The sequence below is a fragment of the Uloborus diversus genome, chromosome 4 (assembly GCF_026930045.1).
Source record: "Uloborus diversus isolate 005 chromosome 4, Udiv.v.3.1, whole genome shotgun sequence".
Lineage (NCBI taxonomy): Eukaryota > Metazoa > Arthropoda > Arachnida > Araneae > Uloboridae > Uloborus > Uloborus diversus.
Genome location: NC_072734.1, coordinates 66,475,506 through 66,738,351, shown reverse-complemented (window position 1 = coordinate 66,738,351; position 262,846 = coordinate 66,475,506). Strand labels below are relative to the sequence as shown.

Here is a 262,846-nt window from a genome sequence, read left to right as displayed (position 1 = left end):
ATAAAATCGCTTAGGATCAAAGAGCCCCGAACTAAAACTTTTGAATAGGGATGGGGGGGATTTTTAATTTGCCGAATGAAGTTTTGAATTTAACCTAATGATAAAATATGGTCATGGACAGTGCATAGTGAAACCATATTATACATGTATAGCATCAAATGAGAGAGAACATTCAGTATGCTTAAAAAAAATACAGTAAATTCTCGATTATCGGCGGTCGAATTATCCGCGGTTCAGGATTATCCGCGGGTACACTTTTTCTTTCTTTTAAACTTATGATTGTGCTGTTCTTCGCTTTTAGATTTTACATATATTTTGTATATTCAATGTTAATAGACGCAATGTAGCAAAGTTTTCAGTTGTAATTTAAATGAATGTGTGAGTCATTAATATTTTTTATCTATTGCATACACTAAGTATCTTTTTTTACCTATTATTCGGATTATCCACGGTTTTCGCTTATCTGCAGTTACAGTGCCACCCTATTCCGCGCGTAATCGGGAGTTTACTGTAGTTTAAAAAATTAAAAAGAAAAAAAGGAACTTCAATGGTGCAATATTGTCTCCAAACTTGCCGCATTGTCGGCAAAATTTGCCGAACAAGGTAAATTTTTTAGGGGTGGGGACATTACAGTGACCTTCCGTGACTTCCATAAGGGAGCCCTCGCTCAACATTTTTGAAAGAACATTACACATTTAGGAAAAACAAACAATTTGGAAGTTCAACAAATTTGCACGTATTTTCAAGGAAGGACAAAAAATTAAAATACAAAAAAAAAAAAGTCTGATTTTGAGATCTCGAGTTCAAATTATGTTTTACGCAATCATGAATTGCGATAGGACCCTACTCGTAGGGTTTCTTGTTTCTACTAATGGCTTTTATCGCAACCATAATTTAAATTCAAGATGTCAAAACTCAAATGAAAGCCAGGGGCTGTATTCTGGACGTTATGCGCTGGATGCTAGATGTTGTGTGCTGGATACTGTTTTCGCTTAAAAAGGTGTAAAGTCGAGAATTCGATTCCGAGGCAAATGGACGCCTGCATTATAATAAGCATAGAAAAAAGGTCGTTTATAAAAAATTCGATTCCGAGGCACACGGACGGTAAATAAAATAAAATAAAAGCGCGGAAGCAGACATGATTCAATGTTCAAATGAAAACAATTCGTGATTGCCTCCCCCCCCCCAAAAAAAACTTATATTAATATTTATAAAGTTACTATCAAAATACGCTGACAAGAGATGCGACACTGATGAAAAAATTAGATCACAAGTCATCCAGGTTTTGAAACATCGAAGTTCTGAATTTCAAAAAACTCTTTACAGAAAAAAAAACGCTCTAACGAATGGAGAAGGCTTCGAAACTTGTGAATTTGGAAATCTTCAACCATTGGTGTCAAATTTTTGGCACCAATGCCCGCTGGAGGATGATATTCCCTTTCGGGGGCTCTCCGAACTTAAATTTTTGGGAGGGAGAAATCCTCAATTTGCCGAATGAAACTCTAAATTTTGCGGAATGATTCAATACGGATATGTAAACACATATACAGTGAGTGGAAAGGGACATTCGGGAATTGAAAATAATATTCCAATGGTGTCTCCAAATTTGACGAGTCGTCACATAAAATTTTCCGAATAAAGGAACTTTTTGGGAGGTCGCAGCACTGTAAAAAACATTCAGAAACATTCCTGAAAAATAATGGGCAGCTGATGTGTCCAATTTCTGCCAGTAACATACCTTGCAAAAACCAGGAACGTTCTCTGCTAAATGTCACTTTCTGAAATTATCTGAAAATTACTTTCTGAAGAATTTGGAAATCGTCCCGGTAAAAGCCAGTCATGTCTCTGGAACCTTGAAGAAAAGTTAGGTAGGTTTAATGTGATTGATTAGAACTTTCCTGATTTACCAAGAAAGTTCTAGAAGCATCCATGCAGCCATTGCCAAATTTAAGACAGAATCGCAAGTACAGTAAGCTCTTAACTATCCGCGGACGGATTATCCGCAAGTCAATGAACAATCAGCATCTTGTATTTTCGCAATAAAAGCAAATACCAATGACTGTTTTCTGTCGACTGCCTGTAAATTTAAACTCAGTTGTTTTTGTTCTATTTATTTTTGTGCTTTCTTCCTCGTACACACACTTGTTCTTTATTAACGTTTAGCCCTGTCGTGGAAAAATACAAAACATTTTTAATGTACTGTATATATTTTCACTGTTTGAAGAAAGCTCTGTCGGTCACAGCGTTAGTTAAACGTATACATTTAACCGAAAACCTCAGTCCGATGCTTTAAAACAGGTTGTTTTGACAGAAAAAAAAAAAAAAAACAATTTTTAGACCGTGGGTCTATTTTTCGTCATTAGCCTGCACGATAAGCTTTAAAATGAGATGTAAATCAAAGAAATCGATGAAGAATCGAGGATGATCTCGCGTAGAAACAAAAAACAGGCTACTACGATGGAAAACGTGCCTGATTCATACATTTTAACACAAAATAAAAGACCTATACAAATTGTCGCACAAAATCTTTTGAATTTTCACCTGAATAGTACAAAAACTAAGAAAGAGGCATTCAAAAATAAATGCCAGCTAGTTAGAGCAGTTGGTTACATTTATCAAACAAAGCAATAAGAAAAAGAAAAAAAAAAAACTGGTGAAAAACTAATTGATAAGCAGAATAAAAAAAACATCATATTTTTTTTTCATTTCAACTGGATTGTAAAGAAGTATTGCACAAACTATGTTAGAATCAGGAAATATAGTCTAAGATTATATAAATTGTTATGGCGAGCAGTAAGCATCGCTGACCAGGTCGGAGTCGAACTGATTAAGGGTTAAAGGAGTCGGAGTCAGGAGTGGGGAACTTTAAAATCCCAAAAGTCAGAGTCGGAGCGGTTATCTTCTCTCACAGTCCGCAACTCTGCCAATGCTGTGGAATCAGAATCGGAGTCGGAATAGTTTCGGAGTAAAAGAACCTGAACAAGGATTGGTAATTTACCCATTGACTCCTTACTATATGGTGCCTTTCAATCTCTTTCTCGAAGTTTTTCACCTACCTCCTTGATATTTAGTGAACTTTTTGTATTATACTTTAATTGAGGGGATTCATATTCAGATGACAGAAAAAAATCTCATTATGATTTCTGCTCATCGGCAGACGAAAAATGTCCGTTAAGTTAAATTTGTTGTGTCATTTCAAAATTTGAAGCTTGATCCGTACCAGGGTCGGACTGGGTCCCTCAAGAAGGCGCCAACCTTGACTCTCAAAGAGCACAGAAAAAAAAGGCGTAAAAAGTAAATAAATAAAAACATAAAAATAAAATAAAGTAAAACCCCGATAGTAAAAAAAAGAGTAAATTATTAAAAAAAAGATAATAAAAAATTATTAAATAAAAACAAAAAACCCGACTGCGTAAAAACCAAAAAAACTAAAAAGAAAAATCTATAAATCCAGTAGTTTAGAATGTTATTAAGTACTACTGAATAACTACATCGTTGAAATAGTTTTATAACCGTACACAGATAAGGCAAATCATAAATTCAAAAGCAGAATAGAAGGATCAACAGTCGGGGCCCATTCCTTTTTGATTCAAATAACCCCGTAAAATTTGAATGGTCCCCCCGACTGTTGATATCCTTCTATTCTGCTTTTGAATTTATGATTTGCCTTATCTGTGTACGATTATAAAACTATTTCAACGATGTAGTTATTCAGTAGTACTTAATAACATTCTAAACTACTGGATTTATACATTTTTCTTTTTAGTTTTTTTGTTTCGCAATCAGGTTTTTTGTTTTTATTTAATATTTTTTTTATTTGACACTTTTTAGTAAATTGTCATTGATTTAGTTATTATGATTATTATACGGTACATTTAGCAATCTTGTCATTTCATTGAGAGAGTTTGTATCGTGAAGTCTATTAAGTAACTAGCGGTGGTCTCAACTACTGATAATTAGTCCCTCTAGGGACCTAACTCCGCTTAAAGCTACATGTGGTTGGCCTTCGGCAAAAATGCGCGAACTTAAGTCAACCACAACACAGCTATATAAACAGCCTGTATAACTCATGATGACCCGAAACCGGAAACGTCGTCAGTCAAGTCTTTCTCGCAAAACTAAAAAAGCCTCTCAAGAAAGTACACGTCACGAAACTCAGTCCCTTGAATCAAGGCAAAAACAAATGCAACATGTTAGAAATGAAAATCGAATAGTTGACTCTCTTTCTTTTGGTGCTTATGGACCTTATTCACGGTTTGGCAACGGTCCCATCAGCTGTTCGTCTGCGGGTATTTTGACCAATCACGCAGTGTCAGTAGTGCTAAAAAAACTCGTTTTATTTAAGGATTACTCGACTTCATGCGCATAATGAACATGTTTAGAGCTTAAAAAGACTTACGAATGCATGGAAAATGCCGAGAAACGGAGAAAATAAAAAGAGAGTTCGAGTTTTCACCATGTTTGTGATAAGGAACCAAAGAGGCTTAAACCCATGAAAATACGATAGTAAAGAAAGTATTTCGTATCAAATGAATCGTTCATCATTCTTTTACAGCGTTTCTTAGTTAAAAACGTAAAAAATCTCCCATTTTTAAATAGAAAGAAGAGTTTATAAGCCACACAAAAGCAAGTGTTATTATACGCTGTTGTGCCGGATTTTCGTCTGCTACAGTTCCCACAATGCATTGCAGTGAGGGTTTTTACCCGCAGTGACGTCAGGTGAATACTGTCCATTGCACGGGTTTATTTTGATGGGGACTATAATCTGAGTGTCTTGCCTTATTAACGCATAATACATTTTCTTATTACAGTACAGAATACATATAAAGAACACATGAAAGAATTTACATCAGAAAGATGGGAAAATGCATCCGGAGCGAGGGTGTCTTGACCCACTACCTCAAGTGGGAGAAGCAATCGCTTAGACCACTCGGCCAATGAGACCCCAATAGTACGATTTCGATTCCGAGTCACAACTAGTGATGGGCATAATCGAGTTCTCATAATCGAATCACTCGATTATTCAAGATCATTCGAAAACTCGATTACCACCAGTTCTCGATTATCGTATCTCGAGTTCTCGATTATCACTTCTCGAGTTCTCGAGCGATGAACTTCTCGAGTACTCGATTATCACTTTTCGAGTTCTCGAGCGATGAACTTCTCGAGTTCTCGATTATCACTTTCTGAGAACTCGAGCGATCAACTTCTCGAGTTCTCGATTGTCACTTTCCGAGTTCTCGAGCGATTAACTGCTCGAGTTCTCGCTTTGAACTTCTCGAGATGTTGAGTTCTCGAGATGTTGAGTTCTCGAGATGTGGAGTTCTCGAGATGTTGAGTTCTCGAGATGTTGAGTTCTCGAGATGTTGAGTTCTCGAGATGTTGAGTTCTCGAGATGTTGAGTTCTCGAGATGTTGAGTTCTCGAGATGTCAATCACTCGAGCAGTGTTATTCTTCGATCGATTTGATAATCGAATGAACCTCTCAATATAGTTGACTTCTGACAAGGGTGCCCACCTATGGAGGGGGGGGGGTCATGGCGCAGGCTGTGCTATTGACATTTTTAGGGGGGTGTTTTAAGGGGTATTTTTCTCATTTGTTGGGGGGGAGGTCTCTGCGATATTGAGGGTGGGGGGGGGGGGGCTTGACCTCAGGGCGGGTGAGCACCCTTTCTTCTGAAGTGTTTTAGTTGCAGGGGCGGATCCGTCATTTAGGCGGTCAAAGGGTTGGCTTTGAAAAGTTAATGATTTTACTTATGAATGAGCATGGTTTTTTTCTGTCTTCCGAAAAAATTTGCATTGAAACCTTTTAACCCTTCCCCCAGAAAGACGGGCTGCGCTGAGGAACCCACAGGGGAGGTGGGTCATTGCGCAGACTGAGCCATTGAAATTCCTAATGGACGTTAGACTTTTTTAGGGAGTGTCCTTCTTGAGGGGGAGAGAGGATCCCTAATTTTAAAAAGTGTGCCAGCACACTTGAGGAATAGATCCCCTTGCGATCTAAATGGTATTACAATCAAATAATTGCCTTTCGAATATTTCATTCGAATAGTGTTATAATCGAATGTATACTGTTGAATGCTTGATTATCAAATGATTCTTTGGGGATGCTTGGTAGTCTAATGATATGTTTTAAGCGAAAGGTGTTAATGAAAAAACACATGGACGGGTCTGTGGGAGACATGTGTTGTGTCTCCCGGTGGTGGAAGTAAAGGTTGGAGGCGCTTATATAAGGTTCTAACTTGAGAGGCATTAAAATTATAGTTCAGGTAAAAAAAGGGAATACTTAAGTTGAAAACCTGAGGGGACGTCTTCCCCCTTACTTTCACCTTCGACTATACGATTGGGTAATGATACAAGTGTAATAGGCAATAACAAACGTTTTGGAGCCCATATATACAGATCACTGCAGACACGTGTTTCGGGGTTTCAAGGAACCCTTTTTTCAACGCAAAATAGTGAGATTGTGGATGTAAGGACATTACTGGATGTCTTTACGGACCATTCATTAATTACGTAAGGGTCCCGTGGGGGTGGGGGTGGAAAAATGTCTGCATACTTTGGGGGGGAGAGGGGTTCAAACGCATTCTTAAGCAGTATTTTCCAAGCCGATGTTTCATTTGCGTCTGGAAAATAAAAACGTATTAGGATGACTTTTTTATTTGTTTTACGAAAAATTAATTATGTAAAACATAATAAAAGAATTGCACTATGTATGGCATGTTTTATTTTAAACTACTATCGCATCATATGCAAAAAAATCTCGAAAACACATTCAGTCTTGATTCCAACTTTTTAGTAAATATTTCTTCACGCAAAAAGGTTTAATTTAATAATAGTGAATTAAATTTTGATTCCAGTGATATTAGATTAGATATTTCATTATTTCTAAAAACGAAATGGAATCTTACGTAAGAATAGGGGGAGGGGTTTGAAAAACCTTACGTACCCTTACATGGGGGAAGGGGTCAAAAATGGCCAAAATCATCCATATGTAACAAAGGAATGGCCCCTTATATGTAAAAGCTTACTATTTTGTTGAAAAAAGGGTACCTTAAAACTCCAAAACACGTTTCTACAGTACTCTGTATATTTGGGATACAAAACGTTTGTTATTTCATGTTACTTCTCGGCACAAAGGTACTTAGTTATTTCTTAATAAAACAAGTGGTTAACTTCTCGTGTAATTCATTCCTATGGGTGCAAATAAGAGGGGAGGGGGGTGGGGGGGGGGGGAGTTTTGACGTAAACTGCGGGATTGTAATTTTTAGGGGATTTTGTCTCTTTTGGGGGTATTGCTCTTGGGGGAAGAGCTTCATAGGTGGTGCTATTTGCTCTTGAAATGGATAGATTTGGAATAATTTTTAAAATCGAATGATTGCTTTTCTCTTGCTTTATTCGAATGGGGTAATGGTTGAACGTTTGGCTTCAAATTTTCGATAATTGAGAGATTCCTTAATAATCGAACGATATTTTTAGAACGAAAATTGTTAATTATCATATGAGCAGATTTATGGAGGGGCATGTGTTGCGTGAGTGGCGGATACAATGGAGGGTCATGGGGGTCATGACCTCCCCCCCCCCCTGAACTTTCGAGAATAGTATCCGTACACATTGTGTTCAAATAATTTATGCATAAAATGCAAACGATGACAGTATCTTATCTTTTCAATACATCAATTTTTTTTCAAAGAAAATATTTGAACAACTACTTTGTTTTATTGCTTATGAACTTAATTTGCAACGTTTATCCCCAATTATGTGCCTTATTCCTGACCAATTTGGGGCTTTTTATTGACCCCCAAAAATGTTTCAGAATTTTTTCGTACTTAAAACGGGAATTTCGTTCATGGGGGAGGGCTTTCTTCAGCATGACCCCCACCCCCCTTCAAATGGTTTTCTGTATCCGCCCCTGGTGTGATCCGGTGGTGAAATCTTGAAGCAAAGGATAGAGAAACGCTTTCCATACTGTTTTGAACTTGACAGTTATTCAGATTAAATACGTACGTATGTACAATTTTTATTAAAAAGTGAGGGATAATGATAATATGGGCAAGTCGTTGGGCGACACTAGCAGGTTTAAACTTGAGAGTTGTTAAACTTAAAAATAGATTAAACCGGTATCAAGGGCTTCCATATGGGGGGGGGCAAGTGGGGGCTCAAGCCCCCTCCCCCTTCTTTGAAATTAGGACATCCTTGCTTTTAGTACTTTTTTTTTTTTTTTTTTTTTTTGCAAAAATGTAAAATCATTTCTTCTCCAGCAATTAATCAATAAGTTATTAAAAATGTCAAATTTTAATAACTCTAATCTGTACTGAATTCGGTTTCTATGGGGAAAATATCCTATTAAACCATGGGGAAAATATCTGAGCCCCCCCCCCCTTAAAATTTTGCATATGGGCGCCCTTGACCGGTATGGTACAAACCGTGTAATTGAAAATTTAATGTAGTCTTAGCCCTTTTTCGGATTATCGTTTCTTGGGGGAGGGGGGATTGTCATAAAAAGCTCGCACAGGGGACGGACGGACACCCCTGTCATTCTATAAGGTTTTAGAATCAAATAATTGCTTCTCAAATGTGTCACCCCTGTCATTCTATAAAATTATTGAATCAAATATTTGCTTCTGCTTTTTTTCTAATGGGGTTACTCAGAGAGCACACTTCGTTGAGTAAACGTTTTAAAGCGATTGTTAACGCTGTGACAGTCATGTTAAAACGTTTATGAAATGTTTAAACGCAAGGTTTTTATAATTCAGTGGTGCCCCCCCCCCCTCCATGACGATGACACTCATCCCTCAAATGCGACGTTGAACCCCCTAAAATAAATTAAAGCCCGCTTAAGTTACCCTCTCCTCTTCAAAACTTCAATGGCGCGGTCTGCGCCATTTACCCCCTTCCCCCGCGCTCTCTCTTGTATAATATATTGTTTGTTGTGGAATGCTCGGTTATCGAGCATCTCGGATGATTTGAAAACCGAATACGTAATTTGTTTTTCAGAGAAACTTGACAATCAATCTTAAACTATTTGAGGACCAGCGCACGGAAAATAAAACGTAGCTACGGAACCTTAAGTTCCGAAATGGACCGTTGCGAGCCTAAGCATTTTCAGCAGTTTTGCCTCAACTTTACAAAAAAAAAAAAAAAAAAAAAAAAAAAAAAAAAAAAAAAAAACATAAAATCAGCACATTAATTGACTGAAAATTTTTAAGTTGAGTAAATAATATACTAATCAACATTTACGAAACTATAAGGAATATGACATAAACAGAAGCGAGTAAAATAAGCAAAATACTTAAATTTAACTACCCACGCGAAAATAAATGCTACGCACACAAGAAGTCACAAATATCTTGCGTATGGAATTTCAAAAAAAAAAAAACAATCTGTATAAAATGTAATTTTTATTTAAAAATTGGGCCGAAGAGTGGAAGCTAAAATTAATCCCACACGACAAACTTCAATATTTCTTTTTAATGCACTCAGAAACATTTGAACTTCACTCCCAACACTTTTACTGTTATTGCATATTCCTAAAGTTGACGAATGAAAAAGAAGATAAAAAGGAGCGGATCAAGAAAGAAAAAAAATAATCATGAACTTCAATGCACTTCAAGCCACACTTGTACACTTTTCAATGCGCCGGGAATCCCAATCCTCTGGAAAACGCAATCAGAAATATTTTACCCTCCCTCCTCATTAGTCCAGTCAATAGATACATTTTACCTTGCAAAAAATGGGGTCAAAGATTTTATTTTTTTAATTTGCACATATTGGTGCCGACATGGAAAAACCAAGTTATCCAACACGAAAGACCCCGGGAGAACTTTTGGGCAGGGCTGTGGAGTCGGAGTCGGAGTCGGAGTCGAAGAGTCGGAGTCGGACTGGTTTTGGAATAAAGGAGTCGGAGTCGGAGTCGTTGGAAAACATGCCGACTCCGACTCCGACTCCGGGCTTCTTTTTTTCTTTCCTTTTCACTGACTCTCCTTGCATTTTTTAAAAATTGATTACCAATTGGTTCGATTACATGTATAAAAAGATACTAATGAGAAAATAACTGCCATTATGGCAATCAGCTAGCTTGAATGGTTACCGAACTTTCTGTAGCCGTCCCCTAGTTTGCTTGCTTTTTAACTTAACTAATAGCAACTGTCAGCAAGCGGTTTTGTTGAATAACATTTTCAAGTAATCACTTTCAAATAAAAATAGAAATATAGTGTTCTGTTCTATCTCAGTTTAAAATAGTAAAAGAAACGTAACAAATTAGTAAGTCGACGCCTGTAGCTAAGGTTGAAACGTTTAAGTGTGATCGGCAAATTCAAAGAAGTTCTGGCTCGAAAGCACGAATCCAAAAGATTCGATGAAATAATATAATGTTTTTTTCTTTATTAAGACTATTTCTGTAAGCTTGGTTCTCACTAAAAATTATGTAACAAAATAAGTGTAAAAAATTTCTTGATTACAACACTCAAGAATTGCAGTTAATCTTAAAATCTTCATATTTAGGTTAATTCTAAAGCAGACAATAAAATTTAAATTAAAAATTTAGCGAAGAAGAAATATAGGTATAGTAAAAGCTATTCGTACAAATTTGTATACCGCCGCGTTTTGTGTAAAATTAGCTCCTGACGCATATGTGCCCTATTTTCGTTGAAATTTTATTGATGAAATATAATTTAAAATATTTTGGTGAAAATTTTCAGAATTTAAGTATTTATATTTTTTATAAACTCTGAAATTAACTTTGGGTGTCATCTACTAGATGGATGTCACCAGGGGCAAACCACTCCCTCTCAAGAACTTGGATTTAGAAAAAAGTTTTTTCTCTCTCAAGTTACAGCTTTCAAAAATTGAAAGCACACGATTTGATCAATATATATTTGTTAAACATTAAAGGGGGGCAAATTACAGATAATCATTTTCAAAATTTTTAAAAGGGATTTTTAAGTCATCTCACTTTTTAACTCGTAACTATTGGAAAGTTTGATTTTTAAATTGAATTTCTAACGTAGTATGACGTCTTGGGTTTACAATAAAAAACAAAATGCTAAATTTTCATAAAAAGGAATTAATATTTCAATCTCTGTTAAGAGGTTTTCCCCCTTCCCTTGAATGGAGAGAGGGAGTTTAAAAAATTATACAATTAAATTGTATAATTTTTTAAACTCCCTCTAAATTAATACAATTAAAAAAATTAAAAAAAAACCCTAAAAATTAATACAATTAAAAAAATTAAAAAAAATCCGGAGTCGGAGTCGGAGTTGGAGTCGGAGTCGGGCGTTTCAAAATCCAGGAGTCGGAGTCGGGGTCGGAGTCGGCCATTTTCCTTCCGACTCCGCAGCCCTGCTTTTGGGGGCCGAAAAAACCACAAAAATTTATGACTTTTTTTGTTTTTTCCAAAATATCTCCGAAATGGTTCAACTTAGAAAAAAGTTTTAAAAGTAAAGTTTAAAGAACATAAAATTTCCTACAACTTTTGTATTTACAACTTTTTTGTAGCACAAATAATAAGCTTGCTATAGCTCTTTGAAAATAGGCAGTTTTCCTCCACTTCGAAAAAAAAAAAGTTTTCACACTGAAAGCAAGGCGTCATAATTATTAGAACTTGAATAGAAACTTTAGTTTCAGAGAGTTTATCGACAGTTAGAGTAGTTTGAGTTTCTTGCTCCCCCCCCTCCCCCCCCGCTGGACACAGTAGCAATTCTGGCTGACAGATTAGTTCCCACTAGACTCCAAAAACAAACGATGCATTATGAAACTGAAATACATATATACGCATTCATTTAAAGCACATACGACGATGCAATAATAATAATAATTAAAAAAAACCCTTCCCCACTGCTCACGAACTAACTTTTCTGATCTGATAGAGGTAGTCTTCATCAGACTCCAATAATAGATGATATATTGTTGTTTGTAACTGAATTACACAATATATACATTCATTTGAGGGATATAATTCGTACATTCTAGTCTAATTATTGCAAACAAAGATGCGATTTTTAAATATTAATGTGAAGGAATGAATATTAGGCAGCTAATAAGTAAACAATCAACACAGTCATGTATCCTATGCTCTGATACAATAATAATAATAAACCCTCCCCCACCGCTCACGAACTAATATTTCTAGTCTGACAGAGGTAGTCTTCAGTCAGACTCCAATAACATATGATTTATATTGCAGTTTGTAATTGAATTACATAATCTTCTCATTCATTTAAAGCACATAATTCGTACCATCTATTCTATTACAAGCGAAAATGCAATATTCGAATATAAAAAAAATGAATAAATATTAAGGTGATAATAAGCAAACAATAGACATAAAAATGAATAAATAAAGGTACAATGGTAATACGTAATGAACACTTTGAAAAAATTCTGCAGAAACTGACTTTTTGAGGCATGAAAAACCCAAAAGAATTACCTTACAAAATGAAAATTCAACTGTAGAAGTTTAATACATATATCTAAATTACAGAGATTCATTCGACCTTAAAGCAAATATAGAAATGACAACAAAATAGACTGTTTATCTTCTTCGAAGCCGTTTTGAAGGTCCAGGTTCTCCCGGTTCAGAATCTGTAGGGGGTAGAAAGAAACTGTGTTCCTTTAATTGTTCATCTCCTTGTTGCGGTAATTCCAAAAGCTCCTGGAACAAATAATCTTCTTCAGCAGTCTCATCCAAAGATGAAATTTCTGCAACATTTTCAGAATTTGTGCCACTGCAGTGTTTGCACGTGCTGGAGCATTTTAAACCTGCCTTGTGACAAGAACAGGCTCCAGTACAATTTTTCTTGCAGGTACAAGGTACAATCTTGAAAAGATTCTGAGTAACTGAATCTCTTTTCGTGTCAACATGCAATAGACCTTGCGTCCTGCGTTCCCAACCCCATTTCTCTGGATCAATTATGTTGCCCAACCAACTTTGAATTTGGTGGTAGAACCAATATGAATGATAACGTCCAGCATCCCCCCTCTCCGCACGTTGGAGGTAGCCCTGCAAGATTTATCTTAGCCCTGTATACTAGTTTTATAAAAAGATTAAATTGCAAAGTATCCAAAGATAGGTTCAAATACTTTACGTCACCTGTGTATAATATTTGCAAAATGTTTTCTCCAGCTGCAACTAAGGAAGGCATCATGATGACAGATTGGGTCCATAAATACTTCAATAGCTTCCTTAATTTCAGGAGTTTTTTTTTTTTTTTTTGACTATTTTGTACAACTTAATTTTGCCTTGGCCAAAGATTGCCGAAGTCGTATCACATCCACTAAGAATATTGCTGGGGTCATACTTAAAAGATTTAGTAGGGGAAAAAACAAATCACAAGCATTCCCTCTTCCAGGTTTTAAAAAGAACAAGTTGCTGAAAGGCTGTCCTAAAGCTGTCATCAGTCCTCTCGCCCACTATAACAACCTTTTCAATTTCCTTCGCCTTTGAACGAGCAATAAGTAAGTCGGCATCATCTTGAGTCTGCCTGACTTCAATGCCACACTCTTCGAAATATGTCTCAAGAAGTAGAATAAGACAATTCTTTTTGTTATAATTTGCCAGAAATCTTTCTTGAGGAATTTAGTTAACATGTTAGGTTCAACCATTACTTCAAAGGAAGTGATTGATTGCTCATTGATATAGCATTTGTGACAGGCAGTGTGAATTGTCACTTCTTTTAAGAACTTCAAAAAACGCTGATGTTCTTTATTTTGCCGTTTTGCGCTGCATCTTTGAAGATTTTATGTTCCCTTCTCCTTCACAATCTTTATTTCGCATTCATGCAAACTGATTTCGCAAATAATAATGATAATAATAATAAAAAAAAACACCTTGGTCAGGCGTAATCATTTCTAGGAAAAAAAAATTGTAATTCAGAACACACAAATTGATAAAACATACTCTCGCTCAAACTCTGAAGTGACCAACATGAGTAGCTATTGAGTCGATTCATCTCATTTGGAGAAAAAAAAAGAGGGAGGGGATGGAATGGGGGTGTTTTGTTTAAGTTAAAGGGAACGGAGGGATTTACCCTCAGCTGTGAAAGACAAATGATTTTCAAGGTCAGACTGCCGGCGTTTCTCCTTTTTTCCTCCGTTATCCGATGCGCTTTCACGCACTTCGCTGAAGGGGTTCAGAAAAAGTGTGACTTTCAAGAAGCTGTAAATCGCTTGCTTTTCATGCTACAAAAGTGTTGTAATGACAAAAGTTGAAGGAAATTTAATCCTCTTTAACATATGCATTGGAAGTTTTTTTGTAATTTTAACCATTTTTGAGATATTTTGAAAATATTACAAAGAGTCACAAATTTTTGGGGGGTTTCGGCCCCCAAAAGTTCTCCCGAGGTCTTTCGTGTTGGATAACTTGGTTTTTTCATATTGGCACTAGTATACACAAATTTAAAAAATAAAATCTTTGACCCCATTTTTTGTAAGGCAAGCCCGTTTTTTTCTACCTATTGACTGGACTACATGTATTAATTAGATAAATATACTCAACTACTCTCAACAAGAACATCAAAAAAAAAAAAAAAAAGCAAAGCCATAAACTAGGAAAGAAAGTACTTTTGCGCAGAGGACTATTCCCCTACTTGTTTACATTATTAACTTCGTGTTTGAGAGTCCGAAACCAATTCGAAATAATCACGTGATAACTGAAAATCATTAGTTTAAATGCGTAACCGTTCGAATAAATCACTCAGTCGCCCAAATGCCGAGCTCCTAGTTTCTGACAAGCTAACAGGGAATCTAGTCGAACCTGCATCCCCCAAGGATTGCGACCCCAAAATGAAGACTAAAATCTATCGAATCGACCCCCAAAACAAGCTTGCATTTCGAACTTTACCGGAGGGTAAGGGGACAAAAGGTGTATCTGCTAATTTTATCGGAAAACAACAAAAAACTAGACCCACTTAAGTGTAAAAACTAGAATTTTCCATGGAATTTGGGGGAAGTGGTATTGATTCCCCTTCTAAAAGGGGGTGTCAATACTCCCCCCCCCCAACTTAACCTAAAACTTCTAAAAGCCAGGAGGGTTCACCCCTTATTATACCCCTAAATGGTAGGCTAAATGTCACATTTCTATCTCGAGCGCACCCCTGCCAAAACAACTCGGGAATTCAACTGAAGTCAAAGGAGTCCACCTCCCCCCTTTCGCAGGGCGATGGCGCACCCTCTCAAATGTTACGGAGCATCCGTCTAGAAAGAGCTCTCCCCCCCTCCCGAAATGAGATTTAAAAAAAAAACTCTAAAAAACCGCTTCCAAAAATTTCGGTTTCGCAGGTTGCGCCATGGACCCCCTCCCCCTTTCGAAAATGAGATTAAAAAAACCCTCTCAAAAAACCGGCTCTAAAAATTTTAGTTGCACAGGCTGCGCCATGCCCCACCCCTTTTAGTGGGCACCCCCGTAGCAGTCAACTCAATTTTGGAAAAGCTCAGAAAATGAACTACTCGAGTACTCGATTCAAACGTCTCGAGATCTCGATTTGAAACATCTCGAGATCTCGATTTCAAACATCTCGAGATCTCGATTTCAAACATCTCGAGATCTTGATTTCAAACATCTCGAGATCTCGATTCAAAAGATCTCGAGAAGTCAATCGCTCGAGTACTCGATTCAAAAGATTTCGAGAAGTCAATCGCTCGAGTACTCGATTTCAAAGATCTCGAGAAGTCAATCGCTCTAGTACTCGATTCAGAAGATCTCGAGAAGTCAATCGCTCGAGTACTCGATTCGGAAGATCTCGAGAAGTCAATCGCTCGAGTTCTCGATTTCAAAAGATCTCGATTATCAATCACTCGATTATCAGAAGTACTCGATTCCCGAGATCTCGATTATCAAAAGATCCCGATTATGCCCATCACTAGTCACAACTGACTACAACTGTATTTTTATGTCGAGGACTGCATAATAAGTGCCTTGCCTCCATTATTTTTTTATACCAATAGATAGCAGCACCATCACCGGATCGAACAGTTAATGAGAATTTAGAACTAGTCCAGGAGCTACTAGCTACCTGGTGCTAGCACCCCCAGAGGTATCGTTTCACTTGGAGGACATGGAGACCACGAGCATATTTAACGTCGCCCAGTCCCCTTTAATGACTACGGTGGATCTTCGACTATCGAGGTTCGAACTCAGGACCCTCCGACCCCAAATCAGACACTCTACCTATCGGGCTACCACGGCCCTCCCCAATTAGTAGATTTAGTAAACAAAAAAAATCAGGCAGCGAAAACTACCTGTGTCGCACGCTACCTGCGTGCGACACAGTGTGCAACACCCAACGTGCGCCGATCCCAAACTGACAAAATATGGCAACTGGTTGTTGATATGGTGAATTTTAATTACTGTCATGTATTTAGTGACACTCCCAAGGTTAAGACAAATCGATTGAAGTAAGAATTACCGAAATTGGCCAAGGCGTTTAGCCGGCAGAACGCCACATAAGAACAAACATACATACATACATAGACTTATAAACACATTAACCTCCTTTGCGTCGCGCTCGGGTAAAAATTCAGGCAGCGAAAACTACCTGCATTTGTAGAACGCAGGTAACGCGCGACACAGTGTGCGACACCCAACGCGCGCCGATCCCAAACCGACAAAATGGCAACTGGTTTTTAAAATGGTACTTTTGATTACTGACATGTGTTTAGTGACACTCCCAAGGTTGAGACAAATCAATTGACGTAAGAATTACCAAAATTGACCAAGGCGTTTAGCCTGTAGAACGCCACATAGAAACGGACATACATACATAGACTGATAAACACATTACCCTCCTTTGCGTCGCGCACGCGCATTCGGCTAACAAGTAAATAAAGGCGCAAAAAAAAGTAAATAAATAAATAAAGAAAAGAAAGAAAAAATCACACAAATTCAAAAGCGAAAAAAAAAAAAAAAACAGAATTTTAAAAAAAAAGGGCTCGAGAGCGGGAGAATTAAAAAAAAAAAAAAAACAAGCCGCACACAATTGAGGGTACAAAAGAAAACCTAATGAACTCAGGTTTAAAGGTGCAAAAGAGAAAAAGACCGCACAGGTGCGCATGGTACCAAATAAAAAAAAATTGTAGTTTTGAAGGAGCTTAAAAAAAAAAAAAAGCATACAGGTTTAAGGGTGAAAAAAAAAAAAAAAAAAAAAAAAAAAAAAAAAAAAAAGGCGCACGGGTTCGAGGGTGTAGTAAAACAAAATAAAAGTGACAATGTTCGAGGATGCAGAAAAAAAAGTACACAGGTTAACGGGCACAAAAAAAAAAAAAAAAAAAAAAAAAAAAAAAAAAAAAAGAGGGTGTTTGGGATCAAGGGCGCAAAAAACCGTAGGGTGCATAGATTTGAGGGTGCTAAAAAATGAAAGTGCACTGGTTCGAGAGTGCAAAACAATCGAGCGAGCTTGAGTTTGAGAGCCCCCCCCCCCTCCCCCAAGAAAAAAAGAAAAGAAAAACGAAGGGGCACAGGTTTCAGGGCTAAAAAGAAAAATGAAGGCTCTCAGGTTCATGGGCTGCGCACAAGTTTAAAGGAAAAAAAAAAAAAAAAACTTGAAAGTGCAAAAAAAAAAAAAAAGGCACCCGAACGCGCGGAGGACGTTCGAGGCTGCATCGGCCTGCATCGGAGGGCGCATCGGCCTGCGGGCGAATGGTCCAGCGGGCCAGTCGGCCCCTGATCCTGACAAATCACAAATCAGGTTTCTCCTCGTGAAGGCAAAACTACACAAGTAGAAGAATAAAATAAGAAGAAAAAGTTTTTAAATGAAAACACACCAAGGTCACTGGATTTTTTTGAGTACCAGTTATAGTTTAAGATCTAATCCCAGATACTAGCTCGTGGGAATCTCCTTTTTAACAGAAATAATTGTTAATAACAATAACTACAAAGGAAAAACAATCGGAAAACACTATAACATATGTTTAATACATGTTTAACAGTCCACTATCAAAAAGCAAATGTGCTTAAAATATTTTACTCTAAAAAAAAAAAATAGTTCAAGCAAAATTTGATAAATTAGAGCTAAAACCAAATATGATTTTTGAACATTTATTTTTACTTTACATGTCTGGCTTAAATATTTGACAATTGCTTTTCCATAAAACCCAATAAAATCATTCAACCATCCTAATTTTTTAAAATGGGCAACTGGGAATGTCAACAATAGCCTAGCTGTTTATCCTGCCTTTACACAACAGCAGCAGTGAAACACGCTTTACAGAATTCATGGGAGGGAAAAAATGTTCAATTAGCGACATTTAGCAATACAGTCTACTCTCGCTCCAACGCGATCCGACTTACGCGAAATGGCTATAACGCGATTTTTTCTCCGGTAAAGTATTTTATTCCTAAGGCGAATTCTTCACCCGCAACACGAAAATGTTCCGAAGGGAATCGCGGTTTTTTCCCCCCGTGAATGGAGCTTCAACCCTTTGGCATCACTGAGAGCGGAAGTTCCCACACCGTACTAGTTTAAACATCGCTTATACAAATAACTACTCCTCATTTTCCATTATTTTTTTTCATTCTATATGGGAAAGTTAATGAAATATAATGACACCTAAGAGCGCTGTTTCATTTAAAGTTTGTGAAGATATAAGGAAAAAGAGAAATTTTCTGACTATTAAAGAAATGCTCAAGATTATGTGCTTGAACAACTGAAAAATGCGTGAAAGATAGCATGACAATTAGGTATGAGTGAATTTTCCATATCTACAATTAAAAAGCAAGAAAAGTAAATCCGTAAAAGTTCCCGAGTATTTTCTTAGCAAAGTGCAAAACTTGTGAAAATGGAAGCTGATCTTGCAATGTGAATTTAAGAAATCCGGAAGAAGGGTGTTACCATAAATGGGAACGTTATAAAAGAACTAGTGAAGCAACTGTATTATGTATTTCAAATTATATAAGAATAATGGTTTGATGACGCAGCATAAATCATCACCATCTGTAATTTTTTAAGTTACAAATATCATTACTGGATCTACTGCACAGTATATGTTCTTTGGTACAACTATTATAGTGCATTTGTTTTTCTTACTAAATAATGTACTTACTGTAGTGGTTTATTTTACGTCTTTCTTTCCCAATTGATCATTAATTTTGTGCATGATAGCATTTTTTTATGAAAAATAAAACTTTTTTTTTAAATACAATAAATGAAAATTCAATTTCTTATTTAAGAAACAGTAATGTATAGTTAAGAAATGGTTTTTAACAGTTTGAGGTGGTGTTTACAAGTGTCCTTAATCGTATGGGTATGTTTGTAAAAGTTTTTATACATACCATTTTCCACAACGCGAAATTTCAACTTACGCGAAGGGTCTTGGAACGCATCCCTCGCGTAAGTCGGGATTCGACTGTAAATTTCGCGAACAAACCTTAACATAGTTAAGCGAAAGGTGAACTCACTAGAATAATTACAAAACGAGGTATGCAAATTTTTCTAGCTTCATCTTGGTTATTTGGCGACAGTTGCGTCTTTGTCTATATTCAGGCAAAAATAGTCGTAAAATGATGTAATGTAAATATTTGTCAACATGTTGTCAAATTAAGTACCGTGCCGAGCATTCGCGCTTGATACCCCAGTAAATAAAAGATAAATATTGGAGTAAATGAGAGGCAAGCTGAAACTTTACCAGTTTTTAGTACCTAAGGTGGGGAGTATTTTCCCAAAAGTTCCCCCCTCCCCCTTGAGCTCCCCCCCAGCCCCCCCCCATAAGTATCCCGGTTCGATACAACCGATATATGGGCAGTTCTCTAGAAAGGTGAAATTTCTTATCCCAAGCTTAAAGCAAAAGAGTGTTTCCCATTTCCTTCATTTTTATTATTAATTTTTCACTTTTAAACAAGAAGTTCCGTCTAGAACTAAACGAGTCTACTTTCTCATATACCCATATCTACTTTCTAGTATCTGATCAATATTCTCAAAAATTGCTAAAATCGCAAATTGTTTCAAACATATTTTTTTAATATTTCAGGCTGATTTCTAGAAATAAAATATGCCTTACTCATCTAAAAAATTAGATGCGCAAAAATAAATAAATAAATAAATAAATTCATATATATCTATATTAGGGTGCGTCTTATTTTTGAAGATGTTATTTTTTCATGAGGCAACCTCTCATTTTGTTCCATTGGATGAAAAGAAAATTCACATATCATAAAAATAAAAATTGAATGAAATTTAGAGGTTGCCCATTGCTGCAAAATTTGAAATCTATTTTTTTTCCTTTTGCATCGATTATTATATTTATTTATGTTATCTTTTTGTCATTAATTTTAATTAGTAATGAATTAGATTGTTACTGACTTTGAAATTATTTCATATTTTATTAAATCATGTTAATTAACTGTAACTACTATCAACTCTCAACCTCTTAACTGTTGGTTAGCAACTCAAAGAAACACAAGTTGTCAGTTAAGAACTCAAAAAGAAAATTAAAAGAGTTCTATTTCAATAATCGAAAACAAAATTATTGGAATCCATCATTAGATTATTTGCTTGACCTTGCTCTTGCTGATGATACTTTACGCAAGATTTCACTTCCAGGCAAGACATTATTTCTAACTGAAAGAAAACTAGGAGGACAAGGTGAAATTGGTAACAAATAAATCTCTATTTAAAAAGGCATAATAGAACTTGCGTGAAAAGAAGAAATTTCGGAAGAAAGAAGATTATGAAAAATCTGAATCAACTGTAGCGGAAGTATTTTTTTTTTTTTTTTTTTTTTTAACCTCTGTTGTAACTGAATGTACTTTGACTGATTCTAAAGAACAAGAATTTGCAATAAAATATATCTAGATTTGACCTTTTGTTGTTGAATAGCATTTTCACTTACAAGAAGAAACTGTTGCTTCAAGTAATTTTATTTGACATCTACGATCTACGTGTCATTTCTGAAGAGACAAACTGTCTCTTTCAACCAAACCAAAACCAAATTGGTCTCTTTCTTAAAGAAACCTAAAAGAACAACTCCTCCAATGAAGCACTAAACAACAGATGTTGTAAAACTAAAACCAAAGGAAAAAAAATAGGGAATTTCATTACTAACGTTCAGATTTTTCCCCATAAAGGTCTTTTCATCAAGTTTTTTTGAAGAGATATTTTCAAATAGTTTGGATGTTAAGTAGCAATAAGAGAAAGGCTTGTATATTTCACATTACTAGAAACAAAGGGGGAAAAATTGCAATATTGGTGAATGTAAAAGACTGAAATTGTAAACCGATGATATGAATGGCGTAGTGGATCTTTTGCATGATTTTTGTTTGACATTATTACACGGCATAGCAACCATGAAATGCTTATTATTTTTTTGTATGTATAGGAAATAAGTATTTGGGTTATGTTTCTACCTTAACCAACTCAATTTCATGTTGATGTCAAATATTGCAATAGAAAATTGGTGGAATATATTTTTACTCTATTTTTTCACAATGAACGTAATTTTAACTGCTGGTAGCAACCTCTAAATTTTGTTCAAATTCTATGAAACTTTTAAGTGGGTGTTTTTTCATCAAAAGGAAGCAATTAAAGGGGTGCCCCATAAGAAGTTCAAAATTTTTTCAAAAAGTGCATTATAAGACGCACCCTAATCTATATACAGTGGCTCCCACAAGTGTTCGTACACTTTGAAATTTTTTAGTAAAACCAAAATAACGCGAAACTGAATACGAATATGAAGTCCAATTTTTTTTCACATCATTGCTATGTCATTCTAAATAAAACCCTGCATTCTTTTAAAAATATTGACGGATATTCTTTTTGAAATGGGTCAAAAAACGAAGACACAGAGAAATCATATGCCACAAAAGTCTTCGTACACTAAAAATATTTTCGAATAAATTCATGATTAAAATTATCATACGTCGTTTTTTTTATTATTTTTGCATTGTGTTGACCCTTAAAAGTCATTTGGCTTTATTTTTTTATTTATTTATTCCTTAATACTGTGCTTATTACTTTAAAATGGCTGGTTTTCGTAAAAAAACCATAAACACCATTCGAAATTTGAATTTTTTCCTCACAGTAGCTGTAAATTGGTTTGAAATGTCTCTAAATTAGTTAATTTATTACATTCTACATTAAAGTGCTTGATAAAATGCTTTAACCCTTCAAGCGGCCGTGACGTAAAATTCCTTCACCCAGCGATGTATTGAAGAGCGGCCGTGTCGAAAAATTTGGCCTTGAATATCCCGAAAAATTTGCCCTTCGAGAACGGCTGCGGCGTAAAATTCTATGGAAGAATATTCATGGCGAAATTTTTCGACACGGCCGCTCTTCGATACATCGCTGGGTGAAGGAATTTTACGTCACGGCCGCTTAAAGGGTTAAAGAAAAGAATCGGACCGAAAACAAGGTAAGAAAAGGTCAACCGGCAAAATTGACAAAGCGTGATCGGAGATTTACAGTTTAAAAAAAATTACGAAAAAGACACATTTGAGTGCTGTAAAAGTTTCTGCAGAGTTAAATGAAAGTTTTTACATTTAATTTTCACCTAAAATAGGTTCGCCAAGTTCTCTGATTAACTGGATTAAATGGGATCTCTTCCCACAGACATTTTCTTGGCCGTGCGAAAAACAGAAAGCTTACGCTTTTCGTCACAAAATCAATGATAAATAAGCTCAAAATGTTTTGAAATTACGTCTTACTTACAGATAAAAATGAATTCAACATTTTTGGTTAAATTTTTGTATAATTGTAAATAGAAGAAAAAAATTAAGAACTTAATCTTAAGAACTTAGTTGAATTCGCTAATCAGGACGGTGAAGGCGTTCTTGTGTGAGGGTGCATATCAGCACCAGGACTTGGTAGTTTGGAATTTTTTGCTGAAATAATGAATTATACTGTTCATTTAAATATTTTTAAAACCAATTTTAAACTATTATGCAAAAATTCTATTATCGGAAACAACTTTGTTTTTTTATCAAGGCAACGATAAGAAGCACGCGGTTTTCAACGTTTGCGTCTAGTGCCTCAAAAATGGTCCTACATTTAGAAAATACCTCTTCAATCTCCAGATTTGAACTCAATGTAACATATTTAGAGATATCTGGAGGCTAGATTACGAAAAGACGGCTTTGAAACGAAAATAGAGCTAGTAACAATAAGAATCGAAGTGTGGTTGAACACTTACTCAGAAATTACGCAAAACAAGAAAAAAAAAAGAAATCTATTCCCAGACGTCTTAAAGGTGTTATTCATACTGCATGACATTCTACTAAATAATAACTTAATAAGAAGTTTGATTGTTCAATAATATATAGACATTTTTTAAAGTGTACGAAGACTTTTGTGAGATAAAATTTCCGGCACTTTTCGGTTTTTGATTTTTAAAAAAGTAAGTTTTCATATTTTTTATAAAAAATTTATGTCGTTTTGTTAAAAATTGATCATAGATTTTATTATTAAATACCTATTCCGAAATATTAATTCTAACCAATGGATCGGGCCCTATTTCATTGAAAGTCGTAGGTGTGCGAACACTTTTGGGAGCCACTGTATCTATATATTTAACCGCTTTCAAAAAGAAAAAATAAATTAATTAATGAGGTCATTAAAATAAATATATCATATTCAAAAAAATCGTTTGTTTATCCCCTGTTGCCAAAAAATAATTTTTTAAATGAATTATTGTGCTTTCAAAAATAAATAAAAGCAATGAAATTTCAACTTAAAGAAATAATTTTCCTTGTCAAATAAATAAATAAATTTATAGTATATGACTTGTTCTTCAAACTTATGCCCTAATGCTGTGATTCTTTTTTACATATGTATAATAAATGATTTTTTTCCTGTTTTTGAAAGCAGATTTATAGATAATAATTAATTTGAATTCTGAAATTTTGAATTCAAATTATGCTTTTCGCAATCCCGAGTTGCAACAGGACCCTACTCATTGGTTACTACCCAACTCATTTGTTTCTGGACACGGCTCCTGTCCCTCCAAGCCTGTTTTTCCTCTTGAACGGAGACGTGTGTATTAGTTGTGTATGTGTAGGCTTTTGTGTTTGCGTAGACCTGTGTGTATGCACGTTGGCGTGTTTGTATGTGTGTGAGTGCGTATGTGTATGAGCGTGCATGTGTGTAGGACATGAACGCCACCGATCCGGAGCGGTTACCAGGGGACGGAGTTGCGCCTGCAGGTGATGGTGGCGGTTGAAAAAGGCACGGAACATCAAAGACGGTAAAGTGAGAACAATAAGCAATCGTGATTGCTCAAAAAAAAAAAAAAAAAATAATGATAATAATTTGAATTCTTAAATTTTGAATTCAAATTATGTTTTCCGCAATCACGAGTTGCGACGGGACCCTACTCATTGGTTACTACTCTACTCACTTGTTTCTAGACTCGTCTCGTGTCCCTCCAAGTCTACCCTCCTGTTAACACTAGAAAGACGGAGGGGCCTGTGTGGCCCCTCGCGTAGTTTGTTGTTTAATAACTCGTATAATATCTAACGGAACTTAATGGAATTTTCTGACTTTTCATTATATGACACTATTTGAATGCTTGTTTAATCATTTAATCATTCGCCTCATAGTACTGTTAATATTGATCCTTATACCTAGAAAGACGGGAGGGGCCACAGTGGCCCCTAAGCATTTTGACAATTAAAAAAATTATTTTTTTTCCTTTCCTAATTGTTGTAGCATAAAAAAATGCCATTCACTCTAGTTTAACCTGTAACTTCCTCTTTATGCAGCCGGTTGGATATCCAAATGCTATAAACAGTACCGACTGCTTACCATCCTAACGGTGGCCATTGCTCTTAGAAAGGAAAAATAATTCAACCTTTTGCCTAGTATAGAGAGAAAAACTACAAAAAATTAGGTACAAAGTTTTTATTCAGTCATGAAAGAAGGTGTATCAGGCATGTGAACTCCCTCAGGAAGAATTTTTAAAAGAATTCACTCCAAAAACGAGTAGGGGCCACACTGGCCCCTTCAGTCTTTCTAGGTATACAGAAAATGTCAGTCGTTCTAGAGTTAAACGGAGACGTGTGTATTAGTTGTGTATGTGTAGGCTTTTGTGTGTGTGTAGCCCTGTGTGTATGCACGTTGGCGTGTGTGTATGTGTGTGAGTGCGTATGTGTATGAGCGTGCGTGAGTCTAGGACATGGACGCCACCGACCAGGAGCGGCTACTGGAGGACGGAGCCGCGCCTGCAGGTGGCGGTGGTGGTTGAAAAAGGCACGGAACATCAAAGACGGTCAAATAAGAACAATAAGCAATCGTGATTGCTCAAAAAAAAAAAAAAAAAATCGTCTGCGCATATTTTAATGTAGAAACATAAAGAACTTCCAGTTTATCCACCGAAAACTCAATACATAAATTAAAACTTTAGAGTGGAAATAAAAACAAGTCATACCAACAATAATTATTTCACAGTTAAAACCATGGCTGCAGAGTCGGGGTCAATCTCATTTTGGGATAAAAGAGTCAGACTCGGGAGCCGAAGGTATTTAATTCAAAGACTTGGAGTTGCAATCGGTCATTTCCCTTAGAGTCTGCAACTCTGCCAATGTTTGCGGAGTTGGAGCCAGATTTATTTTGGGATAAAGGAGTCAGGGTCCAAGAATCGGAGTCAGTCTTTTTTTCTACGTTTATAAATTTTTGCCAAAGCAACGAAGTCGAAGTCGAGGAGTCGGAGTCCGACTAATTTCGGCTAAAGGAGTCGGAGCCAAGTGTCCCAAAATTCTCGGAGTCAGAGTCGGAAGTTTGTCGTCAAGGGCTATTTCCAACAAAATTTGTTTTAAGTAAATACGCCTTCAAGTTTAATTACGAAATTCTCATAACGTGGAACTGTAACATTGTCGAGCAAATGAACATAGCAAATTGGCCAGAAATTCGTCATCCATTATTTGTAAATATACAGGCAAACCGAATGACCTTTTAATTTTCAACTACGGGCAAAGCCGTGCGGGTACCACTAGTACGAAATAAAAATCCAGATAGATGGATTTAAAAAGCTTAAATATGGAAACACAGAATAAAGTAAGTTTAAATAATTAAAATGGGAAAGAAAATGGCTAACAACTTGAATGGACATGAGATTTTTTGAACTTGATTTAAAAAGGCTTGTACCTTTTTTCCCCTTTGGAAATAGAAGTTTATTTTGTCGACCATTGGTCGAAATGGATCTGGAGTAAAAAATGTCGCTTTTTCCAATGGTGTCAAAAAGAAAACTGCGGGATGATTCCTTCACTTTTTATTGATGTATTTAATGAAGAGATTAGTGCCTAAATTCAGCTAAGCCTAAAAGAAATTCGAGCTAAAAACGCAAATAACTCCCGCCGCAATTATGTTGGAGCATTGAAACAAATCACTTGGAACGCGGACAAATTTACCCTCTCCAATGATATGTAACATTAAAAAGTGCAAGTAATTTTTCACCCCCATATTCGGGAATTTATGTGAAAATTAGGCCTAAATTGAAATAAAAAAAAGAACTACTCGTCGAATTTTTTTCGAACTGGTCTGCGAACTCTTCCGGGGCTGAAAGAAATATACTGTGAAAAATTCAGCGAAATCAGTCGGGTAGTTCTCGAGTTTTGCGCATTCAAACTAGTAGACGCTTTAAGGAGACTTCATTTTACACTTTTGTAGAGATGATCGAGTTACTCTCCTGACGTCATCAACAATGAAACTCGCTCCACGCCATGATAATTTGATGATATTTTTCGGTAATGTTTGACATGAAGGGAACTGCTTTATTTTGACGAGGCTGAACCCGATCCGGTTACTTAACTGCATGAAAACTGAATAATCATAACTTACTTCCCCGCTTGAAAATATTTATGTGCGAATAAACTCAAATATCAGTTAGGCGTAATAGGCTGTGGGACGAAGGCATAAAAGATGCTTAAAAACATGGTTTCGTTTGCCAACTTCGGGAACTACAAAAAGTGATATTTTTCTGAATCCTTAGTGTCTACAGATGAAAAAAACCCAATGTTCACAAAAAAATAGTGTCTCATAATTTTTTTACAGACCATTAGAAATACAAGACAAAATGAGTGAAAATGAAAAAAAGGCGAGAAAATTTTAAATACATCAAAAATATCATGCAACTACAATAAAAATACTATGCTTGTACAACATTTAAAATATTTTTTTTCAAGAACTAAACATTTCCTTCATTAGGGGTGTCAACCTAGGGACCTAGGAGAGGGGGTCATGGCGTAGACTGCGCCATCGAAATTTTTAGGAGGCGGGGTGTTTTAAGGGGTATTTTTCTCCTTGGGGGGGGGGCTCTTGCTCTTCGGGGGTCTTTGTGAAACTTAAGGGGAGGGGTTATGCCCTTGCTTTTAGGGTGGGCACCCCTGCCCTCGTCCTTAGTAAAAATTTAATTTTTTACAATTTCTTTTAGAACATACAGCATAAGAGCAACAAACCAATAGTCCAGCAAGTTGACCAAAAAAGGCATATATTTTATAATTTAAATCTACTTTTTATACATTCTAGATTTATCAAAAACTAATTCTAAATGGATTATTACATCTAGAAAATTTCGTTCTTTATTCTGGAGTATCATCGTCAGAATCACTTATTTCATCCATCCAGTCTTCATGCACAGAACTGATTTCTTCTTGGGAGTTAACACAGCTGTTGTCACAAGAGCAAAACTCTGTGCATGAAAATTTTTTCATTTTGCATATACATCTCTTCGAGGAGCACTTTGTTTTCTGGCATGCGCAGGAGATTTGTTTTTGTATAATATCTGGTGCAATTGGAATAGTGTTCCATTGTACTTCGATGTTGCCAGCATTTACACTCCAACCATGTTCTGTTGGACTAGGAGCATTAATTAAATTTTGCAAGCATCGGCGATGAATATTTGCTTGATAGTTACTTCTCTTGATATGTAACAGAAGAGAATCAAAATTTGGAGGTAATGATACATCTAGTCTAAATTTTAACTTAAATATCAGGTAACGAACTTCATCCATGTGCTTCAAATGAGGATATCCGTACAGTGCACAAACAAATGCTTGAAGATCTTTAACCAACGACTCATTCACTTCCCATGAAGAACCCAGTTCATGAAACATTTTTAGGCTATTCAGTTTAGACTGCATTAAGGAAAAAGGTTTGCTTTTGCCTTTGCCTTTGAAAGCACTACATGTGTCGCCGCCAGTAAATACATGTAACCCGATCAATGCTGTGCAAAGATCGTTACCTAACATCTTAGCAATGACGGAGATGTTCTTTAATTTTAAACTGCATGAAGTGCCCATTAGTAAATAGGTATCAGTTGCAAAATACTGATTCATTGCTAAGGAAAGAATGAAAACATCTGTGTCTGAACTCTTTATCAAAACAGTAGCAGCAGAGCTTTTCGATGCATAAAAAGCGTGCAAAAGAAGTCTGGTGTCAGCCTCTTCATGGTCAGACCTTAATTCTGTAACTTCTCTCACATCTAGTTTGCTCTCTTTAGGAGTTAGACGGTGACATTCCTGTCCATGTGAAAGAAAAATGGACACGCCTTTAAGGACAGTAGAATCGTAGGATGTCCATTGGTTGAAAAGGAAATTCACTAGGGCTTCTTTGTTATGACCATGTGCAAGGAACTTCTTAAACTGTTTCGATGTTTTTTGATTAGGGTTTCTGATGTTAATAAAAATTTCGCTACCAAAATTTCTTCTTTCTCTTTCACTTGCTTTAATACTAATCGGAGGGTATGTATCTGTTACAAAATGTGCAGCTGTACAATTATATTTTATGCTTATATTGACGACATATTCGATAAGAGTGACTGCTAATTCTCCCATTGTATTTGGTATATCTTTCATTTGCTGCAGCACTGCCATCCCATCCAATATTATTACTCCATTTCTTGGAATTTGACTTAGGTCGGCATTACTGTCAGCCAGATCCAGTACCGTTTGGACCAAGGATGCCTTGTTTGTTTTAACAAGGCATCCGTCAATATTTGCAATTGCAGGTGGGTGTGGAGTTAAGTTATAATTCATGATACTTCTCATGTCGAGCTCTGAGGATTGTCCCATTACAATTATGCGAGCTAAAAAATCTGTGGAACTTTTAAGAAACTTTTTCTCAGACTGCTCTTTTAATGTATGGTTTTTTTCGAATCTGAAAATGTCAACAGCTTTTGCAGCTTGATTGGAGAGTATATGACTGAATCACGTTCTTCAAAAAGACGTTCTTTGCAGTATTTTTCATAAGCTTCTTTTCCTATAAGCTTTGCTTTAGTGAGATCAGATTGCACAGAGTTAGATGCATATGCTCCACTTGAAGTATTCACTAATGCTTCTTCGCTCTACGTAAAGGGATTTATCATCGAAGTTATAGTATTCATAGCACTATTTACCATCGCCTCATGTTTTTGAATTTGTGCGGGTTGCAAATCTTTTTTCATGAACTCCTTTATTGTTCTCCCAGCGAGTTGCTCACAAGATGAAGAGACATGAGCCCTCAAATGGTGCGATAGCATCCAACGATGCACAGCAGCTGGATTTCTGGTAAATCCTGTCAACCCACCTTTTGTTTTTGAGTCTCGGTTAGCTGTTTGCTCTATTACTTGATCCATGGCTATGCCACAAAATCCATAGCTTGTTTGTCTTTGAGCCACAAATTTACCAGCACTTAGCTCATTGTGTGCACATGGATGTGTCTCAGGCAAATTCAGCATCTCATGTAAATAAACAGGTAAATAACGAGCATAGTTGATATGATCATAACTGAAAAACCAGGGTATTTATTCTTCAACAGTAACAAGATGTAAATCCCAGTCGGCATTTCTTGTTGCTCGTAAAAATCTCAACAGACAGCCAACCATCTCCAAGTATGATATCCAAAATGCAAATGTCATGTTGTTTTCACAGTTTTCAACAACAAACTCATTAAACTTCTTCATAGTCAGAAGGAAATCTTCAGGAAACTGGTTTTCTTTTAAAATTTTCAGTTTAAAACTTTGATAGAGATGAAAAGATATCTTCAAACAATCAAGTTGCTCTTTGACTGATAATGAATTTAGAAATTCAGACCATAGAAGTCTACTTAATGCTTCAAAGATTATTTTGTGGCAGCGTATGCTACGATTATAGTGCTTACCACTTAGAACACCATTTATTGATCCTTCAGCAATGATTCCAGACTCAATCATAATATTGCAAAGTCCTGATTCTTGAAGCGTTTGCCTATCATAGAGAGAAAGGACAGTGAAGTATGAAATTCACCAAGACGTATTACTAAATGTTTGAACTTTTTCTCCTTCCAACGTATTTGTTGTGCCTTAGAATAAATTGCCTGATCAAATACTAGAACAATTTCTTGTAATTCCAGTTTTTGGCACAAATACGCGCATTTTTCCAGAATTGCATTAACTGTAGAAAATTCTGTTGGGTTTGCTTCTAACACAGGGAGATATCATATTGTTGATTGAGAAGGTATATTTTCTTTATTCAATGTGCAATTGTAACCAGTCCAAGCCGGTAAAATTTCTTTATCTGCTAGTTGAGTATCATACTCAAGTACAGCTGAATGTGAAATGCAGTGGCCCAACCCATTTAAAATGTTGATTACATTACACGTGCAATACACATTACACGTGCTGATCCAGTTATATGCCTCATTGCCATTTCCAGTGATATGTGCTTCGGAGTCTGTTTTCTTCCTGCTGATGTAACATATATCAAATCTTGAGAAATAGAAAAAAGTTTACGTTTAACCTTTTCTGATACACTAATAAATTCGACAGTTTCCAAATCTTCGCTTTCACCAACACACCATGCTAAGAAATTAAATAACACTGGATGAATCATGCGTTCATCAGAAGCTTCATTTAAATCATCGGCAGTAGGAGGCCATGTGCATTGAAGAGCCGGTGAGTTCTTTATTATATTATGTAGAATTAATGCTGCTTTATACAGAATATTAATTTCTGCATTGTTACCATTTGTTAAATCATTTGATGGTTCAATTATATCTTCATCGGTATCTGTTGAGTCATTGGAGAATGAACTTTTTTCAATTAGTACAGGTTGCTCATATTTATTGCACAAAACTAATTCAGGAAGATTTCGTTGCTTTGGCTTCACAAACACTAGTTGAGGAAAGTCCCTGTGTAACCATCTTTTCAGCTGCCTGTTACTTATATTTTGCTCTTCTGTATTTAAACTTTCTGCAGTGCTTAAATATATCTGTGATAGTTTGTTCATAGAAAGAATTTCAGAATTTCTTACGATTCTTTTCTCTACTATGTCACAGAAAGCAGAATATGCTGCTGGCTGGTCAATTTTAGAAGCGGTCTGAACGCTCACATTAGTGTAAGATCTATAGCAACTCTTATGATATTTTGCTCCTTTTGCAATTAGATCAGTATCTGGAATTTGAATAAGAAGTGGTTGATCATTTTTCTTCAAAGCAGTTTCCAGTAAAGACTTACTTGCAATGAATGTCTGGCACACACTTAGTTTTTCCTTGCATTTTTTCCCAGAACATTTCTCAGGGAAATATTGTTCTTTACTGCAGATCAGGCACAGATCGGGGAAAATGTCTCTTCAGTCAGCAGTCTCTAGCCGTTTTGGACGATCCGGTATTTTTGGTGGTTGAACTTCACCTTCACAGGTTTTCTTTTCGAATCTTTTTATTCTAGTTTTATCTGTGTAAATCGCATGTAACATTTTCGGTGGTAAGAGTAGCGATTTTCATAACATTTTTCATAGCATGCATCTCCACGAAATCCTTCCAACTCCTTCAACTGCTCTGCTGCATCTTTCTCTTTGCATTCACTTAGACCTATCCATTTCTGCATGCACTCTCTTATTTTCTCAAAACTTTTTTTTGCAATAAGAATCATACCTTCATTTGTGTCTTCTGTGACATGAATACAGCAAAATAAAGGTAATTCATCATCCATGATTGTAATCCAATGAAACAAAAAGCTCAAATCCAACCAAAAATGGTGTAAACTAAAACCATTGAATTGTATTTGGTGTTAATGTCAAATAAAATTGTATGCGAACTTGTAAAACAGTCATAAAAATGAATTTGAAATATCGTCTGTTGCTAAAAAGCAATATTGTTAGAAAAGAAAGGTATAAAACAAATTGATAAGAAAATTAAATATGCTTTTTAATTTTTAATTTTATCGTCTGCTAATGTTTAATTTTATATTTTCTAAACATGTCTTGGCATCGATTAGAGTTGTTCTTTATATTCTAAAGATTTTGTACGTCGGTTTCTGCTATTCGGCGATCTACAAATATGTTTTTTGTGCATTAACGTTTTTGTACTTTGCAATGTTTTTCTACGCTTGCGCTAGAGTAATAACCGAAACCCTGAGATGAAGAGCACGCAGACTTGCGGATGGATACAATTTTCGGTTTCCTTTTTGTATTTAATCACAAAACAAATATAGTAAATAATTTAAAACGTATTAATATATTTTGCAACAAAAAAAAAAAAAAAAACAAGTAAAAAAGTAAATATACGGTTGAAAAACTGTTTAATTAATTTTTTGATTATAAATATTGCGTCTAATAGCGCCATCTGGAGACAAATTTATTTGTGTAAGTGCTAACAGTCCACGGAACATAGTTCCTATTTCAATTACATATTAAAACTTAATGAGACAGTTCCAGCTTGTGAACATTGCATTTTTCTATTGTGTTCATCATTTATAATAGATTTCAAGCAAGTTCACGTAGTCCCTAAGATTGGTAAACGAACCTGAACGATATTTGCTCTTGGCCCATAGACTATAATTACTACAATCGAATTTTAATGAATTCGTCATTCCCTCACCAGTGAGGGAATGACGATCAAGTGAAGGCATAGTGATATTTAAAAAAATATCTTTATTTTTCAGCACCAATATTTTTGTCATATAAAGCCCTTACATATATTTATCTCTATAAAAGGTTTTTATCTGATTCCGTGTCAAACTTCCTCGAACTTCAAGTCAAATTACTACGCAGTTATGTGTTAAGTTTTGGGCGGTGTTTTGTTTCATCTTCATATATATAATAGCGAATAATCGAGTAACGTTCCTGACGTCAACCACAATGAAACTATCGAGACGGTATTATTTCATTGTTGCATCATTTAAAATTTAATAATTTTATTTATTATTAAATAATATTTTTTGGTAGCGCTTGAGAAGCAAAGAAGTCATTCTTTAACAAGGCAAAACTAAATCCAATAAGCAGCTGCCGTGCTGGTCAGACATTGAGGAAAAATAACTTGGAGGTCCGTTTTAAGTTCAAGCCATTATGGCAAGGATGAATTTAACTTTTCCCAATCAATGTTAAACATTTCTCTCTCATATGTATCTATTTGAACAAGTCAAATTTTACGGTAAGTATAGCAATATAAAGAAGCAATTTGCACCCATCATACCATGACGTATTATAACCATACCATGACGTAGTATTTACAATACATTTATATTTTTTTCTGATAAGTTTTATTTGTTCATCAGTGCCGAAAATTTTCAGTTCAAAGGTGCCATATAGTATGAAATACTGGAACAATTTACTAACAATTTGCTTAAGAATTTGATCAAAATAAAACTTTTATGCTAAATCTAAAATCTTTCATTCGATTCCGAAAATTACTTCAGAAAAAAAAGAGAAACAGACGTTTTTCAACAAAAACCTCACAACTTTATTTTCCCTTGGTTTCGATTCAAAAGAAGGAAAAAAATGTAATCTATAATCAGATAAACTGTAGGTACATGTAAAATGGTAAAACGTTGCTTACTCTGTTACAGTGAAGCAATCCTAATGGGCTGCATCCTAATGGGCCTATTTGAAACATACCTAACCGAAACAAAATATATACAATACTCAATGGTACTCCCAGTTACAAGATCTCTTTCTCTCCCGTATATACAAAGCAAGATGATAAAATAAATTTTGAATACTATTTTTTTCTGACGCTTATTAGTTTTAATGCTTTCTTGTTAGTTCTGGAGTAAAAAATAATTATATACTGCTAATGTGCACCGAAGACTACGCATTAGTTCGCTTTTTTGTACACACAATGCTTTTTTCATGCATTCTATGATTTCAAAAAATTAGTTTAAAATATTTGTTTTTAAATTTACTTTTTTGTGTTTTAAAAATCAAAACACTGAAAACAAAATTTTATTCAATGGGCGAAGCATGCTCCCTTTCCCCTACAATTGTTCAATCAGCCCGTCCTTGCCCCTTATGTAATTCAGCTGTGCCCAATGCCCTTCCCCAAGAGCAAGGGCACAGGGCATGCACTCCTAAATGCCACAAAGATCATCAAGAGTTAGCTCCCCCCCCCCTAAAAAAAAGAGAAAAATTCTCCTCAAAACGACAATCCTAAGAACTTCTTTCGCGCAATCTGCGCTATGCCCCCCCTCCCTTCCCCATGACCCCTACGTAATTTCCTTCTGTGTGCTGTATATTTCACATACAGTACCTAAATCATATGAGTTCATCTGATAAAAAAAGAAATCATACTTAAGGGAGGCGAAATGCATAGCTTGAAGCCCTCATCAAATCCTGAGCTGAAAACTAATCCGCGGTGTGGCAGCCAGGGGCGTGCTTAGAGTTTTAACGGCCCTGTGCGAAATTTGGTTTAACAGTCGATAGATAATCATTTTTGTTATTCATTTATTATATCCTAAAACGTAACAATTTCATTATCACACACCACAACCTACACCAAACCCAGCGCATAAAAATCGACAATTGCTTTGACATCTTCATATATATATACAGTGGCTCCCAAAAGTGTTCGTACACTTTGAAATTTTTTAGTAAAACCAAAATAACTCGAAACTGAATTCGAATATGAAGTCCAATATTTTTTCACATCATCTCTATGTCATTCCAAATGCAACCCATTGGTTTTTTAAAAATATTGACGGATCTTCTTTTTGAAATGGGTCAGAAAACGAAGAGATAGAGAAATAACACGCCACAAAAGTCATCGTACACTCAAATATTTTCGAATAAATTCATAGTTAAAATTATCATATGCCGCTTTATTAATATTTTTGCATTGTGTTGGCCCTCATAAGTCATTTGGATTTAATTTTTGCTTATTTATTCCTTAATATTGTGCTTATTACTGTAAAATGGCTGGTATTCGTAAAAAACCGCAAACACCATTCAAAATTTGAATTTTTTTCCCACAGTAGCGGTAAATTGGTTTGAAATGTCTCTAAATTAGTTAATTTTTTTGTTTGTATAGTAAAGTGCTTGATAAAGTGCTTTAAAGAAAGGAATCGGACCAAAAACAAGATAAGAAAAGGTCAACCGGCAAAGCTGACAAAACGTGATCGGAGATTTAAAGTTAAAAAAAATTATGAAAAATACACATTTGAGAGCTATAAAAGTTTCTGCAGAGTTAAATGAAACATTTTACATTTAATTTTCACCTAAAATTGTTCTCCGAGTTCTCTGATTAGCTGGATTAAATGGGACCTCTTCCCGCAGAAATTTTCTTGGTCGTGCGAAAAACAGAAAGCTTACGCTTTTCGTCGCAAAATCAATGATAAATAAGCTAGAAACGTTGTAGATTCACGTCTTACTTACAGATAAAAATTAATTCAACATTTCTGGTTAAATTGTTGCATAACTTTAAGTAGAAGAAAAAATTGGGAACTTAATCTTAAGAACTTAGTTGGATCAGTTAATCAGGACGGTGGAGGTGTTCTAGTGTGAGGGTGCATATCAGCATCAGGACTTGGTAGTTTGTAATTTTTTGATGAAATAATGAATCATGCTGTTCCTTTAAATATTTTAAAAACCAATTTTGAACTCTTAGCCAAAAATTTGGTTATTGGAAACAACTTTGTTTTTTTTATCAAGGTAACGATAAGAAGCACAGGGTTTCAAAGTTTGCGTCTAGTGCCTCGAAAATTGTCCTAAAGTTTAGAAAATACCCCCTCAATCTCCAGATTTTAACTTAATGTAACGTATTTAGAGAGATCTGGAGGCTAGATTACGAAAATAGAGCTTTAAAACGAAAATCGAGCTAGAAACAGTACGACTCGAAGTGTGGTTGAACACTTACTCAGAAATTACGCAAAAAAAAAAAGAATGAAATCTATTCCCAGAGGTTTAAAAGATGTTATGAATACTATACGATATTCTACTTATTAATAACTTAATCAAAAATTAGATTATTCAATAATGTATAGACATGTAAAGTGTACGAAGACTTTTGTGAGATAAAATTTCCGGCACTTTTTGGTTTTTGATTTTTAAAAAATTAAGTTTTAATATTTTTTAAAAACTTTTCATGTAGTTTTGTTAACAATTGATCATAGATTTTATAATTAAATACCTATTCCGAAATATTAATTCTAACCAATGGATAGAGGCCTATTTCGTTGAAAGTCGTAGGTGTACGAAGACTTTTGGGAGCCACTGTATATATATATATATATATATATATATATATATATATATATATATATATATATATATATATATATATATATATATATATATATATATATATATATATATATATATATATATATATATATATATATATATATATATATATATATATATAATTGCCAATGATCAAGTAACGCGAGTGTTTCAACAATGAAGCTCGCGCCACGGCATGATCATTTGATAATATGTTTTGGTAATGTTTAACATGCAGGGAAAGGCTTTATTATGACAAGGCAGAACTGGATCCGGTAACTTAACTGTTTTACTGGTAAGACTGTCGTTTCAGGGGAATGAAGAAGCGAAAAAATGGTCAACAATGAACACTACCTACTGGAGTTTAGGGTTAATCCTCTGGAGTTATGGTTACAATTTCAAATATCACAAAATATCACCAAACAGGCGATGGCTTAATTCAAATGTAAAGCAATTTTCATCCATCATCAAAGGCGGATTTAGGACTGAATTCCTGGGGGGGGGGGGGGGGTAGGATTTTTTTTTTTTTTTTTTTTTGAGCAATATTAGTTGTAATAAAGGCTGGTTTAATTTCCATGGCCCTAAGCTTTTTCAGGTTTTGGGTCTCTTTCTTAGCCGCACAACTTTTACCAACCAACAACCTACCCAGTTTTAGGGGTTCCGGGGGGTTTCTTCCCTCTAGGAGTTTTTGCAAAATAGATATAATGTTCTGCATTTTGAAGGCTTCTAACAGGTAATTACAAATACCAAAATCGCAGAAAAAATAGCAAAATACTGTTTTTTGAATTACGATAATAAACAATAAAAATTGTCTTCGGATTGACAAGTCAGTAACAGCAGTCCTCTGAGAGAAAAAGCGAGGACGCTGCCCATTTGGACAATTCATTATTAATACACTTGATAAGAAATAAAATTGAAGCATCCTTTGGTTAGGAATTTCAAAGACTCATTTAAGCCGTAAAATTATTTAAGGCACTTCATTTGCCCTTTCCAGTCTGTGAAATTTTGTACTAGATTGTACAGTTTTAGAGTATTGTTCAAACTTCGTAAGAAACAACTTCTTTAAGTTTTAAGGACAAAAAAAAAAAAAATGTGTATATATATATATATATATATATATATATATATATATATATATATATATATATATATATATATATATATATATATATATATATATATATATATTGTAACGGATTCGGTGCGACTTCCACTTTCTTGAAATGAAAACACAGTTCTTGATAAAAACACAGGAAATTTATTTACACTATGTACAGGAAAGATCGTCAACAACTGCTAAATTATTCATCAGCAATTAAGCAATTATCACACAACACCGTAAACTCAACGTTTACACACGTATTTACTTCCAAATACGAAAACAACACAGCGAAATGCCTCGCTATAGACAGAGCTAATACACACTCTCAGTTCGGAATCTGAATCGAAACTAACTGTTTATCACGTGGGACGCCTTTATAAACATCGAAAGAAATCTCTCAAATATTCCACAACATTCTTTCGGCTTCCCGAAATGCGTAGACCGTTATCAATGAAAAGAAAAGAAAATAGGGATCGTATACTTTAGCCGAATGAAAAGGGGTTGTATATTCATTACGGGAAACTATTTACAGGTTACGTTACTACAATAATTACTATTTACAGGATTTGTAACATTGCCCCCTTCCTAAGGACTGCACGTCCCGGGCAGTACAATCCCCAGAAAGGGTGCCAAACTTCTATCACAAGTTTACAAATATACACATTAATTAATAACTAACAGATACAGAAAACACAATAATAACAAGAAATATTACTAAACATTAAAAGCAAAAATTATCTACAACTTTTATGTTATCAACCATGGTTGTTTACGTAATACTCATGAATTATGGTCATAGTATGGGGCTAACCGATCATAATGTACAACCCTAGGTTTTGCATTAGGTGATTTTTGGATCCTCACTACGATGTCATTTAGTCGTTTAAGGACTTTGTAGGGTCCATCCCAATGCGACTGCAATTTGGGTGACAGACCTTTCCGTCGGATGGGATTCCATAACCAAACCTTGTCGCCTTCGTTGAATTCATGTCCAGTAGACCTTGTGTCGTATCGGGTCTTCATCTTCTCTGCCGCGAAGTTGATTCGCTCTCGTGCGAAGTTATGAACGTCTTCCAACCGGGCCTGGAGATCCTGGATGTACTCCTCAGGCGATGAAGGCGCATCCGGAGGACGACCGAAGACGAGATCACAAGGTAGCCGAAGCTCTCGTCCGAAGAGCATCTGAGATGGGGCAAATCCGGTAGTCTCGTGGACAGCACTGCGGTAGGCCAGCAGGAACAAAGGTAGCTTCTTGTCCCAATCCTGTTGATTTCTGGACACCATAAGTGAGAGATTATTCAGGATTGTGCGGTTAAATCTCTCCACCATGCCGTCCGATTGTGGGTGTAGTGGTGTTGTCCTAGTTTTCTCAATTCCGAGAATTTGACATAGGCCCTTAAACACAGCAGAGATGAAATTCCTCCCTTGATCGGAATGAATCTGCAAAGGTATTCCATATCTCGAGATCCAGTGTTGGACTAGAGTCTCTGCTACGGTGGTAGCTTCTTGATCTGGAATGGGATGCTTCCGGCCATTTGGTGAAGTAGTCGATGGAAACAAGAATGTATTTGTTCCCATCAGCAGTTCTTGGTAGAGGACCCAGGATGTCGATTCCAATTCGTTCGAAAGGAGCTCCAACGTTGTACAGATGTAGCTTCCCTTTGCTTCTCTTCTTCGGTCCTTTACGAGCAGCACAGGCGTCACAAGAATGGCACCACTTCTCCACGTCATCCTTCGCCTTGCTCCAGAAGAAGCGCTCCCGAACTTTATTGAGGGTTTTCAAGACACCAAAATGTCCTCCAGTCGCACTACTATGTATTTCTTTCAGAACATCTGAAATCCTTGATCGGGGAAGTAGTAACTGCCACCTAGATGTCTTGCCGTCGTCAGATTCCCATTTCCGGTGTAGCACGCCGTTCCGTAAATGGAGTGAGTTCCATAAAGCCCAGTATCTTTTTGTTGCAGGACTGAAGATGGAAACGTCCTGCCAGCTAGGGCGTCGACTGTCACTTTCCATGAACTCTAAAATTGGTTTTATGTCGGGGTCTTCAAGTTGATCTTTTCGAACTTGGTCATCACTCCATGGATCAGGTTCTGATGATGTTGGAGCCACTGTCACCTGATAGGCGGTAGGGCTAGTCGTTCCATACTGTTTCTCGATTCGGGAACAATAGTGGCAGTTCTCAGGACAGGGTCTCCTTGATAAAGCGTCAGCATTACCGTGAGATAACCCTTTTCGATGCTTGATCTCCATGTCATATTCCTGGAGCCGCTGTATCCATCTGGCTATCTGGCCTTCCGGATTTTTGAAGTTCAAAAGCCAAGTTAATGAGGCATGATCTGTCCGAAGCAGAAATTTTCGGCCGTAGAGGTAATGATGGAAGTGTTCTACAGCTTTCACTATGGCCAGTAACTCCTTTCTGGTGACGCAGTAATTTCGCTACGACTTTGATAAGCATTTGCTCCAGTAAGCGATGACATGTTCATTTCCGTCAATTTCTTGGGATAAAACAGCTCCGATGCCCTCGTTGCTCGCATCAGTGTCCAGGATGAAGGATTTTTCAGGCTGAGGATAGGCGTTGATGTTAAAGCCTCCTTCAGTCGTAGAAATGCATCTTCGCATTCTTTGGACCATTCGAACTTTTGCTTGCTCTCCGTCAGCTTATGCAAAGGTCGTGCAATGTTGGAAAAACCCTTTACAAACTTCCTGTAGTACGTGCAAAGCCCCAGGAAACTTCGCAGCTGATGGATGTTTTCGGGATGACTCCAACTCTTGACAGCAGATACCTTTTCTGGATCGGTTTGTACACCTTCAGAAGAGATGATGTGACCAAGGTAGTTCCCTTTCCGGCGGAACAAATTACATTTGGACGGGCTTAACTTCAGATTGGCTTCCTTAAGCTTTTGCAGCACCTTCCTAAGATTTGCCAGATGTTCTTCGAAACTGCGTCCCACGATGATGATATCGTCTAAGTAGACCAGACAGGATTCGTAGGAAAGTCCTCTTAACACTGTCTCCATAAGACGCTCGAACGTAGCTGGTGCATTGCAGCGGTCGAAGGGCATCACTTTAAACTGCCATAAGCCTTGTCCAGTTGTAAACGCTGTCTTTTCTCGGTCATCAGGATGTATCTCAATCTGCCAGTAGCCGCTCTTCAAGTCCAGGGTCGAAAACCACTTGTGTCCGGAAAGAGTGTCCAAGGTGTCGTCTATCCGTGGAAGAGGGTAACTGTCTTTCTTGGTGATTTCATTCAGCCGTCGGTAATCTACACAAAATCTGGTGGAGCCATCTTTCTTTCGGACCAAGACGATGGGAGAGGCCCATTGACTGGATGAAGGTTTGATTACATCATTCTCCTTCATCTCTTTCAGGAGGGTCTCAACCTCTTCCTTCTTGGCGAACGGTAGTCGTCTTGGATGCTGTTTAATAGGGGGGTGTTCTCCAGTGTAGTTCCTATGCTGCGTTAAATTCGTACGGCCAACATCCTCCGATGTAGATGAAAACAGATGCTTGAAGTCATCCACCAATTGTTCCGCAGCAGTTCTTTGGTCTTTCGTTAATGGTGCACTCCCAATTAACTTCGATGTCAAGGACTCAGAAGACATAGTCTCGGGGGAATTGATTCTTCTAATGACGCAGTTTACTGGAGTACAAGTTGCTAACACTTCACTTTTCCGGATATTCCTTGGCCTTTCAATCACGTTGGCGACTTTTACAGGAATTACATCCTTAGAAAGGTCCACAAGCGTAGATGCTACCAGCACTCCTTTTAGGTTATTGCTTAGGTTAGGGTATTCAATGAGTCCAAATCGAAAACTATTGCTTTCTTCAATGGAGCGAGGTATTAATGATTCTGACCTTGAGGGAATCGATAAATCTGTTTGGGCTATTATTTGATGAGCGGATTTTACATCACTTTCTGCAGGGAAAACGGCTATGTCTTCTCTCATCGAGTGCAGCTCATTAGTCTTGAAGTCGAGAGTGAAGTCATATTTCTTCAAAAAGTCCAATCCGAGAATGAAGGGGTCCGTGATATTAGCGACGAATGCCGTATGATGGTAGGTGGCATTCCCAAACACTATTTCCAAGTCCACTTTACCGTCAATCTCGATTTTGTCACCTGTCACAGTCTGGAGACTTACGCGTGGCGATGTCCACAGCAGTTTCAATCCAAATTCACGAGCCACATCTGTCCTAACGATTGTCACATTGGCTCCAGTGTCGACAATCAGTTTGCAAGGATTCCCATTTACATGGGCGTAAATGAAAAGTCCATCACTGCCACTACTAGAAGAGGAAATTTGCAGAGCTCTGGTGGTGGTGATTTCCTTCCCTCGCGTAGCTTGGCGAGCCGGACAACTCCTTCGCAGGTGTCCTTCACTACCGCATTTCCAGCACTTCTGCTCTTGTTTCTTTTGGGCTGTTATGCTGCTCAGATGTCTTGCCAAGTCACCGAGTTGTCTCTCGAGTTCAGCGAGGTGGGACGACCTGGAATCAGACTCATCAGATTCCAGAGTTCGGATGGGATGGCGATCCACACGGGTTGCTTGCTGGGCGGCCTCCAACTTCATCGCATACACAACAGCAGAATTCAGGTCTTTGACATCCGCCATCCGTAGAGCTTTCTGGATTTCCGGATCTCGAACCCCGTCGATGTAATAGTTGAGTGCCAGGTTGTCTCGAACATCCGCAGGACAGTCGCAAAAAGCAAGATGAGAGAGTCTCTCGACGTCCGCCGCTAGCTCTTGCAGGGTTTCCCCGGTTTTCTGGAAACGGGACTTCAACTGGAGTCGGCTGAAATCTTTCTGGCACTTCTCACCGAAGCGAAGCTCCAACGCAGATGTGAGGGCGGCGAAATCCAGGCGCTGGCTGTCCGGAAGGGTCTGAAGAATGTCCGCTGCGTCACCTCTCAGGGATGCTGCAAGATGACAGGCCTTGGTAGCAGAGTCCCATCCGTTCGCTTCCGCCACTATCATGAATTGAGTTTTTTAAACCTGCCACGAAGTTTTCCCATCAAATGTGGCAAGTTTAATGGACGGTCGAGCAGCCGATGTGGGAGCGCCAAACAGTACAGAACTGCTTTCCGCGGTCGCCAATCTCCGTTCCATGTCTTTAATTATTTCTTCCTTAAATGAAGTAAATTTCTTGTCTTCTTCTTCCAACTTATTTTCCACATTGGCGATACGCTCTTCCACAGTATCAAATTTTTCTTCCAGAGCATCAACTTTATCTCCCATGGCGGTTAGTTGATTCTCCATCATGGTTTTCATCGACGTTAGGTCACTTTTTATTTCATCTTGACTATTTTAGCAGTTAAATCACTATTTAACTGTTCTTGGTTAGTCGCCAATTCATTTTTCAATTGTTCTTGATTAGCCGCCAGACTTTCGGTCAAGTCACTTTTCACAGCATTAATTGCTTCCAGAAGTTGTTTTAATTGCTCATCCATTGCGCGAGTAATCACCATAAAAACAAAGTCTATAAATTCAAACAGTCTTTATGAAAAAAAATGTCCAAAGTCACACTTACTCCAAGAAAGTCCAGAAGAAGCCCCACGTTGGGCGCCAAATTGTAACGGATTCGGTGCGACTTCCACTTTCTTGAAATGAAAACACAGTTCTTGATAAAAACACAGGAAATTTATTTACACTATGTACAGGAAAGATCGTCAATAACTGCTAAATTATTCATCAGCAATTAAGCAATTATCACACAACACCGTAAACTCAACGTTTACACACGTATTTACTTCCAAATACGAAAACAACACAGCGAAATGCCTCGCTATAAACAGAGCTAATACACACTCTCAGTTCGGAATCTGAATCGAAACTAACTGTTTATCACGTGGGACGCCTTTTTAAACATCGAAAGAAATCTCTCAAATATTCCACAACATTCTTTCGGCTTCCCGAAATGCGTAGACCGTTATCAATGAAAAGAAAAGAAAATAGGGGTCGTATATTTTAGCCGAATGAAAAGGGGTTGTATATTCATTACGGGAAACTATTTACAGGTTACGTTACTACAATAATTACTATTTACAGCATTTGTAACAATATATATATATATACATACATATATATATATATATATATATATATATATATATATATATATATATATATATATATATATATATATATATATATATATATATATATATATATATATATATATATATATATATATATATATATTTATATATATATATATTTCTTATTGCAACAACTTTTTTTTCAATTACGAGCAGTGCAGAAAACAAAAAAGAATATCTGTAGTGTTTTTCTTTCTTTTTTTTCCCCCGGGCTGAACAAATTAACAATGTGCAGTAGAAGTAAGATAAAAGCAAGCAATACAAAAGAATTTCCAAAATACTGCACTGCATTTGGGATTAAATAAACAGCAAGATATGAAAAATGTGAATCATAATAATTTATCTCAAGTAATATTACAAAAACCCGAGAACCACGATTTTTACATTTTTGATGCAGGATATGAGGCAAGGAACTAAATTTAACATATTTCGGCATTTATCCCTCTACCCCCTTCCATTTGTTATAAATGCTTAAATTTATGTTTTGTATCCATACTTTTACAAATTTTTTAAAATTTTCAAGCACTTTAAAATGAAATTTATTATTTCAAGCTCTTTCCTTTTTCTTTTCTTTTCTTTTTGTTGAGGAACAAATCATGAAATTTTCGAGAGTTAGGGGCCTTCAACAAAGCGGGTACCCTAAGCTATAGTTTGTTTAGTTTATAGGTAAATCCATTTTTTTTTTAAATCTTTGTTTTAGTTTCTAATTTGTTGAAATAATCGTTGATTTGTTTAAGTATTGTAGCTGAATACATAGCTCGTTCAGTGGATATTTTCATTTATATACATGCCTTAATAGCTTTCAGTTCAAAGTAGTCGTTTTTCAACACATTTCTGCATCCCAGGTACTACTTGTAATACAATGTACAGTGCCCCCTCCCCCCACCCCCCAGAAAAGAACGGTCGCTATTTTCTTCATTTACTTTTTCTGTACTATTAAAAAAAGAAAAAAAAATGATTTTTTTATTTTAAGGTTTTGGAAGGTGTTTGTTACTATGTATAAAGTTCTCCCAAGATTGGCGGGGAGTTGCCCCCTCGCCTCCCCCATAAATCCGCCCATTCACATTATACCTTGACGGGCGATTTTCTAGTTTTATTATAAAATTGGTATTATGTGAATTAAAAAAAAAGAAATAAAGAAAAATAAGATGTAAAACCCTAACAAAATTTACCGAAAACAAGCATTTATTTTGAAAAAAAAAAAACCCTGACTTTTCTGTGTCGTTTTGTTAATGTGCAGTCTGCTGTCTTTCTTGAATCAAGCGTGAGAGGAAATAATATCAAGAGAGTGATGCAGAGCGCTTCCTTTTAAATGGGGTATAGAATATCTCTAATTTTCGAGCGTCCGTGGGTTTCTTTTTGTAGGTAAAAATTTTTGTATGCACATATAAAGTTCCGTATTTTAGAGCATATAAGGGGTAATTGGAAATACAAAAATCTCGGGGAAAAAATAGGCAAACATAAGTACTCCTTTGCAAATTACGATTATACATAGTAAAAATTGTTTTCGGGTCGACAAATCAATGACAGCAAAGAAAAAAAGCTACTAGCAGTTATAGAAGCAAAATGGCGCACGAAGAAACATTACGTGCATACATTAAAATACAATTATATTTTAGATTGTTCATAAGCTAGTTAAAACAATGACACGACGATGAAAAATATCAAACGTTGTAAATTGATCAACAAAAATCCATAACATTAAAGGAATGTATTGCATGATAAGTTACAATTTTTTCACTAAAAATTAAAAGTTGGAAATTCCTGTTGAAAGTAAAAATGTGAAGGTGAAGAAATAAATATAAAAGGACAAATTGTATATCTTTTCAGTATACAATCGCGTACACTAAGTGGAACTATTTCATACAGAAATATTTTATTCTCTTGTAATATTTTAGCGGCCTCTAAATTTCAAAATATTTTAGCAGCCCTCTGTGCGGCCGCACAGTTTGCCACCCACTAAAAAGCACGGCCTTGGTGGCAGCGGTCCATTTAATTCCTTTTCCATGAGTTCCCCGGGTGAGTCAGGCACCGGATGGAGGGGGGGGGGAGGGCATGGCGTAGATTAAATTTTTCAAAGCCCCGAGGTGGGAATGTTTGACTCCCTTTATGACGTTTTTGAGATAGACACTTTTTAATCTTATGGGGTAGAATCTCGTTGCGGGGTATGTCAATTGCCTTTCAGAGGGGTACACCCTCCCCTTTCGGGGGGATAAGCAATATGCTGCGTTTTCTGCTGTTAATTTGATCCAGTACTCAATGATATATCTATGTAAGAACCACAGAGGCCATCGTGAGTGAAGTGACGATGCCATATGTGGCGGGGTCGTTTAGTAAGTTTCGAGGTGTTGTTTTGGGGGTATTTTTTCTCTTTTTTAGGAGCGCTATAATTTTCGTAGTTTTCTCAAGGTGTTTAGAGGGAATGCTTCATTTTTTTTTGTAGAATGGGCATTCCTAAAAGAAATAAAGAGATCACTGAAAAACAGCCAAAGTGTCATTTTCGAATATGAAACAAAAAGGAAAAAAAGACAACTTCAAAGAAAAATAAATTATTTAAATTACTTTTGATAAAAGAGTGTTTAACTACAAATATTATATTAGTTTACTAATAATAATTTATGTTTTAAAATGAATGAATAAAACAAATTACAAAGATTTTGTTAAAAAGAGGACCTATAGTCGTTTTTCCGGTGGACCTTTCAAGTGCTTTTCATTTAATAATCACTGGACTATGGTCTCTTTATACGTTATGATGAATCCGTAGGTTTTATTCAAACTTACGATTGTGTGAAGAGTATTGAGATTAATAATGAGTGAAAATTTTGACCGATTTTCTTATGATGAGCTACGAGGTTATCTGGAAAGTAGGATTAAAAAAATTAGCCTTTCCAACAAAATGAATGATTTGTTCTTCTTATAAGATACTATTTCTATGTGAAACACTTTTAAAAGACCTTTTTTGGGGAACAGGAAGAAGAACTTTTTGTTTGACGCAAAAAAATAAACGTTTTACGACTCATACGGCTAGAGTCCCTATAGGGACTCTAGTGACTGCACATGAAAAGACTTCTGAGTAAAAACCAATGGCACTCCATTTTAGTTTTCAGTTTTGTAGAAAAAGAAAACTTCAACTTCCACTTTGTTCGCGAAAGTTTCGGTTTGCGATCTTCTCTTAAGATGTGTGTCATATTTTGGTTTAACTTTATCACAACAAATTTAAAGCAGTAAACGTCTATCATCAATCCAAAAATTGGAAATGAATTCCGAAGAAATGTGTAAGAAAATTTCTGGTTGGTGTGAAAAGTTATTTTTTTTCACGATATGGGTTGTTTGGGTAGCCTTTTTGTGTTAAACAACCCATCAAATGTTGATAGTGCTGCAAACGCTCCTCATGAATATTAACAATTCAACTCTTAGGATCACTGATATTACAATAAAGGAATCTATGTATTTTTGGGGAGAAGGAGGAGTTAAAATAGCTTTATTGCTTTATTATGTCATAGAAACAGTACTGTCATTTAGGGCCACCCTAGGCCTCCCCCTTTTAAAAAATCGTGCCTACATAGAAAGTATATTTGTATAGTATATAGAATTGTACATTTCCTTCTCAGTGTAGATAATTGTATTCCCTTTTGTAGCAATACTTATCTTTTCCTTTCCTTTCAGGTCTATGTTAGCCTGTGTTTCCTGGTAAAAAGTACTAGCTAGTGATTCCACAATGAATGCTCCAATAGCATTAACATATACTGCCAAATTCTTAGTAAATCCAAATAAAGGTGCAGATTCTGTCCAACAATACTGTTCAAGCATCCAACACTTTTTTAAAAATTTAAAACACAACAAAGTAAAATTTTCTGTAAATTTTGACAAAATCAAACCATGTGCTCATGAACTTAAATTGCAAAATGAATTGTACAATTTATTAATACATATTCAATGCATTAATAGGGCAAACGATAGTGATATTGAAAATTTTGCGTTTGCGATCAATAGACTTTGGTGCAAAGAAGCAGCAATAAATCCACATTTACAGTGGCTTATAGCTGATCAAACATGTGTACGGTCATCAGATTTTGACAGCTATTACAACACTGCCAAAGTATCTGAGTTGGCTTTTGGAACAACACCGTATACAAAGGTATTTATTCAGACCTATCGTTTCAGAGCAATACATATATACTCTTCAATTTTATGCTCATTCTCCCATTTAGAGAGACATTTTGCAATATATTTCTCTGGCACTCACAAACCAGAATGCCAATATAAAGGTGAAACAGGCAACAAAATGCTAATTCAATACGACTCACTACTCAGGATAATTGCCAACATTAATCCTGATGAAGAAGATGCCGAACTTTACTTCCATATGGAGCATCCTCCATTGTTGTATGTCAGTTACTCAAATCAGGAGGATGAAAATGCAGAATTGCCAACTGGTTCTGTCCAACTAAGCAAAGCGAAAGCGTTGGAACTAGGCTCAATGAAATTTCAACGAGCATTTGAATTTGGTTGTGAGTGTACCAAAACTTTTTGTAAAAGTACAAGAATTGGGAAGTCTCCCGTCTTAAAATTGAAAATTGCTGATAAATTTCAAACAAGATGGATTATTCACCAGTTAATCATTAAGTGCTCTAATAGAACTGAATTTTGTTTCACTTCAATGAAAACCACTCTTTATCAAGCCAGGAAAACTGCTGATTTTTCAGGAATTCCTTGGATGTTAGAGAAGGTTAAATTGTCTGAAAGCGAACGATTTATTTGCGAATATAGCTGGAAAACAATTAGTAGCAAGTCAGATCTTGTTCAACATCAATTATTTTTTGAAGAAAAGAACATGCCCGGTTATCAAGTGACAGTTGCAAAGAGAGTGACTTGGTTTGCTACGAAAGACTGTTATGCTTTTGAAAAAACTTTGTATTCTATTTCAGAGCTTATTGATAATGGGGTTATATTTTCATTTCTTAATGTTTTACAACTGTACTTTGATTACTTTCGCAACTTTAAAGAGCCAATGGAACTACCACCTGGTATGTGTTATGTCCGACGTGTTTTATTAATGCCATCTAGGACCATTTACCTTCAGCCATATGAACATTTTGATAACCGTATAATAAGAAAATTTGGCCATGAATTTATGCTGCGTGTGTCTATTCAAGATGACAATTTTTCAAAATTAACATTTGCTGTTCAGTATATCTCAAATCGGGACAAAGTTATGGAAGATATAGTTTACAATGTTTTAATCAGAGGTTTAGTAATTGGATCAAGACACTATGAAGTGTTGGCTTCCTCCACTAGTCAACTTCGTGAGCATGGCCTATGGATGTACGCAAAAGATTCAGAAGGTCGAACTGCCGCCTATGTTCGCATTTGGATGGGGAATTTTAGTGCTATAAAAAATGTGGCAAAATATATGGCAAGGATGGGACAGTGTCTCTCATCCACCGAAGAGGGTACACAAATAACACTGAATGCTGGAAATGAAATAGCTTTACCTGACATAAAGACTAAGGATAGGAGGTATATTTTTTCAGATGGCATTGGTTCTGTATCTTCTGACTTAGCTGAAGAGGTAAGACAAATATTTTCATTAGCTTAGTTTCTCTTTCACATGTCTTAGCTGGTTGCTCAAAATCGGATTTTTTTCTAGAGTTGGGGGGGGGGGGGGGGGCTGGAAGAACTAGGGGAGATATGTGCCTTGGGTGATAACTTTTGAGGGGTAGCAAAATTTCCCTATTTCTGTGTTCTTTTATATTGAAAGTTGGTATATAAGAACATTAAAAATGATGAGTAGAGCGGCAAATTCTACTCATCATACAATTTTAGGGTCCAGCTCATACAATTTTTTAGGTCCAGCACTGGTGTTTTTGTTACATATTGTATTTTTAAATCAGATTTTTTTTTTGTTGTTATTTTTACTTTAAAAGCTGAAATTTGTTTTTAATTGCTCATGTCATATGATGACAAAAGTCTGTTCTGATCTCTAGGCCTCTATATGTTTTGTTAGTAGAAAATTGTTTTTGCCATCCAGAGGCTTATATCTAAATATTTAAGAATAGGTATTATGCTTTTATAAGTGGAGAGACACACAATTTTTTTAGAAGGAGAAAAAATAGTAACATTATTTTACTCTATCAACATTTTGTGTATTATTAAAATCTCATATTCAATACCCAGAACTGATATAGAATTCGGAGGAATTTAGGTGAAGAATTGTCATGGGCCCAACTGGAGGTAATCCATCAAAGATAGAAGTTCCCTGCTGCAGGGTTGTTTGGTTTAAACTACGTTGGTTAAACCACATGGTTAAAAAAAAAAAAAAAAGTGTTTTTTTTTTTTCAAAAAATGTTTTTTTTTTTTCAAAAATTTCATCTTTTCCCCCAAATGCTTTCATAAATTTTATATTATTGCAAAGAGTAAAATCTAATTGATGCAAAGTAACTAGCAAAGCTTTATAGATAAATTACAGATTTAATAAATGTGTAGGAACTTATATTTGTTAAGATAATGCACGTTTGCTAAATAGAGTTTCTTTTTCTTTGCTTTTTTTATTTTTTAAATCAATGTAGCTTTTCTATTAGGTACATAAAATAGGGCTCATAGTCCTCCTATATCTCCTATATTTCCTATATTTTCACAATTTGTCAGATATTCTCCTATATTTCCTATATTTTTTTACTAACTCCTAGGGTAAGGTGGGGGCAATTTTGATTCGGGGCAAATATGACCAGGGTTTATTACTCCTGTGATATTATTATTTACTGTATGAAATCACCTCAATCTTATACCTTAAAATGTCTTATTTAACACTCAAAACTATTTGAGATGCATTTACCTTATACTTTTTAATGGATGGAGTTTTCCTATTACATTACTTTTGAACATTAGAATGAGTTCGGGCTCATTTTTAAGAGCCCGGGCCCGCCCGAGTCCGAAAATTTGTAACCGAGCCCGGCTGAGACGGAATGATATTGTCTCGGACCAAAATCCGAGCCCGAAGGAAACTTTCTTGTATCTAAAACTAAGCCGTCTACAGTCTGACATGATCTCTCTGTTAATGAAAAATGTTACGTCAAATGTTCTTCATTAACAGAATTTTCTAAATTTTCTTAAAATGCTCCACTTCAAATGCAATACTGTATAACATATTGCAATAGTAACATTACAAAAAAACATTATAAATAAGCGTTAATTTTTTTAATTAATTTTTTTGGGGGGGAGGGGGGGGGGGTAAATTTGACATTGATTGAACTGATTTAAATGTTCCTTTCATTTTCTCACAGTGGGAAAATGTTTATTTGTTTTGAATTTGTATAGAGATTGGCGATTGAATATGTGTGCTTGAGCCCGAGCCCGCCCGAGCCCGAAATCTATTTTCGGTTTTAGAGCCCGAGCCCGCTTCGGGCCCGGGCTGAGAACGTCTCATCTCTATTGAACATGGATTTCAGGTTTGTTGATGATCTACAAAGGTTTTCACTAAATTTTTAATTTTTGTTCTAAAAATATAATTTTTGTACTGCGCTATTTTAAATGAAGTTTTACATTATAATTTTATAATAATATAAATTTTATAACACTTATAACAGCTATTTTAAGTGAAATCACTTATGCTCCTTTAAAAATGGGGTGGGGGCAATAGTGATAACAAGTGTGAGGCAAAAATGATTCCAATATGGCTACCAGTTGGTGTTCTTTTGAAGCATGTTTTTAAATATCACTTAGATCTTTTCATTTTCTTAGAAAAATAGTTGTGTTCCTAAATGCATTAAAGCTGGAGAAATATTGTCTGCAATGGAAAACAATGATTTTCTTAAAATCTACTTGTCCTACTTCTATATAATCCTTGTCGCTGATATATTAGGTGAATAAATTAGATGATTTGTAACTTTTTAAAAAATCTTTAAACAAAATATACAAATACAAATACAAATGTGACGACCAGCAACAGGCTCTGGGCCCAGCTAGGCTGGTCCTAGTCAATTAATTAGTCCCCAATGAAGATCAATGGCCCTCTTAAAGCTATCCACTCCCTTGCTCATTACCGCCTCTTCCGGTAAGCTATTCCAAGTGCCCACGACCCTGCTAAAGTAGTAGTTTTTCCTGATTTCCAAGTTAGTCTGAGATTTAAATAGCTTAAAACAATAGCCCCTTGTCCTGCTTTCCCCACAAAAATTTAATCCATTTACATCTTTCATTTTGATAAATTTAAATAACTGAATCATGTCCCCTCTGACTCTCCTTTGCTCCAGGCTATACATGTTAAGCCTATTAAGTCTGGTATCATAATCTAAATCTGAGAGTCCCCTTACTCTCAGACCCTAACCCTAATTTAGTTACCCTTCTTTGAACCCTTTCCAATACAAAAATATCTTTCTTCAGATAAGGCGACCAAAAGTGAACAGCATACTCCAAATGAGGTCTTACTAAACTCCTATATAAAGGCAGAAGAACTTTCTTAGATTTGTTTGAAATAGATCTATTGATAAACCCAAGCATTTTGTTGGCTTTGTTACTAGCAATACTGCACTGTTGACTAAACTTGAAGTCCTGATTAATAAAGATACCCAGATCCATAATATTTTCTGCCTGATTTATGACTGAACCCTGTAAACAATATCTCATATGTTTATTTCCATGACCTAAGTGTAGCACTTGACATTTCCCTACATTAACTGCCATACCCCATTTATCTGCCCACTTAGTAATATGATCTAAATCCTCTTGCAGCTGTTTTACTTGTTCTTCATTTTCGACAATCCCCATAACTTTTACATTGTCAGCAAAACAATTCATGCTTCCAGAAATATTTTCATTGATGTCATTCATAAATATAATAAACAAAAGAGGCCCTAACACTGATCCCTGAGGAACCCCACTTAAAACATCACTCCAATTAGAATGATTTCCTCTCACAACTACTCTTTGCTTCCTACCAATAAGCCAATTTCTAACCCAAAGTAAAGTTTTTCCTCCTATTGTGTATGAACCTGATACTCAAGGAAATTTGCGTTAAGCGTAGTATCAGGTTTATTGATGTGTGGAATTATTGTAAACGCGATTGGATTGCTAGGGATGGCCTGCATCTGAGCTCTACTGGGGTCAAAATGGTTAGTGGTTTGGTTTTAGAGGCTTCAGAATCAAAAAACTAATTTGGAATGCGGGGCATGGTTTAAGGAGCAGAATTCGAAAGGGTATTAACTATTTGGATTTTAGTAGAAACGGAAAATAGGGTGGCTAATAAGAGAAAAGATTTTAACAGTTGGGATTCAAATAATCGTGCAGCATTAAATAAAAGTAAGATGGGCTTACTTAAGGTTTTTTTTTATACAAATGCTCGTAGTATTTGGAACAAGATGGAAGAATTGAAAAGCATAATTATAGATGAGAGGTTGGATATTATTGGAGTTACTGAGACATGGGATACCAAAAGTGATGATGATTTATTATCTATTGCTGGGTATAATTTGTTTAGACAAGATAGAGTAGGTAAAAGAGGTGGTGGGGTTTTATTTTATGTCAGAGACACTTTAACTTGCAATGAATTGGTAATTAATATATATAAATACAAATACAAATACAAATGCGACGACCAGCAACAGGCTCTGGGCCCAGCTAGACTGGTCCTAGTCAATTTACAATCCCCAGTGAAGATCAATGGCCCTCTTAAAAATATCTACTCCCTTGCTCATTACCACCTCTTCCGGGGTAAACTGTTCCAAGTTTCCACTACCCTGCTATAATAATAATTTTTCCTAATATCCATGTTAGCCTGAGATTTAAATAGCTTAAAACAATGACCCCTTGTCCTGTTTTCAGTGCTTAACTTCAGCCCCGAAAACATCTTTCATTTTAATAAATTTAAACAACTGAATCATGTCCCCTCGGTCTCTTCTTTGCTTAAGACTGTACATTTTTAACCTTCTAAGCCTGGAATCATAGTCTAAGTGAGAAAGTCCATTTATTAGCCTTGTAGCTCGCCTTTGTACCCTTTCCAATACATTAATGTCTTTCTTAAGATAAGGAGACCAAAACTGAACAGCATACTCCAAAATGAGGTCTTACCAAACTTCTATATAAGGGCAGAAGAACTTCTTTAGATTTGTTTGAAATAGATCTATTGATAAACCCAAGCATCTTATTGGCCTTGTTACTAGCAATGCTGTACTGTTGGCTCAACTTTAAATCCTGACTTATTAAGACCCCCAGATCAGTAACTTTGTCTGCCTGACTAATGACTGAACCTTGCAAATAATAACTTATACACTAGGGTGCGTCTTATTTTTAAAGATGTTATTTTTTCATGAGGCACCCTCTCATTTTGTTTCTTTGGATGAAAAAAAAATTCACATATCAAGAAAATAAAAATTGAATAAAATTTAGAGGTTGCTACCATTGCAGCAAAATGTGATTTTTTTTTCTTTTTTTTTTTGCATCGATTATTGTAATATTTATTTATGTTATTTTTTGTCATTAATTTTAATTAGTAATAAAATAGATTGTTATTGACTTTGAAATTATTTCATATTTTATTAAATTATGTTAATTAACTGTAGCTACAATCAACTCTCAACCTCTTAACTAACTGTTGGTTAGCAACTCAAAGAAACACAAGTTGTCAGTTAAAAACTCAAAAAAAAAAAAAAAAAAAAAAAAAAATAATAATAATAATAAAGGAGTTCTATTTCAATAATCAAAAACAAAATTATTGGAATATATCATTACGTTATTTGCTTGACCTTGCTATTGCTGATGATACTTTACGCAATTTTAATCACACACACAATTTTCACAATTAACGTAATTTTAATCGCTGGTAGCAACCTCTAAATTTTGTTCAAATTCTATGAAACTTTTAAGTGGGTGTTTTTTCATCAAAAGGAAGCAATTAAAGGGGGTGCCCCAGAAGAAATTCAAAAATTTTTCAAAAAGTGCATTATAAGACGCACCCTATTGTACACTTATTTCCATGCCCTAAATGTAGCACTTGACATTTCCCAACATTAACAGCCATACCCCATTTATCAGCCCACTCCGTAATATGATCCAGATCCTCTTGCAGCTGTTTTGCTTGTTCTTCATTATCTACAGTCCCCATAACTTATTAATTAATGATAAACCTAATGAGATTGATATGATTTGGCTGGAGTTGATGAGCAATAAGGGAAATAAACTACGTTTAGAGAACATTTAGAGGTTACCCAACTTAAACCAGGGTCAAGATGAACAGATGTTTAGTATTATTAGTGACATTTCAAGCAAGGGGTCAGTCATTATAATGGGAGATTTTAATTTTCCAGGAATTGATTGGAATAATTTTTACCATAGTAATAGCAGAGAAGAGGAATTTTTGAAAGTAATTGGTGACTGTTTTTTAGATCAAATTGTAACTCAGGGTACTCGACAGGACGTGATTTTGGATCTAGTTTTCTGTGATATGGAAGGTTCTGTTCAGGGGTTATGTGTAGGGGAACACATTGGAGACAGTGACCACAACAGTATTAGGTTTGGGATTAAATTTGATGCGCACAAAGTAGAGAATTTTAGGTTTGTGCCCAATTTCAGAAATACTGATTTTGTGGCACTTAGGCAGAGATTGAAAGCAGTTTTTTCTTCTGGATTGGACAATAGCGATGTGAATCTTCAGTGGGCAGAGTTTAAGGAAAAGCTAGCGAAAACGTTTGGGGATCATGTTCCTTTTAGGAGAAAGGGTGTCAACACTAAAATTTGGCCATTGTGGTTCTCCAGGGAAACTAAAGACGCTCTAAATTACAAGCAAGCTGCTTTTCATAGGTTTAGGGAAACTGGTCACAGTGTAGATAGGCTCCAATATTGTAAGGCAAGGCGTAAATTTAAGTATTTGGTGCGGATTCAGAAAAGGGAGTTGGAGCAAAGACTGGCAGATAACATAAACAGGAATCCCAAGAGGTTTTTTGCATACTCTAATTCGGGGAAAGTTCGAAATAGTCATATTGGGCCACTGGTTGATGAGCACGGAATTTTAATTCAGGACGATAGTGATATTGCTAATGTTCTTAATAACTTTTTTTGAGTATTTTTAACGATAACTGTATCTTAACAGTTGACACCAACAAGACACAAGCTATAGTACAGCTTGAGGACTTTGTATTTTCCAGGGATGACGTTTTACTTCATTTGAAAAAAATTAAAGAGACTAAGACTCCGGGACCTGATAATATTTATCCAAAAATTTTAGTTGAATGTGCGGAGGAATTAGCAGATGTAATCGTAAATATTTTTAATGCTTCTTATAACTCGGGGACAGTGCCAGAGGACTGGAAGCTGGCTAACATTACACCGCTCTTCAAGAAAGGGTCTAAAGGGAGTGCGGGAAATTATAAAACTGTGAGTCTAACTTCCGTGGTTTGCAAAATTTTTGAGACATTGATAAAAATTAAGATAGTAAATTTTCTATAGACTAATAATCTATTGACTAGTTTTCAGTACTGTTTCAGGAAAGGCAAATCTTGTGCAACTAATTTATTGCATTTCAATGACAAAGTTACCATGGCTTTGGACAATAGGAAGCCTGTAGATGTTGTTTACATTGATTTTCAAAAAGCTTTCAATAAGATACCGCATGTTGCTCTACTTAGCAAATTAGCTGATATAGGAATAGGAGGGAAAACTTTCATTTGGGTAAAAAAACTGGCTGACCGGAATGAAACAAAGGGTAGTTGTAAGGGGAAATTACTCTAATTGGAGTGAGGTTTTAAGCGGGGTTCCTCAAGGATCAGTGTTAGGGCCTGTTTTGTTCATTGTTTTTATGAACGAAATTCACAATAATATTTCTGGGAACATGAATTGTTTTGCTGATGATGTCAAAGTTATGGGGACTGTAGATAATGAAGAACAAGCAAAACAGCTGCAAGAGGATCTAGATCATATTACGGAGTGGGGTGATAAATGGGGTGTGGCTGTTAATGTTGGGAAATGTCAACTGCTACATTTAGGGCATGGAAATAAGTGTACAAGTTTTTATTTGCAAGGTTCAGGCAGACAGAGTTTCTGATCTGGGGGTCTTAATAAGTCAGGATTTAAAGTTTAGCCAACTGTGCAGCATTGCTAGTAACAAGGCCAATAAGATGCTTGGGTTTATCAATAGATCTATTTCAAACAAATCTAAAGAGGTTCTTCTGCCCTTATATAGAAGTTTGGAAGACCTCATTTGGAGTATGCTGTTCAGTTTTGGTCTCCTTATCTTAAGAAAGACATCAATGTATTGGAAAGGGTTCAAAGGCGAGCTACAAGGCTAATAAATGGACTTTCTCACTTAGACTATGATTCCAGGCTTAGAAGGTTAAAAATGTACAGTCTTGAGCAAAGAAGAGACCGAGGGGACATGATTCAGTTGTTTAAATTTATTAAAATGAAAGATGTTACGGGGCTGAAGTTTAGCACTGAAAACAGGACAAGGGGTCATTGTTTTAAGCTATTTAAATCTCAGGCTAACATGGATATTAGGAAAAATTATTATTATAGCAGGGTAGTGGAACCTTGGAACAGTTTACCGGATAAGGTGGTAATGAGCAAGGGAGTAGATAGTTTTAAGAGGGCCATTGATCTTCACTGGGGATTGTAAATTGACTAGGACCAGTCTAGCTGGGCCCAGAGCCTGTTGCTGGTCGTCACTTTTATATTTGTATATTCCTATGTCAGCTAATGCATTGATCTTTTATTGTTTAAAGTTCTGTAATGTACATCAGATTTGTGATTCATTTGTAGATACTGCAAAATACTTTTCATGTTTAAAAATGCATGATTTTAATTTTACTTTTATTTTCTTATTTATTGTAGATAAAAAGTATTATGAGGAAATTCATTTATAAGAATTTATTCTTGGTTATTTGTAATTAGTAATGTCTGAACTACCACCATAAACTATTTCTTTGATGATGTATACCAAGGCCCATTTACGTATTGTATTTTTTATAGCAGTTAAAGATTTTCAAACAATGTTCTCCTATAGAAATCTCTACGTATGATTGAATGAAAATTCAAGATTTTACTCTTAACTATTTAATTAATTACAAAGTAATTAGGTACAAATATGTAAACATTCCTTAATAATTAATTGAAGAAATTGTTATGATTTTCCTAAAATAAAAATATTTCTCTTGCAAATTGTATTTAAACCAAAGAGACCCGGTTTAAACCAAAAAAAAAAAAGGTTTTTTTGGGTTTTAGAAAAAAAAAAAAACTTTTTTCACCAACACTTCCCTGTTGGAAACTATTTGAAATTATAGTTCCAAAAACTATTGTAGGCTATGTTTTGCTACGTTAGAAGAGAAGGGGTGGGTAAGCGGCTCTCCAATAGAAAGTTTTCTAAATTGAAGTACAGTCAACGCTCATTATAAGGATCACCCATTATAAAGACCATTCCATTATAACAACCAGTGGTAAAAGCCCCAACTTTGTCCGTATGAACTTACGGGCCCTATGAACCATTACTTTCAGTATAACGACCGTTCAGTTTCATCTAATCCAATACAGCGACCGAATTCAGTGCACATTATTTCCAGTGTTTCTCCAATAAAACATATTTGTAACTTGAAATGACCTGGATTATTGTTACAGACAGCTGCATGTAGTCTTCAGTTCAGTGTTCAATCCAACTTTGAGAGGGGTAGGGGGGAATTATCACACTCAGCTTGGCACAGAAAAAATAGAAGGGGAAAAAAGTGAAATTTCCAGATTCCTAAGAAAAACCGGATTGACAATTGTATTGCTAGTTTGGTGTTTGAAGCATGTCATTTTTAAGGGTTCGTTTCTTCATTAAACGAAGGTGAAAATTATAAAGCGGGTATCTTTACAGCTTTGCACCTCTCTAAAGTATCATGGAATGAAGCCTCAGAAAAGACCATCAAGAATTCCATCATCATACTGAATTTAAAAAGCAAAAGGAAATTGAATCTACTGCTGAAGTAATTGGTCGGGCAATCCAATATGAAAATTTCGATGAAGAAGATGAAATGTTGTAAAACATTTCTAGGAAAATGAAATTGGATGAAGCATTAAACTTTGACGATTATGCGAAAATCGATTATGATTTAGAATGTGTCGAACATCTGTTAGAAGATGAACTATCTTTCGATATTGTGCCCGAAAACAATTTGATGTATCATGATCAGATGAAGAAGAAATTCAGACTTAAGTTCCTAGTAATGAAAAATGTTTCGAATGCTGGAGGGACTTTTAAATGTTTCTTTGAAATGCCAGAAAAAAACTATTTATCATCTATAACTGAAATGGAAAATTATGTTTTGCAAAAATCACGTGTGCTGAAAAAGCAAACAACTGTTTCTGATCTTATTATCAGAAAATAAATTATTTTAAAGTATTTTCCTATATTTTGTACTTTGAAATCTGTTCAATATTTTGTCATAATAGTTTGCACCCATAATTTTTTTTAAAAATGCTATAATAAAAAATAATTTGGGCAATTTTTTTTGGCATCTTTTAAAACATGCTTTTTTTTTTTTTTTTGGAGCAACCGAACATGCTTGATGCGTGTGTATATATTTTTTAATTCCACCTCTTATAACAACCACTCATTATAAAGACCTTTTTCTCTGGAACGAAGATGGTTGTTATATCAAGCGTTGACTGTATGTTAAAAATGCAGTTTAATGTTACCTTTGGTATCAGGCCGGATTTTTTCCCAAATTGAAAGCCTAAAAGAAACCGTAATTTTTGGCTTTTTTAATCTCGTCAAGGAAGTCATGACAACATTTTGGATCCAATCCATTCTTGAAACTGCAGCCCTCTCAGAAATTGAAGCCCACACATGGGCCAGCTTGCCCCTGTTTTGATTTGGGCACTGATAACGAAAACCTTTTGGTTCCAAACTTGATACAATGCAAAATGTCAAGCCAATATCTATTAGCAATTTATTTTTAATGTTTCATTAAACTTGTGTTCAAATATTTTCTATTTTATGTGTTTGTTCTCTTGTCATAGATTCGTTCAGCATACATTAAAAGTGCTGCTCTAAATGATGATGAGGTCGTGTTTTTCAACCCAACTGCTTTCCAAATTCGATACAAGGGATGTAAAGGCATGGTTGCAATTGATCCTACCCTTCCTGTGAGAACTATTGGAATTAGGCCAAGCATGGAAAAGTTTGAATGTGTTACTTCAAGCCAATTAGAAATTGTGAAGATAAGTGCACCAAGTAAAGGATTTTATTTTGATTTATTTTTTCTTGCTTGATGTAAGAGTTTCATTTAAAATATGTTATGTATTATAGACATACTAAATTTATGTGTCGTGTAATACGATGTTATATATGCCCATGAAAGATTCAAATTGGAGAATGCCAACTTTCACCAATGATTCGCCAGAAATAGTCTATGTTTCCGTGATGTCTTTGCTATGCAAATGTTGTTATCACATCAACGTTAACTTTATTTCAAACTTTCACAGAAACATATATGGCGCAAGTGCAGATTCAGAAATTTTTGTAGGGGGGGGGGGGTCAACATTATACCTGCTGCGAAAAAAGTGTGTGTTTTAAGCAAGGATGCTTATCTCCCCAAGGGTGATGGCTCACCCCCTCATATGTTACAGAGCACCCTCTGTCTCAAAAAAGACAATCTTGAGCAAAGAAGAGACCGAGGGGACATGATTCAGTTGTTTAAATTTATTAAAATGAAAGATGTTATGAGGCTGAAGTTTAGAACTGAAAACAGGACAAGGGGTCATTGTTTTAAGCTATTTAAATCTCAGGCTAACATGGGTATTAGGAAAAATTATTATTATAACAGGGTAGTGGAACCTTGGAGCAGCTTACCGGAAGAGGTGCTAATGAGCATGGGAGTAGATAGTTTTAAGAGGGCCATTGATCTTCACTGGGGATTGTAAATTGACTAGGACCAGTCTAGCTGGGCCCAGAACCTGTTGCTGGTCGTCACTTTTGTATTTGTATAAGATCAAAACTTTTTCAACCCCTCTCCCCCCTCCTCCTGCGACATGGATCTTACTATATTCTTTCAAATTTTCAGTCGTATTTATTTAGGCAGAAAGGCTAGTCATGTTACCATAAGTTTTAAATATATGAGATTACAGCTATAAAATAGAAAAAGCACCCACACCCACATGCGTTTCGAGATGGAACACTGCTCTGAAAAAACATTGTGCTAATTAGATGTGATTGTTCTTTTGAAAATGCACAAAAAATTAAAAATAGCAATAACTCAGTAAACGAACCCAGTCAATCCTTTGAATTATGACACACTGAGAAGAAATAACTTACATAAACAAGCAAAAAAAGTTAACATTGATTCCCAGTGGCAGCTCACAAGGGAAAGGCCAAAGGGGGAACAGGCCCACTCACTTTTTTCAGACAATAACTTATAACTTTTTATTTTCCTTTTTTTTTGGTGCGTGCGTGCTTGAAATTAAAAAAAATGGATTGTATGTGTTGGAGGGGAAAGGGGGGAGGGGTGTCACGAAACATATTTTTTTGATTTACACTGTTGCATTTTTTCCCCTGAAATGTGTATCCTAAGACTTTTCCTTCTCGACTTCCTTTTCCTTCTTCAAGAAGGACCGGCGCGAAGCTGGCCGATCAACACAAGACATTTGTCCCAGGGCCTGTCAGTTTTCCTTTTTACTCCAGAGTATTATTCGGAAGTATTTACCCAACAGAACTTCTTCAGTAAATTGGAGACTATATTGTTTTCTATTGCAGTATTGTTTTATGTTCTTCAGAACTTTCTCTTCCATGGAAAAAAAAGTGTCTGTTTTTCCCATTCCTTTTTTCTTCAGTTATAATGGCTATAGCAAAAAGTCGTGTTCGTTACGATTTGACGCTCTGAATTTGAACAATAAGCTTGAACCCTTCAACTCGGATTAAAAACTACCGTTTCCATTTGCACACAAAGACTATTGCTAGGTAACTTGAATTTTCTAAATAACTATTCAATTTTAAAATTCGAAACGAAAATGAAAAGTGCCTTTAAACTTGATAAGGGTCAAATTTACCTCTAATTTTGAAGGCCGTCTTATCTTTTTTCAACAAGAACATTTGGCGGGTTTTACTCTTCTTTCCGAGCTTTTCAATGTCTTTTTATGCATTTCTGCAACATCTGCTTTTAGAAAAAGAGTCTTTTGCTCTTCAAAAACTTCTAAAAACATATCTGAGAAACACAACAGGGCAGAAGAGATTTTAATTTAAAAAAAAATGTTTGGGTAAATGTAATTTCTTTTAAAAAGAAATCCTTGAATTAAAATTTTCTATTGTTACAGCTAGTTGCTCCCCTCCCCCTTGCCCCCGTCCTATTTCTCTCTCTTTTTTTTTCAAGTTCGTCTGAAAATAAAAGTCTCTCCTCCAAATCCCCTCTTCCCGGGAAAAACATTGCGAAACATCTCAACTTTTATTTCCAGAGTTTCAATTTTGCCACATTTCCAAGGAAAGTCTCTGAATACCTTACAACATCGCTTAAAATTGCACTCCAGTTAACCGACTCACGTATTTACACGTAATATCACGTTTCATTAAAAAGCCCGCAAGACGGACTTGCACGTAGAAAACTGCCAGAGAAAAAGCTACCTCCAAAAGGCCCAGGCCGTGAAATTCCTTCTTCGTTTCCCCTCTGATCTCCAGGGGAGAGAGGCGTTGCTTTATCTTTCCCTTCTACACGCTCTGTCAACTCCGAAAGGACACTTGTAAAACCATTCATTTGAACCTTACTATTCTAGTTGTAATGGAAATCGCGGTGGAGACATCCTAACTAACATTTTATTTTAGATTATTTTATTAATTTGTTAGGAGATTTGACGAAGTCATATTTGAATATGTAATACGAAATCATTAGAATATATTTATATATATGTATATATATATATACCATACAGTCAACTATGACTATCGGACGTAATAAATCAGAAGCTATATAAAAGAAGTAACTAATGTTAATGGGAAAAAGTTCTTGAAATAAATTTAATAGCAATTATCATCATGTAAAAATTCGCACCAATTAAATTATGATTTAAGATTTTCTAAATTAGGTAATACGAGGTACATCCATAACAAATAAAGGTAATTGATGCTGTAATGTAGATATGGTGGTTATGGCCAATTTAAGATTATATTTGCAGCGTATACCGTTGTAATATTAATGGTATTGTTATTGAAATTATTATGGTTACCACATTTCTTATCAATCTGAGTCATCAAACTATAACCAAATAAAGAACTATCTTAACGAAATGCTTTAAAAAATATATCCTGTTGTGAAACATGTTTTTTTTTTTTTTTTTGAATCAATGTTAAACATTCCTTTTTCATAAATATATTTATTTGAACACGTTACATTTTACGAGAAAATATTTAATAGAAGTAAAGAAGCAGTCTGTACCTTTCATATAATGGGGAAGTGATGCTCTAATAATATGACAGTTGAATTTCCATATTAAAAAAGTACATGTGAAATTTTTTTTTAATGCATGTAACTAAAACTTGAATATTTTTTTGTTTTGTTTTGGCAACACTTCACTTTTTTTTTTTTGAAAAATGCCATGATAATGTCTAACAAACTCATACACCCATCCACAATATATTTCTCCCAGTTTTATGACCTTGGAATTTCCTACCTTCATTACAAAAGTTTATTTTTCAAATTTTACATTTGACTTATTTAATATTTTCGTCTTGTGTATCTCTGACAACCTTAGAGAAAACAAATCTGTTGTGGGTGCTTTTTCATCATTTTATGTAGTTTCAATTTTTGTCTTTTACTTTTACAGGAAAATAGGCTGCATATGCTAAGTCTATGTTGGTTTTGTTTCAGGTAGGAATGACTGCTGTTTATGCTTAAGAAAAAAAATGTGTGGAGTGGAAGGGGGGGGGGGCGCAAATTTCAAAATTATACCTCTGCTCCCCTGTAGGGGGAGCTTCCCCAACCGTCGGATATTACCTAGAGCCACCCCTATTTTTGTATATCTTTTTCCGAACCATATATCTTACTAATATTATATATGCGAAAGTTTGTCTGTATGGATGTATGGATGTATGGATGTTTGTTACTCTTTCACGCAAAAACTACTGAACGGATTTTGATGAAACTTTACAATAATATAGCTTATGCATCAGAATAACACATAGGGTAGTTTTCGTCCCGTTATGGGAGGCAAAACCCCCTTAGGGGGGCAATAAAACACAATTTTTGTATAAATTCTCTAATATTGTGATGAAAAAATACTTGCACATATTTACATTATATGTCCATCGAAAGCTCTGATTTTTCTGCTGAAGATGGCACCTGTTCGAAATTTCTAAGTAGAATAAAAAACGAGTTATGAGCTTTTTAGATCCATGTTCGAAGGCTTTCCTCAACTCAATACAGTATTTAGTGTATCATCTCAACTCCCTGTCGATAGCGACATTTGTTGTATTGTTGACTTTCTTTGCTTTTCATGATTGTTCAAGGCTTTTCTCAAGTCAAATCTTGAAGTAAGGAATTTGCACAAGATTGGCAAATAATACATGATTTGGCTGATGATTTTCCATTTAAACGGAACTTTAATGTAATTAATGGTTTTTATTATTATTTATGCTGATTGAACACTTACTCATTATCCAAACAACCAGCAGATCGCCAAAATTTTTGCAGAAAGATTTCCGTAGCTGATGCATTTGGCAGTTTTTTCAACGTTGCTGTTTTTGAAGCCGAAGACTACGTCATAATGTTTCTCAGCTTTCACCATGTAAACAAAATATCGCCAATCAAAGAATTTTCAAAAGACTTTTTTTACTGTGTTAAATAATCCAGCAACTAAATTAGCACAAAAACTTCCATTAATTTTCCTTTTTGCACAATTTCAAACAATCACCAAATTTTATTACTTATTTTGGTAACATTTCGGATGAAACTGTTTAGCGCCATTTTATGGTGACCAAAAATATCTCAGCATCTGGCGACGATATCTCTGTAACAAAAATTAATATCATATCCTTTTACAAAGTAAGGAAAGAATGGGGGAGCATCATCGACGGTACCCCGAAACGACTTTTGCAAATTCGGTAAAATCGCACCAAGAGCCACAATGATTGAAATTTCCCGAAATAACTAAAGCAAGTATAAGGGGATTACGAGCGCAGCTACTTTTTTTTAATCACTTCGTACTTCATTAGCCATACAGAGAAGGTTTTAGACTCCATGTTAAAAAAAAAGTATCAACAGATTAATCTTTTTAAACATGAGAAGATTAATTTCATGTTTTTTAAATTTGTATATGCTTAAATATAATGCTTTCGTTTCTAAATCAATACTACTTTGTTCTTTATACTTATTGCTATTTTAGTTTTATGGGTAAGGAAGAAACTCGATTTTTAATCACGTCAAAAAGATGTGTTTTAAATTCTTTCACTTAAAACAGAAAACAAAAGCAAGTAACGATTTTTTCTAATAATTATTACTGACCCAGGCAACGCCGGGTATTTTTGCTAGTAAAGTTATAAAACTATTATGAATAAAACTATATAAAATTTCAGCGACCGAGTAATGAAATCAAATAGTGCCGCAATGCAGCATAGGAACCTCTTTCTACCTAGTCAGAGGAAAGATGTCTTGAAAAATATCCTTACAGGGCTAGATTAAGGCATAGGCACATGGGGCACGAACTGAGGACCACAAAGTTGGGAAAGCATCAAACCTATACCTAAAGTTGAAAAATAATAAGTATAATTTGATATCGCACTAAAACAAGATTCATATCAAATCCAAAATATTTTAATATTCCACTATATTGCATAAGATGTGAAGGGGGGGGGGCTCTAAATACAGCTCGTGTTCAGTGCTTTCGAAAGTCATAGTTGGGCCCTGCCTGGCACACAACTGTTTCTTTAGAAACGAAGATTACATCCATTGTCATTCTTATCTTATCCGTACCTATTATAATTCAATACTTAATCCACCCGGGTCAATCAATCATCGTGAGAGAAAGAGCGAAATACCTGAATGGCAAAAGTTGTGTTGCACTATTTAGGACTAATGTTGGTTTTTGCATTGTATTTTATTGTTGATGAGTGGACTCGCAAACTTGAGTAACAAATGTTATTCCAGTCTAAAGCGTCAAGTGTTTTGAAGGGTTCTTCTCATATTTTCCTTGAGGGGGTGTCGAGAGTGACAAAACAAGCCTTCGTTGAGATGCTTTTACATCCCTATTTGATTTATCAGAAAGGATTAAGAGAAACAAGTTGAGAAAGTAATTGAAGTGGTAACAGAAAAAGTTTTGTGCAATTGATTGGTTTCCCTGTGGAAGGGAGTACTATGCTTAGTTTAGGATTTTCAATGTTTCCTTTCTATTGTACCTTACATGCTTAGCATTTTAATCCTTGAGAGTTAAGAAGATTCTAGATCAGTTAAGGGTGAAAACCACAACAATTCGTAAATTTCATAGTCATGCGTGAAATGTGGGCACTTCAAATAAAGCTTTATTTTTTCTTCCTAAATAGGTTCTCTCCTAAATAAACTCTCAGCATAATCTATGACAAAGTCCATCTGTACTATTAATTTCTGTAAACGTCTGTCTACTTGTCTGTAACCCTATGTCCTCTGGACAGGAATGTTTGGTAGCGTTGGGCACAGATTACCAAAGAGAAACCATTCAGCATTGTCTCATCCTTTTATACACCTTAAAAGGACATTCTATCCTGATAATATCTGGGAATGTCCTGACACTACTAAAATCATAAATTTTTACGCACTGCAGGCGGTATGAAGCTCCTGCAGTAGTGTGGTTCAAAAAAACTTTTTCAGCTAGAGTTCAGGAAACCACCTACTTTTTTAGACTTACTAATAGTATTTTGCTGTAAATGTTTTTGCTTCTTACTTGAATTTTAAGACGGTGCTCAATGACCCCTTCATTCACATTAGTCGTAGCATAAAAAATGCCACAAATTTAGAAACATTTAATTTTCGCAGCTGTTTTTATGTAAATAATTATTTTATTGCAATGTATATGCATATTATTAGTGTATATGATAATGTGCAGCATCATTTTTTCAGTTCAATGTATTTTGTTAACCCCCCTCCTGATACTTATGAAGTTTGGGGGATGGGGTTGAGCACCCTCTTTCAGTTTACATAGGAAGCTAAAATTCTTCCATTATATTACTATCCACAAGTATAAAAATATTGAGGGGTGTCCTCTTGTCCAAGAGAAATTTTTTTTCTTTACATGTATTTTTGAACCACCCTACCCTGCAGGTGAGGGTTGGCTGGTAAAGTGAGCAGGGGGAGGAGCCCCTAGTATATAAAAAACAGGACAATTCCATGTCTGTCGGAATGACGTTTTTGATGAAAAATAAGTCTTGTTGATTACCGTGAAATATTATTCATTAAAGCTGACATTTTCTTTCCTTTGAATTTTATAGTTAACAATGAAAATATGAAAAATGAAATAGAAAACATTATTTTTTTACTGGCACAGTTACTTACGCTTTAAACTGATGCAGTATAGGTTACAAAACCTTCAATGTAATTAGCATATTCATACATAAAGAGTTTTTTAAAAATATGATGCCTTTCCTGAATTGCTTAATCGTGCTCATATGTGTCTCAGGACTGTTCATTTGTGCCTTCCCTCCCCTCATTGAGGCACATGTGAACAATTGAAAACTTTTTTTTTTTTTGAAACCATATATAGTGGAAAATTATTTTTTTAAAAAAATCTCAAAACATTCCATGACCCAAAGAAACAACTAATCATAGGAGCATTTTTGCGCTGAGAAATTGATAATATTTTTTTGAAATATAAACAAATGAAATTTTTAAAAAAAGAGGATCACAAACCGACTATTTTGTTAAGGAACAAATATTTTGTTAGTTAAATTTGGTTTGCTTTTTAGTTACATTAAAGTTTCGCTCACAATGAGTGCATAAAAGTGAAATTATCGACTAAGACGAAACAAAAAGTTCTGATCTCTTCACTGAAAGCATTTGTAATTGAATACAAGTAAATATTACAATAATTAAGTATATCAGGTCTGTATGTAAGGGGTGGATTTTTAGGGCTCAAACCCCCGCTGAAAATGTTCAAACTATTCCGAAACATGATTTTTATTGCTTTTTTTTCTAAAATAATTGTTATTAATATATATTTTATTCATTTATTTATTTTCGCACTTCACTTGAAAAAAAAACCAAAAAAAAAAACACAATTGTTATTGAAAGAGTGAAAACTCACGACTTTATCTTCAGTATTTATCATTTATATTGTAATTATTGCGAACATTCTTTTTTACGAAACGATACAGCGAAGCAAATTTTCCTTCAAATTTTAAATACCTGACTCACGCTCACAAAAACTTTAAAATTCTTTAAATTTGAAAGTGCATTTCTATTATTTAACGTATCTTATTCCTCAAAAAATATGACTTCAAGAAGCATCACTTTGAATGCGCGTATATAAGTACACGCATCTAATCTATTCTTTTGAGTTTTTATAAAGACATCGAATAGTTTATAAGAAAAGAAGTACAGTGAATGAATCGGATTTCTTTCCTTCATTTACGAGATATGTCATTTTTTATATTAGCATGTTAATGTCCTTTGCGTTAATTTAATATCGTCAGCGCTATCTGCAGTTTCTCTCTCTCTTTTTGTAATTACGAAAACAAAACAAATTAGACGGAATAGTGGAAATATTTTTATGGAGTGTGAAAAGGTTGACCATGTTTTTCTCGCTCGTTGTTGGCAAAAAATATATTACTTTATATTTTAAAGTTAATAATTGTTCTTGCTTAATTTTGTTTTAATGATTCAAAATTTTTTACAGAAAAAAAATGCGAAAATTGACCTATATATTTGATTATCCGGAGAAATTATTCAATTAAGTGGGGATCCCTAACATTGCATCTATGGGGAAATATTTGATCCAGAGAAGCTTTATTCGTATAGGTGGTGAAAATTAATATTTTCTGAACGGAAAAACATACTGTAATTTACAAAAATTTGGTTCAACAAAAAAATTATTATTACTATTATTGTTAATACTTTTCAAAATTGACTATCTTTTCTGATCTTATTTTAGATCAGAAATGGGGTTCATTTATTTTGGAGAAAATTTAAGAATTCCAAAAGACCTTTTCTTCATTGCAAGAAAATACAGCTATAGATACCTCCACAACTACACGTGGCTCCAATGAAGCGTAGAAGGGAAAGGAATGTGGGCGGAACTGAAACTTCACTTGTCATGCTACAAAAGAGATTATCTCCTTTATACTCAACCTTGTTTCCTCTTGTTTGGGGGAAGGGATTCCACAGGTAAAAGTACGTGGCCACCAGAATGGCATTGTGAACTGGGAAGCCCTGTGCTAAAAAATGCATTTTTTGGAAATTTCTGTTCTCGTGGGCGGGTTAAATCAATTGAAATTTGTTCTATCATTTGACTGTCAAGTTTCATGCCACAATGTTAGTCTTGTATGTTTGTCACTGTGATTTGATTGTAAGGTGAACAGAACAGTAGACTTGAAACGGCCAACGGTAGACTTCACAACTGAAAATTTCAGTTAGCCAATTAAGTTTTTAGCCATTGTTCTCATTATTGACAACCATTTTATCCTGGGATTATTCTTTTCTATGAAAACAATAAGGCTGTAGTAATATATAAATGGCATAGTTTGTTGAAAAGTGTTGCATAGAGACCAGTTACTACATCTTATGAATTGCTATAAAACAGGGAAAGGAAATTTAATGTTGTCTCAACCATCTATTTTTAACAATATTTATGTAGTGTAAACAGGGTTGGCAGGTTTCTGCCGAGGCGGTAAAAACCGCTGGTAGTAACCGGTTAAAACCGGCATGGCAAAAACCTCTTTCTGCCACATTTATGGCAGAAACTCAAAAAATGACATAAATGCAATTTCTGACATACAATAGAAAATGTATAAGAAAAATAATTAAATATTAACCCAAATACAATTTATTTACAATACTATCACTATTCAAAATCAAATTTTACATTGTTTTTACACTGCAGCAGCCTGTAACAAAATACAAGTTTTGACGCTGTTTCTAAACCTAAACAATTTCTCAATTTGTTGTGCACAAAGCAGAAATTTAAGAAGATTCTTTCAATCCCAGCAGAACTAGCTGGCATTATCATCAAAAAACAAGCAAGCATCACAAAACTTTCATCTATATCATATTTTTTCAAATTGAACCACCATGGGGTAGCTGGAGTAGTTGTTACAACTTGATTGGAAAAATAGGTTTCGGGAAAAGAGGCCAATTTGTTTTGTAAAGCTATGGTATAAGGTACATAATCAGGGTTAATATTTGCGAGTAAAGTTTGGGCACTTTCTTCTTGATTACATGATAAATTTACTCCCAAATACTTTGGATGGAGCATATAGGCGAGTAAATGGTTATCAGTAACTGCTTGAATAAATCTGTGCGTCACTTCCTTCTCAAAAGCACACATAAGAGCGTCTTTTGTTAAATGAATCCAAACATCGCAAGCCTCTGCAATTGAGCAGTTCTCTTTTCGAACTGAATCCAGAGCAATAGCAACAGGTTTTATCTGCAGCAGCAAGTGTTTAACTTCTTTGTGAATCATCTGATTATTTATAATCTGAACAATACCTTTGTCATGAATATCATCTTCATGTTCTTCTAGTATTTGTAAATAATATGGGCGATTCTTCATAAACGACTAAAAGCAGTCCACCTGGCTATTCCACCGTGTATTACAAGGTATATGTGGTTTCACAGCTTTTGGGTACTCCTTTAGTCAAGCTCCTTGCCTGTGATGGTTTCTGAAATATTTCTGCACTGAAACCACATGTTTAATGAGAGAATCTGGTGTGATCCAATCCAAGAAGATTTAAGTAATGAGCTGAACACCCATAAGTTGTAACAGATGGCATTTCTTCTTCAATAATTTTCCTCATTAACTCCATCTTGTGTTCATTATCAGTTACTAAAGATAATACTTTGCAGTCATATTTTGTTTCAAGCTCTATTATTGCATTGTTTGCTAAATCAGCACAGTAAGTTGCAGCAGCAGGAGCTTTTTGAGAATAGCTTTATTCAGTTATATTAAGTGTAAAATGACAAGTTCCTGAATTTTAGAGTTTAATGAAATAAAAAAAATCTGTATTTGTTTAAATTTTTGATATATTAAACTTTATATTGAATGCAAACAAAATAATTATAAACAAACTGAAAAATTTGTTACTTACAACATTACAAGGCCAAAATTTCTAACACATAGCAATTTCAACTATGATACATTTTACTTTGCTTTGGAAATGTCAGTCTTGTTATTTAACATATTTTTACACTAATTATTAAATAACTATTATATTAAGTTTTTGAAATGATGAAATGGAGTTATATATTTTATTTTACTTAATTGCCTGTCATTAAGTAATTACTAGAGCTATTAAAAACATTGTCTAGTTTTTGCCAGTTTCTACCAGTTTCTGTCGGTTTTTACCGGTTATAACCAGTTTCTGCCACTGGCAGGGCAAAAACCAGTTTCTGCCGGCAAAAAGCCAACCCTGAGTGTAAAAGTTGTAAGTGTACATGCAAATTGTAAAATGTTAGGCCACTAAAATATGGATTTTTTTTTAAACAACTTTTCACATTTTTTGAAAAAAAAAAAAAAAAAAAACTTTTAAGCATTCTTTTTTTTGATGATTAGCCCTATCATGTAATTCTTTTTTTTGCAGGAAAATTATTTCTTAATAAACATTTGATTACAATACTGGAGCAAATGGGTGTGCCCAAAAAATCATTTTTGGATTTACAAATAAACATGATGATGGACCTCTTAGACTCTCTTGTTGACGAAGGACGTGCAGCTTCCATTTTAATTGACAACATGCCAGTACATTTTCCATTTTCATCTCTTTCTAAAGCTGGTATATTTCTCACTCGGGAGCCGTTCTTCAGATCACTTTTACTTGCATTTTTCAAATCTTTTGCTGGTATGTATATGAAATTTGACGTATATAATGAAAATATTTTTTTTTATGTTGTAAATTTATTGTTCAACTGTGTCTTGCAAGATGTATGGAAATGTTTCAAATAATTTTGGAGAAAATAAATATTTTAATTTGTATAGCAAATTAAAAGTTAAGTTTGGGAGTATAATAAAAGTCATTTGGAGTACAAATCATCCTTATAGTCTAGGAAATAAGACTTCTCTCCCTAACTTCTTATCTTTAACCCGTTCGGGATAGTAGCCCGCAGAAGATAGCACTCCCTCAGAATGGCAGCTGTTACACAGGAACTGTGCGTACAGATTGGGGCAATTTCTCCCGCTAAGCATAATACGCAATTTTAGAAAGTATGTATTACATAATAATGGATAAAATGTACACTTTACGTAGAAATGAAAACATATTTTAATATACGATAAAAGTATCGTAATTTCAATCACAACAACCACAAAAAAAAAAAAAAAAAAAAGATGAAAATAACTGATATTTAACAATAAAAATACAAAATATATTGTTTTTTAATATAACTAAAAGTACCAAAATTAAACAGCATGTTTTGTACAAAACATGAAAAATATGTGTGCTTAATATCATGAAATACTGAAGAGGATTGCAACAATGTTTTAAAGACACATGAAAAATTTCAAAATCAAGGAGCAATACACATTTTGCATTTTGCACTCATAGGTAGTGTTATGTCTTTTAGTGTGCTTTTAGCAAATGAAACATGTCCCTCTAAGTTCTTTGCCTCCTTTTTCAGCATATAATTTTAAAAAGTAACTACTGTATGAAGAACTCCAAATAAAAATAATTTATAGTTGTTTCAGTGTCCTCCGAATGATCCATGGATGGATCGGTCATAAATTAAGATATTTCCTCCCCAGAAAGATAATGTGTTCACCATGGCTACACAAATGAATCTAAAAGTAAAACCTCTTGCTAGAATATCTCCCATGAAATCCCTTTTTTAAATGGAATGGAAACTACAAACAACTGCTTCAAGATGAGTATGAGTTTCCCTTTTCACTTGCTAGCACATGTTTATATTTTCTTTCACAAAATCCAATAAATCACTTAAGGGGCTCCATTCTGACGTCAGAGAGAGAAATACTAATTTTCGAGGCCAATCATTTGAGGGGAACATGGATAAGTAACGCCATCAGTTAGTAAATATTTCGTTCTGAAACTAACCCTCCAAAACTAACTAGTAGCATTCGCCGTCTCATAGAATATCAGCGTTAGGATGGAAGGAGCAGCTGCAGCTGACTCAGATTTGCGTCGTTTGTCCTGAGCGGGTTAACTAAAGGCCTTAGAGAAGTATGAGTTATTGCATTGAAGCCATAAGGTAACTATGCAATACAGTAAAACCTGTCTACAACGATACTGTTGGGACCTAAAAAAAAATGTTGTAATAGACAGGTTATCGTTATAGACAGTTTGATTATTCATGCTGACATTTTGCTGGGGCCAAAAAAAAAATGTTATGGACAGGTTATCGTTATAGACAGTATCGTTATACACAGGTTTCACTGTATTGCACAATGCAATGAGAAAAGGTTTACTCTTCCATGCCTCAGCATGAGAATAGATAAAAAGAATTTCACAAAATATTCATAATTTTAGGTTTCTTGATCCTATACACCGGAAGACTTAAGGCCCCAAAAGTGTTCCCAAACTTTTTCGAATTGCTTTGAATTTGCCCTTTGATGAATTAGAATGTTCTCATGGCATGGTAGTTTTATCTCTATTATATATGTTTATATTGATACCATGGGCACTTTGCTGCACTCATCCCATCTTCCTGCGTCACCCAGTTTCAGAGCCCCTGGTCTAGGGGCAAGACTGATGCCCTAGCTAATGAATGACAAACTATTATAAATTGGCTCACCAAATTGTGATGTTCCTTCAGTTTGTATTGCAATGAGCATTGATATACCACAAGAAACAAATAAAGAGCCCATGTGAAACACTCGATTACAGTTACAATTAGAGGTTTAAAACTAAATTCTACAGATCTGATATGATATTTCAGCATCTTATGGCTTTTGTTTTCTAAGTTATGCAAGATACTTCCACACATTAACATTCATACAGATATCCTGATAGCAGAATTTTTTTCAGCAGTTTGTAACCCAGATTAAAAATGAAAAAAAAAAAAAAAAAAAAAAAAAATATATATATATATATATATATATATATATATATATATATATATATATATATATTAATTTGAATTTTTGGCATCTTGAATTTAAATTATGTTTTTTGCAATCACGAGCGTGTGTGTTTGAATGCACGTGTGTGTTTGTGCAGGCGTATGTGTGTGTGTTCGTGTTGGCGCATGTGTGTGTGTGTGTGTATATGCATGTGTGTGCGTGTTGTGTATGCAGTGCTGTGTGTGTGTGCGCGTGTGTGTATGTAGGCATAAGTGTTTGTGTCTATGTCCAGGCATGAGTATGTGTATGTGTGTGTAGGCGTGTGTTTGTATGCGTGTGTGTGTAGGATATGGACGCAACCTGGAGACGGTTTTCGCAAGAGGAGCAGCATCGTGAGGCTGGTCGACGTGACGGTGATGCTGGCAGAGGGAGGTGGTGGGAAAATAAAATGATAGGGATTCAAAACAGTCAAGTGAGAACAATAAGCAATCGTGATTGCTCAAAAAAAGTCTGCAAGATAAACCAATATTAGATTAATGGTAAAATCTAAATTTTCTATGAGAAGAAGTGCTTAAAAATAAGATGCTATGTATGCAACCTGTGAAATTATGTCTCAGAAAATGTGGTACAAATCATTTTGTTTGAATTTAGTTTAATACTATTAGTTTGAATGTTTTACCTTAAAATTTATGTGGGCCTTAAATTATCTCTTGGCCACTAGTGGTAAATTCTTTTAATCTATTCAAAATTCAATGAAAAATTACTAAAATTAAAAAAGTCTCTAGATCTTTCAAGGAAAACTAGTTTGGTGGTAACCACCCAATTGGGAGATTTACATTTCCCCACCTTAAAACCTCTTTCAAATTTTTTATTTTTCTATATTTATTCAATTCTTTATCTGACTTTTTTTTTTACAATATATTTAAAAAAAAAAAAAACTTTTAGGGGGAAAATTTGATACGTAGTGTATGAATTGGGAAAGTGTTTGTTTTCTAAAAGTAATAAAATGATGTTATTCATGATGGATTTTAGTATTTTTCTCTTATTGTAATTATTTCAAATATAAAATACTTGCTTGAAAAATGACTGAGAAATTTGGGGTTTTAATTACATACATATTACATAACTTCTGCTGCCTACGTACTACTTGTATTTTGACATATGAGGCAGTGAGAAGCAAAGAGATGTAAGACTTTTCAAAGCTTTGAGCAAAACATGTTTAAAGTTTAGATCCTTAATAGGCTTTCTTGAAACTTTTTTCTAAATAATGCTGTATTGCACCACCTACTAGGGCTACTAGTAAGTACTATCTCTTGCCCCAAATTAGAGGGTAGGTTCCCCCTATTATTTGTACTGCTTATCTCTAAAATTTAAATTTTATCACTTGCATCCCTTTGCTTCTCATTGCTTCATTTATTTGTAAACACAAGAAAAGGCTGAATTATGTTTTTTCCTGGTTTAAATTGTATTTAATTTTATTTAAACTTAGTTATGTGATTATCAGTAATACTTGGTGGTGGTATAAAGTTTTGTGAAGAAGGTTGTATTTTGTATTAAATTTCTTAATCTATACTTTTTGTTTAAACAAATTTGATCTTTTTCAATATAGCTAAACTTCAGACACACATGAGAATAGCCATTCCTGAAAGTCATGGAAGAAATATGCTTGGGATCTTAGATGAAACTAAAACATTGAAGTATGGTGAAGTATTCGTTCAGTACAGCAAAAGTATCGCTTTCCCAAATCGTGATATGCAAATTTTGAGAGGTATGTAATGGTTTTTATTTTCTAGATCCATATGCTCCACTTCTCATCTCTGCGGCATTCTGAAAACCAGTAAAATAATACTTTTTGAACTATTTTTTTTTACTTTTCTGCAGTGTAAAATATGTTCAGTGCTATTGAAATTGATTAGTTTACATCTTAGAGTGTTATTCATATAATAAATCTTTTGGCTTAATGATGTTTGTAATGGTTATTATTTAACTTTTAACTTTTTACGAAATATAAAACTTTATGCTGGTTACCCCCACTCGAAATGTAAGGGTAACGAAACACTACAATACTGATTATTTTATGCAAAAGTCAACAGCAGTTTTCTGTAGGGGTGATTTTGTCTCCACAAAATTCAGATTTCCTTATGTTTTTTGTAATTTATAATTTTTTAGTTTTAAGCAAACCACAATGTTTTAGAAGTATGACCTCACTATTTCTATCTTTCTGATCAAAAGAATTTATAATCAATGGAGAAATACTGCAACTTTGCTACTTTCTTCTTGTCAATGGTTTTCAGTAGAAATGTAGTTTTTTGTTAGGCTTTAAGAAAATGAGTTACATGCAGTGCATAATTGAAAGTAGGGAACAAGGAACGTGCTCCAAACACTTAATAAAAACATGACTCCTTAGAAAGTCTCTGAAGTTCACAAACTGTCAGTAAAAGAGTGATGGAACAGTGCAGCAATAGCCAATGATCAAAGCAAACAGCTGCAAATCTTTCAGAAATCATGAGTAATTACTCATAGTTTTGCCAAGTTCACGAGAAAGTGTTATTCTTCTCCCTGGGTGAAATTAATGAATTCCTTGAGATGCTTAAACTATAATTTACCTCCCCCCCCCTGTCCTTCAATTTTGGGGAATTTGACATGCTACACTACATAACCAAACATATTGAGACAATTTCAAAAATTCATTTTTACGAATTTCTGGAGAAATATGAGGCCAAGTGTTCTGTAACTTTTGTCATATAAAAAGTATGGTCAAGCTAATATTTTCCAATTAAAATTAAATCCCCCATTGATTTAGGGGCCCAATAACAAATTGAGGAAACCAAAAGAGACTTTTTATCATGCTTCATCTTAAACAGCTGGGAGTATGTTATACATTTTCAGAATAACTTATTATGTACTTTTTTTTTGTTTTTGTTTTGGCTAAAGTATCACTTATATTCCAAAAATATAAGCATTTTTTTTTTTTTTTCAAAAATATGAATTCTATTGGAAGGTTTTTGGCTCATAACACAGAGTTTTCTCTTACCTCTTACCAAACTTCCAGAAAATTTGACAGCATACAAAGGAGCTATAATATTAGACGACAAATTGTAATGAATTGTATGTAAAGTTTTATCATTTGGCTACAATTATTCAGTGTGATTCCTGATAAAAACAGATTATTTGTCAACATACCCTCATGGTATAGAACTTGAATTTTTTTATAAATTGCTACATTCTTCTTAGGTTTTAAATGAAGTATTGTTGACCTCGCTTAATCGAATATCATCGGTTCCAAAAAATATTATTCAATTAAGTGTAGAATTTTTTTTTCTTTCTAAATTGACAACCCCCCTTTGTCTTAAAATGTAATAATAATAAATCTATTGCTATATATTTTTTTCTGTGTTTCATAATTTTCTTCTCAAAATTACAAGCTGAAGGTCTACATAAGGTAACTAGATGTACTTGGTAAAAAAAGGGGGGGGGGGACAAATCTTTGGGTTTTTTATATTGAAAATTGAGAATGAAAATAAACCTGAACTATTTTCCTCACTTAAGTTCATTATTGTTGTATTTTTTCTTAATATTAAAATGTTAATGCTCTCTGGACTTTGAAATAGATTAAATAAAAGCATGCCCGTCATTTAGGGTAGTCAGGAGGGGCACTTGCCCCTCTGTTTCTGATAAATAAGTGTATTTACATATATATGGGCACAGTTTTTTGTTATTTTTTAACATACATTGAGCATTACCCTTTAATCCCTCCCCTTCTGAAAAAATATTAAATGACAGGTTTGCATGAAAGTAATTGTTATTTAATGATTTTATTTAATATTGATTGTAGTTTCAGTCATATATTTTCACTTTTTGTTAAAAAATAAACTTTTGTAAAATTGATCTAAGGAACAAGGCATTATAAATTTAGTCTTTATATATATATATATATATATATATATATATATATATATATATATATATATATATATATATATATATATATATATATATATATTTGGATCATGCTGTCTTTGATCAACTGTTCATAGTTCCTTGTAATAATCAATTTCAGGTTCAGTTATAGTCACCAAGAATCCATGTCTGCATCCAGGTGATGTTCGGAAACTAACTGCTGTTGATGTTCCTGCCTTGCACCATTTGAGAGATTGTATTGTTTTTCCAGCTCAAGGGAAGAGACCGCACCCTGATGAAATGGCTGGTAAAAAATGAAATTAATTTTTCATCTTCTTTTTCTCAATACTATTGTAAAATTGTAATGGTATACTCTCAAAAAAAAATGTATAACAACATATTTTGTGAGTCATATTTATATGTGTCTTGTTTTCTGATATTTTTTCTATTGCTAAACTAATGAACTATGTCCAGGGGCAGATACAAGGAGCGGGTCATGATGGTCATGATATCCCCAAACCATCAGCAGTTTTATCCATCCACATGGAATCAAATAGTTCATGAATAAAATGAAAATGACTAAAGTAATCTTTTCAATTCATTAATTGTTTTTAAAAGTAAATATTTAAAATACTACTTCCTTTCATTGCTTATGCAATTAGTTAGCTATGTGTACGCCCTATTCGATGCCTTAGTCCATTCCAATGTCATGCTTTTATTGACACCCAAGCATTTTCAAAAAATTTTCGTATCCAAAACCTTATATATTTCAGCATGACCTCCCCCTAAAATGGTAGTCTGTACTTGCTCCTGTCTATGCTTGTGATTATAAGTTTTCAAGCTGAGGAGCGAGTAGAATGGTTGCCAAGGTTTGGGGCCATTCAATATTTACGTAAGGATGGTTTTGGCATTTTGTGACATCCCCTACCCTCATGTAAGGGTACATAGGATTTTTCAGAATCCCTTCTCCCTATTCTTACCTAAGATTTCATTTCCTTTTTCAAAATAATAAAATGTTTGAGAAGGATTAGTTACACTAAAACTCTGAGTTAAGTTTGATGTAAATCAAAGATTTTTACTTTTCAAATATATTATATGATGCGATATTAATTAAAAATACAGCATGCCAATATATGTTTTTTTTTTTGTCTTATTGAGAAAATACATTTAATTTCTTTTTCCCATCAACACTTTGCAAATGATTAAAAGTTGAATTACCTCCCACAAAAAGTGTGGTTTGCTCCCCCTCCCCCCTTCAAAAAAAAAAAAAATCAACTTATTGTTTTGATAAATAAGCATCCTTAAAGCAAAAATATGCAAAATATTTGGTAGTTTGTGTTTTACAAATGCTGAATTTTACAATGTTTTTTTTTTCTGCACAAAAGCAAGCCATTTTTTCTGTGTGCTATTTATTCATGTTTTACAGCATCATAGACAACTTGAAAGTGTCATATTCTGCAATAAATATTACTTCTATTTTCTGGTTAATATTATAATATGCTTTTCAACAGGTTCAGATCTTGATGGTGATGAATTTGTTGTTCTGTGGTATGAGTCTTTGATATTCAAAAGAAAAAACTACGAACCTATGCAGTATCCTGTGTACACAGATAACAACTTATACAAAGAAAATATTGAGGTGAGTATTATGTCTAAAATCCATATTTAATTAAATATTTGCTCAAACGGAGTTCACTTAGGTTTCAGATACATGTGTAATATACTTTTTCAAAAAACATAGGTTCCATACTTTTATTGTATATTTTAAAAAATAAAGCATTAAAACTAAAGAACTCTTAATCTGCTTGGGTGGAAACTTCTAGTAAACCAATTAAAAAAAACAATCAAAACTGATTATGTATGCATTAAGTAGTTTTAAATGCAGTTGAAGCAAACATGTGCTACAAGTGTAGTATAAAAAAGTTCTCAATGAATGTTTCTGAAGCATTAATGTACAGGATGTCTGCGCATATGGAAAGTAGGGAGAGTCATGGATTTTGACTATGATCGAAAATGGTCATGGATTGAAATTTTGATCGAAAATAGTCATTATTTTCAGCAGAAATTGCTCAAAAGTCATAAAAACTGACAAAAAAGTCGTGGATTTTGGGTCAAAGGACATGCATATTTAATATTTACCAAATGCTATATTAGGTGCAATATTTACGCATCTTGGGGCCGTCTTTTACGCTTTAACCCGTCAGTCCAGATTCTTCACACATTTCGAAATTCGACTGCATCCGCTTTTATAACATGTGTTCATTTTTCTTCGTGATGTTATTTTACCATTTGGACATTTATAATTTTGTGTTTAGCATTATTATAAACCTCTTTATTTATCTAATTGTGTAGTTGGGGACTTGTATATTTCTAATTTTGCTGCCCTCATTCAACACAAAAGTTTTAAGTCATTTGCATCAAGTTGATTGAAGAGACTCATAAAGATTATCATTAATTTTCAGCAGTGTCTTAAGTTAATGAAAAATTTAGAAAAAAAAATTGATCTAAAGGATTAATTAACAACGTTTAGGACATCGATAAAATACAGAAGTCACCGAATTTTTAATCGGGAATTTTGAACTTTTTCAATAGTTTTGGCCTATCCTAAAACTTTGGCAGTAGTATATCTGGCAATGTCTGGTAAGATAATTATTAAAAACTTAAATTTAATATTTTATTTTTTTTTCTGATTATTTGTTTATTTTATTTATTATAAACATAGTTTTAGTATTTACTAAATTATTGTAAATCATATGTTTTTTTTAGGAAACTACGAGTTAAAAAAAATAAGTTGCAGATTCATTATTTGTTTATAAAATAAAATATTTATTTAAAAAAATGCAAAAGGTAGAATCCATGTCACTACAACATGCAGGGTTTGTACCAGTCATGGAAATCCTGGAAAGTCATGGAAAAAAAATAAGCAAATTTCAGACCTGGAAAAGTCATGGAAAATTAAAATTTTCATTCTAAGTCATGGAAATTTATTTAAAGTCATGGAAAAATGACCTGGACTAAGAGAAAGTAACAGCAGCTAAAATCAGAAATCTTGAGTGATTTAACAGTTTTGCACATATAATTATATATATATAACATTTTTTACTTATTTTGTCTTTACCATTATTTTAAACACTTCTTACATTTTATATTCTAGAGTAGAGAAGTTGCACCTTCTTAATTTTGCCACGCTCACTCAAAAAACGCAACTCAATTGCGTCCGAGTTTGTTTCCATCACTTGTAAAAACTTAATTACTAAATTTATCAGTTTATCTCAATTTGTTGAAAGTTTTAGAAAATGAAGATCTTTAGTCAGGTGATATAATACAAAAATAGGGGAATTCTAATACTGTAAAACAGTAGTGCCCAACATAGAGCCTGCAAGACTAATCCATGTGACCCACTACTACATTCAATGTCAGGGATCCAACACTATGTTCTGGAATTTCTGAAGTTATTAATTTATATGCATTTGAAAATGTGCAAATAAGTAAACAAGTACATTTGAATCACACAATTTATTCGCTACTGAATGTTTTTTAAAAAATAACTGTCTGGTTTAGAAACATAAGTTTACTGAAGAATGTAGGTTTGCTTAAAAAAAAAGAACCAAAATACTGTCAAATTATGTGGATGGTTAAATGCACTGTTGATACTAAGATGCAACTCTTGAAGCAAATTTATTGAAACTTAATAATGACTGATTTAACCTTTTTCCCATTCATTATCATTCAACCCTTTTACAAAAATTTTTTTAGACATTTAATCATCGTTGTATTGCTTTCACTGTGTTTTTACTTTACTTAAATTTATATGATAAAGACATAATAATAGTTCAGGTTTTTAGGTGTACACTGATATTTTTTTCCATAATGAGTAAGTACTTCAATGAGGTAGTGGCATTCAAATAGAAGTTTAGCTAATGCTCATTGCTAAAAATAGGCAAATTTGATGTTAAGTAGTGTACTATTCTTTCCATGTAAAAAGGCCATGAAAATTTGTATGCAATCATGAAAAAGTCTTGGAAAAGTCATGGAATTTTTTCACCCAAATCGAGTATGAACCCTGAGCAAGGGCTGTAAACATGATGGTCTCAGATTTTTTTGAATTTAACATATGTTAAAATTCATAAAAAATTAAAAAATACGTTTATTTTTTGTTTTGCCAAAAAAAAAACTGGGCCGAGATGCAGGTTGCCAAAGATAGCGGTCCTGTCATGATTTCTTACTTGGGATTTTCATCAAAATCTTTAAAGTTCATTATCTCAGGAACGGTAGAATATGTTTTGTTGCAGTTTGTTTTATTCAAAAGGATATATTTTCTTTATTTTTGAAATATTCAACATTTTGAAATACGTCCTTTAGTTTTCTTTGCACAGTCTTTTGAAAAAAAAAAAAGTTTAAAATAATTTTTTTGATTTTTTTTTTGAAATATGCCAATTTTAAAAAACATATTGCTACAAAATACATATTGTTTTTATTCAAAAATGTCAATCAGTTACCCGTGAAATTGTCCATTAACTATTCAAATATTTTTCAGCTTTCTGACATGCTGAAATTTTTCTGTCAGTACATACAGAATGACACAATTGGAACTTTTGCTCATGCACATCTTGTGTGGGCTGATAGACTAGAAAACGGAATTTTTTCAAAGAAATGCATGAGTATTGCTCAACGATATCCTTATGTATTAGATTTTGCAAAACACGGGACCCAAGAAGTCTTACAAAAAAGTGATAGACCTGATCAATATCCAGATTTTATGCAGAAGGGTCTCCATGGCCACACTTATCACTCGAAAAAGGTGTTAGGCTCTTTGTACCGTGTATCAAGAGTTTTAGAAGCCTGTTCCAGCAAAGTTAATTTAGTTGCCAGGTCATCAAGTTTTGATCCTGATTTAGAATATACTGGATGGCAAAGATTTCAGACATCAGCAGAAGAAAATAAACTTAATTATTCAAAATTGGTTTCAGAAGTTTTGGACAGGTATGGTTTGGTTAGTGAGGCAGAAGCATTCTCTGGTTTTATTGAGCTAAATGCTTGGAAGAAATGGAAGCATGAAACCTCTAATGCAGTTCAAGTCATAAAGAGATATATAATTAGCATCATGTCTAATTTTCGATTGAAATTTCTTAATGAAGTAGAAGAAGAATCTACAAAGAAACATCTTAATGATCATGACAAAAGAATTGTGAGGTATCAACTTGCCTCAGCGTGGTATATGGTAGTCTATGGCCAAAATGTTGAAAGAATTTTAAGTTTTCCTTGGATTGTAAGTGATATTTTAGTTGAAATCAAGCAGCAGTGTGAAAACAAGAGTTCAACAGTTGAGCTTGGTACTTCTCAGAACTTTTATGATGACATAGATGCGGATTTAAAATTGTTTTCATCGAATCCAATTGAAGATGGTTTCAAACTTTTGTCAATTAAATCAACATGTTTTTGTGTGACTACATTTATCAAAGTTATTAATACTTGGATGCAAAACTCTGGTTTTTTTCAGATAAAAGAAAATAATACTTGTGAGATCTGTACAAACAGGATAATAGATCATTTTCTTATAAATACCAAAAGATATTGTTGCAGTGCATTTTCAACAGCTCCTTGTACATGCAATGTGAATTGCTCTCCTTCACAGCTTGTTATAGCATTTTTGAAATTTTTTGTTCAGAAAAAAGAATCTTCTTTAGGCAGCTGCTCAAGTGATTGCAAAGGGTTTTTGTATAAAAATCTCCAAGAACTGTCATTACAGACTCTTTCATACCTGGTAGTGAGTCGTAATATCTTTTACCTTGGCTTGAAAATCGAAACAAGCAATTACACAAAAAGTGCGATAAGCATGAAAGCAAGTGAGAGCATTTTTGAAGATGAAGGCACTCCAATCAAAATACCCGTGAATGATGTTTTGAAGAAACTGATTGAAGAATACATGGACGAAATCAAAACATACTTAACTGAGGAATCTGGGATAAAAGGTATTATTATGAAACCAGAGCAACAGAATGGAAAATTTGTCCTGATTGTAAATTCCTTGGGAAAAAATTGGCAGAGATGGAATTTGCAAAACATTCTTTTAGATCCTGAGTTCACATCTAAATTGAAAATTGTATTAAATGCTAAATGAGTTTTGTGAGGGTTTCATGATAAGCACAAAGCACTCTATGCTCATGTTTCGTAGGTAACTCTTAGAACTAGTTGCTGTTCATCTTAAATTTTATGAATTTGCATTGCAGAGATTTGTTGATGTGTACAGGTGATTTATTTTATATTTAGTATTTTATGGCTGTCAAATATAATGACTTGTTATTTAGTTTATTGAAAATTTAATTATTGGATATTAAAATTCTTGTCTCGGGAGAAAAAAAAAAGTTGAGTTCATGTATGTTAAATACTCAAGATAAAACTCTGTTCAACTTGCATTGGGAAGCGATTTGTGTTTTCCAGTATGTGCTATTGTGTATTTAATTCATTCCTAAAAATGTGTCAGCCAAATTGAAGTTTGACCCCAAACATATGATTGAACAAATGTGTTATTTATTTGTCTGAAAAATCATTTGCAGTCTAAGACCCCCTATGATGTGGGATTCACAACTTTTTTTTAAATCTCACTCAGTAAAAATTATTTTGTTAGTTGGAGCAACTAACTGCTACAATTGCTGTTTACCAATTAGCTGGCATACATTAAAAAGAAAGCGAAATTTCTTGTCTCAGATATATCAATTTTTCATATTTATTTTTAGAAAGCAACCTGTAAAACTAGAATGACTAGCTATAATTTTCATCTGCCATTTTATTATAATGCATGATCAAAAGACTCTAGGAATTTAGCTGCAAAGAATTAAAAAGAAAGTACACACTTAAATGTCTGTGGAACTTAGAGTTTATCTTCTGCTTCTAGTCGCACCAAACAAATTTTTTGTGAAACCCATTTTGTGCCTAAACCACTCCAAAATGCTTTAGTTGGAGAGGTCGTCATTTTCGGACTTTTTTTGTTGAGGTATTTACACATTTCTTAAAAAAATCTGTTTTATCATTTAGTTCCTAATTGATTTTGAAAAGAATCTTGCCTATGTAACAGACATTCAAAGAGGTTTTAATGTTAATGTTTCTTCAAAAAAGGTAATAAATACTGCTAAAATAATAAGATGCGCTTTTGTTCTGACAAACAAAGTATTCTTTTTTGATGTTATGTTCAGAATAAATTTTGTATTGCATGATATGCAAAGATTTTGCTCAAATAAATATTTGTCTAAAATGTTCAAGCAATCAACTAAACTGCAGAAAAAAAATCTACTCTCCCATTACCAATTCAAAAACACTTAAAATTTTGGTCAGGTGCGAAATCTCACCTTTTTTCCTCCAATATGAACCCTAAAGCAGGCTGGGTACGAAACTATAAAATCAGGTTGCTGTGACAGAATTTTAGTGCTTCTAAATTACAGAATTTTTTAAACATATGAATTATGTTTCAACCCGTTTAAATTTTTGACAAATGATTAATTTTCCAGAAATTAAAAAAAATATGTGTCAATTGTTTAGTGGTATTACTGAATTATTGTCACCTTTAAAAATGTAATTCTGATATTTGCTTAAATATTTTCGTGCACCATTCCTCTATTTACCCCTTTTAATGACAGGCATGTTCATGCATTTGGTTTTATATGGTTTTGAAGTTAGTTGCTGTTTTAGTAGTTGTATTGATTGGAGAACAAAATAATTATAATACAAATGTTCATTTGGTATATTTTATCAAAAGCTGTCCCCCCCCCCCCACTTCCACCAAGACAAAGCAGCATTTTGAAGCATCAAACAAGGCTTAAACTCTGTCCTGTGTACCTTCATTCTCTAGTGAAGAACAGTAGTAAATGCAGGTGTTTTGTGCTCACCATTGTCTCTTTACTAAATAAGAAAATAAAATAATTTAAAACTTTTTAGAAAAAGACAGCAGTTTTTTAAAACTACTATAATAAAATAAGTCCAACAGTTCTTTAAAATTCTTACTGAAATTAGATCTAATCTCTTTTGAAATCCTCATTAGTGAGAGTTAAATTGTTTGTTAATAACACCAACTGTTCCTAAAAACTAGTATTAATATAAGCCCCAACAGTTCTTTAAAATTCTTATTCGAATAAGCATATAAATATACATAATCTCTCTTGAAATCCTCATTTGTGAAAGTTAAAATTGTTTGTAAGTAACATCAACAGTCCATAAAACTCTTCATTAGAATAAGAACAAAGACATTCTGAATTTGCTGCAGGGGGTACCGAAAAATTCTAATTTGAAACAAGCATAAGAATCCCTTAAAATCCTTTTGTAAATTTTCGATTCTGCTGTTGTTCTCCCTCCTGAGGATTGTTGACATGTATCCTTGGACATGTTCATTTCAATATCTATTGTAAGCAAGGAAGAGAGCGTTGCTGTAATCAAGTGTTGGGGCAAAGTAAGTGTTTTTTCATGAAACATTGTTTGTTTATAAAAGGTAGAAATGTGTGTGTAATTTACTGAAAACTCGTACTAAACTCCCCTCCAATGAGCCAAATGTAGAAGTATTGATTTGCCAATTACGTTTACTGCCCACCCCATTTCTTGAAAATTGGTGTTATTCACTCTTCTGTCAAATTCAATCGAGTCTCGAAAATCCAAGGTAATTGGGGCTAATACCAGCTCGGATTATTGAAAACTCAGATTATTTGGAAAATTCTTAGCAATTACAATTTTAACCACATATTTGGATGACAAAAAGACGCATGTATCTTTTACTTCCCTGTACGAAGTATATGAAGTATTGTAGCAATGAAAAATTTTCTCCTAAATTTCCATTTTAATAACCCATGAATCTATTTTCAAAAATGTTTTGAGATGTCTACGTATTTAATATGTAAGAATGTGTGAGCAACTAAAAAATCCGATTTGTCTACCCCCGAGTTCATTTCCATTAGTTTCGTCAAGAACTATTTTGTCTCGAGTCAAGTGAAAATTTCACGCCCACATGACTTAGTCTTGTCGACCCAGCCGTAGCAATCACTATTAATTACTTTACAAGGAGTTAATAAAGTTTTAAATTTTTGTAAAAGCCTTTGATTTGTTGATAACAGAAATCATGTTTAAACTATTAAAAATGTTTGTCATTTGATAGGCAGGATCTGATGTGTTATACAGATCAGATACTTTTCTTTTACTCTAGTAATGTATAGAGAATCTCATAGTAAAAAAAAAAAAAAAAACTTTTACTTCTATCTCTTTCAAGACATCTAGAAAGTGAATCGTTACGTAGTTCTAAAATGTAATTTTGTCTCATGAAAAAAAGTTAAAAAAGAAAGAAAAATCATTCTTACAAGCGGGGAAAAAGATTGGAACTTTTTGTTATTTTTGAATTAAGCGGAAATTCGGACTTTTCAGACTGATTTTCGAGACTCCACTATACCAACAATGTGGAGGCAGATTATGATCAAGGTTTGCAATTTTTTTTTCTATTTCCTTTCATTTACTTTGCATTTGAACATTCTCTGAATAACCATCTTCCCTCCTCACCAATGTCATTTAAAATTCTTATCTTATAAGACTCTTAATTGCCTCACCTGAAAATTAATGGTAATTTCAGTAGATTGAAGGAATTGACACTTATATGAAACTTTAGTGCACCTTAATGTTATCTATTAAACTACTGTATAAACCATTTAGGGAATAAATACAGAATTAACTTTTAATGTGCTGGAAATCATTTTTCAATTAATATTAATATTTGCTTCCTGGCTAATACTCTTCTACTCAAGTTTTCAACGCTGCAAAATTATAATTTATTTTGAAGACTAAAAATTTTCATAAACTTTATAGAAGATTTCTAAAGTCTTTTTCCAAAAAAGTGAGAGCAAAAGCAAGTGTAAAAAGTTGCTGTTTTATTGCCAGCATTTGGCTCATTTATGGATTCCTTCCTATATGTGCAATTCTGGTGGTCTGTTATTTCTATGTTCCACTGCATTCAAGAAATAAGTCTTGTCATCAATGAGAGGTAAGGATTTTATTGAAATCACAAAATTAGGTTAACTCTGAGTCATCACAGGACAGAATATGTATTCATTTTAACATTGTTTTACAAGTATTACACAAAAGTTCAACTGTTATGATATGTTACAGTTATTTGATATGACATTTATACACATAAATAAGGAGCACCATATACAGAAATTCAAGATTTACAAAAATCAGCAACATATTAAATAGATTATAAACCAGTGAAACCGTTAGCAAAGTGTAATGTCGATTTCACACTGGGGGTTGATTGATTTAAATTGCATCAATTTTAATGAGATAATTAAAAAAAAAATCAATTTAAATCTATTTTGAAAAAGTCTCGAAATTTTCAGAAGAAAAATCAGTAATAAGTGGAATCATCCCCAAAAGGCTTTTAGATGTTGTTACACCTTCTCTACTTGTTGTTCAGTTAGTGAAACAGGAACCAAAAAAATAGCATTATTTTTGTCTTTTATTTAAATGGCCATTTGTAATAGTTTTTGTGAAATAATTAATGGTGTGTTCAATTTTTTCATTGCCATATCTTGAAAAAAAAAGTGCTTTTCATATAGCTGCTTTGCCTATTAAAAAATTTTAGGTCTTTTGCCAGATCTAAATGTAAACTGGGTTTAATGTCAGTTTTACCAAGTAATGTATATATGCTGGAACACAGTGCAGAAGTGTGAAGAGAGTGCAGTAATAAAAGTGATAATATTTGCAATAAATGTTTAGTCTAAACTTCACAACACACTTAGAAATTAAAATGCAGAAAAACTTTTTTTTTTATTTATCAATCATTTAATTCTGACATTAAATGAAAAAAAAAGTTAACAGAAAATAAATAAAAATGAAAATACTGATACTGCCATGGGAAAGTAAAGTACAGTATCTGCAGAAAATGAGGTTTTGAGATACAGTATTAAAACCTCGATTTAACGATTGTCAAGGGACTGGAAAAAGTTATCGTTAAATTGAGGAACATTGACATTTAATGCAGTCAAGTCTAGACCAGTAAAATGTATCAATAAATTGAGGATATCGTTAAATCGAACTTATACTGTATTTGAAGAAATGCCTTTTGGAGCTTTTCTTTTATTCCATCATTAAGCATGACTTTCACCCTTAGCACTGTGTTCTGTTGATTGTGCTATGATGTTATATAGAGTAGATAAATCCTTTCTGTTCATGCAATGCAACACCCTGCAAAAAATTTTTTTTTTGCTTTCACCGTTGGTGTGATACTGGCATTAAAATACTTATGCAGTCTTCATTTTATTTCTTTTTAAAATGATTTGAAAGAAATGTATTGATAATTTGACATTTGTGTTTTTTCCCCCAAAACGTAATTTGTGTACAAGGTTATGTTAATGAGTTCGAAGATTATCTTCACTCTTGACTGTACACATTGATCCAACCTTGTTTGACCCAAATTTGCAATGCACGTGTTTCAATGTGTGCCGTGGACCTTTTACTTCAATGTATCTATGCAAGAAAAATAATTATTCTCCTTGGATAACTTCATTTCTTGCGCTGAAAAAAATCCTTGTCACTCTAAAACATAAATTTGTGCCTTTTATGTATTATCTTTATTTATGTTTATACAATTGTATTTATAAGGTTTTTTGTTTGTGGGGCTATTTCAATGTATTTATTTAATTTTTAAAAATATTTACTTCCTTTTTTGTATGCACAATTACTGCCCCATTAAATATTTTGTTAAAGAGCAGCTTTATACAGCCCGTTAAATATTTTGTTAAAGAGCAACTTTATACAGCCCGATAAATATATTTTTTAAATCCCTTTCCTTATGTTGAAGAAAGATTTATCATAACTCACTAAATATACTAGTTGAACATAATTCAAGTTACGCTGTTTAGACCTAAGTAGTGCTCTTTTGAATAGTCAAATGTTTAGGAAGATAAATCTGCAATGAAAAAAAAAGCCATTCAAAATCTTACCACCAGTTAAGAAGGGAGCATAAGATGTGCAGAAACACAAATTAGAAACAAAAACTATTTTATTGCTGTATTTGTTCAATGGGTATTCCATTTGCCTCAATCACACCTTAAAAGTGATATAGAACAGCATTTCTCAACCTTTTTTGACCCGCAGACCGGTAATTGAGAAAGAGACCAATAATTTGAAAAAAATTCTCGGTTTGGTGATGCTGCTGCTTCTTTTTTTTTTTTTAGATAAGAAAAAGAAACCTTGCATTTGCAGAACGTTAAGAAGATGTAAATTTATTTTACAGAATGGTGAGGTTTTTCTCCCTACTTTCTTTTTTTTCTAAAGTAAACGGCTTAAAAAATATGTAAAAAAAACTTGAATCTTTTTTTTTTGTAAGGAAATGTTTTTAATGTGGACAAGCAAAAACTTTCGAGGAGCAGTTAAATTTTTGCGTGCATTTGTGCGGGTTTGCTAGACCATCGGTCGAGAATCTCTAGTACAGTCCGACCGTGAACAAATGATTCTTGTCAATCATTTGTGAAAAAGAGTCCATTCCTTAAAACAGGTAGAAAAAGGAAGAAAGGATGTGTGCCATATTTTCCAGTTTGGTGAATATTTTGGCAATAAAAAAAATTGTACTAGTACATTTTTGTTATGTGATTATTTAGACCAGAAATTTTTAAGTTGCAGCAATAATTCCATTGAGTTGGCTAACAAATAAAAATGACAAGCTTTGTATTCTTTATTGCAACCTTACTCTTGCCAATTTTCAATTCAAGTTAATTATAGGAGGCATTGTTGTCTCTGACCAATGGCTGCTGAAAGAAGTAAAACCAAGATCCATCCACTTTCTTGGAATGTGACCTGTCCAATGAGACATCTGCCCCGACCGTGCAAAATTGACCTCTTTGGCTGATATCTTAAAATTACAAGGGGATGTTTAAAGTTCTGAACCTATGTCACATTGCGAATTCCGTTCGTTAATTTTCCTCTGCGTATCTCCCCGTCATGAAAATGGACACTTCTGATATAAGGCAGAGTCAAGGGCCAACCTTCGACAGTGGACTAAATAGAGCATTCAACTTCAGCACAAAGGGTTTACTACTTGCATCAACTTTTTGATGAGAGTTAAGTGAAATATTATAGTAATCTTTCATGTAGTGTTGAATGCATCATAATATGCTTTGAAAATGGTTGAGGCAAGTGGAAAACATTATGGTAATACTGTGTAAAGTTTTTTTTTTTTAGGTTGTGGTTTCTATTTTCCTTTCCTTGTGTTCTCCCTTTGTACCTGGTGGTAAAATGTAATCCATTATTTTTATAGGAGATTTCATTTTCCCATAGTTCCATAATAGCATGTACAGGTACACCAAGTTTCGATGATGGGTCGATTAGAATGAGCTTCGTGCAAATTTAAACTGGGCAACTTGTAATTGTAATTACCTAGTACATACAGTTTTCATTCTAAAATTGTGCAGTTTTACCACATTGGTTTTTAATCTTGTTTTGTCATTTATAAATGTTGATGGCTTTTAATTAGTAGAAAGTTAAAGAAGTAGGGTTCAAAAGTATACCATAAGTGCTTGTTTAATTGGTACAAAACATTATGTGTACAGCTGGCTGTTTTCTGCATGGGTTAAAGTTTAAAATGTACATTTTTTTTTCTGTTATTGAGTTGATTTTTATTATAAGTATAACAATTGCAATTTTTTAAATTGAATTTTCAAAAAAAAAAAGTAAAATTTTGGGATTTATAATTTTTTTCGTATGCGAAGCTAGGTCTTGAGATAATGAACTTGGGGCCATTTTCATGCTTCCTGAAAGTTATATATGTTCAGTAAAAACTTCCTAAGCTTCAAGTCATGTAGAATTTTTTTTTTTGGACATGGCTACATCTTTTTGAAGTCATATCATTCCAAGGTTATGTTTGTATGTAGCTATTGATGGGACTACATTAACTGATAATTACTGCACTTTTATTTTGGTGCAAGAACTAGCTGTTTTTCACTGTTATACTGCAGCAAAGAATGAATATGCAGCGTGAAAAAAATGTGGGGTTTCATTACAGTTAAATCAAACAGTTTAGTCAACATAAATAAAACAAACGTTTCGAGAAAATATGGTTTTATATATATATATATTTTTGTGAAATGATGGTGTACTCAAAATGTTTTCCGGGCACTCTTTATTGCAATACATAAGGGGAAAACAGCAATACCCCACCTAAGTAATTGTGGGAGTAATTGTAATCATAGTGCCATCAATAAATGTGTAACCTGTTGTTATATTTGCATTAAATCTACAGCAGTGACATGATGCATGTTCAAAGTTTTGACAAATAAGAAGCGATATATGACATTGGGGATTAGACATTTCTAGAAGGCATTTGTTTGAATTTCAATGATAATGCCCTATTTTCCTGTTTATTTAGATGTTCTTAAAGCAATTAGTTTGTGAAGAATACTTATTTATTTTATTCACCTTCTTTTTTCTGTACAGCTTGTTCTATAACTTTCACTTTGCAATGCCTTATACAGGTTTTATTATTTTTTTACATCCATGACATTTCTTTTGATGTCCTTATTTTATTAAAAGTAGGAAAAGAATCTCTTAACTCACATTTTTGACACCATTCAAAATGTACTTCTCCGTCCCAAATTAGTCGTTACATTTGAAAACTTATGTACTGATTGATATAATTTTCTTTGAATATCTTTTAGATTTTATAGTGTCATGCTATAAACTTTTAATCCTGAAATCAATACCAAATTGTTGTTGTTGTTCTTGTGGAGCTAGGTTGGCAATTTGGTATGCACTCTGACCACTAAAGACGATTGGCAGTACCAAATTAGTTTCAAGAAATCCAGAGTTTGGCAATCTTAATCCGCGCACAAGGGCTCCCTCCCCCACATGGATGGATACTTTTGATCGCCCCAAAATGTCCTTATTCCAAAAAGTTTGTTTGAGGATTTGGCAAATTTGGAGACATAATATGAATAATACACTTTCTGAATGCCCATCTGTACTGTTTCATTAGATGCATGTATTTTATGTTTCGTCAAAGTTTGGAGTTTAAAAAATCCTGCAAATTGTGAATATTTCTTTGAGAAGAGATAAAATGGAAGGAGTGAAGACTTTCATTCGTGAAACAAAGATCCCAAGTCACGTGATGGATTGAAAGCAACGCATTGGAAGAAATCGGGGTTTCTTTCCCAAGTTTCACGCAAAACACATCAACCATTTGTAGTTGTTAAGTAACCTGATTTTGGGTTTTTGCCTCAGCTTTTGCTGAGTAAATGATTGAACTTGCTCCCATCCATTTACTAATTCTGCTGTAAGGAATTTCCCACCTACCAAACATTCTAAGTTAATGGCGTATCTGGCAACACCCTATTTCATAAAAACCCTGCAAGTTACATGCCAAAAAGATAAGTCTCCTTTGTAATGAATTATTGTTGCATTAGCTAAAAAATAATTTCATGCAATTACTGCTAGAAGAGTCCTTACAAAATAGAATACGGCTTGACAGTGAACACATAACTTTGGTACTTATTTTAGGAGAAAATGTCTGGTAAACAAATATTGTTGATTGGTTGCTTGCTGAAAAATGTTTAAATAAAATCCTGGAATCATGAATTTCAATACGTAGTACAATGGTATTCAAACATAGTAACTAATTTGGGACAACAATTTTGATCCAAATGTGGCGAATAAGTTTGGGCAGACAGAGTAAAGTAATTGAGATTGATCTGTCAAAGTTACCATTCAAGTTGGATATTAGTTTATAGATGGCGCGGCTGAAACTATTTAAACAATTTAATTTCAGTGACACCATCTGTGAACAAAAGAATGAGAGGTTTATCTCCTGCATTATTAAGACCAAATAGTATGTCAAATCAATGGTTTCTAAATGAAAATGTGGGGAAAAATCACATCTCTGCTTCAGATGCATTGAAGAGCTTAAAAAAGATTTATAGGAAAGCTCAGATATCATTTTCAGCTGGACGACGATGTGCTCTTACGATTTTTGGCCTCTACTCGTCCTCGGTTAGTAACTTCTGCCGTTTTCAGCGTTATTCCGAAAATATCTTCGTGATATCTGTTTTCCTCCTGTGTAATAAAAGTAGAACATTTTATGAATTAGTATAGTAAAAATATTTATTTTCAATGTTGCAAATTGTTAAGAGTTGTAGATATTTAAGACCGAAAAACCATTTTAATGTTTTTATTGTGAAACTTTTTACATTTGAGACACTTATTTTTAAATGTGATAAATTTCTTGTGTTTTTAATTATAAAATTGGATTTTAAAATAAAATATTGAAATTATTGAGCTTTTTTCCTTCTTAATTTCAAAGCTATTAGAATTTGATATTGTTTGAAAGACATTTTTGATGTAAAAAAAATCATTTAAAAATGAAACTACTAACTAGACTAATAAAAATGAATCCTCAATTGCATAAACATTCCATGTGACTTTTTAAGGGAAATGTCGAAATAAAATGAACCTCACTTAGAACCTAGTTTGTGTTTTAGGGGGGGCGGAAAGTAATGGATTTTTTTTCAAACAAATGTAAATTTTTACCAAGTTTTTTTTTTTTAAATTAGCTATGTATCAACATCCTTTTGCCATCAGCAATCAAGTGTTCAAATTTACAATCGTAGGTCTAAAAAATTAACTGGTTTTGGAGTAAAATATCTGAAAATAGATGTGAATCAAATTTTCAAGTTTTTGTCTGTCAGAAAATACTACTGCTGTTGGAAGGAAGGGAAATCAGAGGTTGCAATGTTGGAGTAGTGCATTCCAGGGATTGTCAACATGATTATGCAAGACCGCACAGCTGAAAGAGAACCATGGAGAAAAAAGAATTTCGTTTTGATACCTCGCCTACCATACTTACCTGACCATTGCATCTCTTGATTTTCCTTTATTTCAATCGCTATGTATCAAAAAACATGAAAATTTGACTGATATCTAAGATACCATTTCCAGATTTTGCTGCAAAGCCAACTGAGTTTTATCCGTCCCAGATTGAACATATTTGATATGGCAAACTGTAGTTAGCAAAGTTACATCATGTAGAACCAGTGGCCCAGCCAAGGGGGAGTGGAGGGGGGGGGGGGTATAACCCTCTCTTGAAGCTCAAAAATATAGGAACACACATGCAAGATGCATGGACCTAAAATTGCTCTTTTCAGCCTTTAATTTCGAAACTTTCATATGACCCACCCCCTGAAAACTTTCTCACTGCACCACTGTGCAGAACAACATGACCATACACTTGACTTGCTATCCAGATAATGCAGTTTACAAAGACAGTTTATCCTAAACCTATTCTAAGAATGGCAAAGATCAGACTTACTTTTATTACATTAAAAATGTTATTACCTTTGCTCCTTTGCATTTCTTTCACCTTATCCATTATTAAGTTAATTACACATGTATTTAAATCTGTGATACAGTATAAAATTAAGAGTTAAATGATAATCATTTGAATAATTTTGTAATACAAGTAGCATGTGGATCCTCCACAGATTTGATTAAAATTATAAATATTTGAATATTAGCATATACTAAAAATTAGCTGTTAAATTCAGTGTAATTAAAAAAAAAGTCTCACGACCAAACGGCAAGACCTTAAGGGTCACCGATTCGGACAAAATTCTGTATATAGGTTCATTCCCACTAGATACGGTTCCAGGTAGAGCGGTTTGACTGCATAGGCCCTAGTTTGGTTGAAACGATGGTCCAAAGTTGCTGTTTGGCCCCAGAAATGCAATGGCATTTCCATTGAAATTTCAGACTTCGACACTGTGTTCGATGTCCCTACACATATGTCATCTTTTGTTAGTACAACGAGTGGAAGGGAGAACTCTTATTTATTTATGAGCTTTATTTAAGTTACTTGAAAAGTCAAAACGATCTTGTATTTTTGTTTTTGTATGTGCCATGTGCAATAAATTAGAGCTTTTTCTCCTCTCCCAGTTTTTTCATATTATTGTTGAATATCTTTGATAGGAGACGATAAATATCCAGTTAAAGTAAATGTTTTCCTTAGAAAAGGATAAATACTTCTTACTAGCAGAGAACTATTATAAAACGAAAATAATTAGTTTCATTTGCAAGGGATAAATATCCTATAACTATTATTTTGGCATTCAAGTTATTGAAATTAAAAGTAGTGTCCAATTTAAATTTGAGAACCACTTATTAAAAATTGGTATTCACCGTAATTAATTCAAAGATAAGTGCACGGAAATGCCGCATACTGAAGTACAATAGCAGAAAAAGGGGTAAAAATGGGAATTCTAGAGGAAACTATATTGCATTTTTTTGGGTCCGAATTATCAACTTTGGACCTCTGTTGCAGCCGAACTAGGGCCTATGCAGTCAAACCGCTTTACCTGGGCTCATACCTGGTGGGAATTGACATATATCTAGAATTTTGTCTAAATCTGTGACCCTCAAGGTCGTGCCGTTTGGTAGTCAGCTTACTGATACTTAAAAACTGTTTAATTGAATACCTGTAAGCGTTTTATCACATTGTCGACATCAGTTGAAGTTTTATTTCCTTTCTCTTGTATAATAGCACGCAATGTCTGGTTTACGTCTTCTGCCATACTGACATCTCCACAAACATAGAAATGTCCTCTTTCGTGAACCACTTCTTTATATACTGTGTCTGCTATTTCTCGAAGAATGTGCTGAACATATTTCTGCATAAAATAAATAAATAAATAAAAAACTAATTACTAAAAGTGAATTAAACAATGTTATAAATGCCTGAGTTTTCAAAAAAAAAAAAAAGAGTTCATAGATAAAAAGACATTGGACAAACTAATTATTTTTTGATGTCGATTATTTCAAAGGAGTTTTGTATTTAAATATTGTTTATTTGAGTTTGACCGTTGTAATATATCCATGATAGCACCTTACAGCAGATATACTAATGGTTTGTACACTTCTGTAAAACTTTGAAAACTGCTTGACATAAAAAGTTTCAAGTGCTTGAAAACTTTGAAAAACGTTAAAATATGTCTTTAGTCCGTGAATTTCGCAATTTATTTTCAAAAACGTACTAATCACAGCAATTTTTTTTTTTTTTTGAATTTTGAAATTATTTTTGAAAAAATTTATATTACATAAAATATATTAAGTGTATTGCGCTTTTTAGGTCAGTCCAGTCAGTTTGATCATTACTTCCCACAATTTAGTATTAATTCGAATGCATAAAATATTCAAAAAGACCTCAATCTACAATCCCCCCTCCCTCTAAAGAAAAAAAAAATCTTCACTCAGCCTAGTCAGCCAGACTCTTTTTGACAGAATCATTGTTATTTTTTCTTTCTGAGATCGATTGGGATAACTGGAGTTCGCGGGTAATTGGGCTTATTGCACTGTACTTCCAAACAATCATGTTCACACTCAGTGTAAAAGCAGGACAATTTAAAAACTATAACATAACTTAAAATATTTATTTCAAATACGAAAACAACTTATATGTGTAGATACCCCACCAACATGATTTGCAAGGCATTAATACATCTTCCTCACACCCACCACCCCTGTCAAAGGTTTTATTTAAGGGGGAAGTGGAGGGGCCCCGAAACCTTTCCAAAGTAAGTTAAAAACCACTCATTTTGAATAAGTATTTTAATATATTCAAACTTAAATTTGGAAGTTTCCTTTTTACTTTCTTCTATATCTAATATATAGAAGAAAGTATTGGATTCGTGCAAATTTTCGAATTTTGACGGATTCGAACGTTTTGATGTGTGCTGAGTCCATTTCGACCATTTTTGGAAAATGTCTGTCGTGTGTGTGTCCAGTTTTTTGTGGCTGCTCTACAGCAAAAACTACCGCATGAAATCGAACGAAATTCGGTACACATATGTGCCGCTATGTGAACTTGTGCCCATTGGTTTTTGGCGCGAATTCCTCTAAGGGGGGTGGAGCAATGGGACGTTTTTTGAGTTACGCGTGCTTGCTATTCCTCAGGAAGTAACTGGCGGAATCAAACAAAATTTGGTCCATATGTTGCCATTGACAAGAACAGGTGCTGATTCAATTTTGGTGTCAATAACTCAAACGGGGGTTGAGCTTCAGACATTGGGATGGTCGTCAAGTTTTTGCATGTGTAATTTTGTTTTTGTTGGGAATATTGCTTCCTCATCAAGCATGGGGAGGGATCAGAAAAAAAAAAGAAAAATATAGAAGAAAGTTTCGTGATGGCCACAACATACTAGTTTTTTTTGACTAGGGGACCCCCGTTAAAAAGCGTGTTCGCACTAATGTCCAATGCAACGTTTATAATGTCAAAAATTTTTTTTTAAAAATGCGCAGAATATATCTTTTATAATACATTAAATGCACTTAAATATACAATTTAAAAAGTAATTTTTTGTCTTCGTGCGCCTCACAAAACATTTTACTTTGATAACAATCATGTATCGTTTGGGAAAAAGAACGAACAGTTGTAACGCAATCACTCGCAATGGTATACGCCCAAAATGTCGCGGCCAAAATGTCGCGGGCCAAAATGTCGCGGCCAAAATGTCGCCGTCCCAAAATGTCGCCGTCCCAAAATGTCGCCGATCCAAAATATCGCCGGTCCAAAATGTCGCCGGTCCAAAATGTCGCCGGTCCAAAATGTCGCTTGTCCAAAATGTCGCCGGTCCAAAATGTCGCCGTCCCAAAATGTCGCCGGTCCAAAATGTCGCCGTCCCAAAATGTCGCCAGTCCAAAATGTCGCCGGTCCAAAATGTCGCCGGTCCAAAATGTCGCCGTCCCAAAATGTCGCCGTCCCAAAATGTCGCCGGCCCAAAATGTCGCCAGTCCAAAATGTCGCCAGTCCACAATGTCGCCGCCCCAAAATGTCGCCAGTCCAAAATATCGCGGGTTCAAAATGTCGCCAGTCCAAAATGTCGCCGGTCCAAAATGTCGCCGGCCCAAAATTCGCTAGTTCAATTGGTACGAAAAATTTAAATGTACGTCGATGCTTTTCAGCATAAAAGTTGCGAAAGAATATTAATTGCCTTTCAAAGTAAGTTCCTTCAAAAATTCCAAACGTTTTCTCCTGTCTTAATTCGTAAGCATCAGATTAATTCCAGAAAATTAATAGTTTTCAGAAACACATACGTTTTTCTGTACACTATTAAGAACGTAAACATGCGAAAGGCTGCTGCAACGGATTTCTCTTTCTCGTTTAATCTGGTTAATAATAATACTCAAGATGTAAAACAAAGGATCAAGATGTAACGCAAGGATTCAGACAAAAAAATTGGTATGGAAGTAAAACTAAACTGTTCTAAAGGCGAATGAAAGAATAGTGAGGCGCTATGTGAATATGGCAAGAGAATAGGCGGTTTGTATTTTTTGGCGTAATGAAGTAAAAACAAATAACTCCTTCACTCTAGCATATTATTACCTTAGCGACAAGTCAGTAATTTAGGGGATCAGGCGGAATGGCCCCAGACTTTGAATTTTTTTTATATATATACAAGTGGAAGTGCTTTTTATAGCAATCCTATGAAATTTGCATTGGTTATATGCCCGTTATCCTCCCTCTCCCCTTTCACTAGAAAAATTCGAAATCACGGGCCAGGGTGGAAATCAAGTAGAAAGGTATCTTAATGAAATTTAATTTTCTCATAGATTTTTTAACATCACCCTAAGAACTGTAAAAAAAAAAAAAAAAAAAACTGTACGTTTTCAGTGAGATATACGTTGGTTAAAGTAAGATCAAAACTGTTCTGAGACTTTTTCTGGAAATGAAACTGAAGAAGTTTAACAAGACTGCTCGAGACCTTCCTCTGAGAGGACATTTGTATGTCCTTTGCGACCAAAATTTGGGACAGCAAAACAAATGTTTAACAGAGATGACAGATTATTGCCGTGGAAACTCTGTCTTATGAGTAAAATTCTGAAATTACGTCGAAATCTTCACCGTCAAATCTTTTGAAATCAATGAAACCCGTAATTGCTAAAACAGGTGTCTTTCACTCAGATTTTTGAAAAACGACTCTACGCGATGACAAATATTTTCAATTCTCAACATTCATGAAATTTATATATTCGATAGAACATCAAGGGGGACAATTTCAGAACAGCTATTTTATTAGAGGTTTTCAAGAGGATACTTTCATGCTTGCGAAGTAGCGCTTGTCAGCTGAATCACATTTTCCAATTTTAAATAGAAAAGAAAAAATTTCACAATGTAGGGTGAAATAACTGATATCAATGAGATTATTCAGATCAATTTTGACCTAGACTTATTTTTAAAATGAGTTTCAAAAAGTAATAGTTCTAGCTCAATATAGCTTGGTAATTCAGAAAGAAAAGAATACTGATAATAATAATAATAAACAAATAAGTTTTTCCCTCTCAGAAAAAAATACTGTTTTAATTATTGAATTTTTACTACGCAAATTGTATAAGAATGCAAACTCAGTTTTTATTTAACACCCACGCTAGTTAAAGTGCTACAAAAATGAGAGGAATACACGGCTAATTTAGATTTTATTGATATCTTGCTCAACCTCTCATATTTAAACTCAGTATATTTTTCATTGTTTATTTAATTACACTGACTCACGTAAACGATTACGAAACTCAACTTAGAACGAAAATAAGGCTTGTTTTCGTTTCATTTCACTTGTATACTACATTTTTGTATGAATCCTCGCATTACTTCTTGAGATATAGCAGTCACATAAAACGATTAAAAATATTCGGTGATCCATCCTTTTGGGATGACTGAAGCCAAAAATAAATGAGCAACTCGCCCTTTAAGATATACCTGTAGACCAAATTTTGTCTTAACCCTTGTACAGTAGACCCTCGTTTTACGCGGGTGTTATGTTCCACGGAAATGCTGCGTAAATTGAGACCTAATATCAAAAATAGGGAATGGGTTCAAAATAGGGATTAGGTTCCGTAGATAAAAAAAATACTTCATTCTAGTGATGACTAATTGTATGAAAAGTTTAATGTGTACTTATATCCATTTTTATGCATAATATGCATAAAGAAAACAAACTAATTTCGTGTTCTGTTTATGAAGAAGAGCTGGCTATGATAGTCTTTTGGTAGTCATTAAGAATTTTTCCTCTAATTCTTTGCTGAGCATTAACGCATCCATGACCACTTGCGTCATTTCCTTGATAAAATCTTCCTTTACTAACAAATCAGAAAAAAGATTATTTCTATTGTCTACGAATGGTTCAAAAATTTCAATGTGAGCGTTTTTGGTTGTGTGTCACCGGAGTCGGTATCCTCGTTGGTTTTGACCTCCTTTGTCACTCCTAAAAGCTCTTCTTCCAGTGAGTTCTGAACTGTGTGAGTTTAATCACTTTACTTCTATAATGGAAAAAGCTCTGGAACCAATCGCATAAAATGTCTCCAAGGACCCAAGTTCGATTATTAGCACGCCAAAATGCAGTTAGTTACGAGTAATCTGCAATCTATAGGAGCTTGGGTTTTAAAAGAGAGGAAAATGTTACCTGTTTGCATTGCCGCATCAGCGTAAAACCGAAACTCATCTGCGTAAATAAAATAAAGGTGTCAAATCTTCAACCGCGTATAATCGAAACCGCGTAAAATAAACCTGCTGAAAACGAGGGTCTACTGTATCACTTTTTGAGATATATCAGTCACAGATAAAAAAAAAGAAAGGAAAAAAAAACATTCGATTGCTCCACCCTCTGGTGTTATTGGCCCCAAAATCTGTCCCCCTGCTGCTTCCTAACATTTTATTTGATTCCGTTCATCATTTTTTGAGCAATGACAGTCACGCATATCGATGAAAACGTTCAGTTACTCCACTATCTTGAACGAATTGACGCAAAAAAACCACGCAGCTCTAAATCAGATATGGGTACTTGCGGGTATCGTTCGAATTCTTACCACAGGTTTTGACGTAGAATGGCCCCAAAAAATCGGTCACATACAAACGCACACTATTCTTGAAGAAAAGTTTTAAAAAATTTATCGAACGTCAGAACTGAACGCCGTCAGAACGTTTTACAGTTGGTAGATAGCGAGTCACAAGAAATAAGATAACGTAACGCTTGTATTCTATTTGTTTGCTGAAAAACAGCCGAGAGTTGCGAATCAAAACGGAATAATCTTTTTAGAATTCATCAAGAAACTCAGTTAGTTCAGTCCCATTTTTAACGAAGACATTCATTAAAGGCAGTAATCATTTATTCTGCAAATTTGGTGTTAAACAGCATTTTTGTACATTTGCATTTTTCTTACCAACTGAATGAGCGAATTTTGGTTCTACGACATTTTGGACAGGCGACATTTTGGCCCAGCGACATTTTGCACCGGCGACATTTCGGTCCGGCGACATTTTGGGCCGGCGACATTTCGGCCCGGCGACATTTCGGCCCGGCGACATTTTGGGTCGGCGACATTTTGGGCCGGCGACATTTTGGACAGGCGACATTTTGGCCCGGCGACATTTTGGACCGGCGACATTTCGGCCCGGCGACATTTTGGATCGGCGACATTTTGGACCAGCGACATTTCGACCCGACGACATTTTGGACAGGCGACATTTTGGCCCGGCGACATTTTGGACAGGCGACATTTTGGCCGCGACATTTTGTCCCGCGACATTTCGGTGGCGACATTTTAACCCCAAACCCTCGCAATGAGTTTCGCCAACACCGGATAATATTTCACTTGTAGCCTGTTGGAAGTTGGAACCTCCCCCCCCCCCCCCCCAGGACAACAGTGTTTTATTTCATTTGGATACCTACCCCGATGACATAAATTTGACATTGATTCGAACCCCGATGACATGCCTTAAAACGTCACGAAATGAGAACAAGTTTGAAAATAGAAGTTAGATTGTTTTCATAATTTTTCTCCCTGAAATTGTGGCCCATTAGCTCAGTTGGTTAGAGCGTCGTGCTAATAACGCGAAGGTCGTGGGTTCGATCCCCCCATGGGCCAATTGTCATTTTTAGTTTTCCCGTGCCTACTGTCTATTTGTTGACACTTCTTTGTGTTCCACAATGTTGTTTTACTTAAGGGCGAAATTAATATATATTTTTTTAATTTATCGAAAGTTCAGAAAAGAAAGCTGCAAACTTTTTTTTTTTGTTTATAGTTACTGCTCGTTTTCAGAGAAGATCATTACCGAATGAATGCAAAGTTCTCATGACTTAGAACTCTTATTGGCTACTTTTTTTTTAAATACGTTCTGTATTTATTTTTATGTAATTATTTTCGCTCTTTGTTAGCTTTTAATTTTCTACCGTAACTTTCTTTAAACGGCGCATGATAATTTTCTCAAGAAATATTTTTTCATTTTCATTAAGAACAGAAAAATGCATGTCTACATATAAATTTATTTAGTTTTAAAATAAAATTTGGATTGAACAAAATGACGAATGGGTTTGATTACAGGCAGTTTCCCCTCTTCTGCGTTTTGAATTCTCTATGCATCGAAACAAATGTACAAAAATGATTCACAATTTGGTATTCAGTAATTTACATTTAATCACGATTTATTTGACAGGCTGAGGCTGGATATGAGTTGGATAACGGATTTTCTAGTCTTGCAGGTTGAGGACTTTATTTCAGTAATTTCTCAATAGATGGCAGCACTACCATTGATGTTGATAAATACCTGTCGGCCTGGCTTAATGCCGTCGATTCGAAGAAATATTATTCGATTAAGCAGGGAAATTTAATTTACCTTTACTGGTTGACAACTTTTGTCTTGTAACGTAATAATAAATCAATATCTAAGTAATATAAGAAAAAATGTTTTTGATTAAAGAGCGTTTTAAGTAAGTTAAGTAATCTACGAAATAGTAGAATAATTAAGTATATATAATACAAGTACATATGAAAATTATAAATATGTAACTTACAACTTGAGGTATTAAATCTTTGTTTGTAAAACTTTTTTCAGTTCATATTTTTTAGAGAAAGTTCATAATGTAGATTCCTTGCTGAAGGTATTTTGAGAACACTTTTCTAACTTCAATTACCCTGCTTGTTTTACGTAACTAATATTTATCAATTTCTTATCGTCTGTAATTTTTATATTTCGTTATGTTTTTCAGTGGCGGCTCGTGGCTTAATTTTGCGGGTGGGCCCGCTATTATCATGGGCGCCCTGATGGAGGTCATTGTGGCCTCCCAAAAGTTTCTTTATTTGGCGAATTTGGATTTCATATAGCTTTTCAGGCCTAATGTATCTTCTAATTATGTTTTAGTATGTAGTCCGGTCAATTTAGACAATGGAAATAACAAAAATTCCGGGAAAGCTAAATTTTTGTAGAGACCTTGCGTTTAGCATTACAAATAAAGTACCAAAAGTCCCCATCGATCCCATGTGCGCTAAAAAAGTTATTCGGGGTCAAAGGTCAAAATTTTGGGTTTTTTGGATTTTTCTCAAAAACGGTAAGTTTTATCGAAAAGTACCGCAGACCAAAGTTGTAGATCTTAAAATTCTCTATAAAAATGGTCCTTATGATTTTTTTCTCCAAGACCAAACCTTCCCAGATATTGCGTACTCTCAAAAGACAGCCAGTCATTTACAGAATCCCATCTACTCGCGTGGCCTTGAATCATCTGGCTATTCTAGTCCGTGTGGCATCGTTCACGTACCCAGAGGTGCCCGAGAAAAGGCGCACCCCCCTCATTTTCGCGGAAATCCCCCTCAAAAGCATGCCTCCCCCCCAAATGAAAAAAAACCCTCAAAACAATCCCCCTAAAAATTTCGATGGCGCAGTCTGGGCCATGACTCCTTCTGGGGGGGGGGAGGGCACTCCTGACGTACCTGCTTCTTTTAGAGTTAAACGTGCAGTTCGAGTGAATAAACGTATTCATCACAAGCGTCTACTGTTGTTTGTGCTGATTAATATTTAAGAAAAATGTCACAATTTCGCTTTATTTGCAATAAACTTTTGACTGAAGGTGAAACTGTTGTGCTGGGCAGTTGTGGAATGCCAACTTTAATCGATACAAGTCTCGAGAGAAGTTATAAGAATGCTGATTATTTAAGAAGTCAAAGAGTCCGTTACAATTCGCGTGGATTGCAGAAAATCATACACCCGGAAAAATTCAATCTCTGTAGCAACGTGAGGATAATGAGGCTAGTACTTTAAAAGTAAGTCCTCCTCGTACTGTAGCGCGATTAAGTAAATTTGAATCCAGCTTTTGTTTTTAAAAACGCTGCTTATTTTGTGGCTGTAAAGCGGCTGAGGAGGCTGAGAAGAAGAAAACGCAGAATAATGAAAGAAAAATTCATAAAGCAGCGACTAAATCATACTCAAAATTAAAACGTGCAAGAGCAGCTTTTGGACACACCCTCAGAACGATCTTTAGCTAATTTTATAAAGGGATTCTTTGAATGTAAGTGTGGAAACTTTATAAATTTTTCTGCGATAGTTCTGCGTTTTGCTCTTCTCAGCCTCTTCATCCGCTTCCTCGCCACAAAATAAGCAGTGTTTTTTACAACAAAAGCTTGATTCAGATTCACTCCCGCTCTTGTTCGAGGTGGACTTACTTTTGAAGTACTGGCCATGCTCATTAGGATGGATTGAAAAAAATCAAAATCTGATAAACGCTAAGTATTAGCTCGGAAAAGTTGCCTTTTGTAGAGATATTTGGTCCAACAAAAGGATTTCGACCGCAAAAAATATCTTGAGGTGTCGCTCGCGCCTCGAAGTTGACCATAAATGCATAAAAACTGGAAAAAGTTATAATAATTTCATCAAATATCAAAATTCGAAAAATTTGATGTTATCGCTCTTAAGATCATGCTTTTTGTGTAGATTACACATTGCATAAGATCATTTTAATAATAAACTGTATTTTAAAGTTCCACACATGCTTTGAGTCTTGAATTTGACCAATATAGTCTGAATTGAATAACATCGTGTTGCTCCGTACTTAGAGAAAAAAATATTAGAAGTTATCATTTGTAAAAGTTTGCTTTCATATTAATTAATTCTTACATAGATACGAAAAAAAAAGTAATAAAAGCATTTCTTATCTAGTTCTCCACTTAGCAGATAACTTTGGCTCAAAATGTCAAATTTACCTATGATAGAGAACAAAGGTTAAGTATAAAAAAATTTTAAATAATGTGGCTTGCAACAGCCCACATCAGTCACCCTTTGAAACAAAAGACGTTGCTAAAGAAATTTTAATGGGTTTTGAGCCCTCAAACTAACCACATTGATTACAATAAAACATAAGTTTGGCATGCGAGTTGAACTATTTTACTTCTCAAAATTTTCAGTCTTGATTGAAATTGTGGCTTGATGGTATTGTGGCTTAATATTTCTAGATTCTAATATGACTCGAATAAATCCATCCCTTTTTGTTAGGCAGCAAACTGTACCTGACATTTATTTTTCTTATTTTACCTATCGTCTCACTGCATTAGTATGACATGTGAGGTTTTAAGTACCTGACACTTCTTTTTCTTATTTTACCTATCGTCCTCGCTGCTTTAGTATGACATGAAGTTTTGAAAACCCTACTACTCAGTAGGTACGCCACCAAGCAATTTCTTTCAAAGTTTTATCGGAAGTCCCCTTTTTGAAAGAGGGAGCTGCCGAGTTTTACCAGTTCTGCTTATCGATGAGCTCATAGCAGTCTCTCTGCTTCAAAATTGAAATCTGGAATTATACATGTTCATTGTCCATCTTCGAACTGATCGTCGTAATCCGTCTTGAAACAAGTTCTCTGATGATGGTCATCCGCAATGCCTAGTGTTATATTTTTTAGATTCTCAAAGTAACCAGTTTGCAGAACAAGAGCTGATGATCCAAACATAGTTACGATGGCAAGTTTAAAAAATTCGATTGTATAGCAAAAATTTACAATTTCAGATTTCAACTTGAGTTCTTTGATAAGCAGAAGTGGGGAAAACTCGGATCATCTTCTTAAAAAAGGAATATCAGATAAAACATTTAAAAGAAATGGTGTTTTGAGGGCGTAACTACTGAATTATATGATTTCCAATACCTCACGTTATACTAAAGCAGTGAGACGATGCGTAAAATTAGACAAAGAAGCGTCAAACACAGTTTGTTGTCTAACCAAGAGAGATGGATTTTTTTGGAGTCAGATTAGAATCTAGAAAATCTTACTCACAATGTGTCACTAAGGCCAAACATTGTCAGAAGTCAAGATAATAATGCGACTCGCCCAGCCAAACTATGTTTTATTGAATGAAATGTGGTTACAGTTTGAGAGCTCAAAAAACATTTAAAAGTGGGTTGTTTTGAGGGATATTTTTCTCAGTTTTTGGAGGGGGACTCTTGCTTCTTATGAGAGGGGGGGGGGGGACTCCGCGATATTGAGGGGTGCGCCCATGCCCTTAGTAGGTTCGGCCCCTTTGGGTACGTGAACGATGCCACACCGGACTAGAATAGCCAGATGTTATTCAAGGCCATGCAAGTAGAGGGGATTCTGTAAATGATTGGCTGTCTTTTGAGAGTATGCAATATCTGGAAAGGTTTGGTCTTGGAGAAAAAAATCATAAGGACCATTTTTATGGAGAATTTTGAGATCTACAACTTTGGTCTGCGGTACTTTTCGATAAAACTTGCCGTTTTTGAGAAAAATCCAAAAAACCTAATATTTCGACCTTTGACCCCCGAATAACTTTTTTAGCGCACATGGGATCGATGGGGACTTTTGGCACCTTATTTGTAATAGTAAGCCCAAGGTCCCTACAAAAAATTAGCTTTCGCGGAATTTTTGTTATTTGATCACTATTTTTATGTCTAAATTGACCGGGCTAATGTGTGCATGCTTTATTTATATCATTCGGTAAAGTTCGGAGTTTCATTTTGTGAATTGAGAATTAAACCACTATCCTCTCATCCCAAAAAGGTCGGGTTGCCTCTGACGATTGTATAAAGTTTTCACAAGAAAAAGGAAAACAGATAAAATGAAGAGAACTAAGGTGGGCGTGCCAAATAATAAGGCAATGAAGACCAATAACAACCCCCCCCCCCTCCTTTTTCTCATACAGAATAGCAAAAATTAGATTGTGACTGGGATCATGCAGCAGCATTAACTTTCTTTTAAAACATGTTTCGTTACTATATGAGGTAGTGAGAAGCAAAAGGATGTAAGTGGACATTTTCAAGTTTTGAGTAAAACGCGTTTAAAGATAACTTCCCTACGGTAGGCTTTCGTATTTTTTTTTTTTCTGAATCATGCTGTAGAGCAGCACCTACCAGGGCTAATAGTGCTATCTCTTGCCATAAGGCAGAGGAGAGGTTCACCTACCATTTGTACTGGTTATCTCCAAATTTTTAATTTTGCCACTTACATCCCTTTGCTCCTCACTGCCTCATATATATCAAATTACGAAACTGGTAACTAATTTTTCAAGAAACAGTTTACTTAATTACAAATATATTCTTTTTATAAGAAATTTAAATTAGTTTTAATTTTCATTGTGTAATAATTTAGGTTTGCTAAGCGTTAGAATACGCTAGCGTAGAAAAAGGCATGATAATAAGGCCAACACGATTAAGACTTATTACTTTAACCAAATATCGTAGCTAATAAGAAAATTGAAAAAATCTCACCCAATGAATATTATTTTAGGTGCAGCTTTTAATTCAAAAATTTAAAGTCTTATTGTATTAGCCCGACACTGAAAACCGACTGAACCTAAATTCAAACTGAAACTTAAAAATGGCAAACGCCTTTTCGAAAATAAAATGTCCATTCAGAAATTTCGAGAATGCGCTCTAAGTTCCATAAAGAAAAATAAACAAATTAAAATGGACATCCCATGCAATGAAATGAGTGAGAACCAAAAATATTGTAAACCCCAGTACCCCATAGTAACAGCCGTTTAAGATTAAAGAAAAGGAAAAATTGGATTAAATCTAAAGAGAGAGAGAAAGAGATGAGAGAACTTTTCCTCTCCTCGTGGGGTGGGCTCCGAAAATTCTGCCCATCGCCTCCACTGAAACTTGGTATAAGCGACGCGAGACGAGACACATTTCTCCCATTGCTTCTACTATTGCTATTGGATGAAGATATTTTCCGTTGGGGCAGGAAAGGAGCCGGCCCATGGCCCATACGCATCGTTCGGTTCGGGGTGTTGTCGCTTGCCGCTTTCGTTACTGTGGATTTAATGCTCGCAGTTGGTTAAGTTGTGGGCCGCCGTTAAAATGGCCTAAAGAATCATTCTCAAAGCACTGTCGCTATTTGATAGAAAAGGAACACTTTTTTCTTATATAAGAGATTAGTAGAGTGCTAGAAATTTTAAAATCAGTTTTATGCCCTGATTTTATTTAAAACTGAAACACAAAAGGCATTTTTAAATAATCTCATTATGCACTATTTTTTCGGGTAGGCCCGGCCCACCCGGCCATAGTAACGAGCCGCCACTGATGTTTTTACTTCCTTTTACAAAAAGGAAGTATTGTATTCGCGAAAAAATTTTCACTCAAAATTCGGCCTTAATTTCCATTTTGCTCACCTCCCGCATTAATGTTGAGTTTTTTTTTTTTTTTCAACCTGACCAAACGCGGATAAGTGCTTAAGAAGATATAAATACCCGAAATATAAATTTTGACGTTCCCCGAGTTAATTACAACGACTTTTCTCGTGACGTCAGTATGTACGTATGTATGGCGCATAACTCTAGAACGGTATGTCCTAGAAAGTTGAAATTTGGTACCTAGACTACTAGTGAGGTCTAGTTGTGCACCTTCCCTTTTGGTTGCATTCGGGTGTTTCTAAAGGGGTCTTTTGGCGCCTTTTTTGGGAGAAATCATTGTTAATTTCGATGTATACTCAAGTGGTGTTATAATTTGGCGGACACTTGGCGATATATCGCCAGTCTTTTGGTCGCCAACTTGGCGACAAATTTGGCAGATTTTTTTTCTTTCAAATCTCGTTTCAATTTGGCCATTGGTGGTGATATTTAGAGAGTAAACTATTGAATCACATTAAAATTGCCAATAATGGGAAAATGACATTAAAATTAGCGTAAAAAGAAGTTATATGATGCACACATCAGCTCGTTTTTAATTTAATTATCGACTGTCTGTTGGTAATGGCAACCATAAAAGAAACTAGATAGAAAAGTGGAAATGCTTTGATGGAATATGAATGTTGTTTTTTCCCACCCGTTGTTTTCCGAAAAATACTATGTTAAATTTTTACATCAATAATTGCTCTTATTTAAAAAAAATTTAGCGTATTCAAAATTTTTCTCAGCAAAAATATATGCGAAAGTGAATCATTATTATTCGGTTAACCGGGGAAATTATTCGATTAAGCGGGTATCTCTAACGTTACACCTTTGGGGAAATATTTTCGGTTCTGGGAGATATTATTCCTAAAAGCGGGGTATTCGTTTATCCATTACCCGATTAAGCGGGGCTGACAGTATTGGGACGGCGCCATCGCCAAGGAGTCCTTTTAGCCTCCCTGCGCGGCGCGAATCGATATGAATAAAAATAAAGCCAAAACACAGGGGAGGATCTAGAAGGAGTTTCAGTGACGAGTAAAGTAAAATCGTTTTCATAATTGGGGATATTTTACATGCCAATTAATAGTTTTATGACATTCTATAACATTACCTTTTTTATGTATTTTATTAAAAATTATTTCAATTAATTAATTGTATGCTGTTCATCTTTAAAGTGTAAAATTTTTCAAATAAATTAAATTACTTTTTTTTTTTATAGATTTTGTGTCGGTAAATTTTTTGTTTCAATAGAAAAGGCACAACAATGCTGCATTAAAATTTTATACAATAACTTTGTAAGAAGTACAAATATGTAAAACATTTTCAGACACACGTTTTGGAGTTTGCAAAAGGATTCCTTTTACGATGCAAAAAAGATGTGAACTAATGAAAAGCATGCGTTTAATCAGTAAATTTTCCTTTTTTATGTGTGCTTGTACCCATTTAAATTTTCCTGCCAAATGTGAGCGTAACCTTTTCCTGTAATTATTTTTAACTTTGAATCGAATTTCTTTTTTTTAGTTTGTAAGGTGAATCACTACTTAAGCTGCAGCAGTCAGACCCTAATTTAAACGAACCTCTGTTTAACGAGTTTCGCGATTTAGCGATTTTTTTCTTTTCCCCACGACTAAAATTAAGTCAAAAACCCCTATTTACCGAATAGTAAACCTCGAATTAACGAATTATTTTAAAAACCGAATATTCCGAGTCGAGCATCAAGGAAATTGCCAAACATCTATTATTCGGTACTTAGAAATTTCAACTTAACTAGTGAGCGGGAAATATAAGTCGCGGAATGCTGAAAAAAAAAAAAAGTGTACGCTTTCTAATTATGGATATTTTTGCGCAGTTGCTTTTTAGGGGTACATTAGATAAGGTAAGTGCAGTTTTTTGTTAATTTTTTTCACATCCCGATAATTACGAATAACCCCGATTTAAAGTATAAAAGTTTCGGAACCAACGAATTCGTTAAATCGGGGTCCGACTGTACACTGTAAAAAAAAATCCGGAAACGTTTCTGAGTATATCGTGCAGCTGTGGTTCATGAAAGTTTCAAAAACGTTTCTGAGTATTTCGGAATCCTCTTTCTGTAATGTCCAGAAACGTGTCTGAGTATTTCGGAATCCTCTTTCTGTAATTTTCAGAAACGTTTCTGAGTATTTCGGAATCCTCTTTCCGTAATTTCCAGAAATGTTTCTGAGTATTCTGTGCAGCTGTGGTTCATGAAAGTTTCGAAAACGTTTCCGAGTATTTCGGAATTATCCAAACAATTTTCAAAAACGTTTCCGAGAATTTCGGAATCCTTTTTCCGTGATTTTTTTCTAAAATATAATTATTTATTATAGTATTGCATACCATATCAGTTTCAATTCTTTCATATCTAAGAGCAATAATACAAGCAATTTTAGAATCATTCGTGGATTTTTTTTTTTTTTTTTTTTGGAATTTTTAATGACAAATAGCATGGTTAACAGCATAACATATGCCACAGTTATGAATTTTTGAAAAATTATTGAAATAATCTAGCAGTTTCATTCCTAATCACAAAATCGTCGGGGAATTGGAGTGGGGGTACCTTCTGAAAAGTGGGGATTGTTTGTTAAACAATCTTAAAATATTTTCAAGACAAAACTATCAACATATTGTATTTTTAATGCAGAACTTAAAAACATATCTTGTATCAAACTTGATAGCTTTTATCTTCGGATAAAATTTGACAGGACTTACCTACCCTTCGCGTTCCTAAATTCGTTCATCTGAAGTCAATTTCTCTGACGAACAAAGTGTACCGAAAAGTACCAACAGAGAAATTGATGAATTTAAATATGACACCAAGTCCCCCTGCTGGAACCATTCGGGTTGATTCTTCTGTTCTTGCCCTTTTCCAGCTCATCACAAATATAAATACTTATTCAAAATAGGTTACTGATTTTATTTTTACAGTGTGCGCAAAATGCATTATATATTTTATTTATTAAAACATTGAACTCTATTACATGATTATTCCATTTTATATATACGAGAATACCCCCCCCCCCACCATAAGAGTGATGGTGCACCCATAAAATGCTATGAAGCGCCCACCCCCCCTTGAAAAAGCAACATCATATACATTATAAAATCAAAGTATCATATACATTATAAATCAAAGTATCATATAAATTATAAGTCAAATACTTTAATATGGTGTAAAAATACAAAATTATTTTATTAAGTCTTTTTTTTTTGCTTTTGGTAAAATTGAGGCTCGTAAAACGAAAAAAAATGAAGACACTTTTAAATACATATATGTATCTATTTGTTAAATAAATTAATACACATTTAACTAATTTAAAGCGTTTCGCTAATGCAAATATTTAAAGAGATATCGTCATTTAGATAATACTGAAGCACTATGTTCCTAATTACAAGAGATAGTTTTTTTTTTTTTTACTTCATACAATCTAGCTACACTGTTTACAAGAGAATGAAAACATGCAACCTTAAAAACGAACTATCAAACCTGACAATTTGCATATTATAACATTTAATTCATAATGCTTGATACATAAATGTTCAGCCAAATATTAACTGAGATTGACACATAAAAACAAAGTACACAATAACACTTATTTAAATTTGTTTATAATCTTCAATTCATAAATTTTACAGAATAAAACTATACACACTTGCACTTTAAATATGTGTTCTATGTAATGTAAAATATTTTCAAATTGCAATAGTTCACAACGAAAAAATGATACTGAAGAAAATAGTTTTTTTTTTTTTTTTAACGAGATTTATATGAACTAAATCTCTTTAAAGTAATAGAGTTGCAAAGCGACTTACCTATTCGTCGGTGGTGGTCTTTTGCAGGCTTTGGTCACCAAAAAGTTGATTTTTATGACAGAATAAAATTCTGCCAACAAAAATTACCCATTTGGTATAGAAAGAAGAAAAGTATCCAAGAAAAAAGTAAATTACCTACACAAGTTATGCGACGCAATGAATTTAGATGGCGTCCTCTCGGCAGTTATTTGGTTTTTAATTTCAGTTTGTATTCCTTCCGCGAGCATGCGTCGAGAATTTGCACTTCGTACTTAAAAATAAGTGACATAGCTTCAAATTCAATCTCATGACGATACATATGCAAGAAAATATAAGACTTTAAAATTATCTTCAGTGAATTCATGCGAGGAACAAAACTTCTACTAATCCCCTTGATGAGTGTTACTTCGCATACATGAGTCAGCACTTGTTTTCATTGCGTGCTTTCGAAAGTTTCAGTTTAGATTTGCTGCTGGACTATAAAATTGCCGTGTGAGCTGCGCATGCGTCGACTCTTACTTTCTTGCTAAACGGGAAACGTTTTTGATTATAGCAGAAAACTGCGGAGGGCGTACGAATCTGTGTATTACGGAAAACTTTTTTGTATATTCAGAGAGTTTCCGAGAATTTTTACAGTGTAGTTTCTACAAAACCTACAAACTGTTCCTTGGTTTTATTCAAAATCATATCCCAACTTCAAATGGGAAGATTCATTTTCTCAATAGTGAAAGCATTGGTGGCTTCATCAGCTAAGAAAATAAAAGAGCTGACTTTCCCTCACATACTTTTTTCTTATCCTGAACCATCATCTCTTATGTATTGCTAGTGACTGAGGAACTGATGAAAATTTTTTCTCATCACAGGGGGAGGGGGGGGGGGTGAGTCAGCTGACCCTTTTACCCTTCCCTGAATCCGCGCTTGATTAACAAGTTTAAATAGTGGCGACTCTAGCTCTTCGGGGCCCTGGGACAGGCGATTTGTTTTTGTAGGTACCTCACTTTATTGAAGAGAAATTGGCATATTGAAATAAAACATTTATATTAATTACCAAATTAAAATTAATACCACCTGACATCCTGATAGGTTTATTAAGAAATCTATGCTTTTTTTTTTAATGACTAAGAAGATTGTGGATGTGTGAACACATATATACGCGTAGTGAATTTTAAAATTCCTCAATATTTAAATCTTGGATAAATTTTTAGTTTTTCCATGAATGCGGTTGTTTATGAAATTTTAAAAGTATTTTTTCTGCATTAACATGCTTAAAAATGAAGGATTTGACCATTTTTTAAATAATTTGATAAAGTTTAATATTTTTTAACAATTATTTTAATCAGTGCGCAGATTCAATTTCATTTATTACGCTTCTGAACATGACATCACAAGTGATGAAATGCCATTCACTGATGCCATTAGCGCAGAGCGCAATGTTTAATTCTCTTGTTTACTCATAGTGTAATGGTAACGATATGATTGATATCATGCGTAGAGCGCAATATTTAATTCGCTTCTAAATTATCATAACTTGGAAACACGGTAGACAGCAAGCGTCAACATTCATGCACCAGTGGAGTGCGCGAAAGTTCATCACTTGTGACGTCGAAAAGATCATGCCTCATTTGAAAAATCAGACATTAAAAAAAAAAAAAAAAATTAAAAATTAAGCGTCTGAAAAATTAAAGTTTTTCTCCGCTCTATGTAATTATTTTTTGCTCATTCTATCAACTTCAGTGATTAAAAGTAGTTTTTTTGACTGATGGGAAAACCCCCATTCTTTGACTATTTTCTTCACTTTTAGCCAGTACGGATCCAGAAGTTTCTCAATGAGGGGGCAACAGACTTTTTAAACTAACTCTTACTACGAATCTGGTTTACATATGCCTGGGGAGGGGTTAGCATCATTTTATCTAAATTAAAAAACAACTAACATATAGAAGTTTATCCAAGGAGGTCTTGGAATCAAATCCTTCCCATCCTCTTCGAAATGTTCTAACGTTTCAACTCAACCCCCCCTCCTCGAAATATTATTCCGGAATTATTAGAACTTCGATTTCGTAACAATTCCAGGTTAATGTTTCAAAACCCCATCTTCCTAACATCATCGAAGATCGCTTAAAACTACTTTTTTGAACTTCCGTTTCGAAAAACTACCGGAGGAAAGTCGCTGAACCCATTCTTTCCCCTAACTCTAACAGAGATCGAAATGTCTACAATCACATCTTTAAGTCTTAAATTTTGCAAAATGCCTGGGGGAAGGCCTCCAGACTCCTCCTTTTAACATCACCGAAGATCACCTGAAATTGCCTTTTGGAAACTTAAATTCTGAAACGTCTCCGGGAGGGAGATTCGAGCTCCACCTCCTTTCCTTGACGTCATCAAAGATGAAATACACGTACGTTTTGGAAAACTAGATTGGAAAAATTGCCAATGTAATGTTCCCTCAAGGGAAAGGCGATCGCCCCCCCATCGCCCCTCTCTTGTATCCGTCTTTGCCGAGTGATTTTTTTCTGCTTCCGTATTCGTAAGAACACTTCCTGGAGTGATATTTTTTCATTTTCAAATGCAAAATGGTGGAAGCTTCGGTAACAATTTTGAAGGATGTGTCCAAGGACGGATACAAGAAAGTGGCGATGGGGGCGATCGTCCCTCCTTTGATAAACCCTGCACCGGCAATGTTTCCAAATTGAAGTTCTAAAACGCATGTGTAGGCTATTTTTGACGACGTTAAGGAAAGGAGTGGAATTCGAATCTTCCTTCCGAAAACTTTTCGGAGTTGAAGTTTCAAACTGGCAATTTTAAGCAATCTTTAGTGATGTTAGAGGAAGGGGTTGTATCCGGGCATTTTTTCAAAATCTAAGCCTTAAAAAACGCGATTGTAAACATCCCAGGTAGTGTTATTAGAGTAAGGAATAGGTTCAGTGACGTTCCTCCAGTGAGTTTTCAAAACTGAAATTCCCAAAATGCAATTTTAGACGACTTTGATGATAGGGGGAAGGGGTTTCAAAATATTTCCCGGAATTACTACGAAATTGAAGTTCTAGCATGCAATTCTAGAACACCTCTTTCAACGAAAAAGAGAAGGAATAGTTTGGGGGACCTCCCAGAATAAAGTTTTTTTATTGTGACAGATTAAAAAAAAAAAAAAAATGAAAAGAAAACAAAATTATTAACTGAGAGGTTTTTTTTCTCATTACTTGGTACTAATCCTGGGTGAAGTTTGAATATGCTTTTCAGAAACCGCGAGCCATACGCTGGCCATTAGTGTTCTTTTCCACAACATAAAAATGGTATGTTCAGTGCTCTTTTATTGCTTTAATTTCAGAATAAGACTTACAATATTTTCCGTAGTGCACTATTGCTATGAAATCAAATAACATGATAGGAGTAAAATCTTTGTGACACCAATATAAAGGTTCAATTTTTTAGCTGATTATTAACCTAACAAGATACTGAGTGAGGACTACTCACAGTTAAAGGAGACTTGTTAGATCGTAAAACATAAGTTGGAAAAATACTTGGGAACATAAACATAACATAAGTTGCATCCCAATAAATATGTTTTTAGACCTTCAATGTCGAAAATTTCTGAGCAATGGGGTTTCAAAACATTTATTCCTCCAGCGAAGCCTCAACATATAGCTTAAAATTTGGGTTTTAAAACTTTAATGTCAAAAAATTGTTAGAGAAAGTCTTCAAACTCCGCTCTTTCATTTAGCGTGATCGTTAGAGTTCTGAAAAGATTGCCACAAATTGAGCCTAAAGTTTTCAATTTTAAAACACTTCCAAAGGATATTCCTAAAGTGGGAGATTTCTCTCTAACCTAATATCTCAGAGGGTAGCCTCATGTTGCTTTTCAAAAATTTTAACATCGATAAATTTCCAGGAAGTGGCCTAGAAATCCCCCCCCCCCTTTCCTTAAGATCTCAACTTATAGATTGAGCTTTAGCTTTTAGAAAATTCCACGAGACACCTCCTCTCTGCTTCCCGTAAAATAGACTAAAATTGACGTCTGTTTCAAAAAACATTTTAGAGGCTGTCCTCTTCTCTTTCCACTATAGTGCCTTCCACTGTCGTTATCAAAATATCCTAAAATTGCGTTTTTACACTTCAATATCGAAAAATTTCCGGAGGTTCATCGGATCCCCTAATGTCGCTAAAGTGAGCAACTTCAGTTTTAAAACAATTTAGTCAAGTGATCTTATTCCTTTTCCCTTATGTTTACCAAAAATTGCCTAAATTTGTTATTTTGGCTTCAGTTATTAAAATCCTCCCAGGAGAGGACTTTGAACCTCTCTTTCTCCCTTCTCTAACTTCTTCTCCAGACTAAAACTGAGTTTTTAAGATTTCAATTTATAGAATCTTCCAGGGAAGAACACCGGACCTCTCACCTCTATCCCATTGCAGACATTGCCAAAGACATTACGAAATTTCATGTTAAAATCATGTAATCTTTTTTTTTTTTTTTAATGCACTCTCATTCTGTTTTTGTTACCCAAATTAAATGCAGTTATTCTGTTAAGGGCTCCGCCAAAGTTCTGCAATCGGGTCTCGCATTCGCTAAGGCCGGCTCTCGATACCCACGAGTGCGTCCTTGAGTGGATACGATCATTTTAAATTGTATTTTTGTTTTTTAGGCCTTATTAGCAGACAGGCCTTATTACGCGACCCCATCTTACATACTTTTCGTTAGGAATGATCAATCTCGGAATCTTTTGCTCATAAGCCCGTCTCATTTGCAGTTTATCTTTGAACAAAGTTCGAGTGCAACGAAATAAAATATTAATCTTTTCCGCTAGTTGTGTTCACGTAATTTGATAATTTTATCCTACTATTACAGCAGTCGATGTTTTTTTTCATTACAGAAGTTACAAGAGCTCCTGGTCCAAACTCCTTTGTGAAAATGATTCTCTCCCATCTTCAAACATTTTGTACCATCTTTTAACTGTGCTATAGTTAAGAACAGACTGCTCATACACTTCCTGTAACAACCTATATAGCGGAGGGTGACCCAAAACGGGTAGGTTTTAAAAGAACGCTCGAAAATTGTAGTTTTTGGATTATTATCGCAACAATTACGGTTTTATTTCCTAGCAGGGTTCTTGAATTTCAAAATAAAAAGTGATTTTTGTATTATTTCAAACACAATATTTATTTATTATCAAACTTTATAAACATTTGAAAAACCCGCTTTGACTTACCAGGGAGCCCAAAGCGGGTAGTCTTAACTAATTGTGGATTGGTACATTTACCAATCAAATATGAAGTTATAAATGATTAAAATAGTTGACTAGCTACCTGCCATTTTATAAAAAAATGTCAAACTGTTGTACTTATTCAATTTAAAGTCAGCACATTTGTTTGTAACACATGAAGAAATAACTGATTTAATTAACAGACTAATCAGTTGCCATCCTAAAAAATAACTTTTAAAGTTGTACTTAACCTATAGAAATAAAAAATCTAAGTCAGCACACGAGTCAAAAAATTATAAATAAATATATGATTAAATCATATACCCTCTTTTCCCGACCCGTACGATTTTTATTTCAATAATTATAATCGTGAATTTAAAAAAAAAAAAAAAAAATCGAGATGACTATCGTAGTTTGTTGGTGGAATAACGTCAGAATAATGTAATATTATGGACAATCAAATAAAAAATTAAACTGGTCTTCGACTAATCACAAGTTACAAAACTGTATTTTTTTTAGAAATGTGTCGCTTTTTTTAAAAAAAAATTCAAGCCAGGTTGCGCCATGCCGCTTCACTGCTGCTTCGCTGGGGACTGATTAAAACTCGGGGATGTTCATGTAAACACGATATGCATCGTGTATGTATCGCCACTTATGGGGCATTCGAAGGCCTATCCGCTTTGGGCCCCCCCCCCCCCCCACTTCAGATGGTGATTTTTGTGGGCGAAAATAAAATTTCATTGGAGCGTTCTATTCGCTCACCGTGTATATCACTTACATTTTTCCGCATGCGAAAACGAATCAAAATGCGTTTCGATGGCTGCCAAGTTCACATTACTGATGTCAAAGTCTTTAAACTTACACTATCTATTTTCAACTTGCTCCATTACACGTACGTAATTAGTTTTCTTTGATTTGACTTTTAATTTATCTGTAAAAAAAATTATGATCAGTCTTTATTATATATATTGAACAATATTTTAAGAAGTGAAACAGCTTGGCAGTGTAAAACATTTCTTGTTCCACTTCATATTTCTAAATGCTTTGAGAAGTATCACACGTTACAAAATTATTAAGTTGTTATTTTACAGCATTACTTTAATCAATTATGAACCGTTTTGAATGGTATAAAGCAATGCAAATTTCAAAATAAAACGCCCTGTTTCTGAACTTGTACATGAATATTCACAAATTAAATGGTGCCCAACGCATGTTTTATTTGCACATCAAGGGGCTAAAAATGAAGAGAGAAAACACTTTTACCTTCGGTTTCCCAGGCATTCGTGAGTAGGCAGTGTGAACCTGAGCCAGGATGCCTAAATCCTTCATGTGCTGCGTTTCTTCTCTGTAGAGCTCAACCTGTGGATGGCGGCATCCCACAAAAAGAGTCATGTTGCCGTATTTTTTATTTTCTTCAAGGACATGGAAAGACAAGAGAAAATGGTGAGCACTTTCAAACTTAAATATAATATTTTTCTTGGCGTTTAAAACCTAAGGTTGCTTCGACGGTCTCAACCGGTCGACCTGTGACTAACCGGCACCCTAACCGCAGCGTTCTATGAGATCTACCGGTTAACTCGTTGCTACCATGTCGTTCTGTGAGCCTCACCGGTGGATTTACCGGTACCAATTATTGGTATTTTTCACCTGCGTGTAATTCGTCTGCGCCATGTTTGCGCAAGTAACCGGTGATCAACCGAAAGCGTTCGATGAAGCATTGGTTGGTGAACAACCGGTTAGTAATCACTGATGTCATTAGCTGTCATATAATCAACCGACCGGTCACAGTCGTCGAACGTAAGCAATAGTTGTAATAAGTAACTAGTCAGATTGAGTAAAAATTACAGATATTGCCAACCTAACACTGGAATTCGCATCTCACAGTTAATGGGAGAGTTCCCACTTTTCGCAAAAGTGTGGTCAAATTATGATACCACATCTGTCGTAGGGTGAACTGCTACTTTTATCGTGTTTCAGTTATCATGTTAAGAAGTTATTGAGTCGAAGTAAATGCTGTTTTATTAATTTATCAATAATATTCCCTAGTGGTTTACAAGTTTGTACAAATGGAAACTAACAAAACCGGTTAGAATTTTTTTCTATGCCACTGAATTCTTTTAAGTATGCAGGGTGCCCAAAAAGTCTTTGACACATTTTAAAAATTCGTAAAAAAGGGGGGAAAAAAAGGAAAAATTATAGCTATAAGTAATTGCTGTATCGTCACAGGAAGAATTTGTTTTTCTTACTGTGACGATACAGCCGTCGATGTAAATTGCTTCAAATCACACTTTTTTCTCTTTTTTCTTTTATTCCTTTTTTTTTTAAAGATGTCATAAAAAAGTTTTTGAACCTGTGAAGTATTCAGGTGCAAACCTCTTATTGATATGACAACTTTTTATTTTTCTATGAATGTTTAAAATGTGTCAAGGACTTTTCGGATACCCTGTATATTACAGAGCACACAAAAAATTAATTTCAGAAAGAGCCTCATGTATATACTTTATAAAAATAGTAACACTTTTACACTTTATAATACTTACACTTTATAAAAATAATAATTAAATGACAGAAATTAACCAAGATGTACATTATTATTATTTATTTTTTCATTTTTTATTTAGAGAGATTGTTTTATTTTTCTTGAAAATAAAGTCTATGTAATACAAGATGAAAGGGAAATACGAATATAAATATATGATTTAAACGAAATAAATATTTCATATCCGAGGGAACTATACGTTTTCATCGTAAAATGAAATTTTAATAATGAATTTTATTAAGATCAGATAAATTAGATTGGATTTGAAATATTAAAGCGGTAATGTCTACTCTGCTTCATAATCAGAAATGCATATCTAGCAATATTGGGATGCCTTTTCGACGAGGAAAATCAACGGGGAGATGCCCTTCTTAAGAAGATTACAAAATGTCTTCGTAAGAATTGAAATTCAAGTCACGAACGTAAACAAATAAAAGGTTACGAACTACCAACAACACGGAAGTTATTTTAAATCTATATTTTAAAATGACTGTAGCGGTGATATATTTTGAGTACAGGGTGATTCCACCGTCAGGTGTGGAACAAATTGGGTTGCTTTTTCCGTTTCATTTATCTATCGATCTACCTTTCTCTATCTATATCTATGTCTATCTATACCTATATCTATATATATCTTTATTTACTTATCTTTCTCCTTCTCTATCTACTTAACTATCTCCAAATCTATCGATATTTATCTATATATCTGTATATCTCTAGCTATATATCTCCATCTATCTTTCTCTTTATCTCTCTTTTTCTCTCGATATATCTATATCTATCTATCTATCTCTCTATGTATCTATCTATATCTATCCATCTATCTATCTATATCTATTCATCTATCTATCTTTCTCTCTCTCTATCTCCTCTATCTATCTATTCATCTATCTTTGACTATCTTTCTTTTTCTCTCTCTATCTCTGTATCTATCTATCTATCTATCTATATCTATCTGTCTACCTACCTATCTATTAGGGCTCGACCGATGGCATTTTTTGGCCGATGGGCCGATGCCGATTGTTGGCCGATTGTTCAAAGATGGCCGATGGCCGATGGCCGATTGTTTTCCTCCAAATGGCCGATTGCCGATGGCCGATGGCCGATGCCGTTGGCCGATGGCAAAAAAAAATCTAACAGAAATAAATTGATAAGATTGTCAGGGATTTAAAGGATCATTGATTCATTTCACTTTACTTCCTTTCTACGAATAAAGAATTGTAATCACAAAAAAAAAGAAAAAATCAGATTTCGACCTAAATTTTTATTTTACAATCACCCAATTTAAACTTCACAAGTTTTTTCGGCACATCTGTACAGGCATATGTACCTAAGAACATATAGATGACCGAAATATCTATTTTGAACGCCTCCTTAGTTAATTATCGCCAAGTCTCTTGTGATGGCTTCATGCGCGTAAACTTGCGTCACTCAAAAACGTTATGAAATAGTAAGTTGAAAACTCATACGTACGTAGTATCATCTAAAAGTTCGAGGACAAGTTGTTTAAAACCTTACCCTGAATAGTTCACATTACCGAAGTACATCTATCTACAAAATACTCACCTTGAACGACTATGCACTTCTGCCAACGTTGATGTGACAAAGAAATAACATAACGTTTCGTCGGACTTAGCTCCGTGTGACTTTTACCTGTTCCCAGCAAAAAAAAAAAAAACCATTTGCATGGACGCCGCTGTCTTCCGTCAGGAGAAGATAAAGCTGCATCACAGAAGGTAGCGAAAAATAGCTTCCAGGAGTGTTTCCAAGAGTTATATGAAAACTGGCAGAAGTATATAGTCTCTCAAGGTGCCCTTTTGAAGGTGGATGTGCTTAGGTAATGTGAACTATTTTGGGTAAGGTTTTATACAACTTGTCCCCCGAACTTTTGGATCGTACTATGTACAATCTGTATAGGGTGTAGTTATGCTTCTCCTTTTTTTACTGCTGTATGATGGAAGAGAAAGAACAACAGCAAACAATAAAAATAAAAAAATAAATAAATAAATAAAATAAGAATAAAGGAAGAAAAACACAGAGACTGTTATTATTAAGAGACAGGCGGTGTTAATAACCAATTGTTTCTTTTTTTTTTAATTGAACAAATAACTAAGATTTCAGTAATATTGTAATAATGTATGGATTTAGGTACACTAAACATCGTTAAAAAACATTAAATTATGCTGTTTATTCATTCAAAAAAAAAATAAGAATAAAACTATGAAACCGTCAACAAATTGCGCAATTAAAGTGGAAAGATTGCACGTAGACATTTTTTAGTCATCAAATTAAACAGAAAAGGGAACAGATAAATTACAATATTAAATATAATAGGAATATTTTTATACTTATTTAAAATTTATGAAAGGAAAAGTTTGCATTTTTCATAAAAGCTATAACCGTGACATAAATTTTGCGAAAAAAAAAAAGAAATAGCCACGAAAAGAGCGAGGTTCTTAAAACGCAGCCACAATAAACAAACTCAATATTTACATAAAGTTAATAACTGAATACATATACTACTTGATCTGATGTTTTCACACGTAATATTGAACAATTTGATTGTTTAATCTTTTATGAAGCACTACAAACAAATTCAAATTAAATTTTGAAATTTAACAATAATTTTCTGAAATTTAAAAAATTGCATAATAGAAAATTCTAAGAAACTTTTCTATAACAACATATTATTAAAAATATGATGAAAACGAAAATAACTTACTCATTTATTATATATATATATATATATATATATATATATATATATATATATATATATATATATATATATATATATATATATATATATATATATATATATATACTGAATACATATATATATATAGTTACTCACAACAGAAAAAAAAATCGATCGCTATTAATGATGCAAAAAAGGTGGCGCATTACGAAATATAGGTGAAAGAAGTATAAGAAATACGCAAGATGATATTTCTTGACCAAAATAAATAATCGCTAAATATTTAAGAAGTGCTTGAAACGACGAGGGTGGGTTAGGGGGGTCACCCTCTGATTTTGGAGTGACTCACAACTTTAAACTTCGGCCTCATTTTTTTAGTACAGAACCGCTACCACCAACGCCTCGGAAGAGTTTCTGAATCCACTTCAGCACTTTCGAAGAAAAAATTCAAAAGTCCCTTTGGTTTCCGAATTGTTTCCATTCAAAACGTCTTTAATCAATTTCTGACAACAATAGATAAAGCATGAAAAAAATATCTCTAATTTTATGAATGGTGTTAATTTTGAACACTTCAGAAGTACAAGTAGAGTTTAATTTCAGAAACTGTTTGATTTGGAGGAGGGGCACGCAAGTGTTCTCGGAAATACAAAAAATAATCGTAAAAAATAGAGTTCAAAATAATCATAAACATTGAGCCAGGACCCTTTTAAAACTTGCACCCGAGTTTGTTTTGACGTGCAGTGGCGGATTCAAAATATAGCTAATGTTGCAATTGCGCGAGAGGCCCCATAACCATACCGGAACCGTAGGAGTTACAAAAATGCTTATGATAAATGTTTTACAACTTTGAGAAATAGGGCCCCAAAATGTATTTCGACTGGCCTCAAACTTGTAGCTCCGCCGAAGCAATAATGAAAAGACTGCATTACTGTGATTCATATTACAAATACAGTCGAGTCCCGACTTACGCGAGGGATGCGTTCCAAGACTCCTCGCGTAGGACGAAATTTCGCGTTGTGAAAAAATATATGTATACAATTTTTTAAGAAGCATATCAAATTCTTTTAGACATTTATAAACACTCCTAAAACTGCTTTGTAGTATTCCTCAACTGTACGGTACAGTTTCTTACGTAAAGAACTGAACTTATATTGTATTTAAAAAATAAAAAACTGTTATTCAACTTGAAATACGTAATATGCACAAAATGAATGATAAATGGGAGGGAAAGACATAAAATAAAACATAGTACGCACAGTATTTAGTAATAATAAAATGTTGTACTATAATAGTACTCTAACAGTAGATACAGTAACAATATGAGTTAAAAAATAAAGATAATGATGATTTATGCTTCATTATCAGATCGTTGTTCAGATCTAATACATTTTTAAATACGGTTGCTTTGCCTTTTCTTTTATAACGTTTCAATTTGTAGCAACACAGGCCCTCTTCCTCATTTCTCTAATCCACAGTACAAGATCAGCTTCCATTTTCATAACATTTACTTTGCTAAACTGGTCTGCAAGCTTCGATATTGAAACTAAGTTCTGAACTTTTACGGATATCTTTTTGTTTTGAATTTTAATTGTATACGTATGGAAGATTCACTCATACTTATTGTCGCGTTACCGTCGACGTTTTGTAGTTGTTTAAGCATATCGAGAATCTTAACTTTTTTTTTATCAGAAACTTTCTTTTTCTTCCCATCTTCACGAACTTTAGATGAAGATACCATTATATTTCATCAACTTTAATATGTAAAATGAAAAAAATAAATAAATAAATAAATGAAAGATACTGAATGGTTATTGGATACACTAACGCGACACGTAGACTCGTCTGATATGGGAACTTTCGCTGTCAGTGATGCTTAAAGGAATGTAATAACATTCACAAAATCAAGATTTAGTTGCTAATATAAAGCTGATACTTCCTTCCAAAAAATTCGTGTTGTCGACAAAAAATTCGCGTTAACCCTAAAATTTGTTACTCATGAAAAAATTCGCGTTGTGGACATTTCGCGTAAGTCGAATCGCGTTGTAGCGGGAGTCGACTGTATCGAAAAATTAAAAATTACCGTCGTTTCAACTGAAATCTAACAAAAAAATTTTGAAAAAAAAAAATAGAACCGACTTCAAAATTGCTCTAAAAAGTGAAAAATAATTTTATTCTTTAAACACCATCGATAATGCTTTTAAACATAATTTTTGAAGTTGGCGCAAAAACAAAACGTAAAATCCAGTGTAACCATGCTTCGTTCATATTTTTTTTTTTCAGAAAAGCATACGAACGAAACATTTATATCGTTATTCAAATATGCTGTCATCAATGCATAATGTATGTGATAGTGAAGAAACTGGGCCTGGTTAAATTTATAGTTGTATTTGAGTTATGGCTGTGAATGATTTTATCTATCGTTTTTGCGCCAACTTCAAAAATTAAGTTTAAAAGCATTATCGATGGTGTTTAAAGAAAAAAATTATTTTTCACTTTTTAGAGCAATTTTGAAGTTGGTTCTATTTTTTTTTTTTTTTCAAAATTTTTTTATTTCATTCTTTTTAGTGTAAATGTAGGTATTTCAGAAATAGTAAGAAGTTACCATCACGAAACTTCGCATTTTTTTCTTAAAAATGCTCCATACTAAAAAAAAAAAAAACTATTGACACGCGTTAAACTTTAAGCGATTGACACTAAAAACTTATCTTTGTTCCTCTCTGGAAATCATGTGTAGTTAATTTAATTATAACCATTTAAGTATTGCGTTTTTCCTAACTAATTTACATTTCACAGCATCATCAAAGTTGCTCATGATGCAATCCTGTATTTTCTTATTTAGCCCCGATCATCTGTTATCGGCATAGATGATAACGATAAAAATACTACAGAGTAGTTGAGGCAAACCTAATGGTAGCATTGTGAAGGATAAGCAGATCCTAATCACTGCATCACCTCGCTTCCAGGTTAGGTTTACCCCTACTATGGAGCAAAAGCACTGAAGAAAGGAAGATTTTGATATTTCACATAGGGTTACTATAAATCAGCAGGGTTACTAAAATAAAATAATTTGTGCCAAAAATGAGACGACAGCGCCAGATTCCCCATTATCGAAATATTCCTTGAAGAAATTTGATGCTTGCTTCAGAGAAGCCTTCATTCAAAATTATCATTACAATTACTATTAATGTTACTGCTGTATGGCACCAAACTTTCATAACAATGGGTTTCATATTTTAATCTAATAGGGAAATTATATGAAATTTATTGTTTTTTGCCCATAACTTTTTTTCTAAAAGACAAATATGGTCAAACAAAGTAATGGGACCTAAGTTGAGCCATACCCTATCCATTTAAAAAATAATCATCAAAATCGGTTCACTAGGTGAGACGCTGTGCGTGGACAAACAAAAAAAAAAAAAAAACATACATACGGTATGAACTGATAAACGCCTCCTTTTTGAAGTCGGTTAAAAATGAAACAAAACCGGTTTCGCCATCTCATATTTGTTTCCATGGTCTCCGATTCGGCAATATATCACCGAATGATCGTCAGTCTGAGACGCTGTATTAGTTTAGCATTGAAATAAGTAATTAATAGCCACAAAAAATGAGTAAATAGGCTTTTTAGAACACCAGATCGAAAACAAAAAGTGAAGTTCACAATTGGAACGTACGCGCACCCCACATGCGAAAATTTAGCCTTCTACAGTTTACCATTTTTTAGTTATGAATTATGAGAGATACGTACATCCAGCCGCAAGAAACAACGCAACAATTAACTTATTTGGTACCTGAATGCTGTATAAAAAACTCTTTCAGGGGTGACTAAAATAGAAATTTATACTGAAATTTAAGTAAACAATTTTGTATGAAAACAATAACTCCCGTCACTTTGTATTAAAAAGTAAAACAACAAAGGTCCTTTTTTTTTTCAAAAACATCGGCCAATTCCATCGGCTTTTCGATGTTTTTTAAGGCCGATGGGCCGATGTTTCCTGCAAGTTAGCATCGGCCGCCGATGCCGATGCCGATGGCTAAATTGTTGAACCATCGGCGCCGATGCATCGGCCTGACCGATGCATCGGTCGAGTCCTACTATCTATATCTATCCGTCTACCTACCTATCTATATCTATCTATATCTATCTATCTATCTATCTACAAAGATTATTTGGGCTCAAAATTAAAAAAAACTTGCTGATCTAGTCAAAGTGCTTAGCTTTTGTGATTAGTTAAGCAAAACTGAAAAATCTGATATCTACTCATTGTTTTTAAAAGGACGTTTACCTCTAACGTTCAGAACAGACTTTTTCACGGTGTCCCCCAGTTTTGCCGAATGGAAATTTCCTTCCCCCGCTGTTTTTCAGTTTTTATCTTAGCTTTTGATATATGTAGGGGGGGGGGGACATTAAAAATTACGGCAAAACTGGGGGCTAAACCTTTTAGACATCCGTCTTATTAGATTTCTTATTTCTGCCTTCTGAGTATGTTGTTGTATATTTTTTAAATGTAAACTTTGTTTTTCTATTTATTACTTTCTAATGTTCCTTTCAATAAAGAAACAAATAGCGAGTCATTCCGCAGAAAATAAGACTTTTGTTCTGTACGTGAACGCTACATGTTTTATTCCAAAAATAATTTTAAAAATTATAAATTTGTTTGCTTCAATTTAATAATTTGTAAATCCGTTTTCTTACTTAGGGTGTATGACGTTTAGGATTTCATTCTTTTGCACTAAAGGCAGTTTTTGTCGTGCATTCATAAATGAGTTTTATCCACTGCGAGAGTAACTTATAACTCACCATTTGCTGCGTCTTGTTTATCGAGCCATCTTTGCTGCCAGAAACTTCTGAAAGGTGCAATTCCAGTACCCGGACCAATCATCAGTAAAGGTACTTGCGTATTATCAGGTAGACGAAAATTCGGTGCGCTAAGGGAAAAAAATGTTATCAACGAAACTCCAAATTGCAATTTAAGCACTGAAATGAAAAGCGTGTATGTGAAATTACAAAAAAACTCTATGTTGATTTTGGACAAAACTAATCATACTTAAAATTTTAAATATGAGTAATTCAAATTTACAACTCAAACTTATAAAAATAATCTTATTTATATTTTTAGAAAGAACGAACTCAATTTGGAAGGGAAATCTAACTTCTGGACCCATGGATCTGGGTCTCGCTGATCGAAACGTGAATCTGGGCCTGCCCAAAACTAGTTATACGTACATCATTTCGGATCCTTAAAAAAATAACGAATGAGGCATTGAGAAGCAAAGGAATGTAAGTGGCAAAAATTAAAATTTTGAGATAACCAGCTCAAATGGTAAGTGAACCCTCCTATGTCTTGGGACAAGAGATAGTACTAGTAGCCATGGTAGATGCTGCTGTATAGCATGATTTAGAGAAAAAAATGAATGAAAGACTTTCTAGGACGATATTTTTAAACGCGTTTTAATCAAAACTTGAAAATGTCCACTTACATCCTTTGCTTCTCACTGCCACAAATGTGTTTTAAAATTTACGAAATATGTAAATCAAATGCATTTTTCTTAATCTTTACGGAGTTGGAGAATCCAAAAGTTAACTCAAAGAAGAAAAATTAATTAGTTTCTCTGCAAATATTTTGTCCTGTAGCATTAAAAAAGAACAAAAAAACATCATTGAAGCAAAATTAAAAACGAAGAAATTCTCGTCTTTTTCCGAATTTTCAGGCTAGTTGCGGAATTGAAAGATACTATCAGATTTCATTTTTTTTGTCCTTAAGTGTTCTCAAACCACAACTTTTCGGTCCTATAGCATAAAAAATCATTAAAGCAAAATTTTACAAAAAATTGCAAAGAAAGAATTAAATTCTACATTTTTTTTGGAGGGGGGGGGGGGGTTCAGGCTCATTGCGCGATCTGGAGAAACTATCCGATTTCAATAATTTCAATATTTTTCAACACTACGCAAAAGTAAAGTTTCCTGGTTAGTAGGAGGAGAAGTATTCAACATTTATGCCAGCGATACCAAAAAATTCCATTCATTATCGCATTAATTCCAATTTCGAATTGAGATTATGATCTCTAGTTTGCCATTAAAGCACTGTAATACAAACCTGCGCACGAAACAAACTATCTCCGATTCAATTGGCACAGAAGCAAGGTAATTTGAGCAAACTCCGTAGTGATGAATCTTTGCTGAAAAAGAGTTAAGAAAATAAGTAAAAATAGTCCAGTCAATAGGTAGAAAAAAACGGGCTTGCCTTACAAAAAATGGGGTCAAAGATTTTATTTTTTAAATTTGTGTATACTAGTGTCAATATGAAAAAACCAAGTTATCCAACACGAAAGACCTCGGGAGAACTTTTGGGGGCCGAAAACCCCCAAAAATTTGTGACTTTTTGTAGAATTTTCAAAATATCTCAAAAATGGTTAAAATTACAAAAAAACTTCCAATGCAAATGTTAAAGAGTATTAAATTTCCTTCAACTTTTGTCATTACAACATTTTTGTAGCATGAAAAACAAGCGAGTTACAGCTTCTTGAAAGTCACACTTTTCTGAACCCTTTCAGCGAAGTGCGTGAAAGCGCATCGGATAACGGAGGAAAAAAGGAGAAACGCCGGCAGTCTGACCTTGGAAATCATTTGTCTTTCACAGCTGAGAGTAAATGCCTCCGTTCCCTTTAATTTAAACAAAACACCCCCATTCCATCCCCCCCCTTTTTTTTCTCCAAATGAGATGAATCGACTCAATAGCTACTCATGTTGGTCACTTCAGGGTTTGAGCGAGAGTATGTTTTATCAATTTGTGTGTTCTGAATTACAATTTTTTCCTAGAAATGATTACGCCTGACAAGGTGTGTTTCTTTTTTTATCATTATCATTATTATTTGCGAAATCAGTTTGCATGAATGCGAAATAAAGATTGTGAAGGAGAAGGGAACAGAAAATCTTCAAAGATGCAGCGCAAAACGGCAAAATGAAGAACATCAGCGTTTTTTGAAGTTCTTAAAAGAAGTGACAATTCACACTGCCTGTCACAAATGCTATATCAATGAGCAATCAATTTCTTCCCTTGAAGTAATGGTTGAACCTAACATGTTAACTAAATTCCTTAAGAAAGATTTCTGGCAAATTATAACAAAAAGAATTGTCTTATTCTACTTCTTGAGACATATTTCGAAGAGTGTGGCATTGAAGTCAGGCAGACTCAAGATGATGCCGACTCACTCACTTACTGCTCTTTCAAAGGCAAAAGAAATTGAAAAGGTTGTTATAGTGAGCGAGAGGACTGATGACAGCTTTAGGAAAGCCTTTCAGCAACTTGTTCTTTTTAAAACCTGGAAGAGAGAATGCTTGTGATTTGTTTTTTTCCCCACTAAATCTTTTAAGTTTGACCCCAGCAATATTCTTTGATAGTTAGATAGATAGATAGTGGGTGTGATACGACTGCGGCAATCTTTGGCCAAGGCAAAATTAAGTTGTACAAAATAGTCAAAAAAAAAAAAAACTCCTAAAAATTAAGGAAGCTATTGAAGTATTTATGCACCCAATCTATCATCATGATGCCTTCCTTAGCTGCAGCTGGAGAAAACATTTTGCAAATATTATACACAGGTGACGTAAAGTATTTGAACATATCTTTGGATACTTTGCAATTTAATCTTTTTATAAAACTAGTATACAGGGCTAAGATAAATCTTGCAGGGCTACCTCCAACGTGCGGGGAGGGGGGGGGGCATGCTGGACGTTATCACTCATATCGGTTCTACCACCAAATTCAAAGTTGGTTGGGCAACATAATTGATCCAGAGAAATGGGGTTGGGAACGCAGGACGCAAGGTCTAATGCATGTTGACACGAAAAGAGATTCAGTTACTCAGAATCTTTTGAAGATTGTACCTTGTACCTGCAAGAAAAATTGTACTGGAGCCTGTTCTTGTCACAAGGCAGGTTTAAAATGCTCCAGCACGTGCAAACACTGCAGTGGTACAAATTGTGAAAATGTTGCAGAAATTTCATCTTTGGATGAGACTGCTGAAGAAGATAATTTGTTCCAGGAGCTTTTGGAATTACCGCAACAAGGAGATGAACAATTAAAGGACTACAGCTTTTTTCTACCCCCTACAGATTCTGAACTGGGAGAACCTGGACCTTCAAAACGGCTTCGAAGAAGATAAACAGCGTATTTTGTTGTTATTTCTCTATTTGCTTTAAGGTCGAATGAATCTCTCTGTAATTTAGATGTATGTATTAATCTTCTACAGTTGGATTTTCATTTTGTAAGGTAATTCTTTTGGGTTTTTCATGCCTCAAAAAGTCAGTTTCTGCAGAATTTTTTCGAAGTGTTCATTACGTATTACTATTGTACCTTTATTTATTCATTTTTATGTCTATTGTTTGTTTATTATCACCCTAATATTTATTCATTGACATTAATATTCGAATATTGCATTTTCGCTTGTAATAGAATAGATGGTACGAATTATGTGCTTTAAATGAATGAGAAGATTTTGTAATTCAATTACAAACTGCATATAAATCATATGTTATTGGAGTCTGACTGAAGACTTCCTCTGTCAGAATAGAAATATTAGTTCGTGAGCGGTGGAGGAGGGTTTATTATTATTATTGTATCAGAGCATAGGATGCATGACTGTGTTGATTGTTTGCTTATTAGCTGCCTAATATTCATTCCTTCACATTAATATTTAAAAATCGCATCTTTGTTTGCAATAATTAGACTAGAATGTACGAATTATATCCCTCAAATGAATGTATATATATTGTGTAATCCAGTTACAAACAACAATATATCATCTATTATTGGAGTCTGATGAAGACTACCTCTGTCAGATCAGAAAAGTTAGTTCGTGAGCAGTGGGGAAGGTTTTTTTTTAAAAAATATTATTGCATCGTCGTATGTGCTTTAAATGAATGCGTATATATGTATTTCAGTTTCATAATACATTGTTTGTTTTTGGAGTCTAGTGGGAACTAATATGTCAGCCAGAATTGCTACTGTGTCCAGCGGGGGGGGGGGGGGAGGTGAGCAAGAAACTCAAACTACTCTAACTGTCGATAAACTCTCTGAAATTAAAGTTTCTATTGAAGTTCTAATAATTATGACGCCTTGCTTTCAGTGTGAAAGCTTTTTTTTCTCGGAGTGGAGGAAAACTGCCTATTTTCAAAGAGCTGTAGCAAGCTTGTTATTTGTGCTACAAAAAAGTTGTAAATACAAAAGTTGTAGGAAATTTTATGTTCTTTAAACTTTACATTTAAAACTTTTTTCTAAGTTGAATTATTTCGGAGATATTTTGGAAAAAAACAAAAAAAGTCATAAATTTTTGTGGTTTTTCGGCCCCCAAAAGTTCTCCCGGGGTCTTTCGTGTTGGATAACTTGGTTTTTCCATGTCGGCACCAATATGTACAAATTAAAAAAATAAAATCTTTGACCCCATTTTTTGCAAGGTAAAATGTATCTATTGACTGGACTAAAATACAAAAAGAAATGTCCAGCAATGAAATACAAGAATCCCTTTTTTAACCGAGGGAACCGCCGAGCATAAATTTGGCAATAAACATTCGATAGTTGGGGAAAACTTGGCTTGACCGCGTCGTAATACTGTGATTAGGATCTGCGTGGTCATCAAAATACTGACAGGTTAGGTTTGCCTCGACTATAATATGATAACCCAGATCTGCCGATATGCAGTTAGACTTGATGCAATTTCTGTTTATTAAGTCGATCTCGCTCTATTACAGCGAATTTAGACACTATTATAAGTATAATTTTTTTAAAAAAAACTCATTAGTTGTAGTCGATATAAATAGAATTTTTTTCGTTGTCTTAGTAAATTGTACACATTAATCTCTATCATTTGGTGATGTTTGGTTAGTTGACCATCTGTTAACATTTTATTTTGCCATTCTCTATCAGTCAGCATCCATTTATGTCCATTTTTCAGGTGGAAGTACTAAAGTCCTCGATCGTAGTTTAATAGCGACATGACCACCATCTTGGGGCGCAGCGTTTAACCTGTGCCTGCTATGATGAAGAAGCGGTTTTTGTTTCTTGATTCTGGATGAAAGAGGAATTCAAAAGAAACCAAAATCAAGAAGCAAAACACATTACTTCATCGTAGTGGACATAGAATGAAATCGGTGTTAAGTACCAAGATGACGGTCCCGTTCTTACTGAAACTGATTGAGGGCTTTTGGAAATATAAAAATGGCTTCTACTGCGTTATTTGACAAAAAAAAAAAAAAACCTGTAGGATGTTGGCAACATCCATAAAATAGTCCATCAAATATGGAGAAACACAAGTCTACGCAATGCGCATGTGGCACTTTTGCATAAAAGCAAACCAATTGATTCAAGACTTCTTCAGTGCTAGATCAAAACAGCACAAAATCTGAAAGATCTTTTGGGTTATTGCCTGTTTTCAAGCTAGTTTGAATTCGACGCTTCCAAAATTTTGAAACAATTGAATGGTTCATTTTGAAAGTGGGCCAAGTTAATTTTTGAAAGATAATGGTAGTTATAGATAAAACTTAATTTGATCTTTTTATCTGTAAACAGATTATTCTCCATAAAAATGGAGAATTCATATATTTTAAAGATAAAAGTTTTTGCTCTTCATTAATAAAATTGAAGGGCAATTTTAAATATCTTACCAAAAAAAAAAAAAAAGACTTGTCCTTTTTGCCACACGAACAGCTCAATTGCTCACTTTCATGTTAAGTTTTGCTTTCGGAATTCTCCACGATGCGTTTGCGTTGTATTGTATTCTAAGAAGCATTGCTAATCCGAAATATTTAACATTGAAAAAAAAAATGGTTTTGTTTCATAAAAGAAAAATTAAATAAATCATATGTTCCTTTATATTTTCACGAAAGAAACTTTTGAACTGGTGTATTTTTTGTCCTTATCAAAATAAATTTATTCATTAATTCATTCATCTTTATGCATGAGGATGCATATCTTTGAGGAAATTTCACTGGAGATTTCGAGTGCAAAAAAACTTCCACGTATACTTTCACAAAAGATATAGTATCGTATTCGGTTAACGTTAAGCGGTGAATATTCTCCTGTTTCCTATGATACATCAGAAAACAGGCACAAAATAGACAGCGAATACTTTTTTTTGAAAAGTTACATGTTTTTTGAGGATGAAAAACTAGGAAACATGTTTTCTTTGAGAATTTGACAATCAAATTTTAGAGAAGCAAAGGAATGACGTAATTTGGTATCATGTGAAATTAAGTTAGAAAATTTTCAATCATAATAACTTTGGCAGTTTAACTTTTAATTATTCTTACAACTTTCATATTATACTTCTGGCAGAGTTGGGGAGGTGGCGGGGGAGGGGGGAGGGCGTCTTTAGGTAATTCTAATTGTGAAGTAAGAAATATTGTGGAATTGATGAAGTAAGTGATTATTGTTTAAAAAAAGTATTTCGTAAGTTTCTTAAAAAGCTGTTACAACTGCTAACAGTATGACTGACTGGTGAGTGCAAAATAAAAAGGTTCCTAAAATTAATTAACAAAATTTGAATTTGCCGTCATTTTTGCTGTAAATTGTTGTCAACCCTGAAAAAAAAAAACCATTTTGACAGCTGAGAGTTTAGGGTTATTAAAAATGGAGCGTGTTATACGATACAATAATGCGTTTTAATTATTGAACAATTATTCCAAAAATAATGAAAGTTGAGTCTGGTCAAGCAGTTACTGTTATTGGCGCTCGATATCGCAACACGGTAATGCACGGGTGGTTGTAGGCTTGTTGACATAGACTTTTGACTTCAAAAACCCCATAAGAAGAAATCTAATGATGTTAAATCACACGATCTAGGGGGTCAACTCTGATCACCGAAATGATAGAGTACACGACCAGAAAATGCCCCATGCAGTAATTGAATTGTTTCACTGCCTGTATAGCGGCCATTTTTACTAACCCTAAACTCTCAGCTGTCAAAATGTTCTTTTTTCATGGGTGCCAACAATTTACGGCCAAAATGATCGTAGATTCAAATCTTGCTTTAATTTTGGGACACCTTTTACTAATCCAGAAGGAAGATAGAAGTTGGCAAAGCTTGACCACGGAGAGATGGCGGGTGAACAGGAAGTGAAAACGGGTTACTTCATTTTGAAATAGGTAGCATCGTGAGAAAGCGAGACATGACTGCTAACGCGTTCTTGCCGATTATACCTATTACAAAATAAAGTAGTCCGTTTTCACTTCCTGTACACCCGCAATCTCTCCGTGGTCAAGTTTTAAGATCACACATGTGCTGAGAACGAGTGGAGTTTTGCTTCAAAGTAAAAATATTGCTGCTCACACTGGGTTTGGTAAATTACGACAGCGACCGTCAAATGTAAGAACCCGGTTGAAAATGCGGCGCTGAGCTAATACTGTAAAACCGTGACTGCAGCAGGCTGAGGTGCGTCAGCAGGAATGCCGGAGTTGGAGTCACCGAGGGGAAGGCTTCGAGAGTTTCCAGGAGATTCGGGTACAGGTGGGATTTCCAGTCCTCGTAGCGGGTTGAATCCTGCGGAATAAAAAATACACTTTGAGTCTGATGTCAAGCCTGAGGCAATCCTAACGCGAAAGAGAAACCGAACCCGTCAAGTAAAAAGTTGGTTCATGAGTTGAGTAAATTTTTAGAGTTGATGTATTCGACTTACCGTGGCTAAAAGTTGAATCTTCCTCATATCAGCTTCATCTTCAGCCATGGTTGCCAGAATTCGTAAGAACTGCTGCCCAGGTGGAGTGGTAATGTCGAGATACCTCGTCAGAGCGAGTCGCATTGTCAATGCTGGAATCCTCTCGTGTGGATACCAGCGGTGGGCGGGACCTTATCGGAAAATGGTAATACAGGATGTTTATAAAGTTTTGGATCATTAAAAAAAATCATAAAAAACAATTGCTCCAGATATGAACACAATTCTTTTTCTATTTTGATCCTTGCTACAAAAAGTTTTTTTTTTTTTCACAACGTTAATACATTTCAACAAATGCACCTTTCGTAGTTCTGAGAAGGTTTAGGCGATTTTCAAGTTCGCGCCATCTTTAAAAATAAATTATTGATTCCTAAATAAATGTGCAATCAAATGTTTCCAAAAAATACTGAAAATAAGAACAAAATTGTCATAACCTGCAATGAGACACCATAAACGTAACTAATTGGAAGCAAAATATTGTTAAATCAAAGGAGAGTAAGCTTTTTTAAAATAATTTGTTGTCTCATTCGATTTATCTGTCTGCAATTACAGAACAAGAGCGGATCCAGAAATTTTTCAAGGAAGGGGCGATTTTTTAACCTTACCTCGTACTACGTATCTGATTTACACCTGTTTGAGGAGGGGAGGGGGCGGCTGCCACATCATTTTTATTCAAAACAGCTAAAATATAGAGATTTAACAAAGGAAGTCCTCGACCCTATTCCTTTCCCTTTCCATTGAAAAAGGAATTCTAAAATCGCGTTTTAGAAATTCAATTTCTTTATAATTCCTGGGGAATGCTTTGAAATCCTGTCTCTCTAACATTATCAAAGGTTGTCTAAAATTGCACTTTTGGGAACTTCAGTTTCAAAAAAATTACCAGAGGAAAATCACTGAACCTATTCCTAATTCCTTCCCCTAACACTACATGAAATGTCTACAATCGCACCTGTTTTTAAGATTTCAATTTTTCAAAATGCCCTAGAGAAGGCCTCCAAACTCTTCTTAAGTCCTAACATCACTAATGATTGCCTAAAATTGTCTTTCTGAAACTTCAATTTCGATAAGTTTCCGAGAGGGAGATTCCATCCCCATCTCTTTCCTTAACGTCATCAAAGGCAGCCTACACTTTCGCTTTAGGACTACAGTTCGGAAAAATTATCGGTGTAGGATCCCTCAAGGCAGGAACGATCGCCTCATCGCCCCTTCCTTGTATCCGTCCTTGTTGCACAGTGTTAATTCCTCCAATGTCGAGATTAGCACGTAATAGTATTCAGATTCTCTGAAAAAGATTTCCTTTAAAGGCTACAATAACAATGTCAAATCAATAATCTTTCAAACAGTGGAAGCTAAATTTTTTATTGAGAACAAGATGGTAGATTAAGTCATCCTTATAATGAAGTTAATGTTTGGAATAAGAACGGTTCTTTAGTGCCTGAAGCTGTTTCATTTAATCATTTATTTTACTTTTTATGCAATGACTTTTTCCACCATGAGAAGCATTTGTTATAGCGTTTGAAGCACAAATCTATGCCATAATTTTTTTAAATATTATTTCTGATCCCTAATACAAAGTCCGGCCGTTTTTGAGCATAAATATTTCACTTAACGTTTAAATTAGTTTGTAGAAAACAAGGTTCAAATGTTGGCTCGTTATCTTACCTTCCAAAGATTGAACAGTTTTCCGCAATTCTAACTGGAAAGGTCTGTCTGGGTCTGGGCAGGTGGTCCTCATGCGTTCTAAAATGCCATTCACGATTTCTTCCCGATTCGCAGGATATATACCCACATGGTCACCAGGGAAATATTTCATTGCTGGATGATTTTGAGTTTCGAGTTCGATGAAGAGAGTTTGTCGACTAAAATACAAAAAATATTTGCATAAGCATTTGATTGATATCATAAAGCTATTACTATATTCATTGTGCACATTAAAACGGAGAGATTAATTTAAACTAACTACCTATCTTCTTCAGATTGTAGAACTGTTCGCTTCGTCAATACACAAGAAACAACTTTTCTATTTGTTCCTTTGGAAACTCCTAAACGGAAAAAAAAACGTTGAAAACAAATGATTACCACGTAACTGAGAAATTTAGTACAGTCGAGCTCGCTTAATGGAATAGTCAATTTTCCACAAAAAATTATTTTAATAAGCGGGATATTACATTAAACGGGATTAAAATAATAGACAATGTCGTTTTTGTACATTGAAAATGCATTACATTAAGCAGGATATTCTTTTAACCGTCGAACTTTCAATCATCCGATAAGGGATCCGTTTGTGTAATGTTCATATTTACAGAAAAAGTACCCGATTGTATAGAGGTTATCCTTGAATAAGTGTCCTTAAGTATAAACTAATTTTTATTTATCATTTTTCTTCAAATAGAATTAAAAGAAAAAGAAAAAAACAAACCAGAAAAGATAGTTCAAGCTATGCCTTTTCATAGCTCAAGAATTGTAAACTAAATTTATTATACTTTCAAAATGGATGCTGTTTGTAAACTTATTCAAAACCTTCACTCAACAAAAGAGACCTACTCAAATTTTTAGATACTGACGAAAATGAGATCATGTTACATTTTTAGGTACTGAACAAAATGAGAGCTTGTCAAATTTGCAGCCAAATGAGAATTCATAACTCAACTTTGAAGATAGAGTTAATTTTTAAGCAACGAAAAGTCTCAACATGGACCCAGTCTTATAATTACACTAGTGATGTTCCAGATATCCGTATCCGTATCCGCGGATATCCGAGGGGAAATTAAGATCTGTATCCGTATCCGTTACTTTTTTAACGGATCTTAAACGGATCGTTTCTATTCTAAAAATTATTAAATATTTGAAGACTTAAATTCCGTTTAAACTAGTTTTTATTCCCTATTTAAATTATAAGGTATCATTTCAGAAGCCAATTTGTCACCCCCCCCCCTTCAAACTTATATACAGTAGGAGCTATAATCTTGTTAAGTAAATTACAAATGCAATTCTAGGCCTTTATACGTGTGATTGGTAGCGATTTCATAGCCGGAAGATAAGGAGAAAAAGCTCAATGATTTAAAATTTTTACCTGCTGTCAGTTCATATTTGTTAACAAATATGTGTTCTGACCCGCGAAATTCATCTTAATATGAGGTCGGCTCTCTGAGACATGTTTTTTTTTTTAAAATTTTTAATTTAATATTAGTTTTTGTTATTGATTTGGGGTTTCTGTTACTCTTCTTTTTTTTTTCGGCATCCTTCAAAAAAAGGGAGACTACATTCTCTGTTTACTGTTTGTAAAGGTGTTCCCGGCTCTGTATTTCGTCGGTCGGAGAAGTTCGGTGGAATGGGTCAGCGCTGCATTAAAATGCGAAATAAAATGCGAAAAATTATTTCTAGCCTGTCCAGTAGCTGCTTTACACTCTTGCTGCTGTATCCTACATCTACCGAGTAAGCTAGAAATAATTTTTCACATTCCATCTAAGCATTAATGCAGCCGTTGACCCGTTTCTTCCAACTCTCCCTCAATTTTAACGGAGATTTCTTTAAAGAGTAAATCATAGTCTTGATTATATTTTTGCCGCAGTTGACATTTTTTGAAGAAACTGCCATTATTCTGACGGGAATACCTTCCGCAACAAATTTTACACTTGGATAGTTGAATTGGGTAAAAAAAAAAAAGAAAAAGAGAGAGAGATCCGTATCCGCGGATCTTGACACTAATGATCCGAATCCGTATCCGCGCATCTACTTTTTTAACGATCCGGCACATCACTAAATTACACATGTTTTCTCTTCTCTAGAATATTGTTTTCAACTTTGGTCAATTTTTGCAGAGAATTTCTGTAATAGAATATCTAAACTTTCTCTTTCTAAAGTCTTATTTGATACATGATTAAACATACTTAACCCGAACAATGTTTTTAGAAAACCAATTGTAACTTTTAAAAACTGGGAAAAACAAAATGTTGATGAAAAAATTTCCACAATTATGCAATTGATAATGTATTACCGGAACAAATATCAGTAGGAGTAGGAACATCCACCAATCGGACTTTTTCCGGGCACCATGTTGTATCCGAATGCAATGTCGCCTTTAAGTCACTTATGTTAATGTCATCACCCACGTAGAATACGTCACAGGCAACCTGTTTCAAGGGGAGAAAAGTATTAAATTGCATTAATCTATTAAATTTATTACCATTCATTTATTTGTAGAACTTCCTTTTGATATTATAAACTCCCACATGATATATGTTCCTTCCTGTTGATTAAATATGTTGTTTTATATTTCATGCTTTTTCTTTCATAAACCAAACGCTTCAACTACTATTTTCTAATTCACATTGCTAACTGATCTTTAGTTTTGGAAGCTCTTCTATTTCTAGCTTTAGTAAAGATTCAACTACCTTTTGCTTTCCCATATACGGTACTAGGGTTTACGACTGTTTTTTCTCATTTCTCACGCAAAAAACCATAATAAGATTTTCTTTTTATTAGGGCGAAGTAGTATTCACTAACTTTATCTGAAAGTTAAGACTGGATCACGTCTTCTTTTGCAGTGATTGTACAGTACCAATTAAGGCACAAATTTTAAATGAATGAGACCAGTTTTAGAGTTTTAATGAGCCCTTTTTTCTCCTCAGTGTATTTAAATGGAGACATGAGAGGAGGAAGTGACTACTTGGAGCTAAAAACACGTGTAAGTAAATTTTCTAGCAAATATGTGTCTTAACAGCGATGAGTATAATATAAGCTCATTGAAATTTGAAATATTTATCTTATCTTCAATTCCACGAAAGAACTACACGATACTATAGTAGTTTTTATACATCAGAGATCTTTCTCATGATGAAAAAAATAAATGCCAAAAGGTAACAAAACGTGTCACCGAATTAAACAAATGCAATGACATACGTTCAAAAACTAGATTTTATAAAACTTTTTGTAAAAACAAAGTTATTTTTCTGGTTTAACACAAAAAAAAAAAAAAAAAAAGAAAAAAAAGAACAGTCTTTTATTTTAAGTAAATTTACACCCCTAATACTGTTAAAGAATTCATGCTGAACTTCGGGCCTAAAATGTTTGTACAGTACGCTACTTCTTTGAGTTATAAATTTAGAAAACGCTTACTTTTCCGATTTTGCATCGCTCTCCATCTGAGCAAACTTGAGCAGTTCTATGCATTAGAGATCTTTTTAATGGTGAAAAAAAATAAATGCAACAGAAACCATGAAATGATTCACTGAATTGAACGAATGCAATGACTTACGTTCAAAAGCTAGATTTTATAAAAAAAAAAATTAAAAAAAAAAAAAGCTATTTTTCTACTTTAACACCCAAAAACGAACGTCCTTCATTTTGTAATTAAGTTTACAGCCCTAAGAATTCATGCTGAACTTCAGGCCGAAAATGTTTGTACAGAACGCTACTTCTTTGTGTTAAAATTTTACAAAACGCTTACTTTTCCGATTTCGCATCGCTCTCTATCTGAGCAAATGTGAGCAGTTCTATTTTCATGCACAAGTAACCTCTAGGGTAGAGGTGCTGTAATCACAGTCCAAAACAATCGAACTTTCGAAGTAATATGACATCGAACGTTCAAGATTCTAATAAACTTGTGCCGTTTCCATCCTGGAGGCGCTGCTCCAGTTACCCACTCTTTTCGAGTTTTGTCGACGATCTCGCAGGTGGATTTTAAGTATTGTTTTCAATCAAATGAATTACGAGTTGTAAAAAAAGTTTTAAGAGCACCTTTTTTAAATTTTAAAAATCAAACTCATATTCTGTGAGTGATTGAAAGTGGTCAAGCTATTTTTTTTTATCGATACGATAGAAAAAATTGAATTAATGTTGTGCAAAATCACATGAATGGATCTCCAAGCAAATTATGGTTACAAACAATTTATGCTATTTTGTGACAAAAGGAAGTGATAAAATAATTGAATACAAGTGTAACTCTGCGAGATTAATTTTAATTTAAAGAAATATATGAACCTTTAAACTTGATTTATTGGGTTTCAATTTGCCAGTTCAGGTTGTTAATATTTCTCTTCAGTGAGTATTTAGGTAAAACTATATTATTTTTCCTTTTTTTAAATGCATAAATGATTTAATTTTAAATTTTGGAATTTATCTCGTCGAAAAGATATGGGATGAAAAGAAAAAAAAAAATCAATTAATAAAGTGGAACAAAATGTCTCGAAAGTTTAAAGAGTTGATGATCGATAATATGTAGATGGATTGTGTGCTTGTGCTGCCCTTGCTCTGCTAAAATAACTCAAGTAAGTTTAGGGGTGTCATGTTAATTACAAATGTTCTTTTTCTATGCTTTTTCACATTTTTAAAGACTGAAAACGAATCTTTGAAAACGATTCCAAAAGTAATTTTTCGAAATTTAATTTTATAAAGATTACGTGATGAATTTTAATATTCTTCTACAAAAAGAAATACTTTTTTTTAATTATTAAAACTGTGCAAAAAATTACACTAGAGATTGAAAAAATGAAAGAAAATTTTTAGTTACATTTCAAAGAAATCAGTTCAGGTGCTCCAATATCCATCACATAAAAATTAAAAATCTAACTTATTTCGTTAGCTGGTTGAAGATGTAACCTTGGACAGCTGGAAAGAACTTTTTAAAGTAAGTCAAATTCATAGAAATTGGTTTTAACAAAATGTTGGTTTTACTTTCAGACTTTTCACGATCTTTGTTATTATTTCATAATCTCCGTTGAGCTTTGCAATTTGCTTCGTCATTGTGAACGCAATGTCCGTCACCGAGAGCCTTAGGGAGACTGGCTGTTTTCCTTGCACCAACAGAGTGCTGGCAGTGAAACTTGTTTTACAGAATTTTGAAGAATCGTTTCCCTTTCATCAGCGCCGACTCGGCAGTGAAATACGTTTTACATCAGCGGTTCTCTATCTGGGCGGGGGGGGGGGGGAGCAGAAGAATTTCAAGGGAGGCGCGAGAGTAAGAAATTAAATAAAAATGCCGAGCACACTATAATTTATACAGTATTGTGGTTACATATACTGTCCAACCACGGATTGTATGGAATTTTCAAATGTCCTGATAAGACAAATCTATCTGAATGAGGGGGAAAAGTAAAAATTTGATGCCGTTATTCCGCTCATTTGAATGAGACTGCTTCTGCAACAGCTAAAAAATTATAGATCGCTAAATAGCTTTTATTTAAATATGCTTTTAGCTGCATCGCTAAAAAATTATAGATTCGTCCATTTGCGGTTGTAAAACGGATGTTTGTCTTTCCATACAATCTGTGGTCAATCAGTTTAAGTAAAATAACTGTGTCAGGTCCCCTCGTTGAGGTGAAACTGATTGGTACTGTATATCAACCTCATCATCTACATCCCATATCAGTCTTTCTCAACTTTTTGGACTCGTGAACCGGCAAAAGCTTTTGAAAAAATTTCACGAACCGTTGATGCCTCCCCTTCCCAACTTTTTCTTTCTTTTTTTACAAAACTAAAATAATAGTAATAAAATAAAACTTCACTTTAAATTGAAGGACTGTCTCAAAAATGTAAAGATAAGTAATTATTGTAAGAGTTATACAAAAGTAACCATACATGTGAAAAATCATAGAAAATTAATAAAATTAATCACAAAATTCAATAAAAAAGTGTTACCCTACTGATTATTATTATTAAGTTTTTTGTTTGAATATTTTTTGACGGGTTTGCGAACAAAAAATCTCTGAGGTTGAAAAATCTCTGTGAATGTTTTCTGCAGACCGATGTCGGTCCGTCCGACCACCGGTTGAGAATTAGTCGTAGATTACCTCAAGTAAATTTGTACTTAACCTTCGTTTCTTGACTTTCATATGTTATCTCAATTACATGTTCTAACACCAGTATGTTCAAAATATATTTATGTACAGTAAAATTAAATTTTATGCTGGAATTATTTGAATTTTTCCACATGGGTTTGCGTCGCGGGCCGCATGTGGCCCACGGGACGTAGGTTTGGCACCACTGCTATATAGCGTATTATTATTTCGAGCTTTCATTAAGATATTCGGGACATAACTTTGGTTCACAGTTTCTCCGGTTTTAACTGCAGTAGTTATATTTTAACAGTGCAATTTATTTGTTGGCATAAATGGTTGAAAATTTTCTAAAGTGTACAGTTATCCAAGATTTACAAACAATGATTATAGAAATGATTAACTTAGTTTAAAGTAATAAATGTCGAAATGTTTAAAAACTCCTGAATTTTATTTCATAGCATCATAAGATTTCTAATTTGTTATTTTGCGTGGAATATAACGTAATAGGACTCGATAGGTTTTAACAATTTCGAATCAACATTTAAGAGTAAGAAATAAATAAATAGCTTTGTGCAGAAAAGTAAAAGGAAATATTACAACGTCAGTTCGCTAGAAATTGCAGGGAACTGTAAACACGTGTTTCGGGACTAGAAGGCGATAAAAGACATGTCTTTTCATCCATAAGTTCACTTTTTGGAATTGCACAAAGGGTTCCTTGTAACCCCGAAACACGTGTTTGCTGTTTCCCGCAATTTTGTGCGAATTAACGCTGCAACATTTCCTTTTTTTATTTTCTTCTATATATCTAATTTTTTGGAAGAAAATATTGGATTCGTGCAAATTTTTGAATTTCAAATTTTGACCGATTCGAACATTTTGAGGTGTGCTGAGTCCATTTCGATCATTTTTGGAAAATGTCTGTCTGTGTGCGTGTCCGTGTGTGTGTGTGTGTGTGTGTGACCGTTTTTTTTTTCTTTTTTTTGTGACCGCTCTACAGCGAAAACTATCGCATGAAATCGATCAAATTAGGTACGCATATGAGTCGTCTCTATGTGAACTTGTGCCCATTGGTTTTTGTCGCGAAGTCCTCCAAAGGGGGAGGAGCAATGGGACGTTTTTTGAGTTATGCGTGCCTGCTATTCCAAAAGAAGGAACTGGCGGAATCAAACAAAATTTGGTCATGCGTTACCCCTAACAAGAACAGGTGCTGATTCAATTTTGGTATTCATAGCTCAAACGGGAGCTGAGCTATCGAACGTTTTTTTTGTCATCAATTGTGACAACTATATCTCAAGAAATAATGAACGGAATCAAACAAAAATTTATCGACAAGTAGCTTTATTAGTGCAACAATAAGAAAGGTAAATCGTAAAAGACTGTCGTCTGCGTACTTCACGTGATTTTGATTGTTATGAAATAATCAGATATATTATCTCAATAATTTAAAATTTTTAACTGTTGCCTTCTGTTTGTTAACAAATAAAACATCTTATTAATTCCAGCTAGGCTTTTAAAATAACTTTCAAGTTTCGCTCTTTGCTTTGCTTTTGCGATAATTCGAAAATTGGGACGGTCGTCAAGTTTTTGTGTGAGTAATCTTTTTTTTTTGCAGGGAATATTACGTTTTCGTCAAGTATAGGGAGGGATAAGAATTCATAAGAAAGATATGGAAGAAAGTTTCGTGATGGTCACAACATACTAGTTTAAAGTAACTTCTAAACAGTCTGACCATCAATGAGATGAAAAGGCAAACATTCGGTTTACAGGCGGAAATGGACGCATCTATTAGTTTTTAGGGATGTCAGCTTTTGCTGATATGTGTTAGCCTTTAAATTAAGCATAGTCACATTGAAATTAAAGTTGCGAGCGCATCAAATATTTACCTATTCCCCCCATTCAGATAGACTCGTCTGAACTGAACGTTTGCGAATTCCATATCATCCGTGGGCAGACTGTAAATTCAAAATGATTGGGTTTCAAATAAGCTGAGCACAGTGTTGCCAACTTATTTTTTAAAATCCTATAAAACGAATTCTATAAACTTTGCTAGCAGAGTATAGCATTGGCTGCAGTTTCTTCTGAATTCAAATATTCTAAAAAAAAAAAAAAAACGTATTGGTGTCAACTTGGCCCACATGATGAGAATAACCCTGAATGAGTAGATTTATTACATGCAATTTTCTGCACGTATTCCAAAATATATTTTAGACAATTTACATTACCACGAAAAACATTAGATTACAAAATTCTCAACAAAGAGCTTTGCTTTCAAGTTTGTTTTTGGATAGGCATCGTAAAGACGTTCACGTTTCTTTAATTCCTTTTTGTCAGGAAATGATGTTAAAAGAAGTTAAAGGGATAAAAGATTAATGGGGTGTTACTGAGTTTACGTGGCAGTAGCTTGTACGAAAAACAACACATTTCCTTTTTAAGTTTTTGAAAACAGAAAATGCAGTTCCTTTCTTATTTGCATTTTGAGATTTCCATAGAGTCGCCATTTTTTTGAAAACGTGATTTTAATTTTAGATTGCGTGCTAGAATTTAACGAAAAATCTACATATATCCTTCAATATCGAAAGTTTTTTTATTTATGTGCTGTTACGTCTTCATTAACGAAACATTATTTTGAGAGGAAAAGAATCAATAATGGAATGCTGCAAAATAAAATATACACCCATTACCAAAATGATTCTAACATTTGAATGAATTTTTGAGTAAAACTGAAATATGATTATGATTATTTTCACTAACTATTCAAGCCATTATGTTATTTACACCTCCCTCATTGTATAGTCAACAAAAAGTAATCAGCGTCAGTAAGTACTCCTTTCTGATCAGGATTTTGTTTTGAAAGTTTTCTCTTTAACTAATAATTTTAACCAAAAAGCTTTTTCATTATCCAATTTACCTTTCAGCAAAAATAAATAAATAAATAAATAAACTTGCGAATTGTACGCTAAAAAAGCGAAACAATCCTGATTTTGACAACTTAATAGTTCTAAGAAACTTACCATGAAAAGTAATTTTTGATTCATTTTTACGAACTAAGAATACTCTCTTTTACGAAATCGACGTTAAGGTCGAATTAGATCTTCCGTAGGAGCTTCTGTAATTGGGTTGTTTCCTTCAGTCAAAAGTATTACTTTTAGTCACTAAAGTTGATACAATGAGCAAAAAAATTAAAATAAATAAATAAAAATAAATAAAAAAATAAATAATAAGTAAAAAAATAAAAAATAAAATGAATGAATAAAATAAATAAATAAAAATAAATAATAATAACATTTACCCAGAAAATACTTTTATTTTCCCATTTGTTATTTTTTAATTAGTTTTTTTAAATGTCCGAGTTTTCAAGCAAGGTGTGGTCTTTATGACGTCAGAAATGATGTACATCGGCGCTTCTCCACTAGCGCACTGAATGTTTACGCTCGCTGTCTATCGCGTTTCCATGTCATGATAATTCAGAAGCGAATTAAATATTGAGCTCTACGCTTGCTATCAACCGCATCGTTGCCAGTACACGTGCGTAAAGATGAGAATTAAATACTGCGCCCTGCGCTAATGGCAACAGCGAATGGCAGTTCATCATTTGTGATGTCTTGCGCAGAAGCGTATAAAATGAAATTGAGTCTTCGCACCGATTTAAATAATTTTTTTTAAATACTAAACTTCGTCAAATTATTTTAAAAATGATCAAATCCTATGTTTTTAATCATGCTCTGTCAGAAAAAAATACGTACTTTTAAAATTTCGGGAACGACCCCATTGTTTAAGTTTAGAAGATAACCCTTTTGAAATGCATTGTAATTTTACATATGTTCGAATACAGGCAACCGTTATTTCAGATAATTGATTTCATGACTTGATGACGTTGGGTAGGATACTAACTAGTAAATGAACACTCAAAGCACAATTTCCTTTTCAGAAATTCATAACATTAGTAAAAGCTGCAGTACGTAATAAAAACATATTTACCGGTGTCATGTGTAATTGCCAACTTATTTTTTTAAAATCCTATAAAACGAATTCTATAAACCTTGTTAGCAGAGCATTGGCTGCAGTTTCTTCTGAATTCAAATATACTAAAAAATACGTATTGGTGTCAACTTGGTCCACATGATGAAAGTAACTCTAAGTGAGTAGATTTATTACATGCAATTTTCTGCACGTATTCTAAAAAATATTTTAGACAATTTACATTACCACGAAAAACCATTAGATTACAAAATTCTCAACAAAGGGCTTTGCTTTCAAGTTTCTTTTTGGATAGGCATCGTAAAGACGTAACCTGGAGACGGTTTTCGCTAGAGGAGCAGCATCGTGAGGCGGCCGGCCGACGGTGGTGCTGCAGAGGGAGGCGGTTGGCGCCAAAAATAAACCAACGCCTGTTTACATATGGATTCACATTTATTCCAAATTTCACCCAGAACGTAGCATTACTTCTTGAGATATGGCACTCACAATGGAAAAAAAAAAACGTTCGATCATGCCACCCCCTTTTCAGCTGTTGACACCAAAATAGAAACAGCTCTTATACCTTCTAAGGGCTACTTGTCGATAAATTTTTGTTTGATTCCGTTCATTATTTCTTGAGATACAACAATCACAATTGACGACAAAAAACGTTCTGTAGCTCAACCCCCATTTGAACTACTGACACCAAAATTGAATCAACACCTGTACCTGTTAGGGGTAACGCATGGACCAAATTTTGTTTGATTCCGTCAGTTCCTTCCTTTGGAATAGCAGGCACGCATAACTCAAAAAACGTCCCATTGCTCCACCCCCCTTGGAGAAATTCGCGCCAAAAACCAATGGGCACAAGTTCACATAGGGACACATATGTGTACTACATTTCGTTCGATTTCATGCGCTAGTTTTTGCTGTAGAGTGGCCCAAAAAACTGGTGTGACACACACAGACACACACACGCGCACTTAGACAGACAGACATTTTCCAAAAATGGTCGAAATGGACTCAGCACACCTCAAAACGTTCGAATCCGTCAAAATTCGAAATTCGAAAATTTGCACGAATTTGATACTTCCTTCTATATATTGGATATAGAAGAAAGTAAAAACAATGCTTCAATGCAAGTTTTATTACAAAATACATTATTCATTCTTTATATACCGTAATTTTCAGATCAAATTTCTGATTTGTTCATTTTGAAAAAGTAAGTTATTTTAACCATTTCACTTTGCCCTACATTTCCTTACTATATGAAAATGACAAGAACCGTATTTGGACTTAAAAATCTCTTTCCATCCTAGCTACCACAATTAACTGTCATATACATAAGTGTTACAAAACACACATCACTCCGAAAACAGAGAATGTTCAACTGTGTAATATTTTAACTCCATTAATAACTAACTCGAGAAGTATCATCAAAAATAGGCATTTCTTACGTGGAATGCGTCTTGTGCCCACTGGATGAAGGAATGCTCTTGTCCACACAGTTCGTCCCCTGTTCCAAGTTTGACCATCCGTTCTCCTCCCAGTTCGCCCAGCATCGTATCCACGTACAGACCAAAAGAGCAAAAGTTTGGATACGCACTGGAGCCCAGGGCAAACACTGCAAACCTTTCGGGGGAAAATGAATCTTTGAATAGCTCATATAATTAAAGAATAGAATATTACTTACGTTGCGGATCTCAAAATCTGTGTATATATGAGAAAAACAAGTTTTAGCACAATCAATTCACAGCTTCTATTGAAAATCTTTCATTCAAAAAACGAAAAATATTGGATTTGATTGAAGTTGTTTATATGTATTTATGTATATATATGAATTTTTCCATTCGGAGTAAGTCTAATTGGGTAAAAAATCTTTGTCTGTATTTCAAATATTATTCCACTAGTCTTAGCCTATATTCCAAACATCATTCCAGTAGTTTTAGATAATGTTTCAAAGATCATCCCACTAGTCTTAGCGTATATTATTATCCGACTTGTCTTAGCCTTTATTTCAAATATGTGTCTACTTTGAATAAATTTAGAACAACATATTTAAACTATTATTCCAAAGAATTCCTGTATAGAATCCTTGTACTGTATTGTAGTTGAAGGACTTCTTGGCTTAAGATTTTGTAACTTATTTTGGTGTATACATTTGTTAAGACTTATTAAAATCAGATTTATGAAATTTTTTAACAGGAGAAAATATTTCATTTTTACACTATAAATTTTTGCAAAACATACTATAAAATGACTTAGAGACCATTTTACGAATATTATTTGACGTTAAAGATACATTACTCATTTCTAAAACTCTTTTTCTTGGATTCTATCTTGAAACAGCAAGACAAAAAACTGGCTTGTAAAAACGTTTTTTGTTATTTTAATATCTGAAAACTAAGTAGTCCCGGAAACATCGAAAACTGAGCAGCAAACGTGCGAGAAGTGAATTTAAGAATAAAAGAAATTAAAATAACGTGCAAAGAGGGGAAATTCTTTTCTCTGACCTTAATTTTTACACTTATGGTTCTGACTAAACTTTCAACGAAATTTCATTATTTATGTATTTCCAAAGTTTTATCAGTGGCAAAAGTTGGAAAATTTCAACAACAACTAAAAGCAGAAATCAATGCAATAGAATCTATAAATTACAATAAAAACAGAGAAACTTCTTATTTTCATGTTGGGTCATTTAAACTTTTTCTTCTCATTTAAGAATTAAAAGTTACGACGTCAACCGAGTTTTTTTAAAAAAATTTAGTAGTACTACTCTAAGCAAACTCTAAATATGTTCTTATTATTATTCAAACTTGGCCAGGCGATCATTTTATTTACAGACAATTTTTTGCTTTGCAAATTCTAACATAAAACCACACAAACGAAAAATTATTACCAGAGGACTGATTTCAGAGAGCTGATTTAAAGTGAATTTATACTCTACGTTTCCAATCTTTTCAAAAGAAAAAAAAGTTATCATTTAAGAGTTTGGTTTTAAAGTGTTATTATCGTTTCAAAATAATGACTGCCGATAATATACGTATGTTGTAAGGGAAGCCGGAAAAATTTAAATATAAAGTTTTTAGGAAGTAGATTACATTGTAACGAATTCGGAACTCACGACTGAAGTATTGCAACTGGTGACAATATTTGAAGAGTTCTAAACATTTTTCCAATGTCTACGTATGAAAACTTTACTCAAATAAAAACAAAGTGCCGTGCTGAGCGCAAAAGTGGTTTTTACAGTCGAGTTCAAAATGAGAAATTGCAGTTTGAAGTTTTGCGCCTCCATGTATTTGATTTAGGTACATTTTTTTTTCAGAACGAAGAAAAAAAATTCAATGCACAAATGACCATAGAACATTATACTTAGGTGAAAATATGGTGTCAAAGAACCACCTGGTGACTAACTCAATTTCTGATAAAAAGTGCACATACGATTTTCGTGCTCAGCACGGCAGTATAGGGTTACTGTGTCCGGGAAGAAAAACATTAGAATTAATTGACAAACAATTTTAACTATTTTTTTTTAATTGTTAGAAATTATTTTGCCGATGTACTCGTATTACCGTTCATACGAAAGCAATAACTCATATTTTCCCTAAGAAATTTTTCATATAACCAAAAGGTCATTCCTCTGGCCCGTCCGAATCTTTTTCTCAAATTATTTACAAACAATCCACAAATTAAATTTGTAGTACTAAATTATGCACACATAGAGGAGTAAAATAACGTTATTTTAATTTTTAGCTATTTAAATAATCAAGGTACATTGTTTTAAAGTTCGTCCCAAGGTTTTTATGTCATTGTCCTAGCCTAGAAATGAGTTCAATTATTACAGGTAAAAATATGGAATTTTGAACTTTCTGTAAAGCAATACTGTTTATTCCCACTATTTTGTTGTTCTTCTGGAGTATTTTGTAGTTCTGATTTCCCTAGTGATCTTATTATAACTGTGAAGTTCAGAACTGAGGTGTGTAACATTTTTGCTTTCACTCTGCTGGACAACATTTCTATTTTATGTACAAGGTTTTTTTAGTTATTTCTGTTACGCGTAGTTTAATTAAGATATAAGAGTTTTCGAAAAATGACATTTTTAACCATAAATATAACTCGAGGTTCTAGGCATTGGTAACAGGTTTTGTGCAGATAATTTGTCCCTCTCCTGGTACATAAAAATGTCACTCTCTAGGCATTTTCTATACCAGGAAAACATAGCTAAAATGCATTTAAAAAAACTTTAAAGCATTTTCTTTAAAAAAAAATTCTGATTGGAAAATACCAAGTTTTCGGAAAATCACCCTGTAATGAAATCGCTTTGAGGTTAACTACGCTCCAATACGAGACAAATTACAATTGATAAAACATAAACTGATTTTCGATTCCTCCAATTTTAGTGCTTTGGAGTACTGACGTTTTATAACCGGAAACGATGTTTTATAATACATGTATATAATTCATTTTACCTGACATTGCTGAGAGGTCCTATGTCATCACTCAGCTCTGTCGTGAGATTGCTGTTATAACAGTCATCATCTTTCAAGTCCATGGGCATACTGTTCATCCTCACAAACGGCATACAAGTGCTGCTGCAAAATGTTAGAGTCATGTTAAGCTCTAATTATAAGTTTAATCAATTTATCTTGAATTGTTTCTTGCTTCATCACTGATCTATGAGGATATGCATTAACTACATCAACGCATTCACCACAGCAAGTATTTTGCACGAATTTAAAGAACGGTAACTCAATATATTTTTACTATTTTTTAACTGAATGTTTAGCATATCTTAGCTACGCATATTCTTAGACAGTTGTATGGACCATGGCCTCACTCGATGGAGCTGATACTTTCGGGCATTGACAATTTTTGACTTTTCTGTGTTAAATCGATGCAACTATGATCTGCTTTTGAAATTCTCGAAAAATTCGAAACTTCATATGTTGCCCATTTTGACCGCAAGAGGCGCTGAACGGAATCGTATGTATCCACCAATCAATGTCACCGTTTCAAAGTTCGTTTATTTTTCATTACACGTCATCCATTTTAACTGCAAGAGGCGCCGTAAGTAGTAGTTTTTCCTGATTTCCAAGTTAGCCTGAGATTTAAATAGCTTAAAACAATGACCCTTCGTCCTGCTTTTCGTGCAAAAATTTAATCCATTCACATCTTTCATTTTGATAATTTTAAATAACTAAATCATGTACCTTCTGACTCTCGTTTTCTCCATGCTATACATATTAAGCCTATTAAGTCTGGTAACATAATCTAAATCTCAAAGTCCCCTTACTAGTCTAGTTTCCCTTCTTTGAATCCTTTCCGAAACGGAAATATCTTTCTTCACATAAGACGACCAAAGCTGAACAACATATTCCAAATGCGGTCTTACTAAACTCTCATATAAAGGCAGAAGAACCTTCTTAGATTTGTTTGAAATAGATCTATTGATAAACACCCAAGTATTTTGTTGACTTTGTTACTTGCAATGCTGCACTAAACTTGAAGTCCTGATCTATTAAGTTACCCAGATCCGTAACATTTTTTGCCTGACTAATGACTGAACCCTGTAAACGATAACTCGTACGCTTATTTCCATGACCTAAGTGTAGCACTTGACATTCCCCTACATTAACTGCCATACCCCAAATATCCGCTCACTCAGTAATATGATCTAAATCCTCTTGAAGCTGTTTTACTTGTTCTTCATTTTCGACAATCCCCATCACTTTTACATCGTCAGCAAAACAATTCATGCTTCCAGAAATATTTTCATTGATGTCAATTATAAAGATAATAAACAAAAGAGGCCCTAAAACTGATCCCTGAGGAACCCTGCATAAATCATCACTCCCTTTAGAATGATTTCCTCTCACAACTAGTCTTTGCCTCCGACCAGTGAGCCAATTTCTAACCCAAAGTAAAGTTTTTCCTCCTATTCCAATGTCAGCTAGTTTGCTGAGACATGACTTTCTCCGATCAGCCTGCTCCCAGCGTAAGCAAAAACACTTTTTAGGGTTCCCATCAATGTCATCTGCTAGCCTTTGCTCCAATTCCCATTTTTTGAATCCGTACCAAATACTTAAAATTTCGCCTTGCCTTACCATACTGGAGCATCTCTGCACTCTGACCAGTTTCTTTAAACTGACGAAAAGCGGCTTGCTTATAATTTAGAGCTTCTTTAGTCTCCATAGAGAACCACATAGGTCAAATTTTGGTACTAACACCTTTTCTCCTAAATGGAACTTAATCCCCAACCGTTTTAGCAAGTTTTTCCTTAAATTCCTTCCACTGCTGATCTACGTCGCTATTTTCCAATCCTGACGAAAAAAACCTCTTTCAAGCTCTGCCTAACTGCAACAAAATCAGTGTTTCTGAAATTGGGCACAAACCTAAAATTATCATCTTTGTACACTTCAAATTTAATCCGGAAACTAATGCTGTTATGATCACTGTCTCCGATGTGATCCCCTACACACAACCCTTGAACAAAACTTCCTACGTCACAAAAAACTAGATCCAAAATCGCCTCCTCTCGAGTTCCCTGAAGAAATGAAAGAATCGATTATAATGTTCAGTTTTGAGAAGGATGTGTGTCGTTAGATTAGGTTTCTGAAAAATAAGTTGTATTTATTTAAAGTTTGAGAGTCTCCGAGTTGGGCCTCTGTCTTTAAAACAAAGGCCGGCTCATTGACGCTCTTTTTATGACAAAAAACACGTGGCTGCTATATTATCACAGTTATGGTCTTTTCACATACTTTTTCATCTGGACCACGAGCTATTCAATGAGTACATTGGCAAAATATGAGAACTACACTAACAGTTAATGCTACCAAATAAATACGGATGGTGTCAAAATGGTTGATAGGTCAGCTCATGTTTGTAAGAGATATAACATAAGAAGAAATGGAAAGAGCAAAAGGATTATACCTAATATATTCGACGTCAGGCGTCGTTTCTCCGGTTACTTTAATGGCTTGAAGACTTCGAGCAAATGCCTAAAAAATTGAAAGGGGAAAAAAATAAAGCCTATGAACTTATGAACTTTTGGAAATCAAATATGAAATGATATTATTATGTATTCAGTAAGAATGGGGTCGTTTCCAAAATTTTAAAAGTATTTTTTCTGAAAGAGCATGCTCAAAAACATAGAATCTGACCATTTTTAAATTATTTCTTTAAGTTTAATATTTTAAAAAAATTACTTAAATCGGTGCTCTTTCATCGTTTAACGCTTCTGCTGATGACATCACAAATGCTGAAAGTCATCACAAATGATCAGTGTTGCCATTCACGGTCCAAAATATTTAATTCGCATCTTTACTCACATGTATTGGCAACGATATGGTTGATACCAAGCTTAAAGCGCAATTGTAATTCGCTTCTTGATTATCATAACGTGGAAATGCGGTAGAAAGATGCGCCATAGTGCATCATTTGTGACGTCATAAAGAGCACGCCTTGTTTCAATAATCGGACATATAAAAAAATTAATTAAAAAACAACTGTTGGTAAAATAAAAGTATTTTCTGAGGCCATGTTATTTATTTATTTTTTTTGCTTATTCTATCAATTTCAGTTACAAAAAGTGCTACTTTTGACTGAAGGAAACACCCCATTCAGTAAAGTTTTCAGAAAGTAAATACCGTTTCACTCTATCGCAGCCGCAAGGCCGCAACGCTGCGGCGTTCTGCGCATGCGTTCTAGCTTTTCTTGTTCAATGGCTCTCAATTAACGCAAATTTGAGTACTCTACGCTGTATTTTCAGTTTGCTGTACACATTTAGAATGTTTAAGACAGTTACTGATGCAACAGACTGTGAGATTCGTGCTGTGATTCGATTTTTGAACAAAAGGAATGTGAAACCGGCTAAAAATGTTTCGTTAAGATAAAGATGTTTACGGCGAAGATGGTGATGGAATGATGAAAAAGGTGGTTAGAATGCTTAATGATGACGGAACAAATGTCCACAATGAGGCTTTAAGTTATCGGGCTTCTGTTGTCAAAGATGATCTGGTCAGGAAAGTTGATGAAAAAATCCACAAGAATAGACGTTTCACAATGACTACGCGTTCTGCCGAATTTCTGTAAATGTCACGTACTGTTGAGACGTACTGGGAAGTTTCTAAGAATAAGGTATAGTAGAAAAGCTAGTGACCCGTTGAGGCAAGGTATGCTCTTTCAGGTCTAAAAAACATTAGCTTTTTTTTCAAAATGGTACTTATTTCCCGAATAATTTACTACATAAATGTATAGCTGAAATTTTTTTTTTGTCGCATATTAAAATTAAGAGCAGATAGTGATTCATAGAGTGAAAAGTTAGTTAGGTACAATTTGAATAAAATTGTAATGAATTGTTACCTAAACATTTTCGTTAAAAGTTACTCACTTCACCATTTTCTGGAGGATCACCGTTTCCGAAAGTGCTTGTAACAACTAATAGAAGGGTTTCATGTTCAAGGTTAATGATATCGTAGTCGGACATACAAATGACCTATAAAAAATTGAAATATTATACATTTTCTAAGTTCCAATAAATGATTTACATTTTAAAAATAAAAGTGTACCCTTCACAATTTAAAGCAAAATATAGGTAAGGTATTATGTTAATTGCATGTAAGCTGAATAATGATTCATTAATGTGTACATAAAAAAATGTTGCAACGAAAATGAAGGAGTGTATTTATTGCAACATGTTCAAATATCTTCTCAATTTCTAAGCATTCACACAGTAATTAAAACTACTCATTGTTTCAGAAAAATCAGCGCCCCCCCCTATTGCAGTTTAAAGAAATATGTTGATGTCAATTAATAGAAAATAAGTCATATGACTTTGAAAAATGACATATTCGGAAAGAATGTAAATTGTCGAACTTCGCTTGGACAGTTGCGTGAAGAGAAAAGCTCCCTTAGCTCGGCACTAAATCAATGTTGCTCCTTACGATAACAGCAAATGTTAGCTTTTGAACCAATAAAATAATATTCAACATCAAACGCGTGCGTATTTCCATGATATTTTTGATTCTGATGTTGGAATAAAATAGCATTCGTTTTCGGCGCAAGTGAAAACAAAAATATTTCAACCAATAATTCAGGATAACAAACTTTTTATCGCAGTTAACAGCAGTTGGGAATATCTGGTACAGCTGTTATATAGAAAAAAAACCGTGCCTGTAATTATTTTCCAATAAAAATAATGATCTATTACGTTCTTTAGTGTAAGTAATTTTTGCAGTATAAGTAATGTACTGAAAGGATTCAGAAGCTATTATTTGTGCCCAAGTAGAAATTATGTCCTATTGAGATCTTTCATGAAAGATTTTTTGCTTTACACCTGTTACACTAAAAGATGTGGTTATTGCTTTTGTTCCAGTAAGTATTGTGTCCTATATCGGATGATATAGGTACGAATTTTTAGAAGACTCTTGCTGGAAGGAGAACTCTTGCTAGTCCAGAGTTAAAGAAAGTGAAGACAGTTTCAAAAGGGAGAGAATCTGGAGAAAATGATTTATAGTGACTTATTATTATTATTATTTTTGCGTTGGACAAATAACAAATATTTCATAATGGTTATGCATTAAAATTCGTCGAAAATAAATAGATTGAAAATATTTTTACTCGAATTTTATCTTTTGTTTCTGCAATAAGTTAGAGGTTAAAGAAGTGCACTGCAATCCATTACTAAAATTAATTTCCCATTGAATTTAATTGCTGAATTACTTTTATATATTATTATAGTATAATGCATAAAGTATATTGTGCAAATCAAAACTTAGCACTTACTGTTGCATTAAAACCGTGGGAAAAAATGTCACCCAACATTTTTGCATAGCGTTCCGACTTTCCCGTTTCTGTAGCAAATAAAATGGTCGCTTTTATTCTTCGAGATAAAGCCATTCCAAAGAGATTGGACGTAAATTTGACGGCCCTGTAAAATACAGAATGATAAAATTAGTTTAATTATTAGGACAAAAACAAAACACAAAATACTGTTCGGAATTATGACTCTTTTCTCCGAGTGCACTTTATTTATAGTGGTTAACATCTATGCAGAATAACGGCAACTGCGCAAATATGTTTTGGGATGTTCATCTCCTTACTAAGGTCCCTTCCCTTGTTTATCATTCTAATATTTTTTTTTTGTATTATAGTCTAATAATGTGCGTACAGTTTTAGATTTACACTAAAAATTAGGACACACGACAATAGATCAATGCCCACGAAAGCCAAAATTTAAAATTAAAATACTTAATTTTTGCCGTGTTTAGTAAACATAAAGTTGATATTGGAACTGTCAACTCCTAAGAAAAGAGAAGAGTTACTCCTACTATCCTCCTGAGATTACTAATTTGAAGAATAGTTTTTTTGAAAAATAGATGCGTCAAAAACATTGTCTCTGGGCATTGTCCATCAGCTAAAGGCTTGTTAGCGGCTCGGGATCTTCACTTTTTATTTAATGATTGATAAAAATAAAGACTTACCTAGCAATCTCTTTAAACCTGAATTTTCTTGATGGTGTCCGTGGTCCGTTTCCTGCATTTTCCCTGTCCTTTTCCCAAATATGAGTCTTCCAAGGAGGATCCTGCAAAAATGAGTTATTTCTCATGTACCGTACTTTGGTCATACTTTCATACTGATTTTAGCTCAAGTAGTCATTTTAGTTATCCTTAATTTTAACGCTCACCAACGCAACCGAAAGTCGCGAAAGAACTGAGTCAGTTCTCTCGCGACTTTCGGTTGTGTTGATGAGTTTTTCGCACTGTTGAAGAGGTTCCAGTGTAGCCTTGAAATAGCTATATACTGTATTTTCTTCACAATTTGTGCTTTATTTACGTTGGTTTTTCACTTTAATCATATTGTAGCACAAAATTTATTTGTTAATTTTTCATCAAAAGATCAGTACATTAAGCACCAGATAATTGAATCAGCCGTTATATGAGCCCTCCAAAAAAAAGAAAACTACCTTTTAAAATTTCAATGGCGCAGGACGCGCCGTGACCCCCCCCCCCCCAGTTGGGCACTCATGGGTAAATAACTTAAAAGGATTTTTTTTATACATCTAGAATTACGTTATTACAGCTCCATGCGGAATAGGATACGTACAATGTTGTAATAACCTGAAAATTCCCATTTTTGTACTTGCGTTAATCTGGCCTTGAGGTACAAAATTTTATAAAATTCTAAAGAACCCATTCTGAAAAATACCTTTCGAACATGCCTCAAATTATTTCATTGGAGGAAAAAAAAAACATCATTGCTTTATTGTCTTTCAACATACTGAGCGGATAATCCTACTCACCTGATATTCATAGCTCGGCTTCAGATTGTAGTAGAGCATCTCCTGGTGAAAGACAGGTGTCAGGCTCCCGCTGAGGGGCGGCACGATCCATACCCAGTCGGCAGGACACCCTCCCCTCAACCGGATCTCGTTCTCCCAGTGCTTCATGAATGATTCCGATGCGGTGTGATGGTCGACGATCGTCACGTTCGCCTTCTGGAAGACAATTAAGGTTCGTCAGGAGATGGGCTTTCAAGACAAGAGTAAACCAATCAAATGAGATCTTTATTTTTAAGAGGAACTCTTGAAAGTGAAAAGCTTCATCTTCCATGCTTTTCAAGGGCTGATGCAGACTACCATTTTAGGGAGGGGGTCATAATGAAGAATGAATCCCCCCCCCCCCCGAACCTACAAACGACCCTACGGTATAAAGTTTGAAACTTTTCAGAAATTGCTCGAGTATCAATAAAAAGTTCAAATCGACCAGAAATAATGCACCTGATAAGGCAAAAGGTTAAAAGTGAGAGAGACGCCATACTTTTTGTAGAAATTAGATAAAAAATTAAAAATGCAAAATAAATCAACCCCTTACGTTTCATTTTAAAGTTACACTATTATTGAGTGTTAAAATTACCATTAACGTGCTTTCGACTTAAATGAAAAATAAATAAAGAATAAAAATTGAAAGTTGGCAACCTCTCCCATAACGTGTGGGAGAGATGCCATCTATGTTATTATTTCTTGTTTTGGACCTTTTTGCGGATTATTTCCTAACCATAATTATTACGGTATATTGTACATGACTCGTGCAACTACTTTTGGAATAAGGAACATTTAACCCAATCAGTTTTTTTTTTGTTAAATAATAATTTTCCCAACATTCCGAGCACACAAGCATATTGTTTTCCATTCATTTTCGAGCTAGGTAGTTTTGGGATTGGATAAGATTTCTGAAAACTCTTTGTAGGGATTTCTTTCCTTGTGAATGTTTGTTTGGAAGTTGATGTTTTTTTTTTTTTTTTGGAGACAGAGCACTTTCAAGAAAAATGTTAAGAGTAGCTACCTTCAATTAAATCAGAAATAGCGAAGAAATGATCTGGAATAATATTACAATGGAGTGGGACATTCCAGAAGCTGTAAAACCTAATGTAGCATTTCCACGGCATTCCATAATGTTTTTGAACTTAATTTTTTGATATTTCTACCTTTTTTTCCTTTAAATAGCCAGAATTAAGTTCTCTTCACCCCACTGCCCCCTATACCATATGCTTCCTCGCGTATTTTCTCGGCATTCAAAAAACAAAAAATCATAAACAAAGCACCCCTTCATTTACACTTTTATTAAAGTTTGGCATCTCTCCTCATTATGTGGGAGAGATGCCACATAGGTATAAAGTAAGTAAGAAATCACATATACTGCTAAATATAGCTGAAATAAGTTAATAACAAGCTGAATCAAACATTAAAACCAGTTCTTACTTTATGCTGTGTTTGTTTTACATTCAACATTTACTGAAACCAAAGCGACTCAAAATTTTTGTTGTAAAATTCTCGCACTACAATGATTTTTTTGTCCCACATACGTCACACTCGAGCGCAGTCGAGTAAGAGCTGACATGTTAAAAAGAAAGCGTCTATCTTTACTAATATTAAAGCTGAATGTCTGGATCTTTGTCCGGATCTCTGTCGGGATGTTTGGATGTCTGTGACGCGCATAGAGCTTAGACCATTTGGCATGAATTTCATGAAATTTGGCATAGCATTAGTTTGTAACATGGGGTGTGCACCTCGAAGCGATTTTTTGAAAATTCGATTTTGTTCCTTTTCTATTCCACTTTTAAGAACATTTTACCGATCAAGTTATCATAACATGGACGAGTAAATTACCAAATTATCATAACGTGGAACCGTAACATGGACGAGCAAATTAACATAGCAAATTAGCGAGAAATTCATCATCCATTATTTGTAATTATACAGACGAACCAAATAACCTTTAAATTTTCTACTCCGGGCAAAGCTGTGCGGGTACCGCTAGTGAGTAAATAAAAACAGTGAGAAATTTAGCCATCTATTTCTTAATCACTGAATGTTCGAAAGTATTTCAGTGACGTCTCACCTCATATGGCGTCTCTCCCACTTTTACCCTAAGTGTTACAAGTTCATTTCTTAAGCAATGAAAAGAAGTAGTGTTTTGAAATATACTTGCTTTCAAAAATAATTAATGAATTGAAAATACTACTGCAATCGGTTACATTTTATTCGAAAAGTGATTGAACACAGTGTGGATGGATATTATTATCGATTTTTAGGGGGGGGGGTGTATCTTTCGCTGTTTCTTAGTCGCATGGTAACTTTGTAGAGCTTGAAAGAAAAAATCAGAAACTTGCCCTCACTTGGGGGATTTCTATGTATGATGTCCACTTTTTTCCATCATATTTCACCCCCTTTCTCCTTTGTCACAAGTGTCACACTTTTTACCCGCTCCCCTCCATTTGTCACACGTCACATTGTTTTACATAAGGGACTGTCCGCCAATGATGTCACACTTTTAGGGGGTTGTGAAATTGTGACAGTTTATGACAAGAGGGAGGGAGGGGGTAACAAGATGTGTGTCATCATGCATTTTTTACTAGAATACGTTTAGGAAAAATAGCATGACTTGTGACAAGGGGGAAGGATAAGTTAAAGTGTGACACTTTGTGACAATGAGAGGATGGATGTCAAAAATTATGGAAAAAGTGTTACATCCCTAAGCATATTGTTATAAGAATTGTTTGATGTCATATTTCTTGTTACTTCCTTGTAACGTGCATTTTACGCTTAATATTGCAAAATACTTACTGTTTTGCTTTAAAAATGTCAGTCAGTTACCAGTGGAATAATCTGAAAATCAATTACACTTAGAAGATGGCCAGTTATGCACGAAGAGCTAACTCTTAATATAAATCAAACACAAATAGAATGTAAAACTATGTTTTAATAAACAAGCATAAACCAAACAGATGCGTGTATCTGAAAAATAACGTTAATATAAATTTAATATGCATTTGAAGTGCTTTACAGAAGTTTATATTTTCCATTTTAAATTAAAAAAAAGTTTTCAACGTTATAATCTTTGTATGCTGTTGATTTGGAAAAATAAATGTTTCGCGTCAGTGCAACTCTGAGTTCGTAAACGAAGAACATCAAATTTAGAAAAAAAAAAGGCTATATTCACACAAAAACCATATCTAGCTCCGCTCTAATTACGTCGTAGTTAGGCAAAATAATCACCAAATATACCTGTATAGGAAAAAATTGAATTATAGTTAGAGAGAGAATGTTACTCATTACTTATTTTAAGCTTGAAATAAATTGAAAAGGCTGCAACTGCGTTGATTGGGAAACTTAATTTGCTTTCTCCTTCCCAAGCGAAAAATTATGAAATGATATTATTTATTAAGGGAAAACCATAATTAAAAGTCCGGGGCTGTTGCACTTTATTCTGTGTGCATTCACAGACAATTTCGCTTCAGGAAGAGAAAAAATATTTTTGATTGATCATTAAGATAAAGAACTGGAAACGTTTCAAGCCACAGAGCCAATTACTCATTTATGTCTCCAAAAGTTATTATTTTTTCATTTCTTGCTGTGGAATAGATTTCGCCACCAAAACGTTCATTCAGACTGAAAATGCAATGGATGGTTTAAAAAAACGTAGGATAATTAGAGTACTAAGTTCATTTAATCAATAATCAGAGAAGGGATATGAAAACATCCATAAAACGAACGTCATTGTTATAGAATGGGGTTGTTTCCTCCAGTCAAACGTAGTACTTTTTGTCACTGAAATTGATAGAATAAGCAAAAAAAAAAAAACATGGACTCAGAAAATACTTTTATTTTCCCAACAGTTATTTTTTAATTAATTTTTTACAATGTCCGATTCTTAAAACAAGGCGTGGTCTTTATGACGTCACAAATGATGCGCTTTTGCGCATCTTTCTACCGCATTTCCACGTCATGATAATCAAGAAGCGAATTACAATTGTGCTCTACGCTTGCTATCAACCATATCATTGCCAATACACATGAATAAAGATGCGAATTAAATATTTTGGACCGTGAATCGCAACACTGAATGGCATTTCATCATTTGTGATGTCATCGGCAGAAGCGTTAAACGATGAAAAAGCACCGATTCAAGTAATTTTTTAAAAATATCAAACTTAAAGAAATTCTTTACAAAATGGTCAGATTCTATGTTTTTAAGCATGCTCTTTCAGAAAAAAAATACTTTTAAAATTTTGGAAACGACCCCATTGTTATTTTGTGAATGCTGCTTTAACCTTCTCAGACTTAGTGTTGGACACACTAGCAAAAAAGTTTAATAAAATGTGTCGATGTGCAGAATTTTAGTTAATTTTCTCCTTAGAAGGTAATAATACGAAAAAAAAAGGCATTTTACTCTTACATTTTTATTCATAACGTGTCCAATCAAATAAAAATGGCGTTTTCTAAAAGAAAGAAAATTATACGCATGTGCATCGGGAAATGTCCCTAATTTAATTCTTTTTTTAGATTAGAAAATTCTTAAAGAAGCAGCTTAATTTCTTAAATGTTGTGCCTTTCTTGTGAGATTATCAGTTTTTACTCAACTCTTCCTGCTTCTGATTTATAACACGATCATTTTCGTGTCGCTCCTCTAGGAGAGAATAATTTTCTCAAAAGAAGTTAAGATATTGTTTAAGCACAGCGTTTTTTTCTGTACTTTTGTATGTGTTAAAAACCAATTAATGCAAAAAAATAATAATAAAATGAAATAAATATCAATAAAAGAATAAATAGATAAATAAAATTTATCATTCAAAGTTGGTTTTGAGTTGAGGAAGTTGGTTGAGGAAGTTAAAAGATTTTGCTAAATTTCAAATGACATTTTTAGTTATCGAGTGATAGTTTCAAAGTTTAGAGTATGTTTCAGCCGTCGAGAATGTTTCAATTTTGCACTAGATTTTTCTCATCTCAGAAAACGCGCTTAATTTTCTGATAGCGCTTTTGGAATGTTGAAATATATTTTCTAACTTCCGATTTTGTTCTCAGACCTTTGTTTTTGTTAGGAGCGCGAAGAAATTCACATTTAAAGCTTAAAAAGTCAATTCTAATTTTGACCACACAAATCGTAAAAACGTTTCTAACCGATGGTTGAATGTAAAAGAAAATGTTTAATCCAAAATCTACCCCTAATTCATAAAATACGGCAATGAGAATTTCCTTACGAGTGGCTACATTCCTAACTGTTCACGAAAAGGAGTTACCAAAATTCGGTGAACACAGTTTTCTTCCGTAGCTTCTTCTATCTTGCTCGTCCCATGAGCAAAAGTTTTTTTAAATGCAACTTTTTCCGCAATTTCAGTTTCAGTTTGCACTTAAAATGATCACAATTCGGAAAGACATAGAAAGGCATCTTTTTTCTGTTGTCTTATATAATCCTAACTTGATCTTTATACTTCCAAAATTTTGTGAAACTTAATTTCTCTCCGAAGTGAAACTTACCTTTCCCGCATCAAAGCTTCGAAACGATCACAATCCCTTGTTTTCGAACGTGCTGCTGATAAATTGTTCTTCAAGTCATGCTGTGATACACTGGAAATCCTTTTATCACTACCGCATTGTCAAAAGCTAGTAACTGTCTGCCTAAAAAACTACCATTTTTCTATATCGAAATATTTTCTGTACTTTCAGCAGCCACTGTAATTGCAAATTTGGTCCTTTGAAATGTAAAATAAATGTCACTTCAATAACTCGTCAAATAAGTTCATGTTTTTAATGCATTTACTATAGCGCATTTTTACTTTCTATGGAAAGAAGTTTTTAATGCATAAATAGTTCCAATTTTCGAGGAATTTTTATGGTTTTACTAGTGCTACACAAATTCTGATCTTGATGAAGTGTCCACTTGTATCTAGCTTTTGTGGAAATGCTTTTTAAATAGTAATCCAATAAATAGAGCAGAACTCGATTATCCTGGTAGATGAACATTAGCATGAAACGGATGGTTAATTAGTTTTTAGCACCTACTCCAAAAGGAGAGGGTCCAATTGAAAGTTCTTTTAGGTAATACAAAGTATTGTACAGCATAAAGTTGTGCAAGAAATCAAAAGAAGATTAACATGCCAATCATCCTTAAAATAAGCTAGAATTAATTAGGTTTTGCCACAGGTTGCTCAAAAGAGGTATGTTCCCTTGATAGTGATCAAAGAACTACAAGATAACTGCTGAAAAAATCTTTTCATTTCACAATATAATTTACTTTAAAAAACATCATTTTAAAATGAATCCCCCCTTTAACGACTAATTCCTGTCATAGCAAACGGGGATCACTTCATGCAAGTTTTACTACGTTTCTAAATGAATAATTGCTCAAAAAGAACTTTACGAAGCAAATGACTTAAGTTATGAACTTACTTGGTAGCTGTAAATGACAGCCAAGTTGACTTCAACAACAGCGCGATCCTTCCAAAGAGTAGATGGAGCTCTTGTATCGATTTGAAGACGTGTTGCCACTTCCTGCCGGATAGAAACATTTTGGTTGAAAATCGGATAGGAATTATATAATTATCAGATTTTTCCTTTTACCAAAGTTAAAAACCTATGATAAAAAAAAACCACTTCGTGTGAAACTCCAAGTCTTAAAATGCCAGCAATATAAACCTGTGTATCAATTTGCGCAAAACATCTTCATAAACTGGGTCACCTTCAACTAGGAACATCTTCATAAACTTCATAAACATTAATACTACATTTTTAAAATTTATTTCAGCTAGTTTTGAATTACACAAAGAATTTAGTGACACAGAAATACTTCTCTGAATAAATCTAATATTTATGAACTGTCGGAAATATTTTGTATTAAACGGATCTGAATCAATTTGCCCCTGACAATCACTAAGATTGCATATTTCGATGAATTTTTTTCAATTTTTCGTCTTATTATTATAATTATTATTATTTAGGGAAATATTATTCATTGTTATACCTATACTCGTATTCCCCAATCGATTCGAACCTCAGTCAAACACCTGAACTACCGATTGAAACCTTTCGATTGATTGAAGAAGGCATCAAATCGCAGTTTGGGTTCTTGATTGGTTCGAAGAGGTTGGGGGTTACGGTCATTATACAGAGCTCGGTATCTTTAGTGGTCAGTGAGCCCAAGACCACTCTGTAAAAATAAATTCGGACAACAGCAAAATAAAGCTCAATCAGCTTGGTGGAATCAGTGACTAAACGCCATCAATAGTCTGTAGTATCAATAGTTCATTTTAGTTTATTACATTTTATGAAAAAGCGGCATAAAACAATTTTGGCAAAGGTAGAAAATGTGTCATCACTGCATAAGGTTCGATATTACATGCTCTCAGTTCAGAAACTAAGGTAATATTTGACGTTATTTTTTAATGATAAATTACATGTTTTGCCTTTTTTATTATTATTTAATTAAACTTTTATTATTTTTCAATTATTTATTATATTATATTTATTTATTATTATTTACGCCCTTTCTTTCCTGGAGACTACCAACCTTGACGACTCAAGTTGCTTTTTACTTTAACGTTATTTTTCTCTAATTCCATATTAACTTTATTTATCACACTGCTGCTTTTGCGCCTATTTAAGTGACGGTTCTTTAATAATTCCTCTAAATTTTCTGTATTTCTCGTTCATTATTTTGTCTCTGCACGTTTGTTGTTTCCTATCAATTAAAATAACTTGTTCATTGATTTCGAATACGTATCTCTTTTTCAGTACGAAAATTCAGTGGACAGGAGTTGTACCTTCAAGACTGTACTAAACTTACCTCTAATATGTTGAAGCGATGCGTGTCGCAGAGATCCCTCGCTCCGATTTCAGTCACCATATACCATCCGTTAAAAGGAGCCGCTGGGAATTCGATGCCTCCCACGTCAAATAACATACTGGACACCGCTGGCAGCGCATACCACTGGATGTCCAGCTCCGCAAACCACGGGTATCTGCAAGCAATTTAGAAATTGGTGCTGTAACTACAATAACCCTACGTAAGTGCAGACCGGTCATTTCACATTTTTACATCGTGGAGAGATTTACAGGCAGTAGCAAAAAGTGAAAAATAAACAAAAGTTCAAAAGTAATAGTATTACTAAACGAGCTGATGTGTGCATCACATGACTTCCTTTCACTCCAATTTAATGTCCTTTTCTCATTATTGGCAGTTTTGATGTGACTCAATAGTTTATTCTCTAAATATCAATAACAGTGGCCAAATAAAAACCAGATTAAAAAAATAATAATAATAAAAATAAAAATTAAAAAATCGCCAAGTTTGTCTCCAAGTTGGCGACAAAACTTGGCAACCAAAAGACTGGCGATACACCACTTGAGTTTACATCGAAATTAACAATGATTTCCCCCCAAAAAGGGGCAGAAGACTCCTTTTATAGCATCCGAATGCAACCAAAAAGGGAGGTGCACAACTAGACCCCACTAGGTATCTACGTACCAAATTTCAACTATCTAGCACATTCCGTTCTTGAGTTATGCGACATACATACGCACGTACACGCATACATACGTACATACAGACGTCACGAGAAAACTCGTTGTTGTTGTTTTTTTTTCGGGAATCGTCAAAATGGTTATTACCCGTGTCTATACGTTCTTGGCACTTATCACGTGTGACCGAGTCAGAAAAAAAGAAAAAAAAAAACTCAACATTCATTCGGGGGTGAGCAAAATGGAAATTAAAGTCGATTTTTGAGTGAAAATTTTTTTTCGCGAATACAATATTTCCTTTTTTGTAAAAGGAAGTAAAATCGGTTAAAAGCACAAAATAAAAACTGTAGACACGTGTTTAGTGTCACTAGGCTATCTTTGTTTCATTGCAAAAGAACTTATTCTCCTTGTATCCCTGAAAAAACGCTTATCTGCAATTTTTGGCCAACTCACACATTTTAACGTCGCTTAAATATCTTTTTATAGCAAAATTTTTGGCAAAAGGTGTTCGGTTTACTCAGGTATGTAATATTAAAAACAAAATGAAACCCAATCACTTAAAAGGTAAATCCATTAGACAAAGGACAATTCCCCCTTAATCGGCATTTGTCAGAGGATCAGTAAACATTTTACAAAAGTTCACAGACCAGTGATTTATTTTATTTTTTTGTTGCTATCATTTTTCGTAAATTTGTACTGGGCGTTAAATAAGTGAAATTGTTGGCAGCCTGGTGATTTTTTTTTTAAATACAGCGTGGTAGTGGACTGGTAAAATATTTCCACAGACTGGTACTGGTCCATCGGACCATTGGTTGAGAATTCCTGACCAAAACGTTGAGCTGTCTTACGTTAAAGTAAACTAACGGCCAGGGCTGCTAGAGTAGCTGCCTACGACAACTCGTCGTTAGGCGGCTTAAAAGTAGTAAGCTTGCAAATTTAAATATTTGCTTGCAAATGCTTTGCCAAGATTCTAAATGGTGAAAAAAATGAAACTTCCTCTTTATAAGTAATGAAGTTTTACATTTGTGATTAAATTAAAATAAGAAATTAGCATTGGTAATACAATAAACGATAAAAATTTACTTACACATGCTTTATATAAAATAGGGAGAAATTTGAACAACATGATTGATTCTTTCAGTTTCTCGTTTGCTGATTTCTTCAGATTCAACGCAGCATTTAACTTACGTTCAAACCTTTATACTTTCTTTTAGCAGATTTACTATGGTTTTAAATTTCATAAACTTCTCTTAAGTTTCTATTTTCTTAGGTTTCTCCTTCCACTAAAGAATTAACTGCAATCTTGAAAAACAAGTTGAGTAAATTTAAATGTATTTTCTTATTGAGTAAGTTTTTATACGCCCAGAGTTTAAACTAAACCGTTTACAGAGAAAACTACATTTTTAAAATTAGCTCACTAGTTTTTCAAAAATTTTCGGTAAGATTTAAAAAAAATACATTTTATATCGAAGGGCTATTCTCAGTACAAAAATTTACTCTTATTTGTGCATTTAATTCCGCGTACGAATCAATAAAATTTCACTCATTTATTTCAATTGAAAATATAAATTATAGAAAAGGGAAATACGCACAACTTACATTTCACGTTTTAACAACCATTAAAAAGCTTTAATCTTCAGATCTTCTAGATGAATGCTTTATTCATTTTGCTGCTAACGTGTTCTCTTAAGAAATTTCTCAAGCAGAAGATTTTTGCATTTAGCGAGGGGAAATGTGAACGCCATATTTTAATAGGCCTGTTACTTGGCGTGGAAATCCAGTTAGGATCGTGTTAGGATTTCATTTCTAGCAAACACAATTTTTGATTCGTTTTATCCCTAATCTCGCTTTGCACCACAACTGACCAAAAGTTTCTTCCATGTATATTACGCTGTGGACTTTTTGTTTTTTGAAGGTGTTAAAACAGTTCTAAAGAGCTATAGAATTAGTATAATCATATCCAGAAAGATTGCGATAAAATGCTATTTTCGTGAATAAAAATGACACGAAACTGCATTTTTTAAAAAGAAACATTCAAAATATTTTCTTTTTGCTAGAAATTTTAAAGAATGCTTAGATTTGTCGCAAAAGATTTATTCTCAGGAGCTAAATGAACCTATTTTTCCAAACGTCGGTTCGTCTATATGAGTTATCACAAGTCTTTTCTTCGATATTATTTCATTTCATCTGTTGAAAAATTGTTTCAATACAAAACAACGTTTCTGGATAAAAAAGGAGAAAAATCAGTTGTTGTGAAATTTAACCTTTCATTTCAAGAATCTAAAAAAACTTTAGAAAAATAATGTCCACCTAAATTTTGAATTTAATTAGGCACCGTGGCTCGTAATATATCCATAGGGAAATGTAATGAATGAACCGCATGAAATGAACTGATAAACATTATTCCGATGTACATGCAATATACCGACAGCTCTGTTATCCCATTCAGAGACTGCAGTTCCGTCCTTATTATCAGACACATCAATCTAGAACTGAGAATAACAGAGCTAGAGGCAGATGTCATCTCATTGAAGCTGAGAGTGCCAACAAATTGGAATAGAAAAAGTAGATTTATCTCACCAGCGAGAGTTTGCAAACATGGAGCTGTTCAACTCGTAAATTGACGCCTAAGCTTGGGTATTAATCAGTAAGTTATCGCCCCTAAGCCAGGGCTAAGGCAGAGAGCTAGATAAATTTAATTTATTTACCGGTTTGTTGACACTCTGAGCTTCAATGAGATAACATTTGTCTGCAGCTCAGTTATTCCCTGTCCCAGACTGATGAGTCCAAAACTAGTCTCTGGATGGGATTACCGGGTTGTCGGTATATTGCATGTAGTGCCGGCTCGGGGGGGGGGGGGGTAACTTACTGCTTAATATTCATATGCTCTGCCATATTGCAAGCGACATGAGTTTGATGGTTTGATGCTTACTTGGGGTGCGTTATAGGGACCCGAAGTACCAGGTCTTCCGGTAACTCGAAGACTTGAGGATCGTGTCCATTGGCCGAAAGCACCAAAGGTAGAAGATCCCATTTCTTGCCACAGCCTTTCCAGCCTAGCTTTTGACAAAGCTGGAAAAAACATATGATTATTCAATGAATGAGGGTATTTATGCTTGCCAGGATAATGCAGCACTGCGTTGTTACGGGTAAGGTAGGACCTACCCGTATTGATCTTTCATTTTGTGCATAATTCTGCAAGATTGTATATAGTCATTCCAATTTATATTGTTTTACGATCTTCTCATTTCATATTGTCTACCACAATTTTATACACACCGTTATCTCATGCCTGCAAATATGTTTATATTCAAGTGGCCCTGAAACGATTCCTTTTTTATATATTTCACCTTCCTCCACCTCCCCTCACACCTCCAGTGATCTATTCCATCCATGACTCCTCCCCTTCACACCCGGCAAAACAGCTCACGCTCTCCACCGAATAAACATCATGATCCGTATCCAGCACAGCGTGATCTATTTTGTTTAAAAGCTCAAATTTACTAAAAAATTTGAACTGACGCACAGTTCAACCGACATGGAACAAAAAGTTACACTAAATAACTGTAGCAGTCTGAAGGATGTTTCAGGTGTGTTTTAAACATAGTATTTCCTCAAATACTAAATTTCACACCAGCCTCAACAGGTTACAAAATACGTTGCAGTCGCCCTTTCTATTGCAGATACTGTCCGTTCATCAGGAGAAGACACTTGACTCCGCCTTCGTCACCTGGTATCCGACGATTCCATTTCGCTATGTTCGGAAGAAGGTTTATGCTCATACATTTTTCCTTAAAAGCAGCAGTTTTAAAATTTAAGAAGAATGAAAGAGCAGACAAGCGAAGCAAGAGACGTGGAGAAGACTAACACATTTTCACACAGTTAAATGGACGCTAAAGTTAAGGTTATTTCCTTTACAAGCACGGGTATGTGTTTATCGATTACCCCCGTGCTGAAATGAATTCTGTGTTCGAGAGGGTGCGGTGAGAGAGAAGTGTCATTTCGTTGCTTTTTTAAATTTTCGTTGCAATAAATTGTTGCTATGGCTTTAGACCCATAACTGGTTTTAGACCAGGGTAGAATCAACTATTCATAGCATTCAGATCGAAAGTGATGCTTAATCATGTATTAAATGACAGCAATGAGTAAGCACGAAGGCGTGTTCATCAAGCGACGTTAAACCAATGACGTGCAAACAAAGATGGTGGAAAACATATCGCTGTTAATAGGAATAAAAATATCCAAAATTGATAACGGTAACACTACGAACATCCACTGTGACACTAATGGTACCTTTGTCACTGCCTTTCTACGCAGGCCGTTGGTTCTACCTAGTTTAATTAACATGACTTTGTGCTTGCTTGAAGGTTATCATTTATTGCATTATAATGTACTTTCACACAGAAGGCCATGATCTGTTGATTGAGACATTATGTAAAAAGTTACATGAAAGCTGTTGCTGTTGGTCCGAAAACTATAGCAACAACGACTTAAGTAACGTATATTATGGCTGCTGCGGTTCTTGTGAAATCAGCATGATTAGAAAATATTGGTCATTATTGCATTAGTACTTTTACCCAATGATTTGCCAAGTGACTGAAATTGATTTTTCAGTTTGAAACTGATTATACAGGCTGAAAATGAGGTGCAAAGCAAATATTTCGGTTAGGTGGTCAGCAGAACCCCCAGGGTTTAGTTCCCAAGTACGCTTGGTTCTCATTGTAACGACCCACTGAAGGGATGCACGGCTAAATTAACAGTGCCCGACCCAGGAATCGAACTCGGTTCTGCGGTGTGGAAACCCTACCGCACTGAGCCACTGGGTTTCCATTTTTAGTACAGTAAAAATAGGGGTCGGACCCAAACATCCAAAAAAAAAAAAGCTAAACCTGGTGCAAATTGTTTATTACCCTCCCAATAAGAACAGGTAAAAAGTCCCACCCCATTGTGCGTCGGGTTTTGGAATGGGGGGCATCTAAAAATTGCAGTGTTGAGTATTTTTTCAGAATTTTTAGAATAAATTTAAAGTGAGAATATTATGTTATACTAAATTTAAAAGCATAAAATTAAAGGTGTTTGACCCCCAAGAGGGATGACAAAACCCACAAATGCTACAGAGCCCCCCTATCCCCGTAAAGCGAAGCAGTACCCCCGAACCCCCCTCCATACATTTCATATGGAAACATTATTTTATGCTAAGAAAATTGTTAGAAATCAAGTGTGTCCATTTTCCAAGAGCGATGGTGCACCTCCTCTCAAAGCTACAACACCCCCCCCCCTCTGCCAAATAAAATAAATCTCACCCCCCCCCCCACCTTTTATTTCAAGTAGAAGTATTATTTCATGCAAATCTAAAATGCATAAATCAGGACTGTCCACCCCATAAGAACAGTAGCTCACGTCCCAAAACGAAATTATGTACTAAAATATTATCCTCCCCCCCACCCCCTCTGATGGTGCACATTTGATTAAATGGCCAGAAAAATAACGCTGAACTGTTTTTTGCTTTCAAATGATTTCTCCTAAGCTTGTAACAAAAAGTCTTCGTTATCAAGATGTTTTTTGGAATCTAGATCCTCAGCAAAATCGTTATTGTTGCAGCTATGTCTAACACAGTTTGTGCATATAATTGAGCACTTCAGTCTACTTTCAGACTTTTCAAACATTCACTATATCCAATGAACCCCTCAGAGCAAGCACAAGATTTGAGACGCAGAAAGTCTTCTAGAGCAGAAGGCTTGGCTGTTGTAATAGGACTTCATTTATATTTCTGTGGTGCTTTCTTTACGCTCATCAAAAATGACACTAGCTTTCCCATACTTACAAGTGACCTACACGCTGCATTGCTGGCATATTTCCTTGAAGCTTACATATCATTACCAAAAATATGTTCAAGCGGGTATCTTCCTTCTATTACATATGAGGCAGTGAGAAGCAAAGGGCAAAATTAAAAATTTCGAGATAACCAGTACAAATGGTTGGTGAACCTCTCCTATATCTTGGGGCAAGAAATGTCCTAGTAGACCTGGTAGTTGCTTCTATACAGCATGATTTAGAAAAAAAAATCAATGAAAGTCTACCTAGGATCTTATCTTTAAACGCGTTTTATTCAAAACTTGAAAATGTCCACTTACATCCCTTTGCTTCTCACTGCCTCATATATGACACCAGCTGTTCGTTCTGTGATTTTGGATGAACCTTTTGCTTCAGATAATAGTACTTTAACGATACAGGATTTCTTTCCTTCTGAAACCAGATTCATCGAATACTGATGGAGGATCAGCGCATAACTCGTACCAGAAGTTTTTAGCAATTTGTTATTCCATCTTTACTGTTCATACCATTCGGTGTAAAAGATGGTTTGGGCTTACACATCTTTACAGATAGTAACTACTCTCGTAACAGAAGCTAAAGACATAACTGCTTACCTCCTTTACAAAGAAATGCCACAAAATTGTTTGCCTTCAATATGATTTGATGTTACTACCCGAACGTTAAAGGTCTTATCGCAACTCACCTTATCATCAGCGAGCAATACCCATACCAACTTGAGAGGGAAGAAACTTCTGGGGCTTTAGAAACGGATTGAGATTTCCAAACTGAGAGACAAAAAGGTGTAAATATTTAGCATTCTATTGATGTATTGCTCATTGCTCTCATCAAAACTTGTTCTATCGTTGAATCACTACAGGTTCTAGACCACCTGAATTTGTCACCACGTTAGATCGATGGATAGCTGATGTTTGATGTGATCAAATTTTTTTATCGCATAATGTACTCAAAAGTTTCAGATAGAGTTGCAAGTATATGTCCGCATATTTAGCATAATTCACATAACCAGCTGCGTAAAAGAGAGGTAGCTTGGTGTTTGCAAATGAGAACCCCCACCGACTTAGAGGGTGCAGAATTGCAGCATTGCCCGTCTCTCTATTGGCAATTCCGGTTTGCCCCACCCTTACGGTGATGGCAAAAGATTGCAGAAAAGTTGAAGTAAGTTAATCAAGAAGAAGTAGGGAAACTTTGGTCAATTTGGACTTTTTTTATGCTGCACAGGAATTTTTTTTTCCAGCTCTCTAAACAGTTTAATAACTCCAGTCACAAATAATTTGGTTACTGAGCTCGCTTAGATCTTTTAGAACTATCATTCTGACATTACCATATCATTGTGAGGCATTTTGTACTTCGGAAAAGTTTAAGTCAGGGAAATTTTTTCGTGAACTTCACTGCAAATGTGCACTCACTGTGATTTTGGAATGTAAATTCAGGGTCCCCCCCCCTCAATGCGATGGTGCACCCCTTAAGTGTGACGGAGTACCCATCAAGAATAAAAGTCCTCAATAAAGAAAGAAATACCCCTTGAAAAAACTGCCTTAAAAATTCCAATGACGCAAAGCTGCTCCATGGACACCCCCCCATTCCCCCCCCCCGCCTGTACACCCCTGTTAATTAGAATTTTTTATGTGAGAGTTTATTGTTTTACTGTTATAGAGTGGTTTCTGCGAGGTTTCAGAATTTTTTTTAAGTTATAGAAATTATTCTTATTTAAATAGAGGATTGTTTCGTCTCCCCCCCTTCCCCCCAAAACCCGACGCGCAAAGTGCTGGGACTTTTTACCCCTTCTTGCTGGAAGGGTAAGAAGTAATTTGCAACAGGTTTCACTTTTTTTTTTTTGGATGTTTGGGTTTGGCCATTTTTTGGCCTAATTTTACTGTACTATTTGTACATAAGTCAGGAGAATTACAATAACCTGGTGCATATCAAATTGGCAAAGCTGTTGAAATAGCACTTTCTGCTGTTGAAATAAAAAATTGCCATATTTGCTCCTCGTCTATAAAAGGTGTTCAAATGAAAATGTACCAAATGATACTATAGGTCCAATTGAAGACTTTATTCAAAAATTGCACCACAGGTCTGAGCATCACGATCCCACTGATTAACTAACCAAAGGATTCCTTGTTCTCAGAATTTCTGTGGCTGTGACGAGACCCAGTCCTTCACAGTGTCCTTGAGTTCGTCGTCCGAGTTGAAGCGCTTCCCTTTCAAATGCTTTTTCAAAGGATCAAACCCATAGAAATCGCAGGGCGGCATGTCCGGGCTGTTGATCAGATGGTCAAGCTGTCCCCACTTGAACTTGTCCAGTGCCGCCTGAGTGACATTGGGGGCTTGTTGACGTGCTTGACGCCCGTACGGAGCAGCCCAGGTCTTTGAATCCTGATGAACCTGCATAGGCTTTGGAGTGCCTCTCAGTACAAATTTGAGTTAGTGATTCTCTTGTGCTCAAGGAATTTAATAAGTAACGGACTTCGTACGTCGAAAAAGACAGTCAATATGATGGCGCTCTTTGGAAGAACCTCTATCTTGGGCATGCTTCGATCCACGCTGGATACTCCAATCGTAAACCAAAATGTTTCGCTACGTTCTCCCATAGCGGTATACTCAAATATATTCACGGTTACGTTGGTGCACCGTTTGGTGCCTTTTCATTTGAATGCCCCTAATAACTCTTATATAATTAAAAACTGAGCGTTTATATGTATGTCCAAGTTTCTTCTCCCGAACGACAGTGAACTGACTATCGAACCAGGTATCGATGGATTCGTTATCTTCCCGTCTTCATGTTTGGCTATTAACATAATCCTCCGATAATAATTAGCGGAGATATCAATTAAAAACTATTATGACACTTGGATTTCGACATAACATCCCTATTTTTCGAAGGCTTTCCTCCATTCAAATTATTGTTCAGTGCTTCATCTCAACTTTCCGCAACAATGCTTTTATTAAAATGTATAGCGGTGAGGAAAATCATTGAGATGAAAGATCTGTTGCCATTTTTTTTCTCGATTATGAACAGGTAAAATTCTTGTTTTTGTTTTGAGGCTTTTCCTGTAATCAGGGGATTTAAAATGTTTCCTTTTTGGGGATTTTCCGCAATCTACCGCAAAATTTCACTGAATTTTTTTTTGGTTCAAGCCTCTGAGTGTTGAACTCGCGTCACTTGACATAACTTTTTTTTTCGAGGTGGACCGTGCAAAGCCGGGTGAAACAGCTAGTAAATCTTATATTTATTGCAATAAAGATTTCACACTTTGGTAGAAAGATTTCAAATCTTAGTTTTCTTTTCCTAATAGCTCTGAGCATTTTTATAAAAACGCTTCTTATAAATTAATCCGAGAGAAATAAAATTTGAAATAGCGATTCAATTAATAGCATTCACTAATCAACTGTCTGCAATTTAACTGAGAAAAGCACATTTTTAATCAGCTGATATATTAATACAGATCAAATTAAATATTTACTTGAAACAAAAGATACCCGAATATGTAAATGAGGAATTAAGAAAAAAATAAATCAAAAGTACAGACAGTCAAATGTAATGGATGTAAAACCTGCATAATATCATGTAATGTAACCTGAATATTTAATCAAAATAATAGTTCAATTATATGTATTTTATTTTACAGTTTAATAAACATAAGCAGTCTTTAGAACGCATAAATCAACCCATATTTGCTCGAATATGCCCAAATGGTATGCCTGAAAATGCTAAATAGCACCGAAAGAATACATTTCAAAGATCTCCAAAATGTCTTCATTGATTTATTTTAATGGTATATGTCTTTACATAAAGCTTTAAATTACTTGTGAAATGCATGGTAAGGAAAGCAGTCGCAGAAATATTCGATGTTAAGGGTAATAAGCAATCTTTTTCGTTGATTTTTTTTTTCTGAAATGCTGAAATGGCAGCTTTTGGATCTGGCAGTTTTGGAAGAAGACTTTTAGCACCAGTCCGACTTTTGAGTCTTCAAGATAACTAAATTATATTTGAATCCAGCTATTTGCAAATTGAAACTGGTTTAAAAGTGATCTTACGAAACACCCTATTAAGCATTGTGAGGGAATGTGGGGCAAAGTGAAATAGTGAAACATTTTTTGTGCTTTTAGCGCCACCTATCTGGCAATATTTTAACTATATAGAAACGCATGTATTCTATTTCAGTCATCAGAAACATATGAAAAATCAAAGTAATGATTATAAAAGCCATTTTTGAAAATTGATACTCATATTGCAATATTTTGTTGTGACTCAAAAATAATTTTTGTTATTCAGAAATAATAAAGTTCATGTTATTGACATTATAAGTATTGACTCAGAACTACTAAATACTGCAATATTCATTTATTTAAACTTGAGCTTACTTTTATTGTAAACATTTTTTACAATTAATCAAGAGCGTGCGAGGCAAAGTGAAATAGTTAATTTCATTTGCTAATTCAAAAAAAAAAAAATCGACAACATTGTCGCATATATATATATATATATATATATATATATATATATATATATATATATATATATATATATATATATATATATATATATATATATACATTCATTCACTTATTTTCCTATTTATTCACTCTTTTTATTACCCATTTATTATTCTCACGTAAGGAGCCTATTTATTTATTAATTTATTCGTTTCTTGTTTCAGTTTTAGTCTTACATTTGTTTACTTATACACTCATTTGATGAAAAATATTTCTAATGCTGAAATAGAAAATATTTCATGCTATTTTTCACTTTGCCCCATGAAAGAAAAAGCTAAAAATTTCCACCTTTTTTAAGGTATAAATTAACAGAAAAAAAGAAAAATAACATTTTACTGCAAGTTTTATTACAAAGTGCATTGTTCTTTCTTTATGTACTAGAATTTCCAGAACAAATTTATAGTTTGTTCATTTTGAAAAAGGTATCTCATCTTAACTATCTTACTTTGCCCCACATTCTCCTATGTAACTTGAATCTCAAATGTATAGTATTTTTTAACAGTAAATATTATCTGATATATAGTACTTTTTAACAGTAAATAGTATCTGAGAGTAAAAGTCTAAAAAAAAACAGTATTCTTCTACATAGCTCTGTCTTGCATTGAATCTATGACAATTACTTTTGCTTGATTAAAATACCTCACCTGTGTGAAATCTGAATTGGCCGGATCTCCAACAACTTTTCCGTTTTCTTTCTTATAGCCAGCATACATAATCAACTGGTTGTTCCATATTCGGAAATCATGAAGTCCATCCGTTCTTTGGGGGAAAATTGTTATTGCGGACCTGGAAAGTAAATAAAAGTATTTTAGTAGTCAGCACAACTCGGTAGTTCCCCCAATACTGTAATCCATAATTCAAAAAACTTGTATGAAATACCAGAAATATTCGAAGATATTTATCATAAATGGCAAAAAAAGAAAAAGCATATTTTAGTTTTCAATGGTAAAAACCAACTTATTCTCTACAAAATATGCACATGTTTTGTGTTTGTATAACTTGTTTAAGTTTACAAGTTATTCTGTTATGTTCCATTTGAATGAAAAGTGAATTCCTCTTGTCAAATCTTCAACGAGACTGCGCAATTTTTTAGGTCGCGAATAAGTTCTAAGTTATTCTTTGAATACTGAGAACGTTGCGCAAAACGTCCTCGAGCTCACTTATGTAGGTATTGATTTTTAGGTTGATTTCAGACTTCCAGATTTTTTGCTGTATTGCATACTACTGGTGAAGTTAGTTGTTTTTTCTTTTAAAACAAAGGGATTGGATTTCTTTTAAAAAAAAAACTTTTTTTGTCACATTTCCCTTCATAGTTAGCCAAACTAAAGGTATTTTAATTTAAATTTTAAGAATATTTGATCTTATATGTTTAAAAGATTGTAGAAACAATTTACAACTTCCCTATGGACTGAGTAAACTATACAACCGCAGTTGAAACCAGGACTGCGAAGTCGGGAAAAAATGACCGACTCCTAGAATTTTGGAGTTTTGACTCCGCCTTCTTTATCCCAAAATCAGTTCGACTCCCACTCCATAAGCGCTGACAGAGTTGCGGACTTAAAGTGAAATGATAGACTCCGACTTTTGGAATTTTAAACTTTCGACTCCGATTTTGCCCAAAACTCAGTTCGACTCCATCTTTTCGACTCCGATTCCACAGTCCTGGTTGAAACGCTAGTGAAAACGTTTTTTTAGTTGAAAAAAATTTTGAAAAAAAAATAGAACCGACTTCAAAATTGCTCTAAAAAGTGAAAAATAATTTTATTCTTTAAACACCATCGATAATACTTTTAAACAAAATTTTTGAAGTTGGCGCAAAAACGATCGATAAAATCATTCACAGCCATAACTCAACTACAAGTATAAATTTAACCACGTCCAGTTTCTTCACTACCACATGCATTACGCATTGATGACAGCATATTTGAGTAACGATATAAATGTTTCGTTCCTAAGTTTGGATGATTTTTTGATAAAATATGAACGAAGCATGGTTACAATGGATTTTACTTTTTGTTTTTGCGCCAACTTCAAAAATTATGTTTAAAAGTATTATCGATGGTGTTTAATTTTGAATAAAATTTTTTATTTCATTAGAGCAATGTAGATATTTCAGTGAGTGAAGTTACCTAGTAAGAAGTTCGGTTCTATATCACTGTATTGCTTTAGAAAAGCCTTTATTCAAAATTATCATTACAATTACTATTAATGTTACAGTTATATGGCACCAAACTTTTATAACAATGAGATTTCATATTGTCGCGTAGATGAAGATAGCGAAGACAATGTGAAAGCCAAATGAAGCGAATACTCGTTAGTCTCAACTCGATATCTTTATTCAGAACCACGAATGAACGTTACATCTCCTTATATGCAACTTGAAAAAGTGCTGGAGCTTTCCAAACTTTAAAAGATACAGAAATTTATAGAACATACGAGAAAATACGGGAAACAGTAGAAACGAAATTTTAGTAAAATTCACGTTGTCCTAATCGGGATTTGAACCCGGGTCGCTCGTGTGGGAGACGAGAATTCTACCACTGAGCCACCGTTATCCATGGATGAAAAGTGCGAACTTCGCTACAATATCATTTTAATCATTTAATAGGGAAATTTACTGTTTTTTGCCCATAACTTTTTTTCTAAAGAACAAATATGGTCAAACAAGTAATGGGACCTAAGTTGAGTCATCCTCTATCCATTAAAAAAAGAATCATCGAAATCGGTTCACTAGGTGAGACGCTATGAGTGGACAAACAAAAAAAACATACATACGGTATGAACTGATAACCGCCTCCTTTTTGAAGTCGGTTAATAACTGTAAAAGCTCATTTATGTGCTAAAAATAAAATCTCCTGAAGCGTCTACATGTATAAATGCAAAAAACTCGAGTACTATACCCGCCAGAGTTTTGCTTCATTTGGTACAGGGGTGGTTTAGAGATTGGCTCGAGGAAAGTTCTGTAAGTAGTTCCTTTCAATTCCAATTAAAATTTTTTAAAAAATACATAGAATCCCAGGTATTAAGTAAGAGAAAAACTCATATTTTCTATCTTCTGTCAAAATTCAATGAGGGCATAATTTTTTTTTAAGCTGTGATATCGTTGTAAAAATAATAATAATAAAAAATCTTTTAGGTTGACGTATCTTATGGAATTTCGGAGGCAAGTTCTTATGTAGTTTATAAATATCTAATTCATAAAATTTTAATTTTATCTACACTGTATATACATTAATAACAAGAAACCATAGGGTACTTCTCACACCTACCAAACTATATGTTCAATTCATCTACCACAGAGTAAATTTTTGAACTGAAGCATTCTTAATTTTAATACACTGCTTTTATCGTATTATCTTCTGAAATGAGAAAATTGGAGCAGCTTTATGGATGAGTATTTTATCCTTAATATAACCCGAAAGGGGAGAAAAGGACAATGGTGACAAAACACGTAGTCTTGAAATCTAGTTCCAATCATCAAATCACATTTGGGAACAGTTTCAGCAAATGATTCACAATTTTAAAATTAACTAGCTGCATTGCCCGGTTTTGCACGGTCTACCTCGAAAATAAAAGTTAGGTCAAGTGACGCGTGTTCAACAATCAAGCTCGGAAAAAAATTGCGGCAGAATGCGGAAAGATAACGAAAAGGAGACATTTTAAATCCTCCGATTACAGGAAAATCCTCAAAACAAAAGCCAGAATTTTATTTGTTCATATTTAAGAATAAAAATGGCAACAGATATTTCTTCTCAATGATTTTCCTCACCGCTACAAATTTTAATAAAAGCATTGTTACGGAAAGTTGAGTTGAAGCACTGAATAAGAATTTGAATGGAGAAAAGCCTTCGAAAAATAGGGATTTTATGTCGAAATCTAAGTGTCAAAATTAGTTTTTTAATTGGTAAGATCTCCTTTAATTATCATAGAAGGATTATGTTAAATAGCCAAACATAAAGACGTGAAAATTACGAATCTATCGATACTTGGTTCATGGTCAGTTCACTGGCGTTCGGGAGAAATAACTTGGATATAGATACATAGATATACATGCGCTCAGTTTTTAATTATATAAGATTTTTACTCATTCTGTTCAGTAATTCAACTTAGTTTAACCTCACGGTTTAATAATGGTGTCAGACAAAAATCTGAACAATGATTTTACCTTTTATCGCAGTATCTTTTAACACTTTAACAAATTTTTACATTCTTCATACTAGTTGGTTGGTTGGTTTTCGTGACCATGGACTTCCTTCAAATTGTGCCATGCGCAGAGATAACTGCCTCAGCTATTTGGAGGCAGGTTCATACAAGTAAACTCTATATATCGTAGAAATCTCAATAATGAGTAATAATAGTGAAATAATAAATAATAATATAAGTATTAAAAATAACAAGTAAATACCAGATGACAGTAGTAAAGAAAAATATGACAACCTTTAAACTAAAAGAAATTTAACAATAGAAGATTTCTGACTCTTAATTAGTAATAAAATATTTATCTAAAATAAATTCGCTTTTCCTTACATTTTTCTCTCTTTTTAAGTTTATACTTTCTCGCTTGTTATCGCAATAAAAAACGTTTCTTAAAATAGAAAAAAAAAAAAAAACAAAAACAAAAAAAAAAAAAAGAAAAAAGAAAAAGAAAAAACCGCACCTTATATTTCCTTTATTTGTTGCATATTTGATGTGGTTACAAATAGCATCGAACATTTCTCTCGTCGAGGCGACATATCGGGCATCAAAAACCTGGAAACAAATAATATACATTAAAATTAATGTGAAATACTGCGATTAATGTGAAATGAAACATGGAAATGTATTTTTAAAAGCATTTAACTGAATAGTATACAAAATTACAGAAAAAAAGTGCTTCCAATGAAACAAAAGAGGAATTAACTTCTTCTACAACAACTGGCGTAATGTGAGTTAGACAGGCATTACAGAATAGACATCCAAAGAATATAAAGAACCAAGTCTGCGGTACCTTTCAAACTTACGACTACTAGAATCTTCCAGAGTGCTTGGAGTTACGAATAAAAACGAAAAGCAACATGGACACAAATAGAATGATATTGATATGCTTATTAAGTAGCTTGCTTTTGACTTTGAAGTACTGTAACAGTTAGCGACTACGTTCTGTGAGTGCTGTTATCGAGTATTATTTCTAGTAATACCAATTTACCAAAATTACTATCACTAGCAACGAGTACTAGAATTTTCCAGAGTGCTTGGAGTCAAGAATAAAAGTGTAGAGCAATATAGACACAAATAGAATGATATTCATACGCTAATTAAGTAGCTCGCTTTTGACTTTGAAGCATTGCAACAATTTGCAAGTACGGTCCGCGTGATGTTACCCATTTCTTTTCTTTATTTTGCTAGTAAAAACAATCTACCGAAATTACTATTACTAGCAACAAGTACTAGAATCTTCCTCAGTGCTTGGAAATGAGAGTGATATGCTAATTTGGTAGCTTATTTTTGACTTTGAAGCACTGCAATAGTTTGCGATTAAGTTCTGAGTGATGCTACTGAGTATAATTGCTAGTAATACCACCGTCCGTGACATGAATTTTGAAAATAATTTTGTGCACCTAGATTTGTAGTTTTAATTACTTTTTACTTAAATTTAGTTGATTTTAATACGTCAAAGTGTTATCCGCGCTCGGTTATGCTCATTATTGTAGCGAAGCGAAATTGCTAACAGTATAAAATGCAAATCAATAACCGCGTCGTAAAACTTAAAAACCCATACTTTTATCTTAACATGCAGGTAAAATTGAGGCAAAAGAAAAAAGATTCGCAAAATAAATAAATAAATTTAAAAAAGAAGAAAATAAAAAGTTTTGTTCTAATTTTGTCAAATCGAAGGACAAATCAACATTACCTTATTGCTTCGTCTTATTCTTCCATTTTTCCAAATAGTACAACCAAGTTGATTTGATTTGTTCATTTTATGGTCATAACCTTGATTCAAGTGAAAGGATAAATAATTTATATTATTAAGCAAAAGTAATGCTTTTCGAGAATAAAAGGAAAATGCTCTCTCTTTACCTGAGTTTTAAATGCAAAACAATAGATCATTTATGTCCTTGTTTATGGTAGTAGCATAATAACGAAAGGAAATACCTCCCTTTAGGCCGGTTCGTTAACCTTAAATAAATTTTCTGTCTCCAGTCATTTTGAAGGGAATAATGAAAAAAAAAAATAGAATCATAATTTTATGATTTAATATCGCTCCTCTGGTTCAGAATGGATTACATTTTCTTCCCTCAAAAGCTGATATATAATTGGAAAGATTTCGGAAATAAGTCTTTTACTTAGCACTTCAATTAAAGAGTACGATGCAGTAAGTAGATTAACTATCAGAAAATAATTTCAGAAAATTATTTAATGAAATAAAGGCTGCAGTGGAGGTGGATTTTGCAGTTGTTTTTAGTATTAATGCTTTTGGTTACAAATTACTGGGAAGCAGTCATTGAAGGTTCAAAATTTCGGTTCTTTGGTCCTTGTTTAACTTGTTGGGATAGTGGGTATTGTGTTCGAAGTAAATTAAACTTTCATAAACTTACACTAAAAATTTTGAAATTCGGTGTAATATTGTGTTTATAAATTTCTACTTTTTTTACTTGCTGCGTAAAAGTTTTGTATTAAAATTATTTAATTAATTCAGTATTTGAGAATATTTATATAATCTCATTTATCCGGTTCACGTTTATCCGGATCAAATGCGTAGAGTAAAAAAAAATCTGTTTAAGAATATTACAATAGCAAGATCGGAACTATAAATACACCAAATATTTGTTGTTTATTTTGATTCAATGTACAACTCCTGCATGCATTGAAAAAGATGATCCTTTTAACGCCGAAACACATGTCTGCAGTAATCCGCAATTCGTTTTTTGACGTTGTTGTTTCTTATATTAGTTTTTAGCACAGAGGTATTTATTTATCTAACATGATGTATTTCGAGTGTCTATCCGACCCTACTGTAGTTTAACTATAAATGATAAAGTGCTTGGAGAAACAAAACTAAGTAATTTTGTTACAAAGCAATGTTTTTTGCTGTAACATCTGCTTATAAAAGAATTTATTTCGCTTATTACCTGGATTATCCGGATTTTTGTTTATTCGGATTGACTTTCATCCCAGTAAGTCCACATAAACGAAATTGTACTGTACTTTCACAGGGGTGCCCACCCCCTAGGAGCAAGGGTGCACCGCACCTAAATATCATAAAGACCCCCCCCCCACCCAAATGAGAAAATTACCCGTCAAAACAACTCCCCGTAAAAATTTCAATCGCGCTTCTGTGCCATGATCCCCCCTAGGTGGAAAACCCTGACTTTCAGGAACTATACAGGGTGATTCTTAAAGAATGATGGGGGTTTCATAAGGCTACCGATTTGAGAACATTTGGATCCACAGCTGTCCGGCGGAGCTTGAATGAAAGAGCGAATTGTTAAGTTTCACTTTGCTACCGATAGATATTTCTGCGTGTTATCAAGCGTTCCACTTATTATTTGTTATTCAGTCAGTCAAAATGGCAGTCAAAAAGAGGTAATTTATCACTTTATGATTGCCAACCCCCCTCATAGGTCAACACCATGTAATTTCTTCCCGGTGGAGATATATAAAGGATACTGCTTCCCCCCCTACTTCTTGCTGATATTGACAAACTCAAGAATTGAATTGCCGCAGCGATTGCTTCTGTGACTGCTTTCGCGCTACAACGTATATGACTGGAATTTGAGTACGGGTGTGTTGAGTTCAAACGTCAGGAAGGGGTCATACAGATTATCTTCAGAATAATTAAGTATGCAAAACATCATTTCTGGACCATTTTTACTCTTGGAAATTATACACTTTTGAAACCCCACTATTCTTTTTGTATCACCTTGTACAACTGAGTGTAGAATCTTGCGAGTGAGGTGCAAGATTACGATTCAGATGGACACCCAGTAATTTTAAACCGCGTATCACTTCTGAATACATTTAAATTACATCGTATAGTATAACTGATATTCAAGTTGTTTTGAAGTTGGAAAAAGTATACCGTAAAATGCAGAATTTTTAAACGTGCAACTTAAATAATGATGTTTGTACTTTCACTTAATACGACAGAATTTTTTAAAAAACATCTAAAAGTTCGTAAAACCTGGATTAGTAGTGGCTTTTTTAAGGACAAGAAACAATGTACTTCATACCCCAGGGTTCTCCGTGTTTGCTCCACAGGTTGTTTATCGGCTGGGTGAGATTCTTAAGATCAGTCAGTCTTTTAAATTTAGATCGGGACTCAAGGATCCCTGGTCCTGAGATAGGTCAGGAAAGATTTACAACATGATGGCAAAAATTACATATGTAACCAGCATGGGTATCAAATAATCATCCAGGGCTAGATAAATGGCGGATCCAGCTGCTGGTTTTGGAAAGGGTCATTTCCAAAAGGGATTATAAATGTCATTTTTGTGAAAAAAATTAGGGGTCTGGGACAAATGTTTAAAATAAAAGTCTTCAAAGCGCAGTTTTAGGCTATCTTTTGTCCCTCACCACTTCTGGATCTACACCTGGGCTAGATTATGGTATGGGCACACGACCAGGAGCCCAATTCTTCCAAAATTGGGTACCACCAAATCTACAGCTAATTTTTTTTTTTAAAAAAATCCAGTAATTTCATATCAATTATTAAATCATGGAAAAACATCTCCCTGAAATGTTAATCTCTTTTGCAAATCACAATTCCATTCCGGACATAACAACGTATTTACACTAATTACATTTAAAAGTCATATAATAAATAATTTTGATATCTACGTTTCGTTGTAATCAGGCCAAATTTCACAATATCCTGTGTTATGATGTATATTAGTCACTTATATCAATTACTTTTGCTTGCATTTTTTCGCTTTATATTATAAGATACAATAACATATATTGTCCTCCAAGACATCTCCAAAATTGGCTTGATTGCAGAATACTAGAGGTTCAAAATATATTTTTACTTCATTACTTACCAGGATTTAAATCGGTAACAATCGAAAGAGCATTTTGAGACATTCTTGACGCAAAAAGTTTTTGCCCTCTCCAGCTAGGTCTTGAAGTCTACTGAGATTTTAAGAAAAGTGCCAAAGTTAAAGACTAGGCAGGAAATTGATTACGTAATTTCATCATCTGCATCCATCTACAAATCATGTAAAAAATGTTTTCCGTTACTCACTGAAACTCGCTAATTTTGACGACTTTTCTTAAAATTTCGGCGGACTTTGTGACCATATATTTTAATTACGGGGGTACGAGGGCAAACAATGTACGCCTCTAGAAACATCGTGGAGGCCGCAAAAAAGTTTCTGACCAGTGTCGTACATAGTTGTACCCTGCTGTCAATATCTCTACTGCACCAAATAAGCCAAGGCGGAGGGGAAAAACAGAACCCCGAAAATGAGTAAAATTAATCGCTACTTTACTTGTAGTTTGGACCACTGTATCCTGCCTATACACCTTGGTGCATTCCTCCACGCAAGTTTTGCTCCATAGACCAGTTCAGTCTCTTTCAAGTCGTATGTGCCGGTCTTCTCTACTTCGGTTGCCACCTCTTTCCAGCGTCTGGCATGACTGGGAGAATTCATTCTGCGAAGGGGAAATTTTGCGATTAAAACAAAACGTAAAATTTCCGTAACGTATAAACGTAAAATTTAAAACAAAACGACATAAACAAAATGAAATTGAAACTACATTAAAGTAACAAAAACGAAAAATTTACGAATGAGGTTGTTTCCTTCTGTCAAAAGTACTACTACTTTTAGTCACTAAAGTTGATAAAATGATCCCCCCCCCCAAAAAAAAATTCATTTGAATTTTGACATCTTGAATTCAAATTATGTTTTTCGCAATCATGAGTGTATGTAGGCGTGTGTGTTTGTGTGTGGGGGGTATGTGTGTTGTGTGTAGGGGTATGTGTATATGTGTAGGCAGTGGTTGGAAAAACTACTTTTTTTTTGTAGCGAACTACAACTACAACTACTTTATTACAAATGTAGTTAACTACAACTACAACTACTTTTTTCAAAATGTAGCAACTACAAACTACTTTTGAAAAGTAGTCGCTACTTCGCTACTTTTTAAAAAATAAATAAATAAAAAGCATACACATACACACCGCTTGAGGATTGAACGAAAAACCTAAAAAACTGGTTTAGGTTAGTAAATTGACTCATTTGAAAATGAAATATTACTAATAATTATATATTTATTGTTTCATTCCTTTACCGAGCAAATTGGTCATTCCAAACATTTTTTACGATTTTTACGAATATTCGATACAAGAAAGGATTAAAAAAGTTGAAGGAATTCAACTTTCAAGTTTTTAATCCTTTCCTGACAGTGAATATTTCATTCAAGAAGTGCAACTCGGCTACTTGAAAATTTAATAGATGCAGTATGCAGTCATAGTTTGGTTAAAATTTTATATAGACATACATATATGTACATAAAATTGATTTAGATGGTTAAAACCATCTTTAAACGAAAGAGAAAAACTTTAATTTTCACTATAGGAGTTAATTTTACAGGCACTTATATTTTTTGTAAAAACTAGTTAATTGATTTTGAGTTTCAAGCTAGGGGTCCGAACCTGGGCACCATCTCCTTTCTTACGTAACTAATAAAATGAAATAAGAGCATTTTTCAATTTTACCAAATGATCTTGAAAATTTACAATATTTAATAATTGACTTTTATTTTGTTGATATATCAACACTCAATCAGTTTAAAAAAAGAAATTCTAAAAATATCCCAAACAGTACCAGTATTTATAATCAAATATTAATAAATATCCAAAATATGAAAACTAACTAAGAATGCTTATTTTACTTCAATGTGCAAGTGTCGACTAGCACGAAATGGCTGAATAGCGAGCTTTTTTCGAGTAACGGATTTTGGAGCTAACGCGAATTCCTCACCCCGTAACACGAAAATTTTCGGAAGGGAATCGCAAGGCTTAAATATCACCTTCTTTAGTGGGAACAAAATATTAGTTTCGTTAATGAACTTTCCTTTTAGCATCACTGAAAGCAAAAGTACCCCACTAGTCAAAACATCCCTTTGTTAATTTACAAATCGTCACTCCGCATCTTTTACATTCTTAAAATGAAGTTGATGAAACATTATTTCACATAAGCGGGCTGTTTTTCTCTCGTTTTAAAAGGAATAATAGAAAGTTTCGGACAACTAAAGAAATAAAATTAAAAAAAATCGATATTCTTGAACAACTGAAAAGTGCGTCGAATTACTGTGTCTACTCTACAGTGCAATTGTAGTGTTTCATTTTATTATTGCTACATACTATACGTACTGTACTGTTTCATTTCATTCCAGCGTTTCTTAAATTGTGTTCCGCGGAGTCTCAGGGTTCCACGGAGCTCTTTCAGGGGTTCCATGAGATTTGTATATTTTCTTCCCGCACCTTTTAAATTTGTCACTTAAAAAATCGACAAAAATAACGCGTTTTCAAAAAATACATTTAATTGTCACTTTCGCAACTAATCTAAGCATTATTACTCATCTGGAATAGCCACTATGGGAACAATTTTATTTCCCGCCTAAAATAATGCAAATTTTTGATCAAAAATAGCATGAATTAGTATCTTTAAGGTTTTAACTTCGAAGTTTTATCGAGATCATTCCCAAAACGCCTATTTTTCAGCTAATGTCCATAAAGATAACATAAAACTGGGTGTTAAAATTTTCAATTTTGAAAAAGTTTCGGAAGAAGCTATTAATTCCCTAATATCCCCGAAAATAGTTTAAAAGTGACTTCAATGGTGAACAAATTTTTGGAACGCGCCCCAAATCTCTCTCCTACAACATTACCAAATATTGCCATAAATTACGATTTTTGACATCAATTTCAAATATTTTGCCTTTGATACTAGCCACTCTCCCAGTATCTATGGCAAGGCCGTGGTGGCCTGATCGGCAAGGCATCGGTGACCGGAGGTTCCCGGGTTCGATCCTCACTGGTCGAAGATCCACCGTCTTCATTAATGGTGAAAGTGACTCAGAGACGTTAAAAATGCTCGTGTCACAATGTCTTCCAAGTGAAACGATACCTCTGGGGATCTGGACCAGAGATTGCTCGGTTACCGGTCTGGTTCCAAAATTCAGAGCTGTCTTCAGGGTTCCATGCAACTGGTTAAGCCACAAATAGTGGCAGGTACGGGAGATTCTGGAGTGAAAAGTATCTAGGGCAGAAGTTGAAAGGACGATTTAAGCATTTAACGAGTGATGACCAATTTAAGGAGGAGTTCTGGTCACGAGGGTCTAAATGGTTTAGTTCTGTCTAAGGTCTCTATATATACAGCTACTCCAGTTCTGTCTGAGGGAACACACAGTGACATCAAAAACTCTAATTAGTAAATAAATAAAAAAAATGTTAAAAAATAATAGATATTTTAAAATTTTTGATTTTAAAGTTTAAAAACTTTTTCTACGTACATTTCAGTGAATTATTAACATTTTTGTAGGTAAAGCACATCTATATTTCTCTTCCTAATTAAGAAGATATTTCAATCATACAACATGCTGAGGATATTTATCCCTTTTAAAAATTCTGAGTATTTCTCAGAATCACAAATAGGAGTGTACTGGTATTTTACAATAAGAAGTAGTAATTAGCAATCATTCAAATAATTAAAATGATCTATAGTTAAATGTATTTCATTAGCGATTTAATGACAAATAGTTAATGTGATAGTCTCTTTGAGGTAAGAACCGGGGCATTCTCCGAAACAGAATACTGGCTGCAAACTATTGAAACACCAGGGGTTCCACGAAAAAAGTGAGCATTAAAAAGGGTTCCACTAATAAAAGAAATTAAGAAACGCTGTTTTATGCCATTCTCTTCTATCGATTTTGTGCACCCTAGCCGTATTTTTATTGAATAACACAGCTTTTTCTTTTAGTACAATAAAATTTCAGTTCTTTACGTTTAAATTGGGAAAAATGAAGTCATGAAATGAGTTAAAATAGTTTGAGGAATGTTTACTAATGTCCACAGTAATTGGAATGTTCTTTTAAAAAAAATCGTATAAATTCTCTTTTTCTCAACGCGAAATTTCAACCTAAGTGGGGAGTCGCATCCCTAGCGTAAGTTGGGATTTCAGTGTAAATGTGGAAGACATTCATACCTTTTGATTAACGGGCAAATTTTGCACGAAACGGAAACATTTCCGTTATTATACATTTCTATGACACTGTAATATTTATTGTTAGCCGGCCAGAGGGCAGTTCCCTGTCATCCTTTTCTATAACATTTACAGTAATTTCCACATTAGGAGGATACTGGCGCAATAATCTCATTGATATCTAAAATGTTCATCCACTGGACATTCTCTGCTATTCTGACAGAAAACACAAACGGAGTACTACTTGACAGTTATCTATTATTCTTTTATTTCTAAGCCATGCTCTGCTGAAGGAAAAAATTAGGGAAATGTGAACATTTCGATGCCAAACAAACTAATGGCGTCTAACAGATAGAACATATGGCGTCAAAATATGTCTGATGTCAGCTCGTATTTTTCAGAGACATACGAATCTGGTTGATGCAAGTTTTACTCGCGTAAGACTTGCATCAGTCAGGTTGTTTGAAACCTCGTTTTTTCTTTCTTTCTTTCTTTCTTTTTATTTATTTATTATTTTTATTTTTTTGGAAACTTTATTTAAAAGTAGTTTTTAGAAATCGCTACAAACTACTTTTTTTTGTAGTGAACTACTCGCTACCCTACTTTTTTTCAAAAGTAGTGCGCTACACTACAAACACTAAAAAATGTAGCTACTACAGTAGCGTCGCTACCTACCACTGTGTGGCTGTGGGGTGTCTGTGTGCAGGCGTGTTTGTGTGTGTGTGTGTGTGTAGGGGTATGTGTATATGTGTAGGCATGTGTGTTTGTGTCTGTGTGCAGGCATGAATGTGTGGGTAGTTGTTTGTATGAGTGTGTCTATGTGTTTGTGTGTGTGCATGTGTAGGTGTCTGTATGTAATTGTGTGTGTATGTGTATGCGTGTGTATGTGTTTGTGTGTGTGTAGTTGTGTATGTATGCGCGTGTGTAGGATATAGATGCAACGTGGAGACGGCTTTCGCTATAGGAGCAGCATCGTGAGGAGCCGGTCGACGGTGGTGCTGCAGAGGGTGGTGGTGGGAAAATAAAATGATAGGACATCAAAACAGTCAAATGAAAGCAATAAGCAATCGTGATTGCTCAAAAAAAAAAAAAACATGGACCCAGAAAATATTTTTATTGCCCAACAGTAATTTTTAAATTATTTTTTTTAAATGTCCGATTTTTAAAACAAAACGTGATCTTTATGACGTCACAAATGATGAACTTCGGCGTATTTCACTGGCACGCTGAATGTTTGCACTTGCTGTCTTCCGCATTTCCAGGTTATGATATTTTTTTTTCTTTCCAATGGGGCTGTATAAAAGACCCACGTCAAGAGGCGTCTGTGTCATAACCAGACCTAGTGCGCTCCCCAACAATGCATCAGTCTTTCGTGTGTCACCATTAAAGCGCTGATGCATGACGCAGTAGTGTTTTTGACGCCCAGTTTCCACCAGGTGGAGGCACCTGGGCTCTCATTTGAGACGAAATTGCATTAGGGATTTAATTTAGCCAAGGGATATTCTAAGCCAAACAAATACCCAAGGGATCTTTTACATGCCGCATAGTCATACGGCATGGGCGCTGAAGATTTTCTGCATCTCGAAAATCCACCGACTGGCCACCCAGGTCAGGACCTGGGTCCTCAGGCGTTGAAGGCCAGCACCTAAACATCACGCCACCAGCCGGTTTATGTTATGATAATTTAAAAACGAAATAAAAATAGCATTCTATGCTTGCTATCAACCATATCGTTGCCAGTACATGTGAGTAAAGATGCGAATTAAATATTGCGCTCTGCATTAATGGCAACAGTGAATGGCACTTCATCATTTGTGATGTCATGCGCAGAAGCGTTAAAAATAAAATTGAGTCTGCGCACAGATTTAGATACCTTTTTGAATATACTAAAATTTGTCAAATTATTTAAAAAATGGTCAAATCCGATGTTTTTAAGCATGCTCTTTCAGAAAAAAAAATACTTTTAAATTTTCAGAAACGACCCCATTACAGTTTTAAGAATCAAGTATTTGCAGCCAAGTGATTAGTAATCATTTCATGCCGAGTAATCACTGATTATTCCGTATGTCTAAAAGTTAAAAATTTGCATAAATGTATGCTTACATTTTCAGATTTTTATTTAGTTTCTTTAACATTGTTACCAATTCATGGACAAAAAAAGTTTTTGTAGACGTTTCGGAGCAGTTTATTACGTTACTATTAGCATCTTTTTCTTTTTTTTTTTTGGTTGCGTGAGTATTTTTTGAATAAGAAAGACACGATGATAAATTAGTTTCAAATAAAATAATACTTTTGTCATAATGTCTGATTTCATGTAATATAACTATGGAATAAATTAAGGTATTTTCTTGAGACTTGGAAGTTTTGTTACATCACTATTTTCAAAATTTATGACCTGAAATAAATTTTTGGTTTTTTGGTGAGAAGATATGATAGACGAAAGTTTACATTTTTTCTTCAATAGCGTCGTAGATATACGTAGTTTATTTTCTTTTTTCAGAAGAAAAAGCAAGGGAGAAGTAGCAATGACGAAAGCAAGAATGAAAAAAGTAAGGATGAAGAAGAAAAATATGCATAAAAAAAATGGAGCAAACCATTAAAACGCATTAAAAACCGAGAAATAAAATTTGAATTACAAACAGGATTAAGCTTATTTTTGTTTAGCTGGCAGTAAACGTAATGCTAATTTTGTACTGGATATGTTAATATTCTTCTGTCAATGATAAGTTTTGTTTCATAAGCTAAAAATGCATTTATTCAGATACAGGAATATCAGCTTTTTTGTCAAAAGATCATAATTATTCAATGATTTGAGTAAAATGATGGGAAAACCTGACAACAGATTGATTTCAAGAGCTGAAATTCAATTTGGGGTTTTTTTTACTCTGTTATCTTTTAAATTCAAAAGAAAATCTACATTTCAAATTTATTTACATTTGTCATTACCATTTGAAAGGTTCCAATATTGCGTTTTACTTGAAGATTTTCATTTTCATATGAACCATTAGGAATAATTCTAATTTTATAATGTCATAAAACGTCATTATTAACTTAAGAAAATCTCTTTTTTTCTGCTATTGCACAACAAAATAAATAAAAACAAACATTTCTTTGCTTTTTGCTCTGTGGTGTTTTCAACTTAATTTTTATTATTATTAATTTAAAATCGGTAATTAAATTCTATGCTCTCGTTTCTATATGGTGACGAGCAATGTTGCAAAAAATACTGCATAGATGTGTTTTTGGGCTTTGAGGTGATCTCTTTTTCAAAGGAAGGAAGTTTTCAGCTGCAATGCGCTGTGACTGGGGAATCGTCATACCAAAAAAAAAAAAAAAAGAAAAAAAAGGAGTTCTTCGTTAGCCTTAGTGTTTGTAGCATACACTATATGACCAAAAGTATTGGGACACTTTCAAAAATTCACATTTTACGGATTTCTCGAGAAAAAAAAGACCAATTGCTCTGCAATTTATTTCACATTAAAAATATACTCCAGCTGCCGTTTTCCAATAAAACTTAAGTCTACTATTCATTTGGGGGACCAGCAACAAATTGAGGAAACAAAAAAAGGTTTTTGATCATTTTTCATTGTTAATAGCTGGCAATAAGCTATAAATTTCAGAAAGAAGTTCTAAAATTTGTAGTTAAAATATTGAAAATTTAATGAAATATAAACGTTAAAAGCAATTTATTTTTCACTGCGCATGCACGAAAGATAGCAATTTATAACCTTCATGATCAGAAGCTCAGATAGATTCTACAACTCATAAAAACATTCCACCTCGATATCTTTAAAATGTAAAAAGTTATCAGCGATCTAATGAGCCGAATTTTAATAATTCTTGGCTAGACGACGACTCATGAGGGATCTTTCGTAAATGATCCGTTCTTATCATGAAACACTCTGCAACGATAAGAGCTTACCTATTTGTGAACGACCCCTTAACATTCGCTGCCTATCCAAGATTTATAGAAATTCGGCTCATTAGATCTCTGATAACTTTTTAAATTTTAAAGATATTGAGACGAAATTTTTTAATGACTTGCAGAATCCAGCTGAGCTTTGGATTATGAAAGTTATAAATTGCTATCTTTCGCACATGCGCAGTGAAAAATTAATTACTTTAAACATTAATATTTCATTGCATTTTCAATATTTTAACTTCAAATTTCATTATTATGTTTCTTTGATATGCTGTCAAATATTCTAAAAGTTTATTAACGTTTGACGGAAAACTCTGCGTGATATGAGCCGAAAACCTTCAAAAAAAAAAATTGTATTTTTGAAAGAAATGCTTATATCTCTGTGGGTATAAGAGATACTTTCACGAAAATATAAATATAAAGTTTAGATAGTTTTTTTAACTTATTTTTGAAATTTATAGCTTATTCCCAGCTATTTACAATGAAAAATGATAGAAAACTTTTCTTTTTTGTTTCCTCAATTTGTTGCTGGTTCCTTAAATGAATAGTAGACTTAGTTTTTATTGGAAAATGACAGCTGGAGTATACCTTTTATGTGAAAAAAATTACACAGCTATTGGTGTTTTCTTTCTCGAGAAATCCGTAAAAATGTGAATTTTTGAAAATGTTCCAATACTTTTGGTCATATAGTGTATTTTACAAATTTGTTGATTACAATGTTTACTACTAGGTTTTAAAAAATGTCTAATCCCCAGCTTTAAAAACAAATCCAAAAAATGTATGCATCTGAACTTTGTGATTTTAAAAAGTAACATATTTGTTTATCGAGTGCCCATAAAATATAACAAATTCATTAACGTTATTACTTTTTCAGTATAACTCATTTCATTAATTTCGATTCGCAAAAAAAGTCAATAACCTAGTTCTTTTTGAGAAATGCGTTCCAAAAGTCTTATCGCGTTCATTTCTCCTAATTCTCTATATCTTAAAGACATTCGATTAGTACTGTTCAGTAGTTCTGAGATTTCAAGATAATGACCAGAATATCTATTGTACATCACCATCCTTTGTTACTAATACATAAAAACATGCCACATTCTTATAGCCAGACGATTCCAGCCTATAGAAGCCTTAATTTTATGTTGCAGTTACGGTTAAGATTGAGAGAAGGTCTTAAAAGTTTTTATAAATAATGAATGCATCGATAATTATCGAGTGAACTTTGATTAGAAGTTCGTTCAGGCCTAAAAAATCGAGTTATAGCTTGCTTATGATAAAAAAGGCTATCAATTTGATTTTATGACTTCAATGCTTTTATTTCTGTCTTTATAGAGACAAATACACTTGTAAAAATTGAACTTTTTTTAAGGTTTATATGTTAATTATTATATTTACTATAAAGGTTGTTTTTTTATTTCTGCTGCCGTTCCAGTTACATTTTATTTCAAAGGCTTAGAAATGGTAAAAAGAAAACTGATCATCGTTCACTCAACATAACTAGCTTTTTACACGACTGTAACAAAACTGATGCCATTTTTTTCCACTTACAAAGAAAAGCACGTACCTTTTGATGCTGGAAAAATACTGGTCAAAAAAGTGTTTGGCGTGCTTAAGAACCTCTTCTTTCGGCCTAGCCGTTCCTTGCGACCGCTTAGGGGGCGCTGACATCACAGATCCCATGCATCTTGTGGGGCTGCATTGTACCGTCTGAAAGAGAGTTAGAAATCAAATGGTTTCAGAACTAGAGTAAAAAATTAAATCCCATATGCTGCTGGCATAACACTTGACAGGACTGTTTAGATTTGAAAATAAATATACAAAACCTTGCAAGGCGTGAGTTATACATTTTGCAGTCTTTTTGAGGCCATTTCTGATGTTTGTTAGAAGAAAGGTTGGATAGATTTTCAACTTTTTTTTTCATTAAGTTAATAGCGAAAACCTAGTCGCTTATCTTGGAGATGATCGAAGTTCACTCTTTTTGGGATGGTGGTATTTGATTTCTTCATCATTTTCTGTATGGAATATAATATTTTGCCGGAATTACAATAATTAGAACTATTACAAAAGTTAACAAAAAAAAAAAAAAAAATAGAGAGGAAAATGGAAGGGAGTGTTATGTCACCAAAATAATACTCTCATTTCAGACATCAACTGTTTACCTTGCGGATAGCACCATTATTTGTATTCTACTTTCTCTGCAAAAAATCTTCAATCATAGGCCTTTAAACCTTCGTGGATCAACTAGAAACACATATGTGCCTTAGGATCAACTTTATTTCATAAATTACTGATTGCAAATAATTTACAAATTATGTTTTGTTCATGTATTGAGGCAACATAATCTTAATATTAGTAAAGGAAAAATGTTAATGTTTAAATTATTTGTCATTATTTTTTAATAAAATATCGCACACGGAAAAATTCTTCTTCGAAGCTTATGGTCCTTTAAGGAAAGAGTTTAGAGATAGATAGCAACTCCCTCCCACGTCACCCTAGATCAAGTGAAAATGTCCCAAACGCTTTGATTTGTGGAGTATAGTTTTTTGAAACTGAAGATGCAGCCAACCGAAATGAACAGACCACCCTGAGTGTACACAGTATAGCTACGTGTCAAAGAATGGCAAAGAAAAAAAAAAGTTGTTGGAAGGAAATCTCAGCAGGCTAATGCCAGTAAAACATACACAACATAACTTCCTTCAACTACTTAAACAGAAATAACGAGTCGCGAAATTTCTTGAGAAAATTGACAATGGCTAACTGCTGCCAACTGAATTATTTGAGTGTTGAGGCTCAGGGCCGTATACAGTAGGGGGATTCTAAGGGATCAACCCCCCCCCCCCGAAAAGTTAGGTTTAACATTTAAATGTTTCTTTATATTTCAAAATTTCCAAAAAAAAAAAAAAATGTTCCAAAACTCAAAATGTCTTTTATATGTATATTAAATGCATAAAACGCTTTCATAATAGATAACCCGACGACTTGAATGTTAGCACAAATAGCGCAAAGCTCCGCATGAAAGTTTTTAAACCGTCCCCGATATTGTTTTCGGGGACGCAGCAGCAACAGGGCCGTAAGTTACGGCCCTGTTGCTGCTTTTATGAGAGAGGTATGTATTATTGTTTTATAATGAAATAATAAACATTAACACAAATGTGTAAAGACAGAAATTCACCTTTTTGTAATATAGAAATTAAAAACTCTTGAACTATAAAAACTTTAACTAAAAACTATTACATTTCCATAATTAAAAAAAGCTTGGACGGTATTAGCTGCAATAAATAAATACTTTTATGCTAAAAAGTAAAAATGATCGAAACAATGTTGTAAAAGCAAATTTATTCCTGAAAACAATGTTATTCAATTTGCTTTTCATATCACCTGATTTTTTTTATTTGGAAAAAAGATAAAATCTCAAGCATAAAGTAACTATTATGTATTATCGCGCATGTAAATTGTGATCTACAGTTTGAAATATCTAAAGTAAATAAAATTATAGACTTTGTGAATTTTTATTTAATTATTGTTTGGATGAGGCCTATCCAAGCAGCAGCCACTAGGTGCTAACTGAATACATTATTGTCAACTGCGTAAAATATTAAAGATTTGATACTAAATTTTCAATTGTCAAAAAATTTAAACAGATCTTTGAGAATTTGGAAGAAAAATCGCTGAAGTAAATTAATTAACGAAATTTCTTATTGACATTTATGTTTCAAACTGAGCAATTCTATGAATATGACAGCTTTTACGATTTTTTTTTAAACTGATTTCGTTGGAATGATTTATCCTTTTTTTACTCATTATACTTTTTCAATGACTTTGTGTGAGTCAAATGCATTTTTTTAAAAAAATTTCGTTCAAAAAAAGGTCTTTTTTATTGCAATTAATGTACTTATCTTAAATGATAAAATGCTTATTATTTTGCCTTATTCATCTCGACACAACACACGCACTTCGACTATTTTAATCCAATGCGTCAAAAATTATTCAAGTTAATAATAATATTTTAATGTTATTTCAATTTTTTAAAAGTGTTCGACAATTAAAAGAATTAGTTCATGCATAATTCACAGAAATTTTGCACAGAAATAATATAATTTGTAGATTAAGCCACAGACCTTTCGTATATTTCAGCACCTTATTGTTATTCCTGGTTTTTAAAAGTGCTCATCAGGTAAAAGAATAAGTTTTTGCATGTTTCACAGAAATTTCATTTTGTCTTAAGTCCAAAAGCTTGGTTGTCAAAAATGACATTTTGTTACGTAGCAAGTAAAAATTGAAAAAGAAAACAATAAAAGTTTTTTTCTGTTTTGTTTTACATATTATAATTGCTTACGAAGAAATACAAGGAAAAAGTGCCATTTTTAATGAAAAAAAGTTTCACTGCAATCACTTAAACTTTTGTTTTGCATCAAAAATGTCATTCCGGTACACATTGATAGCTCAACTCATAAGTCCTAATATTTGATGCCATTGAGAAAAAGTAAATAAATAGATGATTGAACAGATACAATTGGATGAAAACAAAAACTTTTAATTTTGAATTTATAATTAAAAGTTAAAAAAAGGTAAAGAGTTTATATTGAAAAGTGTTTGAAACCAAAAATATAACAATTGAAAATTAAAAAACAAAAAGCATTTACATGAATTATGTAAAATCAAAAAAAAAAAAAAAAAAGAAAGAAATATATTACACAATACAAAACAGAAAAAGGTTATTTCGTACATTACACAAAATGTAAAACAATAAAAATCATTTAAATGCTTTATGTAATACTAAAAACGCATTTGCACTAATTACAAGCACACACACACAAAAAAAAGCAGCATTTAAATTTATTGCATAACACAAAAATGCATGTACACTCCTGTTTGTGAAAATTGCAACACCACGAAGGACTTACGCGAGTGAGCTGAAAATTGCAGGAAATGTAAAGTAGGGTATGATATGCAAATGATTAGAATTGCAGACCGGTAGCACATGCGTATGATGAGCAGCGCCCTCTGAACGGCGGACGGATCGAACCGAATATAAATAGACGGCCGTTAGCGAGGCGTGTATGATTATCGGTGGTTATATGCTAGAGTAAACGTTGAACACCCGGAGTTATGTTCTGGGGTGCCATAGCATATTATGGACGATCACAATTGCTACGAACGAATTGTGGGCAATTTTAACAGTACCCGATACATAAACGTAGGTACAGCTTCTTCTTTGGCCTGCATATTTCCCGGATGTGTCACCGATTGAACATGTGTGAGATTTCGTTGGGCGGCGTCTCGCTCGTGATCCTCGTCCTGTTGCTTCGACAGACGAACTTAGGTTGCGCATACAAACAATATGGAATACTCTTCCGCAGGCAGATATTCAAACTTTGTTTCACTCCATGCCGAGTCGTGTAGCAGCTCTTATTGCGGCGCGTGTTGGCCACATAAAATACTAATTTCTATCTCTTTTTATTTTTTGTTTGGTTTGAAAATGTAATCATTTATTTGTACCATTATCATTCAACTGTGTATTAAATTTCATTCAACTCTGATGCTTCTTTCATGGTGTTGCAATTTTCGCAAACAGGAGTGTACATTTGGATTGTTCTCCAAAAAACTGACATTTTCCAATCACATTTTTTTAAAAAAATAAAAATGCTAAAAATGCCAAATTTAAATTTCTTTTTTCCATTCAATCTTATTTTCCAACTAATGTATTGGAAATAAATCCTTCTATTTTACGGGATGCATTACCAGTGCTAGGAGAGTGATATTTTTGCACCAGGAGTTGGACACGTTTTTAAGGGCAGGAGTATGATATACAGTTTGCCTGTTACTTAAGCCCAGAATTATATTTAGGGTAAATAATGTTATTTTTCTATTCTAACCTCTTAATTCAACCACACACTATAAGTAGAGTTAAAATGTTTCGTTTATTTAAATCAGAAATATTGTCCAGGGGAATGACAGCGAAAGTGTTACATACACTATTCTTGAACTTCAAAATGTTAATGAGAACAGCAGACAAATCATATGAACAAAATACTCAAATAATCCAACAAAATGGTGATAATAAACAGTTTTATAGTACAGCAGATTAAAAATTCTTTTTTTTTTATCTATAATAATTGAACTCATTCCTAGGACAGGAGAATGACATAAAAACCTGGGGACAAAGTTTAAAACAATGTACCTTGATGATTTAAATAATTAAATTAAATTTATTTAAGGAATGCTATTTTACACCTTTAAGTATGCTTAATTATTTACTACAAATTGAATTTGTGGGATGTTGATATAAAATTTTAAAATAATTTTCCATTTGAAAAACGGATGGGGACACGCCGAAAGTGTGACTTTCTGGTTATTCAAAAATTTTTGTAGAAAAAACAAAATGAGTTATTGTTTTAATAAGAATAGAACAACATCAGATAAATTATTCCTAACTATCAAAAAAATTATAACACTTTTTGGGTTAAACATTTTTGAGTTAGGCTACTGGGATATAATACAACTCAAATTCAAAACAATAGAATACGTCTCTCTTTTTGAAAGAAACTTTGTTCTAACCAAATATAAGAGCAAATTATGTATTTAAATGAACGTGACACCTTTCTTAGACCTTAAAGTGGGCATTTCATTTCAAATATACTCAATTAAAAATAATCTTAGACAGAATAATCCAAAAGGTTATAGAAATGAAGGTTTGCATTGAGTCGAAAAATTAGAACATTCAAATTAAAGGGGGGGGGGGATGAAACACTTTCAAAAGAAACTATCAATACTAGAATGCGTCATTTTTTGCTGGATTCAATGCTTTAATCCTTTCACACAGCGATTCTACCACCAGTTTACATTAATCGTTTCTTTTACTGTTTCCATACCCTCTTCAATGCGGCAACGATCTCAATTGTTTTGGCGGGCATCAGGTCTTGAACCGCTTCTTTAGATTTGACGGTACCGCAAGTTCTTGATCGTGTTGAAGATTGGTAGAGTTACTTGACCAGTTTAATACCCAAATTCATCTTTCTGTTTAAAATCTATGAGTCGATTTAGAGACATGACACGGAGTGGAATCTTGCTGAAAGATAAAATGGGTCAATAAATGTTTACCTGCTGTGCCTCAGATGAAGCATCATGCAGTATTATTAATAAACAGTGGAAGTCACGCATTTTTTTTTTATTTCGAACTCCATATTTATGACAAACTTTCGGCTAACAGATATGCAAATATTTTCACTACTTTTTAAAATTCAAATTGAATGAATAGATTATTCTAATTTTTTTACCCATATAAAAAATCGATCTATGCGTTAATGATTCATAAGTTGTTGAAATAATATCTGAAAAGTGCTTAAATTGATTTACCCAGTCATGAATAACGAGTTTTACTCTTTTTAATTTGCGTGCTTCATTTTTCCCGACTCAGGGACAAGTTTTTTTCCCTGAGAGTATAATTCTGAAATTCTATTACTTTGATTTTGGGTTGAATTGTTAGGATTTTGGAGAACCACCCACTTGTAACATAATACAAAAAAAAGGCATATAACGTAATGAGGAAAATGCATTTACATTTGTTACATTTAAATTTATTACAAAATGCAAAAAAAAAATAAAATAAATAAATAAATAAATAAAATAAATAAATATTAAAAAAAGAATGAAAAAAAAATTATTACGTTATACCAAAAAATGGAAAGAAAAAAAAAACTTTGAACTGACAGTAATTTTGAAAGAGTTTTAAAAGAACTCAAAATTGGACTATGTACCTAAAAATATCTTTGCGAAAAAAGCTAATAAGGTTTTACGAATTTGGGATGCGAACAAAGTATGGTTCACACTTTTTCGAGTAACTTGCTTTTTCTCTAAAACAGCTACTAATGCTTTGCGTTGGAAGAAATTCCTCATCGCAACTTCACGTAAAAATAGTTTCTGTATCCAGTTTTAGAACAAGATTTTTATTGTGTTTTACGCTGAGAAATGGAAAAAAATTCGAGAATTTTAAGAGTTCTAATAATGCACATTTTTGGAAGAATGATCGAATCATTTCTTTAAAAAAAATGAATTTGTATGAAATTAGAACACATTTTTTAAGACAGTCAAAGACAAGTTATATTTTTTATGATAATATATGCCTATTTCAATTAATAAGTAATTTAGTGAAGTAAGAAAGGAAAGAAAAAAACTGAGTTGTATGTAGCGTTTATAATCAAAAGCTTGAAGAGAATATTTTTATATGCGTGAAAAATCGTTAAAAATTCATTGTGCTAAAATATGAGTAAAATTAATGTAGGTAAAAACGAATAATCGTTCAAGGTAACTTTGATCAAAAGTTTCTTGAGCTTTAACTGCCCTTTTCATATTTGTAAATCGGTATTGCATCTATTGGCATAGCGACCAAGAAACCCTTTAAAGACTTGCAAAATATTCTATAATAAGGAAACAATTGCGGTTGGCAAAGAAAGAAACAAACCTAGTTAAGATATAGCAAACATAATCGATACATGGTTTTGGGGTTATATGGAGTCTCTTTATCAATACATGAATTTGTTATCTTTGGAATGTTAAAGAGTGCTGCTAGTAGAATTCCACACATTCAAAAGTTTACCCATTTTTAGTGATAAAGTTATTTATAACCATGAAACCTTTGTCTGTAATATTTATCTCTATGTATGTTTTAATCACCTTGATGTTTTTTCAGTTACAATAAATACCATTCATTGTTTTTTGACAATATTTATGATAATCCCCCCCTTCCCAGTACCTTCGATATTTTTGTGAGGGAATGTCTGAAAATGATTACAACTTTAGAAGCAATACTGCAAACTTAAAAGGCAATAATAATCATAATAAATCTCAAAACATAATGATAATTTAGGAGTTCAAATGTAGAATAAACTGTTGGGAATAATGAGAGAAAAATTAAGTACTTAATTACACTCAAACTCATTTGACAAATTGCGAAATAATCCGAAATTGCTTTGAAAGCGTAAAAATTTTCTAATGCTTCAGAATGGTGCAATAAATGTTGAATTAATTAAAGGAATAATTTGATTTATTGCTCAGATGAAAGTGGTATTTTTGTCCATTTGGAGGAGAGCAGAATTTTATTTTCATCCAAATCAAACTTTTACACATTCCACTTGCGTTTTATAGTTTAAAAATGAATCGATATACAGTGTTGATCGTCAAGTACTAATTTTAGTAACAAATCGGGATAGGCAAACTAACCAAAAAGAGGATTGTATGTATATCGGAAAGAGGAGTACAAAATAGTTATAAAAGAAAAAAATAAATGAAAGCAACGTGATTTCAAATTATTAATTAAATAATAAGAGTAAAAAATTAAAATAACAGTAAAAGTTAAGCAAAATAATAATGAAAATAGTAATAATAATCACAATAATAAAAATTCAAATGTAATGATAATATTAATAATAACAATATTATTATTATTAATTATATTATTATTATTAATATTACTAATAATAATAATATTATTATTAATAATATTATTATTAATAATAACATTAATACTAATAATACTAATAATATTAACAACAACAACAGCTATTATTACTGTTATTACTATTGTTATTGTTATTATTATTATTATTATTATTATTATTGCAATTAACAGTAAAAATATTAATAACAGTAAATTAAGCATAAAAACTTGAAACATATTCTTCTTGAAACGATTAACTGAAAAGTTTCCAAATCGATGCAATTTGAAAATTAATATTTTGTACTAAAGTTCTTCCTAAAAAACTAATTAATAGAGCACTTTTAATGAAACATTTGTGATGTGATTTCGCTGTGTCAGAACTATTGATGTTAATCATCGATGTTTCTAACGTAACGCATTCGCAAAGCTAACACGCGTTAGTGAAATAGCAACGTAAAAGCATCATGTCAACAGGCCCTCAACAATTCTGATTCTCTTATGAAAGCGGTTTAACTTGGTTATTGGTTTTGACTTGATCACGTGACGAATGTAACATCCATCTGATTAGTGAATCTGACGCGATTGACCCACGCCACTGATCGAAAGGGACATTGAAAATAATTCGAACGGTAAGAGAATCCACGCCATTGCTCGAAAAGGACATTGAAAATAATTCGAACGGTAAGAGACTCACCTAGTACGGCATCTGAAGACTTGAAGAATTAACCACCCTGCGTTTTAGCGGTTTCAGACTTATATGTGAAACAGACAAGATATCTCGTAAAATATGAAAAGCTTTTTTTTTTTGCATGCAAAAACTCGATTATAAAAACAATGCAAAAACTCCATTATAAAAACATTCCAATTAGACAATATTTGAAAATAATCAAGTTAAAGTACGTTCCTTAAAAAGAAAAAAAAAACGCATTATCGGAGTGCAATAATTAGTCAAACAATGCCAAAATCAATGCAGATGAATTTTCAAGTTTAATGTTTAACTTCCAAAAAAAAAAAAAAAAAACGTTGGTGAATAAGACTAAAATGTGCATTAAAATGAAAAATTATTAAATAAAGCCCTTTAAAAATAATTTTCCAAATTAAAAAAGAAGTCATTAACTTGAAAAGTCCCATTAAAATGAAAAATTCATGTATTAGGAGAATATATGGCAATGATTACTTTAGCACTGGAAAATATTTGCCAATTTGGGAAGTTCTTCATTATGATAGAAATTTAATATCTGAAGAAAATTCATGGAAATTTTCAATTCCTGTGGAAAGGCATTTTTTTTTTTTTTTGGAGTACTAGAGATAGAGTACTTTTGTTAAATTTCTATTTTTGGTTCACAATATCAAATACTATTTCATGCTACAAATTTTTGCAGCATATAATAATATATGGGTATTGGGTATCGAAACTTTTTTTTGAGCAATCACTTATTGCTTGTTATCTGCACTTGGCCATAGTTGATGTTCCTTCGATTTTTCAGATTACCATGACGACGAAAATAAGTCTAACCCTTTTTTAAAATATTTATTTTGAGAGACTAATTTTTATCGTCATAGTTGCAAAGTCTCTGCGGTTTGCATTCATTCATTTTTTTCAAGGCAAGATCAAGTCAAGATTTTCTTATTTTATATTGAAAAACGGCTGTTTTTTTTTTTTGGCGCAACATCACGTTTTTTCGGAAAAAAAACCGATATAGATAAAATGAAATAGCACATTTTGATCAAATAAAATAATTTTCAGATTACTAATTCCTATCATTTAAGATTAATAAGAAATAAAAATGACATAACGATACACACTGTAAATACAATCTTTATGATAAGTGTAATTGGCTATAATAACCATATCTTCATAACTGCATCCTAAATGGCATTTCTTTTTTTTCTATGGATATGCCTCGTATTACCTAATCTAGAAAATCACCAGCCGCAACATAACGGCTACGAATTTCTTCTCCATTTCCATTCCATTCCATTTGTAGAAACAAGAAACCCAAAGAGAAGGATCCTATTGTGATTCGAAATTGAGAAAAGCGTAACTTGAGTTCAGCACGTCAAAACTCAAACGAATGCCGGGGGCTGGATGTTTTGTGAGTGTGTACTTCAAAATGTTTATGAAATTTCATTTTTTTTTTCTTTTTTGGTAGAATATCTGAGTTTATATATTTGCATTGTTACGGTTTATTTAAAAAAAGTTTTCATAAATGTCTCTTAAGTTATGATCCGTCTTCATTGATTACATTAAAATTATTTTCTTTGCTTGGTTATTAATATTGCAACTTTCATATATATTTTTAAGTCCTTTTTTTGGCTCTGAATAAATACTATAATTAAGAAAAAAAAAGAAGTTTAAAAAGTAAAATAGAATCACAAAGATTGCACTAAAAGTCTAAGTGCCCGATCACACACATTTTTTCCCTTATTTGAAACTATATTACGAAGAAATGAATAGAAAAAGCTGAAGTAATTTCAAACCATTATAACGAATAAAATTTTCAGCGAAAATAAGCTATAGAGCTCATTAAATAAGTGAGCCAAAATATTTCAGTAACTAGGAAAACTTTATTTAAACCAACATTTTTATTATTTCAATTGTAGTTTCGGTAAGTGACAATTTAATTTGCAGTCATGAGTAGACGTTAAACAACTGCTACCAGTTCACTCAAAAATAAGAAGAAAAAAATTCAGTCGATTAAAAGTTACTGCGAATTTGTAATTGATCGACTGCAACGCATCAAAGAGCTCTTGTTAGTTTAGAGAATGTATTGATCAAGTTTGCTATTTTTATTTCTAACCTTTTGTTTACTACAGGTTTCCCCACAAATAAATGCATTCGTTCCGTCAGCAGTTTAACTTCTCCAATACAGGAAGGTTTTCCTTGTCTTGAACTTTCAACAAAGGGTTCATGGTTTCCTTTTTCAAAATTTAAAAATCAAAGGCAGTTGGATCAAAGATACAATTTTGGGTAAAATATCAGAAAATTCGACTTTAATATTTTAGTCTGAGATACAAATACCAAATACAAAATTTAAGTTTATGTATACATTTCTCTAAATATTTAAAAAAAAATAAAATAATAATATAAGGAAATTAAATATTAAATAAAGGATATTAAAAATAAATAAATAATTATATAAAAAAAGATATATATAAAAAAAGCAAAACTGGTTGTATACTGTAATTGTGTTTTGTTAAAACAGTATAATCAGTTTTTTTTTCCATTGTTGGCTACATTTCTTTTATGACTAAAAAATAGCTCGTCGAGGTACGACGGTTGAAAATTTGTTCAACATTTCAACGAAGCAATTGTTTGTTTGGTGATATGTTGATAGCTGAAATTTTAACCCTAACTCCAGTGGATTAACCCTAAACTCCAGTAGCAAGCTTTCATTGTTGACCATTTTTCGTTTGTTCACTCTCCTAAAATGAGTCTTACCGGTAAAACAGTTAAGATACCGGATACAGTTCAGCCTCGTCAAAATTAAGCATTTCCCAGTGTGGTGTATCGAACTAATTGAACTCCGCTATCGTAATCGTAGTGGGGGAAAAACATCCTCTCGGAACAGAGCAGATCGGAACGAACTCCGAAGATGTGCGGATTAGCGACACACTCTGTCTTGTATATAGTATTATGTATATAGTAAATGTAGCAATTAGAATACTAAAGTCTAGTATTATAATGTCTGAATGATCAATAACCCATTACATGTCCCAGCAAGCATAGGTTCCATAAAAGGAACCATAACACCCAGCATGTCAAACATTACCAAAAAATATTATCAAATTATCATGTCGTGAAGCGAGTTTCATTGTTAGCACGTCAGGAGCGTTAATCGATCATTCGCTATTATATATATGACGATATTTAGGATTGTATTTTAGACATTAGTTAGGAAAATATTAAAACAATGTGTGGTGCTAATGTCTGATCTTTGTTTCTTTTCCCCTTGGAAGGCAATTCAAATGTTATTTTCAATAAACTATTCTCTCTGATGTGTGGCTTAAACTTTCGGTGAACTTAGATTCTTTTTTTTTTTTGTTCAAACGACAAACAAGAAAACATTCAATAACTTCAAAAATACTTCAGTTATTTGTTTATCTATAGTTATTAACTCGATTACTACCCTTTCCATTATGGAACTTAATTAGTGATTTAAGCAATTAAAATATTTCAAACTTTTGTTCAAGCTAATATTGAATTATCTCACTTGATTTTTAATGATGTGCAATTCGATTCATCTTAAGCATTAATTAAAGTTGCTTTATTGAATTTTATTCTTGAATTCATAATTGCATTACTCACTGCATAGAAATTAAATTCGTCAATTTTGCTTTAATGACATGACGAACGTTTTTTGACAGCTACAGCACTGTTTTATTTAGCTACTAGCAGTACCCGCACAGCGATGCCCGGGCTAAAAATTTAATGGAAGTCCGTTGAATAAAAAAATTGACGCCCCCCCCCCCCCCCTGATGTTAAATGATCTTTGAAAATGATTCTTTGTATAAAATGCGTACACACTAGGGTGGGTCTAAAAACACATATTTTTTTTTCGAATCAATTTTTAATAGCGCGGAAAACTTGCGCATTGGCATCCTAATAACGGGAAAAATAAAAAGTTATAAATTGTTTTTGAAATCGCGCAAGAGCCCTCAAGTTGAGTAGAAATAGAAAAAAACGGCAATTTTTAAAGACGTATATTATTTTCAAGAAATAAATTACTTTAATTTTAATAGTATAAAGAATACATGTTGTAGTTACCGAAATGTATAGAAAAAACTTGAGGGTACATTGTCGATCTTTTGAGCTTTCGCAGAGAGCCTTAAAATACCGTTTTTAAAGTAAAAGGTTTATTATTTCAAAAAGTCTTAAGCTGACCTAAAGCTATAAAAATGTACTATTAAACATCCGTTTTAATGCTTTACGTACATTTTTCTGGTTTTGAAATGACTCGGAACACACCACGTGCAGGTCCGTCGCTTCAACTTTTCCGAAAAAAGTGTAACCATGGAAACACGAAATAAAATAAGTTTAAGAAATTAAATGCAAAATAAGGAAAGAAACAATGGATTCAAAAAGCAAAATAACAACGCAAAAATAAAATGGATGATAACCTGAATCAAAATGACATTTTCCGAACTTGATTCAAAAACGCTTATAACTTTTTTTCCTTTGAAAATAGAAGCTAAGTTTTTTCGACCATAGGTTGAGAGAGATCTGGAGTAAAAAATATCACGTTTCCCAATGGTGTCAAAAAGAAAACTGTGGGACAATTCCTTCACTTTTTATTGATAGATTTAATGAAGAAAGTACACCGTAATTAAGTTAGACCATTGAAACAAATTGTTTAGAACGCGGAAAATTCTACCCTTTTCAACGATATATAATGTTAATATGTGCAAGTAATTTTTCACTCCCATATTCGGGAATTTATGTAAAATTTATGCCTAAATTGGAATTAAAAAAAGAACTATTTATCGGATTTTTTGGAATTATAGCCTATGTCACTCAGTAAGAAAGCACCTTTCACATTGTGAAGGAATTTTTCGAATAGGTGCAGCGGTTCCGAAGATTACCTCGAACATATAAACACGCAAAAATCCGCACTCTCTCTTTATAATATTAGTACAGATCTTTAATTTATTGAAAAAGTTTGAATCTGTCTCTTTTATCGTTTTATTTTAAACGAGTTAACTTTGAATTATTATTATTTTTTTACATTCAAAATGTTAATGCTTATATCTGTACCTCAGGCCCAACGTAAGACAAAAAATGGTGATTTTCAAGTTACTACTGCACTGTGTATAGAATCATATTCTGCACTGAACCATAAAAACGTAATTCTATTTAAAAAAAAATTGTTTATAATTATTGACCAGTATTATGTAAGTGCGAGGTCCTACCCACGCATGCACCAGAAGTTTTTAGACTCTCTTGCAAAAGTAGAATTAATGTGACTTACATCAGTTTGACTTTGAGGTACAATTTTTTTTCTTTAATACGCAGAATTCTTAAAAACAAAGAAATCTAGGATTCGAACTCATGCAAAAAACGAGCATCAGTCATGGTTTTAATCAAGACCTGAACGCTAACAGTACAATGTTTACTTTTATTGTCAAAAACATACACTGTCATGGGAAGATAAAGCGCACTATATGCAAAAATTAGGTTTTGAGATATTTGAAGGAATGCGTTTTAGATTCCATTGTAACAATAGGCAGACGTAGGAAGTTGTCGATTATTTTCGTGATTTATTTTCAGAGGAAACCAAATAATTATGCTTGTACAATAAAACTTGAGTACAGTAGATGACCAAAAAAAAAAAACAGAAAATGCAAAATTTGCAGTTATTGCGCTTTATTTTCCCACGACAGTACACAGAAATATCTTTATCTTTTCTTTACTAATAATTAAGCTGAAAGTCTGTCTCTGGATCTCTGGATCGCTGTCTGTTACGCGCATAGCGCCTAAACCGTTCGGCTGATTTTCTTGAATTTTGGCACAAAATGAGTTCATAGCCTAGGGGCAAGCACCTTAAAGCAATTTTTCGAAAATTGGATTTTGTTCTTTTCCTATTCCAATTTTAAGAACATTTCATCGAGTAAATTATCATAACGTGAACGAGCAAATTGCCATAACATCGGCGGGCAAATTAACACTGTAAATCGCCGAGAAATTCATCATCCATTATTTGCAAATATACAGGCGAACCAATTGACCTTTTGATTTTTTGCTACGGGCAAAGCCGTGAGGGTACCACTAGTAGTTACATATATCATAGCTTCAATGGAATTTAACTTTTGTGGCAGTATTTCGATCATAAGTCTTTAAAATGTACATGACCCGCCGTATTAGGATTAGAAATATGTGTTAAAACCACAGATGGGAGGGGACTGACCAACAAATCACCATTCCTTGCTTCACTCCTGACGATTATATGTGCTGGTGATGTTATTATTTGCAACATCGTTCTCGAGCGGAATATAAATATTTGCTTTTTATTCAATAAAAAAAATGCTTGTGAAAGCTGGAAATGCTTTTTAATGTAAAGATTCGAAACCAAGTTTTTTTTTTTTTTTTTTAAGTGTATCATGTACGCATATTAACTTCTATAAAACTTTTTGAAGCCATATTTAACATTATTCCTTGATATGTGTGAACTAGACGTAATTTATTTTAATGGACTATTTCTGTATCATCATTTTTTTTTCAAGCAAATAAACTGAGCACTTTAAATGATTTATTAAACTGATATGTGTAACACGTTTCGTGAAAACTTTTTTAGCATTCGGCAGCGATTATTTTTTTCAGAAAAAGATGCATAAACAAGTAAGGATTTTTTTTAAATGCTGCAGTTTGGTCAAATTATATAACGACGAAATTTCTGCTTCTGAAGTTTGAATATCTTTAGTAGATATATTTTGAAATATTCAAGCCAGAAAGTTTTTATTACGTTCCATTTATTAATTTCTTTAATAACTTCACTTTCTTTTCTCTCAGCGCAGTTTTCGTATGCCTAAAGATTAATAATATAACTGTATTACTTTACCACATGAATAGGGGCCGTGGTAGCCTGATCGGTAGGGTAATGGGCTCGGGACCGGAGGGTCTCGGGTTCGATCCTCACTGGTCGAAGACCCACCGTCGTCATTAATGGTGACTGGGCGACGATAAATATGCTCGTGGTCACAATGTCCTCCAAGTGAAACGATACCTCTGGGGGTGCTAGACCAGAAAGTTATTCGGCCTCTGGTCTGGTTCAAAAATATCGAACTGTCCGCAAATGGTGTTGCCATCTATCGTGTTGTCTGAGCCAAAACGGACTTCCACCTAGAAATAGGCGCTCGATTAAACGGAAGCCGTAACTCCTCTGCCTTAAATTCGAGTAGCATTGCTACTCGGACTCGGGTTCTCGAGTGGCATTTGTAACAACAACCACATGAATAGTTTTATTATGTCAAGATTTGAAAAACAACAGTTTTTAGAATGATTTTAATGTGTTAAAGCAAAGGTCAAAGACAGTAGATGTTTCTTAGCTGATAGGTTGTGCGAGTGTTTCAGTAAGTTAGAGCATTAGAAAGTTAAGTAGAGGAATCCCGTCAGGCAGTTTTTTTCAAAGAAACGGTGTAACATGCTATCTAGTGGTTACTGAAGTATACTTTTCAAATACTCAAACCTTTTGTTTTGTACAAAGCAATGTAAGTCATCTAAAATATTTGTTAAAAAAAATTTTTTTTTTTGAAAAAAAAAAAAAAAAACGATAAAAATAGAACCGACTTCAAAATTTCTCTAAAAAGTTTAAAATAATTTATTCTTTAAACACCATAAGTTGACGCACAAACAAAAAGTAAAATCCAGTGTAACCATGCTTCGTTCATATTTTTTTCAGAAAATCGTCCAAAGTTAGGAACGAAGCATTTATATCGTTACTCAAATATGCTGTCATCAATGAATAATGTATGTGGTAGTGAAGAAACTAGGCCTGGTTAAGTTTATAGTTGTAGTTGAGTTATGGCTGTGAATGATTTTATCTATCGCTTTTGCGCCAACTTCAAAAATTTTGTTTAAAAGTTTTATCGATGGTGTTTAAAGAATAAATTATTTTTCAATTTTTGGAGCACTTTTGTGAATTCGGTTCAATTTGTTTTCAAAAATTTTTTATTTCATTATTTTTAGTATAAATGTATTTCAGAAATAGTAAGAAATTACCATTATGATACTTCACATTATTTTTTTCATAAAAATGCTCTGCACTAAAAAAAAAAAAAAAAAAAAAAAAACTATAAGCACGCCTTAAACTTTAAGCGATTGGCACTAAACGTTTATCTTTGTTCCTCTCTAGAATTCATTTGTGTGTTAATTTAATTATAACCATTTAACTATTACGTTTTCCATTAAATAATTTACATTTCACAGCATACAAGTTACTTGTGGTGCAATCTTGTATCTCCTTACTTAGCTTCAGATCATCTGTTATTGGCCTAGATGATAACGAAAAAAATACTACTATAGTTGAGGCAAACCTAACCTGGTAGCATTGTGAAGGCTAAGCAGATCTTAATCACTGCATTATCTCGCTTCCAGGTTAGGTGTACTCCCACTATAGAGTAATGACACTGAAAAAAATTCAGAGAAGCCTTCATAAAAAAATTATCACTGCAATTACTATTAATATTACTGTTGCATGGTACCAAACTTTCATAACAATGGGTTTTAAATTTAATCATTTAATAGGGAAATTGCATGAAATTTATTGTTTTTTGCCCATTACTTTTTTTTCTAAAGGACAAATATGGTCAAACAAAGTAACGGGACCTAAGCTGAGCCATCTCCTATTCATTAAAAAAAAATAATAATAATCAAAATCGGTTGACTAGATGAGACGCTGTGCGTGAACAAAAAAAAAAAAAAAAAAAAAAAAAAAAAAAAAAAAAAAAAAGACATACATATGGTATGAACTGATAACTGCCTCCTTTTTGAAGTCGGTTAAAAATAGGTGATACTGGTAAAAAAAATCCCATCAATCAAACATTCAAGTGCATTTTACACAAAATTAGCTCTTTTGAGTGTCGAGGTTTTCCTCTTATACCAACCATTTTCAATCAACATGTATTAGGAGCCATACACACTTCAACGCATCGAAATTTTATTAAAAGTCATATTCTTTACTACAGGTAACATACAAAAAGATTAAATTCGCAGGATAGTGTTACATTATATTAAAAACATAAAAAACTACATATTTTAAACATAATGTATCACCAACTTTTAATGCTATGGAACTTTTTTAAGAAGCATTTAATTTCTCCATACGACACATACTCAAAATAATTTCAAAAAGTTGAATACTTCTTTATCTTCTGTTTTGTTACACCAACCTAACAAAAAATGTAGTTGGTCTTTCTATAGACTGAGAATATAACATTATAAAAATAATTTAACGGATTCTAACAAGATAGCAATAATTTATTCTAATGAGAACCTTTAAGAAACATTACCTCAGCAAACAAAACTATCCCTCAAAGACTGAACTCAACCGCAGCTGATAAATTGTGTGCACAAGCATAAGCTCAAACTTTAAGTCCGTTTACTTACTACTTAGCATTTATTAATGCACGTTCGTAACTAATCTTCTGAGAGGCAAGTTGAGAGATATGATGTACACAATGCTGTGAGGTCTAAAATATGTATGTAACCGAAGTACCGTCAACATTCAGGAATTCAAGACCAGGCTCTTCACCTGGTGTCAAGTCATTATCATTGCTAACTGAACGTTGAACCAACCTGATGGGTCAGTTATACCGCGCAATTTGACATATCGTAGAACCTCATGTCTAATTTCTATGCCGGATTCTCCTTCCCTTACACATACATTCTCATTTAAGGAATATGCCAAGGAGCTCTATGTTGCTGAAGTCAAGAATCTTGTTATGTTACAGACTTAAGACGTTTTTCAAAAATATAAGTTCGTTTTGTACATTTTCAGTTTGTCTAAGCATCAAGATGGTGTACCGTTTATTGATCTTTTAAAAAACGGTTCACAAGTTGAGCGTTAATATTAATAAGAAGAACCCATTTGAGAAAAATAAGAATATTTCAAAACCAAAATAACGTATCGGGAAATAAAGTTTGAATTTTGTTTCCGAATTTGCGTGTGAGAAAATTGTGATATTGTTCAATGACGAATGACACTCAGCCCAAATGTGGCAAAATATTTACAAGGGCTAATTTACTACAAAAAAATTTACGTAAGAGAAGTATGTATGAATTTAAAAAAAGCCTAAATGGTGCTTACAAGTAAAAAAGAAAAACATGATTAAAAAAGCAATGTTCAAGCGATTTGTACTGAATCTGGGGTTCGTCATAGCCCTAAAAATGTGTATAGAGTTTAATTTTTTGAAAACATTCGGTCTTTCTTAAAGTTGTAAACTATTCCTTAAGGCGTTAGTCCTTGTTTTAAACTTTTCTGCATAACTTTTCTAGGGAAAAGAATTTTATTTTTCTTTGTTAAAGCTTGCTGGCGGTAAAAATAGTTTCGCCAGCATTGCCACTTTAAATTGAACTTGCAATAGCTGACATTTCCTTTGATTGGGAAATCTTTGCATTGTCTACCAGTAATATCGGTATGAAATGATTTTTTTGCATATAAAATTTACCTCTGCTCTCATAACGAGGAATGCGTAACCCTATAAAATAAAAGTTTCCCCATAAGGTGACAATAAACTTTTAAACTTCATTGTGTAAGTCAAAGGAAAAGTGTAGAATCCGAAAGTATCTTCTACTCTTAAAAGCCTTTAAAACAGTGGTAAATTTTAAAAACTGCTTTTGATACGTTTCCAATTTAGTTTTTTTTTCTATCCTTTACTCTTTTATCGATGAATATTGTATCAAATCCCTCGAAACGGCCATAGTGATTTAAGAGCAATTTGCTTTAAGCTTGGAAAAGGACAATGGCTGATGTGACATTTTTTGAATAATGCAGCTGACAGTATTCATGTGACTCAAGTTGAGAGTAAATTCTGAAAAATGCTGTTCGTAGTTTGTGATAAAAGTTAGAAAGATTAGAAAATTTTTGAGCACAGATATTTTAAAAGAATTTTTTTTATATGGATAATATTTTTTTAAAGTTCAATCTGTCCACTTTTGGATCCACGGCATATGTTTGCATGGATATTTATACCAAATAAGTAGAAAAGACCAGGTAAATTAATCTATGCACAGATTTCTTGTGTATTTTAATTGTTTAAATGGAGAGTTCTCACCCGCTAGCAAACTTTGACTGATCTTTGGAGATCTTTACCTGTCAGCTTTAAAAAAATTTTATAATCAAAAAAAAATTGTGTTTTGTAATTTATTCGAAGGTTTTTACTTTAGTTTTGAATTTTACTTTTCAGAATTTTCAGTAGTTTTTCTCAAACGTTTATTTACTCACTAGAGGACCCTACAGACGTTGTTCTGTCAAACTTTGTAAATTGAAAAGTTAAAAAATTTCAATAAACTACCAAGTGTTTGAACCGTTTTGTTGAAAAAAATAAGTAAAAAGAGAACGTTTTAAGCTGCTTTGGTGTCAGAAGGCGTATAGTATTTATTACAACTTGATTTATCTAATGCCCACTGAGCATTGTTTTATTAACTATTTTTTCTCTCGTACTTGATGGTTTGTCCCTTCAGCCATACTCAAAGGATAAAAAGCGTCCTCAGATATTAAGTGTAAAAAACTAACTACCCATCTAGAACAAACGAGAAACCCCGCTGCAACATCCACCATATGAAAAAGAACAAAATAATCGAAAGGTTATCGTTTAAAAAAATGAAAAAGGTAAAAACAGTTCTTTGAATAAGCTCCCCTTCCTATATAAAATAAACATTCTTCAACTAAAATGACTAAACACTCTTTAAAAACGAAAAACAATTCCTTGCAATTTGAAATATTTCGCCAAACAAACAAAAAGTACAATAAATTACTTTAACAGTAGCTTTAAAATGTAAACAAATGATCACGCAACTCTACAGTTTGTAGCCAAAGTCGCCAAGCCACCACGTTACTGTAATCTAGCCGATCAGATAGCGAAGCTAACTCCCGTTCTTTCCACCAAAGATTAAGATCTTCCACTGCACTGATCTTTTCTGCACACTGTTGTAATTTATCTGGACGAAAATAAATTTTGTTTCGTCTTTAAATTCCATCATCTTTTCCTTTAATAATGTACTGATTAGTTTGATAAAACTTAAAGTATTCTTGACATTGGTGCCAAAACTCAGATGGATTTGAGCTGAGAAACAAATGTTGCTAGGTACGGTACTTTTTAATCATTTGGTTAGGAAAACCTAAAGCACCGATCCGGTCATTGTTCAACTACGACGACAGAACACACATTTTGCGTAAACCCTCCAGTACTTTACTTTAAAATATATCTTGGGACCTAAAAGCGTTGCTTTTAAGAAATGTGTGTGTGTGTGTGTGTGTGTGTGTGTGTGTGTGTGTGTGTGTGTGTGTGTGTGTGTGTGTGTGTGTGTGTGTGTGTGTGTGTGTGAAGGCTTTACTCTCTCTCTACGTTTTTTGTTGCACATAAGCAGAGCTTGAAAGAGGTTTTTTCGTCAAGATTGGAAAATAGCGACGTAGATCAGCAGTGGACGGAATTTAAGGATAAACTTGCTAAAACGGTTGTTCCATTTAGGAGAAAAAGTGTTAGTACCAAAATTTGGCCCATGTGGTTCTCCAGGGAGACTAAAGAAGCTCTTAATTATAAGCAAGCCACTTTTCGTAAGTTTAAAGAAACTGGTCAGAGTGCGGAGAGGCTCCAGTATGGTAAGGCAAGGCGAAATTTTAAGTATTTGGTACGGATTCAGAAAAGGGAATTGGAGCAAAGGCTGGCAGATGACATTGATGGGAACCCTAAGAGGTTTTTTGCTTACGCTAATTCTGGGAAAGCTCGAAACAGTCAAATTGGGCCTTTGGTTGATGAGTATGGAAATTTAATCCAAAACGATAGGGATATTGCAAATGTTCTAAATAACTTTTTTTCCAGTGTGTTTAACGAGATCTGTATCTCAACAGTTGACACTAACAAGACACAAGCTATTATACAGCTTGAGGATTTTGTATTTTCCAGGGAGGAGGTTTTATTTCACTTGAAAAAGATTAAAGCAACTAAAGCTCCGGGAGCAGATAATATTTATCCAAAAATTTTAGTTGAATGTGCAGAGGAATTAGTGGATGTTATTTTGAATATTTTCAATGCTTCTTATAACTCGGGGACGGTGCCAGAGGACTGGAAGCTGGCTAACATAACGCCACTCTTCAAGAAGGGGTCTAAAGGTATTGCTGGGAATTATAGACCTGTAAGTTTGACTTCGGTGATTTGTAAGATTTTCGAAACTTTGATCAAAATTAAGATCATGAAGTTCTTAGAGACTAATTGTCTGTTGACTAGTTTGCAGTATGGTTTCAGGAAAGGTAAATCCTGTACTACTAATTTATTGCATTTCTACGACAAGGTTACCTCAGCTTTAGATAACAAAAAATGTGTGAATGTTGTTTTATATTGATTTTCAAAAAGCTTTTGACAATGTACCGCATGTTGCTCTTCTCAGCAAGTTAGCTGACATTGGAATAGGAGGAAAAACTTTACTTTGGATTAGAAATTGGCTTACTGGTAGGAAGCAAAGAGTAGTTGTGAGAGGAAATCATTCTAATTGGAGTGATGTTTTAAGTGGGGTTCCTCAGGGATCAGTTTTAGGGCCTCTTTTGTTTATTATATTTATGAATGACATCAATGAAAATATTTCTGGAAGCATGAATTGTTTTGCTGACGATGTAAAAGTTATGGGGATTGTCGAAAATGATGAACAAGTAAAACAGCTGCAAGAGGATTTAGATCATATTACTAAGTGGGCAGATAAATGGGGTATGGCAGTTAATGTAGGGAAATGTCAAGTGCTACACTTAGGTCATGGAAATAAGCGTATGAGATATCGTTTACAGGGTTCAGTTATAAATCAGGCAGAAAATGTTATGGATCTGGGTATCTTTATAAATCAGGACTTCAAGTTTAGTCAACAGTGCAGTATTGCTAGTAACAAAGCCAACAAAATGCTTGGGTTCATCAATAGATCTATTTCAAACAAATCTAAGAAAGTTCTTCTGCCTTTATATAGGAGTTTAGTAAGACCTCATTTGGAGTATGCTGTTCAGTTTTGGTCGCCTTATCTGAAGAAAGATATTTTTGTATTGGAAAGGGTTCAAAGAAGGGTGACTAAATTAGTAAGGGGACTCTCAGAATTAGATTATGATACCAGACTTAATAGGCTTAACATGTATAACCTGGAGCAAAGGAGAGTCAGAGGGGACATGATTCAGTTATTTAAATTTATCAAAATGAAAGATGTAAATGGATTTAATTTTTGCAGGGAAAGCAGGACAAGGGGTCATTGTTTTAAGCTATTTAAATCTCAGGCTAACTTGGAAATCAGGAAAAACTACTACTTTAGCAGGGTCGTGGGCTCTTGGAATAGCTTACCGGAAGAGGCGGTAATGAGCAAGGGAGTGGATAGCTTTAAGAGGGCCATTGATCTTCATTAGGGACTAATTAATTGACTAGGACCAGCCTAGCTGGGCCCAGAGCCTGTTGCTGGTCGTCACATTTGTATTTGTATCTATTCTCAATTGACATATCACATTAGGAAATTTCATTACAAAAAGCAGAGCTGGCTTTCTTATTGTCCTTTGGCAACGTGTGAAATATTTATTTCAGTTCTCGCTCAACACTAGGTTAGAATAAATATTAATCACTTGGGAGATATAACCATCCAATGTTTTAACTAATTAATTAACAAAAACGTTTCCGATTCGATCCATCGCGCTTCTATATATATAAACCATGTTCGCCACAACTTAATTACACACAAAAAATTTGATCGAAATTGGTCCAGCCGTTTAAAAGTCTTATGGTGACAGACGTCCGCAGAGAATATTTTTATATATTAAGATGTATAACTAGCAAAAATACCCGGCGTTGCCTGGGTCATAGTAATAATTGTGAGAAACAACCGCCACTTTCATTCGTTTTTTTTTACTGAAAAAACACCCCTCTTTGATGTGATTCAAAATCGAGCTTCTTCTTTACCCATAAAAGTAAAACAGCAATAAGTATAAAGAATGAAATAGTATTCGGTTAGAAACGAAAACACGACATTTAAGCATATAAAAATTTGAAGAATTTCCAAAATATTAAATTGCACTTGTTTGAAAAGATTTATCACTTTTTTTTTTGAACACAGTCTAAAACTTTTTCTACATGGCTTTTGAAATACAAACGGTTTCAAAAAATGTAGCCACCCGTAATCCCCCTGTACATGCCTTAGTTATTTTGAGAAATTTCAATTATTGTGAGTTCTTGGTGCGAATTAAAATGTTACCAAATTTGTGGTAATCGTTTTGGGATACCTTGAATAATGCCCCCCTCCCTACTTTGTAAAACTGTCTGTTACTAATTTTCGTCAATGATAATAATAATGATATCAAATACTGAGATATTTTCGCTGACATAAAATGATGCTAAACATTTTCACCCGAAATAAAGTAGTAAAACTTGGCGAGGGTTTGAAATGGAACACAAAGACAAATTAATGGAAGTTTTTGTGCTGTTAATTAGATTTGCCTAACTTAGCGGATTATTTTACATTTTAACAAAAGTTTTAAAGATTCTTTTAATGGCGATATTTTGGTTACATGGTGAAAGGAGAGAAACATTATTACGTAGTCTTTGGCTGCAAAAAACAGCGCCAGTTGAAAAAATCGCCTTACTTTATAATTGAATCGTTATAATTAATTATTACTTATTTCTAAGAAATTAATATACAGTGGCTCCCAAAAGTGTTCGTACCCCTACGACTTTCAATGAAATAGGACCCTATCCATTGGTTGGAATTATTATTTCGGTATAGGTATTTAATTATGAGATCTATGATCAATTTTCAACAAAACTACATGAAATTTTTTAAAAAAATATTTAAACTTAATTTTTTAAAAATCAAAGACCAAAAAGTGCCGGAAATTTTATCTCACAAAAGTCTTCGTACACTTTAAAAAATGTCTATATATTATTGAATAATCTAACTTTTTATTAAGTAATTATTTAGTAGAATATCACGCAGTATCAACAACACCTTTTAATTGTCTGGGAATAGATTTCATTCTTTTTTCTTCCTTTTTTTTTTTGTCTAATTTCTGAGTAGTGTTCCACCACACTTCGTGTGTTACTGTTTCTAGCTCTATTTTCGTTTCCAAGCCGTATTTTCGTAATCTCGCCTCCAGATATCTCTAAATATGTTACATTAAGTTCAAATACGGCGATTGAAAGGGTATTTTCTAAACTTTAGGACAATTTTTGAGGCACTAGACGCAAACGTTGAAAGCCGTGTGCTTCTTATCGTTATCTTGATAAAAAACAAAGTTGTTTCCTATAACCAAATTTTTGGCTAAGTGTTTAAAATTGGTTTTTAAAATATTTAAATGAACAGCATGATTTATTATTTCATCAAAAAATTTCAAACTACAAGTCCTGATGCTAATATGCACCCTCGCACAAGAACCCCTTCACCATCCTCATAAACTGATCCAAATAAGTACTTAAGATCAAGTTCCTCATTTTTTCTTCTATTGACAATTATACAAAAATTTAACCAAAAATGTTGAATTTAATTTCATCTATAAGTAAGACGTTATTCCAAAACGTTTTGAAGCTTATTTATTTTTTCTTTTTTTGCGGCAAAAAGCGTAAGCTATCCGTTTTTTGCACGAACAAGAAATTTCCCATTTAATCCAGTTAATCAGAGAACTTGGCGAACAATTTTAGGTAAAAATTAAATGTAAGTTTTTTCATTAAATTCTGCAGAAACTGTTGCAGCACTCAAATGTGTATTTTTCATAAATTTTTTAACTGTAAATCTCCGATCATGCTTTGTCAACTTTGCCGGTTGACCTTTTCTTGCCTTGTTTTCGGTCCGATTCTTTTCTTTAAAGCATTTTATCAAGCACTTTACTATAGAATGGAATAAATTAACTAATTTAGAGACATTTCAAACCAATTTACCTCCACTGTGAGGAAAAAATTCAAATTTTGAATGGAGTTTGTGGTTTTTTACGAATACCAGCCATTTCAAAGTAATAAGCACAATATTAAGGAATAAATAAACAAAAAATTGAAGCCAAATGACTTTTAAGGGTCAACACAATGCAAAAATAATTAAAAAAAAAACGACATATGATAATTTTAATCATGAATTTATTCGCAAATATTTGAGTGTACGATGACTTTTGTGGCCTACTATTTCTCTGTCTCTTCGTTTTTTGACCCATTTCAAAAAGAAGATCTGTCAATATTTTGTAAAAAGTACAGGGTTTTATTCAGAATGACATAGGAATGATGTGAAAAAATATTGGACTTCATATCCGAATTCAGTTTCGCGTTATTTTGGTTTTACGAAAACGTTTTAAAGTGTACGAACACTTTTGGAAGTCACTGTATATATATTTAGTAACTGATTTTCAATTGTATGTTTGATGCATAAACTCGTTTGTAAGTAATAAACTTACACATATTTTGAAAAGACTCTTTCTCTCAGAATAGGAAAAAATAGGCATTTCTGCCTGTATGTTAAAGACCAATTGGTGAAAATCTCTTATGTGATTGAGAAAAATGGAGGTCATATTTGAAATTAGCGCGCCCAATAGAATAAAGGTCACTCATTACCGTACTCTCATTTCTCATAACCGAATTTTGCAGGCCTGTGTAATTTTAAACAATAAACACTTTCTATTTTCTAACTGTTGCCAAAATCAGTTGTATTTTTACTTAGTCCCTGTATTGATTACTGGCATTGAAAAAATGGTTAAAATCGGTCGAGTTGTTTTGAAGATTACCCCGGATATCCTTACATACAGAAGTAGCCATTTATGTACATAGATAATTAAAAAATATATTTATCGTTAGATTTAAGTATCATTGTAAATAAAATCAGTAAAGAATATTATAGTTAGTTTATGTAACAGTTATTTGTGTCCTAATAAGTGTTTGTTTTGAAAAAACCTCACCATTCAGCGCAATATTTTCACGAACTTGTACCGGTCCCAGGGTCAAAAGAGGTTGAGAACCTCTAATGTATACCTGCATATAATGATCTTTTCTACTGGAGACTTAGAATAAGTTTTTCCCGACAGAAATCAGCCTGCACAGTTATTACTGACTTACAGCACTCGACGAAGCGTAGAGCACCAAACGATTTTTTTGTTCTGTCGTCATCTTCACAAAAATTGAAGTGGCGAGTGAAAATGAGTGAGCATTAGCGCGACCTGGTCGCCAATGAGTGAAACTCTAGATTTTTTTATTTTCTACCGAACCTAATTCGATCAAAACGGATCAAAATATGATGAGTTTTTGAAATCCGGATATTTCTTAAGAATTTCCAGTATTTTCGACGTTCGGATTTCCTACTTACAATTTTGACTCCCCCACACCAATCCCTATTCTTGTTTTCCTACTAGATGCTATTCTGAAGGAAAGGCAACCGAAATATTTAAACCACTGTTCGTACTTCCATGAGTCATTCTGATACAGAAAGAAAAAAAAATGCAGTCTTAATTGATTTATTACCTTCTTCTTCTGTGTATTGTTTTTTATTTTATTTTAATTCCTGTACTACTGCTTGTGGCATCGCAGTCACGTTAAACAAGAAAAAAGTTCTATTTCGCTCTGCAACCCAACAGGCGCGATCAAGTTCGAAAATGCATTTTGCCTCATTTACTATGGACCCATACGAATACCAAACTTTGTCCGATTCTATGCGTTATGTTTTGAGTTGCAGCTGACACAAAATATCGCCTTCATTTATACTGATACACATACAAACAGGCATTTTCCAAAATTGGTCAAAATGGGTTCAGTACCCATTAAAACTGGTAAGTCCTTCCAAAATCCAAAACTATCTGAATCAAATGCTTTCTTTATGTATGTTATGAATATAGAAAGAAGTAAAAATGAGAAAAGTGAGCACTAAAAAAGAAAACCAATATTTGCAGTATGTGAGCAATTTAAACGCTTTCTTTGAATTTTCCTCATTTATTAAATTGTGTCAGAAATAAAACTTCGAAAAGAGAGAAAATTATTTTTGAAATATCCTTTAATTCTTTCATTATATTGAAAAAAAAAACCACATTCAGTTATTTTTATGATTATTAAGGTAATTATACTAATATCATTCTCTGCGAGACAAAAAATATTAGTACATTTAGAAAAAAAGTATATTTTTTTGAGATGGCTAAAAACTGATGCCCAAACTATTCAAACACTCCATCGCATCATAATCCAAATAAAGAGCAGATTCAATTAAAAATTATTGCTTTTCAAACCGTAAGCCTCGATTGTTTAGCGCAGAGGATAGATTTACCTTAAGTAAAATTGCCTGAAATTGTCGCATTAACTTTCTTCCACTAAGAGGAAATATTTCCTAATTTTTAACTTTATGAGGAAAAAATAATATCTTTTAATTTTGGTAACGACCATTAGAAGTAAGGCCTATCTAGAACACGGTGCATTACAATGATTTATGCGCCCCAAACGATAATTTTGAAAGCTCCCATTGCCAAAACGGGCGTTTTAATTTCCCGAAAGTCTGAGGGATCTGAAATCGTGATGACAATTACTTTACGACCATCGTTTAGGCCGATTATTTTGACGGCTAATCTGCTGAAATTTCCGGATGTTGAAACTTAATTAATCACTGGGTAATATTTACACTTTGCGTCCTTACGACTTGTTTTTATTATTTTAATATGAGCTTCAAAATTCCACCCACGTCGGCTGCAGATATTCTCAAGTGATGCTAAATGGAGACCAGAAGATAAAGAGGTAATAAAAAAAAACACTATAAAAATTTTGTCAGTACAGTAAATTTTGTTCTGATTATAAATAGGAAAATTATTGCGAGTATTTGCTAAAACGGGCAAATTAGAACTAGTTATGAAGTTTTGTGATAAATTCAGTTGTACAGTAGGGTGGTTCAAATACCTGTATAGGGGAGAGTGTTGTACCTTGGGACGCTGCTAATTTCTAAAAATCTATTTTTAGCAGCCATGTTTTTGTAATCTCTACTAGTAACCTTCACCACTAAATGGTGCCACAGTAAAAATCAGCATCAAATGAGAAAAATTGACGATTTTGTGAGAGGAAGAAAATTTTATGACTCCAAAGCAAAAATGATCTTTATTTTTAATTCATTTTCTGTCTTTGTATTTGTAAATTTAATCAACTGAATTTAATTTTGTTATAAAAAGGAACTACTTTAAATGTTTTGCTTATGAGAAAATAATGATAGTGCATCCTGATTGACCATCATTTTGGTTTTTCTTAAACCACGTTGTGATTGTACCTTGGGACAGCCAAACATTTTGGTACCTTAGGACACGTTCCAAGGATTAATTATTAAGACATGGTTCTTAAGAATTAAGATATGTTTAGGAACATGGAACAAAGTTCTAATCTTATGTTGTCTCTTAAACACATTTAATGTTAGATAATAATTCATGATTCATTTTTCATAATTCGTAATTAATTATTCATGATTTAATTCGCTACCACGAAAAAAATATATTTTTTGTTTTCTGGTGTAAAATTGATTCTAGTATATAGCTGTTTCCTGAATCATGAAGACTTTCCCATAGTACAACAGGATGTGTTCTAAGGTACAATAGGATGTTGTATCTTGGGACAAAAAAAAAGTTTTTTGAACCACCGTATTGTACAGTTTTAAAAATAGACAAAATTAGAAGCTTTTACATAACACCGGGGAACAGTAGCTTAGATCTGACTTATTACAAAAATTAAAACTATTTCAAATTTGCATCATTTTTCCCCGATTTAAGAGTGAAGAAATTTTTAAATACAGAAATAAAGACCTTTTGTTTAAGCCTTTATAAAGAATGGCATGTATTTCAGTCCAATAGCAGTATTTCCTATAGAAAACTATAACAATACGAAACAAAAACTAATTGGACTCTGCAGAAAGCAAAGATTTCGAAACGCGGCAAAACAGCATTAATGTGTTTTATATTGTAAATCCCGCTTCCAAAATGCAGTATTAAGCTTTGAATGTTGATGCTACAACAAAAACTAAAGGCGCATCTTTTAAATGTAATTGCTGCCTTGAAACTTCGGGATTTGCTTCGAAAATTTTAAACTCACTGAGAACAAAATATCTTACATGCGTCCAAGAATTATTAGCTATATATTCTGTCATAAAATACTTTAACTACATGCTAAAAGGAAAATAGTTTTGTTTATTTACAGCTCATAAAAACTTTACTGTATACTTTGGATCACAAAACGCTTCTTTCTTCTTGTCGTTTACAAAAACTTGAATTTCAAACTCAATTTTTCATTACATTTTTAATATTCCTGTACGAAACAGCTTTAAAAATAAACTTAATAGTAAATGCATAGAAATTAATGTAAATTGCATTTAGAAAAGCGGAATAAATTTTTAAAAAATCTGAAATGCTTAGAATTATAAAATTCATATACGTTTGCATTTCCTGCGGACAAAATGTATTTTTTTAGCGAACTCGCTTAGAATTCAGTTTTTCTTGAACGAAATCACATTTATTATATAAATTTTACCCTCAAAAACTTGCTATTTTTTAAAAACATTTGAAATAAATTGTGATATAGAAATGAATCATAAAAAATAAATTAAAGTTAAAAACTAAACTTGAAATACTATTCATATAGCATAAAAATTGTAAAATTTCGTGTAATTTATAATGATGTTAAAATGATACAGTATCTCTATATAATTAAAAAAGTAGCGTCAAATTTTTTTTTGAAAGGTTGCTTGTGGGTGTTCCGCGTTCATCAGTCCCCGATTCGATAAGATTTCCCTTTTCTGCATCAAAAATGGGGATACCTTTATGCCTCAAGACACAATTTTGTACAATTATGAAGCTGTTTTTTTAAAATACTTTTTCGTTTCTTTGTACAGTGTTCAAAATTTCCGATGTTTTCCCCTTTTTTGTCTACTTTCCCAGTAAAATCAAAGAAAGAAGAAAACAGCATGAAAGAAGGCGTAATTCATTAAAAAATATTACGAAAAACAAAAAAAAAAGTCAAAAATTAATAAAATAATTAAATGAATATCGAAAAATTAAAAATTGGAAAGCAGGGTATTGGGATTGGGGAAAATGTCCGTCGGTCTGTCTGATAAGTAACTTTTGAGTGAATAGTCCAATTCGGACAAACTTTTTCTTGTTTGTTCGAAAGATATAGTTTCCAATTCGATATAAATTGATCATACCGGCTGTTGCATTTTGTTAAAACATTTCGTTAATACCGTTCTTACAAGAGGGAACAATAAATGCTCAAAAATATTTCCATTTCCTAAAACATTTTCACTCAAATTCGTTGAGGCTGAAAAGTTTTTAAAAGTTATCATATAGTTGGTTCGTCCTGCCGTATAATTTACGCAGATGCATCTTTAATTTCGAATAAGCAGAAGATAATTTATGGTTTGCTCAACCCCTGTCGTCTCAGATGTTTTCCTTTAATCAGAAACTTCACGCGTAAATCAAGCACCTATAGGCCGTAATTTTGAAATTGCTCCTTAGTTTAGATATACTAATTACTTTCATGACAGTAATTTGATGTATAATGTAGAGCAGACTCATAACCTCTTCCATCGACATTTTCGATAATTTATTACGCAATGTGCCAGTGGGAGCCTTTTCTCCAAAATCTTTTAAAATACAGGGTGTTTATCAACTCTTGTTCTGATAATGAAAATTCTTAAAAAGAAAAACACTTCAGATTGAATCTTAAGACCTTTTTCAATTTTGATTAATCTCAAAAAGTTTTTTTACAACGTTAGTGCACTTAAACGTGGAAACCTTTCGTAGTTCTGAGAAGATTTAGACAATTTTTAGTTTCACGCCAGGCGATAGCGCCAGAATTGAGGTGGTGACAGTTTGGTTATAACATTCCTTATATGAATATAAATTGCCATTTTAAAATTGGCAATATGTGTAAAAACCAAATGTTTTCTGGATATGACCTTCAAATTCTCCCTCGCGGCGACCTGGGACTTTTTTCTTTCATATACCCCATTTTCCGTTTTCGATGTTAGCGCTACCTACATGCTTTTATCTAATGTTGAAATAAAAATTTAAGAAAAAAATATATATATATGTATAAATTTTAAATAGCTCTTTTTAAACAAATTTTCTTATAAGAGCAAGTATTTCGAAAGACCCTGTATTTTTCACATATTTTATTTAAAAATTTTTTTTCAACCAACCATGACAGTAAAAAGATGAAAAACAAGTGTATGGAGGAAAAAATGATCTGAAATTTGATTCCGACTAAGAATGATCAGAAAATTAGAAAAATGATCAGAATTTAATTTTTTTACTGTCAAAATATAAGGGTGAATTTCCGATGAATTTTGACATGAAAATGAAAGTTCTGTGATTATTTTTTGGAGTAGATATTTAGTTAAAAGAGACATGTGACTAATCGGACCAATCAGAAATCGCTTACACAGCCCGAATAAATAAGCAATCTTCTTGCTTGCTTAGAAAAAAATTCAAAAAAGCTTTTTAAGAACTTTTTAAAACATTAAATTATTTAAAATGAATGAAAAAAAAATCACAAATCTTAGATTACATTAAAAACATTAAAAACTATTATGAAACTTTTAAGATTATTTTGAAATTGATAACTTGCCCAAAGGAAATTCATGAAAACTAGGATTTGTTTCAAAGTTTGTAAAGTGCCAAAAGTCCATTCGTAGCTCGGAAATACAAGGGCAGATCTTTATTATACCTCTTTCAGCAGCCATTGGTGAGATACTTCTGTGCCTCCTATAGTTCATTAGTTGATATAAATTGAGAATTATCCGCAATTCCGTGTTTGCTTAGGTTCGGTCTTGAAACAATTTTTCAACTTTATCAACAACTAACTTTATTATTGCTATTGATCTTTTTTTTTTTATTTGAATCGAAAAAAAACCTTGAAACCCCAACAAATCTAAAACAGAAAACTTATTTATTATAAATGCGTTTTCGGAAAAGCGGTTATAAATAAAGGAAATCCAAAAATGTTGTAGAAAAAGCAAAAATTGTTATGAATTAATATAATACATAATCAGTATCCGGTTATAAAAACTTGTTGTAAAATATAATTTCACTTTTTGATATATTTTAAATTATTGTAAATCTTGAAAAAAGCATATTTGGACAGTAAATACAACAGTGTTTTTCAGATAAATCAAAAACATTCATTAGAACAACTCGCTGTAATGCATCGAAATTTAACTTATATTTGCATTAATTCCTTTTATTTGCAATGATCTACAGCCATTTTTTGCACTCTTGTTTCGAATAAATGAGGAGAACAAAAGAAATATATTCAAATAAATAAACATTTCAAACAAAGATAATGATCAGTTCCTCGAAAATTAACACTACCATAATCCCTTTCAATTAAAGTTTTTTTTATATATATACGCATAAGTATTAATTATTCAACATACTGTACTGAAAAAAAAAAGTTTCTTGATTAGTATGTATATATGCAAGAAAATATGTCTATTAAATCGTTCTGAAACATAAAGTAAAAATACATAAATAAAAAAAGTCGGTGAAAATAAATGCATAAAAAAACAAATTTAAGTTGTTAACAGATATTTAGATCATTGGACTTAATTTCCCAGTTGTAAAACGCACTGTAAGAATAAGAAAAATCTTCAACTCGGAACTAAGCAAAAATTTTAATTTGTAGAAGTTAATTCAGAGGCAAACTCTTTTTAAGATATTTTAAGCACAAGTGTTTTTCTTCATTTTAATAAACAAAAAGCTAGAATTGTATTGATTAATTTCTCTCTTTGAATCTATAGTTCTAATATATTCACATTCTCGCTTCATGAAAACCTGTAGTGATTGAACTAATGATGCAGGATAAACTTTTAGAGTGAACATTTTACTCCGAGCAAATATTTTAATACAAGTTCTATCTGACTTCAATCGCACCTGTAGTTTTCCTCAATTGTTCCAAGAAAATTCCACCACAAACGAAGAAAAGTGCGGCTGAAGTCGTGAAGAGAATTTTTTTTGTCAATATCTAGCTTTCAATCATAACTAACTTTGAGTGTTGAAACATGCGTATTTTTCTTACTCGAAAAGTTTTGTTTGAACTGACTAGAACCGACATGTTCCTCGTTTGTGCGTCATTTTCTTGGAATTTTTGAAAACTGCCGGAATGCTTAAATTGTTCTTTCTGACCAGAAAAGTTATTTTGCCCTTTTGAGTGCACCATGAAAAGTGCTTAGTTTTTTTTTTTCTTTTTTAAATTCTGTTATTTTATTCCTTTTGGTGTAAATGTAGTTCATAAATAGAATAATGTTTCCGTCACGAAGCTTCATCTTATTTTTTCATATTAATGCTCCGTACTAAAATGAAAAAAAAAATCTATATACGTGTCTAAAACTTTAAGCAGTTGGCACTAAAAATTAATCCTCTGTTTGCTAATTTAAATAAAACCATTTTAATATTAAAGGTTTCTGAAACTAATTTATGTTTCAAAAAATATAAGTTACTCGTGCTAAATATTCTAATATATCTCTTTACTTAGCCCCGTTACCGATTACACTGTGCGGCAAAAAAAAAAAAAAAAAAAAAAAAAAAAAAAAATCAAAATGCTTCTGACATTTCGTCGGCTGATTCTTATGTAAAATGACCCACTGAATATAAATATGACCTCCGTTTCCCCCCCATACGTGCCAACTCTTTTTTAAAGGCCCCCCAGGTTTTTTTCAATTTTCCTTAGTTTCAGAGCATTTTTTTTTTTTTTTTTGAGGATAAAGGAGTTTTATATTAACTGCTAACATAGTTTCGGCGAACAAGAGAGGTTCAAAGTTCAAAATCATGGACACCGATCGCAAAAAGGGGGACTTGGGGTATACCCCCAAAATATTTGAAAAATCACGAAAAACGACCTTTTTATTCTGCTTTTTTAAAAAAGATGTTAGTAAAAAAATTTTCGATGCAGAATGAGACTATTCCCATGTCCAAAACAATTTTTGCGATGTAAAAAAAATAATAATAAAAAAAAAAAAACTATTATGTGAATGTCGCACGTTGCATACGAGTTGAATCGCAGGTCTTCATTCAAAAAGATATTCTTCTGGTTGTTCTTATGTAAAATAAGCCCTTGCTTCCAAATACGACCGCCTCCCCTTTCCCATCACGCCCCCCTTTTTAGAAGAACCTCCCCCCTTCCTCTGAGTCAGAGTCATTTCTTTTTAATTCGGAGTTGGAAAAGAGCATTACAATAACCATAAACATTATTCTGAATGACTAGAGATGTACAAAGCTCAAAATCTTGTGCATATGTAGCAAAAAAGAAGCTTGCCCCCCCCCCAATTTAGAAAAGGGGCGGGGATTGCTTTTCTACAAAAATCGGTACTTGTAGGGGGGAAACGGAGATCATATTCGTATTCAGGAGGTCAATTTGCAGAAGAATCAGCCGGAATAGCCTCAGAAGCATTTGAGAGTTTTTTGTTTTGCTGCACAATGTGTTTGGGTGGGGGTGTGGTGCCCCCCATGTTTTCTTTTTTGCTACAAATGCACAAGATTTTGAGCTTTGCACTTCTCTACTCATTCAGATTAATGTTTACTGTTATTGTGATGCTCTTTTCCCCCTCCAAATTAAAAAAAGACTGAATCAGAAGAAGGGGGGGATTCTAAAAAGGGGGCGTAAGAGGGGGAAAGGTGGTCGTATTTGGAAACAAGGGGTCATTTTACACAAGGATCAGCCAGAAGAATGTCTTTTTAAGTGAAGACCTGCGATTCAACTAGCATGCAACGTGCGACATTCACATGATTTTTTTTTTTTTTTTTTTTGATTTTTTTTGCATCGTAAAAATTTTTTTGGACACGGGAGTCATAGAAGCGAGTCTTATACTCTCATTCTGCACCGATTTTTTTTTTTACAAACATACAAACATTTTTTTTTTTAAAAGTGGAATAAAAAGATCGTTTTTCGTGATTTTTCTAAATTCCCCCTTTTTGCGATCGGCGTTGATGATCTTGAACTTTGAACCTCTCTTGTCCACCGAAACTATATTAGCAGTTAATGTAAAGCTCCTTCAACCTCAAAAAAATAAATAAATAATAATAATAATTACTCTGAAACTAAGGAAAATTGAAAAAAGCTTGGGAGCCTTTAAAAAGAAAATGGTAAGTATAGGGGGAAAACGGAGGTCATATTCGGATTCAAGGGGATCATTTTACATAAGAATCAGCCGACGAAATGTCAGAAGCATTTTGAAGGTTTTTTTTTTTTTTTTTTTTGCCGCACAATGTTATTGGCATAGATGAAAGCAATGATAGGGATCATGCTTTCATGCTTGCTCTAGAGAAGCCATCATTCAAAATTTCCATCATGATTGCTATTAATATTACTATTGTAAGGCAACGCATATCTGTAACATTGGTTTTTATATTTAATCATATAATGGGGAAATGACATGAAATTTGCTGTTTTCCATCCTAACCGAAATAATAATTTCATTTTAGAATTTTAATTTTTCAGCGTTAAGTTGTTCCTTAGGGTTAAGTAAATCATATAGTGAAATCCCAGTCTCTACGTGGTCTAGTTGCTGAGATATAAGCACATGCAAGCCTCTTTTTTTTCCATTAACATGTCAAGTACAATAAAAGTGCTTAAAAAAATAATAGTCATAGTTGGTAATTTTTTTTATTTTATTGTTTAATGGTAAATATTTAGGCATTAAACGTATATTACGCAGTATATTTGACTATGGAATCCCCCTGAGAAATGCATTTAAACCCTTTAAAGATTTGTTTTCACTTACCTGCTGTCAAATGAAAGGTCAAACCGTTTCTACGTAAGAGGAATGACACAGTGCACTTAAAAGTTCGCAAAAGAAAAGCATGTTACTTTCGTGGATAAATTGCAAAATCCTGTCCTCGTTGTCGAAAAAAGCATTCAAATTTTATGAGGCAGACAATTTTAGCTACAGTGGAATCTATTTAATCCTAAATAACGTAATCCGAACGTCCATTAGTCCGAACGCAAACAATGAGAGACTTGGAAGGCAAAAAAACATGCTTCATCATAGATGCAGAAAATGAGAGATTTTTTCTCTAACGTTGAAATTTAGCCAAATTAGCACCTTGTGCACAGTAGTGCAATACTCTACTGAATGTTTATTGATGTATGTAGTTGTTTTCTACTGAAATACTCTTTAGTATTCTTTGTTTACTATTACTTAAATAAGCAATATTTTACACTGCTAAGGTAAACAGAAAATACAAATAAATTAATCAAAAGCATACCGGTAAAAAAAGCACTTTCTTAGACGCATTGAATAACTCTCGAACGAAAAGAATAACTCCTCTGTAACACTTATGCTCCATTTTTGCACGTTCTAGTTGCTGTTATGTACAGGACATGTTAAGAGCATATTATGTTCTGTAATCCGAACGATTTGATTGTCCGAACTCTTCTTGGTCCCCTTCAGTTCGGATTAAATAGGTTGTACTGTACTACAGAACATACATTATTGTCGGAATGAACCATCATGTTTTTCAAGGACTCAATTCGGCGGTGGTTCTCTGATGGGTTTTGGCGCTTTTGCTGATAACGGCGAAGCACCAGTTCTTTATTTAAAAACAATGGTCAATTTGGTACTTTTATTAAAACATTCTTACAGAAACTTTATTGACAGAGGTTCTTCTGCTACATATTTAAAATAACCGTAGCTCAAGCTTTACACAATCTTGGTTTCAAGTTCTTCTGATAGCTCCGAAGCGAAAATTTCAAACATCCACAACTGAAGCTTTACAAAATCTTGGATTCAAGTTCTTCTGATTGTTCCCGGAGAGTATACATATTTCAGTCATACATAATTCAAGCACCAATAAATCTAGGATTCCAGCTGTTGAGGTCTAAGTGCTTGTGTATACGAGTAGTCATTAAAAATCCCGGATATGAGCTCAAAAAATTGTGGATTATCCTGGTTTATGAAAATGATGAATCTTACAACAGAGATGAATTTAACAATACCTGGAAAAATATTTCTGAGGAAACTTTGAAAGAACGTTCGAATTCCATGAAATCGAGAATAATTACATAATTACTTTTCAAAATTGAAAAAAAAAAATCGAATGTTAAAGAATCTCTAACACTAGAACAGCCGATGTTCCATCAGTCCTAGAACAGCTGGAAACGGTAAATATGACTATTTTTAAAAGAAGCTGTAAAGCTTGTATAAAAATGTATATTACGAAGAAACTCGATTTATATTTGTTCTAATATGAAATATAACTTGTAAAGATCAATTTGAAACGTTCAGGTAAAACAAATAAAATATTGCCAAACATCTTGCACGTGCGCTCAGCTCAAAGCCAATGTAAGAAATGCGACTTACGCAATTGGAAAAGAAGAAAAAAAACCCCTCTAAAACTGTGTGCAAGCGAATGTTCCTCCGAAAAAATATTAACAAAAGTAACTCACGGTCATTATGATCGTTGTCTGTCGTTCGATGCAGATTCGAACTTTGCAGAGAAAAAGAAAATGAAATAAATGGATGAATTTTTTTGTGGAGGATGTTTATCAACATTTAGACAAAGCCAAAACACATCATACGGATTAGTGAAATCCAAAAATCCATTTAGGGTATTTTAAATTCTTTTATGGTCAAAACGACCGGTCTGGCCGGTCCAATCTTAATGTTTGTTCCAGCGTTTTGCATGTAAAAAAGTTCATGAGTCATAACATTAAAAAAAAATAAAAAAATAAAAAATGACGGTTTTGTGATATTGTTGTAGATGTGTCTGAAACACTGCCACGTGTTACTTTGGCTTTACATTTACATAAAATTGAATCAATTTGAAAAATAACCAAGTTCTTGATAAGCTTGAAAATTTTTTGCAGAAATGCTGTAATTCCAGTTCTGTGACTGGAATAATTACTTGAATTTTTTAAGTCCGGACTGTTTTATTACAGGTTCAGGTTGTTGCTTATTTTAGATGCTACAGTCAATATGTAGAAATCAACTTGCCGACATATTATTCAACACGCATGCCTTTATTTGTTTTAGTTTTACATTATGTAACGTAAAACACCGTCATGAGATGAAATTCATTCTTCTGAGATGTGCAATTTAAAAATATTTTACTAAAAGCAATTTGTCAAATTATAAGGATAAATCTATGCATTTGTGATATGGGATTACCAACATTTCTTTTTACGTTTTCAATTCGGATTGCATATTCCTGAATAGCTTTCTCATCCATATCTACCAACGAGATGTAGAAATGCCAAAGCAAGTAAAATCCCATTTTTAACCCGAAAGAGAGAGAAAAAAAAGTCATTTTATAAGAAACGAAGCAACAAAAAAAGTTTTAAATAATATTTTACATTTTCCCCCATCTCAAAAGAATGGTCTTTTAGAAGAATAAAAATCACCCAGCTAAGAAGGAGGAGAAAAAAACTGGGAAAAATAAATATAAAGCTACGAGATTGTCGTTTTGTTTTCTACTGTTTTGAAAAGAAATTGAAACGAAATTCTAGTTGGAAATCCCTTCAGTAAGCAGGGTTTTAAATTAGTTTACCAGGGAACGGCCTAGAGAAATAAAGAGCTTTTAGGCGGTAATTTCGCTTTTTCCTTTCATTCTTTCTGCTGAAGACGAATGCATTTTTGAAAGTGACGAACATTTAATGGTGTCAAACATTCTGCTTAATAATATTTTTCACGTATGCTTGTTGATACTATCAACTTCTAGGGAAATATTTTGAGTATTATTTTTCTGAATGATGAACAATTTACTCTTCACAAATCTGTCGTGGACTGGTCGGTCAAGACTTACTTCTGGGTTTTACTAGTAGGCAATGGGGTCGTTTCCAAAATTTCAAAAGTATTTTTTTTCTGAAAGAGCATGCTTAAAAACATAGGATCTGACCATTTTTTAAATAACTTGTTATAGTTTAATGTTTTTAAAAATTTACTGAAATCTGCGTGCTTTCATTGTTTAAGCTTCTGTCGTGTGATATCACAAATGATGAAATGCCATTTAGTGTTGCCATTCACAGAGCAAAATATTTAATTCGCATCTTTACTCACGTGTATTGGCAACGATACAGTTGCTGGCAAGCGTAGAGCGCAATTTTAATTCGCTTCTTGATTATCATAACGTGGAAAACGTGGAAGAAAAATGCGCCAAACAGCCTCATTTGGAATGTCATCAAGACCACGCCTTGTTTGAAAAATTGGACGTTTTAAAAAATTAATTAAAAAATTACTGTTGGGAAAATGAAAGTATTTTCTGGTTCCATGTTATTTTTTTTACTCATTCTATCAATTTCAGTGACTAAAAGTAGTAATTTGACTGAAGGAAACAACCCCATTCAAAGGGTAACTGACTGGCATTTTTGAAGCAAAACAATACGCATTTTGTAGCATTCAACGCACAATATATATTGTGCGAACGATCTTTTGTCCTGGAATATTGCATGTTTTAAGCTGAATTTAATGGTATAGTTGAATTATCGAAATACGTTTTGGATCATTTTTAAATATTTATTAAAAACATGGAAATTGACTGACATTTTAAAAATAAGTCCGTCAGTCAGTTACCATGCTTTTAACCTTTTTCTTTTTTAAATCGTTAGGAAATATTTTGAGAATTTAGTTGTATCACTGAACTCTGCCTTAAAAATACAATATTTCACGGGAAAAGTTTGTTTTTACAATGTATTGTTTCGAGTCCGGCTACTTCAAGAAATTCTTTAATGACGACACAGTTCTTGAGAAAAACACAGGAGATTTATTTACAACTATGTACAAGAAATGTAGTTAACAACTGCTAAATTAACCATAGCAATTAGGCAAATATCAATTAACACCATAAACTCAACGGTAACACACGTATTCACATCAAAATACGCAAAAACAAAGCGCAGAGGCTTCGCAAAACAGAGCTAATACACTACATACTCTCCAGCACAACTGCTCAGTCAAGACTAACTTTTTATGCCGCGGAGGCTATTTATAAATCCTTGAAAAGTTTCCACAATATTCGATTGAGAAATTTCGATTACGTTCTACCAATTTCTCTTATTTTCTTTTTATTCCATTCACAAATCTTATCTTTCAGAAGTGGAGGGACCATATACTTCATTCGAATGTAAGGGGGTTGTATATTCATTGCAAGAAACTATTTACAGGTTACGTTACTAAGACAGTTTTGGATGAAAGATAATGGAATAAACGCGCCAAATTTAGCCAGATTACAACAAATTAATCAAAAATAAAAAATTATTTACAGAATTTGTAACTGTATTTTGCGTTAAATATTACAAATATGAATTGATTCGCTTCAAAAATGTCAGTCACTTACCTGTGGAATTGCCCTAGTAGATTTTTTTGGTGAATCACAATCCATTAATGATACAATTAGTTAAGTCGTTAGAAGATTAAAATTAAACTTATTTTATAAAAAAATTTTATCATGAAATAAAGCTTTTGATGTTCCCTCTTCCCCCCCTAATTTTAGTTTGCATATTAGTTGAAGAATATTTTTTAATATCATTATGTTTTATAATTTTAGAGGAATATTATATTGTGATTCTGTTTGCTAAACGAAAACTTTCCAAAGTTGAAAAAATTGCATTCTAATAATTAATGTACATGTGTACATACATGTGTCTTTAGAGATATTTATTAACTAAAAGTATTATTATTATTAACAATTGAAACTAATAAAAATATAAACGCTTAAAATGAATAAGTTATTGCAACTATTCTTAAGTTATACACAACGTAAAATTAACAATAAATAAGACACAAAGCACTTACCGAAAAATCATTAATCGATTGCGCTCGAACAAATTTATTAATTCTGCGTTCTGTTAAAAATGTATACACGATTTAAACTATGTATTGATTGCACACAGTGATGGATAACATATTGTAAACGCATTCATTGAGTCATCATCATTTGTGGCGTCACACGAGACCAACTTCCTTTTTTTTTAGAAATCTGACATTTAAAAAGTAACGATTAAAATTCAAAACTGGAAAATTTTTAATATTTTCTGGCTTGAAGTTTATTTTATTATTATTATTATTGTTATTATTATTATTATTTGCTTATTCTATAAATTATAGGAATTCAGAGTAGAATTTTCGACATAAGAAACAACTTCATTCACTGAAAGGAAGTAAGAGAGACTAAACAACTTGAAACAAACTTGGATTGCAATACTTAAATGTTTTGTAAAAATTATCAAATCTTCAACTATGGTGTTTTGTTAAGCTTATGTCTGAGAAATGGTGGACTTTTTAAATGGAGGTTTACAAAAGAACCTTCAAAACCGCCTTTTCGAAATTAAATGTAATTAATAAATCTGGCGTAATAAACAAGCTAAAATATCTTTTCGTTTTTACTAAGTAAAACTCCTGTAAGTAAAAAAAAAGGAAATTTTTATATCGTACAACGAAGTGTAATAAAACCATAAGCTTGCATATAATAAACGTTTCAACGCGGATTACAAAATAGTACAGTACAATGCGTAATACCACTCGCATTGTTTTGTTTTTTTAAATTATTGGTTGGATGCTGTAAAATATAACTGTTTTCGTACCGAAATCCAGATTTTATTAAAAATATTAATTGTTGAGAAAAATTTAGGAACATCCATTAGTTAAAATATGATAACATTTAAAAAATATTTGTTGAGAAGTTCAAAAATTCCACAAAGATTTTTGCTTTTGTAAAGTTACCGTGCATTACAGCAGAAAAGCACGAGAACTGTAACGTAGTTTTGTTTCTTTTAAATTTACAAGCAAGAGAAGAATATTTTACGCAATTTTCATATCATTTACACTATTGTGTATTTCTTATATTACAACAGCCAAAAAGTAGATGAAACGTATTCTAAGTGTTATTCTAAAAATTGACATAATATTGAAAAAAATCTCTAATTCTTGTAAAATTATAATTGAAACAATTAAGAAAAATCGCATTAAAAATGTTTTAAAAACTACAGTTGTAAAAAGTACTATTTAAGTGATTTTTAAAAATTCAAAGAAAAAAAAAACATTAATCAAGGAAAAATAACTTTTTGAATGTAATTAATTTTTGTTTGTCAATATTAGTTGACTTAGAAATTTCCCCCATACTATAGCATTCTTCTTGAACAAAGTAAACATCACATAAGCGATTTCCGATAATGTTAACAAATTTATAAGCAGCAAAAGTAAATATATCTACAAAAGTTTATGTCATCTTTATTTGTAAGTTTTGCATCGGACGAAAGTTTTACGAACTCTGCCGTACTCGACGATGTCTTTTATGCCCTACTAATTCCAAACATAGCCACTAAAAGTATATTTCTACAAAACACCACGCACATGTTCCCGACTAGTTTACTTCATTTTAAGAACACTATTTATGTTATCAATTTAATGTACGTTCATCAAGTTCGGATCACAACGAATCTGAAGCATGTCAAAAATTGATACTTGGGAAGATTAACGACCGCCAACAGTAAGGTTAAAGTTAGCTGTGAGATCAATCTGCAAGAGCGACAGAGTTTGGTTGGCAAAGTTGATTATGAGTGGTGGTTTGTAAAGTAGTACGCATTTTAAAGCGCATTATAATGAAAATACCGTGGGAAGTATTGTAATAAACACCTTTTGGCAATTCAATTTTAATGGACTAGCTAACCCGTGCGAAGCATTTGCGCTTGACAAAAGGCCTTCAAAAACCCAGTTTTTAAAGTATTATTTTTAATAACTACAAAAATGTGACCCACAAGTACCCACAGGAATAAACTTTGAAAAATAATATATGGGTCATTCTTCAAAAAGTGTAACTTTTCTGTCACACGCCTTTTACAGTAAAAACGTTAAAGAACAATTCCTTTAACAATGATTTTTAATTTCACAAAAAATGTATCTATTTAAACCTACCAACAATTTTTTAATGATAATTTTTATTTTAGTATATTTTAGGCTCACACCATGTGAATTCTCACCTCCGTGGCATGTCACACACCTTGTGTTACTCTTCATGTTGCGTAATAACTTGTTTAATTGAAAGTATATACTTACTTATTTATTATTCCTTTCACAAGTGTCTCAAATACTAATTGTTTAAGTATATTTAGTTTTTTATTATTGTGTTTTAGTTCGTTTTAGCAGGACAAGGAGTCATGTCTCGCAATAAATTCTCACCTCCATTACCTAAATACAAAATGCCATTCCTCATTAACACGTGGCAGTAATGACATCAAATTTTAATTTCCATGATACAAGAGAGCCCCCTTGTTTATTATCCAGCCATAAAAAAGTTGTGAGATTTTTTTTTTGAAAAACAAGAAGATAGATTTTGCTTTAAAAACTTAGTGTATTTACTTTGACTTCTCACCTGCGTAAACTTGAATTTCAGGGATGTAAATTAATGTAAAAAAAGAAGTGAGCATGTTTTCATATGCTTAACATGTGCAGATTGTAGCAACGAAGAAAAAGAAAATTCCCTGAAAAATGTATCAATATGCCTATAGTAATGGGAAATTCCTCACCTTCTCACGAAGGTGACCTCACCTCTGTGACAGACCTTATCAATGCCATTATTTTTGAGGTAAAAATAAATGATGGAGGGGAAATACACCAACAATAGGCATTCTTCCAAAATTATAAATTGCCTTAAATTTACTAAATACTATTTTTTAACATATATTTGAACTACTAATTATGCCGTACTTTAATTAAGAGAGTAGACTATTATGTTCCCACTAATCATTAAATTAGCTGATTAGTTGCATCAATTAACAAAATTACTACTTTGATATTGAATTGGTCTCGATTTTTAAATATTAAAAGTTTTTTTCTTTTTTCTTATTTCCGTGAACAAGGCATTTTTTTTAATTAAATTTATGAGTACAATGATTGGAACTTAGCTGGGCCATTGTTTATGGTTACTTCTAGAAGGTAAAACTTCCGTGCAATAATAATAAAAAAAGAAAACAAAAGGTTTCGAAAATGAAAAATATTTGCGTTCAAAAGTTACGTTTTCTGGAGAATTACCCATATATGCGATTTACCGCGTTAAAATAAGCTTTTTTTTCTGATTTCCATGCAACAACACAACCGTGGTTTTTAATCCTGCCCCCAATTAGTAAAGATTATGTATTATCACACATGTGCCATAGACATTTGAACCAGAATTCCGCCAAGGAAGATTACTTATTCAAAGAATTCTGATGCAAAAAATAAGTCATTAAAATGATATTTTTTGGCCGCTATGGATTCGCGTTCAAAACCGGTTGAATTATTAGCATGACTCTTTAACTGCGCCAATGCTTCTTCGTTTCAGGCTGCTATGCATTGAAGAAATATAACTTAGAGGTTCAGAAAATGAACTTGATATAATTTCAACAATTGTCTTTTTGTAAATAAAAACTTGGTTTTGATTTGATTATTTGTTTGAACCAATGAGAAAAGAAGCATTCTGCGTTCTGTGTAACTAACGTTACCATATCGACGTTGATGTACGGAAAAGTAGGCATTTGTAACTTTGGAAAAAAAATCTTTTTTTTTTTTTTTTTTTTTTTTTGTATTTCGAAAAAAAGAAACCTTGCAGATTTCTTTTGATTGCATAAATTACAAAAATAAGGTTTTTTCTCTGAAACATAATTCTTACCTCAGTGGATTTCAAGAAGAGCGTTTCGACTGATTCGTGCCCTGTAATAACATTGCGCAACCGCACTGGCCTTCTTGATGGGGACTGTATGGAACTTCTCCGGCTGCCTTGGTTGCTACTGAAAAAATAAATATAATAAATGAACAAATGTAAAGATACTTACTTTAAAATTATTTTCAAACTAAAATAACATTGTCCCCCCCCCCCCCAACTTAGAGACTCAAACGATCTTTCGTTATTGTTCACATCACACAATTACTCTTCCTCAGAGTTCACCAAAATCCGTCTCTCATGTAAATTTCCATTAAATAAACGTATTGCTGAAAATCCTAAACTATGTTTTCATTCAGAAAATACAGATTTTTTTTATATTTAATGCTTTTATTTTTTTATTTATTTTACGACATAATAACTAATTTTTGAACCCGTGAAATATTATGGCGCAAACCGCATATTTATGCGACAATCTGTTGCTTGTCAATGAATTTTTAAAATGTGTTAAGGACTCTTCGGACACCCTGTACATTTACTTTCCGTAGCTTGGTCTTGCCTCAAGAAGCAAGAATTTCACTAATAGGAGAAGGAACATCTCAAAGAAATCTACGAAATATAAAATTAATACCTTATTGAACTTAAAACACGTAAAGTTTAACGTAAAAGCTTGTTGAATTCATTCGGAAAAAAATAAGCGAAGGAAAAAAAACTTTTTAGTTAAGTTGATAAAATTAAAACAGTTTTCAAAAATGCTGCTTTTCTTTGTTTTTTTCTAGCATTGATTTAGGGAATAAATACCAAGTGGTCACTTAGGTTTTTGTACTACAGATTGACGCACATTGAGGGTGGTGCTGTTTTCCCAGGTTGATAGTGCAGTTACATAGTGAAAAAAATAAAAAGTGCATATAACTTTCTTGAAAATTAACATTTGATGGCTTTTACTGTCTCGACCATTTATTCACGGAAAAGAGCACTCCTGAGATGCATGCAGAGTGTACTTGAATACTTTTCATACATCACAGGGGCTTGAATTGGAGGTAGAGAACCCGATAACAAGCAAGAATGTCTGTGGGACAGATGGTTGCAAACGCAATGCTGACGTACTACGTGCACATAAAGCCAAACACTGACGGTCATACATTTACTACATCAAGACGATTTTATGCAACCTTTTAGATTTTGAGAACGGTTTAAAGCGGTTGTTTGAAATTGCGACTAGTAATTCTGACGTGCGCGTCGCAACGGCAACGCAGCGATGGAAGAAAACTTGTTAAAATGGCTCGGAATTGCGAAGCTCGGTACTTCGCCATTGCGACGCATATAGTTCAGCTTCAGTCACAACCTTACAACCAGCCCATCTTAATTACTGAAATGCTGGGACTAATTTTATTTGTGTGATAATTTATCATAACTCATTACCTTTTTTCGCATCCTTCAGTGCCTGATTTTGTGTGCATGTAGCACATCAGCATTTCGCTTGCTACCTTTTTTTTTTTTTTTTGTTAATGAATGGTTCTTGATTGGTATCGGTTCTCTACCTCCACTCGAAAGTTTGCACACGGCATTCAGGGACACCCTGAATAGCCCAATAGAAAGGAAAACGAAATATAGCGTTCAGCGAAGTTAAAGTTGGAAGAAGAGAATAAAAAAAGAAACGTCAAACGATTTAATTTATAAGCATGTAGTGTAATAAAATATAATCGATCTTAGTCGAATTAAGTGGATTTCGGTTAACATGAATCAAATTAACATTTTTTTTTTCTTTTTTTGGTATCCAAATATTATTGAACTAACCTGGGAAAAAATGTGTTTCGAGCCACCGAGAAAGTCGTTAACGTGCCGAGTTAATGAGATTTTACTGCATTTATTAAAACCGATTCTTCCAAAGCTGAATTAATACCTATGTGCAGGAAATGTAAAAATAAGAAAGAACAACGGATAATTTCACAAAAAATGCAGATTACTGCATACATGCATTTTGAGGTTACAACGTGCCCTTTTTTCAATGCAATTGAGTTTATGGAAGAAGTCTTTTATCCACAAACTCATTTATTTTGCATTGAAAAAGGGATTATTTGAACCCTGAAACGCGTGTATGCAGTAATCTACAATTTTTGTGCAACTATACGTTATTATTTTTTATTACTTTCTTCTATATCTAATATATAGAAGAAAGTATTGGATTCGTGCAAATTTTCGAATTTCGAATTTTGACGGATTCGAACGTTTTGAGGTGTACTGAGTTCATTTCGACTATTTTTGGAAAATGTCTGTCTGTCTGTGTGTATGTGTGTGTGTATGTGTGTGTGTATGTGTGTCACGTATGTGTGTGACCAGTTTTTTGTGGGCGTTCTACAGCAAAAACTGCCGCATGAAATCGAACGAAATTTGGTACCCATACGTAAACACATATGTGCCGCTATGTGAACTTGTGCCCATCGGTTTTTGGCGCGAATTCCTCCAAAGGGGGTGGAGCAATAGGACGTTTTTTGAGTTGCGCGTTCTTGCTATTCCTCAGGAAGTAACTGGCGGAATCAAACAAAATTCGGTCCATGTGTTGCCATTAACAGGAACAGGAGCTGATTCAATTTTGTTGTCAATTGCTTGAACGGGGGTTGAGCTATAGAACGTTTTTTGTCGTCAATTGTGACTGCTGTATCTCAAGAAATAATTAAAGGAATCAAACAAAAATTTATCGACAAGTAGCCCTTGGAGGGTATAAGAGCTGATTCTATTTTGGCGTCAACAGCTAAAAAGGGGGGTAACGCAATCACCCGTTCTTTTTTTCCATTGTGAGTGCCCTATCTCAAGAAGTAATGCTACGTTCTAGTTGAAATTTGGAATATATGTGAATCCATTTGTAAACAGGCTTTGGTTCAATTTTGAAGCCAATCGCTCCAAGAGGTGATGATTTTTTTTTTCGAATAAAAATAGCTTTATTAATGCAACAATAAGAATGATAAATCGTAATAGACTGTCGTCTGCGTATTTCTCGTGATTTTAAATGTATGGAAATGATCGGAAATATAATCTCAATGATTTAAATTTTTTAACTGTTGCCATTTTATGTTTGTTAACAAATAAAATATTTGTAATTAATTCAAGCAAGGCTTTTAAAATAACTTTCAATTTTTCGCTCTTTGCTTTGCTTTTGCAATAATTCAGACATTGGGATGATCGTCAAGTTTTTGCATGTGTAATTTTGTTTTTGTTGGGAATATTGCTTCCTCATCAAGCATGGGGAGGGATCAGAAAAAAATATATATATATGTAGAAGTAAGTTTCGTGATGGCCACAACATACTAGTTTTTAATGATGCTTCTATTAGTATTTTAAATGCAACCAATGAATACATATTTTATATTTTTTTGTTAGGCTTGACTAATGCAATAGATATCTTCTTGTTATAAATTTTATCGTTCACAATTATTTACTTAAGCTACAACAACTCAATAATTACAGCTTTTATTTTTCATTGTGTCAAGATATTGATTCAGCAGTGTCATTTGTCAAAAATATAATCGCTGAAGAATAATCTATTTAAAAATGTCACCTAGCAATGTTTGTGTTGGATAAGGAAATTGACGAAAAGAGGAATTGATCAAAGATTAAACTGTTTTCCCAGCATAGAAAAAAAAAAAAAAATTCGTATTTTCTGCTGCTGATAATTCTTATCATTTAAAAGACTTTACTTGTACAAAACTCATTCCAACTTTTCTGTTGAGCCCCAAATTTGAAGTGATTGATAAAAAGATTCTCCGATCAATATTTAATCATAGCTTAGTGATATTTTTACTGTTTTCAGGGAAAAAAAATATTTTGCGTCTAATAAAATCTCAGGATGAAAACATTTGTTCTTCATCATTCATTTGAAAAAAAAAAAAAAAAAATCCAGTCTTCAACAGTTAAGACATCTAACAAGACGTTATATGTTTTAAAACTTTGTAAAAGTGTACTATTTCGTGTTTTTTAAAAAAATAATGAAGTTTAATCAAAATCAACATGCGCAAAAAATAAAATTATAATTACGTGCAAGAGTTATTGTACAAAAAACGGGCTTTTTTAAGTCCAGGGTGGCTAGTTTCAAAAATATTTATTTTTAAACACATTCTTATGAGATTTAGAAAAGTATAACAAATTTTAAAAATGATCACTACAAATTAATAATGTTATCATATTTTTTTAAATGTTTTTTTTTTCATTGAACGGAGGGATACTTGTATGCCTCCGTTACATGTCCCAACACATTTCTTCCCAAGTACTTTTTCATTTATTTATTCAATACAAAAAATATAACAGATTTAATAGTGAAATTTGAATCATTTGATGTTTTTTTAATATGTTAAAATAATTATGTTATAAAATAAAAAAATATATAGCATTCATAATCTTTGAAATCACTGTCACAGTATTTCTTGTATCCTCCGTTCAGGATTTAATTAAGTAATAGAATTTCCTATAGACGGCAGTACTGGCAGCTCATTACAAAGGTTTAGAATCACAAGTTAGCCCCTTTTCAACTCTGGGTCCTTATAGTGAAGCTAAACAACTTAGTGTGAAAAAAATTCAGCATTATTCTCTTTGAAGTCAAATAGGTCCTTAACTTTGTGTGTCATCCATTTTTGATTAACAAAGGAAAGAATTGTTTGTGTACAAAAAAAAAAAATTGTTGTTAAGATTGAATCACTTTTTTTAAGTAAATTCTAAATAACATGTTGCGTTAACCCTAAGTCAACACAATGATCATAGCAAAACATAAGTATTTGTATCCTCCGTTTCTGTATCCTCCGTTACAGTATAGATGTAATGGAGGATATACAATCAGAAATTGCGCATACAACTTTCTTTAAAAATAGATTTTAAGAAAGATGTGTGCATTTTAATCAGTTCAAATCATGTCCCTCATACAAGATGCAATGTTTATTTAAATGAAAAGCTAAAAAATAACATCTAAAATATATATTTACTATTCGTTACCCTCCGTTTACATCCAAAATTTTAGCTACAAAAAAAAAGTTACAAAATAAACAATAAAGAATGTGACTAACTATGTGAGAGTAAAAAGGTGCCCAAAAAGAACAATATAAATTAAAAATTGAAGATTTTTTTTAATGAATTCCAACTTAAAAAACCTACGTTTTTTGTGTAATGACCCGCAAACACTTTTCAGATGGGTATTAAGCTGAGCATTCTGATCCGATTTTAAAGAAAATATGGTTTAAATTGAAATGAAAAGTTTTTTTCACAAAATACTATTAAATAAGTCATTGAAGCGGAACTTGTATAAGCGTTATTATTGTTTGAGAAATGTTCAATTCAATTTGCTAGTTTTAACTATATGTTTACAGATTTTACCGTTTCCGTTTGTTTTGAAAGTTGAACTAAACGCATCTTTTTTTTTTTAAATCGGATATATTTAAATCACTGGCACTGCCAATATTTTTTTAAATCAAAGAAAATTAAATTTCTTTATATGCTTAAAAGAATGCAAAGAAAAAACTTTAGAAATGAAGTGAGCGATGAGGTATAAACACCATTCAGTTTTGACTTAATAAAATATATATAAAAAAATATTATTTTAAGAATAGTATTTTTAACCGTTAAGAAATATTTCTTTCAAAAAGCAGCATCAGCTGAGTCAGTCAAATTAAATAAAAAAAATTAAAAATGAGCATTTGTGGTACTGATAAGTTAAGCCATGACCTTGACTATGTGCACTTCTACTTGGAAAGTTTAAGTTTTCAGGGAAAAAGAGAACGTGATATATTGGAGCAGATTTGCTACAACGAAAGTGCAGGTAAAAGGCATTAACTGCAAATTTTTAATTTTTTTTTTCTGCATTTTTGTTATTTATTGTACGTTAGCTTTATTGTAAAAGCTTGCTTATTTGATGTCCGCTGAAAACTAGTATGTTGTGGCCATCACGAAACTTTCTTCTGTATCTTTCTTATAATTATAATCCCTCCCCATGCTTGACGAGGAAGAAATATTCCCAACAAAAACAAAATCACAGATGCCAAAACTTGACGACCTTCCCAATTCCCGATTTATTTCAAAAGAACAGCAAAGAATGAATGAATATAATTTAAAAAGCCTTGCTTAAAATAATTACAGATTTTATTTGTTAACAAACACAATATGGCAACAGTTAAAATTTTTAAATCATTGAGATAACATTTTCGATACAATTAAAATCACGAGAAATACGCAGACGACAGTCAATTGCGATCATTGAGAAGGAATAGATATTATTCTAGTATTCCTTCTCAATGGTTGCGATTTATCTTTCTTATTGTTGCATTAATAAAGCTATTTTTATTCACTCACACAAAAAAAAAATCAGCCCCCCATGGAACGATTGGCGCCACAATTGAACCAAAGCCTGTTTATATATGGATTCACATTTATTCCATATTTCATCCAGAACGTAGCATTACTTTTTGAGATGTGGCACTCACAATGGAAAAAAAAAGAACGTTCGATTGCGCCACCCCCTTTTCAGCTGTTGACGCCAAAATAGAATCAGCTCTTATACCCTCTAAGGGCTACTTGTCGATAAATTTTTGTTTGATTCCTTTAATTATTTCTTGAGATACAGCAGTCACAATTGACGACAAAAAACGTTCTATAGCTCAACCCCGTTCAAGCTATTGACAACAAAATTGAATCAGCGCCTGTACCTGTTAGGGGCAACAAATAGACCAAATTTTGTTTGATTACGCCAGTTTCTTCTTGGATTATTGCAGGCACGCATAACTCAAGAAATGTCCCATTGCTCCACTCCCCTTGGAAGAATCAGCGCCAAAAACCAATGGGCACAAATTCACATAGGGGCACATATGTGTACCAAATTTCGATCGATTTCATGTGGTAGTTTTTGCTGTAAAGCGGCCACAAAAACTGGTCACACACATACATGACACACACACACACACACAGACAGACATTTTCCAAAAATGGTCGAAATGGGCTTAGCACACATCAAAACGTCCGAATCCGTTAAAATTCGAAATTCGAAAATTTGCATGCATCCAATACTTTCTTCTATATATCAGACTATCATTCCCGTACCCGGTATTGCTCGGGTAATGGAATTAGCAGGGGTAACAGTGCTTGGTGCACCTAGTTTCGAAAATCCCATATAATAATTACTTATTACCTATAATTTTTTCTAATTTTGAGAGGATCCCGGGGCCCCTGGACACCATATATATATGCCCTTGTCCTTAATCGATCTTCAACTGTTATTGACGATCTTTTTAAAGTATTGATTATCTTTGCAAACACAGGCCATCCACATTTTATTGTTATACCTATGTTTAAGCACGAACTTCTTTGTATACAACATTTTTAGTTTTTTTTTTTCTTCCTGGTGCTAAAACTATTAAGCTGCTTAATGAACTGACGTTGGAGTAAGCTACATAAAATTGGCCGTGTGAAAAAAGTCTTCTCCAAAATCGATCCCTGCTACTTTTAATGTCTGTCCTTCTGACTTATTAACGGTTATTGCAAAGCAAACTTTTACAGGAAACTGCACTCTTCTAAATTTAAAAGAATAGTCCGCCTGTGATGATGTTCTTAAAAACTTCGCTTCTAGTTTTGAAACTAGTATGTTGTGGCCATCACGAAACTTTCTTCTATATTTTTCTTTTTTTTCTGATCCCTCCCCGTGCTTGACGAGGAAGCAATATTCCCAACAAAAACAAAATTACACATGCAAAAACTTGACTACCATCCCAATGTCTGAATTATTGCAAAAGCAAAGCAAAGAGCGAAAATTGAAAGTTATTTTAAAAGCCTTGCTTGAATTAATTACAAATATTTTATTTGTTAACAAACATAAGATGGCAACAGTTAAAAAATTTAAATCATTGAGATAATATTTCTGATCATTTCCATTCAATTAAAATCACGAGAAATACGCAGACGACAATCTATTACGATTTATCTTTCTTATTGTTGCATTAATAAAGCTATTTTTATTCAAAAAAAAAAAAAAAAAAAACAAAAAACTCAACACCTCTTGGAGCGATTGGCGTCAAAATTGAACCAAAGCCTGTTTACATATAGATTCACATATATTCCAAATTTCAACCAGAACGTAGCATTACTTCTTGAGATAGGGCACTCACAATGGAAAAAAAGAACGGGCGATTGCGCTACCCCCTTTTTAGCTGTTGACACCAAAATAAAATCAGCTCTTATACACACTAAGGACTACTTGCCGATAAATTTTTCTTTCATTCTGTTCATTATTTCTTCAGATACAGCACTCACAATTGACGACAAAAAACGTTCTATAGCTCAACCCCCGTTTGAGTTATTGACACCAAAATTGAATCAGCACCTGTTAGGCAATTCATTTCTGTTAATGGCAACATATGGACCAAATTTTGTCTGATTCCGCCAGTTACTTCCTGAGGAATAGCAAGCACGCGTAACTCAAAAAACGTCCCATTGCTCCACCCCCCTTGGAGGAATTCGCGCCAAAAACCAATGGGCACAAGTTCACATAGGGGCACATATGTGTACCAAATTTCGTTCGATTTCATGCGGTAGTTTTTGCTGTAGAGCGGCCACAAAAAACTGGTCACACACAGACGTGACACACACACATACACACACATACATACACACACACATACATACACACATACATACACACACACAGACAGACAGACATTTTCCAAAAATAGTCGAAATGGACTCAGCACACCTCAAACGTTCGAATCCGTCAAAATTCGAAATTCGAAAATTTGCACGAATCCAATACTTTCTTCTATGTATTAGATATAGAAGAAAGTAAAAATGAAAGTAAAAGACAGAAACATTATTATTTGAATTGAGAAAAGCTTCGAAGAATCACGTGAGAAACAAAAACAATATCAAATTTAAAATTCGCTTCCGACTAAAAGTTGAGATAAAGTACTGAATAATGATTTGAATGGAGGAAAGCCTCCGAAAATAAGGGATTTAAATTTCAATGACAGGTTTTAATTAATTTCTCCTAAACTAATCGATATTTCGAAAAATCCTTTCTTAGTGGATACTTTCATAATCATGTGGACATGCCTGCCAAATTTCAAGTCTGAGGCTTCAGCAGTATAGGCTGTGCGTTGATATATATATATGTTAGCTCAGGACATTGATTTTTATATATTAAGATATAGAAGAAAGTAAAAAGGCTCGAAAAAAACGTCTAGTTCCAAGATTTCCTTATGGTTAATATTGAATTACTACATTTTCTTCAAATATCTCGAAAATTAATTCCGGAGCTAATGCCGTTTACCTGCCCAAGGCAGTATACTTTTCTCTACTACCCCAGAAAGGAGAAAACATTGTCAAGGTCATGGATCAACTTCTCACAACCACACTAGCTTATAGTATGAATTTTCGAGCAGAGCTTCATTTCCACTAAAATTCTACTGAAACACGATCAGAGTACATAACCGCGTGAAACGACGTCATCGGATTAGAGAAAGTCAAATTCGATTACAAAATTACTTAAAGTCTATTACTGATCGTTACGTAGTAAAATCTGAACGTCCATTAAAATTTTCGTAAAACTTTCAATGTCTTCTAAGAACCTTTGAAGTTCTGAAAAGCATACACTGCCCCCCCCCCCTTCCACACAGAGATTAACTGCTCGAGAGTTTTCTGGTAAGCGGTAGAAAAGGTTACAGTGATCAGAGTTTGAATCAATGAAAAGCAGTATTCTATGTTCAAATTTTAACATATACTGATACATGAAATACACCACCAGCTCAGTCAATTCCAGCCGAGGACTGCAGTTTCGTGCTTATTAGCACTCATCAGCCCGGCATAGGAGTGCTAATAAGCACGAAACTGCAGTCCTCCGCTGGAATTGACTGAGTTGGCGGTGTATTTCATGTATTAGCCCTGGCTATAGGGCGGTAACTTACTGAATATACTGATAGCTTCGCTTTTTACAATTAAAATGTTCAAAAATCATAACAGAAAGAATGAAAAGCATTTTCTTTTACGTTTCATGCTGCATTTTAATGATTATAGATATTTTAACACACTATTGCTTGATTTTTTTAAAAACATTCATGTAGGAGAAACGAATCAGGCTTACTTTTCACCTGAGCATTGTCGTACACCTAGAAAATAGTGGCACAACTCAAACTTCAAATGCTTAGGGTTGTTCACGTAGAAATGATTTACAAACAAAAGAGGAAAATTTACTAATATACAAATAAAAAATATTTTTATAACTAACGTATTATTGCCATTAAAACTAGCTGTTTCTACAAAATTAATTTCTGTTCCCGGCCTTAAATTTTTTGATTCTTGAGTTGAAACAGCGTTTTTCTAAGGGGGAAGGGACTTATACTTCGGATTTCCACTATACTTCTAACGTGAAGAAGTGAGACGTCATGTGGATTAAGTTTCCAATTTGGGAAGAAAATTTAATCCCATCTGGGATTAAATTTTCTGTAAATTTACTGTACCTGTACCTGCTTTTATTAGTATGCTAAGGAGTTAAGGAGCAGAATTTTCAGTTGGGGCAGTCGCATTCACATTTACAGATGTATCACTATTTCACACTAATTACCGTTTCCTTGTTTTATCCTATTATTCCTTATCAGTTTAGATTATGTCAAGCATATGTTTCTTTCGTACTTCATTTACTTTTTCGTATACGATAACACATACACTCATTCCCTCCAACAAAAATTCACTTCGAAATTTAAGTAAAACATGGTAGAACTTTAGCATATTACGAACTTTTTAATTGATCTAGTTCAGCAACAATATTAACTGACTAACAAGACATAGGCAGCTTTATAATTAATATATTGCGTAACTTTCAAAAGTTGTTACAAGCAGACCAAATAGTAATACCCAAACCATAAACAAAAACCTCCACGACATTGTCTCCCCGTAAAAAACCCAAACAATAGTATCTTAACAATAGTAAAAATCTAAACAGAAGTCAACTAACCGTAACTGAAAAATTTGCAGATATTTTTCAATAACTTAACTTGCAGTTATTTTACTCATTAACAAGCTATATACAATTATACAAGCTGCTACCAAGCGTAACTTCAAACTTAATCATCAAAATCTTTAAAGAATATTTTAATAAAAAGTATCAAGCCTTAAAAAAAGGCATAAAAACAGTTAATCTCGGGGTTTTTGCCGCCTCCAGAACGCGTAATACGTGATATCATAGCACGCTCCAAGAACTTTAAAACTCACTAATCCTTCAATTGAAAGTTCAAAGTTAATGAAAAAAAGAGCGATACGTACTTGTCACAGAAAATTATGTTATACCGTGGATTAAAAACGTAAAACGCTTTCAGACCACACAAGATTGATCCTGATTAATGCGGTGGAGAAAAGCAATATAAACACTGAGTCGGTTTCTTAATCAATATTCTCTAGGTCCTGGAAGCAGAGCGTGATTTTGATGAAAGAGAATTTTTCGCTTTCTTAATATTCCTTTGATAGTGTAGTTTTCATTGGATAAGTTTTTTTTCTTTTAATTATATTTCGCACAATATAAATATCTATTCAAATGTGACGAATCTGTATGCAACCCGTAGTTAAATAGCGGACTAATTTTAATTTTTATGAGCTCGTTACTTTTTTTCTTTAAAAAACGAAAGAAATATTCATAACCTATACATATACTCTTATTAATCAACTAAAGAATATATAAAAGCATGTATTAAGATTTTACATCTCGCCAAAATTGGTGACAATCCCGATATTACTCGGTAAAAGTACCAATAATAATGGTATGGATATCTCACTGCAACATATAATAGGAAAAAAATCTTTGTTTTTGTTACATAATAACTTAAGAACCTCTCTAACCCTTTTCTGTCTTTCTAGATACAAGTTTCAGAATTTTAATTGCAATGAAGCTGATGCATATATGCTTAAATAAACACTTTAATAGAATCATATTATTAAAAATCAAGAAATTCCCCTACAAACAGCAAGCAGCTCTTCAATTTATTGTACAACACTTTACGAAAGAGACAACACAGGCCCCGTTTTAGTGTGAATAAAAGAAGAGTAACTTAGAACCAGAAAAAAAATTTAAATTTTTTAAAAGATCCCCATTTTTATTTCTCAGTGTCAGGAAATTTCTTCAAATTACTACAGAATGAAGGATTATATCGCAATGAAGGATAAGATAATTCAACTGCAAATCAGCATTCGAGAGTAGCTTCCAAATAGTCACTTTAGAATGATTGGACAACACAATGAGTCGACTCCAGTGTTGCCAACTTTTTTTCAAAAATGAAAAGAAGAAAACGAATATAACCTTGCCAACGCTTAAATCCACGTGGTTCAAAGTTACGCAAAATAATGGCATTAAAAACTTACTTCATATGAATTAAATAAATTTTAAACTTTGTGAAGAGAAAGAAAGAAAGATAGAAAGCCACGATAATACTACACAGGGTGTCCAAAAAGTTCTTGATATATTTTAAAAACTTACAGAAAAACAACAAATTGTCGCGCCATTATACTTTACAAGTTCAAGAATTTTTTACAACATCGTAAAAAACGGAAAAAAGGATAATTACGAGTAATTTAACCTTGACGGCTGCATCGTCACAGTAAGAGAAACAAATTCATACTGTGACGATACAGCCGTCAATTTGAATTTCTTTCGGTTATGCATTTTTTTTTTATTTTTTTACGATGTCATAAAAAATTCTTGAATCAATAAAGTATTAAAGCACAAACCGCATATAGATACGACAATTTGTTGCTTTTATATGAATTTTTAAACAGTCAAGGACTTTTCAGACACCCTATATATATACGCAATTAAAAAGCAGTAATTGGTGCAACAGTGCACATAGGGCTTTGAGAGGTTACCATATATATATATATCATCAATAAATAGAAATATGAACTACGGAATAAAAATCAACCGATTAAAGGGGTCGTCCACAAATGATGTCACGCTTTGAAGGAGGAGAAAGGTGCCTTAAATTGTGACAGTTTGTGACAAGGTGACAAGGGATAGGGAGGGGGTTGTAAGTAGTTTGACATAACGCATTTTTCATAAGAGTGTGCTTAAGAAAATAGCTTGACATTTGACTACGGGAGGAGGTTAGGTGAAATGTGACAGAAGTGTGTAGGGGGTCAAATTTGTAGGGAAAAAAACTGTGACAACATTTCTGGACATCTCCAAAACACTTCCTCACCCCCTCCCCGTCCCCTGTTTTTTTTTTTTTTTTACATAAAAATGTGTTCTTTGTCGTAGAATTCCAAGTTTTTTTATTTGAAACAATATCGAGTTCAATTATGTCTAATGGATGTAGTTTATCAATTATCGCTGAATTTTAATGATAAGAAAACCTCTGCTTAAAAACAATAAGTGACGATCGATCGTCTTAGGGGAAAATAATCCTCTTTTAATTGGGAGAATGCTACCGCCATTTTAAAAACATCCGCTGATGCATTTTCATCGAAAGACCGCTTTTGTAAAACTTTTGAAAAAAATATATGCATTAGTCAGAATGTTTAGAACGTTTTTGTATTGATCCAAAATGTTACTTGGTAGAAAATACCCAGCATAGGACATTAAAAACTTTTAATACTGTTGCGGTTAAGAAAGCATAAATGTAGATAAATATTTTTTAATTCAAACAAAAAATGAATACATGAATTGATGAAATACAATCAATTAAATGGTATTAAATACATAAAATCAAGATAAAACCAGAGCTATAAACCAGACCCTTCAATAGCACAAATTCAGGAAGCATACCAAAAACACGTTAATGTCTATTAATAGAAACATGAAATTTTTTTGAACACATGTTTTCCAAGCCCTTGAGCGCCTCAGTTCCGGATTTTCCACAATTTTTTTTTTTTTTTAACAAATGGTACGTTTAATGTGATACTCAGCAATTTTTAATCCCACAGAGCTCAAACTAAATGTTTCCGAGACATATTTTTTCTCGGATTCTTCAATTTTAAATGTAATGGCAAAACATACTCCCCCCTCTTTTTTTTTTTTTGAAATTTAGTATAACAAAGCAGTTTTTATATTTTTCATGGATTTTTGCGAAACATCATTTTTCTGATGTTCTGACATTAATTAAGTGTAGAATGGGTGACATTTCTCCAAGTTGTAGCTAAAGGACTACCAAGTGGTAGCCGATAAATAAGTTGTCACTAAGTCCAATGCTAAATGCAAACTGCCTCCCGCGGCGGCTGTTAGAGGACGTAGCCTGCTGGTTTGCATATATATTTATCGTCATATTTATTTTTATAATTACCGTTAAAAACTAAGTATTAAATTATATTTCCTTTCATTACTCTTCAGTTTAGTTATGTATTTAAAAATATTATTAAAAGATATGGAAGTTCGGATTTCTTTGCTGTTCAACATTTGAAAAATGTTCGCGTGGGAGAAAAATGATGAAAAACACGGAACTGTAATAGAAAGAACAAAAGGTTTTGTCGATACAATTATCTCGTAGAATTCAAAACAATTTTGGAAATCATGAAGATTATTGGTAATCATTTGTACGATGTCCCGCTGTTTTGAAAAGCAAGCAGAGAAACAATTATGGATACTAGGGGGCTATCGCCCCCTGCTCGCTGTCGCTCGCCAACCCCCGGAACTGCTTACGCAGTTCCCTGTGGATCGCTTCGCGATCCATGCTCGCTTCGCTCGCTCGCTGTATGCCAATACATTAGCCTAGCTAAAATTTTCCGTAAAAATTAAAGTTGGTAATTGCATTTAGGTCACCATCCATTTAACCAATATGAAAATTACGTTCATAATGTTAATTTGTCTGCTTTAGCCAGATTTTCGACAGTTTAACTTTGCTGTATGTAAGATGACTGCCTTGGCAATGTGCACAACTTTACCATTATAGATACAAAAGTGTCTGTCATTGCTTTGGAGAGATTGCACTTCTACCTGTTGGTCCGCGGAAGGTATTTTATTTCCCTTCTACCACCCATTGGAAAACCAATGAAGGCATTCCCCTATCCGCCACCTGGGGACGCGCCCTCTAGGGGTTACAGGCTCCCCCGAGGGATGTATTTACATTATTTACACTCTTATATATTTACATATTTACACTCTTATATATTCTAATCTGAGAAAACTTCCTCATATACACAATTAAAAATGTCCCGTTTGGGAGCCACAACTGACACTGCTTCAAAAGATCTTGTTCTTGATAATGCCACATAGAGCTGGCCATGACTAAAAACAGGCTCAGAGAGCACCAAACATATTTTCTCAAACGTTTGTCCTTCTTGTTGTTATTCTGAATCCTTGCCACGTCACGAACAAAAAATGGTTTAACTAAAAACGCGAAAACTCGCCAAGGCTACTTTGCTTGCACAATACTAAAACTACTCTAACCTTAAACAAATTTGGCGAAACCTTTCAGCTGAGAATAAAAGGAATAAAGTAAATTATTTCTCGGTTATTCATTTTGAACTGAACTGTCGTACTGAAGCAGAGAATAGACGACGCTCAAAGCGCCTACGCGTTCAAAACAACATTGCCGATGAACATGATTGTGGAGCAATGTGTGAAGAATGCGAATTTTGTGGTGCTCTTTATTGGCAGAAAGAGCGTAATACTGCAAATAAATATACTAAATGTTGCCATGACGGAAAGGTGCGGTTACCGGCATTGTGTGACGCACCTGATCTGTTGAAGGAACTGCTGACTGAAAATTCCCCAGCCGCTAAAAATTATCGGCAGCGAATCAGAGAATACAACTCTGGAAATGGCTCGTCTTAAATTGGATTCAAGAACGGTTTCCTGCCTTCTTTGAGCTTTTCTTTGCTGATTAAGGTTGAAATGGGCCACAGCCCGACTCAAACTCATCTCAAAAAAAAAAAAAGTTCGTTGAGTATTCTGTGATTCAAGATTTCAAAACAACGTAGAAGTTTGTTTACATGATTTATCGGCGAAGTGTTGCCAACAGAGGTTTAGAAATTCACCCCTTCATTTGCCGGCACGTAAGAGAATTATATATATAGATTGTTTTAGGATAAAACAGAATTTAATAATGCAACAGCTGTGATTACGTGTTTTTCACTTTTAATTAAATATCGGATGAAACTAACAAATTTTTATCGGAACTACTACTATTGTTCCTTGGAATATTAAAAAGGATGAGGACAATCTTGGTCGATGTATCGATATCATGGATGTTTAAATTTTTACCATCGATGTTTTTTCATCGATGGCGCACGTCTAGTAACCACTTTAATTGCCTCTTACGACATGAATGGACCACAGCTAGAGCTGCAAAAAACTTCGTAAAAATTTAAATGTGGGGAAAAGTTGGGATTTGGGGTGAGGGGGAAAAACTTAGGGATAAACTGAACATTTTAAAAGGAGAAAAACACATAATTCTAATCAGGAAACCATACGATAGTGTAATAATGAAAAAAATCTAAATGAGCTACAATCAAAAGAGCATAGTAAAAAGTGTTTTTGTACACATAAATTATTTCCCGAGTTATTTTGAGTGATTAAGTCTCTTTCATCGAACCTTAAAAGTCATTAAGTTTTTAAACGCAATTAAATGTATTCACGTTTTTGTAATTTTCCAGCTACTGAAGTTCAATATTTCCTAAATCAAAGACTTGTTGTTTATTTGAAGATGGGAAAAGAGTCTTCCTCATTATCTTCATCAGAATCAGCACTCATATTCTCTACGAACAGATTACACAATCGTTTTGTAGAACAAGGATTCACACGTTGTTACATTTTCCACAACGTTCAAGAACCGCCAATTCCACATCAACAAAGATTTTAAAATGATCTCATTCGTCAATCACATAAACTTTCGTTACCATAGCTGTTTATGAAACCACACACCATTTCAAGTAGATTTAACTACTGTTTCTGTTGTTGGCTCGTAGACCCAATTTCTTTTCTTTTGACTTCAATTCGTTTTGCTTTTGAACGTGTTTTTTGTCCTAAAAGCACGATTTTTTGTAACATTCCCAAAATGCAAGCTAACTTTTTTTCTATCATTGCTAAAAATTTCAAGGCTCTCAAAGATTAACCCGCAATGAAATTTTAGGTCGTTAGCCACGGGTAATAGTAGCCCAATCGATCAACTTTTACGCAATATTGCAACACCGTGTGCATTAAGTCTTACTATTGTGAACAAACTATCCCCTTTAATAGAAGGTGATATGCAAAGCAGTGTGCAAAGGAAAAAAAAATTCTTCGTTTTTTAGCTGCTTTTTATGCAACAAAGAAAGAGATTTTCATAAAAACTTCAACTTAAAAGGAGTAGGGTCGACCGTGCACTTTTTCCAAAACGAGTCGTTACTGGATAGCCAATAGTCATACCAAATTGCTCCCTAGCAAATATTCTCGCAAGTTTTTGAGCATCAATCGAGCTTCGGTTTAGCATGCGGATATGAAAATCCGTTTTCTACCAAGTTGATTAAATTTTGTGTTGAACGTTTAGAAGCTTAATGTGAATAAATAATACTTAGTTAAGAAGGAACAAATATATTATTAAAATTAGCAGACTTTTATCCTATTTTGAGAATTGTATTTGTATGGACAGATAACTTATAAAGTTTTTTTGCAAGTTAAAAATAAATCCAAACTTGCAGACGAGGCACGTTTTCGCATTTTCATTGGGGCACATTTACGCATGTTCTGTGTCTTACTACTCTGTCTAACTTCTAAACAGGTCCCGGACGCTTTTTTCGCTCTGTACTGTATCAAAACTTTAGTATTTTCAGGTTATTTAGCTTTAAAAAGCACCATTCATTTCTAATTAAGTAACAGATTCATATCTCATAGCTTACAATCATATAGTGTTGTCTTCATGCCTGTTCAGCTTTAATTTTATACAGAATTCATCCTGTAATACATTTTCTTTATTTTAAAAACGGTAAGACATTATGTTAAAAACACTAACAGAAACACGTAGATGTCAAAACAATGAAAAGGTTTATCGATAATCCAAGTATTTCTTTCAGTAGCCTTCCACATCGTCACATATGGACTACCCCATCTGAAACCATTTAAAAAAGTAGGACCAAAGCTTAGGGACCAGGAACGAAGAAAAAAAGAAGATGCTCAAAATCCTAACTGATACTCCGATTTAAAGAAACCCTCAGCCTAGATCAGTTAGAAGCTACAAAGAAAAAAAACAATGGGCAGAACAAAACAAAAAGTAGAAATTACTTTAAAATTTACAAGATTCTATTGAAGCAGAAATAGAAGACATCAAAGAAAAAAGTACGAAACTAAAACCTGCGACAGGGAAAAAAATTAGTATACTGTGTAGAAAGGAAATTATTGAACGATTCTGTTTACGAAGTAGAAATTTGTGCTTGCATCTATTGTTTGAAAGCAAACAACCTACGAAAAAAGGACAAGACAGGGTTCAATGCTTTAGATGTCAAAATGTAGTCCCATGACAAGTATGCGAAAAGAAATACTTTATTTTTGTGGATAAAATCTAACATGATGAAAAAGATGACTAAATATTTTGTTTTTAATTAGTAGTAAAACCTATGATTTTAATTTAGCCTATTAAATGCTCTTTAGTTAATTATTTGTGAGTGTTTTAAGATAAATAAAACATTTAAATTTGGTTAAATATCTGTTTCACTTACTCCTTGGTATCGTTTTTAATATGCGTAAACGTGCCCCACCCGATGCGTAAACTTGGACTCAAAAAACATTTTTTTTACGATTAAAAAAACAAGCTGAGCAACAATTGAATGTACAAATTTTAACTTCATTAATTGCTTCATAAAACCACAATGTCTAAAATTTCCTAGGTTAAAACATAAAAATGAGAAAATTCATTGAAAAAAAATCCGTGTAAACGTGCTCCGGTCCACCCTACATTTGAGAATGACAAAACTTGCGTTAAAAGCATTAAACTATTTCGGGACCGAATGAAAACTTCGAGATAAAAGAACATTCGAGTTATAAGGTTTCGAGAGTCGACTGTGCATATAATACGCATGTATATTTTTTCCTAATTTAACAGCCATAATATAATGTCTTACACTGCATCTCTAAAATGTGAATTTACCTTAATATCTCTTAAATAATATTAATCTTGCAAAAGAGAAGAAAATAGACGGAACGAAATGCTTGAATAAAGCTCACAATACATTAATATAAGATAAAAGAAATAACTTTCTTATTAATTCCCTATATAATGTATTTATCTTTATGTACTTTTTGTGACAAATTAAAACATAAATAATTTGCTCCTCTTGCGGCTTTTCTTCAAGCAATGTTTTGCAGGAGATCCGATCCTTTGTTTCGCGAGTAACTTTGATGTTTGCAAAAATTTCCTGGGCATGAAGAAAGCGAAGACATTCTTGACAAATTTAATTATCAATGCATGAGTAATTTCAACGATGCGGAAAAATGTTTCCTTTTTTGTTCTATTGTATCGTTTGAATGAAACGCGACTGGCTGTGAATAAAAAACAGTATCAATAAATAAATAATGGTATCGGTGAACTAATAGCATGAGGTATCAGACAGTATTCCATTTATTGCATGAGCTGTAGAAAATGAAGTACATAGTTCTTGGCCTTGAGAAGAATAAACATTGATTGCTGATTTTTTTCTTCAAATTAATGTAACCTTTTAGTTTATTCATTTATTTATTTATTTTTTTGAGAACTTCAAGCAGCAAGAAAAAAATATATTTTTAATTATTGTGCTAATTCATGCTGTTTTATGCACTACATTCGAAATTACGTTTTAAGGATAAGAGAAGTCTTTAATGTGACCCAGAGTCCGAAAAATTCTCATTTTATATACTACTAGTGGTGCCCGCACGATTTTGCCCGTAATAGAAAAATTAAAAGGTCCTTTGGTTCGCCTGTATATTTACAAATAATGTATGGTGAATTTTTCTCGCCAATTGGTTTGTACCCATGTTACGGTTCCACGTTATGATAATTTCGTATCTCACCAATTGGCTTGTGCCAATGTTACGGTTCCACGTTACGATAATTTCGTAATTTACTTGTCCATCTTATGATATTTTTGTTCTTAAAATTGGAATAGAAAAAGAACTACATCGAATTTTCGAAAAATTGCTTTGAGGTGCACATCCCCATGCTACAAACTAACTTTGTGCCAAATTTCATGAAAATCGGTCTAGGCGCTTTGCGCGTCACAGAGATCCAGATATCCTCCGGACAGAGAGACTTTCAGCTTTATTATTAGTAAAGATACACACTCATACGCATATTGGATCGACTATTGAGTTATTTTCTGTCATTTTAAAAATTTCTAAATGATTTGTGACTAAAGCTGTGTTATAGTAGAGAACTCAACTTATAGCATTTTCTAATAAATTTTCATTATTTTTTTCCAGCTGAGTTTCAAAAAGAAAACAAAGAAATGCTGTTGCAGCTTCTGCGTTATTTCTTTCGAGTTAAAAGAAAATTTAAATGTCTAAAAATGTTTGTTACTCTTTTTTTTTTGCGATAATGATTTTTCCCTCTTTAAAAAAAATTGAATTTCATTCAAGGTCGTTTTGAACAAGTTTTACAGAAGATTAAGTATTGAATACCATCTAATGCAATATCACATTCGAATACCAACCATATCGAACTCACCTACTGGGTTTTCATTAACTTCTTTTAAAATAGACCTAACACTTTAGTAGGTGATAAACTTTGCTTCTAATGTTCTAGAAACTGCAGGAAGGTTTTAAAAAGAATCATTATGATTTCGTTTTAAAGAAAACTGATAGAAAGTATATTTTAAATCAGGAATCAATTTTATGCTTGATGAGTTAAAATAATGCTAAATGCATATTTTGATTCTTATAGGTAAACGACTGTTTAAACTCACAAGGTAACTTTTTTCGCTGACACTATTTCTCTGACTTTAAAGAAGGAAGTCTTTTTACAGCAGAAAATTTATTTGTTTGACGAATTCAGAGAAGAATATTCTCGAGCAACGTTCATAAATGGTTATCTTTTACAAAAATTTTGTCATTCTTTAACGTAGATGTAGTATTAATGCATTACGAGGAACCGGTTCCACGGGCAAAGGAGACAATCCAGAAAACGGGCAAGCGCCTGAAAAAACTATTAAAAAAGATAATCCTGTATGAAATTAAAGTAAGACAATGCTTACTGTAAAATTCTCAATACAAACAACCCCAAATTTCCACCAACAGGACATCTTTCTTTCAC

General features: G+C 33.7%; 2 protein-coding genes and 1 non-coding gene across 3 annotated transcripts; 2 read left to right on the top strand and 1 right to left on the bottom strand.

Annotated features, from left to right (window-relative positions):
- Positions 1 to 48,775: 48,775 nt before the first annotated feature.
- On the top strand, positions 48,776 to 86,510 carry LOC129220618 (uncharacterized). The gene is made up of 8 exons (XM_054855047.1): positions 48,776 to 49,132; positions 59,539 to 59,752; positions 71,261 to 71,518; positions 75,299 to 75,457; positions 77,750 to 77,896; positions 79,101 to 79,228; positions 82,127 to 83,050; positions 83,258 to 86,510. Exons 1-8 carry the CDS (start codon positions 48,776 to 48,778, stop codon positions 83,708 to 83,710), a joined length of 2,640 nt encoding a protein of 879 aa, XP_054711022.1. The 3' UTR covers positions 83,711 to 86,510.
- Positions 86,511 to 91,733: 5,223 nt separating this feature from the next.
- Positions 91,734 to 241,746, bottom strand: LOC129220616 (nitric oxide synthase, salivary gland-like). The gene is given in 26 exon segments (XM_054855046.1): positions 91,734 to 93,657; positions 96,072 to 96,263; positions 119,295 to 119,443; positions 128,070 to 128,197; positions 129,367 to 129,448; positions 135,593 to 135,632; positions 135,635 to 135,802; positions 135,939 to 136,108; positions 137,637 to 137,833; positions 137,938 to 138,016; positions 139,972 to 140,107; positions 149,167 to 149,341; positions 152,179 to 152,301; positions 154,640 to 154,707; positions 156,099 to 156,203; positions 157,493 to 157,637; positions 158,191 to 158,291; positions 159,009 to 159,203; positions 165,435 to 165,536; positions 166,828 to 167,002; positions 170,434 to 170,573; positions 178,478 to 178,619; positions 182,491 to 182,582; positions 187,301 to 187,463; positions 196,504 to 196,646; positions 241,662 to 241,746. Coding segments are annotated over 25 exon segments (3,297 nt in total). The 5' UTR covers positions 196,620 to 196,646; positions 241,662 to 241,746; the 3' UTR covers positions 91,734 to 93,543.
- On the top strand, positions 102,437 to 102,510 carry Trnai-aau (transfer RNA isoleucine (anticodon AAU)). Its single transcript has one exon. It is a non-coding gene; the product is annotated as a tRNA-Ile (tRNA).
- Positions 241,747 to 262,846: the final 21,100 nt, after the last annotated feature.

Bases quoted from the DNA above. Each gene is read 5' to 3' on its own strand.
- LOC129220618 (XM_054855047.1), top strand. From the start codon at position 48,776: ATGGAAGATATAGTTTACAATGTTTTAATCAGAGGTTTAGTAATTGGA. The intron at 49,133-59,538 runs GTAAGACAAATA...CTCTTGTCATAG, and splicing joins CTTCTGACTTAGCTGAAGAG to ATTCGTTCAGCATACATTAA. The intron at 79,229-82,126 runs GTGAGTATTATG...AATATTTTTCAG, and splicing joins TATACAAAGAAAATATTGAG to CTTTCTGACATGCTGAAATT.